The sequence below is a fragment of the Aedes albopictus genome, chromosome 3, assembly GCF_035046485.1.
Source record: "Aedes albopictus strain Foshan chromosome 3, AalbF5, whole genome shotgun sequence".
In the NCBI taxonomy this organism is placed as follows: Eukaryota; Metazoa; Arthropoda; class Insecta; order Diptera; family Culicidae; genus Aedes; species Aedes albopictus.
The window spans coordinates 146,495,182-146,738,974 of NC_085138.1; the positions used below are offsets into that span (position 1 = coordinate 146,495,182).

The following is a 243,793-nucleotide window of genomic DNA, read 5'->3' on the forward strand; positions in this document are numbered from 1 at the left end:
AGAGGAATTCCTTTAGACTTTAGAATGTTCTCCATAAATTTCTCCAAGAACTCCTAAGAAAGTCCTGTACGGATAGCTTCCAAAAATGTTGCATGGATTTTTTTTAGAAAATACTTCCAGAATTCCTTTCAAAAAATCTTACAAAGATTGTTCCAGAAATCCATTTTCGAATTTCTTCAGATTTTTTTTCAAAGAGATTCTTTTAGAAAATTTTCTAAGCATTCAGCTAGAAAACCTTCCATATACTTTCTGAAAAATACTCCATTTTTTTAGAATATGATATACGAATACATAGAGAATAAGAAATTCAGAACAGCTTGAACAAGCTTTCTAAAGATTTTTTTCCAAGAGTTGCTTTAGAAATTCTACAAGAGATTATTATTTCAAAGATTTCTTCACATTGTTTTGAATATTTCTTCAAGACATTTCCCTTCCAGAAATTCCTCCAAGAATTTCTTATGAAAGTCTTGGATTCCTTTAGATTTTTTTTCTACAGATTCTTTCAGAGAATCTTATAAGGATTCTTATGGAAAGGCTGGAAGAAATTGCAGAATTGTACATAGAGATTTCATCACAACTTCAGCCGGGTATTCCTTTATGTATTTTTTTCAGAAACTCCTCCAGGGTTTCCTCCAAGCGTACCTCTACGAATTTCTCTATGGTTTCTTCCAGAAATTCATTAAAAAATTGTATAAGATTTTGAGTATGGGATTGTTCTAGGATTTTTTTCCAAAAATATCCCGAGAAGTTTTGTTAGATATTCCACCAGGGATTTCTAGGTGTTGCTCCAGGTTTTCCTTCTGAGATTTCTTCAGAAAATCCATCCATGGATTCCTAAAATATTCCTGTTTTTTTTAGAAATTCTTTCAGGAATTCATTTAGAATTCTCGTCAGATTTTTTTAATTCCTTCTGAAATTTCTTCAGCGATACTTTCGGAAATATCTTTAGAGACTTCTTCAGTATTCGTAGAGATTTCTTCAAAAGTTGTTTCATGGATTCTTTCAAAAGTTGTTCCAGCAGTTCCTTCAGGAATTGCTCAAGCGGCACCTTCAGAGATTACCCCAGGAATTCATCCATGGGAATGTATCAGTGAAAAGGTGCTGAAATCGTGGTACCTTGACTAACTAGGTCTGATTTTACCATAACAGCACTGGAAATCACATCTTGTCAGTAATCTGCCGAAGCATTTCAGTGACCTTTTTATAGAATTGACTACAAATTTTGGAATTCAATTAGCTGAGGATACGCCAAGATAGTATAAGGTAGCTACCAGGAATATATTACAATTGGCTTCTTTAGCGATGTTGAGATAATTCCATAATCTGCAATGCCAAACTGAGTCGAAATCAAAATTTTCATGAATTTTGGTGCCCGGGAACTTATTTAAAAATCATTTTTAAGTTTGTATGGGATATATTCATTGAATCACCCCTCGTCGGATTTTGTACTGGGACTGGGCGGAGCTTTCAAGCAGTTCTAAGCTGTCAGAAAGTGATACAGTCATACCTCGATATAACGTAACTGCAATTTTATTTTCGTTACGTTATATCGAAGTTACGTTATATCGAAGCAAAAATTTTTTTTCACGAATTTCGTTTTAAATACATATTTTGAAAAGAAAATTACCAAAAAGATTATGTTAATCACCCAACAGTGATTTCCAGCCTTTCTCATATATTTTTTTTCATCATTGAATTTTATATATTTTTAAAAGTTTGTAAGATCATACATAAGTCGAATACTTAGCATGTCTTTTTATATTTAACTATTCAAGCCAATGTCAAATAAATCAAGATTCATCACTGGGCCACTGGGTGTTCTGTGTATTGTCCATTGTCTAGTGTAAGTAATGTGTTCAGTCTGTGCAGCCTCTGCCTGAAGACGGTGTGAATTGTCTTTTTTCTCCTTTTTTGCATCTAGAACTGATCAAACGTCAAGCGTTATCTATTGGTGTTATTATAAGTGAGAAATTTATGTGACGCAGGCAATACTATAATCCGATGATGCCTCCAGGAATTCCTCTCGGGATTCCTCTAGAAATAATTCAGAAATTCACACAGGAGTTCCTGGTTGAGTGCCTCATGAAATACCTCATGTGATTCATATTGAAGTTCTCTAAGGATATTTATCCAAGGATCCTTCAATCTTCAATGATTGCTCCATAAATTCTTACTGAGTTTTGTATCTGCTATGATATCTTTAGGAACACCTGCCTTAATTGCTCCAGATGTTCTTGATATGAATCCTCCACGAATTTTCCCTGTGGTTTCTCAAGGGATTTATGTAGGACTCCCCAAAGAGATTCGCTTTTCAAGATTTTTTCAAGGTTTAATTCTGTCGTTCCTCTTAAAATTTCTACTAGGATTTCTCCAGTCCTCCAAAAAGTTCCAATATTTCAACTATTCCTGTTCAAAGAGTCCCAAGTAACACATTTGTCGCAGAAGACTCACGGCGGCGCAGGTTTTGATGCGCAGGAGTCACTGTGACTTACTTTTAACAAATGAATTCTTACTTGCTAGAAGTAAATCGCAGTGACTTCTGCGTCATGAAAACCTGCGCCGCTGTGACTCTTCTATGACAAGTGTGTTACTTGGGGTATTTGCCAAGATTCACCCATGTATTCTTGCTGCAACTCATCCAGCACAATTTGACGGAGTTTCCAAAAGATTCCCTCTTCATATCCCGCTAGAATCCCGCTAGATTTCTCCAGAAGTTTTTTCCAGAGATTCCTTGGAAATTTCTTTCTGAGATACAGAAGTAATTCTTTAAAAAAATATTGAAAGGGTTTCTCCAAGAATAACAGATAGAATTCCACCAGAAATTTCTTCAAAGATTCCTCCAGATATTCCTTATTTTATTTTTCCAGGAATTCTTCCTAGAATGCATCAAGGTTTTTATTTTAATTACTTCAGGAATTCAACCTGAGTTTTTTGTCCATGAATTCTTACTGTGACCCTTCTTGAAAATCCAACTAGGTATCCACCAGTGCACGAATTTCTCCAGAAGTTCCTGCTGAGATTACAGAAGTTCCTTATGTAATTAAAGACTGCCCCTGAATGTTACCAGGAATAACTGTGTTTATTGCGGTAGAAATTCCTTCCGAGGATAAAGCACGATTTGTTTTCCAGGCATTCCTCCAGGAGTTCCACCATTATTCAGGAATGTCTTTAGAAATTCTTTCAAGAGTTCTTCTGAGGATTTCTTCGCGAATTTCTCCAGTGATTTCTCAAGAAGTTCCTCCAGGGATTTATCAGAGAATTTCTCTAGTGATTTTCTGCAAAATTTACTCTAAGACAAAGCGGACCGTTACTGGCGTTCTTACACCCAGTATCACATGAAATCGAGTCCACTACCAATGCTGTCTACTGTCATCTCGTTTAGAGTTCAAAGGCTATGTTCCAGTAGGGTTGTAATGTCAATAATGAGTAGAAGATGTAATGTTTCTTTCGTGAAGAGCTATATAACATTTCTCATCAACAGTGACACCGAAAATTCTTATAAAACTTTGAAATTGGTCGTATAACTGGATAGCAGGCTTGGTTCCAGGAGGGGTGTAATATCATATGGAAAATTTTGTAAACCACTCTAATTATTTTAATAGTGAAAAGATGGAACCAAAAAAAGGTTACGTTATATCGAGTTACGTTATATCGTGGTTACGTTATATCGAGGTATGACTGTATTGGAAAATCTCTTTGAAATTGATGTTTACTACCGAAATAATGTTTTAAAAATCTGAAAAAAATAATAGTGGCTCCGAAAAAGGTGCTTTTTCATATAAAATTGAAAAATCAATGAATTTTTCAAAATTGACAAAGAACGTTCTCAGTCAATAACTGGAAGCTAAGAAGCAGGGTTTCTCCCAATAGGAACGTAGCGCGACAAAGAAGAAGTCGAATAATATTTTTACGGCAGGCCTGTGTACAGAGGTGTTCAGGATTGAAAGTATTCCACGTCTGTGAGCCATGTGGATCCAATAAGAACACATTTTTGAAAGATTTTTTTTTCGGCATTCTCGCAACGTATCCTGCCCACGTGGATATGTTCTTGTAGTTTGTTTTGTCTTCTGGATGCTTGATCTGTCGTACAGCTAGTAATGTTGTTACATGCCTTTAGCTTGGCTCTAAAACTTCGTAATTATCCTTCTTTATCGTATTATTCCTGTTCGGGTTTGTCACTGCGACCAGTTTTTAGATCTATTGTGACATTACCCGTATCCTTAGTGTAGTGCATGTCGCATTACTCAATTGCCATTGAGGGGCAATAAAGTATCGATTTTGATACAGTTTTTGTTTTGTTTTGTTAGAAAACAAAACAAGAGTACTGATATTGGCCATGCATCGGAAACCTAGCATCACCCTTGTTTTGCTGCTAAATTTTCCCCAGGTTTAGGACCCGGGTTTTAACATTAGCAGCAATATCATTCCAATAATGGGACATGTGTTCAGTAATAAAGATTCTAGTATGTTCCTTGCGTACTAGCACTTTCCAGTCTTCGAAGAGTTAGTACATACATGGATCCCTAACCCAATTTGATTTCCTTCGCATTGAGTTTAGCCTCAGATGGTGAGGTTTTTAACTACAATGCAAAGTAAAGTTGGTAAACTTAGTTTTATTCAAAGACTGGAAGTCATCACAACACCAGTAGCAAGGACTAAATACTATAATGCCTATAATTATCAGAACACATATTCCAAAATTGAAAAATAGGACGACACTAGATTTTGGTTTGGTAGATCTAACACCGCAACGCAACCCAAAAAGGCGATCTACCCACGCTACGGGCTCCGTTAAAGATCGAGCATCTTTTAAACCCCCTCAACCATTCATCCCTCAGCACGGGTCGCCTGACACCTTGGATTGGGGTTACCTGTTTGTTGGACTTTTACCCCCGGAACAGGTGGTCCGTAGTGCTATTCTAAGCCGGCAGCTACACGGGCGTAATAATATTGGTAAACAACTGATTCTGTCGTGGATGCATTCTTTTTAATTTGTTTCAATTTGTGAATTTATAATTTATTGCTAATTCTTCATAACAGTGGTCGCATGCATCTGTCGACGAATACTTTGTTTTGGATGCTTTCAGAATGGTGAACAATGTTGCCACCATTGCAAATACCCAGTTAATAAAATTCACGCTAGTATCAAACCTAACAAATTGACCGGATTTATAGAAAACTGAACCTCTACTCGTGGCACCTTCGAGGGCGATATTAAACTCAAGTAGGTACAAGAACTCATCATCACTATAAAATTTGAACAAACTTGACAGTTCTCCTGTAACTGACCTTACACAGTTTGTGTAGGCCAAATAGTAATACATTACTCATCATAACAAGTTGACTCATTAAAACACCGCATTTCATTACTCGCGAACGAATCAACCCATAGCTGCCTGCCGCACACCACATCATCCCAATCGGAAGGAAACGAACTCGTGAGTCGCGACGTACATCTATAGAAATTCGCCCATCGGAACCGACCACTGCATCAGTCTCAGTTCAACACTCGAACGGTTCGGAACGATTCTATCGCGTGCGCTAAAACACATTGTAAGTGCAATATACCTAGAAGTATCCCAACAGCAGATTACATACTCACATCCCTGTGTTTTTCGCACATTCTGCAGTTCCAATAGAGTATATTTGAAATTCGATTTTCTCGCATCTACAAGTACTGTGCTAGTACCGGAATACTGTCGTTGGTTAGTGCTTGAACAGCTCGCTGTATTCAGTTTTCATAGCATCTGGTTACGTTGCCACGATCTACATTGTGTGTTGTGTTGTCACTTATTATATATCCGCTGTCTGGTGGGAAGATCGAAGTGCTAAAAAGGTGGAACGGCTGTACGAGTAGTGATCATCAGTTCACACACATATTAGTTCAGTCTTCGGTCTTCAGGGCGTAGTCTCTGGAATTTTCGTTTAGGTTTCTGTGATTTAGTTTTATTATCGAAAGCGTGAATTCCTAGCGTGAGTACCTATAGCCGTTGCATGCATGTGAAAATCGATTTACACTATTACCGCTGCTGGCTTTCACCCGGAAAGTCCGAGGGAACGTGCCCATTTTTTTTTCGATTGAAATCACTAAACGCCGCTTGGAAAGTGTTTCCGATTGCGGTTGAAATGAGATCGAAGGAAAGCTTGCAGTGCAGTTGGTATCATCGTCCAACAAATGTTTAGTGTTATCACTGTGCAACCGCAACAGTCAAAAATAACATCAACATAATAGAATGTGTATTGAGAATGGAAAGCCAAAAGAAAAGCCATAACAAACTGAAAAGTACTCGGTGAAAGTGTGCACCACATGCTGCTAAATTTAACGGTGATTTGTGATTTGTACTGTCTCTGTGCTATTGGAGAGCATCAGCAGATAGCTCTGGGCTCACATCACATCTATTGAACTCGACTCGCGATTGTCGTCCGTGTCCGTAGGTGGTGATGTTGAAAACTTTCGATTATGTGTTGGTTGAAGTGACATCAGTGCCGCGACGACATGCTAATTGGAAAAACTGTTTTTTAGACTATATTTTTTTGTACGGTCAATCAGGAGTCAGCTGTGTCAATTTGATAGTTTTATTTAATCAGTTATAGTCAGATGACTGACTATAGATTTATATATTTGATACAATCAGTGTACAGGGGATGGCCAAAATGTTTGGGATAGGCAACTTTTTTTCTCCCACAAAAAAAAGTAACATGCTATAACTTTTCATAGAGTGCATCAAAAAATCTCAAATTTTGACAGTTTGTCAACCTATTATATGTGCATCATTGGTACAAATTTGGGCGCGATTGATAAATCTTTCGCAAAGCTAGAACCGTCCGGGTAAAACACCTTTTTTTAGACAACTCATTTTTGAGCTGTCATATCTCGGAAACCAGTGAACCGAATTGAATGAAATTTTGAACGCACACTAACAATATGTAAATGCTTCACAAGCTATTAAAACATAGGTACTTTTTAAACGTTGAAAAAAGTTGTCATGGATTGACACTTTTTGGATTTTTCTCGAAAAAATGTATTTTTTTACATCAATGTCAATAAATTTTTATGTTGATATCCAAAGATTTTCCACTTCTGTTCTCAAATTATCTCTAATCAGATATATTAGAGCCTATTTAGATTGAAGGAAGAACACATTTAATAACTTTTGTGTGGTATTGTGAATTTGACTTATTTTCCTCTATATGGGTAAAAATTTCAACCCGGTAAAACTTAATTCGCCGTGAGAAAATATTACATTTTATAACGTCGAATTAAGTATTAATATATTGTTGATAAACGTTAAAAAAATCATTCAATTCGGTTCACTGGTTTCCGAGATATGACAGTTCAAAAAATAGTTGTCTAAAAAATAGTGTTTTACGCGAACGGTTTTAACTTCGCGAAAAATTCATCAATCGAGCCCAAATTTGTACCAATGATGCACATATAATAGGTTGACAAACAGTCGAAATTTGAGATTTTTTGATGCACTCCATGAAAAGTTACAGCATGTTGAATTTTTTTGTGGAAGAAAAAAAGTTGCCTATCCCAAACATTTTGGCCATCCCCTGTATGCAGTGCTTCCCAAACTGTGCGCCGCGGCGCCCTGGTGCGCCGCGAACATTCTTCAGGTGCGCCGCAGGATCTTGAATCAAAACCAATAGTTCAAACTCTAATTTTTCAAAACATGATACACCTTTTATATGTTTTTGATTTATTTAGTAAAACTAGTGTCGCCTCCCAACCTTTTATAATTCAATTCCAAATCCTTGTCTTCTTGAGGAAGACTTCGAAAAAGAAAGTCACGCAAAGGGAGTTTTCCTCTTCCAAAATTTTAATTGAGGTAAATATTTGACGAAACCTTGAATTTTCAAGTGCACAAATTAGAAAACCAAAACTTCGGTTTGCGCTGAAAAGATGATCGATAAGTTTCCTGTTGGTGATAGCTTATTGATTAACTTTGCAGCGCAAATCAACATTCAGGCCTTCAGATTTGTACTTGAGGTTTGGCGTTGTCATATCTCCACTTTAAAAAATAAATATTCCATAGTCTTCTAATGGTTTACAGAACTTGCGATATCCTAATAAAAGTTTTGGATTTTTACCAAGTTTTTGAATTGCGGAATTCTAAAAATGTTCTTTGAGATTTAGAAATTATTAAACAACAATAATTCAGCTTGGTAAAGCATCGTAAGCAATTCTAAAACGAAAAAAAAAACTTATCGCCGTCAGTTGTCCAGACAGGTTCTAGATAATCTAGTTTTATATCCATTTTTTCCAAATTTCGGGAAATTGCTTCATTTTGAAAATATCCCCACAAAATATTTTGTTTGTAAAGTTCTGTGAATCTTCAAGTAATTTTCGTTAAAACAATTCATTTTAAGAACCTTTATTTCAGATTTGAAGAAAACATAACATAGACGGATTTTTTTACGATTTGTATTTGAAATTTTGAACTGAAAGAGTTAAAATGATGAAAAATCTTTGTTAAAAGTTGTTGGTGCGCCGCGAAATTTTCGAACTTTTCAAAAGGCGCCGCGATAGCAAAAAGTTTGGGAACCTCTGCCCTGTATGTATTACAGTATTCTGTAGTAGTACGCATACATCTAATGTACATTACTATTGAACATTTTAGTCATCGTTATATGATTACCAAATATATTGCTCAACAAAACTTTGAGATGTACTGACTGGCTAGAAAAATCTTTAAAGGGGGCGTCCATAAATGACGTAGCTTTTGACGTAGGACTACGTCTCTGTTTTCTATACCCGGTGTCATTTCAAAATTTATGAAACCAAGAGCGTTACGTTTGAGTGAAAGATTTTAAACGCTCACAGTATCTTTCCCACTGAATGAAATGATAAACAAATCCCGTTATCCGAGAGATGAAACTCCCACGTTCAATTTGTAATATTCGGTGAACCTAAAAATCATTGATAAATAGTTGAAAAGTTGTTTTAAAGTTAGACATTGAAATCGCTGAAATCTATAAATATGGGTAGCGGACTAATTTTCTCGTTCAGTCTACCAACGCTCTCTGATTGGTGCGCATCGTGGGGGCAACTACCTACGATGCAGGAAGGAATGCGATCATGCGAGAGCTGTTTCGTCAGTTCCATTTCGACCACCGTCGAGGTGGCACCTCGAGCTGAGCAGCGGCACATCGACTCAGCGACGACACTCGGCTATCGTACTGATAGCACCGGGAATCTCATTCACGGCAGCAAGCGGCGGGCCAGTTATCGATGGCGTCTAGCGTTGAGCGCGGAGAAAACCAACACGAATTGCGTGGCATTGTAAATTCATCAAAATCGTCCATTATTCAAACGGTCCTTTTCAGGACCATCGAAAATGATTTCTCAAGAGTTAATTGGATAAATTTCCACCCTCGATCGAGAAAGGTGTAGTGCAAAGCAAGGACAGAGCATCGTTTCTCACCAAGAGTGAAACCGGTCATTAATCGCATCCACGGCAGCAAGCGGGGGGCCAGTTTTCGACGGCGTTCAGCATTTAGTGCGGAGAAAACAAACACGCATAGTGGCATAGTGAATTCATTTAATTTTCTTCCTAGAATTATTCGTTATCCAAACGGTCCTTTTAAGGACCATCGAAAATGATTTTTCGAGAGCTGTGAATCGGATAATTTCATTCCAACGAACGGGAAAAGTGTAGTATAACCGAAAAGTGAATTATTGAATGCTTGGTGACTCAGTCAGCAACAATTATGACGCCTAATGGTTCCACCCGGACTTTGGCAACGCATTATCATATCCGGACCATTTTGCGTGAAAAATGTTTCAATTCTAACATTTTTCAAATTAAAATGATCTAAATCATCTAATATTTTGGTTACACTATCCGTTCAATGGAAATTTTCTCATTTCTCGGTTGAGTAATCGTTTGATGCGTCTGGAGCATGAGGGGCGGGTCATGCAAACGAAATTAACTAAAAAGCCAGCCGAATGGGAGGAGCTTCATATGCTAATCTAGGGGTATAAAAGCTGTATCCTCTGTTTTCTGTCTTCATTTACGTTGGATCGGCCAAGGAGGTAGGATGTCATCTCCAGCAAGCAGCCGCACATCGACTGCGATGACTCTCGGTTGATAGCACCAGGAATCTAATCCACGGCAAGCGGCGGGCGAGTTTTCGGCGGCGCCTAGTATTGAGCGCGGAGAAATCCAACACGCATTGCGTGGTATGATGAATTCATCAAATTCGTCCATTATTCAAACGGTCCTTTTCAGGACCATCGAAAGTGATTCGTCAAGAGTTAATTGAAGAAATTTCCACCCTCGATCGAGAAAGGTGTACTTCGTTGCCAGCAAGAGTGAAGCCGGTGATTAATCTCATCCACGGCAGCAAGTGGCGGGGCAGTTTCAGGTGGCGTTCATCATTCAGCACTGAGAAAACCAACACACCTTGCGTGGCATGGTTAATTCATGCCACTTCTTCCCTAAAATCGTCAATTAGTCAAACGGTCTTTTACAGAAACACCAAAGATTATTCCTCAAGAGTTGTGAATCAGATAATTTCATTCCATCGAACGAGAAAAGTGTGGTTCAACCATCCAATATTTTGGTTACTTCAGCCGTTCAATGAAAATTTTCTCATTTCTTGGTTGATTAATCGTTTGAAGCGTCTGTAGCATGCAAACGGAATAAACTGCAAAGCCTGCCAAATGGGAGGTGCTTCATCTGCTAATCTAGGGGTATAAAAGCATTGTTCTCTGTTTTCTTTCGTCATTTTCGTTGGATCAGTCAAGGATATTGGAGGTGGATGTCACCTCCAGCAAGGCAGCAGCACAACAACCCAGCGACTACTCTCGGCTATCGTGCTGATGATAGCCCTTGGAATCGCATCCATGGCAGCGGCGCGGTGGGCCAATTTTCGACGGCGTCCAGCATTCTCCGCATTCCGCAGAGAAAACCAACACGCATTGCGTGGCATGGTGATTGAATTAAAATTGTCCATTATTCAAACCGGTTCTTTTCAGGATCATCGAAAATGATTCTTCAAGAGTTAATTGGATAATTTCCAACATCAATCGAGATGTAGTGCAACCAAAAAGCAAAAGACAGAGCATCGTTGCCAGCAATAGTGAAACTGGTCATTATTCTAATCCACGGCAGCAAGCGGCGGTCCAGCTTTCGGTGGCGTTTATCATTCAGCACGGAGAAAACCAACACGCATTGCGTGGCATGGTAAATTCATGCCATTTCGTTCCTAAACTCGTCAAATGTTCAGGTGGTCATGTTCAGGACCACCGTTAATTATTCCTTAAGAGTTTGTGAATCAGCTAATTTCATTCCATCGAACGAGAAAAGTGTAGTGCAACTGAAAAGTGAAAGATTGAATACTTGGTGGCCCAGCAATAATGATGAAGCCGGTCACTAATGGCCTAATGATTCCACCCGGAATTTAACAGCGCATTATTCTATCCGGACTATTTTGCGTGAAACATTGTTTAATTAAAATTAGTTTGAACATTTTTCGAATTAAACTGATCCAAATTATCCAATATTTTGGTTACTCTATCCGTTCAATGAAAATTTGCTCATTCCTCGGTTGATTAGTTACTTGATGCGTCTGGAGCATTCGGGGCGGGTCACGCAAACGAAATAACCTGGAAAGCCAGCCAAATGGGAGGAGCCTTATCTGCTAATCAAGGGGAATAAAAGCAGTGACCTCTGTTTTCTTCCGTCATTTTCGTAGGATCAGTCAAAGGGAGTGAATGTCACCTCAGCAGCTGCGCACCAATCCTGCGAAGACTCTCGGCTATTTAGCTGATAGAACCAGGAATCTCATCCACAGCAGTAAGCGATGGCAGTTTTCGACGGCTTCCAGCATTCAGTGCGGATAATTTTCAATTTTCTTGCCGAAATCTTCTATTATTTAAAAGGTCTTTTTCAGGACCATCGAAAATGATTCCTCCAGAATTATGAATCGGATAATTAAAAGCGACAGACTGAAAACTTAGCAACAGTATAGCCGGCCTCTAATTGCTCTAATTGTTCTAGTATCTTATTCGGACAAATTGTGCCTAAAACATTGTTTCGTTCTAATATTTATCGAATTAAAATGATCTTAACTTTTCAATACTTCGGTTAGTTCATCCGTTCGATTAGAAATTGTCTCAAAGAACGGTTGATTAGTCGTTTAAAGCGTCTGACACAATGTGGGCGGGTCATGCAAACGGAATAAACTGGAAAGCCCGCCGAATGGGAGGAGCTACATCTGCTAATCTAGGGGCATAACAGCTGTTTCCTCTGTTAACTTTCGTCATTTTCCTTGGATCAGTCAAGGAGAAGGGAGATGTCACCTCCCAGCTAGGCAGCTGCACACAAACTCAGCGATGACTCTCGGCTATCGTGGTGGCAGCACCAGAAATCTCATCCACGACAGCAAACGGCCGCATTCAGTATGAGTAAAATCAACTCGCATTGCGTGATGAATTCATGCAATAATTACAAAAATCTTCCGTTTTATAAACGGTCTTTTTCAGGATCAGCGAAAATGATTTCTCAAGAGTTATGTTTCGGTAATTAAAAGCGACAGACTGAAAGCTTGGTAGTTCAGCAATAGTGAAGTCGCCCACTAATATGTTCTTCCCAGATGAAAACAACGTATTATTAAAAGAGTTTCACGTTAATCTTCAATTAAAAGGATCTATCTAACGCCGTTCAATTATCTAATAATTTTATCCGCTCGATGAAAATTCTCTCGTAGAAGAGTAAATTGATCATTTCTCTTCAAAACGAAATAACTCTTGAACTAGTCAAAATCTTCCCAAGTAACCGAACAAGCTGAATAACAGCTTCTTGAGCTTAAGTTAGCTTAAGAGTGATTTGTTTTACTCTTATACAGCAAAAATGATTGTTGGGTTATGAATGCGTTCAGCGAAAGCGATCGATCACACAACAACTTTACTCAACACATCAGTCCACCCATTTGTATTATCATAACAACAAACATTGTATTATGAGAATATAAAAGTCGTTCCAGCCTTTGTCCTACGTCAACATTGCGGTTATGTCTCAGACATTACCCACTCCTAGTTTTTAGGGGGGAGGGGGGTGTTTGTGATTTTGTGACGAAGTGTGACGATAGGGGGGTAGGGGTTTATGATATGCTACGTAGCTTTCTACTAAGCCTATTGAAAAAAAGTATTTCGTAATTAATAAAATTCTTACTCGTTATCCAGTAAATCAAAAAACAAAATACATTGCATGATTTTTTTTTTCATTAACATCAATGTAAATAGCCAATAGAGGAGATTAAAAGCAGGCTCATTTAATAAGACATGCAGCTATCGGACACAACAACTGTAGCTGAGAAAATCCTGCGTAAAGAATAATGTATTGTATTTGCAGACACAATTTAATTTCGCTCAAATGTTTCTCACGACCAATAGTGTGTTGCTTGCTATAGAGCACTGCTCACCACTAAGATTGCAAAGGAAAGTTTTTTTCAGGACTTCCTCGAAGAATTCCTCCAACAATTTCTTAAGGCGCTCCTGTAGCAACTTTGTAAGGAGTTTCTCATGGTGTCTTTTTATAGGTTTCCCCAACAGGAGAAGGATAACATTTCCACAAAAATTCCTATTGGGAATACCAAAAAAAACTTCTGAAAACATCCAAAAGGATCTGGAGGAATCTCAGAAGGAACTTCCAGAAGAATTTCAGAAAGAACTCCTGGAGGAATTTTGAAAGGAAATCATAGAGAAAACTCCTGGAAGAGTCTCAGAAGGAGATATTTGTAGATTCTCAGAAGGAACTCCTGGTTCAACTTTTGGGGAATTCCGGAAGATTATCTGGATATAACACCTGGTGAAATATAAGAAAAAAAAATCCTGGAGAAATTCCAGAAGGAACAATGAGAGGAATCCGTAAAGGGATTCCTCGCGGAATTCTAAGAGAATAGAGGGATGCCGGAAAAAGTTCCTGGAGGAGTCCCGGAAAAAAAAACCTGGATAAATCCTAGAAGGAAGTCCGCGAGGAATTCCAGAAGACCCTGGAAGGAATTCCTGAAGGAATTCGGAAAAAGAACTCCTGGAGGAATTCCAGAAGCAATTCCTGGGAGGGCTTTTAAAGAATGCCGGTGGGGTTTCCTGCCGAGATCTCGGATTGAATATCTGAGTGAATTCCTGAAGGAAAGCAAGTAGGAACTCCTGAAGGAATCCCGAAAGGAACTTTTTTGGAAAACATAGAAAGAAGTTCTGATGGAATCTCAAAAGAAATTCCCGTTATATCCCTAAAAAGACGTCCGATGAAACTGCTGGTGGAAGAGAGGAGAAGAAACCCTTGAAAGAACTCTTGAAGGAAACCAGAAAAAAAAACATTAGAAAACAAACTCGCGGAGAAATCTCAGAAGGAACTTTTTGAGGAATCTAAGAGGGAACTCTGGTAGGATAAATTGGAGGGGTCTTTGAAGGAACCTCTGAAGGAATACAAAAAGGAGAAATTTTCAAATGGAATCCCAAAGGAAATTCTTGCAGAAATCCCGGAAGGAAGTCCTGGAGGAATTAAAATGGGAGAAATTCTCAAAAACGGGAATCCGAAAAAAAAACTCCTTGAAGAATTCCAAAATGAACTGCTCTAAGAATTTTAGAAGAAACTCCTGCAGGGTCCTTAAAATGTCGTTATTCAAATGAAACCAATTTGATATTCTGAAGAGATTTATTAGTGAGCAAACTAATATCTTCGGAAGAGCTCAGGTAATATATTGGGAGCATCAATTTCCTGTTCTTCGGCATCCAGCAGATGGGTGGTTTATTCAGTCATTAGCTTTGGTGATAATCTCCACTAGTTGCACCAATGGTCTTGATGTCAGCGATCTGATCCAGGCAGTCGGCAATGTTTTTTGCTATTGTTGTTTTTTCATAATATTCTAATAATATTCTATAAACTACAAGTTAGAATTGAAATCAGAGCTAAATTTGAGTTTTTTTTTTTTGTTTTTTGACATGAAATTTGTTTAAGGGGGGGGGGTGTTTAAAAAGCTACGTCATTTACAGAGGGGGGTATCTGAATTTGTGACGAAATGCTACGAGGGGGGAGGGGGGTATTAAAAATCGCTTAAAAAAAGCTACGTCATTTATGGACGACCCCAAAGATCCTAAGTTATTTATCCAGAACTTAATCAAATAAATTAGGGGATTTATCCAGGGTTGCTCTATAACCTTCCATAGCTTCTTTTTCGGATTTCTCGTGAGTTCCTCGTGGTATTCCCAAAAAATATCTCTCGCATTTGCTTAAGGAACTTCACTTTTAATTGCTTTTGGGAAAGCCATTCTTGCAGACATTCTCTTAGAATTTCTTACTGGGAATTTGTAAAACCAGTTCTGCCGGGTTCCTCCAGGAATTGCTCCAAATATGTCCCCAGATTCTTTTTCAGCAATTCTTACGTACATTTCTAGAAGAATTTCATCTGGAATCCTAACAGGGATTTTTTTCAGAGATTTTAATTATTCCAGGAATTTTGCAAAGTATTCTTCATGGATTTATTTCGAGATTGCGAAAGGATTCCTCCCGAAATTAATAGAGGTTTATACTGATATTACCTACGAGATTTCTTCACGAATTATTGTAAGGTTTCGTCCTGTAATTCCTCGGCCAATTTCTCCGCGAATTCTTCATCTAGAAATTCCAACTGGAATTTGATGGTGACTGTTGTCGTAGTTTTGACACCAATAGATGTCAGAAGACCGGCTCTAAAAGCACTTTATCCTCCATTTGGGAGTCATTATATCGCCCCCTTAATGCTAGAACTAGGTAACTCGTTTTGGGAAACGCGCAGTGAATCAAAATTCAACCATCGCGCAACAATAATGACAATGTCGCAACCTGTATTTGTTGCGACAAACAAACCCATGCAACATAAGTTTGTCCCAAATTGAAAATAATGGGATTAACATCGTACACCACGAGTTTAGAGATTTTTAAGCCTTGCATTGCGATTTTCGAACGGTAACTTCGAGTCGGTAAACACTGCAACTCTGGTGAATCTCTATCATCAAACAGTTTCGACTTTGGGTTAGCAATAATTGATTATTCACGAGTTGAAAAGTACGCAACAAATTCAGCTTCCGTTTTGTCTGCAACAAAAAAATTCGAGATTATGTCATTATCTATTACCAGTTGGGATAGAGAGTAATCGCCGCATCTTCTTTGTTACTTGTTTTGTGCCTCTTTTGTCTGACAATTCTCTTCACTGATCAGAACGGATGGTAACCCTATGCTGGAATAGGAAGAAATTTTATCTTGGTTCACCAAAGAATTGTTTCTGGGAAGTCATCCGTAAATTTCTTCTGGGGATTCCTCCAGAAACTGTGGTGGTCACAATGCATTCTTTTCACACCGAGGACCTGGGATCAAATTCATCTTCCGTAAAACTCCCAAAATGTAAGTTCTTCCTACGAAAAAGTGATGATCTAGCACAGGGTTGAACCGTTAACACAGATTGTAAAAAAAACTATTTTGATGAAGAAACTTCTGAAAGGTTGAAAAGGAAACTCCTTGTAGGTTCCTAGAATGAACTCTTGAAGGAATCTCTGTAGGAAATCCTGGATATATTCCAACGACGATTTTACATGGATTCCAACAGAAACTCTTGATTGAGTCCAAGAATAAAGTTGCAGATGAATTCCAATATGGAATTCCTGAAAAAAACTGTAGAAACTCATGGTGAAACTGCTGGATATATCTCAAGAAGATTTTCGGGTAGAATGCCAGAAAGAACTTTTTGAAGGATCCCAAAAGCATCTACGAATGGAATTTCAGGAAAAATCTTTTGAAGTAATTCGGGAAGATCTTTTGGAGGAATTATAAGACATAGCATACAAGAATCTTATAAAATTACCTAAAGGAATCATAAAAGAGACGCTTACAGAAATCAAAATGGAATTTTTGGAGGAATCTCAGAAGAAACTCATGGAGGAACTTCTAAAAGAAGTTCAGTAGAACCTACTGGAATATTTGAAGATAAAACATGAGGAAGCAAAAAAGGCTTCTCAACATATCAAGACCAACAATTGAAAAGGCCACAACAACAATTTGTAAACAAACATGTTTCTATCGACTTGAGGCCTTTTGAACTCCACCCACACACCTCACCACCACTAACAGAAAGCGCAAACATCAAGCTTTCTGTTAATGGTGATGAGATGCGTGGGTGGATCCCAGAAGGCCCTAAGGCGACAGAAACGTGTTTGTTTACGCAATGTTGATGTGACCTTTTTCAATTGTTGGTCTTGATATTGCAAAAGATAACCAAGTAAAATCGTACAAGATTACCTGAGATTACGTTCAGGAATCCCGAAAAATAACTTCTTAAAGAATTCTCACACACATACTTCTAAGCGGATTTTGTGCAATAGAAACGCAGAGAAATATTCTTGGAGAGATTTCAGAAGAAACCTCTTGAGTAATTCCTAAGGAATTTCAAAAAGAATCCCTAAAGATTAGCTTGCAGAATTCCATGAGATTTCTCAAAGGCGTCCAATAGGTAACTCTTACATTAATCGCAATAGGAATCACCGAAGAAATTTTTTGAAGAATTCTCGGGGTACTTCGAGAAGAATTCTTGAGAGAAATTGCTGCAGAATATTTGAAATAAAGTTCTGGAGGAATTGAAAAAAAAAACCGGGCAACGGATTCCGGGCCGGAGAGAACGGATTCTATTACTGGTGCGGTCGAGAAATTTTCTTGTTTTCCGTCCGGCACTGCGGAAATCTGCTCATCAGATACCCAAAAGGTGAATCCTCGGGTGATGTAGAGATAGACCCACTAAAACCTCATTCTCTCTTTCTCTTCCTTACCTTCGCGTTACGCCCATAAGGGATGACTTCGACAAGGAGGGGGGCGGACATGAGTACTCTCTATGGGCAAGCGTTCCGCCAGCTTCCTAAGCGGGCCTCACTCCTCTGGAAGATTGAGTCCTGGCCAGTACTATAGGCTACCCGTTGGACTTACTGTTGGTCGACCCGCCAATTTTTCTGTAGTTCAAGTATGCTTATTTCCTGCATCCGTCTATTTTTGCTGGAGGAATCCCATTCCCTCTGCCACTTCAATATAGACGATGTTCTGGCGATCCGTCTCGCGTCTCTTATGCCGCTTCGCTCGAAGTCTTCGTCCTCTGCCCGCTAGCACACATGACGCGACCTTTGAGACCGTGCGGTATGCACTGACCACCCTAAGGCACATCAACCTGTAGGTACTCTCGAGTCGCTTTACGTTTCGGTTGACCACTAACTCACTTGAGCATGCAGCGGTGCCATACCGTAGTATGGAGACCTCTACTGTCGCGAGCAGCTTTAAAGGCATTGCTCGGCACCATCATCATCATCGACACCAACAATCATCAAATTTCGTGTCTTTAGAATATAGTGTCTTTAGTCTCGGCCTCATCCAGTCCTCCACTATGACAATTCAAGCCTAACTTTATCAAACACCGTAAAATCTACGAACGGAGAAAATCGAAGGGGAAGTTCGCTGTTCCCGTAGCAACTCATACATTGATCATTTCAGAAACGTGAAAAATCTAGGTATTTTTTCACAAATTATCCCCAAAGGTAAGTGATACAAGCAGTCCTTAACGAAATTCAGCGCCTCATGTGAAAATCTTGAATTGAGTGCGTTGCTGTCAGTTCCACTTCCTCTGTCGACTCGCCATATACCATCAAGGTAATACCATCGGCAAAGCCGATCAGCTTTACGGGCGGTGGAGGTGTGAGCCTCAATACGCCATCATACGCCGCGTTACATAGTACCGGCCCACGATGGAACCCTGAGGTATCCTCGCGTCGACGTCCCCTCGCCTTCTTCGGTGTCATAGATTAGCACCGTATTCTGGAAGTAGATCTCAAGTATCCGGCATAGGCTATCCGGGACTCCTAGGTAGTGAACGCATTATTTACGTCCAGCATGACGACCGGATTCCCCTTCGCTTCCTTTGGAGCGCTATCTCGGTCGTTTTAGATACTTACAGACCTAATAGCGTTCATCAGTTCATCAATCGACCCTTCCATAAGCCGTACTGAGTGGTTATCCCTGAGCCCAGAGTCATCTTGTTTCTCGGTTTAGACCATCAGCCTAGACAGAATGATCCTCTCCAACAGTTTCCCGGCCGTGGTCAAAAGGCAGATAGATCTGTTTGCCGACGGGTCGTCAGATAGCTTCCCGGGTTTGAGTACACTGTGAAAAAAATTTTCATTTCTTCTATGTGTCCGGGACATGGATTTTTGCAATGGGGGTAAACAAATGTTTTCCATTAGTGCGACTCATACTTTTGATGAGGCACCATACAGCAGCGACTCATACAATTTAGAGCACATACTATTCATGCGCTAATTTGGCTGCGTAATCGGGTATAGGTTGCATATACTTTGGATGTGGTTTGGCACATGGATATTTGCCATTAAGTATGAGGTAATTTTCCTAAGTGTAGTAGAACCCAGAGAGTTGTTATAAGAGAAACGCGGAGAGAATTTTGGTTATGTTCATTTACATCACTCTCAATATCAATTAGTTTTTCAGGTAAACAAAAATATGTTTTAGCGTGAGTGTTAGTCTGAGCTGTCCAAAAGACGTGAAGCAAACAAGTGACGTCACAGTTTCACAAACACAATCTCATAATTGAGTTTTGTTTACCATGTTGTTCTCTGTTGTTCTAATTTCTTGATTTTGCTCGATTGGAACCGTGTTTGACGGTTCAATTGGAACTTTTGGTTTCAGTATTCACACTTCTCTTTATAAACAACTTCTCTGGTAGAACCAATCTTTGCCTTTTCCACCTTTCCGGAAATTCGTCTCTGTCTGTGCATGTCTGCATACATATTTTGAACATGTCAGGGCTAGCCTCGATAGCCGTCTTGATGCATGCATAATCCTTTCCATAGCTAATAGTTTTTACGGTTACCATTTTGAACCCCCGGGTAATCGAGTAATTGATTCCGACCTGTACCTACTAACAAGGAAATATAAACGACCACAAAACTAATTCAGTTTACTTTCATTTCAACAGATAAAACAACCCACACAGATCAATCATGAGCTCATCGCAGTACTATCCATTCCAAGTAAGTACAATGCGCCATCAAACAATCGATGCAGAGACAGAATTTCAAATTTTAGACTAATGACACATCAGCACAATTGATTACATTATACCTAGGGTATCGCGCAACTTGGGCGGTGGCTTCTATATTCGTCTGTTTTCCACTACAACTCAGTCAATTTTGAACCAATTGACTCGAAATGTTGTACACGGGTAGATACTATACCTAACTCACCACATTCCAAAAGTTGTGTCAATTGGTTCAAATTTGACTGAGTTATAGTGGAAAACAGACGAATATAGAAGCCACCGCCCAAGTGGCGCGATTCCCTAGTACTTAGAGTGTTTTAAGTGTTAGGATCACAGACAGATAGCTGGGGCATATAGAACCATAGAGTTAGAGAGCACACACTAGGTACCTACTACTGATGGATGGGATGGGAGTGACTGACTGAACCAAACACGCCGACAGTAAAACATGACGTGTGTTTTAGATTATATACCTAGTATACGTGTGTAGCGCTTAGAGACTAATTAGCATCAGACGAGGTTGTTGCAGTGCAGCACTCCGAGAGTAGATATTATCTCCACAAGGTCACGTGGAACTCGAGGTATCATCGAAACATGACCACCAACGCGACAACGGCAGACAACCGTGGGGGATTTTTCATCGCATTCTATCGTTTATGATTCAGTCTTTGAGAGCAAGATGAATCAAGTATTGTGTTTTAATCGGAGGTTTTCGACGCGAATGTACGGAATGCATGGAATGTTTGTAACGTAGATGTTCTGAATTTTAAATAGATAATTCACCACCATGGATTGTGTGGAATGTAACATGCACTTTTGATTTTATATTCCGTTTGTTTCCTACATACAGTCAACTCTCTGTTAATCGAGAGTTAGAATAAATTTGTTGAGTATGTATGTCAAACTACAGCAATCTAGGCATGTCCCAAAAAAACTACATGAAATACATACTCCATTAATTTAACATTCTTTTTATATAAAAAAGAAATATGAGGTTTACAGAAATTTGTATGATACCAACACATTTTCTGTATACTTATCCATTTGTTTTTTTTTGTTCAAGAAACTTTTTTACTGAATTTGCTGCACATAAACCATAGCAATCATTGATTAGCTCTAGACTCAATCAATTTACTAAGATTGTGTTTCAATCGAATCATACCACATAAAAGACGCAAAACCATCAACGAACCGCTCCTACCATTACATCATCATCCATACATCGCACCGCCAGTAGCCGTCCGTCGAGGGCTGGAAAAGAACGCGAACGCGTAAATAAATGGAAGCCGCGATTGCAACCGTCATCCCCTCACCATAATCATCATTATTCCTAAAACCTAAAGAACGACGGAAGATTGAGGCGAAGAATGTCCTACATTATGGATGACTAAGGCTAGAAGAAGGGGTCACCCCGAGGGTGAATTCAGACGAATGCGGAAAGGAAGTTAGTTAATCAATGCTCTTTAGCACTACTGGGATGTAGTGACGACGTGATGACTAATGTTTAGAAGCAAATCTTGGGGTTCAAGTGTATAGATCTTATGAGCAGCAGGAAGCGAAATTACTGAAGCTCATGATTTGTACTGGATGTCAAAAGACGGCTTCGCGAAGAAACAATCAAATTTATAGTAACCGGTTGAACTGTGAACAACCGACCTTCATGATGTTTATTTTCTGTTGGGTGGTGTTGGATATGCAACCGGGTGGAACTGGGTGGTTATGTGTTGACCTTCCACTAGTGTTGGATAGCTACCGTAATCCAGAGTGACATTGGTTGATTTGTTTATTCTTCAATGACATTATCGATTTCTCTTCATCGATCCTCTCTTTGTATTATATTATAGAATGTGTAATGAGCTTTCCAAAGAGGACCGCTACTTTTTGCTATACACTCCCGATCAAAAGTTTGGGGTAGCGTCTCAAAAACATGTCATTTTTAGGCCCATAACTCCGCCAATTTGCGTCCGATTTCAAAACCCTAGGTCACATTCAAAAGATAATATGTATGTCAAAGTAACTTTTATCATGATATTTATACGTGAAACTTTTACAAACATTTTTGCTTGTAAACTTAATTCAAAGTTGTCAAATTTTCTAAAAAATGAACATTAACTTACGGCAGTTTCGCTGGAAATTGTGTCGACCAAATTTTAAGATGAGATCGGTAATAGGGACTTGTACCATTTGGGTAGGTGTACCTATTTCTTATTATTTCTTATTTATTTATTATTTCATCTGACAACATGGTCTTAATGAATAAAAAAAAAACTAACTTAATTTAATCTACACATTCTATACAATCGGTGTTTAAATGTTTCAGTCGACATGTTAAAATCAAATACACGGTAAGCTAGATCAAAATCTCTGCAAATGGAATTCATTGGGTCATTTGCGCCGTAAACTGTGTTCCTAGATGCTACTTGGATCACTGATCTTGACCGCATAAGGCCGCACGGGACGACATGTATTTTTTCCTATCTTCCCTCTCTTTCTAACAATTTGCCTCGCGATTTTGAAGAAGCAAATCTCAATTTCCACTGCACTGACGTAGCTGAAACTTTAGTCGATTGTGCACCAAAAGTGAGCAAATGAACGATCAAATTTCTAGTCAATAATATGAAGTAGAAGTTGAGATTTGCATCTTACTAGCAACAGAGCAATGGCGGACGATTCAACCACCGTCCCGTCCGGCCATAACACGCTCAGGAGCATAGATACTAGACGTTGTATGGAGAAACTTTAAATTTGATCGCATCAACCCGGAACAAAGCTTTTTCAATCTGTATTGGCGGCTAAAACAACTGTGCAAAATTTGGGAGCGATTGGTTGCGTCCCCGTATTCCGCATTACGATTGAAATTTGTATGGAATTTAGTATGGGAAAACATGCTTTTTTGCATTTTTCTCCTAAATTGAAATTTTTTGTCTAAAACGATCTAACTAATGAATTTGAACTATAGCCAAGGATATGCCGAAAAACTTTGCCGAAGACCGCAAAGTGATTCGACGCTTGTGAAAAAAGTTATTCGCTTGGTAACTTAACTGGTCTTAACTGGCCTAAGTTACCAAGCGAATAACTTTTTTCACAAGTGTCGGATCGCTTTGCGGTCTTCGGCAAAGTTTTTCGGCATATCCTAGGCTATACTTCAAATTCATTAGTTAGATCGTTTTGAACAAAAAATTTCAATTTTGGAGAAAAATGCAAAAAAGCATGTTTTCCCATACTAAATTCCATACAAATTTCAATCGCAATGCGGAATACGGGGACGCAACCAATCGCTCCCAAATTTTGCACAGTTGATGAGGACCCCAAAAGGAATCGAAAAAGCTTTGTTCCAAAAAATCGACTTTGTTGACCCAGTCTAATAGATACCCAAACGCTCTAACAAAACGCTGCAGTCGACTTCTCCTCGAATTATTTTCGCCCCGTATACAGCACGATTGATTTGAAGACGGACATGTAGTGGCTCGATCCCTAGCAGAGCACAGCGATGCTCATAAGGTGGTAAATTATGCCTGTCCTGCCAAGGTAGAGTCCTTAAAGCACACCTGACGAACTTTCGTTGAACAGCTTCAATTCTCGCAATCCACACAGCCTCATAAGGTGACCACACAATCGACGCAAATTCTAAGATGGATCTGACAAGAGAACAGTACAGAGAGCGCAAACAAAAAGGGTCGTCAAAATCTTTGGCAATTTTGAGAACAAATCCCAGCTGACGGTTGGATTTGTCCACAATGGCAGAATAATGCAACTTAAATGTCAATTGGACATCCAACAACACTCCAAGATCTTTTACTTTTTTCACACGTTCAAGCTGTTGCCCATTAATCTTGTAATCGTACAAAATCGGCGATCTTCTTCGGTGGTACGAGATAATGCAGCATTTAGTGACGCTCAATATGAGGAAGTTCTGGTTACACCAACGCGCGAAGGAATCCACTAGGTCTTGTAATTCTCTGCAATCTGCTTCGTTTCGTACAACAAGAAAAATCTTTAGATCATCGGCGTAAATCAGCAATCCTCCTTTGGCTAACAAAATAGTGACGTCATTGAAAAATAACGAAAATAGAAGCGGTCCTAAATTGCTCCCCTGCGGTACGCCGGAAGTAGGATTAAACGGAAATGATTCCGCAGCTCCCACTTTCACACAGAGATTTCGATTGGTGAGGTACGATTTGAGCCAAACACACATTCTCGCTGACACACAAAGTCGAAGGAGTTTGGCAAGTAGGATATCGTGGTTGACAGTATCAAAAGCAGCTTTGATATCGGTGTATACCGTATCAATTTGCGCTTGCCCACCGTTGTCCATTGCACAGATACAAGTAGATACGAAGTCGCACAGATTACTTTCAACCGAACGCTTTGGGCACTTGCTGCTGCAACTAACTCAATTTCAAAACGATTGAGTTGAATTTTTGTATAGCGTTAGGCACGTACAATATCTAACTCTATACAAAAATTCAACTAAATCGGTTTGAAATAGCAGCAAGCGCACAAAATAAGTACACCTGCCCAAATAGTACAAGACCCTATAACCTATTTTCTATCAGATTTCAACCATTTTTTGCCGAACTTGGCTGAAAATCTAGAAAAAAATGTTTTTGAGTAAATTAACCCTTGATGTCATCGACCAAAAGTTTGGGGTCACTTTCGTAAAACATGGAAAAGGGATTTGGTGATATCATCGTCATCTATAGTTCACTTTTAATTCTTTTTTGTTCATTTCAAATATAAACAACTAAATTTACGTTGGATGTCTTTAATTTACCGTATTCAACGATTTTTGAATATAATAATGTTATGTAAAGTTAACCCATCTCGCCACATTTCAAAAAAGGAGCCAATTTTACTTTAAGTTTTAGTATGTACATTTTAACAAATATGTGTGGTTCAATGTCTATGTAGTAAATATTATGTTTCAAATAAGCCAAGAAGAATTAAAATTGAATGAAAGATGACAAAGATGATATCATCAAATCACTTTTCCATGATTTACTATATTGACCCCAAACTATTGGCCGATACATCATTTTGAGGGGTGTGTGTGTGTGTGTGTGATCCAACTAACCCCCACTGTCCGGCAGTGGTATTATGGAAGAAAGTTTTCTGCAATATCATTTTGATGTTATTGCAAAAAGCTTTAGTCCGGGAGTTAGAAGGTGATAGCTCTATTGCAGATTCAGAGACCCATTTCAGAATGGCTGGAGAGACACGTCCATTCAGAAGTCACTTTCACTAACAATAAGCCCCGCATGTGTACATTACCGTTATCATTTGGATAATGATAATGCAAACACACTTCCTGATTCAAAGAAAATCTTTAAAACTGGCGCGTATTTAGTTCATTTTGTTGTAGTAAAAGTAATCAGAACATTCTCACCGGAATCCATGCAATCCAAGGTAGCGCTGCCATCACCATGGCAACGTCTTCATTGTGCAGTCAGGCCTCCTCCTCGTCTCGCCACCGTTGCGCTTGCAGTCAGTCATCATTTGAACACACGTCACTTTAGCTCCCACGAAATTATGAATGTTAAGCCACACGGGATGATTCTGTAATCCCTCGCGAATCACTGATGGTATGGCAGTAGTTTAATAGCCACATTACATAAAAAACACGAACAAAACTGCAGTCATAGTGGCTTTGCAAAAACTTTACAATGGAAAGCTACTGGAAGGCGTAGCGCCATTGCACCGTAGCGCCGTGAAAACGCGAAATAAACAGCACATTCCTACACTCTCGAAACGAATTTAAGCGCCGTTTCCTAACCCGAACTACTTTAGCAGCGGCATCGTGAGCGGCATTCAAACACACACAATCTTTGAAAACCCCCGCTATCGCACGATTCATTTGGTAATTATTTTTTTTTTTTTTCGAATTTCATCAATCTATTCCTCACTATTAAAATTCTCACAAAACAAGCACATTTTACACGCGGAAGTTATCCGGATGGCGTAGCACCGGCCAAACCGTTATTAGAATCACAAAAGAAAAATTGGCGAACGCAAAAGAAACGCGACGAGCAAAACAAAACACGTCTGCACGCGGCTACGCCTACTGCGATTCCTCCGATACATCATTTTGAGGGGTGACCCCAAACTTTTGATCGATGACATCAAGAGTTAATTTACTTAATAACTTTTTCATAGTTTTTTTAGCCAAGCAGTTGAAAGCTAATTGGAAATTGGTTATATTACTGCTCAAATATTTTTTAAAAAGTTTCATCTAAATCATGTTCAAAGTTACGTTGACTTAAAATCTTTTGAATTAGATCTGGGGTTTTGAAATCGGACGCAAATTGACGGATATATGGGCCTAAAAAAAATACACATTTCTGAGCGGGTGACCCCCAACTTTTGATCTGGAGTGTATACACGGAGAAAAAAATAAAGTCAAGTCAATCATATTGCGGTCCCAAACAAGCATATTTGTGCACTGACTTTTATATAATCTTATTTTGAGATTGTATTGCGCATAATATGATAGGTCGAAGAATAATGGAAGCTTGAATTAAGCAGAAGTGATGATCTCTTTAGAACAAGAAGTATGGTTGATTCAATCATAATATGCTCACATCAGCAATATTTATGGTTGATGATTTGACAGTTCACTTATTGTCATGGTAGATTCAAGCATGTTTATGTTTAACTTGACCCTTAACTTGAGGCTTGAACTAACTATACCGGATGATTGATTTAAGGTGCTTCAAGCATACATAGAAAATCGCTGTTATTTCATTCAAAAAATGATGAAAATCTTCAAAGTTTTGCATAAACGCGTCCATAATACTAGTATGTGTGTGCAATATGTTCTAACAAGTCTATTTAATGAAAGATTACGCTCACTTCAACAACAAGTAGCAGGAAAATAGGAGAATCTTGTTGAAAGAATGACTTCGTCAAAAAGGCCCTTTCACCGTTGCAAAGACCACTTTTCTCACTTTTTCTTATCGAAATATGCACCTCAGAGGATGAAGCAAGCCATTTCTTGAGATAAAAGTAAATTTTCTTCTAGTTGTGCTTGGATCCGATAGGTACTTGAAAACAAATTGGGGCAAAACTTGAATTGATTTTGGGAATGAAAAATTAAAATTCGATGTAAACAAACGATTAACTTTAACTTTATCCCACCATCTCACCTACCGTTTCTACAATGCAGGCGTTTCCTAATTCACATAATAAAATACACATATTGCACTAAAATTCCATATTAGAGAAACGTTTATACAATTAGCACAACCTTGGTGAACATCGTTGTCGATACTTTCAATTGACGCCGCCATGATGAATCCTTGTGGCTGAGTAGATAGCATCCAAAGTAATGACATCTATGCTTGGTTTAATTGTATTATGATTGGTATTCAAAATTGTTGATTCAAACAAAACTTATGCTTACTATAATCATCAAATCGTTGTGAAACAACCATTTGAAATAATTATACCAAGAATATCATCAATGCTTAGGCGAACTATCAAAAAAGTTATATCAATCAGACGATATTTCTGTCCGTGTATTCAAGAAATATGAAAAATTCGTTTGTTTTGATGAAGATATTTGCGAAAGAGAGAATCGACGAATAGAAATCGATCAAGTCAGTTAGACCCTAATGAGAAATCATTGTCGATTTGTAAGCTACACTGCAAACTTAGCTGATTTTTTTGTGCTGATTGCATTCAGCAATACGAATTTACTGAGTATCAGCAATTATTTTTCAACTTGCTGAACCATCCAGCAATTTTGATCAGCAACGTTTTGCTGAAATTCAGCAAAAATGTTGCTGAAATTCAGCAATTTATTTTGCTGATTTCTTTTGTACTGGAAGCATTTCGAAAAATTTGGTGTGTAGGGTTCCACCACGAGGCCACATGAGATGGTCAAGTGGCTCCATATCTTGGAGGAATAGAAGTATCCGTGTAGCGAATTTGGAGTCGTGTGTTCTATTCCCACTGGAGCACGTGGATTAATTTTCCCAATTTGAACTTCAATTTGTTCATGAGGCACGTATTTCTGTTGTGTACATGAATGCCAAAATATTTTAAAATTTTACTTGGCTTGGTTCAACTCAGTAAATATTGCCCTACAAATACGAATTGACATTTGTAGGCCACTTTACCGTACTACGTCGGCTGAGGACCGAGATCGTCGAGAGTCCGACGGCAATCTGAAATCATGATAAGCCATAGATAGTGCCCGAAGCTTACTACAAATTAAAAAAAAAATCATATTCCGCTTTGACATACATGTGCACAACAAAGATTTGTGTGTAGTGTTCATCTAATTCCATCCGAAGAAGATTTGGATTGTGAAAAGAATAGCAAACCTTGTGCGATAATCACTCAGCGAAAAAAAAAACCTATCGAAAATCATCAAAATACCTTATGAATATTTGCTATAACTCAAAATTATGGATGCCATAAGAATAACCTTATGAAAATTGATCGTGCTTGTTAAGACCAATTTCATGAGATAAACTTATGAAAGGAGCTAAAAAATCTTAAAATGATGCAGACTGGAATCGATACATGAACGCCGGGATCACTGAGCTCGAGTTTAATCCACACGGCTACCGACGCTACCTTATAAAAATCTTAAGTTTATTTGGCTGAGTGTTGGAATCGATTTCATTTCTACGACATCAGGCGAAACAGAAAAAGTCAAGTGGCTTGGAGGAATAGAAGCACCAGTCCAGCGAATTAGGAGTCGTGGGTTTGTTTCCCACCGGAGCACGTGGATTTCTTTAAGCAATTTAAATTCCAAATTGTTCATCGAACAAGTCTCTGTTTTGTACATTAATGTCAAAAGTAATTCAACAACGAGTTTCAACTTCAACCTTGTATCATTTCTAAAATTCACTTCAAGTTTGAAGGTAATTGTATATTATTACCGAAAAGATATTACAGTTTAAGAAGAAATATGAGCAATTTCACCCCTTTTTACGGTGCAAATGTTTGCATGACGACGGTTTTTTGCGTCTAGTCTCGTCGACGCCAGTCCGCAGAGCCAACCTATTGATAACATGGTAGATGTAGTATTAAAAGTGAAGATACAGATATGTATACCTACCCAGATGCCGTGAGAAAAATGTATCTGCAACAATAGATAATTTACAAGATTCGTTGGAGCTGATGCCTAGCGCAGCGTTGACGTTCTGTTATGCAAGTCGCAATGCTTGAAAACATGAATTTTTCGAGTTTTCAATTTTAAAACCACGAATCTTTAAACTCCGGGAGACAAGGCCCATTATGGATTTCTTAACAGGGCTCCTATATGTTTCCTGGGACTCATCTTACCCAAGATTGATTAAGGCGAAACTTGAAGAATTTCCTCATTTTTTTCGGTTTTTGATTTTTCATTACATAACGAAGCAATATTTTCAAAATCGGTTTTCGTGCACATGTAGAGCATCTATCAAGGTATCTTCTGATTTTTTTTGTGGTGGAAAAAGTTTTCCATTTTTGCAGAAACCATTTTTTTTGTGAAATTTTATTCAAAAATGGTGTCTGCAAAAACAAAAAAACATTTTCCACCACGAAAAAAAATCAGGAGATACCTTTATCCACATACTCTACATGTGCACGAAACCCGATTTTGAAAATATTGCTTCGTTATTTTATAAAAAATCAATAACCAAAAAGTGAGGAAACGGATCCAGTTTCGCCTTAATTGATTTGTCTTTATTATAGAGATTTTCAGCCTTCGTCTCTTGTCGCATGACTTACCCACGAAATGTGAATTATAAAACCGATATTTTCTAAACCCCAGAATGCCGAGGAAAACTGAAAACTGTTATATTGTTGTATCCAGTCTTGTTCAATTTTAAAATGTTCGAGATTATCAATAATTCTGAATCCTAAAATAATTCTCTCAAGAAAACCGACAAGTAAATACACCAAGAATATCTTTGGGGGGTGATCCCAATATGACTTCAGTAATTTTTCGGGAATTTCAGACCCCCCTCCCACCTCTGTTACGCTTTTTTTGTATATCTAATACAGTCAGGTTTTTTTACGCGGTTTTCATTTACGCGGCCGCGTAAATGAAAACTCCAAACAAAAAAAAAATCATCGTCTTTTTTTATGCATGATTCGTCGACAAATGGTGAGACTTTTTTTACGCGGTTTTTTTGGATTTTGAGCTGAGTTTTTTTTTACGCGGTACGTATCCTCCGCGTGAAAAAAACCTGACTGTAAATGGATTGTCACACTTTTTCAGTCCCCCTCCCCCCTAAACGTTGGACGACAGATTTGAAAGACTCCTGAAATCTCTGACAAAGAAATGTAGCTAATTTTTTTTATTTTTTTTTTTAAGAATTTCCCATTAGTGTTTCCATAAGACATCTTTAACAATTCCTACGGGGATTTATTTCTAGAAATTGTTTGATAAGGACTGTTCAATTTATAAAACGGACAACTTGCTTGTGCGATATCTTTTTTATTTTTCAATAAAATCATTATCATTTTTTTGCGTAACTTTCTATAGCTATTCTCAAATGTAGGAAAAATAAAACATTAAGCAAAATGTTCTTTATTGTGAAACTGAAGCGGTTTTCGTAAACCATCAATAAAAACCCATTTCTCAAAATTCGACCTAACTTTCCACATACATAACATGCACATTTTCATGAAGTTTTTAATTAATTGGAAGCTTTTACTATTCTACTAGAGGTAAAGCTCAATAGTTGATCAGTAATAATGCACCAAGCAGACTCCAGCTTGATATAGTGAGTTGCCTTGTTTTCATATAAATTATTAAAAAATGTTCATTTAAGTCCTGTGTTGCAATAGCATCACGGATTCGGCTAAAAGTTTGTCCAGAGTAGTAGAATATTGCTCTCTGAATGATACAGAAGAAAAACTTACTTTTAATTGCATTTTTCATCAAAAATTTAATCCGTAAAGATGATCATATTAAAAAATTTCATTCTTTTTGCTCCATTGATGCAGATTTTTGAATCTAGCGAATCTTGTTATTATATATTTCCAACAAAGTTGGTCCTATGTTATTGTACACCTTATTTTATAATAATCGGATGCAAAGTTTTTATTTCCAACATCAATGTTATGCAAAATTTGTATTAGGTGGCATTGTTAATTGGAAGAACCATCAAAGAAAAAAACTGTTTTGATTACTGTGTCTGTAATAGCGCACAGTAACCAAACCAGCAATGCTATTAAAAAGTAGTTTTCTGCATTTAGAACCACATTATTCCCACTTTCGACTAAATGCATAAAAAAATTGATTATTTAATATTTTCATGTCCTTTTTGCTTCATTATTGAATTTTATTCAAAAAATCGAGTCTAACTTGAGACTTTAATATCTCAACACTTAATTTTCCAATTGAGTTTAAATTTTGCCAGAATGTTTATTACTCATGCTGCTGCAGCATGGCACATACTTTTCTGGTATTAAAAACGATATACCATATGTGAACAGTAATTTTATATATATTTTTAATTTTCAGCAATCGAAAAATTCACCTCATTTAACACCTGGCCGATTTTCTATGAAATAAAACTATTTTTATTCGATTCAAAAATGATTACTATAATGAGAGATGATGTTCTGAAAAACGAAGCAAGCGTGCTTAAGTTTAAACTACGCGTCTTCTTTTTAAAGCCTTATAAAGTTGTCCGTTTTATAAATTGAACAGTCCTTAGTTCTCTCAAAACATTACAAATTTACCAAAAACGGTCAAGAAGTTTTACTGAAAGTTTCATTTGCATTTTATTTATAAATGTTTCCAGAAACTTTTTTTAAATATTGCCCAGTTCCAGACTTCCTGAGAATTTTTCATGACGATTTTTCATTTTTTTTAATTAACTAAAATTGTATAAGGATTTTCGACACTTCATCAATGCTTGTCATTTTTGTAAGTAAGTTTCGCTGTTTGATTATATTCCAGAATTGTTTAAGACTAGCTGTCCTGGCAAACGTCGTACTGCCTGCTTACTTTGTTTTTTTAACGCACAGCTCCATAAGGACGTCCCCCGCAAATTCATGTGTATGGAAGCCCCTTTTTTCAGAGATGGGAGGGGTCTCACACCAAGCTAAGAACCTTGCCCGGCCCCAAAAGCACTTACATACAAAATTTCACCTGTCCCAGGTGATAATTCCACCACATGCTCATCCTATGAGGGTCTTTAAACAACTTTTTAACGGCATAAAAGTTGCAAAATACTACAAAGGAACAAAGCTAACTTAGTTTGCAAAGAAGTCTGCTTACGAGAGGCAGAATATTACGACGAACCCTCGTTTTCAGACTTTTTGATCTTTTTATTGCTTTTCTGTACTAATCAACAAACGAACTAGCTTGATGTCAATTATTCATTAATGTTTAAAATTTGCAATCGATCACGCATGCGAAACGCGCTTAAATTGATAGAAAATGAAGGGGGGCGTTTTGCATCGGTCAGGCGCACTATACCCATTTACCCTATTCCATTATTTATCTCTTATAGGATACCGCGGATTTTTTGCAAATATTGCTTCAAAATCTTTTAAGAAGTTCAACTTAAAATTCTTGATAAAAGTGACTACATTGATTTTGCCTAAAATTCAACCTACTGTCAGAAATTCAACCTATAAAACCTGGAAAATCTGGTATCATCAGCCATGTTTTGTTGTATTGTGACATTCAAAGTTTTCTAACTTTCATACTGCTAAGCCAAAATGGCTCACATGGCTCGGTATCGGAGATATCTGCGCCAATACTTAACCGATTCCGATTATTTTTATGGAATTATCTACATAGAAAATACTGTTTCTGTTTAAAAAATCAGCCATTTTGATGCATGCAATCAAAAGTTACACAGATCGAAAAGATAGTGTAGATTTCACAGAAGTTTACATGATAAGTCATGTAAATCTCAAGAAAATTATTATTATTATTATTATTATTATTATTCATCGTCTTCGAAAAAAATCGTACAGACTGAACTACTTAATACTAATTTACAATTACTTAAAACTAAACAATTCTTCTTATTCGATTTTTAAAAACAGTTTTGGACATATCGAAGTCGAATTCTTCAGAAACAACATTGAATGCGCGAATACAAGAAACAATTGGATTATTATAACCATAATTAGAGTGGTGGAAAGGGACAACGAACATGGGAACATGTCGAAGTTGCCGCGGAGGAACGTAAAAAGGAATTTGTTCTAGAAGAGTAGGACAATCAATGGTACCGGTTAGAATGTCAAAGACAAGAAGACGTTGCAACTCTACACGCCTAACCGACAGCAGTTCCAAGCTAATCAATTTACAACGATCTGAGTAGTCAGGGAGATTGTTCGGGTCATTCCAAGGGAGTAAGCGTAGCGCAAAACGAATGAATTTTTTCTGCACGCGTTCAATGGATAGTGTCGGTGCGGCGTAATAAGGAGACCAGACAGGGGCAGCATACTCTAGGATGCTTCGCACTAAACTGCAATAGAGTGTTTTCAAGGCGTAGATATCAGTGAACTCAGAGGCATGAAAACTTCCATTATATGTCATGTAATTCAGCATGACTCAGAGTTTTTACATGACATATAACACAAATTTACATGATATATTATGTAATCCATCATAACTGGAAGTTTACATGACTTAAATGAAGTTTACATGACGTGTAAACTTCATTATTTTTATTTGTGTATACACTATTTTCTGTGATTCAATTTAACCTTTACTAGCTCTCTCACGCCGTATATCTGAGAAGTAGAATAAATATGGCGTCCTTGGTGATTGTTGTAGGATAAACACTTATCTACAAGTTTGCCGAACACCACATTTCAATATTAGGCTTTTGAACTGAGTTATAGATAAATGAGTCAAGCGATTGCGCCAGGTGATCGAAAATATCATTGCCATGCAGTTTAGTGTCATGGCGTCTTCGAGGAAGTTTGTCATTTCAACAGGCCTTTTCAGGTGACAGGTCCATGTGCCACTGTTCATTTACAACTACCGAAAAAGCTGAAAAGTCAATTTCAAAGGATTTCAAAATCAGCTGATTTTAAACGTCTTCTGATTAGGCCTATAACGCAGTTTTTTAACTGTTGGTAAAAATGAGAAAGGAAGCTTTTTTTAGGATATAAGATTGATGTATTTACAAAAGTTGTGGAAAATGTTGTTCTGAATAACTTTATCGAAGTCATCAAGATCGTAACTCCGTTACTTGATTCTATTTTCTCTTAGAAATTAGATTACAAGGCCATCCAAATTTAACGACGAATCTAACGAAATACCTGAAAATGTATTTGAATCCCTGTTCAACATTGCATCTTCATCAGAACCTCACATGCACAAATCTCAAGCAGTATGGACTGTTTCAGAAATTATAAATACACTAATGATTTACTACCATTTCAATTTGAGCACAAAATCCAAAAAAAAGTTTCTTAAGGCTCTTATAGTAAACATTCTATCGAAGCAAATAATGCCAACTTTATTGATGTTTCTGGTAAAAGTTAAAAAGTAGAGCTCTGTCTACTAGATGATTAAAATTTTAAGTTGCACAAAGTGGTCAGTAAATGTAGCATAGTAAAAAAGAAAAAAATCTCACAATTCAATTTCCAAACACAATGAAAGTTACTGAATCGATAAGAAAAGGTATTTCCGATTGGTAAAATTAACTTCCACTGGAATATATCACGCCGCAAACATTTTCGTTTCAAATTTCTCAACAACACTGGTAGCAACAAACGTTAAGCAAACGAATGTCTTAAATACTTTTTGCTGCATTCGTTTTTCTGGTATGACCAGCTTTGCCATCTGAAGGATCCAAAGAGCTGAAAAAGTATATAATTTTAAATTTTAATCATAAATGCTATGAAACTGTGTGGCAGCCTTTATGTTCCGTAGAAAACCTTGAAAAATAAGAAACTTGATGTCAGAAAAACATTTCTCGAAATGCCTTTATCGGTTTTCACCAGGTTTTGATGAAGGCATTTCTTAGACAACTTGTTTAAAAAGCGAATATGATAAAAAGTTAGATAATTTTTGGTATTTAGTGATAAATAATGTTGAAATTATTCAAAAACACCTTTGTGCAAATTTCAAATTTAGAGTATGAAGTTAATTGTTAGAGAACGAGACTGTTCTTCAAAATAACATGACAATTGAAAAGAAATGCAAAAAGGGGAGCACAATATGCTGTATTCTGAAAAAAGTTGGTAGAAATCATCATCATCAGAATAGTTCTTTTCATTTAATAAACAAAGTGTATTTATAATCTGAAACAGTCTATAATCTTTTTAGAGTAGAATAGTTTATATTTTGTTGCTGCTCATTTGTCATAATCCTTAAATAAGAAAATGCGGTGCGCTGGTTCAGTTGTTTGTGAGATTTATGCGCTCAACAGCGCGAGAAGGTGCAAAAGAGAGTGGCGGCCATGTTGGGATGTTGAACATTTATCTAGTTTAAAATTTAGGGCTTTATCGGTCATTGTCTACTCAAAGAGCAAGGAAGTACCGTGATTTCGGGTGAAATCGATCAGTGGGTGACATTGATCGACGTGAGGGCCATTTTTTATTTGTTAAAATTAAAGCTTTCACCCTTTAACGCTCATGGTGTCTGTGGAACACCACCACTTTTTGGCGAATCCGACCTAAACCAGTTCACTTCAATATGTTATAAAAGCGTTTGGGAAGATGTTATAAGCTTATTAGAGTACTTGTACACTGTAATTATTGGTTCAATAGTGAAACTCTTGATAAACAATTAAAAACTGTTTTTACGATTTCGATAAATTGAAGCGATTTTTAATAACTTTTGTTCGAGCACTTTTTATTCGAAGCATTTATTGGCATTCAAAACTTTAAAAGAAGTCGTGGGCGGGAAGGGGTTAAACTTTCAAAAATTTATAGAAAATGACCATCATCTGGCTCAAGGGTTATTGAATAATGAGTTTACATATTTAACTGCCAATAAGCCACATATTTCTGTATTTAACCTTAAAAGGGATACCTTCATGGCCTCAGTTTCGTCACCTCGCTGAGTGTGTTCCATCTAAGACGAGCTCTGAAAGGCGCCTGGTATCCCTTTTAGAATTAATTCAATATTTTCCGAAACAGCGTGTTAGGCGAACTTCAAAGACACTTTCAAATTGTTGTTAGCGTAACTGTATTGCACCTGAAATAAATATTTGAATGGATGTTTATAGCTGCCAAGTATTCGTTAAACTCGATTTTCTCATAAAAATTTCTAGTAATATTGAAATTTATGCATTGTAATTTTCCTGAAGTACTGTAAAGGTAATGATATGTTTAGTAAGAATATTGCATATTTTCAGGCGTTTTCAATGGATTTATGTATCAATCTTTAAACTAAAATAATTAAAAATTTACTAAACTTGAAAAAGTTTTGCATAGCTTTTCGCATTGTAGGGTGGTTAATTTCACCCGAAACTGAAATTTCTGATTTTTTATTTTAAATGATATTTATTGCAATAAAATGATTTGCAGTAACAGTTTCAACCTCGTTGACTGATGAAAACCATGGAGGTACTTGTTTTAAAGCATTTAGTTTGACCATATCGATAACAATTTAAAAAAAAATAGAAGCCAAAAACAGTGGAAAGTGATCAATTTCACTCAAATTCAACGAATGTTCGATGAAAGTTTAACAATTGGTGGATTGCTCTATATAACTGCACTGTACACCCACTTGGAAATTATGGGCTAAGTGTTCCTGATGGTTCCTAAGGAACGCCTGGGGATATTGCTGATGGAGCTCCATGAAGTGGGTAGTTGGACCATTCGAGCGGCGATTCAAGTTTGAGAACTTTGCATTTTAACACCAAATGCTATGAAATTCCGTACACGCCCAAATACAGCCTGGTGCAGTCATGGGCATTTTGGGGTATTACCCCAGTTAAACTAGCGTTATCAACTCCTTATAACTTTCTACAAAACCACGTTCAGGAAAATGGGAACTACAGCCATCAGTTTCTTGACCCATTATGGCCAAAGGGGTAAATGTTGTGAGGTCCTATTTTGATATACGATAATGCACTAGTACATGATGCATTGAAAGTTTACTGAAGGCGTAATTTCCCTTATAGGTAACTCAGAATGAACAACTTATTTGAGACTACATTCCAACCTAATGTAATAGCCTTCGAAAATACATTTTTAATGATTTAGTATTGTATTCAAAGTCAATGTTCTATTGTGTAGTGTTGACTATAAGCACATACATTTGAACTACATAGCTCATAGCTCCACGTGAACTAATAAAACTGAATTATTACCGGTAGGAACGAAGTCAAAATACAATCGCACAGGTGTATTGATTGGCATCACCATTTTTTTCCATACCAGAAGCTGCCACACCTCATTCCACCATGCATAATCATGGGCACTGCCATACATCAGTCGGTAGCTCTAACTGTGAAGGACTAGGTAGGTAAGGCTGTCGTTACACAGTTCACACCTACTACAACGCCCACACAATACAATACCCTCGGCGGCGCAGGTTCGAAGGTTAGCAAAGAGGTACATTCGATATGGAAATATAGAGTTTTGATTACGACTATGATTGGTCTATCATCGATCATTACCACTGTCTTTCATCGGCCGCGCCACAGCTGATGTCCCGGTAGGACTCACGCGCGGTCGAATTCAGTGATAGTTCTAACGTAGTTGGAGAATGCCGTCACCAGAACAACACCACAGCTGCATGGAAGTTTGGGGGTTTTGATTCGGGAAAGTAGTTAACGACAGCTATGGGAACGGGCGGTAACGTTAAAATTAATTTGCGCTCAATCCACTCCCACTCGAAGGTGCTGAATAATTCATGCGAGGAATTGGTGCAGAGGACTCGCGGGCTTTTGCGAGGACCCAGGCACACCGGTTCTAGGATTTACCTGTACGACAAGTTTGACTCGATAGGGAACATATCGGACTCGGACGAAGAGTATGAGCGGGAAGAGCCAGAAGAGGATGAGTATATCATAGTTCCGGTGAGTCAGAATAGGGCAGTAGATGGAAAGGGAAAACCCAAGGATGACGACCTACATTTTTTGTATGATTAAAGTTGTTGAACTTGTCAAGTCATGCGTTGGTTATTAATGAGTAAATGTTGATTGTAGTGCACCCCAACCGTCTACCCGGCGGATCCCTTCGATGCCAACGAGGATGCCGCCACGCTCCGCAAGGCCATGAAGGGCTTCGGAACCGATGAGAAGGCTATCATCGAAGTCCTGGCCCGTCGTGGTATTGTTCAGCGTTTGGAAATTGCCCAGGCATTCAAGACCGCCTACGGTAAGGATCTGATCTCGGACCTGAAGTCGGAGTTGGGCGGCAAGTTCGAGGACGTTATTCTGGCGCTGATGACCCCCCTGCCACAGTTCTACGCCAAGGAGTTGCACGATGCCATCTCGGGTATCGGTACCGATGAGGAAGCTATCATTGAAATCCTGTGCACGTTGTCGAACTATGGCATCAAGACGATCGCCGAATTCTACGAACAGCTGTACGGAGTTTCGTTGGAATCGGACCTGAAGGGTGACACCAGTGGTGCCTTCAAGCGACTGTGCGTCTCGTTGGTGCAGGGCAATCGCGATGAGAACACCGTAAGTTTGAAATTGTAAGACAAAATTTCGACGAATAACTTATTCCAATTTTTCCTCTCATCCAGGGCGTCGATGAGGGAGCAGCTGCCGCTGATGCCCAGGCTCTGTTTGAAGCTGGCGAAGGCCAGTGGGGAACCGACGAGTCGATCTTCAACCAGATCCTGGTCACCAGATCGTACCAGCAGCTGCGGGCCGTGTTCGAAGCGTACGAAAACATGGCTGGACACTCGGTTGAGGACGCCATCAAGCGCGAATTCAGCGGCGCCATCGAGGAAGGTTTCAAGGCCATTGGTAAGTGTGTGCTTAGCACTTTTGAAGTGTCTCATTATAAATATGCATCAACCTCTTTCCCACAGTGCGTTGCGTCCGATCGAAGGTTCAGTACTTTGCCAAGCGTCTCCACCACTCGATGGCCGGGCTCGGTACCAACGACAAGACGTTGATCCGTATTATCGTTAGCCGCTCGGAAATCGACCTCGGAGATATCAAGGAGGCGTTCCAGGAAATGTACGGCAAGTCTCTCGAGTCGTGGATCAAGGTAAATATTGCGTTATCTCTTGCTTTCTCGGCGCGCCACCGGCAGAAATCTGTGCGGCTGGTTGCACCGTATTCGGTATCTAATCCTGTCCTAAATACCTAGTCTTCACCACACTTCACCGCACACATCACACCGTCACTGTCGCAGATGGCCAAATGTCTTTATTTCACCATAATTTTATCTGTTATCTATTCACAACAAACATTACACTACACTATCACTTTTTTCTCGACACTCATAGCTACAAGGCATGCCGAACAGTTGATTATGTGAATGATAACGTTGAGCTCTTGAGATTTGGGTATTGAAACGACCACACGAGGAGCTTTAAGAGTTGAACCAGGGGATAAAATTTCGCACCAAGTCTTTGACCCATTGCATTTTGCGGCTAGACTGAAAAGACCTTTCTTTATCTGGCACAGTTGTCTGTTCTAACAATTTATGTAACAAATAAAAACATAAACATCAACTTCAATCCTGGTTTCAATTGCCCAGGATCACTGAAAATGCAGAATACATGCATAATTAGCGAATGCTATTGCACATTGCAGTGTGGCAAATGTATTGACTCACTGCATGAAACTATTAGGGATATGACTGACAATAACGAGTCTAAAATTTAGACACATTTAGGTGTAAATGCCGCAATACAACGATTAGCAATATTGCATTGGATACCGATTTGAACCACTAAATAAATTATTTTTCATCTATCTATATCGATTCGGATTACCTACAAAAGGCTGAAACACATAAGGCTGAAATCACAGAAGTCTTATTACACATGGTACTTATACGTGAGCAAAAATGTTTTTTTCAGAATTTAGGTTTTTTAAATTGTATATAACACTGTTCGACAAAAAAAAACTTTTGCCGTGATCAGAGACCCCATTAGTAGGGCATAAAAGCGCATGGAACATGTAGAAAAATGCCATTTTCAAATCTGTTGGAGCACCCCTAGAAACTTTTTGAGATGAGTTTGAATTTTATTCATTTTTTAAGGTTCGAAAAGAGCCTTAGAAATCATTATAAACTCATTTGAAATACAATATCTTTGAAATTCAGTTTTGTACACCGCTGAAATTTTCACAGATCTGAGAAGCAACTTTGATTAATAACTAGTCAGAATTTTAACCTATTACGACATTCCGTTTCATTGATGCATATCCGCGAAGGCTTAACTCTGACTTATATAATGAAAATCTTTTAGGTTTTTTTAAAACTAATCACATAAAGCACGTCCATATTCATATCCATTAAAAAAAACTTTTATGCGTTATGTTACTTCGAACGTCGCGGAATATTGGATGGATTTCCGCTCCAGTAGGAGAAAACGTTTCTTTTACAAGTTCTCCACTAGGTCGCTAGATGTGACGACCGTTTTCTAGTGTTAATGTATTTTTCAGTCTCTGACTGAAGAAGATGAAAATTGTATTTCAAACATCTTGATTAACTAAGTATGATTCTGGAAAGCTATATAAGAAATTTAAAGATATGATTACAAAGGATCCACAGGAAGAAAGTAAGATTGATTCATTGAGGTCAGCATGAGTGTTTTAAGGAAAAACTTTTCCAAATAAATTTAATGTTCTAATGGCAGTTTCAAAAACTTTTTTGTCGCTTATGGAAATTAACAAAGTTTATTGTAACATTTGACATCAAATGTTACTTTCATAATCATGTTTAAATACCAATAAACTGCGATTTTGAATGCGATGGATTAGGATCACAATTTAGGCAAAATACACTTCGTCCACTTAATTCAAGGAAGTATTTTGTTTTGATCGAATTTCGAATCGTACCCAAATTTAAATATTCATCTATCCATGTATGGATGAGAATACTTTTCAATGATTTGGTATGCACATGCAAGTAACAGTTCCAGATTGCTTGACCTGGTGGATATCAAGCAGTTCCATATTCTTAAAATTTAAATTCGATGCGGAAAATATATTCAAATTCCAACGACCTCTGCATTGAAACAAATTTGTACTTTTTGGACTAAATAAATTATATTAACTCGACTTAGTGCCTCTGGTGGATAGATAGTATTTAACACTATATTAACAAATAGGGTCTAGGACCATTTAGGCAGGAGCACCTATTTTGGGCACATGCTGCTATAACTCAGTCAATTCCAAACCGATTGGCTTGAATTGTTGCACATACTATGCGTATCTGATCATGTCTCAAAAATCAAGTCAATCGGTTCTAAATTGACTGAGTCATAGACACAAGTGTCCAAAATAGGTGATCCTGCCCAAATGGTTCCAGACCCTATGCCGCAACTTATAAAGCAATTTTACAATCGTGGGGGACATTATTGAGCTTGAAATAAAGATTGGAGATATTTTACTACATGACAAATTCAATTAATTTCATAAAAGTGTCTTCAATGGTAATGCCACAATATACACATTCTGTATTGTGAAACTAACTAAAATGTGATGAAAACAACGATTACTAATAGTAAATGGAGTATGTTCTCATTTTTGGCTTGCATTTTTTTAGGGTTGTATTGTTTTGAACAGTCGTGAACTTAAACCATGTTTTCTGCGCAATGCCAGCTTCAATTCATTGTATAGGTTTGTTTTATTCAATAAAGTTATCAATTTCACCACCTTGGTATGGCTAGGAGGTTCTTCGAAACATTAAGTGAATATAGACAACCCACGAAAACACTGAAAACGTTTCTATTTGTACTGATCGCAAAATATAAATGTATTAGATTTTATTTTTATTTTTACACAGGCTTACCACGTTATTAATTTGAAAAAATCGACCGGATTTTCTTCTCGGAAATTTGAATTCAATTATTTAGATCATAAGTGTAGAATTTCAAAGTCAAATCAAAGTAAAATAGATATTTTGTTATGATTAGATAAGGATAGAGGCTTGCTTTTTGTGATTGAATTAAGAGAAAACTTCAAGGATTTGTATTATTTAAGTCATATTTGATTATTTCCGGATATGTATCAATGAAATGGAATGTCGTAATAGGCTGAAATTTTGGCTAGTTATTTATCAAAGTTACTTCTCAGATCTGTAAAAATTTCAGCGGTGCACAAAATTGCATTTCAAAGATATTGTATTTCAAAAGTATTTATGATGATTTCTAAAGCTCGTGTCAAACCTTCAAAAATGAATAAAATTCAAACTCATCTCAAAAAGTTTCTAGGGGTGCTCCAACAGATTTGAAAATGGCATTTTTCTACATTTTCCATGCGCTTTTATGCCCTACTAATGGGGTCTCTGATCACGGCAAAAGTTTTTTTTTGTCGAACAGTGTAATGTAATTCAAGATTTAAATAAGTTTGATTTTAAAAACAATTCAAAGTATAAATGATCACACATCTCCATGTAATTATTTTTTGAATACAGAAACATTCTCATAGTATAGAGAGAGTAGAAGAATTGGTAGGATGTTCTTTGTAGACATTCATGAAGAAATTACTAGAAAATTCTAGCTGAATTTTAGAATTTTGAAAATGGTTGACTTTTTTTTTAATGTGAAATGTGCTAGTTATGCTCCTTTTGCACCTGACGTGCCCTACACGCAGAAAAAAGCATGGTAAAATCAAAAATATTTCAGGTAAACTCAAATAAATTGTCAATTTGTTCTGGCAACAAAAATAAAACTGTTTGGAGCAAATCGAACGTCACATTTGAAGCAAATTCAATCCGTTTTTGAAACAAACATGTATCTTTTGACAGGTTATGTTAGAAACAAATGTATTTTTTTTTGTGGCAGGTCGGCCCTACGGAAATATTTGTTTTCCAATTAAATTTACAAAATCATTTCCTTCTCTAGGAAAATCCATTTCCCGCGTGGCACTTTCAATGCCAACATCATGTAGATAACATACGCTCCCGAAATCAATGGGATTTCGTGGAAACTTTTGGTGAAACTTGCCTTTTTTGCAAGAGGAAACCTTGTTTGGTGATTTTGGAACTTGAGAGTTTTGTTTATTTTCTCGACGGCGGAACGGGGGGCTCTTCAATGGGTATTGTAGAAATCAATATGTAATTGAGTTTGTTTTAAAAATTAATATTTTAGTTTTAAATATTTTATCAGTTTACCGAATAAACATAAATATTTTTGTTTCAAACGAACGAAATTTGTCTCCGTGTAACCCTATTCAACCTTACCCATAGTGTTTCAAACTGCTGAAAGATTTTTTTTATATATCTCCGGTGCAGAATAAACATTAAACCTTGTCTGTTGTGTTCATGTGCTTATAAGTTAGACATTCCAAAACATGTGACGCTGGGGTTGAAGTCATCCCAATATGAAGAAATGAAAAATTTGCTTCTTCTTTTCAGAGATGTTTTAAGGAATACTTACTGGAATTGTTCCAGGAATTTATGATAAGGCTTATGCGGTAGATTTCCTGCTGGGATTGCTTCAGCAGTTGCTGCTGGAAATCTTTCAGAAAAATCTCTGCAAAAATCCTTTCAACAATTTCCAGCAGGTTTATTTTTTCAAGATTCCAGGATTTCTTCAAGAATTCCTACTGGAAGCCCTTCAGGAATTTCTGGTAGGATTCCTTCAGAAATTCTTGTTACGATTCCTCCATGGATTTCTGATGGTGTTTCTCCAGGAATTCTTCAGATGATAATTAAAACAATCCCATATTACCATTTTTCCAAACATTCTTTCTGTGGTATGTCCACAAGTTTCTGCAGAAACTTCTCTAGAGATGTATTCAGAAATTTCTGAACTACTCCGTTGATTTATTAAGGATTTTCTTAGGTTCTGTTTCAGAATTTCCTTTTAGGATTTATTACAAAAAATATTGCAAAGGATTAACATAACACGATACACAGAACCTTACAAATGTACAAATAAGAGACATCAAAAATTGACACAGCACAACACAAAATATTAATATGCCCTGTACGGTGGCCCGCACTTATATGAAAAACAAAAATTTCGAAAAATGCCAAGTCTTACCTCCTGAATCAGTTTTTTTTTGGACTCCCAGAAGCTACGTTCAAAATTTGAGCAAAATCGGTTGAGCCTAAGGGGGCGCTCAAAACGCTTGAAGTTTGTATGGGAAAACTTGGCCAAATGTATGCAGAAATTTTAGGTTTTCGAATTGTGCCGCTAGGTGGTACTGTAAGCGTTCAATAATCAAATCCTTTGGTATTATTGTAGGTGACTATATGCCAAACAACTTTATCGAAGACCGCAAAGTGATCCAACATCTGCGAAGAAAGTTATACCCTAGGAAAAGTGAGGATAAACTTGTTATTTTTCCAATACATGCAAAGGAATAATATCAATAATGAAATCTCAATACTTTTCCTCACTTTGCCTAGGGTATAACTTTTTTCACAGCCGTCGGATCACTTTGCGGTCTTCGACAAAGTTCTTTGGCATATAGTCCCCTACAATAATACCAAAGGGTTTATTTATTGAACGCTTACTGCGCCACCTAGCGGCAAAATTCGAAAACTTAAAATTTCTGCATACATTTGGCCAAGTTTTCCCATACAAACTTCGAGCGTTTTGAGCGCTCCCTTAGGCTCAACCGATTTTGCTCAAATTTTGAACGTAGCTTCTGAGAGTCCAAAACAACTGATTTAGGGGGTAAGACTTGACATTTTTCGAAATTTTTGTTTTTTATATAAGTGTGGGCCACCCTAAGGCCCTGTTATCCGGATGGAAAATATTCACAAGCAAAAATCCAAATGCTACAGAGAAATAAAACTGGTAACAGATTCCTCCAGAAATTCTACCAGTGATTTATCCAAGAATTTTTCCGAGGCATCCTTACAAAAAAATTATGATTGCTTCCACAAATTACTCAAACAATCTATCCACGAGTCCCTTTGGGGAACTTTTCCAAGATTCCTCTATAGTTTTCCCAATATGATTCCATGGAGTTCCATGGTGTTCCTCTTGGGATTCTTCTCGTATTTGCTCTTGATATTCCAACAAGAATAACTCTTGGTATTGCGTCAGGAGTTTCTATTGTGATTTCTGACGGAACTCCTGCAAAGATTTTTCTAGAAATTCTTGCTGGGAGTTCTGCTTGAACTCATGCTAGAATTTTTCAGACCACTTCTGCTAGGATTCCTCCAGATATTCCCCTGAACTTTTTTCAGGAATTCCTCTGTGGATTTCTAAAGGAATCGAAAATGGAATCCCAACAGGGATTTCTTCAGAGATTTTAAAATGAACTACTTCAATGGTTGTTCTAGGAATTTTTCTCAGAAATTACTCTAGGAACGCCTTCAGGAGTTCCTGTGAGGTTTGGTAATGTAATTTCTAGGGTAATTTATCCAGGATTTCGTCTAGGGATTCCTTCACCTTCACCTCTGCCAGTATTAAATGTGCGTCATGGACACGCGGTACGGAATGTTTTCGGCTAAGAACACGTTGGAAAATTGAGCGGAAACAGCCAGCTGCGCTAACCGGTTCCGCTTCTTCTGTCGTCTAGTGTCTCCTGTAGACCGCAATTACTATAAACTGCAAGAAGGCTGTGCTCTGGTAGATTATTACCGTCGTATTTCCTCCAGACGAACGAACGAAATGTTGTCTATTTATTTCTCCACTGAAAATTCATTAGAAAAAACTTTTGCTTTTGTCAAAAAACTATTTTTTAGAAATATGGTTGTATTTTTTAAATACTCTTTGGAAATCCCTTAAAAAATTGAAAATGAAAATCGGGAAATTCCACCTACAATCATTGAGATTTTTTTAGAATTTTCTGGCTTCTGGAGGATCAGCCATGATTTTTTTTTTCAAAGAGATCTAACATTTTTTTTAAATAAAAGCTAATAGGTCTTGAGAGGCTCGGTCTTCTCCAAAGCTTTGGCCAGAAACTCATCTCGAGGTAGATCAACAAAAAAAATCCAACTGATTCCCAAAAACTTCCAAGATGTTTGCAGATGCAGGTTCAATGAAATTGGTGATAATTCCAGGTTGTCCAGGTTTTCCCAAGTAGTGGATACCCTGATACATAAGGCCGAAACTTTAATGACTGAAAATATCAAAAGACTTAAATGATACAACCTCGAGTAAAGGTAAAAAAAGCTTAAAGTATCATACTTCGATAAGGCGATCAAAAAGTTATATTGATTTAATTGATATTAAAGATTAAATTAGTGAACACAACATCTAAAATTTACTCTTGGGGCATCATCATCATCATATTTAGCTCTTGTAAGATCATAATTCAATCGAATTCATATTATTACTTGACTTCTAACCGGGATGACTTTTGAAGTTCGTATACCTTCAGGCTTTTAAGTTCAGCCTTATGTAAGCGTCCGGTCGATTCTGAATCATCCCTATTTCGCCATATTATACTCTTCTGCCTACAAACTTGGGTCATTTATCTAAAACAATCATCATTTTAACATTTTAACAGGTTTTACCAAAAGAAATCTTCTAAAATTCTTTCTCCAAAAATATCTTTAGAAAAACCCTACATCCAAGACCTCCCAGCGATTTCTTAATAGGCTTCGCAAGAAATCCTTCCAGAAATTTTAAATTCTTCTAAAATTATTCTCAAAAAGAAGCATTGTCAAACTTTGTCTTCCAGGATTACGGCAAAAGTTTGAGTGTATTCTTCCAGGAATATCTCCAGAAACCCTACCAAAAAGTCTTTACGATATAATATTCTAAATGCCTTCACGTATTCCATTGGAAAAAACAAATCTCTGGAAGTCTTTCATCGCGAGCGTGTTGAGAGGTTGCCATCTAAGCTAAGATGGAATTGTGAAAAGAGTAGTGTTTATAGTGTGAGCATTCTATTCCACAGAATCGCTCTCTAGCCACAGGGCTTAGTTGGTTAAAGCGCCGGTCTAGCGACTATGGAGTAGTGGGTGGGTTCAAATCCCATCAGAGCACGATGTTTTCCACAATTTTATCTCTTAATTTGCCAATCAATCAACATGCCGGGTGTCTTCTAGTTTTTCCAAGACTTTCACAAATTTCTTAAGAAATTAGCCTCAGCCATGCTCTTACGACGGTCATCAGGGAAGGGAAGGGTGACACTCCTAAGGGACCAAGATTACCTTTATATCTGCCTTTTTTTATGAAATCAATAAGGACTGTATCGGAAATTAACTATAAAAGTTCATAACTGCCTAAAAAATAATCTATTCGAAATAAACATAACTTTATTTTTGTAGATACTATAGAAATCTTTTTAATAAAGAATGGCATTTTCGATTTTCAAAAAAAATATCATTTAACTTGGACTTTTATCTCAAAGATTACACATATGTTTTTAAAATTTTGGACACCTCCTCAAAATTTTAAATTGCAAAAACTGTGGGAAAATATTCAATTTTTTCTCTTATTTTTACACAAATATATTCTTTTCCAGAATGTTCATGATATAGGAAAATTATTTTTATCAAAAAAATACCCTCCGCAGTTTAGCGCTATTCTTGGAAATGAAAAAAAGGCCATTTTTTGAGGAACTCTTTTTTTATGCGTCTTCGAAGAACGATTACGCAAATAAAAAATAGGGAAAGTTTAAAATTCACATTTTTTCTGAAGATATTTAAAACAGAGCGTCAAAGTTCAACCAAAAAGTAGGTGTTTTTTTTGGGATAGAGCATTTTCTACATGTTGGAGGTTTTTCTATCCAAAATAAGAATATTAAAAGTCGGTATTGAGTGATATGTTATGTGTACATAACTGCTAGTAATTATCATTATTTTCCAGATTTTTCCCCGTACACATTTTTTTTCGCTACAAAAGTTAAAACTTTAAACGTTAAAAAAATTTAAAAATATTGAATTTTGTACAGACTGTCATTTTGTGTGGTGTACTCATAGAACCATATTTTCAATAATACTAAATATTTTCCAAATTTCTTCAAGCTGTTCTAAACTTAACTATTGCGCATTTCCCACCCCACTGGACCCCTTTCGCAGTTAGTATAAGTACGGGATCGTGAATAAAACTGCGATTTTGCTTCGAATTGTGTCGGTGTCTTCTGCGCACTTATGCATCACAAAGTGCTGAATAAGTGCGCAGAAGACACCGAAACGATTCGATGCAAAATCGCAGTTTTATTCACGATCCCGCACTTATAATAACTGCGAAAGGGGTCCAGTTGGGTGGGAACTGCGCAATATATTGTGAAGATTTCATAGAAGAACCGGAATAAACAGACCAACCGTGCTTCGAGATAGAGCATATTGAACGTTTATAGTTAATTTCCGATACACTCCTTATCCTTCCCAGTCATAATGTGGAACGAGCTCACCAATCCACATCTATCATTGTGATAACCGAAGAGCATCTCACGCTATATCTGAACCAGAAGATTATAAAAATTGAATGTACATCGGGTTTCTTTCCACCAAACATCAGTAATCAAGCTATATTTTTATTTGCAAAAGGTTTTAAAATATTTTATCGGTGAAAATTTTTCCATACATTTTGCATGGGAGAGAAATTGATTGAAAATGTGAATTTCACGCAAATTTGTATGAAAAACGGCTAAAAAGATGAAAAAAACCAAATTTCCCCGATGACATATTTCAAAAGTTTCTGCATGATAATATAGCACGAATTCTGCTATTCTGTGGAAAGAAACCCGATGTACATTCATTTTTTTATAATCTGCTAGTTCAGACATAGCGTGCATCTTTTACTGACTGTCATCGTGCAATCGAACACTCATAAGACAAAATAAAATTCCATGATTAGAAAACTGAGTTTTTCCCGGGGGGAATTTTGAAAGCTCATAATTAATTAAATAGCCTAAATTTTATAAAGAGTCTATACTTTCAAAAAATATTACTGAAATATCATTTGATAAATTCTACCAAATCGCTGAATTATTCCAAGTTTTATTTAAAAAATTAAATGACTTCTAAACCCTTAAAAAAATCAAGAAAAAACATCAGGATTCCATTCTAATTCCATTCTAATACTGAACTTGAATGTCTTAAGATTTCGGAATTTTATGCATAATTTTTCATTAAATTCTTCCGGGATACCTCCGTGCATTTTTACGGTAATTCCTCTTTTAAATTCTTTTGAAGTTTCTCACAGAATTTTCTCCTCAAGTTCTCCTTTGAATAAATACATTTTTTTTCCTAGATGTTTGCGCGAGTTCTTTTCGATTTCTGAGAGTAGCTAGCCAACAGTTTCTCTCGGATTTTTTTGCGAGATTTCAGCAGGGGTTTCCTCCAAAGTTTTGCGACATTTCTCTTGGATTGCCTCTCGGGATTTCTCTGAATAAGATCGTTATGAATTTATGCCAAACACAAATTGCAAACCATTGATTGTATATTTTGAAACAATGAATTTCGTTAGGCTGCTTAGAAAATGTGCTGTTCTGGTTTCATGGTGTAGATTTGCATTTAGATAGCTGTTCTCGTTCTCCCTTCCTTATTATTTTGTAAATACAAGAAACATTGGTTGTTACACAAAAACACTTCTTTCCAGGGTGACACATCGGGCGATTACAAGCGTGCTTTATTGGCCATCGCTGGATATGTGTAAAACGAGAGAAATGTGACCGATAACAACGACAACAACAACCTCGAACGACGTGACTTACATCAAAGAACAACAACAAAACAACACACATTTGTTTAAATGGATGTTGCACTTTTCGTTGTTTCGCTTATTATTTGCAATGATCTGAAAAAAAAACAAAAGCCTACAATAATATGATAAATGTCCCTCCATTTGCAACACACCCATAACAGTGTCCCCAAGTAGACTCTCACTAGTTGTTATGCCTTTACGTACTGTTTTCAACCCATATCTAGATATTTAAGCAAAATACTTATATATTTTTCTACATACACATTTCACCCGATCACAAAACGACTTACTGAGTAAGCAAAACTAAGATTTTAAAAACTGTTTTCGTGACCACATTTAAGTGGAATTTTTCGTCTATATTTTGTTATTGATTAAAGATAATAAAACAGTATATTAAAAAAAAAAACAAATTATGCTTTGGTTTCCAATTCCATTCATCATCTAACCCCCAAATTCATCGCTTTTCACGTATCGTGGCTAATATTTCACATTCATCCGATCTTTGTGATTAATCTTCTTACAGCAACAGTAGTAGATAGTGGTTGGCTTTCAGTAGCACCACTTTAGGAAAAAATCAACATATATTTATTTACTATCAAACCTCTGAGCACTCTCGAAATGTTATTTTTTTTTGAAAACTTGTTGCATTTGTTCTATTTATTCTCTCTATCTGTGCCACACCACCACAGGAGGACCTCGGAGGCGACAACGCAGAACTTTTGTACCATATGGCAGCTTATTAGGGGGTGAAACATTCATAACCCTGACCAATCTGAATTCCACTATTTGAGATTTATGCCTGCTATTCGATTGTTCAGCATGAATGATGCTAGTTATAGGCGTGTACTCGACAGATAGTGTACTCGAAAAAATATACCATATTTCAAACATGTTTGCATAAAGTGCACATATCAAATTAGTATGTTTACAAGTATACAAAATCTGAAACATATTTGGCATTTCGAAAGTATACTAATTTTCAAAATTTGTATTATTTTATTATTACAGTTTTTTTTATGAATTTCAATAAGTTTATATCATTGACTATATTATAAACAAATGGCAAATAAATATATGCAATTACTTTTTATTATAAATATTTTTTAATCAACTTTATTTTGCATTTAAGCTAACCATTGACGTATATTCGTTCTTTTTCATTCTATATTATTTCTATAGCATTTTTCTATATAATTTAGCTTTCTCTTTTTTAAATTTTGTTAGCAACATTTTTTGACAGAAGCACAAAAATACTTTTCCAAAATATCTCATACGAACCGATCTAATTATCATCAAACACTTTAAAATTTCTATATTTCGCTTGGGTGACAAAACCTCGAAAGACTGAACGTCGAATGCCAAAACGCCGAAAGGGACAAAACGTCTAAAACGAGTAGTCTAAGCAAATAGTGGGTTCTTTATTCTTTTACAGAAACCCATTCTTTCATTTTGTCACGTTTTGACCTTTCGTCGTACATATTGTCACATACAGAAAAACTTTCATTGAAATCGGTTTGGGTATTTCTGACTCTGATGAAAACCCTGTAAGAATATTTTGTAGGAACTTTTGGACGAACTGTCGAAGAATTTTCGAAAGAACCCCGGGGGACAATCGCGAAAAAATACCTCAAGGACTTTACGACGAACTCCTTGGGAAATTTCCAATTAAACTGCTGCAGGAATTCCCGATATTTGTTGACTAACTCCAGAAAGAATTTCCAAAATAATTTCTGGAGAAGCTACTAAAACAACTCCTGGAGAAATTTTCATGAGCCCTTCAGGGAAATATGTGTTATGGAGTCCCTAAATCCTGGAGAAATTTTAGCAGGTATTTTCGGATTAACTAATGGAAGGATTTCCGAAAATAATGCTGGGAAAATATCCCAAGGAACTTCTGGAGGAGTTTTCTATGAATCTTTAAGAGTTATTCTAAAAGAGTTCCGCAGGGAACTCTGCCAGAAATTCAAGAAGGATTTATTGGAGGAATTTCCGAACTTGTGTAACTTGTGCTGGAGGCACATCTGGAAGATTTTCTGATAATTTCTTGAAATAAGTTTCAAAAACCGTAAGAAATCCTAGTGAATTTTCCATAGGAACTCCGTAAAAACTCTAGGAAAAAATTTCCGCTGTACCTACTGAAAAACTTAAGGAACTTCTTGTAGAATTCTCGTAATAACTCAGCTGTCGAAGGACCTCATCAAGGAATTACCGAATTCATTGCTCGAGGAACTTCCGAAAAAACTTTTGGTGGATTATTGATTTAACCGAATATTTGGAAAAAAACTAAAAAGAAAATTTTCGAAAATTCACCAAAGCAATTCCTGTTGAAATTTTCGTAGGAACTTTTGCAGGAACTGCTGACGAAACTCCTGAAAGATTCTCCGAAGAACTGCTTGAGAAGTTTTCCATAGGAAACTTTAAAAATAATACCTGGAAGAACTCCAGGAGGAACCTCGATGGAAACTCCTGAAGAAAATCCCGTATAAACTCGCATGTCATCATTATGTAAAGTGCAAGCAACCCCGGGAGAATGGAATGGAACTCCTGGAGGAATTCTAGATACTTTTTACTGATTACAAAAATAATTTCCAAAATATCTGGAGCAGTTACAAAAAGAACTCCAGGAGGAATTCCCATAAGAACTTGAAAGGGAATAGGTGTTGTGGGGTCCCATTCTGGAGATTTTTTTAGTAGGAATTTCGAGCTTAACTTGTGGAAGGATTCCCAAAGAAGTGGAGAAGTTTTCTATGCATCTTCAGAATGAATCTCCAAAAAAGTGTACTTCTAAAGGAGTTCCAGAACTTGCAGAAGGAACTCTTGGAGGAATTCATGAAGTTACTTTTGTAGAAACTGATAGACGAACTTTTGGACAATTTTCCGAGTAATTTCCTGGAATAAGTCTCAAAATCCGTAAGAAATCCTATGAAGTAATTTCCACCGCATGAAATTTTAAAAGTAATGCTTGTGATATTCCAGAAGTAGATTCCCGAGAAACACTAGCGCTAGCGTAGTTACGGTATACTTCGTAGATTGGATACTAACAACATTCATGTACAATTCCAGAAGTAAATTCCCGAGAAACACTAGAACAAAAACTACTGGAGAACAATCCAGATCAATTCCTGTAGAAATTTCCTATCTAATTTCTAGGGAAATTTCTGAAAAAAAAACACTGGCATAAATTTCGCTGGCAAAAAGTCCCTGCAGAATTCTTGTATGAACTCATGGAGGAACTGCCGAAGGAACTACTGAAGGAGCTTCTGGAGGATTACCCAAATAATTTCTTGATGGAATGTTCAAAAGACCCCATGGGGAAATTTTCGAAGAAAGTTCTAGAACGTTCTAGAAAACTCCCCGAAGAAACTCCTGCTGGAATTTTCGAAGAAACTTTTGGAGAAACTACGGATGAAACTCCTGAAAGATTCTCCAAAGAACTGTTTGGGAAATTTATATCATAGAACTCTATGAGAAATTCTTAAAGGAACAGATGGAGTTATTTCGATGGGAACTACTGAAGAAAATTCCGTGAGAACTCCTAGAGAAATTTCGGAATCGAAGCCCTGAAGAATTCTTCAAGTGAATTCTTGAAGGCATGCGTTTCCGAATTTACTCTTGGAGAACTTAAAAAAAATCACAGAATAAATTTGAAGAACTTCTGATGAAACTTTGGCCCAATAGGTAAAAAAATCCAAAAGAACCACTGGGGAAACTTTCGATTTCTAGAATATAACCGAAGAAATTCCTGCTGGAACTGCTTCGGAGGAGCTGTGGATGAAGCACTTGAAAGATTTTCCGAAGAGCTGCTGCTTGAGAAGTTTTCGATGGAACTCCATAATAGATTATTAAAGGAATATCTAGAGGAATTTCTGTAGGAACTCCAGGCGGAACTGCGATGAGAACTCTTGAAGCAAATCCCGTGAGAACTCCTAGAGGGATTTCTGAATGAATTCCTAGAGAATTTTAAAATGGATTTCTGATGGAAATTCCATAAGTATTTAAAGAAAAATCTGGGAAAAATTCTGAATGATTATCCAAGTCAGCTCAGGAACTGATTTCCAAACAAACTCTGGCAGAAATTCCCGAAGAAGTTGTCATAGCAATTGCCAAAGGAAGCCCTGAAGAATTCTCCAAATGAATTTTTGAAGGGATTCTCGGAGAAACTTTTGAAGGAACTGTGAAAGAAACTTCTGGAGGACTTATAACAAATTCTATAAGATCTTGTAGAAGAGATTCCGAATTCACTCTTGGAGAACCTAAAAAGGTGAAAATCTAAACAAGATCTATAGGAATCCCAGAATAAATTGATTGAGGATTATCATGAATCATCAAAAGTTCAGCTAATTGTACGATCTGATGATGGAACTTATCAAGGAATTACCAAATTAACTGCTCCAGAAACTTCCGAAGAGATTGCTGGAGGATTAACCGAATATTTTTGGAGCAATTTCCTGGGAAAATATCTTAATAAAGCTGTAGAAAATTACTCGAAATTGCTGGAGTTTTTTAAGGCACTTATGGTGGAACTGCGGATGAAACTTCTGAAAGATTACCGGAACAACTGCTTGAGAAATATTCTATAGAACTCCATGAGAAATTTTCAAAAGAACATCTGTAGGAACTCAAGGCTGAACTTCAATGGTAACTCCTTAAGAAAATCCCTTGAGAACTACGAGAGAATTGCTATTGGAAATCCAAAAATCCGTGAAAAATTCTGAATGATTTTTTCAATAAGATCCGGAAAGGATTTACTAAGGAACTCTGGCAGAAATTCCCAAAGTAATTGTCGTAGAAACTCCCGGAGGTATTGTCGAAGGAAGCCCTGAAGAATTCTCTAAATGAATTCGTGAAGGGATTCTCGGAGGAACTTTTGAAGGAACTGTCGAAGGAACTTCTGGGGCCGATTCAAATATGACGTCCATCATTTTTTGGGAATTTTAGACACCTTCCCTCCCTCCTCTGTCACGCTATTTTGTATACCTTATACATGGAGTGTCACACTTTCTCAGACCCCCCCTCTCCCTTAAACGATGGACGTCATATTTGAATGACCCCCTGGAAGTTTTCCTGGAAGAGTTTCCGAATTTACTCCTAGGGAACTTAAAAAAAAATCTGGTGGAGATTCAGAAAAAGATCCCCAAGGAACCCTTTTTTTCCACCTCCATAGAATTATAATTTGCTGGAGAATTAGGCATAATGGAAGAATTTACGAAAGAAGAATTTTCCAAATGAACTCTTGAAGAGATTCTAGGAGGAACTGTCGAAGGAACTCCTGTTAAAATTATTTGCTAAACTCTGGAGGAATTCCCGATGGAATTTATGGAAGAATTGCCGACGAAACTCTCGTAAAGTTATCCAAAGGAACTGGCAGAGAAATTGGTGAATTAACTCCGAAAAAAAAATCTAAGATACCGCAAGAATTTTCAAATTAACGCGTAGAGGTATTTAAAAAGATTTGCTGGAGGAAGTGCATAAGGACTTCGTGGAAGAAGGCCAGGAAAAACTAGAGAAGGAGTTTCCGTATTTTGAGGAACCCCTGAAATTCTGGAGGCATTTTTAATGGAATTTTTTCTTAGAAACAGTCAAACTACAAAGTATTGAAGCGTTGGAAAAATATTCGAAGGATCTATTGAGAAGTTTTCGAATGAACTTTTGAAAGTTAATGGTTGATAGAATTATCCGGAGAAACTCCTGAAGATATCTCCGAAGGAACTCCTGGAGAAATGTCCGAATGCATCAGGGAATATTCGTATGCTCTCCTGAAACAAAAATCAGAATTAACTATTGGAGGATATCCACAGGAACTCCCGGAAGTATTTCCGAATAAAATCCTGAAAAAAATTCTGAATTTTTCCAAGAATTTCCATGTCAACTAACGGAATTTCCAAATCAATGCCTAGATGTGTCCTGAAGCAGCATCTGTAGGAGTTCATCTCTCCAATTATCTTAAGTTTCCATTCAAAGGTTTGTTTCCCTTATGTGTTCCCTTAAATAGTTCTTTCCGAGATTTTTCTGTAATTTCGAGAGTTGTTCCTGGGATTTCTACCAGAATTTATTCCTGGATTTGTCTGCAAAAGTTTTTCACAAGGTTTCTGCAAGAGTACCTCCCGGGATTTCTTCCAGAGAAATGTTCCCGCCATGTTTCCAGAGTTTCGAACTGAATTGCTCCGGAGATCCTTCCACAACATATCGAAAATTTAAAATTTTCTTAAGGATTTTTTCGTAGTGGTTTTCCAGGATAGTTTTCTCTCGGGATTTTTCCAGGGATTTCTTCCAAAACGTTTTCCGATATTTCTCTTAGATTTGCTTGCCGGATTTCATCCGTAGTTCCTCCCAGGATTTCTCTTAGAGGTTTTCAGATCTCCTCCTTGAATTTTTCTAGTATATTTTCACCTGGGATATTACTCTCAGAACTTTTTTTTCCGAGTTGTTTTAGTTTTTCCGAAATTCCTCTCGAGATTTCTTCAATAGTTCATTGCGAATTTTCTCGTGAAATTCACCTGGATTCATGTCGATATTTCTCCACGAATTTCCTACAATAATTTTGTAGCTTATCCCAGGCAAGACAAAAACTCCTATAAAAATCCCTACAAGAACTCTATGAACTATTGGAGGGATCCTAAAAGGATTACTGAGAACTTCGAAACAACATCCGGGAAGAACTCTAGGAGTAATCCTAAGGAAACTCTTCATAAAAATATCAGGAGGATCGCTGCAATAAATTCTGTTAACAACTACGTGGAAAAGCCTGGAAAATGCTCTCATGAAATCCCGGAAATAGGCAAACATCTCAATAATATCTCAGGATCTGGAAGAAATCCCGAGAAAAATCTCAGCCTCAGGTGAAACTTAAAAAGGAAAATCTCGCGAGAACCTTTATGAAATAATCCTAACGAAACTCTTGTAGAATGGGAACTCCAGAAGATAGCTCATAAAAATTTCTTGAAGACATTACAGGAGATGATTCGGAATAAATCCGGGGAGAAATTCCTGCAGAAAATTCGTGAAAAACTCCTGAAAAATCCAGGGAGGAGCCGTAGTAAAAATCTCAGAAATAACTCCTGTAGAATAATAAAAATGTAGAATAACTCAGAAAAATCCCGGGAGGATGTCCTGGAGAAGTCCCAAGAGGAACGCCGGAAGAAACGTGGCAAATCTTCAAGATAAATCCCGACAACATCCAAGATATATCATAGGAGAAACTCTTGTAGAGATATCGAGATAAATCCTAGAAGTAAACCCACGAAAATTTCTCTCTGCGAGCAATACCGGGAAACCCTCTGGGAGAATTTCTAGAAAGAAAATCTATAGGATCTCTAAGAAAAACTCCAGAAGAAATCGGTCGGAATTCTGAAATCCTGGAAGATTCTGGGAAGAGGTGTTCGAAACTTGGAATAATGCCGGTAAGAATACAAAATAATATCCGGGAGGAATACAAAATTGAATCCCAAGATAACAGTAGTGAAAAAATACTGAAGAAATCTTGTGAGAAACCCTGAAAGGCATTTCTTAACCCTTTCCTTCCCACGACTTTGAACGACTATATCTATGCCAAAAAATCGTTTCCGAAAAAAGTCGTAGAACAAAAGTTATTGCAAATTGGCTAAATTTTTCGAAATCAGTGAAAAAAATTTTGGTTGTATACCAATAGGTTTTTGATTGTTTATCAATAGTTCAACTATTGAAACAAGTAGTCAGTAGTTGGGTTAACCTTATGAGGTTATAACCATATTTTAAAAATTATTGCATCATATTTATCTAATTTCGTTTGTCCGGAGTTCGTCGAAAATCGATGGTGCTCTAGAGCAACCATGAGAAGTAGAGGGTTAAGAAGTTCTAGAAAGGAATCCACACGGAGTTTCTGGAAAAGTCCTTGTAGAAGAATTTGTAGATGGATTTCAACTTACAGATTCATCCACTTCTACATGGAATTTGCAGCATCTTATCAAAATCGTCGGCTTACCAGAAATATCAGCTAGAGTGCTAGATCTAGGTGCCCTCTTTTTGTTATTTTTGTTTTGTTAGTTGCGTACAAATGGTATTAGATGAAACGTGAGATGAAACAATAATGTCAAACACGATAAAACCTGCAAAAAACTTGTTGTTAACGCGGAAACGAAAAACATTTTCCACTACAAAAAAAAATAGAAGATACCTTGATCCATTCTCTTCATGTGCACGAAAACCGATTTTCAAAATGTTGCTTCGTTATTTAATAAAAAATCAAAAACCAAAAAGTGAGGAAATGCTTCCAGTTTCGCTTTAAGAAGGTTTCACAATTTTTTTTTAGATTCATAAGCACGTTGAACATTTCACATTTGCAAACAAAGTTTAATGGAATATTGCATTTAAGACGAACTATTGATTTCACTTATTTATTAGAAAGGCAAGTGACAATTCAAAAGAGTCTCAGTTTTATTAGTAGCAAGAAAAACGAAAAACTTAACTCATTTGAGAAAACTTCCAATCAAGATTTTAAAACGTGTAAGGTCACATTGAACGTAAATAGCCAAGTTTAATACTAAAACACTCCAATTCTAGTGTCATTGCTACTTAAAACTTGTTTTAATCACTTTTCCTGATATTTTTAACGAGTGTTCCTTTTATTCCTTCTGTTTACTTCGCAGGAGGATTGCGAAGGCGACCTTGGAGACCTGTTGGCCACGTTGGCGTCCTATTAGATTTAAGGCTGCTCTCGTGAATTGTTAAACTAACATTAGTCAAAAGCTGCTGGCACAAATTAAACTGTTTTATTTAATATTAGAGTTCATAAGAAGATCTTCAGCCCAAGGCTGTTTAATATTTGAGGGAATCCGATAACTCATTTTTGTAGAATTGTTTTATGAATTTGTTACTTTGCTTTGGTAATGGAATTACATCCTTTTTTGTTTCATTTACGGCCACAATTTCTATGACTGAATCGAATCCGTTCCCATTCTCCGTTTTCTTCTAGGATGACCTAGGAAGCGATTTGGGCAACTTGCTTGCCGAACTGGCTTCGTTCTAAGGCGCAGCTTCACCTTAAATTATGGAACAATCTGTTATATTGATGAATCTATTGTGGATGTTTTAAGTATAGTGATTCAAAAAGTATTTATTACATAGCTTTAAAACCATTTAAGCACTCTGAAATAGTTGGTCCATTGGAATAAATAAACCATTGTGCATTGTGTCCTTGTTCTGCGTAAATTATATTGCTTACCACTATGTGTATGGTAAATCATACCAAAACGGGTGATTCGTTATGCACCATCGCTATGTTACCCCATAAATCATTCATGTATGACAAACATAATCATTTTCTCAACGTGATGACAGTCCCTGCTTTTTGCTTCCATTCCCAAAATCCGAAACCAAAACATTGTTATTTATTCACATAATCAATTGGGCTTGCAACAATCTTTAAGGCTAAGAGCACACTTCTCTGTCAAATTTCGAGCCGTGTTTTGAAAGCAGTACCTTTACCTTTGCAGGACGATTTGAGCGGTGACTACCGAGACGTTTTGGTAACTCTCACCGCCTTTTAAGGGTTCAAATAATCATCACCGGGGGAATTGTTTCAAGTATTGTTGCTAAGGTGTTTTAAGTGTATTTATTGTCGTTTCTTTCACAATAACAAGTGTACGCATGTTTGGTTAAAAACTTTATCACAGATTCGGTCTCTAAGACTGTAAAAGTAATAAAAAAACTTATCCCTAAAAGTCCGTAGCCTAATATCACTTCTTCCGAACGCCTCTAATACCGGCTTGACTGATTTGAAACTTCACTGCCATACGTGTCCGAAATAGTCCCTTTTCCACCGAAGCTATGTGAACTCCGGCTGGGTCCTCGTCGGATTGTCCGAGAATCACTCTTTGGTTAATCTTATGACTGTGGGTGTCGCCTAGGGCAGGTATCACCTGGGAATCCTGTCCGTTGATTCGTGTCGTTACATCGTTGGTGATGACAATCTGGTGATAGGAAAATGATTCGAAACAAACTTGGGCGCTAGCAAGCGAATCTATACCCACCGCACATTTGTACTGTTGAGCCAGAACATGTAGTTTTGTAAGTATAACGTGATCCACCTGTATCCTCTCGAAAGAATTCTCTATATTATTTCTTATAAGAAAAGATATTGAGTCAATCACCACTAGTTTTATCTGAAAAGCAAAGACCTTGTTATGTTTCAACAAATCTATGGCTTTAAATCTATTACCTTTTCTCCGGATTTTAAAAGCCTTTCAAGCGTTTCGATTCCCTCCAACATTTCACTACATTCATGAATGTGTCTGTAGTACACTCCGTTCATTAATCTATCGATGGTAAAATCACGTGTGGCCGCAACGAGTTCTTTCTTGTGGATTTGCACCAGTCTTTGACAGTGCCGGACACAGGCAGAAGCTATTTCTGTTGAAAAAAAAAAAAAAAAATAATAGACCTGGTAGCTCAATCCTAATATGATACTTATGGCCTGAAATTATACCTTGTAGTCTGCCGGGATGGAATCCAAAGTTCGTGTCGAAATAAACTGCCTTCGCGCCTAGTCCTCCCAGCTGAGCTGGGATCTGAGCGTTGATGCACAACTGCAAGCTTTATCGATAAGTGTAACATTATTATATATTGTAAGAAGCGACTAGCTCGGAGGTATACCCTCTCAGGGTCGGCAGATATCTGCTCAGGAAGACTCACAACCCACTGAACGGAACAATGGCAGACACACACTGGAGGACAAAGACATTTCTCACGAAGTAGTACAAAATACATGTGGAAGTTACATTTACTTATAATCTATTTATTTTTCTAAATGAAACTTGGGTTTAGTGGGAAAGGGGGGGGGGGGAGAGGGTGTATTACAGAGGGGTTCGTTGCGGCCGTTTGGATGCTGGTGAACTGTATGCATGCGTTGAGAGAGAGAGGGCACCTTGGGTGTACTTGCCACTTCGTATTGTGTTGTATAATGGGGGCCGTAATGCGTGGATCCTGGGGCATCGATCACGTACTGGCTGGGGTTTACTGTGCGGCGATTCCGTAGTGCCGCTCCAAAACTGGTACTCCGACGTCCAACGCGCTCGTTAACGGGGTAGTAACACATTGGATATTGGGTACCAGCAAGCGGGGCAAGCCCACGGTCCTCACTGGAACCCTCACCTCCATAGCGTCCGTTACTACTCGCCCGTCACGTGTGGCTCGACAATATCGAATGGGGCTTGTCGGCCACCAGCACGTGGCTCGCCGGACCCTCGCTGTCCCTCAAAGGGGGGGGGGGGGTGGTTTGCAAACAATACGGGAATCTATTTCGGCTTGGCCTCGTTGTCGATCTGCTGCGGGTTAAATCGCTGACACACTCGTTGGTTGCAGTAGGGGGACTCCTCTCTAACACAGAGGTTCGTCAAACTGGGATTCGTACAGGGACTTCTACGGTCCCGGAAACGTGACTGTTCGTCTGCACAGTCCAATACTTTCTGCCCTTCGTTTTTCTGCTCAAAAATCGGTGCTCCCCATTTGCGTTTCTCGTGGCTTCGACAGCTCTCATTCTTCCTACACTCTCTCTCCTTTTACTTATTGCCGAGAACCAAGTCAGTGGTGCAATATTTTATAAAGGTGTATGTTTGAAAGGAGTGAAAGGGGGGGGGAGGATTGGTTAGTTGGAGTCTACGAGTAACTACTGTGAACGTTGAAATTCTAAACAGTGTCTGTGCCTTCCACAGTGGTTACCATTGTTGCCAGTTTGTCGGTAACAATATTAATAAAATAGAATTTAATTTTCCATTATATTGAGATACATTCTGGATAAAGTTTCATAGAATAATCGATTTTTTTTAACAGTTCAAAACCTTATCCTTAAAGCGAAGAACAATTAAATTTCATTAATAGAGACGTAAGTACAATATTCAGAAAGCTACGAGCAGCTTTTTTTTGGGAATAGTTTATTTTCAGAGTAAAAAACCCCAAATACCATAAGTCTTGAAGCTAATGTCTCAGATGAGGGAGAAATGCTTCGATGAATGGATTTGCGGACATCGCACAGGAAGCCCTGAAGGATCTCGTAGCACGTTCGATGCTTGTCGAATACCGGGGGTTTAGGTTGTATACCACCTGGGGTCGTTTACGGTGAGATTTGGCGTAGATTTGGTTCGAAATCTCCCAAAAAATGACCATTATGGATCATAATGCAACTGCTTTTTATAGTGAGGAAAAGTAGGCCGTAGTGACACTAAAACGGCAAATATTATAATGCCAAGTTGCAAAAAATATAAGCATTTTAATAATAAATTATTGATCGAAAAATTAGATATGGTTTTCATTTCATCGTTACTTGTTGCATATTATAAAATGTATAAATGTAAAATATATCATCAAATTCATTATAATAAGTGATTTTGTGTATAAGCGAAACTCATTTGCACGAAATTGGGCACTATCCCAAGACAGAGTTAAAGGAAAGCTGTATTTTTTTTCTAATTTTTATCGCAAATTATAGTGTCAGCAGCACTAAATAAGGGCATTTTCGACAGCTTTATTCTCTTCTCCAAACTGCCAAAAATAAAAACCCAGACACCCTTTCACAAAAATTGTTTTCAAAAAAAAAACTTTTATGATAGAAGTTAATTCTTAATTGCGTGAAATATGGGCACGTCAAGTAGACGTGTGCGCCGAAGCAGTATTCACCGGCGGCGGCATTCATAGTGATTTGTGACAGCGGCGGCGGCGACGCCGGCGCCACGCCGTTTTCCCTATTCGGCGGCGGCGGCGGCGTAATCGGCGTGCGTTTCTTCAGAAAAAATCTCCAGAAAATGTTTCTCCAGGGGGCTTCCTGGAAGATCCTCAGATATTCTTTCACGGGTGGGATCATAAACTTCTCTAGAGATGTACAAAAAATTTTCTTCATGGAGTTTTTCAGATTTTTTTCCGGCGACCCTCAAAAAAAAAACCCTCCAATAATTCTTTCAGGAGTTCCTTTAGAAATCACTTTGGGATTTAATTATTTTTTGACATTTCTTTTGGAATATCTCAAGAATATCTCTTCTTGGAATTACTGTATAGCATTCTCCGGTTTTCCAGGATATTTATTTTCGCGATTCACAAGTTCTTCTAGGCAAATTGTATCAGGGAGTTTTATCCACTAATACCATGCAGACATTGTGCAAGACATTCTTTCCAGAATCCAGAAGTATGTTAAGAGTTCCTCCACGATTTGTTTCAAACCATTCTTCAACAATTCATTAATGGATTTATTCATGATTTCTTTTTGAACCTTTCTCTGCAATTTCTGCACAAATTCCCGATGAATTGTTTTCAAGGATTCCTTTAGAAACATCTTGATGATTTTATTCAGAAATTCCTCAAGGATGTTTTTTTTTAATTTCTGGATGCGACTGAGGTTATATACTGTTACGGTTTGGCTTCGCAGTCTTAAGGGGAATGGAAAACACTAGTTTTTGATTATTCCCGACGTTTCGGTCCGTTTGGGACCTTTTTCAAGGGTTCTAAAAGTTTAATATTAGTACACTCACTAGTATTAAGAACTAGCGATTGTTTTTTTTTAGGTCTGCATTATACCCCAGTCTGGAATAGCTTCCAAAATGAAAGCCACTACCTTCTTGGGATTTATATTCCACCAGATATCTCGGGGATGCATGATGCATCCACCGAAATAACGTTCTCTCTTCTTAAAGAGAAAACTACACTCACAAAGTAGATGTTCCGAGCAAGGATGGGAAAAAATCATTAAAATATTGCGTATCCCTCACTCACATCCATGCACAATCTGATGCGAGTGTGCTTCTCCCCCAGCCAAGCAGAATCTTTCCACTTTCATTGCCCATTCTTTCTAATCGCCGAGCACCGGGCGACGCAAGCAACGGCGGCCGAATGAATCGCTACCGAATCTGAGTGCCGAAGGCGAACGAACCAATATTGAACGAATGTTTGCGTTCTGAGTCGGGTGCGAGAGCATTCGTTTTGGAACGTTCATTTAGCGTTCAGTGGAAGCATTCAGTACTGGGAATTGAATCAGTGAGTGCGTTTTGATTCAATCAGCTGAATGCCACTCGGTAGTTGAGTGAGAGAGCGAACGTTCTTTTCGTATACACCGATGCAAGCTGATTCAATTCGCTCTCTATTTGTTTCTCTCCTGATTCGCTTCGTTGGCGTCGGTGGCGAGCCGTTCGTGCTGCGTTCGTTCTTAGTGCGCCGTGCTCTCACTCAGTATTGGGTTGTTGGCGTTCTTTTTGCTAGTTTGCATCGCCGGCATTCGGGTGAGCGAATGAGTTTTCCCATGCTTGGTTCCGAGGTTTCAGAGTTGAAACCACAGAACCGACATTCTTCTGATTGAATCTTCTTGAGCTTCAATAGAAAGTGTCGAGATGGGCAGTGCCCGGTTAACAATCCTGTGTACACACTTAATTCGCGTTTACTAAGTTTCAGTAGTGTGTTCGTGTTTTTTACGCTTGGCACGATGAAAAGTCATACGTTCGTTTTGGTCTGGATCGGGAGATTAAGGGTTAAAATTCATTGCGTTAAGTTCATCATTCCACATTTTACTCACTTAGATTTAGTCCGATCGAGTATGGACCATCGTGATGTGGACAAACTGTTTCTTCTCCAGCGGTCTGGAATTCGGGTTCTATCTTCGCGATGATTTCCCTTAAGACTGCAAAGCCAAACCGTAACAGGATGTTTTTTTTTTTAATGCTTTCCGCGATTTTATCAGAAACTAATCCAGGATTTTCCAAAAATTTCACCTACAGTTCTTCTAGAAAATCCTCCTGAGATGGCAGTTTTTTACCCTGTTGAGGAAATTAAACCACTGCGTCTAATAAGGGCTCCACCAAGGGCTTTTCCAGGAGCTCCTCCAATGATTGTTTCTAAAATTGTTGCAATGAAATTGAATATTATCAGGAAATTTTAAAACATTTCAATTGAAATTCTTCCAGATAACCCTTCATGGATAACTCCTACATGATTTATGAAATTTCATAAAATACTTTTGTGAATATCTGTGGTGTAATATCTCAAAGAAATCCCGGAGAAATCTCAAAGGAATCCCAGGAAATATGTCTGAAAGAACCGCAGGAGGCATTCCGAAGAGAAAAAATGTCTAGGCATTTCTTCGGTAAACCCTGACAATATTTTCCAAGGGGCTCCTTGGAAGAAAATCATGGAAAAATGTTTGAGGCTCTTACTGACATTCATGAAAAATCATTAAACTACTGAAGGAGTCTTAGGTGATATTTCAGATTGAATTCTTTAATTGGCTTTGGGAAATTTGGAGAATTTTTGAATAAATTGTTTATTTAATTCCTGAAGATTATGTGAAAGAATCCCTAGGAATTTTCTGAAATAATTCTATAGAGAGTTGCTAAAGAAATTTCTGGAAACTCTTCCTCAGAAACCCTTGGTGGAATTTCTACAAGGATTTATTTATAAATATTTTGAAAAATTCCAAGACAAATCTTTTAATAATATTCATGGAGGATGTTCGGAAAGAATTCCCGAAGGAATTCACGAACATAATTTTAGAATAATCCCTGAAAAAATGTCTGGAGAAATACTCGAGCTTCTGTAAAGATTCCTGGTAATTTCCAAAGGAATATATGTAAAGTTTTCTAGGAATTGTTACTACAGTTGACTCTCTACATCTCGATATTGAAAGGACCATCGAGATAAGGAGAGATTGAATTGAAAAATCAATTTGTAATGCACACTAGATTGAAAAATTGTCCGTAACTGAGAAAAACCGTCAACAAGCAGATGTCATTTCGCCTTCCCAGAATGTTTTGCACTAAGAAATGAGATCTAGCAACCTGTAAAAACGGGCATATCGACATGGAGAGAAAATCTAGAGCAAAATCGAACGAGATCGTATCGAGATAGAGAGATATCGAGATAGGGAGATATCGATATGTGGAAAGGAAAATGTATGCAGATTGAAGGGACCGACCAAACCATCGAGATAGGGAGAGATATCGAGGTTTAAAACATCGACATGTGGAGAGTCGGCTGTAAAAATATTTCCAAATTTCTTGAAGAATCCGAAGGAAAATTCCTAATGGTATCCTTGGAAGAATTTCAGGAGGAATTACTGGTGAAATACGTGAAGGAATACCCGGAGGAACTCAAAAACTATAAGATTTTTTTTTTAAATCACTGAAAGAATATCTACTGGAATTACAAAACAAAATCATGGAAGAACTTCTGAAGAATGTCCTGGAGACACTCCATGAAGAAATTTATAGAAGCGCTAAAAGAATTTTCGAAGTATCCAATAGAGGAATTCCTGAAAGAACCTTAGGATAACAGTGTAAATATAATTCCTGGAGTTATATCTAAAGGACGAACATCCTTAAGTTACGCCACGTTTTGAGGAGCGAGGGGTTTCGAAGAGTGATAATTTCAGAGGAATCCTGTACCAAAAATGTGCCATATGTAGAAGGGAGTAAAGGAGATAAGAAACATTCGGTTTTTTGAAGAATCCTTGAATACATTTCTTAAAGAATTCTGGACTTTTCATTTTCGAAAAATAAAACGCTGTTAGAATGTCAGGAATCCATGGATACTTTTCTTAAAGAATCCCGGAGAAATTTTTGAAATAATCCATGGGGGAGTTTCTTAAGCATGGAGTTTTTTAGAAGAATTCATGGTAAAATTTCTGGAGAGTTCTCAATAGTAAATTCTGAAGATTTCTTGGAAAATATGCCTTCAGGAATGTCATTCGTAAACTGCCATGAAAATCTTCCAAGAGATAAACAAATAATATGTACCTAGGAGAATTCGTTTGTGAACCTAATTAGATCACCGCCAAGAATGTTTTTGATAATTCGTTATGATTTACAAAAGGGACTCGCTTTGTACTTAAAATAGAATAAGTGAGGATCTTCAAAGTATTGAGTCTGTCTTGGTTCGTCGTTGCATCGCGTCGTCGTTCTGTCTGTGTGCTTTTAGAGGAAAAAACTAGTTTTCGTGCGAGTCCGTCGTGTGATGCCAGCAGCGGATGACATTTCAGTCTGTCTTGGTTCGTCGTTGCATCGCGTCGTCGTTCTGTGTGCTTTTAGAGGAAAAAACTAGTTTTCGTGCGAGTCCGTCGTGTGATGCCAGCAGCGGATGACATTTCAATCTGTCTTGGTTCGTCGTTGCATCGCGTCGTCGTCCTGCGTGCGTGCTCGTCTTCGTACGGGGCGGATAAGTGTGTTTTTGGAGGCAAAGTGGAAGTGTCGCTTTTTTCATTCGGATCGGCCGCGTCGTCGTCGATAATTTGAATGTGCACATCGTCGTGCCGCACCCGTGTGTTGTTGTAGCGGTTTAGTGTGATTTCGAGGCCAATTTGTGGAAGATGCTGCAGCACATACGCACTGGATACTTCGAAGGATGTTTATTGGTGAGCTCGTTCCATTTTATCACAATAATTAATGCTATAGGATGTATAAAATTCTGCACTGGGTTTTGTGTATTTATCTAACAAATATTGAAAAGTTCATCACGTCATGTGTCGGCGCTAGTTCCAAATGCACATTTAGTTGGTAATAAATATTTTTCTTTCATTTTTTGCATGTACACAAAAATTTGAATGGTTCGTCATCTTCGGTATCGACATTTGTAATATTTTAGACCAAATGAATAAATGTTTTGACTCAAATAAACGTTGCATGAATTTCTGGAAAAAAGAGAGGGTCGGTAAAAGTTAGACGGCGAACCATGCGGTAAGATCTTTCTGATTTATATATCCCGTGTTATTTTGTTAATACTTGTGAATCGATCGCGTTCAGCATTGTCTCGCGCGGAAACGCAAACTACAGATGCGTCGGTGTTTAGCATTGTGTTCTCCTTAGTTGCGAATGAATAACTTATGTAGGGTGAGTTTTGAGGCACAATAGATCGCGTTCGTCGTCCAAGGTTTAGAAGGGTATTTCTTCGCGAGCGCATTATTAATCGCGAATCAAAACATTACATTCGTTTACCACGTCGAAATCCTCAACACATCTCCATTTCCCCTGTCCAAACTCCTAGTGATTTCTCGTAGTAACGCAGAGAATTCCTCGGTTATTGGCCTAAGCGAGAATCACGTCATCATTTCCTTCCCTATCCTCAATTGACCTGCATTCGGACGCGGCCGGCGCTGCTATTGCTTATTGAAACGTATTGGGATTGCAGCATTTACACAATGAAGAGAAAGCTAATCCCAAGCGCCATCTGTTGGTTCTTTGTGTAAATGCAGTTGTCCTTGCAATAACAGAGGAGCAACCGCGGGCGGTCAATCATGCTCATGCTCATGCTCAAAATAGAATAAGTGAGGATCTTCAAAGTATTGCTGTAAGAAAACACTTGAGTAAATCATATAAAAATGTTATAAAAGATGTACAAGGAGAACTTCAGAAAAATACATCTAATATGCAGAAGAGGTTTTGTGCCATTTTGAGAAAAAATTCGAAAGGAAATCACTCAAAGGCTAGCTCAAAGGGGCTTTCCTCTTCCAAATTTTTAGTTCAAAATAAATAATAATTATAATAATAATAATAAAAACATCTAATATGCAGAAGATAAAACAATAGAAACTGTTTAAAAATTGCTATCAGGTTTAAATAGGTGGATCGTAAAGTGTTGGCAAAAAAATCTTTGTCGTTTTCCCATCGGCGTGGAAAAATATGAACAGCAGCGCGCCGGGTCAATTTAACTGGCGGCGGCGGCGTGGAAAAATCGCCGGCGACGGCGGCGCACACGTCTAACGTCAAGTAAAGTCTGTTGAAATTTAAATCTAATATTCTGTACTCACCACATCTGGGTTTTTCCACTTCCGGGCGGACCGCAGAATTCGGAGATCATTCCAACCGGTACGCCGCTTCCGATTGCTTGATCCAGATCCCGGCAAAACGTGACGACGCCTAGCTGTTTGCACTCTTCCTTCCACAAATCCCAACTTGTTTTAGTGAACATCTAGAATGGCACTTTTTGTTAAAATTATAATACGGAGAAAGTAGTTTCTAGTTTGTAATTTGAATATTTTAAAATATTTTAGGATGCAAGTTTAAAAACTGTTGCGCGCGCTAGAAATTTGCGACGCGAATGAACACTTTGCATGTAAACAGATGGCTGCGTGCTTGATTCACGTTAAAATTTAGACACTCATTCGCGCGACTACGAAACTCAACTCAGTCGCAGTGTTGCCACATTTTTTTCAGTTTTCATCTGTGATTTTGGTCAAAAAAATCTTTTTCATCTGTAGGAAATTTCAGAAAATCTTAGTAAAAATCTGTGATAGGTTAATGTCTCCAAAATAGAATATTTTTGAACAATTTGTTTAAAAAAAAGCGGAAAAAATGTTCTTAGAAAAACGTCGACCAAAACACTCCCAGGTTGCACTGAAGATCATCAGAAACCACAAGAACGTCGAAAACAATGCGCCTGAGGCTTGGCCTAGGCCATCCAACTAGAGGATTTAATTTCTATTATTTAAATTTGAGTACCTGAAAATTATAATAAAGCTTTTTTTCACGAAAGTCATTATCATTGTTTTAAAAATCTTAAAAATCTTTTTTATTGCAAAAATCTTTGATCTGTGATCACAGATATCTGTAGGCGAAAATGGGAAAAAATCTGTGTAATTCTAGGTAAATCTGTGTATGTGGCATCACTGCTCAGTCGCACTTGTCACACTTCTGGACGAACATTTGAAAAGGGCCTATCTGCGTTGCGTAAACAAACATGTTTTTGTCTCTGTAGGGCCCATCTGCATCCACCCACGCACATCAACACCCTTAACAGATAGCTTGGAAAACAATCTTTCTGATAAGGGTGTTGATGTGCGTGGGTGGATGCAGATGGGCCCTACAGAGACAAAAACATGTTTGTTTACAAAAAGCAGATAGGCCCTTTTCAAATGTTCGTCTAGACTTCAGGATATTCTTACCAACAAAGCTAGCCACACGGAGAAATCAAACTACCTAATTTTTGGGTCAATTTTACTCAAAGCTGAGTATATCGAATAAACTAGTTACCCAAAATTAGGTTGTTTTCCCTCTTTCCCCCACCGATGTTGTCAAAAACAAACAGAGATGCGTCTACCCAATGGGGGTCCTTGAGGCCAATAAGCCAATTTTGAGTAAATGTAGGTATACTCAAATTTGGGTTGAATGAGGGGGGGTCTTGGGTTGAATTTACCTACTCTTAAGTATATTTTATTGCTGGAGGTAAAGGCAATTTACCTAGTGTGAGTTTAATCGATTTACTCAAATTTGGCTTATTGGGCGGAACTATGGGATTGCGTCACAAGAACTCAATTTTGGGTAGTTTGGTGGTTCCGTGCATGAAAATGTTTGACACTTCTCAGGTCATTTTGACAGACCACACACATACACAAAATAGACAGATCATATATACCGCATTTAGCTCACCACTGGACTGCGAACTGCGACTTCATAAGTGCGAAAACGTAAATAAAAGTGCGCGTTTGCATCAAATCAGGTTGATGTCTTCGGCGCACTATTTCTTCAATCTATGGTGAACAAGTGCTCTGAAGACACCGAGTTGATTTAATGCAATCGCGCACTTTTATTAGCGTTTTCGCACTCGTGAAAACTAGTGCGATAGTCCAGTGGTGAACTAAATGCGCTATATTCTACTTTATCGATCTTGTTGCTGTCCTTCCCGCATAACCATGAACCATACTTGTACTGTGCACCATACTGTTCAGAATTATTCACTACAGTATCTCAATAGTATGGTAGAACATCCAAAGTAACAGTAAGCCAACAGTACCATGAACATTTTCAACAGTGTGGCAGATGGTTCTCGACCAAATTACAATATGTGGAATAGGCAGTTAAGTTATGTTACAATAAGAAATCGTCGATTTTCTCGAACAAATTTTTTCGCTTACAGTTTGTCAAACTGTATGTGTAACTATCCATTTTTTTGTTCAGTTCACTATTAAGCAAACAGTTCTGGTACAATTGACCTATAAAATCGGAACAAAAATAAGCAATGTGTGTGTAATTGTCGATTTATGGTGTATTATAGTGCCATAGTCTTATAATATATAGTTATCATACAGTTGTAATGGGTCCGCATTTGTTCGGTTTGTACTATTTATTAAGGAATAAAAACAAAATTTATAATCTTGTATGTACATACTTATTTATTGTCGATATATATATTTGAAGGGTATCAGTTTTACAATATTTTTTGTTTAAAGCGATTACAATTTATACATATATTTGAACAAAGCGTTAAATCTCCTAGATAATGTAGATAATGGGTAATTAAATAATAGAATGCTCATATATTACGTCAAGCAAAATTAGTGCATTTCAAACCCCTCTCTCTTTCTTTGTCATTATTTTTGAATAATACCATAAGAACTTTCGTATAAATTGCCACATTTACTGGGCCCCTCTCCCCCGTCAAAGCGGGACGTAATTTAAGGCCGCTATCTCAAATGTTTGAATGAAGTCCTAAACTACCTAATCCACGATGCGGCGCAGTGAGAGACCAAGGAGAGCAAGGAGTTGAAACGCAGGGAAACAGTCCCTATCTCGGTCTCTGCCTCCATCAAACAACTGAAATCACCGCCTTCACCCCATCCTGCTTTTTTCGTTGGAACACCGCCACTGTGCATCACCAGCTCTTTTCGCACTTCATAGCGTATTCTCCGTTGAATACTGCAACCGCGGCTGCATCTGCAAGGTGAGCCTAACATTTTAGGTTTTGTCCTCCAGCCGCATTTTCCTTCAAGGATGAGAGCTGCAATGGAATACCGGATTATTACAATTGAACGAACATCAACAGATACAAAACTAACTTACCGTAGTGATCCAATATTTCGCTCCGGAAAATTCTAATTGCACGAAGAATCTTTCTGATTCGATGCAGATTACGCCGGATTTTGATAAAATTATTCACCAACAAATTGGTCGCCAGCTGCTGCTCAACGAGAGTGAAGTGTGATTTGTTTTTAATTATGTCATTCACAACTACAAAAAAGCGCAACAATTTGTCAAACTGTTGGGCAAATGTTGTGTACAGTGAAATGCACAGGTGTGAGTGTGTTGCTCAAACGTGAAAGCTAACCATATGCTATAAGGTGAGCTCATATTCCTACAATTTAAAACGACTTTTTATCCCCATATTATTTAACACTGCATGTATACTACGCCATACTGTTACTGTTTGACATAGTTCATTCAAATTGTTATTTACGGTATGGAATCTCCAGATTCATATGTTTCAACATGAACTTACCTATTCGACATAGAGTAACATTACCAGTTAGAGAGAATTTACTGTTTGGACGGCATGGCAAACTGAATTTTTCTATGCGGGTTTTCATGCTCATGTCTCGGGTTTCACTCTAGACGGATTCAATAATCGTCGCGTTCGATAAGGGGGGAAATCTTGGGGGAAATCGTCAATATAGTTTATTGCATTGCTAACTGGACTGCGACAAAGTGCGGAATCTCAAATAAAAGTGCGATATTGCATCAGATCGTTCCGGTGTCTTCACCACACTTATTCGTCACGAGCTAATGAATAAGTGCGGTGAAGACACCGGAACGATCTGACGCAAAATCGCACTTTTATTTGAGATTCCGCACTTCATCGTCGCACTTATAACTGCGCAATGCGCAATATTAAAAACGAATAAAATGAGCTCACGTGGAGAGTGGATAGTTTCACCTTAACCGTTGGGATTTGCAAGCACGCAACCATTCTGACGTTTGGAAATGACCAACAGATACAGGGTTATAGACACTATAGATTCCATAGACTCGCGGAGACATGGTTGAGCAATACGATTTTAGTGTGTTTTGTCGTGAATTTAGAGTGTACCGAGCGAATATGACGTCACGCAATCCATTGTTGCTATTGAAATCGTGACGTCATGCTCGTTTGGCTACACGAACTGACAGTTCGTTTGGCTACAGTTATCTTCGTCTCCGCGAGTCTATGGAATCTATAGTGTCTATAATACAGGGTGACTCTTCAAGATGAATCCTGGCGTAACATTTGAAAGCAACCTAAGTATCTAATTTTTGGGAACAAACTCGTTTTTCTCTTTTGAATGATTTCTTCGCCTTCGAAACAATAATTCAATGTCTCCAACATATGAAATGAGATATCAGATAAAGCAAATTGTTTCGAAAGTTTGAAACACAAAAGAGCATGTGCAAATATTTTTTCGAAATATCGTCGGGACATTTTCAAATTTGGTGACCCGGTTTCCGAGTTCATCCTTCGGTGGAGCTCTCTTTTGGCTGGAGTTTCTCTCTCGCTGGTTGGTGCATCTCTTTGTGGTGGTGGTCTGCTGAAGAGTTTTTAAATCCTTTGCTTGCATTCATTTCATTCGTGTTGTTTGCTTCTTTGTGATCGGACGGTGTGTGTCGGCGGCGCGATCGTGTATGCTTCAGTTTTACACCTAAAATTATTAATCATCCATCGAAGATTTAAGCAATCGAATCGAATTTTAAGTTAAAATCGATTAGTTTTATTTGAAAAAGTGCTTATTTAGATTGCCGGACTAACTTATCCCGGGTGTTAAAGATTGTCATTCCTTCCTAATCGTAAGTGCGTTCATCGTCATTACAAAGCGATGTGGGATTCTCCTCACTGATCATCATCGATCGCGAGATTGACCAAGCGCAACCAAACCAACCACAACAAAAGTGCGACCACCGGAGCCAGAGACGAAAAACAGCTCATCGTCTGCTGACGGCTGCTGGACAGTGATTTAATCTATAAGTATTTCAGGCTGAACATTTCAAAAGGTCCTATCTGCATATGAGCGGCTCTCTTTGTTCACGTTCTCTTTTAATTATTGCAATGTAATGGTACACTTTTCAACTATTTTTGCAGTACAAATCAAAAGACGATTGTTTTGACTACCGTTCAATGCAAGGAGAGAATCATAATACAAATAAACACCTGAGATATTAACGAAAGAGAGGGAAACCAAAGAGAGCCTCTCTTCTGCAGATTGGACCTTTAGACATGTTTGGCCTGATTTACGCGGATGATGGTGATTGTAGTGGCAGGGTGAAAGTGTACAAAATTCGATCGTTTCGGATCATTCCAGCTTAACAGAACAATAGTGGCATTGGATTGCATATGATGGACATTTTATAGTGTTTTATTACATCCAAGTGTTGTTCCACTACGATCACTACTGCTAGAAACGAAAAAAATATTCCTACCAATCGCGTAGGTGTGCTTCCAAAAGTTGTTGCTGAAAAAATAATAAAGAGAGGTGCCTCCGCCGAAGAGAATGGTGCTTGCATTATTCATGGAGAAATTTGCATAATTTCATTGTGTTGAAGATTTGTTGGAATTCAAGTGGGATAGTGTGCTTGCCGTTGTGATCAAGCAACATAAAAAAGTGTTTCTTATTTGTAACATTCTAGCGACAGCGTTGTGATCGTGGTTTTAGTTATCTACGAAACTTGTATTGAATGGATATACAATTATACAATTAACTAAATACTGAAAAAGTTCTAATTAATTTGAAAGTGTTTTTATTTTCTTTATATAACAGTATTTAGAAGTTTTCAAGCAAGGAGTTTGTGTCTTTCTGGATTACAATAAAAGTTCAAGGTAAGTCATTTTTCTTAGTACTCTATCCAACTGATTCTTATTTATCCCAGTTACTTTCAACTTTGTTTTATCATATGTTTTATACGAACTCATAACCTCATATGTTTTAACCTATTATATAGACGTATATGTCGTTGTATAATATTCTATTTGCTCTTTTGTGAATTAAAATATGAATGAAAAACTACGCCTCATTCCAAAGCCATTGCAAAAGATTTATAATAAATCTTTGTAGACAATAGGGTGATTAAGGTAATTTGGACAGACCGTTACGCGTATATGTTTTGGACACTTCCATTTCATTTTGCCGTATAAAATTTATTGCCAGTCAAGAAGACTGGTATGTAGGTACTATTTCTTAGTTCTGATGGTACCCTTGCAAAGTTTTTTGTCGAATCCCGAAGAAAAGCAAACTGACAAAAGTCTAGGTAAATGTTGTGGATTAGTTCCTAAGTTGGTCCTTTCTAGAATTTCTGTTGCAATACTAGGAACCATTACCTAAGTACCTCGAATCAAAAATTCTAATACATTTTCTGAGCATGTTTTTGGGTTAGAATTCATAGAAAACTTCCAGCGGAATTAGAGAATGGATTTTTGGAAATTAAAATCGACAAACAATACTGAACATTGAGAATATCAGAATGCTTTTTAGATGTTATTTTATAAATAATTAGCAGTCCCACGTACTGTTTTTTTTATTTATCTATATAGTTTCGCTTCCATGACTAAAATAGTGGTTTAACCGATAGATTTGCGTGATGTTAATCAAAATTACAAATAAAACTACAATTGTAAGAACTTTTTGAATTCATGCATGAAGTGTTAATGGAAAACATTTTTGAACAATCATCCAGAAGTGTTTTGATAAAAGGGATGAAAACACAGTCTTGACCCGATTTTGTCTGCCCCAAATCGGTCTAGTCCCTGTTTTATCACGTTTTTGAACAGATTTTATCGTCCCCTTAATGCTAGAACTAGGTAACTGGTTTTGCGAAATCGCGAGCAATTTGTTTACATCTGAACGTTCACCACAATAAACAAAAGTTTGTCGATTGAAACTACAAAAACACATAATGATTCTTCTTTTAAGACCAATGAAGTGTTTGTTTCATAGCAGGACATGTTTTACCAGCCATTTTTACCCGTATTTCCCAAAACGAGTTACCTAGTTCTAGCATTAAGGGGGCGTTATCACCCTCTGAGGTTGCATAAATTGCAGAGACGGGCTTGGTGGTCTAATGGCTAATGCTTCTGATCCATATACCTGGGTTCAATCCCTGGCCCGTCCCTTTCATTCTACTTTGTATCTTTCTATATACTTTCTTCCTCTTCTCTACATACAACTTATGTACATTCGCATGTTTATAGCCATCGCTAGAAAAGAAGCGTGTTGAAAAAGACATTTCCCTTCTTCCCAGTTTCCCTAGTACAGTGTCAATCTATCATATATCGCCTACGAGTTATGCAATCAAGTGAACTGTGTCGTGTTTCTTCGAACTCATGGCTGCACAAGTTCTAAAACTGACTCACGAAAATTTTGCAACGCGATTACGTGCTTTCGTTCCAAAGATCGTTTACTGAATGACGCTCGAAGTCGACTTCCGATCAGATCCCAAACGCAACATTGTGCTTTTTCCCTCTCTCGTCGTTGTTCCCGTCGAGGTTTTCGCAGAGCTTTTATCCTGAGCTTTATCTATCGTTATTTCCCTTTCTCGCACATACGTACCTGTATACACATTTCTTTGTGTCTGCTTCATGTCGGATAAAGCTTCCACTCCCAGTGGTTCGTCTCGTCATCGATCGATGAACTTTTTTCGATGTTTCCAGTTTCCGGAAATATTGCGTTTCTTTCGCATTTGATATTGCGTTTTATACACACTGGGAATAATGTTATTAATATTTTTTTTATACACACATTGTTTTTTTAACTCATCTTAGATTTAATTCGAATGAGCGTTATTCAAATATGCCTAGTATTAAATTACAATCTTCAGATCGTTAATCAGGTTCGTCTTATTTCCTACAAACTGTACCGTAATATCTTCAGAATAATAAATACATTTCTCTATCACCTTACGCCTGGCATCCACGCACCAATGTGTGAACCAATTGTCAACCTTATTCCAACAACACTCCGTCATCCGCATGAATTTGTGCTGACGCAGAGGTATATTTGGTTTGATGTGGATACAAACGATTGAAATCTTTACTTCCTTCCCCTTCCCCACGTTGACCTGCAACCTGACGTGGCAGGCGCCATTGTCGCCAAAAAATAGAACATCACCAACGCTCACATACTGAAGATGCCTGCGCTTAGTCCCCGGCAGTTATCTCATTGGTTCCTTGTGTGAGTGCAGCTGGTCTGGCGATACTGAAGTAGCATTCACGGGTGGCTGCGAGCGGTCAATCAAGCTCAAGCTTAAGCTTTGAGGTTGCATAAGTTGTAGTGTATATAATCTTATGCATTCCATGAGTCATAGGCATAACTTGTGACGTAGCCGGAGAGTACAACTTTTCAAAATTGGAGAAATTGCAACTTTTCTTCAGCTTTCTGCACTACTTTTCCCGTGAATATGTCAAATTTATATGAACTGTGTTGATTTTATCCGTGAGTGAATTCACAATTTGGCGGATCTGCATTGAGCACTTTCATATGTAGTTATGATATGCTAGGTTTCTTTGCCAATGAAATTGTTGCTGTCATATCTCATGTAGCATTTATATGGTGTGATTCCAGAAAAGTTCTTCAATGTGGGCCACAAAGGCAAGAGAGATTATTGGAACCATTTTTCTAGTCCATATAAATAACTATTGACAAATGAAACATAAGAAAGTAGACGATACTGGAAGATGGTATCATGGTGTATGGTTCATACACATAGTTACTGGGAATTTTTAAGGTTCTACACAGAATACGGAAACAGATCTTCTACGAATGGCCAGGACGCCGCTAAACTTTCCGCCGAATACTTCAAGAGTGTTTACCGCAACAACCACGCAAACGAAAGAAATGCACCAAGAGTTGGAGGCACAAAATGTTCCACATAACGCCGGTTCATAAAAAAGGCTCTCGTTTAGACGTTTAGACTGCTCGAGAGGATAGTATACCTTCATCTAGGCGAACGAATCAACAAACACATATCTGCGGCACAGCACGGATTTCTCAAAGAAGAATCGGTAGTGACGAACCTGTGTGAGTTCAGTTCCATGATCAGGTCACACGGTACTACATATCCAAAGGGTACCAAGTCGACTGTGTTTATACGGATATGAGCAAGGCTTTCGACGTTGCGAGTATTGATAGTATAATGCGCGCAGTGACTGATTTCGGTATTAGTGGAACGGTTTCGGAATGGATCTATTCATATCTGCAGTCAAGGATACAATAATTTGTTATGGTTATGAATAAGTTGTCTTCATTCATGAGTATGTGATGTAATAACCACATCACCAGAGTTGTTCAAGAGGCGTTATAGCTCTTCACAGTCACTCAATGTTTCAGCCGGGATTTCACCGATTCTCATGTTATCCTAACAATTTGACAATTTATATCAACTAACTCGTTAGGGCTAAACTCGACTTCGCGAGCTGGGTGTGGCGACCACGGCACAATTGCCTCGAAATGAAGGTTTTTGCTGTCTCGTTGAACTGGATACCATCAGTTGCAGACATAAGATCGCCGACATTGTATTCTTCTGCAGTGTTCCAAGTGGAGCAATAGGAAGTCTCACCATGTACGACCGTTCAGTATCGCTTTGTGGAAGAAAGGTATTTGATCAACCTTTAAAACGTTCAGAAATTATACACAGCATGAGCCTACTGAAAGATTCATGCATGAATTCAACAGATTACAATTTAATTTCTTTGAATATGGCTACAGAAGTGGTTAATGGATAGATTAGGATTATTTAAAAAAAAATCAACCAGTTTAAATAATGTTTATCTAGTTTCTAAGTAGGCTAATGGACTAATAGTCCAAATACAAATATCAACTATCTTTTCTCTCATTTTTCGTTTTTCCAAATCATAAAAAAAACTTGATTGGATCAATAGATATTACTAAAAAGTTTCACCCAGATTACCGCGGAGCCCGGAGATATCCCTGAAGGACTGCTGGGAGAAACGTCTAGACAAATCTGGAAAAACCATGAAGAAAGAATACCTTATAGGAGTTATACCGGATAGATTCTGGTTAAATCTTTGGAAGAATCAGGCATGAGATTTTATTCGAATCATAGGGGAGTTGCCGGTGCAGGAATCCTCAAACCTCGCTAGACGAAAATGTTCAGAGTGGATCTATGAAGAATGTTCAGCGTGGATTTATGAAGAAATTTCAGGAATAATCCTTGCAGTAATCCCTGAAAAAATATCTGAAACATTCAGGAGAGATCTATGGATGACTGTCTAGAAACTCCTAGATAAATAAACAAAGTGATCCTTGGAGGAATACCGAAAATCTTTCCTTGTGGGTTCTCGAGAAAATCTTCCAATAATTCTCACGAGGCATCCATTACAGAACTCTTAAACGAATCCCTTGAGCAATCTTAAAAGACATCTATGGAGGAATCCTGAAAAAGTAACGGATGACTGCCGGGAAGAATTCAAGAGATTGCCCGGTAAAATCCCAGGGAATACCAAAAAGAATCAAAGGAAAAATTCTGAAAAGAATCCTTGAAGAATTCGAGAGGGATCTTTGAAAAATCTAATGAAAAATCCAGGATAGAATCCCTGAAATAAAAAAAAAAACCTGGCAGGAACACCCGCAGGATCTTCAGAACGAATCTTTATGAAAATCCTGGTTAGGGTGGGTCAGGAGGAGGACGCCCCTGGACCAGTATGGAGCGGAAGAACAAGAACTAGAAAAAAACAAAAGCGGGGACACCACACCAAAGAAACGTAGGAGGGCAGGTGGCAAGCGCGAGAAGGATGATGCACTCGTCATCAAGACTGGAGAGTCCAAGAACTCGGAAGTTTTGAAGGTGATGAGGACGCCAAGACGCCAAGCTCGTGGATCTGGGAACCGACGTACACAGTTTAAGAAGTACTCGTACATGTGAAAAAATCCTTGTGGCCAAGGGTGCCGCCTACAACAATCTGGCGGAAGAGATCCTCGGTGAAGGCCCTTTTAGCAGAGGAGGCTATGAAGATGAAAACCCTGCGCATTGGTCGATCAAATAGTTCACGCAGATGCTGGACTGCATGAGATGACCGGGCGAAATCCGGTAGTAATAGCGGGTGACTTCAATGCCTGGGCCGTGGAATGGGAAAGCATTTGACGAACCAGCGAGGTCAGACCCTGCACTGGCCTTGCATAGCCATCTGGCTTACCTTTAGCCGATACGGGCAGAGTCGATCATCGCCGTTACTTGTTGTAGTCCTAGCCCAAGTAGGGGAGATTGAGGATACTTGATCCCTGGGGAAACTTGTTCCCCCCATATTTGCTCGGAATCAAAAACATTTTTCTTCTAGCATATTTTTTCCAAAACTACTCCTGGACAAACGACTATGTTTTACATACAAGTGATTTCGATTTCGATTTCACAGCACATAGTTTAAATAGAATACTTTCAAACTTGTTTATCCAAATAAGGCTGTTGTTAACATGTTTTAATTAATTCAGCTTAATATACACAACAGTGATATGGGGGACTTGATCCCTCGAGGATTACACACACATTATGCATGTGAAAAATAAAATTCTATTCGGAAGCCTCTATTGACTTGAAATTCTAGTATATTCAACGATAAAATGTGTCAGATAATTATAACTTTAGAACAAACCAAGAAAAGGGGGATCAAGTCTCCCCATTTTGAAAATACGGCATATCCTTAAAAATTTAAGGAAATCTTACAATTTCAAATACTCCAAATTTATCGAAAATACAAGAAAACTCGAAAAGAAAACGAATAGGAAGACTCTGGAATTATTTTCCCCTTAAATAAACCATGTGCTCAAAGGGGGATCAAGTGTCACCCATTTTTGAAAAATACATCATAAGACATGCCTCCATAAAAACACAGTTTTGAAAACTTTAACAATAATTTGAAGGCCTTTTGTTGTGTATTAACTTGCAATAGATGTTTACCTGCCATTTTGTACGGAAATCGGATCTAGTTTTGTGTTTTTTTCTTAAAGTTTCAGGTAAATTAAGAAAAAGGGATCAAGTCTCCCCAGTATCCACTACTTCCAACTGAAGGGTACACGATGTCTACACTCACAGCGTTCACCTGGCGGTTCGCTACAGTCTCAACTATAACAACAGCACGTAGCTGGTAGAGGATGGGGTGACTAGACCGAGGCCAGGTATCATTAGGTATCAGAAGGCCGGCTCCAGGGGCACGTTATCCTTCATTTGGGACATTTGTGCCATCGCCATACATATAAGCCTATTTAATCATTTAGTCCATCGTTTTTTGGGATTTCTAGACCCCCTCTCCCCCCTCTGTCACGCGATTTCCCTATACCCAATACACGTACTGTCACACTTTTCTAGACCCCCCCCTCCCCCAAATGTTGGACGTAATTTTTGAACGTTCCCTTACCTGAGGGAGAATGAGACAAGGGATGGGAATGGGAAAGGGGAAGTGATGAAATAGAAAGGGTGCCCCAGAAGAGAGAATGAACGCATAAGCGCAACGAGAGCTCATAGCCCATACCACAACGGGGTTAATCAGTGCCCTGAAAAGGACACTGTAGAACGCATAAGCGTAAAGAGAGCCTATAGCTCATTGGAGGTAGCTTGAGACGTCATGCGACTTTCAATATGACATTGAAAGGCACGTCATCGAAAGGATGCTCAATATTCAAGAAATCACCCAAGCAAAAACTGAGCGAATGCTTTCTTGAAAACGTATACTACTTTGCGTAAAAAAGTCACTGTGGACATCCCAAATTGGGAGGCATGTAAGTTCACATGAACAGGCATGTTAGTCAAACGAACATCACAGATGTAATAATCGACAATGCGTTTCAAGCATTTTAGAAAGATCGAAGTAACCAGATAAGTCTGGAACCCATTCCTTCTTTATACAACGCACGCACCCTTTCGGGATAAAACTATAGAGTCGAGTCGGGCAGAGTCGATCATCGCCGTTACTTGTTGTAATCCTAGCCTAATAAGTAGTTCTAACTGAAGGGTACACGATGTCTACACTCACAGCGATCACCTGGCGGTTCGCTACAGTCTCAACTATAACAACAGCATGTTAGCATGTAGCTGGTAGAGGATGAGGTGACTAGACCAAGGCCTAGCCCTCGTATGTGGAAGACATCATACTTAAACGACGAGGTATTTATGGAGGCGCGAAACCTACTCGGCCTAAGCGGGGACGAACTGGTAGCGGTGTTCTCGCATACATGCGATGCGACCATGCCTGGACAAGTCCACCCTAGGAAAGGAAGACCACCGGCGTACTGGTGGGCTCAAGCGATTGCGAACCTGCACGCCGCAGCAAGAAGTGTAACGCCAAGACAAGAAGTGTAACGACTGCTACAGAGATGTTGGAGGGGATCATCGAGGGGCTTATCCCGCGTCATGATCCAAGTCCTTAACCTCTTTTCGTAGGATCGCTTGGGACTGGGGATGGGATAGACTGGAGTGGAGGGTCACCTATAAGGAACTTGCGGGGGTTGCAAAATACCTTGGCATAGGTAAGGTCCCATGTCCGGACGGAGTTCCGAGTTCCGGATTCGCAGTAGTGACTGTGGGTGTAAGGAATGCGTTCAGTAGTGCGTCCTGCGTCTGAATAACCCGGTACTTGTACAAGATTCTCGGGAGTTACGGGTGTCACTAGCTTACGTCACAGTCCTATGAAAGAGCTATCACAGAACCCCAAGAATCCCTCCCTCGAGGTTCCATCCTGAAGAGAAATCGTTCGTTGTAGATGATATGATCAGAGAAACAGTAACTGTTAAACCACCGTTCCTCTATGATACAATTTACTTCTGCGCCGAAATTGATTAAGAATAATGTAGTGAAGATATTTATGATATGATAAAAATCAATAAACCTGATGATGCAGATATTTTTTTTACCTAAACTGTTCGTTCATCAATTGAAAACTGGCTCCGGAGCAACTTTCCGCGTGCAGGATTCATTAGCACCGGACATTTTTTGCACTGCTTTCGCAGTTACTGAGTCACTTATTTCTTCGGTGCGGTGGTTCAAGTGGATCTTTTTGTGCAACAAGTTCCGGAGCCATCATCTCACATCGCGTTGATTCAATTCAAGTGATCAAGTGAGTAACGACTGACTGTTGCAAAAAAAAAAAGTTCACCGTCCACCTCTCGCGCGACCTCTCTGCGCGGGTTTTCACAAACTGTGGCGCACATAGATCGCGAGGAATAATGACAACAACTGGCAGGCAGAAGATGCGGCGGGAAGTGGGATGCTTTCGTATTAACAACATCATCCAGCTCCAGCGCAGCGCGGACACCGTCAGCAGCGTCAGCCAATCCAATGTTGCGCCGTCGTTTTTTACGTACTTTCAATTGATCGACTCTTGGCGAATGATCCCGGCCCGGCCGGCATCGGGAATAACGGTTCCCTCCTCGCCGATGATGGTTGTTCCCCAATCTTGCCGGGACGGAGATAACTTCGTCATGCAGCATGTTTCGTCTGCCGCCGTGACGGACGGACGCTGCTAGTAACAACGAAAAAATAAGTGGAACCTATATTTTTTCGTTGACGATGAAAGTGTACAACCGGAGAGATTAGAGCGCGATGTACTTGTTTCTTTTGGGGATTGGCTTCGTTAGCTGGAACCACTAATGCCATGTTATACATCCGTTAACTTCGGAGGTAGTTTGGATGCTGCTCTCTATGGTTCATCGTTTCTCGAAAGTTGTGTTTTTCTTGGTTATCGATAATTGAGTTATCATACATACAGTTGTGCAGCGACTGTTCATAGATTGATTTTTTTCACGTACCATTGATTTTTGCCTGAAGGATATTTTTCTGTATTTTTAATTTGAAGACAACAATTTGCTCTAAAGGCACGTTAGCTTGCATTTGGGAAATTTGTACCATCGTTCTAATATGAACCGATTTAATCATCTTCCCTAGGGAGAAGAAATGGAATTGAAATAAGAAAAGGGATACAGACAGATAGGGAATTAGAAAAAGTTGCCCTGGAAGAGGACTCTAACGCACAAGCGTACCACATGGGTCTAAACAGCACCCTCAAAAAAAAAACCGTAAAAACGCATAAAGCGTAAAGAGAGTTTATAATTCTTTACTACAGCGGGTTAAGAACAACATAACATCCTGAACATTCAGACTTCTGAAGTCAGATGTTTACGATGTTGCCAAAAACACTTTGGCTTTGATCACCATTCTGCAATTCTGCTTAGACAGATTAGTTAGATACTTTGCCACCACAGGACATGGCTCAGTACAATATAATTTTGTTTGGCGACATGACTCTTAACTGTTCCAGTATTGTTTCTGTTATTCTGCACTTCGATAGTGGAATAGCTGCCTAAGAGCCATAGGCCTTTGGACATAGCGTACGATGCCGTCGGAAATACTTCACTCCAGATAACCAGATGCCCACTCTTCCCGAGAAGTTAATTTCGTAGAAAATGTCCTATACGGAAAATTACAAGCAGTTGTAAGATTACTTGAAGCAAAGACAACTGAGCGATTCCAAGCAACAGCATCAAAATTAAGGAAAATTTTTAATTCATGATTTTCTATTGAACTGAAACTTTGCACAGTTTTTCAGTTCCATCTAAATCGCCATTTTTCGATATCAAATTTTTATTTAGAGCCACGACTAACTTTTCAAAAGGGTGTATGTGAAAATGGTTCAAAAATATTCAAAAATATGCACAGCAAAAACGGATTGTTCGATTGTTATGAATTTTTCAGCAAAGTTAGATAGCTAGATGGTGATTTCTAAGAAAATATACACTGTGAAAAAAAATCTATTTTATTATTGAAAAACATCATTTTTGTCACAAAAACTCAAATATCTCAAAACCCTATCTTTTTACCAACTTGAATTTTTTAGGGAAAACGGTCCATTGTATTAGCAATCTACCATAAAAATTTGGTGATGGTAAACTAATAAACAAAAAAGTTATAACATTTTAAAAATTTCACAATTTTTACATTTAGTAAAAAAAAATTTTCTGTGTAAATTATTTCGGCCGGGAATCGCGATTTGATGCTGATTTTATTGTTCAGCAAAGTTAGATAACTAAATGGCGATTCCTAAGAAAATATACACTGTGAAAAAAATCTTTTTTAACATTAAAAAATATCATTTTTGTCACAAAAACTCAAATATCTCAAAACCCTATCTTTTTACCAACGTAATTTTTTAGAGAAAACGGTCCATTGTATTAGCAATCTACCATGAAAATAAACAAAAAAGTTATGACAATTCAAACATTTCACAATTTTCACATTTAGTAATAATTTTTTTTAGTGTAAATTATTTCGGCCGGAAATTGAAGTTTGATGCTGATTTTATTGTTAATGGCCTTGCGTGAGTAAAACAAGTTGTTTTTATTATATATTATATATACATATAATATAATATACTATGTACCGTAATGTTCCGATTTTATCACGCCCTCCGCGCATTAGTCGTTTATTCATTAATTTGCTGTTACATTTGAGGACAAGTGTTTTCCCTCTTCTTCAAGATGAATGTTGAAAGCGTGTTTTGCAACGTTAAAAATATTGAAATGGGTATAGATGTTGAAGAATATTACAGGGCATTTTTGAAAAGGGGCGTAATTAAATTGTTTAAACAGATGTCGCTGATGGCAATTTCTCAGTTGTTGTCGTTTTCGAACTTCCTGCGCCCTGCTTTACCGATGATATACAGATGGCTCGTTTGTCAAATTCTAGACGGCAGGACGTGCAAATGCGTAATTTTGTACACAATGTGGACATTTGGGCATAACCAGTCTCTTTCAGTTTATCTATGGTGCTTTCGGTGAGATTTCGTAACTCTTTTGAACATTTTTTTTCATCAAACGGTCTACAAGAGAGCGTTGAGTTGAAGACCTTTGAGAAAGCGACTGTTCATCTTGTTCGTTAGATTATAATAAACAAAATCACTTATTAATTTTAACTTACTTGTTTGGTGTTGGTGGCTGAAGAAAAAAAATACTATACAATTTCTAATATTCATAGCGGTAGTATTTTTTTGTTTTTTTCGTGAGCATTGTCAGGTATGTATACAGACAAACAAACGTAACACTGGCGAAATTTTCATTTACCACGCCTTCAACGATCATTTTGAATCTTGGTTGTGGCTTTCATAACAAGAAGAGCGCCCATCGTTTTTCTTTGCGTTTGACGTTTCACACTAGCGCCTTCTGATGACGATATTGCACAACGCAGTGTTTCGTGAAACATTTCCACCAGGTGGTGATAGTGTGAACTGGGCGATGAATTTTCACTAAAATTGTTCTAGGCGTTTCGTCTGTTTGTCTGTGGTATGTACCTCTTATGCATTTGTTGTTGTTGAAGTTACTCGCATTCTTCCGATCATAAAGTCTGTTCTCTAAGAGGGATTTTTTTTGCGGATAAACTAGACGTATACGCGTATAAAAAAACTTTTATTATACAGCTTTTGTCTTAAAAATAAATTCAATTCCATTTTTCTTATAATCAACAGCTTTTCAACACTATCAAGGGATTTTTTCACCAGTCACGTACAATAAAAAGTATGACAATCTCAATATTTTTGATCACAACACTGGATCGCGTCTAAGTTTCAAATAGATACTATAGTAATTACGAATAATCAAACTAAAGTATCATGAAAACAACTTGTTTAATTCAGCCGGTAGCCTTTACAATAAAATCAGCATCAAAATATAATTCTCGAAATAATTTACACAGAAAAAAATTTTTTTTTGTTACTAAATGTAAAAATTGTGAAATGTTTGAAATGTCATAACTTTTTTGTTTATCAGTTTACCATCACCAAAATTTTATGGTAGATAGCTGATATAATGGGCCATTTCCCCTAAAAAATTGAAGTTGGTAAAAAGATAGGGTTTTGAGATATTTGAGTTTTTGTGACAAATATCATATTTTTTCAAAGTAGAAAAAGAAATTTTTTACAGTGTATATTTTCTAAGGAATCATCATTTAGTTATCTAACTTTGCTGAAAAATTTATAACAATCGAACAATCCGTTTTTGCTGTACAGCTTTTAGAATATTTTAGAACTATTTTCGCATACACCCTTTTGAAAAGTTAGTCGTGAGTGAATATGAAGGTTTAATATCAAAAAATGGCGATTTATATGAAATTGAAAAACTGTGCAAAGTTTCAGATATTTTTGAAATGGTCGCTCAGGATCGACTGACATGACTCCGTGGAATTCCTCAACTTTGTCCCAATTCACCAAAAGTGGAGACAACGAGGTGTGTGTTGATCTCCGGTTCACAGGAGTTTCCTCTAGTAGACCAAGTACCGATACAGCTGTGTAAATCTATTTGATATGTTTGGGTTTTAGACCCCAAGTTTTACCAAAGGTTCACGGGCATTGCTCAAAGGCCATACAAGCTTTCTTTATTTTGAACTCAATATGAGGTGCCCAGGAAAGCTTGGAATCAAGAATGACTCCAATGTACTTTACCTGCTCAGTCACATTGATTTCAGAATCAAAAGACGCTAAGACCGAATGCCATTACGGTTTTGCCTTTCCGTGAAGAGAACAATAGATGCTTACTCGTATTACTACCTGAAAAGCACTTTACATCAGGCCGAAAAGGGTGCTGATTTGCTGATGCACATACCGACTAATAATGTTAGTTAAGTAGGAAAACCGCTATTATTGAATGCCTCAATAGTGTATCTGATACGAGATTCCACAAAAGTGGTGATAAGGCTCCCCCTTAAGGGCATCCAGAAAACACTTAATTTCCTAGTCGCTGACTGACGCAATTTCGAGAAGAGATGTCGGTTTTTGAGTATTTGGTGAATCTAATCATTGTGATATAGCCACCGACAAACCGACGTGACACTCTGTTTCCAAGATTGGCAAGAAATTTGAATCTCAAACCGTTTAAAAATCGTAACTCGTTCTGTCATTTTCAGCTTTTGACAAAAGAAACCTTGAAGAAGATGACACAAAACAGCGCAAAACTGTCCAGCTGATCGATGTAAACATCACATGCACTCTTGCATGCACTCTTATTTCTATCTCACCAACAGAATACACAATCAACCATACAATGAAGCTTTTCAAAGAAATACCCTTCGATATGAAGCAAAAAAGTCAATATGTCGCAAATAAAATATCCCAATCATAAATACTTTCAGCGGATGAAATTGCATTTCAACGTTTATAACGAAATGTCTTCATATTGCGCAAAACATTGAATGAAGGTTATACTTCGAAATGAGTAAAATAACTTGACAAGGTAAAGCTCCTGCACGCACGCACACATAAAGAGGAGGCTGTGTAGATCATCGCACAGATGGAGCTAGTGATTGAACGGAGAACTTATTTGCCAAGAAAAATTGGAAAAGTTGTATAAGCTGGCACGTCGGTTTGTCGGTGATATAGCTATGACTCATTAGAGATATAGCATGACTAATATGGCATCGAAAGGCTCGTTGTCAAAAATATCCTCGATATCTAAGAAAACACCCAAACAGGATTGATTCGCTGTTGAGCGAATGTCTTCTCGATATCGTAAACAACTTTGTGTAAAAGAGTCACAGTGGAGTTTCCGGTTTGTTAAGCATGTTGGATCACATGAAAAGGCGCGTTGGCCAGATTAACATCACGGATTTGATGATAGACAATGCGTTCTAAGAATTTCAGAAGAAAAGAGATCAAACTGATAGGCCTAAAACAATTTGCTTCATACGACTTACGACCCACCTTCGGAATGAACTTAGCAATAATATTCCGCCAAGATTTGAGAATATACCCTGTAGAAAATCTGCGACAAGTAGAATTTTCAAAACATGTTTGAAATAATCAAATCGTTTCTGAAGCAAAAAAGGATACATCCCATCTGGAGATTTGAAAGGAGTGCCCACTTAATCGATTCTGAAGTTATGATATTCCAAGCCGAAGCCAGAGAAGCATAACTACAAGAAAAGACATCTGAAGATGTTATATCCATACCTCCAGAGAAGTTTGTACTGAACTTCCTCATCAGGGGAAGTAAATTCACCATTTGACAAACAAAGTTCGTTCAATCGGAAAACCTTAGATTACGCAAGGATTTTGTTCAACCGACTGACATTTGTACAAAGGCTTTTCCAGCCGGATCGTTCAGCCGACCGGAGAGCTTTCTGGTAGGCCTTGCGAGCCGACCTGAAAGCCTCCGATCCAGCCGAGCGTCGTCTGTTCCAACTCTTTCTACATTGTTTCCTGAGCTTCGCCAGATCAGAGTTCCACTAAGGGATTCCTCTTGTGGTCTTCACAGACCGCAGAGGGCAAGCTTCTTCAAATGCTTCCATGATGAAGGCCGTTGTAGTATCAACGGCATCAGCTAAATCACTTGGAGTGTCAATGGATGGTGGTATCCATGAAATTCGGCTGCAACCAAATCGTTCAAGAGATCCCAGTTGGTTGACCGGGGGTGTCTGAAACGCAAAGTTTTCGAAATAACATTCACATGATCAAAAAAGATGTAGCGATATTCAGATAAAGATTCTTCATCTGACACATGCCAATTGGTCTGCTCGTGACTAATTCTGCTAAAGCAAAGCGTTATGTCTAACACTTCCTCTCTATAAAACGAACAATAAACGTATTTCCTGTTGAGTTTGTTTGTTTGTTTGTTTATTTTCGACACTTGACACCAGGGTGCATTCGTGTCGCATCTTATATACTATAATTTCATTATACAATCATTGTGGCTATTCATGCGTTTGAAAATTATCTCCTCAACTACCGTACTACAATTATTATTTTCCAAGATTGTTTTCGTTTAGCTTAAAGTTGCTTGAATAATCCTGTTTCGCGCAGGAACTTCAACAGTTTTGTCGTTTTTTCTTCAGAGTTGTCCAGAGCGTCTTGTAGACTTGTTATGCTGATGTCGTTATTCGCTCTTTCTTCATTGAACTTTCTACAGTGCAATATTAAATGCCGCACGTCCATAACAACTCCACAACATTCACAGGTTGGTGCGGGTTCGTTCTTCAGTAGAAAGGTGTGGGTTAGCCGCGTGTGGCCGATTCTAAGCCTTGTTAAAGCCAGCTGCGTTACTCAGGTCTGTCCACCTGTACGTGTCGCATTCAACCTCACGTAGCTTAGCATCTCTACTTCTGTGCCACTGGGTATCCCATCGATGTCTTATCGCTCGTTTCACTGTTCTCATCGCATCCTCCCCTGGTATTGGTGTATCGATGGTAGGTTGGTTTCTAGCCTCGTTTGCTAGTCGGTCAGCCTCTACGTTTCCGGTGATGCCGGCGTGGCCGGGGATCCAGCAGAATCGAACAGATTTGTTTCTCACTATATTTTCGATCTCCTGAATCCACGGGTGTTTTGACTTTCCAGATTCCAAGGCTTGAAGGCAGCTCGCAGAATCCGTAAAAATCGCTAACTCTCTTCTCGTATTAGAAATGGATACCGCCATTTTTATGGCGTATGCCTCCGCAGAAAAAACGCTGCAATCTTTTGGGAGACTGTATGAACCTGCCAGACCATTGGCATGGAATGCGGCTCCTACCGTGTCATTCATTTTGGATCCGTCGGTGTAGATGACAGTAGATCCTTGGAAGCGTGTCGAGAGAATTTGTTGGACGACCGGGCGGACTCTTTCCGGTGGATCGCCGGCTCGGACTCTTTTTTTAACGTCCCACACGATCGATGGTGTTCGTGTATGCCACGCACGATTACCCTGTCTTACGATCTGGCCAACACCGGGGAGTGGTGTTCCTGTTACTTCAGTCCAACGGTTAGACGTTCGCTGGATCAGGGGAAGCGTTGCTACTTTGTTTTGCCACAACTTGAATGGCGATTCTTGCGGCAGACTGTAATGCCAGTAGCTCAAAAGGTAGAGTGCCTGCCTCAGCCATCACTGAATTAATCGGGCTGGTTGCGAATGCTCCAGAAGCGTACCGGACCATTTTGTTGTATGCCGGGGCAAGGGTCTGCAAAGTGTCTGGTCCTCCTCGGCTTATAAGTCCGATACCATAGGTTAACTTCGCCGTTATCAGCGCCGAGCCAACTTGCAAGAGAGTGGTTCGGTTTCCACGCGGAAGTTTAGCACCGATCATCTGAAGTATTCTTAGACGAGTGTCACATGACTTTTTAACTATTTGGCAATGGGGCTTGAACGTCAATGTCCGATCCATGGTGATACCAAGAATCCTCAGTCGGTTGGTCTTTGGGATGGGAATACGATCGATGGTTATCTCCTTCGCTGGTTCTCGACGTGCATTCGGGCTGCAATAAAATATGTACGACTTCGTTGCTGATATGGTGAAACCCACGCTCTTCGCCCATCTATCGACCGCTTTGACGGCGGCTTGCAGTTTTCGATGAAGACCTTTACATGCTTTCGTTCCACGCACTATGAGTAGTATGTCATCGGCGTATAGAAGTATTTCGGCTCCATTCGGAACTGCTCGGAAAATAGGCTGCATAGCAACAAGGAATAGCGTAACGGACAGCACGGACCCTTGTGGTACTCCATTCTCTAGCTGGTGTTCGCGAGACAAATATCCGGCAACAGACACCTGAAATGTCCGCTCTGAGAGGAAGCTTTGCAGCATATTAATCATTCGGCCACGTATCCGCCATGATTTCAGTGTTCGCATTATACCATGCCGCCATGTGGTGTCGTATGCCTTAGATAGATCTAATGAGGCTATTAGACAGTGCTCATCGACGCTCGGTAGAGATCTTTCTAGCTCCGCGAAGTAAGTGTCTGTGCCGTGGCCTGCACGAAAAGCATGTTGGCGCTGGTCAAGTCGTCCATTCGTTTCCAACTCTGTAATCAAGCGGCGGTTGATGATTCGTTCGAGTAGCTTTGCCATGCAGCTAGTGAGCGAGATTGGCCGAAATGCGGCAGCTCCGGTGTCATGACAGTTCGGTTTTGGAATTGGAACAACGATAGCGTTTCGCCAACTAGTAGGAAACTCGCCGCTGCGCCAAATATTATTGAGAAGTTCAAGGAGGATCATTTTAACACACACAGGGAGACGTTGAAGCAGAGGTACCCTACCATATCGGCGCCTGTTGAGGCCCCTCGCCCTTTGTCGAGAGCCCACAGAAGTTCGGCCAGGGTTATGTCAATGTTGTACACGTCACCGGTGTTGGGCGAAAAATCAATGGACTCTCTTTCAGCTGCCGCTTTCGCCATCTGGAACGATGGAGGGTATTAGATGTCGCCGATCTTTCGCTGTAGCGTGTTGCCAGTTCTTCCGCTGCTTCCTCTGGGTCGTCCGTGAATCCATCATCCCGTTTAAGTACTACCGGACGCTGTTGCCGGTTTCCACGCAAAGTGTTCACTGTACGCCACAGTTCGGTTGTCGTGCTGCTTGGTGAAATGTTTGCCACGAAATTTTCCCACGATTGCTCTTTTGCTTCTTTGATCGTCCTGCGGGCTGCTGCTCTTGCTTCTTGAAATCTCTTCAGTGCTTCGGGTTGGTTTGGATCAGTTGGCTGCAGACGTCGGAGTGATCGAAGACATTTGCGTCGCAGGCGGATTGCCGCCTTTACCTCGGGGCACCACCAGGGTACCGCTTTTGGACCGATTTGACCACTGGTTCGCGGAATGGATTGACTCGCTGCTGAAACAATCTCCTCGGTGAACCTGACTACGTCCCATTCGATATCTGGTCGTATGGTTTCGGCTGTGATTCGTTCATACAGCAACCAATCAGCTCGTTCATAGATCCATTTTTGCCGTGCTGTTCGCTGATTTGACCATCCTGGGATGAAGACCGTTATCGGGAAGTGATCACTGTTGTGAGTGTCCCACAATGTTCGCCAGATGAATTTACTCGCCAGAATATCTGAGCAGATTGTCAGATCGATTGTTGAGGTTTTACCCGAAGCCGGGTCAATACGAGTAGGGGAGCCGTCGTTCAAAATTACCATATGCTTGGACAAAGTCGTTTCGGCAATTGTTCGACCAATCGCATTTGTTTGATGAGATCCCCACGCGAAATGGTGGGCGTTAAAGTCTCCCAGGAACAAAACAGGACCTTCCAGTTGCTCAAACATTTCGTTCAATACGGTTTGACACTGACCTAGACTTGGTGGAACGTACACAGACACTATTGTTACCTGAGCGTGGATACGTGCGGCAACGAGATAGAGCGCGGTGTTGATCTGCACACGCTCGAATGGTATGCCTTCCCGGATGGCAAGACCTACTCCATGTTGCCAATGATGTACCGCGTTTGATTCTAGTAGTAGGGTGTAGTTTTTGCCAACGAAATCTGGTGGGATAATGTGCTGCCCAGCTTTGGTCTCCTGAAGAGCTACGACGCATGGTTCTAGTTCCGCGATGAGGAGTTTTAGTTCGCTAATGTTGGCCCTAAGGCCACGCAAATTCCACTGAAGGGCAAAGCAGCTTCCGGAGTGCCTATCTGTAGCTACTGTTTGTGTGGCGGATGATGATATCGAAGCTCTTCGTGTTGGTTGGTCAGCTGTGAAAGAGAAAATTTCCGCAGTATTCTCCGCTGAGTATTGTTCAGAGATGTGACTTGCCTGTGGGGCGCTTTGCCCCACAGTACCGGCAGCTGTCGAAACCATTACACTAGTTCTTCCAATACCGACTGCTGCCGGCACTGGGGAAACGCTTTGTGTAATGTTTATTTGACGGGTTCTTGAGGGGTCTCCAGCGTGTGATAGCGTAGGTTCGGGTTGACTGGATGCTGTAATGATATTTGGCGCAGAAGTGGCTGTTTCTGGTTGAAAAGAAAGAGGACTGACCTGTGGGACGTCTTGCCCCACAGTACCAGCCGTTGCCGAAACTACTACTACACAGTTGTTTCCAGAACTACCGGCAACAGCCGGCACTGGGGAAAGACTTTGTGTAGTTTCGTCGGTGTTCTCGTCGTTGAAGGTGATGTGGTTGATTGATGTTGATATTGTAGGGCGGCGGCCAATGAATGAGAGGCAGCTGATTGCCTCGCAGAAACACAAGGTCCACTGCGCTATTGCTCCGGTTGGTCCCAGTTAAGATGTACTACATCCATGTCGTTACTCCAAGAAGATGGAAAATCATTTAAATTTGCTATTATTCGTTTATTATCTACCCGGAATATTGGCCACTTCACATAATGCCCTAAAAACTTGGCGCTATCTTCAAGAGTCTGAAAAGTATGAAGTCATAACCTATTTGAACCTTCTCAAAAGTCAGTGTAATAACTTATGCACAATAAAACAAGTTTTCTTCCATCCACATACCCTACGCTGGGTCCAAACGGAGCCCGGAGTATGCGCGGGATGAAATAAAGAACAAATGTAACGAGTGGCAGCACTTCAGAAGGAGTTGTTCTCCGCATGTAGTTATGCATTATCCATTCAACGACGACGATCAGAGCAATTTTACGCTGTTGGCCGTTGTCGCGGCGTGCCCCGTCCTCTGCACAGTCTGCACATACTGTGGAACCAACTTTCTCTCGTTTGGCCAGTTTTTTTTTTTGCTTCATTGCTGCACTCCTTTCAGCGCAGCAGCATTGTTGTTAACAACTTGCCCGGATAGATTAACGCAAATTTATGAGCAATAGAACATTGTTTGATTTGTGTGTATCAGGAAACTAATGGACAATTCAAAAATGAAATGCCTTTCAACGGAATGGGGGATTCATATGTCGCACGAAATATTGCATATCTTGTCGGATTTGTAATTGTAAGTGGGTGTCCTCCATCTATCGGCTTGGGTTTGAAAATTAATCGATGTTAGGAAAAACTCTTCTCCCACGGATGTGGGGTGGCAGCCAGTAGTGCCGGCAATGCTCTCAGCTTGTTGTCGCTTATGCAAACTTTAATAATATAGGTATCGAGTTGAGCAGGAACTCCGTTGAGGTTGCGCTTTGCTTTAGCTTTGGGATGAGGGCGCGGAGAGCTGATGATAATTAAGGGCCCTGTAGCATAATTAAAAGTTTTTTGCTTTTTCCTGAACCTAATGTTATTAATATGTATGTCGAAGATCACATGTTGGAGCGATTGGCTACGCTACTCATCAAGATATTTGCACCAATGACTATTGGGCGAATCAAAATATGTTTACATTTTATTTTAAAAGGATCCTATTTCTATTTATTTTACATCTTCTTTACTGCGCTATAGTTCTACTGAAACTTGAACTGCCTCTATTTAAATTTATGTTCTTCTAGCACTTCAACAGTTTAGTTATTATTTGATGGACTTTCTGAACCTGTCATTACATGAATTTATATATAGTATGTTATGCGGAATGCACTATGACCAAAGAATCCAATATATATGACTGGAATCGAACCCGCCATCTCTCGATAGGCGATTCAAAGCCTTATCTAAGCCAGTTTATAAAATACTCTAAAATATAACTATACTAACCTTTGAGAATTTCAAACTTTATCGAGTCAATAAAGGCACCACCGACCCCTACCGGTTAGGGTAACGTTTGTTCCTACTAGAGCCTAAGATCACTTCTGTATCTCCACGGCTGTCACGGCAAGGAGTTTTGGTTGATGGAGAGGGGAAAAAGTCATCACCTCAATAAGTGATACGGCTCTTGCAATCACGTTATGAAGCATATGACATCTTGGCAACAACGTGACGAACCAATCAAAGATGTTTGTGAAGATGCTGCAGGCACGATACGGGAATGGAAGATTTTCAAAAAATGTTTGCCACTAATCATCAGTAGGTCGGCTTCAGAGACACATTCACCTCTGAGTTCTATGACTTAGTCTTGATTTTCCGAGAAATTGCAGAATTTAATTGGTATGGGGAAATTGGGGGAATTAAAAAATTCAGTTGAACAAAGTTATTTGGGGAATTGACATACCGTAAGAAGGTGTTTTCTTGGGGTTTCGCAGAAGATCCTCTTTAAATTCCCACAGGATCTCCTTCGAAAAATTCATCAAGAACTCACCGGGGGTTCTCCAAAAATTTCTGTGGGATTTGCATTAGATGATTTATCAGAAACTCTTCCATAAGCACCTTCTAAGGTTCATACAGGAGTTATTGCATGGGTTCTTACAAAAGTTTCTTCTGAGTTTTATCTAGGATTTTCTTTTGATATTCCACCAGGAGTTTTTTGGGACCTCCCTCCAGGGATTTCAACAGTGATTTCTTTCGAGATTGCTCCAGAGTTTCCTTGTGGGATTCCTCCAGAAACTTGTCCAGAAGTTTCTTCCAACGTTCCTTCAGGAATTCCTACCGTGGTTCGTTTAGGTATTCCTTGCGGTGTTAAGCAAAATATTATTTCCTAGATTCCCGCAATAATTCTTTTTCTTTGTGGCTCTAAGCTGCCACTGAAACTTGGCGTGCCTTATCTTCAACTTAGTGTTCTTGGAGCACTTTCACACTTATTAATTGTAGAGCTTTCTTTGCCTGCGATTGCAAAAATTCGTATATTGTGAGGCAAGGACAATGATACACTATGCCCAGAAAAATCAAGAAAACTTCCCGATCGGAACGGGAATCGAACCCGTCGTGTCCAGATTGGCGATCCGAAGCCTTATCCACAAGGCTAACTAAAGACCCTTTCAGTTCTTCCGGGATAATTCCTGGAGTTCCTACTGGGGTTTTTCCACGAATTCATTCTAAAATTCGTCCAGGATATCCTGTAGTGATTCCTCTAGGAGTTCCTTTTAAGATGCATCCAGGAGTTCCTTCTTGAATAGCTCCAGAAGTCTTTTCGGGATTCCTTCAGGATTCCCAGATTCCTTTGAGAGTTCGTTCTGTGATTCCTCTGGGGATTCTCCAGAAATTCATTCAGCAATGCTTTATGTAATTCGTCCACGAATTTCATCCGAGACTCTCTCCTTATTCCTTTCAGGATTCTTCCAGGAATTCCTTCTAAAACTCCTCCAGGGAGTTACTTCACGGATTCCTCTCATAGTTTTTTCTAGAATTCCATCAGGATTTTCTTCTGTGATTACATCAGAAGTGGCATCTGGTATCCATCCATGAATTTCAGCCGGGATATCATCAGGATTTTTTTTTTCTTAACAGGGTTCCTTCAGCAATCACCCAGGAATGCTGGAGGATTAACGAAATAAGTTCCTAGAGGAGTTCAGTAAGAAGTTTTTGACGGAATCTGAAAAAAAATCTTGGTATCCTTGGAGAAATCTCAGTAGGAACTCCTGGAGGAACATCGAAATGAGTTCTTGGAGGTATCAAAAAATGAAATCCTGGAGGGTTCCCAGTAGGAGTTTCTGGCTATACCCAGTAGAAAAGCCTGGATGAATCCTAAAAGGAACTTTGGCCGGAATCATAGAAGGTGGATTTTTTGAACAGGAGGAATTCCAGAAGAAACTCCTAGATGCATCTCAGAAGGAACTTCTGAACTCCTGGGCGAATCTTTGATTTATTGCTATTAATTGGATTATTTAATCAATTTTTTTTTCTCTGTATTAACGAGATTTTTAGCCCTAGGCTAGTTCATCTCGGGGCCCACGATTTACTTCCCTTCCGAAGGAAGAACTCACATTTTGCGATGATGATTAATTAACCTGGGCTTGTTAGGGGAATATCTGTAAATAAGAAGAAAATCGCGTTAAGTACTGTTCCTTTGCATTCCACTAAGAATTTGCATCCTTTGACAGATACGTATTTCGACCTCAACTATAAGGTCGTCTTCAGTGACTTGTACTTGACTCAAGTACTTGACACATTTTGCGAGTTTGTCGGGAGTGGGATTCGATCCCAGGTCCTCGGCGTGATGGTCAAGTGTTCTAACCATCACACCAGATCCGCTCCTTTAATCAATTAATCCAAAACTAATTTGCGAATGCGTTTGAAAGATTTCAGAGTGCAGTAACTTGGATTGATTAGGGTGTACCTTTACCAATTATGGCACCACCTAAGGAAAACTATTTTTACAAAATTAACTTGAAGGCCAATGAATGTCATCAATATGTTAAAAGATAGCTTAGTTTCTATACTTTACAGGAAAAATATAGAAACGAAGCCAAAACTACTTTTAGTATTTATTACAGTGTGTGCCAATGATAGGAACCCTGTACCAATTATGGCCACATTTTTTTAACTTCGGTTCCTTTTCGCACTATTTGCATGTATTCCTCATGGGACTAGCCATAACTGGTACAAGGGTGCAAGGAAGCCAAAATTTTAAGGAAAATTATTTATTTCTACCATAATTTAAGCAAAATGTGGAGTTTAAATGAGTGCGATCATCTTTTCTGAACGTGATCTGTTATTCACAAAATTTGTTTTTTTTTATTTACATCGGTAAAAGGTGAAAATCAACTATGGCGAATAATTGGTACTATAGCCATAATTGGAGCACTTACCCTAGTTTAATTAAGATTGTACGTATGTAAGATTGTTGCATTTCAATAATTGAAATTCATGCATGGCCCGTCGGCTGGCGTAGCCAATTGACATAACTTTTGGAATGTGGTGAGATAGGTATAGTATCTACCCGTGTACAACATTTCAAGTCAATTGGTTCAAAATTTACTGAGTTATAGTGGAAAACAGACGAATATAGAAGCCACCGCCCAAGTGGCGCGATATCCTATCTGAAATTCCTAAAGGAAACCCGGGTAGAATCAGTTAAGGAATTCTGAAAGGAATCCCAGGAGTAATTGCGAAAGGATTTCGGTAGGATTCACGGAAACAATTCGTGGAGGAATCCTGAATAAAAATCTTGAGTGTATCCCGGATAATATCCCCAAGAAATCCCGGAAGGAATTCTTGACGAAAACAAAAGTCAATGAAAGATCTCGAGACGAAATCTCGCAAGGAAACTAAAGAAATCCCAGTCCCAGGACCAGGAGAAAGAATTCCTAAAGAAAACCCTGATGACCATTGGCAGAAATCCTGGGAGCAATCTCTAAAAAAATTTGGGTGATTGATAGGTACAGCTGCTTACTTTTATTTTTATAAAGAGACATGGATCATTCCTTTCCAGCAGCATTACAGTTTTACGGCTCATTTAGGGCCTCCTTAACCTCATCCAGCTTAGTGTTCTCGTTCGACTGACTGCTTGACCGTCGTCTACTATGTTAATAATTTTCAGCAAATTTTTCTTGTTGCTATTCAACAAATCCTTAGCTTCTTCTACTGCTACCATTGGTTTGTCTATGAGCAAATTTATTTCTCAGTCATTCACAGTTGCATAAAATTTTCGCGTATCGTTCCGATCCATTGTTTCCTGCGCAATATAATATTTTGACGTCTTACAGTCCACATTTCAGCTTAATCGGAGCATTGGCTACGGACAGTAAGACATATAGACTGTTTCAGAATTTATAAATACACTAACGATTGACGGTCATTTCCTAATTTATAGCTCTACTGTCATAGACCTAATTTATAGCTCTATTGTCCACTATGGCACTGTTTGAGCGATTCCAATTGGAAGCTGTACATGCATTTTGTACAGCACCTAAATGTATTATATTCTAATTGTACTGCATCGAACTGGTTGCCGTTGCGCTGCTTTCACTGTCTACCCTATCATGGTAGAATGATGAGCACGAGAATGTTGATGTGTGGCTGTTGATTGTTCCTGTTTCCAGTCCGATTGGGGGTCCATTATGGGTTGCCGTTCGCCGATGTCCAAGTATCCGGGTTCATTTCAGCCATAGGCTCAGAAGAGGGTCAGTGCCAGCTGCTTTCAGGGGGAAAGAGCAACTGACGAAAGTGCCGGCCACAGATTTGAAATTTCAAGTGCTTGCAAGACATTTTCACGAAATCATTAAAAACAGATGGTACGGTCTGACTTAACGCCGACCATATAGCATTAATCATTTTGTAAAATGGAACGAGCTCACCGATAAACATCCATTCAAATGTCCAGTGCTTATATACTGCGGCATCTTTCACTAACTGGCTTCGACTCCGAAATCACACTCAATCGTTCTCAACCCAGTCATCCCATAAAGTCGCGGTTTGATTGCGAAAGTGCCTCACTCTGTTTCAATTTATTTGAGTCTTTCCTTTCCACGGCTTCAAACGACTATTTCTATGCCACAAAAACGTTTCCGAACATAGTGTTTGAACAAAAGTTGTGGTAAATGGGCTCATAACGGTTACAATAGTGTTCTAAAAACTATTGCATCACATTTAGCTATCTCCGTTTCACTCGAGTTCGTCGAAAACCCGTAATGGGGCTCTAGAGCAATCATGGGAAGTAGAGGGTTAAGATCACATATGCGGTATGATCCTTCATCTGCGATCTGAAGATTTCATGTTGTTCCATGCGGCATTGTACGTATCGGTCTAATTAGTTTCGGTGGAAGACCATGTTCTGACATTTGCAGAAGCTCATTTCTTTCCATTATTTATATCTTAAAACCAACTAACTGATTTGAAAACATTTTTAAACAGTCAGCCAATTTCCTTACCGGTTGTTGCACATGGTAGGCACTGGCGCAGTCTTGTGACACTCGCGGTTGACAGTTGCATAAAACTTTCGCATACCGTTCCGATACATGCATTTTTGCGCTTCAACAATCATACTCTCGTCGTGTTTCGTGTTACCGTTTCTTGCTAGGGCTGATGCGTTTTTCTTTTGCTCTTGCCATCCAGTGCTGGCAGCAGTTGAAGCACATTTCAGTTACTAAAGTTCGACTCCTGGCAGCTTTCGGCTAATCAGTAAATAATACACAATTTTAGACACAAAAAAATCTGTTGTTTAAATTTACATTTGAAGAATTTTATTGAAGAGTATGAACGTTGTGCCAATCCGACATAGTTTTGTTAATCCATAATGGTACAATATGCAAATGCCTGAGTCCAGTTCGATGAAAATTGAATTTGCCTATCTTCTCATATGACATCTTCAGTATATGCATGTCTTCGGCTGGAACTCCATACTTCCACTCCTCGGTGCATAATATGTTGATGCTTGAATACCGTGTTCGCATAACTATGCCATGTACGACACGTCTAGAGTGGTGTTTTTTAGCACTCGAATGCCCTAGTAGTTGCATATTTATGCAAACGACATATATAGATGCAGCATTGCAGCGAGAGCGACGAATTCGGTGCGCACAGCAGAGGTCGCCCGAGGGGGTTTCCGTGCTACATAGTTCCTCTCTATTTTTATTTTGTTTTAAACTAATATGAAGACTGGCTATATGTACGTTTAAGGTGAACAAAGTGGATATTTTGGTTTCTTCTATCGATGGCGTTGTTTGCAAAAGCAGCCTATACCAGCTTGCGAGAAAATTTAAAAGGCAAGAGCGTTGCCAGCGGTGGTTGCGAAAATCATTACGCTGGTCCTCTTCAGATTGGTCGAGCCGAAGTGTGTGACCGGCAAGTGCAGATTTCGCGCCGGCGGCACCGAGGAACAACAGAGCAAATTACGCAAATATACTCTCGATGGAGACTCGATTTCATTTGTAGACGCAGAAACTTATCCATGGCAAAATTGCAGTGTAGTGATTGCCTTGGCTGATGATCATTGCCAGTTTCCCGATGATGGGTGATAATTAAGCATGAATATTGGATAAACTTGAGCTGAGCAAAAAATAAGCTGGATTTATGTCATTTTGGCGAATTACTAACAATCATTTTCGAACAGAGCTAATTAGAGTGGTTGATTAATTTGCGATTTTTTTTTTCATTCGACAGCCACAACACAAACGCTGTTAATTTAGCCATTTTTCACAGTGAATGGCGTTCGTTCAGATATCTTTGTTCAAGCACGCATGTTAGTCGAGCCGGAAATCATTAATCAGACTGACACCAATTTTGTGGTAAATTTGTCGGCGTAAAATGTTGCATCTTGTGCCAATGACAGTTACCATCGCCTATGTGTTTTCTTGCATTACATCCTTCGGTAAGACAAAGCGCTAAAGACCGTAAAAAGACAGATATGAATGAGCTGAAGTGTGCATTAGCGGTTCAAAAATGCATTAAACATGTGTGAACGACTGTGCAAAATGTGATTTGTTACAGTGATATAAATGTATGAAATCAAAGCTGTCAGATATATGTCTCATATCAATGTTTGTTTGACATGTTGTCATTGGAGAATCACTTTCGTTGTTGCTTATTTTCCGTTGCAGTTTTTTTTTCTATCTGCCAATGTTTAATGTTTTCGGAAATGATTGCGGTGTCTTTGGACAAAAATGTACACATTTGATAGTTGCATTTTGAACGATTGAAAGGTGGAAGCAGCACTACTATCAGCACTTGAATCACCGACAAACCGACGTGCCAGCTTATACAACTTTTCCAATTTTTCTTGGCAAATAAGTTCTCCGTTCAATCACTAGCTCCATCTGTGCGATGATCTACACAGCCTCCTCTTTATGTGTGCGTGCGTGCAGGAGCTTTACCTTGTCAAGTTATTTTACTCATTTCGAAGTATAACCTTCATTCAATGTTTTGCGCAATATGAAGACATTTCGTTATAAACGTTGAAATGCAATTTCATCCGCTGAAAGTATTTATGATTGGGATATTTTATTTGCGACATATTGACTTTTTTGCTTCATATCGAAGGGTATTTCTTTAAAAAGCTTCATTGTATGGTTGATTGTGTATTCTGTTGGTGAGATAGAAATAAGAGTGCATGCAAGAGTGCATGTGATGTTTACATCGATCAGCTGGACAGTTTTGCGCTGTTTTGTGTCATCTTCTTCAAGGTTTCTTTTGTCAAAAGCTGAAAATGACAGAACGAGTTACGATTTTTAAACGGTTTGAGATTCAAATTTCTTGCCAATCTTGGAAACAGAGTGTCACGTCGGTTTGTCGGTGCTTGAATATCGAAGACATGAAGATCCAAAATAACCAAAACCATGATTAATATCTGTTAAAAACGATGTGCCAATTTCCTCAACTTGTTATTATAACGTTGATTAAGTCTAGAGTCAAGGAGTTAAGAACTAACATCAAGGGGAATGAGTAAGAGCATAAATGGCTAGAAGTTTTCTGGGGGGCTACCCACAACATACGGTATCTTCGTGTCCTACGATGTATACATGCAAACAGTGATAAACTAGTAAAATGAATAACGTATCAGACTGTCAATTGAAGAACATACAAAAAAATGTTATTACTCAATTACTTCAACCATATCTTGACTTTTCCCCAATATAGTAAGCATTACTTCACCTGACTTTTTTCGGTCGTCTACATCTAACCACCACATTTCATTGCAGTAGTGGCCGTCCATTTGGCAGATCCATCACTTGTGCTCACGATCTATCTGTGCCGCACTCGCCGTGATGGGTGATAAGTGAAAATAATTATGAAGCACTCCACCGCACCGGTTTACTGTTGTTGTGGTCGGGCAGCAGCATAATTTGATTTATCGATCGGTCAAACCCCTATTTTTTCTTCTTCTATATCGCGTGCACGTTGTTTGGATCGTCGTCCGTCCGCCGTCCGTTCGATTTATGAGAGTGAGTTTGATCGGTTAGGTAAACAAGACCACAGACAGACTTGGGATGATGTAAGTCTCTGTTTCGCTTCTGGATTGGAGAGCGTGATCTACAAAACTGCAAAATCTGACGTTTGACGTCTGACGTTGTCGGAGAGTGAAGAAAGCTAGAAATAGTTCCGTGAACACTGATGTAATTTTGTTGGGTGCCCTAATAATGTCTATTTTGTAGTACAGTTTCCCCCTTACTTCTGAATCTGCACAATATACCATTTTTAGATTTGTGGAACCACATCCACAGGTACACTCATCTTTGTCCTAGTTCCAGGCGAAATTCGTTGTTTGATGTAAATCTCTATACGCATCGTATACGTTATTGATCGTGATGGATTCGAAATCGTCTTATAAAATAATAACATGGGTTTTGTTCTTTGCAAACTGTGTTATCCCATGTCATACTCTGTTCTCCATCATTTTTATGAAGTTCTATCAAAGTATACACACTTAATATAGCATATTATAACACTATGTAGTTTACAAAATAAAACGAAAGTCGTGAATATTTATCAATGATCATTTTTTTTTCATGTATAATTAAGTGCTGATTTCTAAACCGTGCTTCAAACAATTTTGAGTAAAACGGTTGTTAAGTTTTAGCAGAAAATGAATTTTACAGTTTTTAAAACATTTTAATTTATAATTTTTGAAACGATCGTTACCAGTGCTGTGAAGTCTAATCCAAACTAAACTTAAAAAAAACAACAGGTAATGAAAAGGCAGGCCAAACACAAATGGTTAGGCAACTATCTACACGGGAGACGATAGATACTACGACCCTTGAGAAAGGCCAAAACTCTTCGGCTGAAACGTCGGGAGAGTATAAAACAATTCGTTCTCGACTTAAAGACTAAGAAAGCCACCCGAAACATCAATACAGCAACAACTACATAGGTTAATACCAACACACATACAACTTTGTACACACACCCACGCTCACTTTACCAGAGATGAAAGCCAATAAAGGATTACAGTCAGGTTTTTTACGCCGGGGATACGTACCGCGTAAAAAAAACTCAGTTCAAAATTAAAAAAACCGCGTAAAAAAAGTCTCACCATTTCTCGACGAATCATGCAAAAATAAGACGAAGAAATTTTTTTTGTATGGAGTTTTCATTTACGCGGCCGCGTAAATGAAAACCGCGTAAAAAAACCTGACTGTACCATTCGTGTAAAATTTATTGTAGCCCTACAAATTTTATTGAAATAAAGAAAAATTTAACGGTAAATACAGCAGTACCTAGCGAGCTCGGTGTTCATTTGGGAAGACTGTCTTAAATTTCAGCAGAATAAGGCATTAAGCATAAGCATCAAACGAGTCGCACAAATTCGTAGATGGTCTTGGTTATGATCGCTGTTATGCCTTACATTTTATGTCTTCGTGGTCGTGCTGCTAGTGTCACCAAGCGTTTAGTCGTATCGTGCTGAGGAGTGCGGATTCGATTCCCGCCTCAGCTGTCAGGAAAAGTGTGCCACTGGGCGTTGTGTGCTTGTCGTCCATTGTCTACGCAGGCAATTTTATTTGCTTTTTATCAACATTGACACAGTAAGACCAAGCCCACCCGTGGGCTTCATGCTACACACGCAACAGCACGTCGTTAACGATTTTTAATTTCGTTATCCACCCATTTTTGCACCGGTCGTTCGTTTCCATGTGAGTAAAATAATGATCGGTCGCCTTTGCGCACCGGTAGTCTCTATTCTATCCGTACCATCGTTTTTTTGCACTTCTGTAAATCATCGCAATATTTTGTGGATTTCTATGGTGTTATTGCAAACCTTATTATAATCTGTGCTCATATTTTGAAAGAAGGGGTTTTGAATAAGACTGAAAACTGTTAGTAAAAATTGAACTCAAATAAATAATTCCCTTGGTGATTTGTACCAGTTTTGGTGCGTTTAAAGATATCATTTTCTCAATAATGTATGATTGTAATTAATCCCAGAATTCAAGCAATCTTTTTTTTAAATTATATGTTTGTTGCTTACTGCATGACTTGTAGGTTGATTTTTTATCTAAAATAATATCCATCTCTTCAATATCCATGTTGCCTTTCTCGCAAGAAATTTATCTGAATTTGAGATTTTGAGCATCTTTTTAATAATTAGGTTTATTGAATAATTACATCCCTCGCATTTCCAACACATTTATAACGTAGTTGTCTCCTTTACAACTTCGCGTAGGTCAAGATTCTTGAATCCTGGTCATAGTAGAAGCTGTCTTCTAACAGTCTACGATAAGTTTGCGCAACCTTTTTTCATTAACGTGTATTTTAGCATCAGCTAATTCACATCCTTTTAGTTACAAAACAAAGCATCGATCGGAAATCTTAATATATATTGCGATCATTTGGATGCTGGTATATGAATATTTTGTTGGAAGCAGATTCTATGCGCCTGAAGTAGACTGCGTATTTGTCAAAGTACATAATGAGCCCACTCTCCATTTTGGCACTTCATACAACAATTGTTGTATTTTAACATCCAACACCTTGCTTTTTCTATAACGAGGAACCTACAGTATGGCAGTCCTGCACACTGCCTATTTTAATTGATAAAACTTGGCAGCTCGACTACATTTTTTTTTAAGATTTTTATCGGTATGATTAAAGTTTGTTTTTACAAAAAAAAATAACTGTAGTTTTTGTATGATATCTGAGTTGAGTTACGTACAGTCAAAGCATCTTTGAAAAATCGTAACTACTCTTATCTAATCTCACACATACGCGGAATCACTCTGGAAAGCAATCGTGGATTCGTGGACATATTGTACCAAACGATCCAGATTACATGTTGATGAATATGTTTTGAATATATGAAAATGTGTATAATAGAGCTATGAATAAATGTGTAATATTGGAAAGATTTCCCCAATTTTGAGTTGTTTTTATAGATCTAATGTCGAATCTCCTATTCTGTATAATTGGTGTTATTTACATGGGGTCTTCGCAGATTTTTTTTCTGCTTTGCCCTATTGTTTCTACAAGGGTGAAGTTACCCATTTCGCACACTTTCTTCCTAATGTCTCGTTTATTTAATTTATGTTTTTAAATTTATATTTAATAAACCACCCACTGACGCCCACCATTTTCAAAAACAGCAATCAAACCAAAACTCCTTTGCCTTTTTGAAATATACACGACAAAACGAAACGCGAGGCACAGCTTTTTCAAAGCGGGGGATCTCAGCCCAGAAAGTGACGAAAGAAAACCTTGTGGTCACTTATTACCGTCAAATGGTATCTTTTCGGGTTAGAAAATACGCACATCTTCTCACCGGAATCTGCGACGGATGACGATAATTTTGGAATTTGTCGGAACGAAGTTCGCGAGTTTTTTATTTGGACATTTTTCTAAATGTGCGAAACTAAACTTTACTTGCTGCGTAGAAACCCCGGCTCAAACATGTATACGTGTTAAAACAGCAAAACTCACTGAATCACTATACATTTCTTCAAATATTAGTTTCGAAACGATCGGCCGAATCAAAAACTAAAGGTGCGATTATGAGCAATCGTAACTATTTTTAAGAGAAAATCAATACATTTTCGATATGCATGATCCTAAAATTGGCGAAGAAGGGAAAACTTTATTCATAACATACTTAAGCAAAGCTTGTCAATTTAAACCTATTATTTTTCTGCGTTTGTATTATCATTCTATCACAATTGTATGTCAGACAATTGGTTGTGTTATTCGTGTAACGATCTTTGATATTAATTGGTTGAAAACTTCAAATATTTGATGCGAACTAAAATAAATTCCTACCTATATACAAAACAAGAAAATCATTCTCTAGAAACTATATATGTACCTGGCAACAAATCCATACTCATGTTCTTTCGTCTCCTCTTTACGCTACCCAGAGAGCTCAACGCGAGAGAGTGCACGAGCCTACGGATAGAGACCGTTCTTTGCGTGTCTCTATATTCTAAGTCCTGCTACGAACCGTACGTAAACTTTTCGCTTTCGAGCCCTAGTTAGCAGCGACCGGTGCGGTTCGCTTCTTTGTTCGGGGCTTACTTAACGTTAAAACGCTTGATTGAGCCCATGAGTGGGCTTGGTCTAACGGCCAATAACAGCACTGGTTACTGCAGGTGGGCTACAGGTCACCGCTCGTGATCGAAAGCAGGCAAATGAGATTGTGCCCTTTGGGCGCTTAACGTTGTAGCAGCATATTTACCTGCCTAACCACCATGTCTAGACCTCGTGGAAGGCCATCGAGGGGATCATGCAAGGCTGTGTGGTCACTTCAACAGTCCTTCTCACCCTCCTGTTCAAACACTGGAGTGCATGAAACTGCTCTCATCAGTTTGCCAGGAGGGTGAGAAGAAACTTTATGCACACCTTCTGATGAGGTGAGTGAGACCTTCTCCGGATAAGCACCGTCAGACTTGATTGTGATATTCAACTGGTTACCTATGAGGCTAGATGTATCGAAGATGAACTGTACTATATGAACTAAGATTATGAATGATGGATGGATCGAAGATAATCAATTACATGCCGCAAGACCTTCCGCGCAGTAGAGTAAAGTGGGGCAAAAGTTCGAGTGGGGCAAGAGTTTCTTTTGAAGTTTTTGAGCTCAATTCAAATTATTTCTTTCGGGTATCAAGGTTGTTCGAAGCCTTTTTGAAAAAGAGTCTTTCACTCCAAAAATTATGAAAATTGATCAATATTTCGAAAAGTTATGACAAAATGTTGATTTTTGATCAAAAAATTGTTATATGCGATGGTCCTTCCAACGCATGGAATGGAATTTTAATAAAATCGAATTCGATATTTTATTTTGGGGGGTAACTAGGTATATTTTGAAGATACTTTAGCATGTATAACTTTTTGCAAAAAAGATTTGGAAATCATATTATACACATAGTGAGGCAAAAGTTCGAATTGTGGGGCAAGAGTTCGAGTCATGTGGCGACTTGAGATAAAAATTTCAAATTCTGCAAAACGTCTATATTATCTCTAAAAATAATGGAATTAGTGAGAAAATTCGATCAAAGTTGAAAAAAATGTTGTTTTATCTGAATTTGGCGGAAAACTACTAATTTTTGGTGTAGTAAATTTAACCCTGATTTGGGTAAAATCCAGATCGAACTTTAAAGTGTATTCCAGTTCCAACATCAAATATTAATTGGTTTCAGGTATACCTTTTATCAAAGTGTCAAAATAGTGTGCTACGGTTAGCGAAATTCCACAAACACAAGATTCGAACTTTTGCCCCAGTGGTGGGGCAAGAGTTCGAATAAGACACACACATACAAAAAGTATTGTAACTTAAAATTGAAAAGACATCCCAAGTAACAATTTTAATTTTATCAAAGTTTTTTAGCGATTCAAAAATCCTAAACATAAAACCATTGATGCCGACTTGAAAATGCTCTCGAGTTCTTGTATGCCTCAATAAGCCCACGTTCTGGCTAGTTGGCCCAGTCTTATTAGGGTCTACAGGACTTCGTATGCAAACCGGCTTAGGATTTCGGGTTGTATCATAGTTTTATCAATCTTCTAAATAAAACCATCTTCTGACTTGTCAAATAATTGTTTTGATTATTTTTCACTCTCAATGTTCGATCGTCAGAATAAATTATGCTTGGTTGTTTATCCAGCCATCAATTGGAAAGATGCAGATATGGAATTCAGATTTGTTTTCCTGTTTAACCCTTTCCTTCCCACGACTTTGAACGACTATTTCTATAGCAAAAAAGCGTTTCCAAAAAAGTGCTTGAACAAAAATTATTGCAAATAGGCCAAATTTTTCGAAATCAACGAAAAAAATTTTAGTTGTAAATCAATAGTATTTTGATTGTTTATCAATAGTTCAACTATTGAAACAAGTAGTTGGGAGTTGGGTTCGCCTAATGAGATTACAATCATATACCAAAAACGATTGCATCATATTCATCTACTTCCGTTTGTCTCGAGTTCGTCGAAAACTGATGGTGCTCTAGAGCAACCATGGGAAGTAGAGGGTTAATACGTGTCAGGAGACATGCCACGGAAAATTTGTGGTGAATGTGACTGTGATAATGACAAAAACTAAGTGCGCCACACAAACTATGCATAATTTGGCAGTTAAATGCATTTAATTTACTCGGCGGAATTGGGTGCAAAAAAGGTTTTTTCAACACAGCGGAGTTTAAAAGACATTATGCAAATTTTCTGACAAAATAAAATGACGGGAACGTGTTGTATGGTTTAATTTGATCTTAAGCTGTACGTGAAATCATAAAATTGAGTAATGATTTTTCTGTATTTACATAAATTATCCCGGCTAGGCGACATATTTTTCTGATAAAACTCTGTGTTCCTGATGATTCCTCCAATAGGGCTAACACTCCTGAGGTAGTCATAACTGAGCTCATGATAGAACTAGCGGTTTTATCACAGAATTTTTTTGGTTTATGTTACGGCCACGAAATCATTTGTTGGTTTTATGCATTGCCTCACAGTTTTGTGTATTTGTTTACAAAAAAAATCTCCCCGACAACAACCGCAAATGCAAGTTTTATTGAAATGGTATATAATAAGTGATAAAACCAATTCATGTCTACTTGCAAGTCTTTAATTGAAGATGTTTGTAGCAGAAGTTATATGATAGTTTTATGGAACGCCAAAGGTTCAAAGTAAAAAACTACCACATAAAACTAATTTAGAACAACTAGCTTTTTGATATGCTCGTTTAAAACCAGGATACAACATGAATAAACCTTCAAGGCATGCTGATTGTTACTTGGGATTTGGTGTAACTTTGTTCAGCAAAGTTTTAGCTGATGGATGGTAGAATCACCAGACGGTATTTATTCATTTATATCTGCTTTGGTTTTTTGAAAAATATTGAATTTTCAACTAGGGTCGAACTTTTGCCCCACCTTACTCTACTGGAGATACGTCGGTAATGTTTGCCTTACCCAAAACATGACTAAAATAAGATGATTTAATGGAGGAGAACGTGCCTCTGAAGCTGACCTAATGAAAATAAGATGATACGCTTCTTTTTACGATTTCAATATCATTCATCCTGACCGATCCGACTCGTATGCTGGTATGTTTCTAGAGATCGGAATAGCACCGCTCATTTTAAAGAGTTGTCGGAGAAAGATATATGGAAGCGACACTGGGGTTCTTAGCGTGGTAGTCATCTTATATGCGACGACATACCATAGGTTGCAAGTATGTCGTCGCATATAAGATGACTACCACGCTAAAAACCCCAGTGTCGCTTCCATATATCTTTCTCCGAGGACTTCGATAGTAATTACACACGTGTGTCACCTCACGCAAAATATGGCAGTCCTAGATATAGCCGACACTTCGAGCTAGAAATATCGCTTGAATGTACATGGAGCAGTGTTGTATAAGTTCATCTCATTTAATTGTAAAGCAACCAACAAATCTTTTCAGACAATTTTGCTTCTAGTCATGTTATGTTCGAAACAAATTCAGTCTATCAGGTCACCTATCAAATCAGAAACGATCGCTTTTCAATTGAATGAATTGTCACTCAAATAACTAGTTGTTTGGAACACGAAAAACTCGGAAAAATTCTTGCTGTCTAAATATGTCGAATGACGGATCAAATTTTACCGAACGTTGAACCACTGTTGGACTCACATCGGGAGTCACAACTTTTGGGTCAGTTGGATTGGTGAGAAAATATAAACGTGTCAATAATTCATTATTCCTGAACGGTTGGCTTTTCGGCCAGTATTATTAATAAGCGTGACGTCATCTACGACAAAAATTGTTTTGAATCTATGACCCGGCTATGGCTCAATTGTGCCGGTCATTAATTGCTGGGAAAGCTTGGATTGGAAACTCGACATGCGAAACTGCAGATCTTCCAATTTCATCAGGAGCACCCGTTTATTTGCAGATGTACTGAAGGGCCGCGAATTAGGTGTTGGTTGTAGCGGTACATGAGGTGATAAACGGGATCCATGCGTGAACGTTTAAAGTTAATCATATCGTTTATCAGAGCTGCAGCAAAACACGCGATATGGGCACAGATATCATCGTTAGGTTGGTGGTCGATCAATGAAAGAATGTGCAGGTTGAGACCCAAGGGCCGATTCTTCAACTTCACCATAATCAACCTGCACAGCCCACATTCAGTATGTACGGATGATGACAAGGACGCATCCTACGCGCTGCTTTGACGCGAGTATAACCCCTATCTAAGACACGTCATGAAGATCATCATAGGATCAAGACGAACGGAAACAGCCTACGACCAATTGATTTCTGCGCCTCAGAACATGGCCATTTGAAATACTTTCTTCCAAGGGAGACTATCCTTATCGTTACACCTGGAGTTCACCACAGCAGACAGAATTTCAAATCGACCACGTGCTGATCAATGAACGGCACTTCTCCGACATGAAACCTAACGTGGTGCTAACATCGACTTTGACCACTGCCTGGTGATAGTCTTATTTTCCGTATGGATGCCTTCAAGCAAGCTTTTGTATTCAGCATCTTTTCGCTGATATTTGGCAGTACTATTGCTACGATGATTACACTAGTTTACAGCATTTTTGAACTCGGTAAGCTGATGATCATTTTTGGTGTAGAATCATGCCCTGAGTTCGAAAACGCGAAAGAAAAAAATTACAGTAGAGCGAAAAATTTTTCGACTTTCCATACAAGGTTGATGATTTGAAATCGATTTTTGTTCTATTTTTAAGCAAAGTCGCTAACTTCAAACATCTCATTCTCCGTAATCAATGCTCCGATTGAGCTGAAATTTTTACTGTAACTCGCCTACATATGATATGTCAAATAAACGTCGAGAAAGAATTTTTAAGTTAGTTTTTTCTTATTGAAAAAAATACATTTCTTCAAAAAATTTTGGAAATTTTGCTAAAATTTAAGAAGATTGTCCCTAAAACTCACCAATATCTTGAATTTCATCAATCTGACGCAAAACCTGTATTCATATGATCGAATGGTATTGTATTTAGCCTTTCATTTATGGAAAAAGATTTAAAATTGGTAGAACAAAACGCAATATATTTGAATTTTAGTAAATTACATATTTTGAAAAGTTGCAAAACTCGATATTGAGCTAAAACTCAAAAACTGTTCTACTTAAAATTTTTTGAAGGTCGATTTCGAAATAGCATAGCATAGCCGACCGTACACATCCTGGGGTGGCTGTCGATAGAGAAGTTTAATGCGCCAGAAAAGTTGCCTGGGACTTGACAAACCTTTCATTTAACGAACTCTTGACACCTGGCCAGGTCCTTACGATCAGCGGGGATGGGGAGGAAATGTTGATTAGATATCTACTCAGAATATGTCCAAGAACTTGGCCCACTTCATAGATATCTGGAGTTGGAAATTGGATAGGGTTTAATGGGGTGCTTTCCTTGGCGAAAAAGCGTACGAGAAATTGTCATGGTTTAATCATTTACCTGGTTACCACTGGAAAAGTAAAAATAAGTATTAATCAAGTCGCACAAATTTCATAGGTAGTACAGCCATAGACCACAGTTGTAAGGATTGCCTTCTTCCCGTCGGATACCAAAACACAAAGATTGGAGACTTCTCTCTGACTTCTCAACAAGACTGACGCAATCCTCCAACAGTCTAGAGTTGTCCTGGCCTTGTTATTGCGACTGCTGAAGAATATGAAAGGATGGTTAGACACCTAAAGAAAGATGTAGAAAGTTATGCGACCTCTCAGGCCTAGGTGTCAAGGGGATATGGGTGTTGTTCTAGGTGTTGTTAGTTGAAGGGTACTCCAAAGGATGCGGTTGGTCAACGTTCAGGTACACCATTATTAGACTGCTCCGAAATAGTTATCTGCCCAATACGTCTTGGTTTCCTCGTCATCTTAATGGCATTTATCCAAGCATTTATCTGTATTATTTGATTTTTCGGTTGAGAGTCTGAAATATTACATAATATTAACATTGACGCCGAATCACTAATATGTAGCTTACCCGGGTAGAGCTTAATGGCAAAACAATGGCAAATTTTACTATTAAAACAGAATGTTTGAATGGCAAAATGTGTTATTTGTTTGTTTGAAATAAGAGTTAAAATAACAAAAATAATAACAAAATTTTGGTAGCAGAAAAACATAAAAATAACTTATTTTGCAATTGTAATAACAAAGTAATGGTAAAGCATGCGGATGAAATTGAAGAACAAAATAAGTTATTATTGAGATATTGATAACAAAATAAGACCCAAATTGACTGTTATCGGTGAATAACAAAATATGATATTCTTGAGTTATTGATAACGGAATAAGAACAAATTTAGCTGTTTATGTGGCGATCAAAATAATGGTAGGTAGGTTGAAATTAGTCTATGGTTTAGTTGTTCAAATTCAATTTTAAAATAATGGTAGATTCAGTTATTATTTCAAAGTAGCAGAAGAAAGGTAAAATGAGCTATTTCTTTTTTTATCTTCAATAAAATTAAAGTTCATCAATCAATGTAAAAACAGTTTTATTTAATGGAAACTAAAAACTCAAAACGAAAAAATCCGGATTTGTTTACTTTTGCGAGATACGTCGAATTGAAAAGTTATGCTTGAAATATACAATATAATAGTTAATGGTATATTAAGAGTAAAATATTTTATGGTGCCCAATGTTTATAAATAATTTCTCACAATATCAAAATAATGGCAAATTTAGCTAGGAATGTAAATTATGTTATTGTTTTGATATTTTATACAATTCATTATAAAAGGTGCTAAATTGCAAGTTTTACCATGATAGTAATTTTTGTTATTGATGTGTTATTTTGCATTATTCATGAATAACATATCAATGACAAGATTTGCTATGATTGTATATTTTGCTATTGATTTGCCATTTTAAGTTTTTCATAATAACAGAAGAATGGCAAAACGAGATATGATGTCAAAACCAGTTATTATTTTATCCTTTGTTTGCCATTAGCCTCTACCCGGGATACGCTCGCCACAGTTACAAATTTTTACAATATAATTTGTATCATACAATAAATTTACCTGAATCCTGCTGAAATAAAATATTGATTAGCAGCAAAATTGAGACAAAAATCTATATATATAAAAATGAATTTCCGTCTGTCTATTTGTCTGTCTGTCTGTCTGTCTGTCTGTCTGTCTGACCGCTATGCATTCGGAAACTACTGAACCGATCGGCGTGAAACTTTGTATGTGGGTACTTTTGGGGCCGGGGAAGGTTCTTAGCATAGTGTGAGATCCCTCCCCCCACTGGAAAGGGGGGCTTCCATACAAATGAACCCGAAATGAGCCTTGGGAGAAGTTCAACTCGGTCGCAAACAAAACTAATCTAGAGTGCGGCGCTGCGATGATTGCCAATTGCGTATTTGAAAGGGCTGAAACGAATCCACAAGTTACCTATCACTGCCTTTCCGGCTCAAGACACTCTTTCGCGAAAAAAAAAACTACACAAATCATTCACTTTTCTCGAATTATTTTTTAGATGCCCTATTTTGTGACGTGTGCGTGGTCGGTTTAAGCAGGCACAGCGACTCCAGTCGAGCTGCGCGGCCGGAAACCTCACCGGACGGCAAGGCGAGCGGTGTGTGGGCCTGTACTTGGCCGACGGGCCGACAGGCGTTGCTGGAAGGGAGATGCTGGAGTCTTCCCTCTTTGGCGCAATCGGCAGGCCGTAGCATCGCCACCTTGGTCGCCCCCCCGGCAGAGAGGGGAAATCTCCTTTTCGTGATGGGCTTTTGTCCGAGATGATCCTTCTTGGAAAATCCTTTATGGTAAGGCACGGGAACCGATCCTTGTTCCGCGGGCCAAGCTATGTGCTGGACGGTGGAACCAAATTCAGGTCCAATAAAAGAAGTCCAATTGGACGCTCTAAAGAACAGTGCAGTCCTACAAAAGACAAGAGAAGGGAGGGGGAGAGAGAGGGGAGAGTATTGGATGGGGTTTGTCCGAGTGTTAAATCTGATTATCACTGCACTGGCTTAAACATCTCTTTGTACATGGACGCCTTATTGCAAAAGCTGCCTAATTTGGGCGAAGGCCGCCATAATTTTGTAATCTCCAATTCCATTTTTTAATGCAATCTCTAAGCCAGCAAAGTTTCTATTTTGGTAACGGCAACACACAGCGGTACTTGACCCATTCACTCTGTGGTACAAGAAACGTAAAAAGTCTGACAAACAACATAAAAGGCAAAACAAAAACCCACAATCCTGTAACCCAACGGATACAGGGAAAAATAGGTTCTAGGACTATTTGGGCAGGGGGGCCTATTTTGGGCATATGCTGTTATAACTCAGACAATTTCAAACAAATTGACTTGAATTTTTGTACATGGCTAGATACTATACGTATCTCACCGTGTCCCAAAAATCAAGTCAATTGGTTCAAAATTGTTTGAGTTATAGCATCAAGTGCCTAAAATAGGTCCTCCTTCCGAAATGGTCACAGACCCTAATGTTTGCCGGTTCAGTATAACCCTTATGGATTCGGAAACTATTGGCCTGATTGACGGGAAAATTTGCATGCAAGATTTTTTTGGGACGGGGAAGGTTCTTAGCATGGTCTGAAACCTCTCCCCCTCTGAAAAGAGGAGCTCCCATACAACTGCATAACTTGAGAACCATTCAAACAATTGGAACCAAATTTGGCATGAGGAGGATTCAAAAGTTAAAGAATGTTTTTGCGGTAGTGTGAGACCCCTCCACCCTTTGAAAAGGGGGGTTCACATACACATGAAACGGAATTTTCTGCATAATTGAGAACTAATAAAAAAAATAGAACCAAATTTGGAATGTGGAGGACTCAGAAGGTGAGGAATGTTTTTATGGTGGTGTAAGACCCCTCCCCTTCTCGGAAAGAAGTGCTGCCGCACAAATCAAACGGATTTTTTGTAAACTCAAGATTCAATCAAACAAATGGAACCAAATTTGGCATGTGAAAGTTGTAGTAGGAAAGACCCATCCCTCCATTGTATAAAGGAGCTTTGTATAATTGCTGCTCATTTCTACAGCTATGTTACATATTTTTTAGCGACAACACAATTACAGCGGTACATGACCCTTTCACTTCTGTTATTTTTTCCTAATGTTTTTACACAAGAAACGCGATGGGTTGGACACTCAACATAAAATAAAAAACAAAAACCAACAATTAGTAACCCAACGGTTACCAAGAGGAATGACGTATGCTTTTCTAACCGGAAAACCCGCATTTGTCCATTCCCAACCATCGAAAACCGCAGTTAACTGGGCAGCATAGCAGTTAGACGCGGTTAACGACGGTTAATGTAGAATTTTCCGATGAGCAAAGGAAGTGTTATTCCTCCTGACGGTTACAGAGCAAAGGAAACTATATTTAACATATAGAGGTTTTTGAAGGCTGGAAACGTCAATAATATTGTGAGTTCTCTTCCATCTATGAAAACGGAAAGGACCATGAGGCCGACAAACGTCATGGAGTTGAATGAACAATATTCCAAATGAAAATTAGGCAGCATGGAAATTGAACCAAAATTCCATCAGGCAGAATGATCATCATTCCGGCATTGTCACACAGGTACTTCCCGATACTTATGCTTCTCACTCTATCTGAGATTTTTTATTCTTACAATAATATGCTGTTCTTTCAAGTCACATTGATAAATAGTTGATTTGAGATTTCTTCTTTTAAAAATAAGTAATTCTATCGCATTACATTCTGGGGCATTCTAGAAAGAAAAGATCAACAAAAGATAAAATTTAAACAGACAACTGAACTGTTTCCCAGATAATAAGCATGTACTGATAAAAGTTTGAATTTCTTCTTAGTCAAACATGTGTAGGTTTGTGAAGACCAGAAATGTTTCTATGGTGGTGAGTAAAGGTAGAGGCTCTCATACAGATAAAACAAAACTCACTACTCAAAAATAAATCAAGCAAGCATTACAAAATATGGCATGTGAAGGGTTTTGAAGACAAGGAATGTTTCAAAAGTTGGGGGTCTGCGACCCCTCCTTCATCTGGGAGCAACACTCCAAAATATTAATGAAAAAGAATGCAGAGAATGTCAGCATAATATGTGCAAAATAATCTAAATTTGGCAAGTGGACATTTTTAAGGCGTAGGATGTCTATGATATTGTGAGCCCTTCCAGAGAGTGGAGAGGGTTTTCATGCAAATAAAATATATTTTTTTGCTTAACTAGAAAAAATAGTACGTTCGACCGTTAATAGGCCGAAGTTCATAGAGCTGAATGAAGAATAGCCCGAATGGACATTAGGCCGAAAGTTCATTGAATCCACAGGCATAATGAACACCAAGCCCTCTTTGTCACGCAGGTTGTACTTCATGCTGCATATAATGCTCACTACATCAGAGATTTTTCCTTCTTTTAGAAATAAGCTGTTCTTTCAAGTGGTACTATTAAATTTTCCTTATGGATCAACTGCTAAAATTTACAACATAGGGTAGCGAACCACTTGGGCAGCGGCCGGTAGTTGGGGCACTCTTCGCTATAACTCAGTCAATTCCAAACCAATTGACTTGAAAACACAATTTTTGAATTGTTCAATTTGTTCTCAGGGTGAGAACATTAACATTAAGAAAAATAACAAAAACATTATAAAAACTGAGAAATTATCATAAGTTCTATGAGAACAGAAGATATTCAAAACCAGAACTAAACCATCTAAAGTGTCGTAGTGAAAAATCCACAATTGAAATGGGGCAATACAAAGTTTGCCGGGTCAGCTAGTATTACATAAACATCAAAAAAGTGCATCAAACTTTGATCTTGGAATATTTGTAAACTACTGCCTGATTACTTTAGGCAGGAAAATTTCAAGATCAAAATTTGATTTGGTAGATCTTACGCCGCAACGCACCATTCTGAGGTGATCTACCCACGTTACGGGAATTTTGAAGGTCGATTTCGAAATCAGCACTAAATTGTGCTCCAAAAATTTTGGTCGTTGACAGAAGTTCACGACTTTCGTTTTATTTTGTAAACTTGTGTTACATCATCTGAAGTAGCTTAAACATTAATTTGAGATGCTTTAGTTTAATGGATTTACCTAAGTAACAGTACACCTAAGCAGGGCTGAAATTCTCATCAAAGTGTAAAAACGCAGTGAGCCACTGGCTGCGCGCGTTCAATACAAACGAATGTGCTGTGTACGGATGCTCATTCTCACGGATCTTTTGCTCTTTGAGGCGCACTGCGTTTTGGCGCAGTGCGTAGTGTATCTGTTTCACGCAAAGAGTAAAGGACACATGATGCACGCATACTCATTGCGCTGCTCATTGTGCAGTTGGTATGACAGAAATCACAGATAAACGAACGTAACACTGACGAAAATTTCTTCCTTTATATCTCAGGATCCTGATAACTTACAGAGTTGGTGTTTTCGTCATAATTATTAGACTGGTCAAGGACCTACTGGTAATGGGTAGTTTGATTCGAAATTCTTCCATTAGGCGACGCTAGTGATCGAACAAATTTTATATTTCATATATCTCAGGACTCTGATCACTTAGAAAGATGGTGTCTTCGACATTGATGTTTGGTAGGTCAAGGGCTTACAGTTCATGGACAATATGTTTCGAAAGTTTGCCACTAGACGGCGCTAGTTACACATTTGCAAGATCATGCAAATGATTGATTTTATTCATTAAGCATTCAATATGCTGTAATTTTGTTTTCTTTGAACATTTTCAAGTCAAGTCAAATGTTTCACAAAGACCAATATTTTAGCCGTAAATGTGCAAAATTTCATTTCATTCGGTTCACTAAATTCTGAGATATAGCAGTTTAATGAAAAATACTCAAATATGAATCATTTAACTAGAATCGCTCTAACTTCATGTAAAATTATCCAATCAAGCCCAAATTTGTACCATTTAGAGCTAACTAGTTGTGCAATAAGCGATAAAAATTTGAGAATTTTTGGTGCACTTAATAAAAAGTTACAGCTTGCTGAATATTTTTGCGATAAATAATTAAAGTTGCATGCTTTTACTCATTTTCAACTAGCGCCACCTAGTGGTAGAAAATTGAAACAATTTACCAATCAACAGAAAGGCCTTAACCAACCAAACAACATTGCCGAAGACACCATCTTTCTAAGTGATCAGAGTCCTGAGATATATGAAATATAAAATTTGTTTGACCTCTAGCACCACCTAGTGGTGGAATACTGAATCAAACGATCCATAGCTTTTAGGCCCTTGATCAGCCTAACAACTTTACCGAAAACATCAATTCTCAAAGTAATCAAGATCCTGACAAATATAGGAAGCAAATTTCGACAGTGTTACGTCTGTTTGTCTCTGATTTCACTTCGTTTCGCCTCACTTATTTTTTTTTTGTTTTTATTTTTGTGTATTTTAACTAGTTTCTAATTCTACACTCTTCACTTATTGTCAATTTACTTTCACACTCTTCCACAGTGAGCAGAACAAATAACGCAGTGTGTAATGGCAAACTGCTCTCTGCGTGTGAGTTTGCTCACTGCGTTCTTTTTATTTCTCATTGCGTAGCCACCTGCTCTTTGCGCTTTGCGTTTGGAAACTGCGCATTGCGCGCAGTGAGTGAGGAAATGCCAGCCCTGCACCTAAGTACAGTTAGTTAACATAAAATTACACCTAACCTAACTCTGCATGAGCAGAATTTGTCATGAGTTGACTGATTGGCATGTGTCAGATGAGGAGTCCCTATTTGACCTTCTTAGCACTTTTGAGTGTTCCTTCGCAAACTTTGCGTATTCAGGCGTCCCTGCTCAACAAACTGGGGAACCTGTACTAGTTGGTTGCGACCACATTTTATAGATAACTCGCTTCCATTGGTTTTGTTACTACAACGCACAATAGTCCAGATTTGAAAATACCTGGCAAAAATTTCTAAATCATAGTAGTGTGGTAGTTTTGGCTCATATGAATATATTAGAACATGATTTAGCGCCCAATTTCGTTTTAAAGGCATTTTCATTTTTTGTCGATTTCTTCGAGCAAAATCCGAACAAAATTGATGTTTTTCATACAATTTTACTATACACGTATCATCCTGACGCTATTGTTTTGGCAGCTCTTGGCAGTTGCATTTTTCTTTAACCGATTCTGCATACATAAACGAGCATTTGAACGGAATCTCCCCGCGGGGAGTAGCGGGGAGCGATTGGTAAGACACTTTGAAGTCGAACTGTACGAATTTCTCGTACTAATGATATGTAATGTCAATTTTGTAGTCAAAAGTGATATTTTCATCTCTTGCTCCATTGCAGATGTCTGATATACACAAGAACTCATAAATAAACTTTTGAAAGCAATTATATTACTTGTATCAATAGACTTTTCTAGTGGTTGAACTTGTTTATGTTCTTTATAAAAAAATTCAGCACTTTTTCCATCAGCAGCTATTTAGTGCTGTAACAAGATACAAATTCGATATTTCCAAATTTTTTAAATGCCAGTTAGTGCTCCTGGTATTATTGATGAATGCTCAATATACGGTTTCCCATATAAGACATGTTCAAAAATTAAGTTTCTGCCAGCTTTTCTCAAAATTGGACCTCTGTGCAACGCCCTCCATTGTTGTATACCATAACTATTGCTTTGATAGAAGCTTGTCCTCTGCGGTCTATGCGGACCGCAAGAGATATTCCTGAATGGAACTCTGGTCTGTTCAAGTTCAAAATATCTTCGGATAAACCATTCTTTCGTATAGTTGCGAATCTCTAGCTTCCGCCCGAATCGACTTAGCGGGCACTAAAAAGCTCTGCTTACTTCGAATCTCCAGGAGCAAATGGGGTTATGCCCTATTTTTTTTCTCCAGAGGGATTTGAGTATTTCAAACATGTTTTGAAGTCTCGTAATTTTATATTGGATATTTTCATGGCGTGAAATTACTCCATAGTTTTATCCCGAAAGGGTGAGTGCGTTGTATAAAGAAGGAATGTGTTCCAGATTTATCTGGTTACCTCGTTTTTTTCTGAAATGCTTGAAGCGGATTTTCACATCTGTGATGTTCGTCTGGCTAACATGCCTATTCATGTGAACTCACATGCCTCCCAATTTGGGATGTCCACAGTGACTCTTTTACACAAAGTTGTATACGTTTTCAAGAAAGTACTCGCTCAAACTTAGTTTTTGCTTGGGTGATTTCTTGAATATTGAGGATACTTTCGATGACGGGGCTTTCAATGTCATATTAAAAGTCGTATGACGCCACAAGCTACCTCAAATGAGCTACAAGCTCTCTTTACGCTTATGCGTTTTACAATGTCCTTTTCAGGGCACTGATTAAACCTGTTGTGGTATGGGCTATGAGCTCTCGTTGCGCTTATGCGTTCATTCCCTCTTCCTATTTAATCACCTTCCCGTTTCCTAATCACCATCTCTTGTCCCATTCTCCCTCAGGTAAATGTTGAAATAGGCTTATATGTATGGCGATGGTAAAAATTTCTTGAATGGAGGATAACGTGCCTCTGGAGCCGGCTTTTTGATACCTGATACCAGGATCTGAGAAATGGAACAACTACTGGAAAAGTGGAAGGAAGGGGTAATTTGCCCTATCAACTAGAAGGGTAACAAGTTAGAGTGTGAGAACTTCCGAGCGATTACCATTCTGAATACCGCCTAAAAAGTGCTACCATCTTTCGTCAAAAACTGACACCTATCGAAGTTTGTATGATTGGCAAACGCAATGAGGTTAGAAGGCCGGCTGCAGAGGCACGTTATCCTCCATTTGACGAATTTCGCACCAACTCGTCTTCGGAGTTGGCAGCACCCCCTCAGAATGTTATGAAATATTGTAGGTTTCAAGACTTTACCTTTTCAAGCAACTTTGCGTATTTTGTTTTTTTCAAAATTAACCTAGACTAACATTTAAAAAGAGTCAAAGTTCTTTAACCGTTTTTTTTTTCACAAAAAATAACTCGAATATGATAAGATGTACAAAAAAGTGATGTATGGGTGACATTTAGAGAATTGTCCAAGCTTTCATGAAAAAATATTTAAAAAATTCTAAATACATTTTTACACGCTAAAAAATATATTTTTAAAATTAAAAGTCAATTTACAGAAAATGCCCACTTTTTTATGTTTTGAAATTTTTTTCCAAGAAAGTCCATATTGTTGCCTAACTTTCCTCCATACATCACAAGATGGGCACTTTTAAGGAAAAAAAGTTTTTCTAACAAAAACTTTTTCATGTTAGTTTTTTTAGCGTGTTGCGCATTAGCCGTTTTTTTCACAAAAAATATAACTCGAATATGATAAGTTGTACAAAAGAGTGATGTATGGGGGAATTTTAGGGAATTGTCCAAGCTTTCAAGAAAACATATTTAAAAAATATAAAAAAATGTTTTACACGCTAAAAAATATCTTTTCAAAATTAAAAGTCAATTTACAGAAAAAGCCCACTTTTTTATGTTTTGATTTTTTTTCCCAAGAAAGACAATATAGTTGCCTAACTTTCCTCCATACATCACAAGATGGGCATTTTTAAGGAAAAAAAAATTCTAAAAAAAACTTTTTATTTTTTATTTTATTTTTTTTTGCGTGTTGTGCATTAACTCGTACAGTAATGTATCCAGAATCCTAATGACAATCCATTAAAACTTAATGGGCTCAACTACTTTTTTAATATCTTAACGTGCTTGACATTGAAAACGTGCTTGATATTGGAAAGAGCTCAAGACAAATTTGCTTTTAGGGTTTTATATCAATGAAAACGCTTGTGTATTGATGAAATATGTACATATGTATATGTGTATTCAATTATTTTCTTTTCTACAATATATACATCCTTCTTTTATACATTCTATTGTAACGTTTTTTGAATATTAGATCTTTAGTCTATCTGAAACAAAGTAAACTTTTTTGGATTATCTTTTGAATTCGAAAACTTCTTCGCTTCAATTTGATTTTCAGAAATTGGCACTAATGAATGAAATTTTTGTGTACCAGGTATTGTTTTTACGTGACTGTATGTGTATAGTTCTTCAAGTTCATCCGTCATTTTTGCATATTGTTCATTTGAAATAAAGCAGAAATTCAATTTTGTTATATGTATATCTAACTGTTTAACTGCCCAGTCATACAGTTCTCGAGGAGTTGTGATTGTGTTTCCATAATCTCGAGCAAGACTTGCTCGTTTTGCCATTCGCTTGAGAGTACCTCCAACAGCGTCACATGGACCTTTGCCATGTGAAGTTGCGAAGAAGTGCCATTCTGCTTCCAATCCATAATTGGACCGAAAACTGCACAAACTGGCAAATTTTTTTTTGTTCTTATAATGAGCTGCTGCTCCATCTACTTTCAAATTTTTGAGAAATCAATCGATTGTTTAATGAAATCCAGCAGTTTTGATATAAATAACTGAACTGCTGTTGTATCGTGTGTAAGTACTTCAGATATTATTATAAAGCTCAAGTTTTCCAACTTATTTTCTTTTCTGTAGTACACTTCAAAGGGGTGAATGGTAGCTTGAGAATTATTCCAATGGTAACCTTGAGCTGAATTTTGAATGATAAATGAATAATTTTCTGAAAAGTCACAAATTGTTAATACTTCACCCTGTTTAAGAGATTCTTTTTTATCCCGCAAAAATGAGGATTGTTCTTTATAAATGAAATCATGAGTTATAAGATTATCAACTTTTTCTACAAAATACGGAACAAACTCGTCTATAGTCTTAGTAATAGTTTCCAAATTACATCGATCAGTGGTTAGCCATTGTTGAAATAAAACCGATTCTTTATCATTCGCTTCTAATAATGATGTTAGTTCACTGGTTCTAGGCACACAATAATACAATTTCAGCAAACAGAATGCTGTTTTAAGCATTCAGATATCAAAACAAGCTGAGAAACAGGTTCTATTCCAGTTGGGATGTAACGCCAAGAAAAAGAAGGCACCCAATCAAACAAAGTTGTAATGCCCATTGAGTGTTATTAAATGGGTATAAGGATTCTTGATACATCCTGCACGAGTTAATGCGCAACACGCTAAAAAAAATAACATGAAAAAGTTTTTGTTAGAAAAACTTTTTTTCCTTAAAAGTGCCCATCTTGTGATGTATGGAGGAAAGCAGAGATGGCATTTCACCGTAGCGATTCACTGCGGTGTCAGTTTATCGACCACACTGGGGATAGGAACATTTTTCACCACACCAAGAAGCCAGTTTCTCTTGTTTTGGGTGGTAGGTAGACCAAGCGCTAGTGCGTGCTCTTGCTCGTCCGCCTTGGATCGAGTGTGGCTCACTCTTTCGCGCGCATCGCTCTCCGGCGCTCTCCCGTGTTTTCACCCAGCAGTCACCGAATTATCACCATGGTGTCGCCGGGGCGAGAACTCTCCGGCGTTTCACCGCAGCGCGCACTCTGGCGCAAAAACCTCACTGGAGCGCGCACCCGGGTGATTTTTTACACTTTCACCGAAGAGAATTTGAAATCGCTCTCGCCGCACTGTTGTGTGGCCTAGTGCTCAGGGAGCTAAGAGATTTATTTCTACCCACCAAGCTTGCGCGCATCCGAATCGCAGTGGTGGATCCACATATAAGAGAAGGGCTCCTGTTCAGATGCACAGCGTGAGTGGTGTATTTTCAATTTCTCTTTCCCACACTGAGGATATGGACATCTCTGGAGGAAAGTTAGGCAACAATATTGACTTTCTTGGAAAAAAAATTTCAAAACATAAAAAAGTGGGCATTTTCTGTAAATTGACTTTTAGTTTTAAAAATATATTTTTTAGCATGTAAAAATGTATTTAGAATTTTTAAAATATTTTTTCATGAAAGCTTGGACAATTCTCTAAAAGTCCCCCATACAACACTTTTCTATAGGTCTTGTAATTTTTGAGTTACATCGATTTAAAAAAAATCTTCGAAAAAAAGTTAGGCCCTCTTCAAATGTTACTCTTGAAAATTTTCGAAAATTTAAGTATGCAAAGTTGCTTATAAAAACGTAGTCTTTATGCCCACCAAGTTTCATTCGATTCTGAGAGGGTGTTGCCAACCACTGGTCGAGTTGGCGCGAAATTCGTCATTTGGGACATTTATGCCATTGCAATGAGGTTAGCTACAAAAGGTTACAATGAGTTCGTGTCTTCTGAAATGACAGACAGATCGTGCAAATAGCTTCTAAACCTCGAATGGTCAATGCGGAAGACCTAGATTTGAACCTAATATAATGCTACAGCCATTAATGTTCATTTTTACTACCCGCTGTTTAGCCACTGAGAGGAAGGAAAGTTTGCTAGCCAGCTTCCAAGCGAAATGGGATGAAATTACATAGGTATCCGTCAAGCCGTTGCTGCTGCTGCTGCTGCAATGTTACGCTGATGCTGTGGTGGTGCTGAAGACCAAGACCTGCTCCGTGAACAAGTGACAACCGAAAGTAATTACGCAACCGTGGTGCGTTTAATTTGCTGTGTAAAGGTATCACCCGACTCTCTGGCAGCGTCGTTGTAGTCGTCATCGTCGTGGGTAGCTTAAGTCCATTTGCAACGAGTCAGTCAAGCATAACGAACGCATGGGCTCAGACATAGCGGGAAACAGCTATATTTAGCTAGGATTAGTTTTTAAGCGATATCCAAGGTGCGTGTTTTTTCTTGGGGTCATACTGGGAAAGCGTAAAAAAATGTTGAAAATGGAAGTAATCTCTTCCAATAATGTGACAGTTTATAACCTATTTCACTCAACGCGAACTGGCTGTTTTGTTGTTCTCTAATGGAGATAAATTAAAACTCTGTGCAGCACAACCGTCCTATTTCCGCGCTGGCGCTGGTAGGGCCAGCTGTCAGCGAATTGCATAAGCTCGCGGCCACTGATTCCGTCATAAATATGCACAATCAATGTGTGCAAGCTTATTAGAAATGCATTTTACCCATTAGGAATGGGAAAAGGTACTTGCACTTACCGAGCACCTGCGAGGAGGCACAACTCTCATCGTGGGTCTCCCGATATTGAGTATTGGCACTAACTTTATACGATCGTAACTAACGGTTGTCCCCATATCTGGCGACCGATAGACTGGCTTGTGAATGAAAACGACCCCGCAGGTTTGCTCGTCGTCGAAGGAAGGGTACTTGGCATTCAAGGGTGTGCTGGTAGGTTGGATTGAATAACATGTTTATCAATTACGCTCGCGCACATGCTGCACACGGGATGACAGGGAATGCATACTGATGGTTGAAGTAATGAAGTATGCATGTGCGCCAGATTGGATAATAGTTTAATTTAAGTGTGTTACATGCATTTGTTCATGTTTTCCTTGCCAGGTGATTCTAGTTCATCAAATATTGAAACAATCAAACTAAACTAATTATACTTACTGGTGATAGTGCCTTCGAAAAATACTTTAAAAACATTTCAACATAATTCAGTTGACTTATCTGAATCGGCTCATATAGCCACAGCGGTAATTGCACGGGCATTCAGCAAGACCATGCTAAGGGTGGCGCGATCGATTTCGGAAACTTTTCGTACTGGAAACATTCCTTGATTTCCTTGGGTATACCTCGAATGGTCTCACGATATACTTACTTACTTTCCTTTAGTCTTGAGCACCCATGGTGGTGCAATAACTCAATTGAAAGATCTTCATCCAGAGCGATTGCCCGTCATCGCGTTGACCTGTGGCCAACTTCCTTTATCTCTTCGTTGAGACTGCGTCGCAATGAGCCTCTGGGCCTGTCTCTGTTGTGATGTCTTGCTTGCAGTTTCGTTCTCGCCCCTGCGTAGATTGCGTCCGACCCAGCTCCACTTTCGCTCCCGAATTCCTGTCGCTATCGGTTTTGGATGACAACGACACCACCGTGCACGATTTATATACCACAGGCATCCATGAAGACCTGTAGTGTTATCCGCTGATACACACCAAATTTCACTGGCGTACTCTGCACAGATTTCTCGTTTTAGTTGAACATTTGGATTTTGGTGCGTCGACTAATCTTGATCGTTTTTCCATACATTTCTTAAAATCGTAAAAGCAGCCCTCGCCCTTTGGATCAATGCACCCATGTCAATCTTGTTGCAGCCATCGGTCGCTATTTGGCTACCAAGATATTGGAAGCTTGCAACATTCTCCAGTGCTTGCCCAGCTACCGTAAAGCTAGAAGGATTGACCGTGGTTACGTCCAACGATTTGGTCTTGTTGGCGTTGATAGTAAGACCTGACGCCGAAGAGCGATCAGCAAGATCATCGAGCTTACTCTGCATATCAGATCGTAGTTGAGCTAGGAAAGCAAGGTCATCAGCTAGTTCGAAGTTATGTAGGTAGGTGCTCCTCATACTGTGCTTCAGAGAGGCTGATGATTTTCTTAGGTATACCCTGGCGGTTGAGGGCTCTCAACATATTTCCGTGATTGAGACGGTCGACAGCTTTTCCGTTGCAATGAACACCAGGAAGCATTCTTGGAATTAATTGATTTGCTCCAAGGTGATACGGAGCGTGACAATATGGTCTATGCAAGATGCTTGTTGCTGTGTTCAAAATTGATTGAGTTACAGCAGCAAGTGCCCAAAATTGGTGCCTCTGCCCAAATGGTCCCAGACCCTATGTAGCTTCATTGTTGACAGGGGTAATACGTCGAACTCTTGGCGGATCATGATGAGATGTAGGTTGCGTGGCCGACAGATTTCAGCCGGTCAGCCGGGTCGGACGATAGCTGTCCAGACAGATGTGTCTTTCACGGACATCGTAGTATTCATCTCAGTACCACTAAGGAGATATGAGACATCGTTGAGGAGACGAATTTCGCAGGTGTTTGCGGCTTTCTCGCCTTCGTTATCTGGGGAGAGTCAGTTTCTTCTCGAGAGCCGAATAACGCTAATGGGCTACGGCTTTGGCTCCTCGTGTTTTCGCTCGCTGTACCCGAGCAGGAACGAATAACTGACACATAATTGCAGCATACCAAAGTTAGGTATCATATCAAGACAAGGTATTGGTTGGTTACTTAGGTATTGGATATAACTTATTTCGGTGTTTTGTAGGTATTGATAGAATACCTCAACGAGTTATTGGTTGGGTGTTAAGGACTGCTTGAGGTATTATTCAATTATCGGAAAATCGCTCTTTGTATGGAAAAATCGCCGATTATTATTTAGGTATTTCCATACCTGATATCATTATTCTCGTATTATGCACATAATATGCACCAGTTTTTATTTTAGGTATTTTACCTCTTATGCAGGGCTTCTTAATATCTCATTCAGGCTGTAGATATTGGGTTTTCCATATCTAAGTTTGGTATTCTTCAGCTATATTCTCCTGCTCGGGTATCGCTGCTTCGGCGTTCCTTCGCTCTGCTATCTAGCTACTGGTGTCATTTGTGATTAACTGCTTTCTCTGGGTGCGTAGCTCTAATTGCCGTTGACGATCAAGACGTTCTTGATGGCGCTCCATTAATTTATCTCCTACGCTTCCACCTTCCGAAATATCACTTGTACGGGTTTTCAGCTCTTCGACGAAGGATCTTTTCACCGCAGCGCCTTCCTGTTGGCGTACGTTGAACCGGCGCCTTCAATCATCATGTCATTGTTGGAACAAAACTCTGCGAACAGTTCTCCGTTTTCGTTCATTTCTCCAAGATCATGACGTCCCATGACATGCTCATAGCCCGAATTGTCGGAACCAACCTTCGTGTTGAAGTCGCCAATGAGAATCTTTATATCACCTTTTGGAATCTTATCCGTGACAGCATTAAGTTGGCTGTAAAAAATCTGTTTGTCTTGCATTTCGGCAGCATCGGCTGGCGCGTAACCTTGGATCATGGTACATGGAGACAAATTTCGTTCGTTTGAAACAAAAATATTTATGTTTATTCGGTAAACTGATAAAATATTTAAAACTAAAATATTAATTTTTAAAACTAACTCACATACATATTGATTTCTAAAATACCCAATGAAGAGCCCCCCGTTCCGCCGTCGAGAACATAAACAAAACTCTCAAGTTCCCACTGCAGCACCAAACAAGATTTCCTCCTGCAAAAAATGTCAAGTTTCACCAAAAATTTCAACAAAATTCCATTGATTTCGGGAGCGTATGTAATCTACATGATGTTGGCATTGCAAGTGCCACGCGGGTGGTAGGTTTTCCTAGAGAAGGAAATGATTTTGTAAATTTAACAGGAAAACAAATATTTCCGTAGGGCCGACCTGCCACAAAAAAAAAACAAAATTTTACATTTGTTTCTAACATCTTCAAATGTGACGTTCGGTTTGCTCCAAACAGTTTTGTTTTGGTTGCCAGAACCAATGCCCTTTTTCTATCCCATGGCGTTTGTGTGATCAGCAAAGACTATTCAGCCATTACCCCTCCTTATTATCGGCTTTGGACTGACTTGCGCTTTCATTGCCCCTCCAAGTGCTGCAACATGAAAATGAAATCTAAGAGTTCTGGAGAGTTAAAGTTGAGCGATTTGTATGAAGATTTCACTTTTTTTGTGCTCCGTCCCGAAAGGGTTATTGTAGAATTTGACCCGATGCCAATCTGTGTTCTCCAATGTTCGGCCAATGGACTTTGCTCAATCCTAGGATCTAAAACTTCATACGGCATGCCTCATTTGCTAATTGTGCCAGTTTATCCTGCTGGGCTAAGGTTAATACATTTCAAGTTCTTATTCTTGACCGATGTTTCGGCCTAAGGTCCTCTATGTGGAGCGGACCTGGTGTGATGGTTAAGGCACGTGACTATCACGCCGAGGACCACTCACACGATAAACTCACACAAATGTTAGTTCTTCCTTCGGAAGGGAAGTAAAGCGTGGGTCCCGCGGTGAACTAGCCTAGGGCTGAAAATCTCGTTAATACACATAAAAAAGGTCCTCTATCCATCGTGGTGATGGCTGCCACCTTAGGTGTAGCTTACAATTAAGAATCATTTGATACTCCGCTACTGGATGCCAAACAGATGCTGTTTGAGCCGCACTTCCTTAGTAAACAGACGTTCGGGACGTATCTCTTCAATCTTGCTCAAATCAGAAGGACAATAGTGCCCAGATTGCACTAAACTCTTAGCTGGAGATCTTTGTCATTGCTTGACCCGTGGAAGTATGAGGTAGGAACTTGTGAGGACCAGAGCTATGTTGGATGCTCCTTGTAGACTCACCATTTTGCAGCTTCAAATTATATTTGTTTTCGTTTGTCCTACCCACGTCGTTGAACCAGGGCGTGCATCAGAATCTCTGAAACTAAAGATATTTATTTGAAGGCGCAGCTATTTGAAGTATGTATGAACAATCGAAACGAAAATATTCGAAGACTATCCCTGCATTATGTTCAGCACGTAGCAATAAGTACAATCACCTCTCATTCATTGTGTACTTGTCTATTTTAATAGTCCCAAAAGAGCTCGAACACCTAATGCTGATGCCGATGATTCAAAGCACTTTTCGCGGCAAAAGGCATTCAGCTGAGAGTCAAACGATCCGCTTACAATGACGCAAAAATGTACCAAGTCAATTACCAACCGAAATCGATCCTCTGCTTAACCTTTTCCAGTTCATCACACACGCCGCAAAGGTACCATCAAATAGACGACAGCTTCTCAGCGGCAGTCGACCGACACGCATCAACATCGCATCGGTTCGGTGCATAAACCCGATCCAAAACTACCGCGCACTTCTAAACTCCCCACCAGGCCGACGACAGATGTGTTAGATGAGCAGAATTATCAGCGTGCCGCGCCATTCAGTTGGGCTAAGCTACATGGGAGACGACGAGACCCCGAAAGAAGCTGGCTCGCACACGTATCGTCTATCAGCCATTCGTTGACTTGGAATTTGATCTTCCAGCCAAACCGTGTGTGTGGTGACGAGTATAGATCAGGCAATAACAGCAACTAGCAGAGCTATCGATCTGTAGAATTGAGTCTACTTAGCAAAAGGGGAAAGAACGCAGTCTGTTTGCCATGGTTGAGGTTTTGTCTCGACTGGATGGGCTATTTTCGGAAAGTCCCATCAGCAAGCGCTGCTCGGGGGAATATTTCACTTCAAACGAGGCGTTCCGAAATGGATCTTCTCTCTAGTTTATGGCCACGCGTTGGCGATATACTGGATCCATTGGATTTACTCCCGGGGTGTTGCGTTGCGACGCGACCGACGACTGTGATTTGGAGCAAATCTTTTGCGTGGCGACCATCTCTGTATTGCCCCAGCACCAGACAGGGCGGAGCTGACGACGGGACGACACATCAACTCCGAATGGCATGAAATATGTCTCGGTTTTGTAAACAAAGAAACTCTAATCACTGTCTCCCAGTTGTTGGTTGGTCGTTTCCTGTGCCCGATTGTCGATTTCGTGGATCAGCCAACGACGTTTAACGTAGTTACGGATGGCGTGTGTACTCTAGGTGTATGTGACTAATCGACGATCTTTACTCTCTCAACAGCCGTAAATGAACGAGTGTCGTCGTCGGTTAATCTTGATGGGAATAATTGTACACAGCACGAAATCGCTTGCGTTAAGTAAACTGTGGCTGGCTGGTTCTGGTTAATTAAAAGCTTGAAAACAACGCACGTTGTGGACCAATCGGCACTCCATCGACATTATTGATGGCGACTTTAACCCTATGTATTGGTTTGGCTGGGAAAAAGACAGACGGTGGGAATTTACAGGGGATGGCCAAAATGTTTGGGATAGGCAACCTCTCCCAAAAAGTTCAACAAGCTATAACTTTTCATAGAGCGCATCAAAAAATCTCAAATTTTGACTGTTTGTCAACCTACATATTATGTGTGCATCATTGGTACAAATTTGGGCTCGATTGATTAATATTTCGCAAAGTTAGAACCGTTCGGGTAAAACACTATTTTTCAGACAACTCATTTTTGTGGTGTCATATCTCACAAACCAGTGAACCGAATTGAATGAAATTTTAAACGTACACTAACAATATGTAAATGCTTCACACACTATTGAAACATAGGTACTTTTTAAACGTTGAAAAAAGTTATCATGGATTGACACTTTTTGGGTTTTTCTCGAAAAAATGTATTTTTTTACATCAATGTCAATAAATTTTAGCGTTGATATACAAAGATTGTCCACTTCTGTTCTCAAGTTATCTCTAATCAGATATATTAGAGCCTATTCAGATTGAAGGAAGAACACATTTAGTAATTTTTGTGTGGTATTGTAAATTTGACTTATTTTCCTCTATATGGGTAAAAATTTCAATCCGGTATAACCTAATTCGCCGTGAGAAAATATTACATTTTATAGCGTCGTATTAAGTATCAATATATTGTCGATAAACGTTAAAAAATTCATTCAATTCGGTTCACTGGTTTCCGAGATATGACAGTTCAAAAATTAGTTGTCTAAATAATAGTGTTTTACCCAAACTTCGCGAAAAAATATTCAATCGAGCCCAAATTTGTACCAATGATGCACATATAATAGGTTGACAAACAGTCAAAATCTGAGATTTTTTGATGCACTCTATGAAAAGTTACAGCATGTTGATTTTTTTTGCGGGAGAAAAAAAGTTGCCTATCCCAAACATTTTGGCCATCTCCTGTATGTGGATCAACTTTGCCAGGTAACTTAGTTGATGATGAGCCAATTCGTAACATTCAAGCTTGAACCAAATCAAGCTTGAAACAAAAAATGTATTTATACTTATCGATTGATTTTTTTGTAATCTTAACTATCAAGATTTACAGCCGCAGACTAGTTCATTTCGAGACTCACGGTTTTACCACCTATCCGAAGAAAGAATTTCCATTCTGGAGTGGGATTCGATCCTTGTTCCCTTCAGATTTTACCAGCCTCAAAACTCCCACTAAGGATAATAAGGATATAACATGAAACTAGGTACAAATGAAGACCAGTTTTTAATGGCAACATAAAATGTGACACACTTCTTTGGGGCTGTCCATTTAACACGCAACGCGATTTTCACTAATTTTTGACTCCCCCACCCCCGTATGAAGTCCTTAATATGTTTGTATGGCTCGTATGATTTTTCAAAAAAAAAAACCCCACACTCACACTTTCCCCCCATAAACCCTTAGGTAATTATTGGACAGGCCCCTTATACGTGCCTAAGTTCGTAAGTTAAGGGCATATGGAGCGTCATCACAATAATCAATTATTGCCCTCAAACTTTGAAAATGCAAGTCTCAAGTTCTACTGTGATGAAGAATCGACTAAGTTTTCAGCTAGATCAGTTCACTGGAACTATAAATTAACTTCGCCAAAGTTCTAAGGATTTGTAGAGAATATCATCAATATCTTCAAGAGGTGAATCAGCATAGGGCTGAAAATCTCTATAATAAAGTAATATTTAAAAATAATATCTTTTTTTTGCTGAACGGCATAGCAACAATCTTTGCACGCAAAAATCTCCGTTTTTTAAAGCTCTAGAAGTAGTTCTTCGGTGTCTTTGATGAGAAATTTGAGACAAAAGAGGCATAACGAAAGAACATGTTCAATTTGAATTCATCAAATACTCATCGAATGATCATTGATTTCCAGGCCAATTCATCTGAAAAATCCAATCTTGAAGTCTACCTCTTGCTTCTCCTGAGCTAGCTCTGGGCACTTCACGGCTGCCACTGTCACTGTCCATATGCTGGACTCATGGCTGGACTCCACATGACGTAGTTACTGCTCGATACTGGTCAGCTTGGAATGCTCTTTCCGAGCGGATTCCAGATGCTCGACGAGTGTCGTAGAATGCACGTTTGGATACGATTCTACCCTTGCTGGATTGGAGTTCTTCTTCTGAGCGGGCTCCGAGCGGTGTCGATGCTTTAGACCAGGGGCTCCTGACTCGTCAGACTTCACGGTATAACTTGGTAATCCGGAGTGCTCCTCCCGAGCGGACTCCAACTGGCGATGGTTCCGGACACTTACAGGCAGGGATGCCATATATACAGATTTATCTGTATTATACAGATTTTTGAGCATCGATACAGATAGCGTTTATATGAAATACAGATTTTCCATTTGTATGGGATACAGATTTTTCATCCAAATTTTGTATGGGATACAGATTTTTGAACGAGTGATACAGAAAATCATCTGGCATCTCTGCTTACAGGTTTGCAGTGCTCCTTCTGCGCATTCTTCGGTTGGTGGCGAATCCGCAATCTTCCAGAAGATCTCCAGTCCTTGCTGGCCGGTAGGATTACCTGGGCGGGGATCGCAGTGCCACTCGATAGCTGCACACAGGACTGGCGTAATAGCTTCGTCGGTGTGAACTCAGCTCGGAGAAGCTTCCAATCCGCGACTTGTCGATCTTTAGTGCTTGGTACGACACATCTCGTTGTGTGACGCGGTTCCTTTGTACAGGACGACCTATCGTGATCCCTGTGAACGTTGTTTGGTTGTTCCTTGGATGCCTCAGAGTTTGCCGGCGGCTCTAGACTGGATGAATCGAAGAGTTCTTCTGAAACGGACTTCACCTGATGCCGATTATGGAGGCTACCAAAAGCTCGGCACTCTCTCGGTTGCGACTTGGCTGGTGGCTGGGTAGGTGTCTCAGTATGATTTGTTGGCGTCACACTGGACCGATTGGAACGCTTTCCCTGAGCGGATTCCACGTTGTTGACGTTCGTCGTAATGTGATGCGATGGTACCATATTGGACTCGCGGATAACTTCTCTATCCTCAGCTGCGCTTCGATGTGTAGCCGGTCGAAGTCCATCTGCAGCTTTCCATGTTCCTCGAACCCCGATGCTGGGATCCGGTCCAAGACTCCTGGTGAAGCTTGGCGTACTCCTGGTAGTACGTGCCTAACTTCTTCTCGTACACCCGCAGGAGCGATGGTCTCATTTTCGACGGGTCGTGGTTCGCTTCCACCAGGTTTTCGATGACATACCGGATCTTCCGCGTGACCTGTTCACGGAGATGAATGAGCAGCTGTGTCTCATGCATAACGTGGTCCTCAAATTCCGGTGTACGGTGTCTCATCTCGAATGCTACACCCGGTTCGAGTACAGTTCACTTCGACGGTTGGTGGTTGGTGGACAAGTTCTCTCGTCGGTGCTCACACAAGAGTCCACCGACGGTGCCGATCTACTTTACCGGCGGAAATCGTCGACTGGTTGCCTTGTTGACCAGGAGAACGATTTGTCAGGGACGAACGCCTCACTGATCGGCGATCTTCTCCTTGGTGTCTAGCGGGGGCTGTCCCGCTTCCACTAATACCTTCTTGATCAGCAGAAGGCTGTGACGCTACCGATCGCAAGGTTCGCTAGCCGGTAGAAATTCGTCTTCTTGGTGGTCTTGCCGGTGGCAAGAATGATACCTCCGGTGTTGAATCGTCCTCTGACCGACGGGAATTCCTTTCACCTCGTTGACTATGGAATCACTTCTGCTGGGGGCGATGATCTCGGTGATCGGCAGGAAATCTTCTCGTTGGTGTCTTTGTCGGCGGCAAAGATGTCACCCTTGATACTCGTCGTACACTGACCGGCAGAATTCCTCAGCTGGTCGCCTCAATGACCAGCAGGGCGCTTTGCTGCGGCCGACTGACTCTTCGATAGGCTGGTGTCCTCACCGGCGGTAAGGATGTCGCTGTTGAAACCGATCTCTCGTTGTCCGGAAACTCCTCGGCTGGTCGTCTCGATGACCAGCAGGACGTTTTGCTGAGGTCGACTAGCTCTTCGATGCGCTGGTATCCTCACCGGCGGTAAGGACCGTTGATACCGTTGTCCACAGACCGGCAGGGATTCCTCGACTGGTCGCCTCAATGACCAGCAGGACGCTTCAATGGTGAACCGGAGACTGTAGGCCGGTTCCACTCCACAGGTACGGTATCCGGCTCGAAGGACCAAATGTTGAGGCGCCGCAGTGCCTCAAGCGGGTAGTTCTCGGATTCCTGGCGGGATAGAGCCTCGCAAGACCTGGGGTACCAGAAATCCTCCGTTGATCCGGCCCGAAGGACCAAATGTTGAGGCGCCGCAGTGCCTTCAGGCACAAAACGTTCAGACACAAAACATTATTTGATAAAGTTGAGACAGCTGCTCGCATAATTTATCTGGTTTGTTTTTTCATCTTAATCGTTGCAGGACTGGGTGGTCAGAAATCTGGAATAAACGGTTTTAACATCTTTTATTGCAAGCTATTCGTGATATGCTTGCAACGGTTACACTGCGGTGTGCGGCATAGTTGTCCCATGTCCTATGGGAATCCTTATGACTGATCCCTTCAATCTGCCATCGTATGGAGCAAGAAGTCGGCTGATAAACATCGAGACTTTAGAACATCGTAAGAATACTGCTAAGGAAGTTTTTGTATTCAAAATCCTGGCCGGTGAAATGGATGCTCCCTACCTTCTGGCGTCATTAGATATAAATGTGCCCGCCTATACGTTTCATTCTAGCGACTTCTTTCGAAAATAAAAGAAAATCGCGTTAAGTACTGTTCCTTTGAATTCCACTAAGAATTTGCATCCTTTGACAGATACGTATTTCGACCTCAACTGTAAGGTCGTCTTCAGTGTCTTGTACTTGACTCGACTCAAGTCGAGTCAAGTACAAGACACTGAAGACGACCTTACAGTTGAGGTCGAAATACGTATCTGTCAAAGGATGCAAATTCTTAGTGGAATTCAAAGGAACAGTACTTAACACGATTTTCTTTTATTTACAGATATTCCCCTAACAAGCCCAGGTTAATTATCATCGACTTCTTTCGTCTTCCTCATCGCTTTTATAAATATGATGTGAAAGGGCCCATTCGCTCAATGATGAATGTTTTTAACTCTAAAAGCGATACTTTCATGGCCTCAGTTTTGTCACCTCGCTGAGTGTGTTCCATCAAAGACGAGCTCTGACAGGCGCCTGGGGTCCAATGGACCCCAGGTATCCCTTTTAGGGATAATGAAGCATAGATATTCCAATTTTGGCTTCGAAATGAATGTGCATAGTTTTAGAAAAAAATATTTAAGATTCATTAAGACTAATCATTAGAGTGGGTCATCGTTTATATGGAAAAGTGAAAAATTCAATGGTATCCCATCAGATCAAAGCTTTTTTGATCCCATTTCAGGACCCAAATAAGTGTGCAAAATTTGGGCACGATCGGTTATGTCTACGTTTTGCGCATCACGTTTGAAGTTTGTATGGGGATTTACATGGGAAAACACACTTTTTTGCATTTCTCTCATAACAAGCTCGAAATTTTCTAAAATCGTGTAACCGTTAAAGTGAAAACATAGCCTAGGGTGTCCTGAAAAACTTTGTCGAAGACCGCGAAGTGATCTGATGCTTGTGAAAAAAGTTATAGCGTTGGCATTGCTTGGCGAAACATCATGATTTTGTTGCTAGTGTTATTCCTTTACATGTTAAAACATAAACACATGCATGCGGTTCGTTGGTTATAATTATTTTCACAAGCATCGGATCGCTTTGCGGTCTTCAACAAAGTTCTTCAGAACATCCTAGGCTATCATTTTACAGTATCGGTTAAAAAGTTTCAGACAAAATTTTTCAACTTATAGCTAAAATGCAAAAAAAGGTATGTTTTCCCATACAAAATCCCATACAAATTTCAATTGCAATGCGCAAAGTGTAGACGCAACCGATCGTTCTCAAATTTTGCACAGATACTTAGGACCCGAAACGGAACCAAAAAAGCTTTGATCTGAGAAAACGCTTCCGATGACCCACACTACTAATCATCATTGTCAGGTGAATTAACTTACATATAAATAAATAAATAGATAAACATGGGACAACTATGATGCACACGGCAGTACAATACTTGTATTACATGATAAACCTACCTGAATCCTCCCGATCTAAAATGTTCATTATTGTTTGGAAATAAATTAGAAGTGCAAGTCTTAGGTTAGTAATTAAAATTCTGTTGGAAATCTCAAGGGGCGTGGTTAAGAAAGATTCGTAAACAAATCTTTCCGAGAGAGGATTTTGTGGTGTAAGCATTCGAGTTTTTTGACGGAGTTCTCGACAAAAATTGAGAAAGAATGGTGCTATAAATGGTTACTAGCATACCAAAATTTCTACAATAAATCAGCTTCAAAATGAAGGCAGTTCAAAAGTACCTACTCTTGGCAGCCAAGTTGAAACTGCTTTTTATATTCTCTAAATTTCTTCAGGAAATGCAACCTAAATTTTGCTATTAGAGAGAATTTGCCAGAAGTTTCTGATACTTTTAGATTAGATATAGTTTGGGAAATCTATAGACAATGGCCGTCTACTCCAGTATCGCCAGACCAGCTACGCTCACACAATGAACCAATAAGACATCTGCCGGGGGCTAGCAGGCATCTACAGTGTGTGAATCTTGATGATATTCTATTTTCAGGCGACAATGGCGCCTGCCGCTTCAGGTTGCTGGTCAATGTGAGAAAGGGAAAGGAAGTGATGATTGCATTCGTTTGTAACCACATCAGACCGAATACACCTCTGCGTCTGCACAAATTCATGCAGATGTCGGAGTGTTGATGGACTATGGTTGGTAGAGGGTTCACACATTGGTGCGTGGATGCCAGGCGTAAGGTGATTGAAATGTGTGTTCTGAAGGTAATGCGACACAGTTCCATTGATTGCATAACTCTTAGGAGTTGATATGACCCGTATCTGTTTCTAGCGATGGCTATGAACGAACATATAAATATATATGAGTTGTATATGAAGAGAAGAAGGAAGAAAGACACAAAGTAGGAGGAAATGAACGGGCCAGAGATTGAACCCAGGAACTTCTGCATACGAATCAGAAGCGGTAGCCACTAGACCACCAAGCCCGTCTCGTTCTCAGAATATCTTCAAAAATAATGACATGCAACTCTAAACTTCTTTAGTGCCAATCTTACTACCCATATTCGCATAGTTGACGTTTGTGCCACTGTAGTTCACTTTTTAAATTTTATCAATGAAATGAATGAAGTTGAAGATTTTTTCCACATTGACAACCTCTACCCTAACGGCTAGATGTTGTGCTCTAATGAATAAAGTTGGTTACTAGTATGCACATGCGTTGAATATTGACTAGTGTATACTGACATTGTAAATGGTGGATACGTCGACTATGCAAACATGGCAGCTAAATAGATTCAACAAGAATTTTTGCACTTCAGCACTTTCTGAAAATAGTCTCCCTGAAAATCCTAATGAACTATCATAAAAAATCAGAAATTTCAAATGTTGTTCCAGCTTTTTCCATTCGAATTCTACCAGAAACTCCAGGAATTTTGACAAAGTTTCCATGCCTTTTTATTAGTATTTTCTCCAGAAATGCTATTTGCAAGCTCTGATAAAAACTATGGTCTACTAAAAGTGGTAGTGCACTGAAAGGCGGCTTGCAGTAATGACAACCATAACAATGTTTTTAAATTTACCATGGCAAAACATGATCATCGACCCTCTAACGCTTCTTGTGTGCGTTTTGTTTCTTCTCACATCAACCAGTTCGATAGCCGAGTGGTAGCGTGCGAGCCTGGTGATGTCAAGGTTCTTGGTTCGAATCCGGTTACCAACAGAAACTTTTTTTTAATTGAAAATCGAGTCCATGGTAAAATTGAAAACATAATTCTGTTGAATTGAAACGAAAATCAGTCTGCACAAATTTAGTGGCGTTGTGTATTTAAATTGATCCTCAGAATAGTAATTTTCACCGCAAGCCGCCGTTCAGTGTGGTAATTCTGCACGAAGATACACTGATAAAATACTTTCGTAAAAACTCAACGAATATGCTTCGTAAAACCAGTTTTCGTAAATTGAAAGCAATTTTCGTAAAATGTACGGTCCATTTGTACCACCACGATGAAACAGTACAAATGAAGTTGTATCATGTACGAAATCACGAATCCGACAGACGCCAAGCTTGCTTATTCGTAGATTTTAGCTTCCGCTTTGTAGAATGAAACAAAACAAACAAATGAGGGGCCCAGAATCAAAGGGGTGTAAGTGACCATTTTGTCGATTTTGAGCTGAGCATATCATAAAAATCTTCAGATTTCAAGCTTTCAGGAACTTTTTTAAGATTGTTGCTACGATGATTGGAAAAATTACAATAAATCAGAGAAAATTGGGTTGATTTTGAAACTCCATACATTTTGTATGGGAAGAAAAATTGGTCAAAAACTTTAAACCTCATTTACTCGAAAGTGGATTTTTGTCACTTACACCCCTTTGCTTCTAACCCCCTCAAATGTCAAACGTTTTTTACTAACCATGCGTAAAAAGAAAATTTCGCTTCGTAGAATGCAACAAAGTTTTGCAGTCATCACTGATGTTTGAGTGGAGCGCAGAGACAACAAAGCAACCTGTTTTCATGTGCATATGACGGTGCGTGTGCGAGAAGAGGAAAGGAAGCATGCTCTCAGTTGGAAGTACATACAAGTTATTTATAAATTCAATCAGAGTAGAAAGCGTTCTGGTTGTTTCCGAACGGTTTCAACAAGCGCATACAGATGGATGTTTACCACTGGTAGGTATCAATCAGAAGATACGTGTTCGGAGCCTGTGAAAACCAAGTTGATATACGCGTGCCATTTTTTTCAACATGATTTATGTCGATCTGACAAAAAAAGAGACAGACAAAATCTGTGTTATTGTGTCGGAGTGATCTTTTTTACGAAACGAACTCAGGCACACTACGAATCTTTTCGTTGCAGAAAACAACGAATGGCATTCGTAAACCGGACGAGCGATTTCGTACAATGCAACAAAATATTTTTTCAGTGTAATTATCTTCTAATTCTATCTTCTAACCAATTTAGTCAATTTTTTGTATGTGATAGTAAGCACTACGTGCACTCAAAGATTCAGTTGGATTGGATGCAAGACAGCTGAGAAACTACGGTGTGCGTAAAGTGGGTTGTAGCGTCTAATAGGAGACTCGACTGTATACTACTAAATGTATTAAAGCTAACACATGGTCAAAGACGGTATTCGTTTATTGTAGATGCTGATTAATTTAGATATCAAGCTCAGATAGCAATGAGTATTCGGGCGTGCTACTCACACCCCAAGGATCTGAGTTCAAATCTCGTGCAAATCCGAATATTATTATTCTTTTTTTTAACAGTCATCTAGTGAGTCATCTGCCATGTAAATCTCAAATCGCACAAAAAATTTCCGTTATATATGACGGGGTCCTTTTGTTACATTCGATCCGTCATAATTTTACAGGTTTTGTTCGTACTGTGTTCGACAGATTATATGAAATGACTGTTAAAAAGGAGTACGATGGGAAGTGAGTGAGAGTGAGAGAAGAACGATGGGAAGTGAGTGAGAGGACGTCTGTTTGTCTGTGCTTTAAAATTGCATTAGGCGGATACAAATTTATTTTTGACTTTTTGTCTCCCCCCCCTTCAAAAAATTTTGGCAGGATTTTGCATTTTGAGGGGGCAGATAAAAAAAATATTTATCAAAATATCGGTTCTAGCTAAAAATTCTTTAACAAATCCGATGAGTTTTTATTATTTTTCAGAATAAATGCTTTATTATTTTTATCCCCCCCTCGACTAGCCCAAGAGTGGTGGGACAAAAAGTGAAATAAATATTTGTAACGGCCTTATTACTGTTTGTTCAAAAGAAAGATAGCAGACGAGAATGCTGACTGTTTGCTTTAATCTTTCATCGTAAAGTGCACACCCGCTCTTGCGTAATGTTTGCATATTTTACATCGTGCGAAAAAAGCTAGCAGCACCAGCTAAGTGTTGCAGAATACCAACCATTCGAAAAATGCATTCGAAATGTGCGACAAAAAAATGGCAGGCCTATATTGACGTTTGTAAGTTGTTAAATTATTTTATTATGCGTGAGAAAAAAGAAACGGTTCACTGTGACGTGATTTATAACGCTGTACAGTACTATCAGATTTAACCCGATTCTGGTTTAATGTTGCTTGAATCATTGGTCTATAAGGACAAGACACTCGATAGCCTACGGTTACAGCAACGAACGGAAGATCAATTTTGTACTATGCTGGTACATTTTTAATAGGCCTGCGCCAGAACAGTAGTGGTTTCAGCAGTTGGTACCTAGTATATCTCTGACCAAATCGAGAGCGAACGCGATGGTGTGGGACCGTGTGTCTTACCGCAACTTTGGCACGTTTAAAGCGATTTGCATCAAATGGCCTGGAGTCGTACCAACCACCATGCCACATTAGTTGATCAGATGTCGGCGAGTTGTGCTGTAGCTGGTGTTCATGTTTACACTTTAACACTGTCGCCGTCAAAATATCGCTTTAGAGATTTTAGTGACAACTACAACTGGTTTTACTGGATACCTACCAAAGTTCAAAGTGGCACTGCTGCAACTGCTGTTGCAGTTGAGCTAGGGGCTTTTATGAATTTGCTAGACATTCAGTCTCCTTTTATTGCATCGAACTTTACGATCACACTAGACAAGATCATGGCTATGTGTGTACAGTCATACCTCGATATAACGTAACTGCAATTTTATTTTCGTTACGTTATATCGAAGTTACGTTATATCGAAGCAAAATTTTTTTTCACGAATTTCTTGTTAAATACATATTTTGAAAAGATAATTACTAAAAAGATTATGTTAATCACCCAACAGTGATTTCCAGCCTTTCATATATATTTTTTTCAACATTGAATTTTATATATTTTTAAAAGTTTGTAAGGTCATACATAAGTCGAATACGTGGCATGTCTCTTTATATTTAACTATTTAAGCCAATGTCACATAAATCAAGATTCTTCTCCCTTTTTGCATCTAGAACTGGTCAAACGTCAAGCGTTATCTATTGATATGTTATAAGTAAGAAATCTATGTGACGCAAGCAAAATTATAATCCGATGATACCTCCAAGAATTCCTCACGAGATTCCTCTAAAAATAATTCGGGAATTCACCCAGGAGTTCCTGGTTGAGTGCATCATGACATACATCATGCGATTCTAAGGATATTTATCCAAGGATCCTTCAACCTTCTATGATTCCTCCATAAATTCTTACTGAGTTTTATATCTGCTATGATATCTTTAGAAACGCCTGCCTTAATTGCTTCAGATGTTCTTCATATGATTCCTTCACGAATTTTCCCTGTGGTTTCTCAAGGATTTTCTGTAGGATTCCCCAAAGAGATTTGCTTTTCAAGATTTATTCTGTCCAAGATTTTTCCAAGGTTTAATTCTGTCGTTCCTCTTGAAATTCCTACTAGGATTTCTCCAGTCACTCCTGCAAGGATCCTCCGAAAAGTTCCAATATTTCAACTGTTCCTGTTCGAAGAGTCCCAAGTAACACATTTGTCGCAGAAGATTTACGGCGGCGCAGGTTTTGTTGCGCAGGAGTCACTGTGACTTACTTCTAACAAATGAATTCTTACTGGCTAGAAGTAAATCGCAGGGACTTCTGCGTCATGAAAACCTGTGCCGCTGTGACTCTTCTATGACAAGTGTGTTACTTGGGGTATTTGCCAAGATTCACCCAGGTATTCTTGCTGCCACTCATCCAGCACAATTTGACGGTGTTTCCAATAGATTTCCTCTTCAGATTCCGCTAGAAAAACTGTGATTTCTCCAGAAGTTTCTCCAGAGCTTCCTTGGAAATTTCCTTCTGAGATACAGAAGTAATTCTTTAAAATAATGTTGTAAGGATTTCTCCAAGAATAACAGATAGAATTCACTAGAAATTTCTTCAAAGATTCCTCCAGATATTCCTTATTTGATTTTTCCAGGAATTCTTCCTGGAATGCATCTAGGATTTTTTTAACCTTCCGTAACTCGCGCGGTTGGCTACCTGCGTCAGCACCACGCTAACGCTGAGTACAAAAAGCGAGATTTTTTTCAACGTGTTATACAACAGCGCGATCGCTCGAGGGTTAAATTACTTCAGGAATTCAACCTGCGTTTTTTCATGGATTCTCACTGTGACCCTTCTTAAAAATCTAACTAGGATTCCACCAATGCACGAATTCCTCCAGAAGTTCCTGCTGAGATTTATACAGAAGTTCCTTATGTAATTAAAGACTGCCCCTGAATGTTACCAGGAATAACTGTGTTAATTGCGGTAGAAATTCCTCCGAGGATAAAGCACGATTTTTTTCCAGGCATTCCTCCAGGAGTTCCACCATTTATTCAGGAATATCTAGGAATTCCTTCAAGAGTTCTTCTGAGCATTTCTTCGTGAATCTCTCCAGTGATTTCTCAAGTTCCTCCAGAGATTTATCATACTATCCTCTAGAGATTTTCTGCAAAATTTATCTAAGACAAAGCGGACCGTTACTGGCGTTCTTACACCCAGTATCACACGAAATCGAGTTCACTTCCAATGCTGTCTACTGTCATCTCGTTTGGAGTTTAAAGACTATGTTCCAGTAGGGATGTAATGCCAATAATGAGTAGAAGATGTAATATTTGTTCTGTGAAGAGTTATATAAAATTTCTTATCAACTGTGACACCGAAAACTCTTATAAAAAATTTGAAATCGGTCGTATAACCCATAACTGGATAGCAGGCTTGGTTCCAGGAGGGGTGTAATATCATATAGAAAATTTTGTAAATCACTTTAATTATTTAAATAGTGAAAAGTTGGAACCAAAAAAAAGTTACGTTATATCGAGGTAAAAGTTACGTTATATCGAGTTACGTTATATCGAGGTTACGTTATATCGAGGTATTACTGTACTGGGGCAAAGCCGAAAAATTAAACCAGTGATATTTTATTATCGTTGGTATTCCTAGTAATATTATTATTATTATTATTATTATTTTATTTTAATCCATCTGACTTACGTCTTAATGAATGTGTACTAATCTAACTAGCGACTGCCGGACGTGCTGAAGCAATAATTCTTCTCCGAAACTCTGCTGAAGAAACTCCAAATTCGAATAAGTTAGCCACGTCGTTGAAGGCTCTCACCATGGCGGAAATCGGTTCATAAAAGCCAAATTGTGAACGGTGAAACGGCGTCGCAAGCATCCGGTCAAGTGTCCAGCGTTGAATACGTGTAGGAGCGATTAACGGCAACTGTGCCAGAAGGTTTGGACAATCTATATCGCAGTTCAGGATTTTTGCAACAGTCACGGCTTGTTGGATAGTCCGACGACGCTCCAGAGTGTCGAAGCCTACCAAGCCGCAGCGCTCAACGTAGGGCGGGAGATTAGCGCGGTCCCGCCAAGGTAGTAATCGGAGGGCGTAACGTACAAAACGTTTCTGAATCCGTTCGAACCTATCGATCCAGTTTGCTTGGTATGGACTCCAGACAACTGAAGACGTTTCTATGATTGAACGAACCAGCGAGCAGTACAGCGATTTGAGGCAGTGGATATCGGTGAAATCTTTGGTCGTCCTCATAATGAAGCCTAACTGTCGATTGGCGCGATCGATGATCTCTGCGCGGTGGTCGTTGAATGTTAGTTTGGTGTAAGCATTGCTTGCTGTTTGAAATCGTTGCTTGAAAAGCGGCGTTCGTAGTCTCCGATAGTGGCGCTGACATGCATTTTTCTCGCGCTTTAGCGAGCGAAGTCGTGCATTTCCCCATGGTGGTTTCGCCGGCAATCGCTTTTTAGGCACATTCGAAGACAGCCAATTCGCGATAACATCCGTATAATTCTGCACCGCAACGTCCACATCCGAACAAGTCAAAACTTCAGTCCAATCAATGCGCGCAAGAAAGTTGTTCAGCGAAGCAAAATCGATGCGTTTATAATTCAACGGAAGCGTATCTTCGTGCTCGAAGAGAGGTTCGCTGTCACCAACGAGTAATGTTATTTCTAACGGAGGGTGCGGGCGATCAATCTTCACCAACGGAACTGCGGCTTCGGCGATGACACAAGATTTAGTGTTAGCAAACACCAAATCCAAGATGTGATTCCAAGGATTCGTCACGAAACAGAACTGATTCAAATTCAGCATAGCCATGTTGTCTAGTAAGCATGCACTCGCCGGACCAACACTGACGGGGTCAGCAGTAATAAAAGACGACTCACTCTGCTTCCACACGAGGTTGGCTTGATTGAAGTCACCACAAACGACAATCAAATCATCGTTGCCCGCAGGTCGAAGACTGTCACATATAGCATCACCGAAGCGTTTCACAAATGGAGGATTGGAACGCAACTCGGGAGGGATATATCCAGCGCAAATAAACAAATAGGAATTTGCAATATGGACACGGGTCAGCACCAATTCGAAGCCTTCTGTAGCACACCTAATCAATGAAGAGGGCAGCTTGCGATGAACGGCAATGAGGACACCTCCTCCAGACTTCTTTTGACTGTTGGTCGTATCGCGGTCATTCCTGTAGACTACATAGTGTTCGCCAAATAGTTGTGCAGACGTTATGGTTGAATCGAGGTTGGTTTCCACAAGAACAATTACATCGTATTCACTCCCGTCCACGGCAAGGAAAAGCTCGCTGATCTTAGTGCGCAGTCCACGGACGTTTTGGAAGTACACGTACATTTCACGAGTGTTTTGTGAGGGCTGAAATGATTGCACGAACGGTGGTCTGTCTTTGGGAAGATCAACAGGAAAATACTCGCCTCTGACGGAGGTGCAAGCACCTCCGCCGTCCTCCAAATATCGCGTTGCTTCAATATCATAAGCGGCTGGTCAACTTCTGCACTTGATCTGACAGCAAATATATACTAGTATGCAAGTTCCAATTTTTAAAATTCTTCAAAACGTTGTGGTTTTTTTCAATCTTTGGTTTTTTAAGACTAACTTTATTTAAAAAGTTAATGTATAAATATTTAAAACAAGTTAAAATGTTTTAATATCATGAAACGAGCCCACCAATAAATAACATATTCACCGTATTACCAACTTTCTTGATCACTCTTTCATCCTGAACTAATTACCATTAAGGACAGATAGGCTTACATGAATGAAAAAGCTAATATTTTCTTATTCTTATCTAGAAATAAGCACTGATTCCAGTGCTTATTAGCTATTTGCACTGATTAACTCCAACGGACTAACTTAAGCCTTCATTACATCTTATTTAGCTCAACAGTATACCTTGTCTTCTATAAATAAATGGAATTTCGCCATATTTTAAAGTCTTCCGAGCACCTATTAACAATTCAAATCCCAACCGCCAAACAGAATGATAATCATCGATCTGCCCTATAGAGATAAGTGACATTTCAACACACGAACACTAGCGCAAATTTTTCCTCACACAAAAGTGCACGCCGATTGAAAGGCTACTCAGATCGCATATGCAAATATTACCCAATCGATTTGGGTAAAACGGGTAAATAATGATAAAACTAACGTCCGGGGCAAGAGTGCAAATATTTTCCTCGCAGTTTCACAACGACATCTACAAAAAAGGCACGCATACTTTTGAACGTGATTACCTCTATTTAACTTTCACTGAAACAAAACTGCATTTATTTTCCGCCGCCTTCGCCGCGGCAGCACCGTTCAAGACTCACCACAAGAGACTTCAAGGGGCCACCAGGAGAGGAAATTCAGGTCACTGGCATTTATATTTATTTTGCCTGTTTTTCCTTCTTCCTGTGTCGTTGTTGCTAGAGTTGAGCAGACACGAACGGACGACGGACCGGGCGCGCATGATTTTCAGAACGATTTTCCTTTCCTTTCACTTTGGAGCAACAACGGCACAACCGCAGACGACGAGGCGTACCGGACCGGGTTGTCCCTCCGAGAGCTGTATAGGTACCTAGCTAGGGTATTCCAGTGATACTTTTTTGTCCATTGCACTTTTATAGTTTGATACCTCTGATCTTTCGTCGGTGATGTCCGTTCAGCAGCGCATTATGTGGCACTGCAGCAAATCCACGTCTAGACGACGAACGCTTGTTGTAGCATGGTATGAAGTTGATTTTGTTAAATGTTACAACTTGGCACAAGCCAGATGACGACAACCCCGTGAAAAGCTGTGATTTCCGCATATCAGATTTCTACCTTTGCTACTTTGTGTGTGTACAAGTTAAAGCTCAGGAAGATTAGACGGCTATTAAAGTACTTATCCATTCGATGGAAGGAAATCCTACCCAGTTGGAATTTTGCTGGAAGTAGTTAAACGAATTTTCATTTCAAAGCATCTTTTGCCCCCATATGATGTTACTCGACCATCGCGGCTCGTCGTGCAGTTGGTTGGCCTTATTCAGTTGGACATTTCCGTAGCCGTTGTTAATACGCCCTCTCTTCTATCGGCATTATACACTTCTGCCTCTTTTCTGTTTTAGGAAAGGTCAACACGTTGACGATGGTCGGTCGGGTTGGAGCAGGTTATTTGCATGAACACACATGAACACATTTAGCTATACATACCTAGTGGATGTCGAAACTTATGCGATTTGTATTTTATTTCTTTTCCATTACAGGAGGAGTTAGAGGCGAAATCGGATTATCGCCTTATTCTACGCCTCAAAAGTTCCCGGTAAGTTCCATTCGTTAATGCTTCGTGTTAGCTTGTTTTCTTCAAATAATCATCTATTGGTAATTGCATAGCATAATATGTTTCGATGACACAGATGTGTTTCTGAATCCATGTCGTCTGTTTTTAGCAATACTTTCCAGGAGATTTTTTCATATGTTGCCCAAGTTTTTTTTTCGGAAAACTTTTCAAAAAGTGCATCTGTCATAAAAGGTTTTTGGCTTCCTTTCTTTGATATCTCATGTAAAAATTTTTGTCCTTATTTCAGGAGTTCTACATATTTTTTGTCAAACCGTTAAATAGAGGAACATAGTTTTCATGTGAAGTTTGAAATAGTATGGTATGCCTATTGCGAAGGGCCCATATAGCCGAGGCGGTAAACGCACGGGTATTCAGCATGACCATGCTGAGGGTGACGGGTTCGATTCCCGGTCGGTCCAGGATCTTTTCGTAAAGGAAATTTCCTTGACTTCCTTGGGCATAGAGTATCTTCGTGCCTGCCACACGATATACACATGCAAAATGGTCATTGGCAGAGGAAGCTCTCAGTTAATAACTGTGGAAGTGCTCATTGAACACTAAGCTGAGAAGCAGGCTTTGTCCCAGTGAGGACGTTACGCCAAGAAGAGAGAGAGAGAGGTATGCCTATTGAAGTGTTTGTTGAACTGTCTGTTGTTTGATGCCAACACTGTTTAAAAAGGATTGGACATTGAGGTAGGGTATATGGATCATTCCTTGGCCTAATTTGCAAACCGCCTTGACAATTTTGACCATAAGTCATGAATTAATAGCACTAGAAATAATATGTTGACCCTATTACGTACTCTAGGCAATGCATGTTTCACCAATTGGAAGTAAACTAATGCAGATATTCAAGAATTTACTTAATTAAGTTGAAAAGATTGGATGCGATGGTATGCAACGTTGGTCTATGGTACAAAAATTGGCCTATTAGTGGATACAACGTTGGCCTATTGCTTTCCATGCACTAGAACCACTTATTATCTCATTTTTTCAATATTTCTGCTGAGGTATTATCTCTGTTTGTTCACCAATCATACTTTCAAATTACATTTTCGGAGCCAAATTTTCAAAAAACTGTAAATAAATCACTTAAACTAAAGTTCTTTCTTTTTTTAGTAACGAAAACTATGCAACCCGATTATTGTGTTATATTTTTACAGTCACTGCACACAAAATCTATTCTTCTGTTCGTTCTTTCTGGTTCTTACGCAAGCAATGTTGTTGACGTCACTTTATCGGTGTTTTTGACGTCACTTTACTGATGGGCCAAGATTTGGGTACATAGTGGAAAAAATGTCCTCAATATTCGGCCCACATGTAATTTGTAAAATAGTTATTATTCGTTAAAAACAAACATACAAATTCAAACTAGCATCTTTGACCGTCGCATCAAATGTTCAGTTATTGAAAAGGCAATTCGAAATATTCCAGAATCATGCCATTTATGATCATGTGTATAGACTACCCACTAAGCCGAAGAATCGTGGCGTCTACAAAAGCTAAACAAAGTGACATTTTCATACAATTTTAATACTCCAAAGTGCTTAAATTGAAATGAAATGTTACAGTTGTTAGGCGCAAAGCTTTTCCGATATCCAGTTCGGCATGTTTGTTTGAATTTTTGGGTAACGTTAAGATAGGCCGAACGAGGGGACTATGCCAACGAAGCATCCCGATACCCTAATTCTCATCGAAACCAGGCCGCCCTTTACATAAACTCTGGGAGTTCAAATTTGTCTTGCTTATTTGCTAGAATAGGATAAAAAAATATGAAAGCCACTTTGGTTGGGTCAAATTGATGGACCCCTCGCTTGCCATTGGGCTGATCTATCCACGCTATAACTTTTTTGTTTTTCAATTTTTTTTCAACCAAATTTTGACACAAAAAGCACACCTCATTCTCATTTAGGGATTCGTTGGGGATTATTGGAATGGTCACCTGGTTCCGGAGTTATTCCGGAATCAAAATGGGCCATTGGAATTGCCCATTTTGGGAAAAGTGAGTTTTCGATATGAGAACAGTTTAGTTTTCAGACCTAAGTGAACTAGAATGATAGAAAAATATGTCTGAAAGTCCATCTCGGTCACTAAGTGTCCTGGAGCCAGTTTTACGGATGTTCCGGGGAATCGATTCTGGGGTCAATTTTTGAATAAGTTGCAATACCATCATGCGACACTTCAAACGTCGTGATTTTTTAAAATACATTATTCTGAGCTGTTTTTGTGTTATCCGAAATATTTCTGGCCATTTTGGAACCGACATGCGGATTTCAAACTTCATGATTTTGAAAGTTATAGCATATTATCACGATGATTGGTTTCCTAGAATACGTTTATGCATTTTGGAATTAGTTTACTGATATCTCGAAATCATGTTCCGAAATCTAATTTTGAAAATTGTTCAATCATGAGGTATTTCGTATTTCAAACAACACGGTTTTCAAAATATACCATTCTGTGCTAGTTTTACGTTGTCTGACATACTTCTGGTCGTTTGGTACCCTATAAATGGGTTTCCCGGGAAACCAGTTCTGGTATTTCCCGGATCATTTTTTTTTTCGAAAGTATGTAAACAAATACCGTCAAGCGACACCTCAAATTTCATGATTTTTTAAGATACATCATTCTAAGCCATTTTTGAGTTAATTATCCGAAATAATTATTCCTGTGATTCATCTGGGGCTCCTCCAAAAATACCTCTAGGAATACCTCTATCGATTTTTCCAGGAATTTCTCAAGGGGGATACAGAGATATTTCATCGAAATATTTCTTCAATGAACTTCTCTTAGGATTCCTCCTGGAAGTCTGATGGGGTTTCACTAGTAATTTCAGTGATTCCTCCAGCAATCCCTCCTAGCATTTCTCTAGAAATTGCAATTGGGATTCCTTCAGGAATTCCTAGTGGGATTATTCAAGACAATCTCCTGGGATTTTTCCGGAAGTTCATCCCATGTTTTTTCCAAGGAATTCCTTCAGAGCAGCGTTTCTCAAACTATGGGTGGTTGGTTTTTGGTGGGTCGCGAAGGTTCGGCTGATGTTGTAATAAATGTCTTGACGTAATTTAGTTAAATGGCCATATTCTAATTTACAAATACTCACTTGGAGAATTGGCAGTTATTTCAAGAAATTATGCTTCTTATTATTTTGTTATTTTTATTCAAACTTTTGTACTATAATTCTAAGTTTGGAGAGTATCGAATATTGAAAGTAATGTCTGCGTTCTTAAATCGATTCTATGAGTTTTGGATCAGGAAATAAAAAAAAATTGTAAAGTTTTAGATTTCGTTGTGTTCAAGACAAAAATTTTTTTCAATGAAGCTCTTGCAGTTCGCATTTTCAGTTAGATCTCAGATTTTTTGAATATGATTTTTTTGAATTCAAAATATGGTTCAAATCTGTTTGATGTTTTTGGGACTATTATGAAGCAATAGTTTTTCCTTGATTTGGTTGAAATTATTTTTCAAACAGACCGTTTATTGCTTCTCAGGACGCGAAAAAACATCGAACTAATCAATAAAATATACATAACGTATCAGAACATTAGCTCTGTAAGCATTGTTTCTACAGTTCATAAATTTCAAAGGGTTGATCAATTTATTCAAAATGTATCAACGTACCATATACAATCGAATATTTGTATCGTTATACATTATAAATGACCGTTTCACCCACATAAAGGATTGATGGTCCCTTTTTTCAGGATGTCTGTATAGCAATATCACGCAGCTCATAATACCAAAGATAGCACAGAACCATCTAAAAACGCATATATTTATTGAAATCATGTACGATATAGTATGCTACAGTATTGGTACAATGTAGTTTTCCAAATAACCCTGGAATTTTAAATGCAGTTTTGTTATAGTTAAAAATGTCCAAAGTAGCCCCCATCCCGTTCTAAATGAGATGTGTCCGATTGGTGTATGAACAATTTTTTTGTTTATTGATGGATTTAGCTCAAATTTTGCATACATCCTACATACACACTCACGATTATTGTGTGTAAAAATTGTGGAAATCCATTCACTACTCTGGGAGTTATAATGTCATAAAGTTGAAAAACCACGAAAAAGTGTATAAAGAAGCCCCGCACGACGGTAATTAAAAATTGGTTAAAAATTTCAAGAGGTCGCGTCTGACCATCCAACAATACTATAACTCTAAAAATTCTACTTACCCACTTGCCGTAAATATAACCGTAAATAGCGTTTTCAAAGCAGATATATTTGATGGATTAAAAAGGTTTTGTTTGGAAAAAAATGTACAAATTGCCAATCATTTCCTTTTATTTTAATGAAAACTTCTGAAGTTTTGCAGAAGCGTAACGCTGTTCTTATATCTTCAAACACTTTGTATAAATTGTATTGCTGTGTGCATTCGAAATGCAAATATCTTATGCGGGAGCAGCAAATGCGGTAAGATTTTCTAACACGTAACCCGATGTCAGTGGGGGCTTTTGAATCCTAGGTTGGCGGTGGTTTTGACTATGATTGCTAAGTTTCCTTTTCTAACACTGTGTTAGCGCATTTGGAACGCATTTGGGCACCGTTTGCATCCTGAACGTACACAGCAATATGTTTTCTTCATTTGCGAATGTGTGATAGAATCCCTTAAATATGCAGTGTTCTGTAGTGTTTCATGGAGTCATGGCTGGTTAAATATGTATTAGAAATTTGCAAACTATTCTCAATTTCTTTAAGAATTTACTCAAATTGATCACTTGGAAATCTTAGCTTTACTTTAACTTCTTAAAAAATCGATAAAAGAACTGTGAATTTCAACAACTTGAAAATTCGTAAAATTAAGTGCTACGTAATATAAGCAGTGAAAATAATTGTCAGACAAAAGAGGCACAAAACAAGCAACAAAGAAGGCGCAGCGATTAATCTTTATCCCAAAAAGCTTGGTTTCATTGATAAATCTGCGTTGAATTTGAAGATTTGGCAAGAAGTTCGAGCTCTGGGCATGGTTTTTTCGCAACAAGATGATGAGAACCAATTCATACAAGGATGACAGCCTCAAGAATCGCGTGCTGCTTTTCAAAAACGCACACAAGGGATATGTAGAGGTTTTACCTATTTTGATGAGCTGCCATGACAGCCGGAGACGTTCAGTGGTATCGTCACAGATGGGTAGTGTTTATCAACGAACAAAACACTCAGATTTCGCGTTTTCTCAATTCACTGAATTACCCCTCATTTCGCAATAAAAAAAAAGTTTGGCAATTTTTCTTCGGAATCCTAGTCAGACTAGTCAAGGCACTCAGGACACTGCATAGATGACCTGAATGTTGAACAAATGTGCGCGAAGGGGTTGTTGCTAAAATTTACCACCGTTGTGCAGATTTTTAGAGAGGTCAACACTGAAAAAGTGAGAAAATGTGTGAAAAATAAAAATAAATAATTTCAATGATATTTTTCCATGAAAGTACAATAAATAACCTTTGTTTTAAGGGCTTCACCTTTTATTTTTGTTATTTCATCATTTCATATACGTGATTTTGTCATTCCGGATTCTAAATGAACATAGCTTTATGTACTGATAATACGTGTTGGTGAGTTACCAAATTCTATAACAATTGAAAGTTGGTCGCAAGCTGAAAAAGTTTGACAATCCCTGCTTCAAAGGTTTTATCCAGGGATTTCTCGAGAAATTCCTCATGTGATTCCTCTAAAGCCTGCGCACTTTAGAATCGGTACACTTTCAACCGGCTGCAGATCAAAAACGGTTTAACCTAGAAAAAAATGTTGTAAGAAGTAAATGAAGCTTATTTATTGTATTTTGTAGGAAAAATATGAAAAAATCAGTTTTTATTTTTTCAAGTTAAAATTTTGACCTGATTGTGAAATTCATGCCATTTTATTCTGCACAAACCAATGATCGTCAACATTTGCAAATTTCACAGCTTACGGGCTGATATTTCCACAAGAAACAAAATTATATTCATCAAAGATATGCTCAATACAAGTTACGACATTTAACTCTTGACAAATATGATACACAAGACCATAATAAACTTATAGCCTTATTGTACATTCACGCTTTATTCAAAACATAATTTTACTCAAAGTAATATTTTATGAAAAAATATTTCCTGGGATCGTTTTTTGGATCTACAATTCTCCAATTCAAGTGGCCCAACTTAATTCATATCGAAACCTGGATTATTTTTAGAATTATTAGCGGTTTTCCCACACAGTAGTCGGAAATTAATAGTCATAAGGCTAACTCCTCATAATAAGCCTAAAGTAAGATAGTTTTCATGGATAAAACACTGAAAACCGTATATATTATGGAACTATAGATGTGATTCTATGATCACAAATTAAAAACTTCTGAGTTGATTCAGTTTTATTTAAAAAATCGTTAGATATTTCACGCCATCAAAACACATCCAATGAATTTCGTCAGCAATAGTCCATACAGCATACGAGCCACGATTATTTATATTGTTCTGCATCAAATCATTGGTTTCTTGTATACCAATACTATTCGTATAGTATCCTTCCCGTATGCGTATTTTCCGAACTAAAGCTTATGCGAAAACAACTTTTTTGACCTTAATTATCTATGCAAGCCTTTGATTTTCCATAAAACCCTTCAAAGGCTTACCATAGCTATATTGGAAATTCAAAAACATTCATGGAATATTTTACCTCCCTTAACCAACAATCATAATACCAACAACTATTCTATATTGCGTAATTGGTGGGTTTGGTAATTATATATTCCTACACAAATCTTGAATCTGACAATGATTGGTTTTTGCTCAATGTGTGCAGAAAAAACTGGCACTATTTACGAATTCAGATCAACAGTTCATCTAAAAATATAAAAACAGCAAATTTTATATTTTTCCTACAAACTACAATAGATAAGCTTCAATTGCTTCTAACAACACTTTTTTTTTCAAGTGACACCGTTTTTGAGCGGCAGCCGGTTGAAAGTGTACCGATTCTAAAGTGCGCAGGCTTTAGAAGCTTCTATTGGCCTTCCTGTGGGAATTCGAGAAACTATTGCTGAAGGTTTTCCAGTAAATTTCTCCTAGATTTTTTTCAGAAATTAGAACTGGTAAAAACTGGTGTATATTGTGGACGTTTTATGAATAATGGTCTCAGGCATGGCAATACCTAAATAATAATCGGCGATTTTTTCATACAAATAGCGATATTTCCATAACTGAATAATACCTCAAGCAGTCCTCTACACCAAACCAATAACTCGTTGAGGTATTTCATCAATAGAAGAATTCGAATGACCCCCAATTGTAGAGGCGCTAGGTGAGCTAAGGAGAAAATCGTTTGTTTACATCAAGAATTCAATTTTTCGTTTTCAAAATTAACTAATATTTTGCCATGGTAGTTGCTATTTTCCATTGGTACTGGCTTCCATTATCATCATTCTTGATGCCCACGCCGACAGACACCGGATTGGCAAGCTAATAAAAAATCCGGAAGATCGCCCGCCGGAGGCATAGCAAGAGCTCCTCGAATTAATCGCATAAATTGTTCGTAAGTACCTACCGGATCTAAGCGCATCTGAAAGAGAAATAAATTTTCTTTTCAAAAAGTGCTCGTTTGCTTCTCTACGATGCGGAATTCGAAACGAAAAAGTGAAAGAAGTGCACTTTGCCTATGCTGCGCCATGGCACTTTTTGGCGGTGTCACGTTTTTCGTAGGGTTCTCATTCCTGCCACCAGATGCGGAGGGATCGTTAGCTTCCGTCAGATTTGCCTATACCGTGCCATGCCCTAATACCGTGTGCCTCCTAATACCGTGTATTTGACAAAAACCTCAAATATTTTATCAAGTGTATTATTTTTTTAACTGAGTAACTAGTTCAATCATTAGCATATTAAACCTTCTTAAGCTAAGCGTTATAAAATTGGCACATATTTACAAAAACAAGCAATTAAAAATATTTACAAAATGTGAGTGCAAAGTACCAATACGCGGTATTAGGGCATGGTTCCTTTTGTGTTCCAAATACCGTGTTTCGGCTAAAACTGCAAACTGAAAATATTATTGATACTTTTTACTTTATGTATCAATTGTACAAACCTCTAGGCAACGTTTAACGCACAGGTTCTTTTAAGTATGAACTTAGTATGATTGATATAGTGATGATTAAAAGGACCACCAATGTATGCGGGTCTCATACACGGTATTAGGCACAATGCTATGTTTTAATATTTTGATTTTAACAATGGCTGAAACATTTGAAATTCCATTAATTATATTCATTATGCATAATACACACAATAAGCAATAATAAAGCGTTTGAAAAATCAAGAAACACTGATAATTGATTTTTACAGGGCTCTTTGAAGTGAAGAGCATCCACATGGGCATGGCACGGTACCTACAAAATACCAAAATAAGTTATTTTCAAGACCTGGGTAACCGACCAATACCTTGTCTTGATATGATACCTGACTTTGGTATGCTGCAGTTACAGGGGATGGCTAAAATGTTTGGGATAGGCAACTTTTTTTCTCTCATAAAAAAATTCAACATGCTGTAACTTTTCATAAAGTGCATCAAAAATTCTCAAATTTCGACTGTTTGTTGACCTATTATATGTGCATCATTGGTACAAATTTGGGTTCGATTGGTTAATCTATCGTGAAGCAAGAACCGTTTTCGTAAAACACTATTTATGAGAAGGCTTATTTTTGAACTTTCATATCTCAGAAACCAGTAAAATGAATTGAATGAAAATTTGAACGATTATCAACAATATATTAGTGCTTCACAAGTTATTAAAACATTGGTACTTTTAAAACATCTAAAAAAGTTATCATGGATTGAAATTTTTTGGGTCTTTCTCGAAAAAATGTAATTTTTTTACATCAATGTCATTAAATTTTAGTTTTGATATCCAAAGATTTTCTGCTTCTGCTCTCAAGTTATCTCTAAATAGATATATTAGAGCCAATTTGGATTGAAGGAAGAACACATTTAGTATTTTTATGTGGTATTGTAAATTTGACTTATTTTCCTCTATGGGTAAAAATGTCAAACCGGTATGACTTTATTCGTCGTGAGAAAATATGACATTTTATAATGTCGCATCAAGTATCAATATATTGCTGATAATCGTTCAAAATTTCATTCGATTCGGTTCACTGGTTTCGGAGATATGACATTTCAAAAATTGGTTGTCTAAAAAATAGTGTTTCACGAGAACGGTTCTAGCTTCGCGAAAGATTACCCAATCGAGCCCAAATTTGTACCAATGATGCACATGAAATAGGTTGATAAACAGTCAAAATTTGATGATTTGATGATGATGATTTTTTGATGCACTCAATTAAAAGTTACAGCATGTTGAACTTTTTTGTGAGAGAAAAAAAGTTGCCTATCCCAAACATTTTGGCCACCCCCTGTATGTGGCAGTTATTCGTTCCAGCTCGGGTAATACGTCCATTAATTAAATTCCCAAGGTGGGCCAAAATACCTGCCCCGGGCCAAAATACGTCCACTATCCTATTCCTCCAAGAACACATATTGGTCTTTCTTCATGTATTCCAGCTGGGATTCCTCAAGCAATTCGTATCAGGATCCCTCAAGAAATACCATCTGAGGTATTTTCAGGTATACTTCATGGGTTAAATCTAGGGATTTCTCCCAGTATAATTACAGCAATACTCTCGGGAAATCTTACTGAGATTCAATCAGGGCGGAATCTGTTCATAAATATATCGAATAGACTTGACAGGCACCAGGAACAGTTCTGTTTAAATGAATCAAATAGCCCTTCCGGCTTGTCTCACCCTGAGCCAGCCTTTAAAAGAATCCACAAATGCCGACTCACGGTACCATTTTTTCACTTTAGCTCGCGTGCTTTCTCGATTCACCACACCTCAATCACTCAGAAGAGCCGAAAATCGTGATGATGACCGTCGGAACGTGCATTCGATTAGATTTTCCTTTCAGCGGAAAATATTCAAACGCTCGTCAAAGTAGAAAATCGAACACGAGAAGGGCTATAAAACCATCAATAAAAGTATGTTTTCCCTTTCGTATTGGGCAAGCGTGTGCTCGTGCTCGCGCGCGCACCAATCTGATGCGATGGGATGGGGCCCTTCACTCTCAAGGAGGCGGATGGATGAACTCGTGACGTGACAGGGGGCGGGTCTCTCTACTGTGGCATTGTTTTATTATTATATGGAATACCATCCACCATCATCGATTCGGCGAAGCGATCGCCTCACACGCAAGATTCCACTGGCTCGGCGCATTGCATTGATACTGCTGACCTACATCGTGCCCCGAGCTGAAGCATGAAAATTATGAGTTTTGTTTTGATCGGGTCGCACAGTGGGATCATTCTGAAAAAAGACGATCAAAACCTCTAAGAGACGTTAGATGACATTTTAGCATATAGGTGTCTTTGGAAGATGTGTTCAGAAATGTCGTCTCTTTTTTTTTTTGCATATTCACTGTATGGTAAAACTGTAGGGTGAACCCGAGCAAGAAATTTTTTTTTCAAAATATTTTTTTAGAGGGTAGATGTCTTCAGCAAAGTTGTAGAACAAGTAATTTCAAGTAACTTTGCTGAAGACACCATATAGTTTGGAGTTCATTTTTAGGGAGAAAATATGAAAGTTTAAAAAACAACCTAAAAATCAGTTTTTTGAACTTTTCCATGATTATATCGTAAAATTTCAACGTGATGTGTTCTACAAATTTGTAGATACTACTGGAATACACTATCTTGCCGAAGGGAATTATAATAAAAATATAGATAAAAAACACAGTTTTTAATTGGTATTAAAAACTCATCTAAAAATATAAAAAGCGATATTTTTTGTCGGGTATTCAATGTTAAGTCAACCACAGTGTTAGAAATGTTGACTATTTCAACAAGAACACTATTTTGATTAACAAATATTAATGCCGAAAAGTTTTCGTGAGTTTTCAGTTTGTATTAAATGATTTGTATGAAATTTGTGAATATTTTCTTTGAAAAATGACTATTGAAATAGCATCAGAAATCAAAGTGCCTTATCAGACCCGATTGTTAAGTCACTTTTGGTCTATTCTGGACATGATAAATCATTGAAATTTTGATAGCACGGCTGCCAAAAAGTGCCTATTCAAAAAACATTCAATAGTGAAAATAGTGAAAAATTTTCCAAAAAATTGGTTTACTGGAGCAATTTTCAATTTTACAGAGTTGGTGTCTTCAGCAAGATAGTGTATTCCAGTAGTATCTACAAACTTGTAGAACATATCACGTTGAAATTTTACGATATAATTATGGAACAGTTCAAAAAACTGATTTTAAGGTTGTTTTTTAAACTTTCATATTTTCTCCCTAAAAATGAAGTCCAAGCTATATGGTGTCTTCAGCAAAGTTACTTGAAATTACTTGTTCTACAACTTTGCTGAAGACATCTACCCTCTAAAAAATTATTTTGAAAAAATATTTTTTTGCTCGGGTTCACCCTACAGTTTTACCATACAGTGAATATGCATAAAAATAGAGAAGATTTTTCTGAACATATCTTCCAAAGACACTTATGTGCTAAAATGTCATCTAACGGCTCTTAGAGGTTTCGATCGTCTTTTTTAAGAATGATCCCACTGTGGGTCGGTCGTCTGAACGAGCAGTGATGAATGACGACGGCGTGACGGCGAAATAGAGTCGAACCTTCGTCGATTAATGTAGGTAGGTATGTCAAATTGATATCCGCTGAATATAGCAGAAATTGGGGCAATCCAAAACCAACGAGGTTGGGAACTAAAGTTTGGAGATGAAGTTCAAAATAGCTTTCGATTTCTCCGGAAACTTTCTATGTAGATCAGATGTTTGAGAGATCCTCTAAGAACTGCTCCCTGTAGTCTAGGACATAATCGTTATATTTACTTTTGTTGCAATTCCTTTTAAAAACACAGAAGGTTAACTTTCCGGCAGCACCACGCTAATGCTGAGTACAAAAAGCGAGATTTTTTCAACGTGTTGTACAAAATACAACAGCGCGATCACTCGATGTTTAACCCGTAAACACCCGGGACGATCTTCTTTTGGCAGAAATGCAATATCTTCTTTGTTTCAAAACATTTTACCCTGGAGTTTTTTAGGAATAGTTATGCTAAGAAATGCATGGTACCTCCCCCCTTTGCACCCTCCTCCTTTTGCTGGTAGCCGAAAATACGTGATTTTTTTCAATGAATTCTACATGTTTTGCTCAAATTTCATCGTTTTCGGGCCTTTTTTTTTTTTTTTTTTTTTTTTTTTTTTTTTTTTTTGCTAGGTTTCTAGCTGCACTCTGAATAGAGTTGAAACCTCTACACTAGACCCGAAGATAGAAAAGAGAACGTAATCTTTCAGAAGCAGTTTGCCAGCCGTACGCGGAAAATGATATCCATTAAGACACTGTTGCCTACTGACTCAGAAAGTTACGGTAGAAGGTTGGAAAGTTTTCAATTGGTCAGTCAGTCAGGATTTGCCTATGTAGTGTTATGGTCACACGGTTTGTGTTTGTCGTCTTGTTCGATTTTGTGGTATGGTTCAATATGTTTTTCTTCTCGTTAAGTCAGTGGTCGTATGTTTGTTTTTTCATCGAATCAATCGAACCCTGTATGTTAAAATATAGTCGATCCTGTGTCAAATTGTTTTGTTGATTTCGCTAATCGTTTTCTACTTCTCTGTGTTCATCTCTTGTGTCCTTAAATTGTCATAGGTCCAAAACCCACAGAAACATGCAACTGAACTTCTGATATTTTTCTGTTGGTGTCAAAATGCCATCTAAGAGATAAGCAAAAATACGTTAAGTTGGTCAGTTGATTGCAATAAAATTTTAAAATAATAAAGATTGCTTGTTAACTATTATGTATTCGTCCTCCTACAAATACTATGAAAAATGTTCAAATTCGTTCAATTGTCCTATCGGTCCTACCTAGATAAACCATGTCATTTTCTCAAGCGTAGCCTAGAAATGTCAACCTAGTCATACACAAGTAACGTTGTTCAGTTAATAAAAAGCAGTCAGTTTTTGTCCAAAATGTCACGTCGAACGCATTGACGTCAACAATGCGTTTAAGTGTTCGCACGTTAGCTTCGAATCTATCAGCACAATTAAGTGCTGCAAATCTCCTTCCCACTATTAATTCTTCGGTCGATTTTAATTGCTTTTTTTAAAGAAAATATGACCAACTAACATTCTAAAAATTCGAAAAAGCGACTATGACATTAATGAATTACTAATCAAAATCAACCGAGAAACGTGGGAAATAGAGCCCAAACAACATTTTGAAGTCAGCTGGCTGTAAAAGGTTCCAAAACCTGTCACAAATCCTACAATACTTTTATTAGGATTTGTAACGATCATCAAAACCTTCTCAAATCCAACCGACTTGGAACTATTGCTTGGGAATAGACTCTAATGAGCCCTGGCGGATCCTCCATGTTTATCGAGCATGTCTGATGCATATGATCAGCCATACTCCATCTGCAGCAGCCGGTTCGTGATGAACCGTTGGAGGCGCATTAAAGTGTTAAAAAGGTGATATGTTTCACTAAAGAACACTACATTACAATAATCAAAATGAAACTCCTTCACTTTAATACCGTCAACCCCTGCGAACTTGGCCAGGGATCGTTTTCGGGCCTTTTTTGGTCCTTTTTCTCAGAATTAGAATAGGCTATTGATTTTGAATTTTGAAGTGTCGGAAATTACCCAAGAGTTCCTCCAGGCGTTCCTCTTAAATTCCTTCAGCAGTCCCTTAGAAATTCCACGATTCCAAGGGAGTTTCCCGAGGATTCCTCGGTAGTCAAGTAAGGATATCTCCAGGAGTTCTCGGAAAACTACTCCAGTTAATTCATTCAAGAGTTCCTCCAGAAATTTCTCCTGGGTTTCTTCCAGGAAGTTTTCCAGGGTTTCTTCCAGGATTTTTTTTCCAGGAATTCCTTTGGGGATTCCGCCAGCGATTCCTCTAGAAATTCTTCCAGGGATTCCTCCATAGACTAATCCTGGAATTCCTCAAGTGCTCCTTCAGGAATTCATCCAGGATTTCCTTCAACAAGTAATCAAAGGATTTCTTCAGAAAATCATCTAAGGATTCTTCCACAAATTTCTCCAAGGATTCTTCCAGGAATTCTTCCAGGGATTACTCAAGGAATTCCTCCAGAAAATTTATCCGGGTAATTTCTGCAGAAATTGCTCACTTCCTTCAGGAATACCTTAAGGGCTTTTTCAGGAATTACTATTAATTCATCTAGGAATTCAGCAAGGGATTCCTTTGGAGATTCCTTCACGGCGTCCTCCAGAAATTGTTCCGAGGGTTCCTCCAGGAATTCCTCCACAAATTTATCCCGGAATTCTTCCAGCAATTCTAACAGGGGTTCTTCCATGATTCACAGAGATTCCTCCTAAAACTCTTCCAGAAATTCCATTAGTCATTACTCAAAGAATTCCTCCAGGATATTTTCCAGAAATTCCTCCAGCAAATACTCTAGAAATTTCTGCAGGAATTTCTCCAGAAATTTCTACAAAAATTACACTACGAATTCCTCCAGAAATTTCTACAAGAATTATTCCAGGAATTCCTTCAGGAATTATTTCAGGAATTTCTCCAAGAATAACTGCAGGAGTTCCTATAGGAATTCCTCCAGAAATTTCTTAAGGAAATCCTTAAGGAACTCCTCTAAGAATTCCCTGAGGAAATCCCTGGCCAAATTCATGGAAGGATTCTTGGAGGAATTTTTGACAGAAATATTGGAGCAGCTCTTGAATAAATTCTTATTAGAGTTCCATGGAGGAATTCTTAGCAGAAGTTTTGGAGGAACATCTGGAGAAATTCTTAGACAAATTTCTGGAGGAATTTTGTAGAAATTTTAAAAGAAATATTTGGAGGAATTCTTGGAGTTATTCCTTGAGAAATTCTTGGAGAAATTCATGATGGAATTTCTGAAGGTTTTTTGGGATGAATTCTTAAAGGAATTTCTTAAAAGAATCCTTGGAGATATTTTTGGCGAAATTTCTGAAGGAATTCTTGGTAGACCCCTGGTGAAATTCTTGGGGAAGACCCTGTAGAATTTTTTAGAGAAATTCCTGGAAGGATTCGTGGAAGGATTCTTGAAAGGATTCTTGGAAGAATTTTTGGAAGAATTCTTGGAAGAATTTTTGGAAGAATTCTAGGCAGATGTCTTGCAAGAACTCCAGGATGTCATTTTGGAGAAATTCCTTAAGAATTTTTTGGTGGAATTCCTGGAGGATTTCTTGGGGGAATTCCCGAAGATTTCTGGAGGACTTCCTGAAGGAATTTAAGGAGTAATTTTTGGGGAAGTTTTTGGAGGATACCCTGTTCAAATTCTTCGATGAATTCATTGAGGAATTGGAGTAATTTCGGGAGGAATTTTTGGCGTAGCGTCGTTGGGGGTGAGAATGGGTCAAAAAATGATACTCAAAGATTGTTTGTTAAATAACAAATGAATTTGAAGTCGGAATAACTTTTTATTTGGTCTATCCTCCTCCTCTCCTCTTCTTGGCGTAACGTCCTCACTGGGACAAAGCCTGCTTCTCAGCTTAGTGTTCTATGAGCACTTCCACAGTTTTTAACTGAGAGCTAGCTTCCTCTGCCAATGACCATTTTTGCATGTGTATATCGTGTGGCAGGCACGAAGATACTCTATGCCCAAGGAAGTCAAGGAAATTTCCTTTACGAAAAGATCCTGGACCGACCGGGAATCGAACCCGTCACCTTCAGCATGGTCATGCTGAATACCCGTGCGTTTACCGCCTCGGCTATATGGTCTATGTGGTAATGATAGTTTAGCAAGAAAGTATCACATTATATAAATTGCTTACTAAACTACAAATGAATGAAAATTGACCCAATCTCACCCCTTAGAGGGGGTGAGAATGGGTCAAAGTATTCGAAGTCGCCTATCTGAGAATATAAGTTAATTTTATTGATTATATCTAGTAAACCTGCTTAATATACAATGTAACCATGACGAATAAAAACTTAGGTATAATTTGAAAAGATGATTAATCCACTTAAAAGTGTAAATACAACCGAAAAAAATGTTGAAATTTGATAAAATAACGTTTGTATGTTGTATCACTATTTTTAGATACCACAACCATCCTCATTCAAAGTTTCACGTTCCATGAGAGGAGGGAGGGGTAACAATGAGGGAGGGGCGCATTGAAAGATTGATTGAAAAAAAAACATGATATTTTTAGTATATTGTATAAGAAATGTTTATCCAAACCCTCCATTATAAACTCTTATGCACATGATCATTGGCCCCTGTATTGAAAAAGCAAATCACTCCATCTCAAGATAGAGGGTCGTTCAAATGTTATGCTACACAGCTTCAGTTTCATGTCATGTCATGTCATCAGCTTCATGTTACTTCAGCTTCACAGTTCCTGGGTCCCACTACCGTCTGGTAGTTTCACGATATTTCCTTAAAATTTCAGAAATAAGTGGAGAAGAAGAACGCTATTATCTATTTTGTGAGCTTACGATATTGCCGTACACTAAAGATTAGCTAATGATTAGAGGAGCTGTCCAAACGCATGGGTTTATTGGTATACACTAAGGCCTTTTTTTACACGGGTAGTTTTTCTGCTTTAACTCGGTCAATTTTGAGCCAATTCACATGAAAATTTGTACACAGGTAGACACGGTTAGTACACCCCCGTAACGTGGGTAGATCACCTTAGAATGGTGCGTTGCGGTGTAAGATCTACCAAATCAAATTTTGATCTTGATATTTACCGTATTTTCAAATATTCCAAGATCAAAGTTTGATGCTCTTTTTTTGTGTTTTGTAGTATTTGTGTTTCAATGTACTGCTAATTAACATTTTATTTCAGAAGGATTCAGGTAAATGTATCGTACGATATAAATAATATTTTTAAAATATGTAACTGTGGCGAGCATATCACTAATTTGTTGCTTATTTGACGTACGATGTTAATATTATTTTATATTTCAGATTATCAACCGAAGAATCTAGTAATTCGACCAAATGCCAACAAGATGACGAGGATGAATTGGGCAGACAACTGATTCGAAGCAGTCTAACAATGGTGTGCCTGAACGTTAACCAAGCGTATCCTTTGGAGTTTACCCTTCCACTAACAATACCCAAATTCCCGTGACACCTAGGCCTGAGAGATCGTAGAGTTGTCTACATTTTTCATAGGTGTCCAAAACTAACCATCATTTCCCATTCCTCGGCAGTCGCAAGGACGTGGCCAGGACAGGCTCGACCATTGGAGGATTGCGTCAGTCTTGTCTAAGAGTCACAGATTAGTCCCAAATCTTTGTGCTTTGGTTCAGACGGGAAGGAGGCAACCCTCATAACAGCGGTCTAGGACTGTACCACCTACGAATTTATGCGACTCGCTTAATGCTAATGCTAATGCTAATGCTAATGCTAATGCTAAAGGTAGACACGGTTAGTACTACATGTGTACGGAAAATCAGTTAGGTAGGATCAAAATTGACCGAGTTAAAGCAGAAAAACTACCCTTGTAAAAAAAGACCTTAGTGGAAATGATTTTAAGCACTAAACGTAGGAACACACTTGCTTGACACTTCTTCGACATATTTTTGATAAAAAGGGCTTTAATGAAGATACGGTAAACATGGTACCACTCTCACATCAAATGGGGACTGTATAATAAGTTGGATTTTTAGTTAAGGTTATGTGCACTCAATAACTTGCTTGACCCAATCTCATTCCCATTCTTAATATTTTGACATAGGGTCAGAGCTTGGAAGATTCATTCAAAAATGAACGAATTGCTAGTTTCCACGCTGCTTTGAATCACATTTTTCGTTCGCTCTCCTGGACTGCACACCATCGCACATCGCTTGCCTCACGAAGAACGGCAGAAGCAACTAAACAACACTCAAGTCCACCGGTGGGTGCGAATGCCTCATGCTGAAGTATATTCACGACCAACCGCGGCGATGAATGTTTATCACTCGTCGGGGCTGGCCGAAGCGAGGAATGCCAGTTCCACTCTCCTTTGCTTGTTGCGAAATGAACGAACCAAACGTACACACTATCAGCAACAGAAACAGATATATCCAAGCCACATGTAAGAGCGAGAACGCATGTGTTGCTTCACGGCGATAAACAAACACACACCAGAATATTCGACGCCGTCGTTTCCAATAAATAGGTGCAGCTCAGCAGCATTGTGGCATGGGACAAGCAATCTTAAACTTCTTTGTGTTGTATTTTTCGTTCGTCGTTTGGTTCGTTCACTGCTGCTCTGTTCAGTTAGGAATCAATATTCACGGGGTGCCGTAAAATTTATTCCTCGTGAGGCATGTATACTCACGAACGTTTTTGGGAACGATAATTGTATGTTCATGTTCACGGATTCATTCAGCCAAGCCCTGCATAGGGTCGAAAATATAGATTTTTTTTTGATGAAAAGAGCAATTTTAACCCGCTGTTTTCGCTGCATCAGCTAGGTAATACCTACAGCTAATCACTTATAAGAAAATTTATGGTTAGGTTCTTGTGTGAAACATTACGAAGGAGAATTTTTTCAGAGTGATTTACTAGTAGTTTCATCATTTAAGTTTAGCCACAAATTTAACAAAAAAACGATTATTGCTAAACATGTTATTCTGCATCATGACGTGTAAAAACCTCTCCTCTTTGAAATAATATAAAGTTTTCAATATAAATTAGCGATAGTTGATGAGCTATTTCAATTTTTATGTTTCTCCGTTTTGACCCAATCTCACCCCCAGACCCATTGTCACCCCCATCGACGGTTTTTCCTTAATATCTTTAGGCGGAATTTTTGAAGAAATCCCTGAAGGAATTCTCAGAAGAATTCTTAGAGTAAACCCAGAAGCATTTTCTTGAGGAATTTCTAAAGGTTTCCCAAAGGAAACTGGGGATATTCATGGAGGAATTTCTAAAGTAATACATGACAAAAAATCTAAAAAAATCCTTGGAAGAATTCTTTGAGAAATTCCTGTAGAAGTTCCTAAAGTAATTTCTGTATAAAATTGTTGAAAAATGTCTTCACTAACTCCAGGAGGAATTTGTGGAGAAATGCCTGAAAGTAATCTCGAATGAACCCCTGGAGTATTTTTGGGAAAAAAATCTGGAGGATTTCCTGCTGGTGTCTGGAGAAATTCTTTGAAGAATTTCTGGCGAAATTCCTAGAGGGATTCTTGGAGAAATTTCTAGATGAATTCTTGGAGGAATTGCTGAAGAAATTCATGGAAAAATTCCTGGAGGATTTTTTGGAGGAAATACACCGATAAAGCAAAGAGATACAGCTTGTAGGGCTTGAAGGTCTTAATTCTGGAATAGTTTGGATGACCTAGATCACCAAGTGAATGCTGCTGAGTTATCAAAATTGCACTCTGAAGCTTTAACAGTAGTGTTAATCTTGTTCCGCGATTATTCGCTAAAATAAAAATATCACAAGATTTGCAGATATTGCGACCCATACTTCAAAATACATAAGATCCATCTGTATACCAGTGGACACCCAAATAGCAAAATATAGATACTCATGATATAATAAGGTGCAACAGACATAATCATGAAAGAATTATGCCGATAGAGTCAAGAGAGCCAATAAAAGAGCATGTAGGCCTTGAAGGTCCTAATTCCAGAATAGTTTGGATAGCCTGGAATACCCCATGAATGTACCAAAAGTATTATAGCTGTGCACTGAGGCTCCATCAGCAGTAAAGACTCCATTCCACGAATATTTTTTACAATTGAAGAATGATACGGTATGTAGATATCGTAACCCAAACTTAAAAGTGTATTGGAGGCCATTTGTATTTCTCGGAATGTCCAACTGGCACAATATCGAGTTGCTCGTAGCATTGCGAGGTGGACATCAACGTGATTAATTTCTTGAACAGAGTGAGCACAAGCGATGGTAGATGTTGTAGATCTTAAGAAAATGAATTCAAGAGTAGTTTGGATGATCTAGATCACCCACTTCATGTACCATGAATTTGAGTACCGTAGACTACGTTCTGTGATCATTCATCGTGTATAAAATTTGATTTTTTAATGTTGGATTTGTGACACAAGCTTCGGAGTACTTTAGAGGCCATAGAATAGCTCTGGCATCGAAACTTCAATAGACTATGATAGGTAGTAATAGTCATGCCAAGGATCAGTGAAAACTATTGATGATTAGCAAAACGATGAAATTTGAGCAAAACATATAATGAATAAAAAAAACACGTATTTTCGGCTACCAGCAAAAGGAGAAGGGTGCAAAGGGGGGAGGTACCATGCATTTCTTAGCACAACTATTTCCATTGATTATAAAAAAAACTCCAGGGTAAAATGTTTTCAAACATAGAAGATATTGCATTTCTGCCAGAAGAAGATCGTCCCGGGTGTTTACGGGTTAAAGCAAAAGTAATGAGGATTTCTTTAATGATAACAGTGGGAATTCGTGGGAGCTGGGTTCACCGTAGAGTACAGCGAACTTGTGAACACCGCCAAAATTTTTTTTATCCCCGCAAGGTATGTCACCCCTTAATAGCGTCAGTCGTTCAGGCCTTGTATTGTAGTGGAAACTGGATTTTTCGTCAGTCGGAAAGTTCTCCATCGGGCCACAGGGTGTTCCGTGTGCTGCCCGTTGCCAAGTGTTAGTAATGTTCAGTCTATAGCCTTTGACTGAAGACGGTGATTTGGGAGCCGTTCATAAACTACGTATTCCATACTTTGGTCATCTCATCCCTATCACCTCCACCCTCGTAGACTTTCCAACTTTCAGAATAATAATTCAAGTTTCAGTTTATGTAAATATTATAGGTATTCCTCTAGTATGATACATAACCACCCACATTTTCTCATTCAATACTGCCGCAGAGAACCGAAACCTAGAAAAGCTTCTGCTGTTCAAATTAACGAATGTGAAATCAATTTCACAACGACGACCATCACTCGATCTATCTTCCCATCCATTTCCTCGTCCGATGATCATATTAATCCATCCCCATGCGCTTCGCATTGGGAAAGACGAATTCGTGGCTTAAACCAAAATATTAGCAATCAACAGCTGCTGTGCCGGCTGGCTGGGACGGTGGTGGATCGTATATTTGATGATGGTCATTGCGGCAGTGGAAATTTAAGCACAACACACCCGAGGGCGTATACAAATAATAAAAAAATAGTATAATATCCTAAGGGGAGATTTATGTCATCTACTGTTGCAATCGCTTGATTAGTCAACAAATGGCAAAGGCTAGTTTTGGTTGCAAAATATTTCATTAGATGTTGCTTAGAAGGTTGATTCACAGTCACATCATAACTACTTACTTAGTCGATGCGCTGCTGGATTGACGATGACGAAGCTCCAAAGTTTTTACTCAGACGAATTTTTTTTTAATTTCCTGAAACAGTTCTGTCTTAGGTAGTTAATGATTTTCAATGTAAAAACTAAGCCAACTGCTGTACTAGACCAGAATTAGTATATTCAGCAGGCAAATGAATAATGTTATCATTTTATTTATTTTATTTATCGTGTATTTCACTCTACAACAAATACTTAGGACCTATTTTGGTATTGCTCTGAAGGCAATTTGTTTACATTCTTTGATGAGTAAAAAAAAATTATCATGATCCAGATGGTGTGCAAGGACATGGCTAATCTTTACCTACTTCATGGTGGTGAGGGTTATTTATTTTAGTAATCAAACCAAATCAAATCATATAACCAATAAGCATCGAGCAATGGTGATTAGAAGTGACTAAACGTCAAGGTGCTTTAGGTTTAACAGGTTTAACGGCGCGTGATGCGTCTGCTGAAATAAACAGGCAATTTGTAACAGTTCATCGTCCAATCACCTCATGTGTCATCGGTTTTGCATCTTCGAAATTCGCACTTTTGTTGATGAATCACTTACAAGCTACCTTCAGCAATCAAACCAGACGTGATGTTGAGTCTCAAGACGCTACTCGAGTCTCCAACAGTAAAGCCCACCCATGAGTAATCAAATCACAATCACAGACAAACAGAAGTAACACCTTGAACGATTTTCATGGAAATCCATCGTCCAATTCACACTACCATCACCTGGTGGAAAAGTTGCACGAATCACTGTGTTGTGCAATATCGTCAACAGAAGGCGCTAGTTTCACAAACGCATAGAAAAACGATGTGCTCGCCTCTGGTTGTGAAAGCCACAACTATGAAAATTTAAAATGATTGTTAAAAGCGTGGTCGATGGAAATTTCGCAAGTGTTACGTCTGTTTGTCTGTGTCACAATGAAGCTGATGAGAAGATGAATTTCTGACGGTCAGCACTCCCGTACAAGGGTTCGATAACTCTTGAATGTTTATTGGTAATTTGAACCTGAATTGACGAGTGCATATCGCAAATTGTTTGCCAGCATCAATCGAAGACCACCAACCACACCAACCACATCGAGAGGAGACACTCATCGCGACGACGTCTCGATAGACGTGACAAGGCTCAACGGACGGATAATCGCCCCATCATCGCCGTCATCGTCATAATTCGTCGTCGCCCGCCATTACAAAGTGATTAAATCCACACAGCTCAATCAATTCAACAACAAACTGAACACCGCACAATAATGGTACGAAAGCCAAAAGAAGTTGAAATGAAAAACGCATGCAATTTCCCTTCACCACAACAACCGGTTCGAGTGCAACGCGGAGTGCACTGCAGAGCCAGACCGAATGCAGACGGTCGGTGACGACGTCAGTGGCTATGGCGCACTGTGGTGTGCTGGGTGGTCAAAACAATTGCAAATTAGTTGAAAGTAATGCACAAAAAAACGTGTTGATCCGTCAATTGACTTTCTTAACGAATTTCAGATAATTCGATATTCTGAATCTGCATGTCAAACTGAGCTGAAATCCAAATTTTCATGAATTTTGGAGCCCGGGAACCTATTTAAAAATCAATTTGAAGTTTGTATGGGAGCAATTTGTCGAATCACCCCTCGTTGCAGTTTGTACTGGGCGGAGCTGTCAAACAGTTGCCCAGCTGTCAAAAAGAGATTTCAAAAAATCTCTTTGAAATTGATTTTAGGTACCAAAATAAGGTTCTAAAAATCTAAAAAAAATCATAGTGGCTCAGAAAAAGGTGCTCTTTTGTATAAAATCAAAAAATCAATACATTTTTCATAATTTTAAAACCCAATTGTTCAACAGTTAATACTGGGGTCATTTGTTTACAATGCATAACTTCATCGTACCTAGCAAATATATCCTACGAACACCTAGATCCCGTATGTATATTAGGGGAGACTGGGGAGACTTGATCCCTTTTTCTTAATTTACCTGAAACTTTAAGAAAAACACAAAACTAGATCCGATTTCCGTACAAAATGGCAGGTAAACATCTATTGCAAGTTAATACACAACAGAAGGGCTTTAAATTATTGTTAAAGTTTTCAAAACTGTGTTTCTATGAAGGCATGTCTTATTATGCATTTTCCAAAAATGGGTGACACTTGATCCCCCTTTGAGCACATGGTTTATTTAAAGGGCAAATAATCCCAGAGTCTTCCCATTCATTTTATTTTCGAGTTTTCTTGTATTTTCGATGAATATGGAGTGTTTGAAATTGTAAGATTTCCTTAAATTTTTAAGGATGTGCCGTATTTTCAAAATGGGGAGACTTGATCCCCCTTTTCTTGGTTTGTACTACAGTTATAATTATCTGACACATTTTATCGTTGAATTGACTAGAATTCCAAGTAAATAGAGGCTTCCGAATAGAATTTTATTTTTCACATGTATAATGTGTGTGTAATCCTCGAGGGATCAAGTCTCCCCATGTCACTGTTGTGTATACTAAGATGAATTAATTAAAATGTGTTAACAACAGCCTTATTTGGAAAAATAAGTTTGAAAGTATTTTATTCAAACTAGGTATGTACTGTGAAATTTTGACACGATTTGGTTCAATTTTCACAAAGTTATTGAGATTTTTCGGAATCGCCTAAAAGATTTCTGAAGGACTGAAAACAAACCATCAGTCGTTAAAAAATAATGCAATGTACAATCGAAATCACTTATAGCCAAAACATAGTCGTTTGTCCAGGAGTAGTTTTGGAAAAAATATGCTAGAAGAAAAATGTTTTTGATTCCGAGCAAACATGGGGGGAACAAGTCTCCCCAGGGATCAAGTCTCCTCAGTCTCCCCTATACATCCCTACCATTGAAATCGAGTTGCCTTTCTAATTTAAAGTATGATATTGGGATCAATATAACCCAAACAGGCAAGCTGAACGTGCACTAAGCCTTCGTGGTGCGTATCCTAGGAGGGTTAAATTAGAAATTAAACCGTATAACATTTGTATCTGACGTTTGGAACCCATATGTTGCATGTATCCTTAAGCTAGCTCATTCTTAGGTTGACCGATTCTCACTTTGTTAACCTTTCTTTTGCATCACGTTGGCAGCAGCTCACTGACGTAGTTTGTTTCATGGGAGTCCCGGAAGAGTTTCAAAGAGGTCCAAGCGGGTATGAGATGAGTTTCAAGTCGTATCATGACTAAGGGGGTTCAGGTGGATTCCGGAGGACATTCTGATAGCTTTCAAGCTCCAGGGAAGTTTCAGAGAGGTTTCAAGCCAATCAAAAATATTTTAGTTTTAGGTTTAAGGGGATTCGTAACGTACTTGAAATGCTCTGAAAATTCCTGAAGTTCCTCACATGGAACTCTTCTGAAACACCGTGGCACCCTGGAACGTGTTAGGCCATTCGGCCAAAGGTCATTAGTCCGAATGATCAATGGGACTTCTTCTTGCTGTTACGGCCCCAGTGGGACATAGTCTGCTTCTTAGCTTAGTGCAGTTCCACAGTTAGAACCTGCCAGTTTGCATGTGGCAGGCACGATGATGCTTCATGTCCAAGAAAGTCAAGGAAATTTTCATTATGAAAAGTTCCTGCACCGACCGAGAATTGAACCCGGTCATGCTGAATACGTAAAACTTGTTAATATGTTGTATCTACTCTTTACTAATATTTTTTTTTTCTTTTAAACACAGGCTAATCTAGTTTCTTTGTTAAAAAGTTATTGGCAATAATTGTTGAAAATGGTACAAAAAACAGATCCCTCTCCAGATTCATAAAATAAATTGCAAATCGTCCTGAAGACCATTCGACCTTATGACCTTCGGTCTAATGGCCTTCGGCCTAATGACCCAGCATCCCCCTGAAACACCTATAGAACGCCTCTGAAACCCCCTAGGCCCTTTGAAACGCTTCTGAAACCGCTCCCTAGAACGCATTGAAATCACCTGAAACATACTTGAAGCTTCCTAAAACTTCATGAAACCCGTTGGAACTCCGGTTGAAAAAAATCGAAGTATCCACCAATCGTGAATTTTGGTTTTTAACTTTTCACCACATCGCTTCTGACGTTGAGTTCCCTTTCCTTCACGGAGGCAGGTGAGAAGAGAATAAAAATTCTTTCGTCGCTCACATCGGGATGACGGCGAAGTTCAACAGCATCATTTTCCCTGTCATTGGCACTCAAAAGAACAAATTTTCAACGCTTGCATTCATGCGGTCGGTGTTGACATGAAGTATCCACCAGCACAGAAAGTGTGTTGAATTTTCTGCGTTCACTTTCAAGTATCTCACAGCGGAGCTGAAAATGAATGCAAAAAGCATTCAGTTCAGCACAATTTCATTCAATTGAATGAGATTTTTTTAACCCTGCGCTGGAACACAACCTGAACACCGCTGAAGCCCTTGTTACCCCTGGAATCGCCTGAAACAACCTGGAACCCCACAAAACTCCCTAAGATCCCCTGCCTACCCCTTGAAGCATCCTGGAGCTAGAACACCTCAAGATCTCCCATGGATCTCCGTGGAATGCCCCGCAAACCGCTTTTAGTCACCTGTAACCTCTCTGAAAAACGCTAACACTTGAAACACCTGACAAGTTGTCTACTATCCGATAAAAAAATCAGAAAACTGGAATTGTCAAGGAATTTCATAAACTGGAAAAATCTTGAAATTATCAGGGAATTCTGGGGTCAATTAGAGAATTTTTGGTGATACATTTTTACTGAAACCATTATGGTTTATCGAGAAAATAATATCACCAAGATGAATTAGTTTGATCTAGAAAAATTTGGATTTCTTCAAGAAATTTTGGAGTAATTATGCGAATATTTGAATGGAATTGGTAGCTCTGAAGTTTAGTTTGCTTTAGTCAAAATGCATTCAATGTACTCAAAGCGGATACTTTGTTCCGCTTTGAGTTTGTTTCAAAACATCTTTTAGCATACTTGTTTTTGCATTAAACCCAGAATGTCTCTCTTCATTCACTGTTTGAAAATTTGATACAGAAATTATATGGCCAATTGAAATTGGGTCGTGATTATAGATAAGTTTGAATACCCCTGCTTTAGAATAATATTCAGCAGAAGCCACAGAATATTATCTGACAGAATTCCTATCAGAACTCTTGGACAATTTTCTTCCAGAATAGCAGAATGAACTGAAGGATACGAAAAACTTCTTGTAAAAATATTTAGCTCAGTGCATGGGGAGCTTTCTAAAATGTAGAATTTCCTAGAAGTGATGTTCAATAATAATTTGGAAGTTTTTTAAAATATTATATATTTTTTATTGATAAATTTTTAACTTAGAGCTATTTTTTACACCAAAGTATTATAGAGAATGAAATTCAGAATACTAATCGAGCTCTTGAAAGAAGTTTCTGAATAAGCTTTTACAAGAATCACAAAAAAGAATTTTTGGAGTTCCTTGGTAAGTCTGTTTTTCAAGAATATAAAAAATAAAAATAAAATAAAATAAAGATTTCATAATTACAAAGTTGTTACAACTACGTGGTTTTCTTTTTTTTTTTCGAGCGGGATTCCTTTTTTTCCAACTATTGACAAATTTCTTCGATGCACTTGATTCATTGATTGTACCATGCGATAATACTGCACAATGAAGTTTAACTATTTTATTACTTCTATTGCGCTAGATATTAATCCTTAAGCCTTTTGTTGTTTGCCAATTTGATTCAGTTATTCCACACCGAGTATTTTTCAAAAAATTCATAAAAACCCAAGAAATTATCTTAGCGTTCATCCCTGGAATTCCACGAAGCATCGCTGATATTATTTTAGAGATGCTATTAAATGAATTCTCATTTTTTTTTGGTTTTGGTTTTCTATTTTTTACGAACCGTTTGAAATTTTCTTTATGAGAAATTCTAGTAGAAACATTGGAAGAAATTGCTGGAGAAATTTCTCGAAAGAGATTATGACAATACTATAATAATTTTCAGTTGTTTACAATGTAAAGCACTGGTGGATTAATTAAAGAAACTTTTCAAAATATGTGCCTGAAGAAAGACCATATACGGATTTGATGTGCATCTTCATTTCAGTTTCGAAAAATACTAAATAAAATCTTAAAGAAATAATCTTTCCAGAAAGGTTATTTATTGAAAGATATTGGAGGAGTTCCCATAAGAATCTGCCAAAATTATCGGTGGAAAGATGCTCAAGGAAATTTAAACCAGATAGCTGAAGAAAATTTAGAACAGCAAGTAAATTTAAAAAAAATCAATATTGTTAATTAAATATTTTTCCTCACACATTATTTAGTATTTTTCTAGGAAATTTCGGGCTGAAAATCTCTCTATTAATAATGCATATAATATTTTTTTCTGGTATTCTCCCTTTTTTATTTGAGCATTCTTTTAAGAAAGTCTCTCCCAGGCATTGATTAGTTGAAAATTTCACCTATTTGTCTGCAAAATTGTAGACACCGCATTTTTTTAATTCAATTGTTATAAGTATTGAGAGGCTTGTGTTCAAAATTTCGGTTTCGTTTTTTCATGTTTTTGAAAAATATTATTTTTTTCCTAGGCATTACATGCAGAAATTCTCTTCTAATCATGATGATATTCGCTTCGATCGTTCCCTTTAATTTTCCACCAGTCATCATTCATTCATTCGTTTCTGATCCATACTACGAACGAACTGCAACGAATAAAAAATGCCAACCGACTTGCGCGTCACAGCACACTAGGATGGGGCTGAGTGTTCGTTCAGGACAACCCGGTTGATGCATCTTTCTCGAATCGCTTCAGCAAGGAAGAGTGAATATGAATGGAATGAAACGAATATACGGATCCTTGGTTGAAAGTGCTTTTTTCAATAGTGTGGAATACATAGAAAAACAAGTGAATTTTTCTGAATATCAATCGATAAACGAGTTATTGAAACGCTGTGAAATAAAAATGGTAGTTGGTTTAAAAAAGACTGCGTAATCAAAATCTATAAGCGCAAATTTATCTTCACACTCTCGTGGATTAAGCGCGAATTTATTCCCAAAGTGCGTTGTATCAGTGTATTTTTGCCATGTTTTTTGTCGAAAATGTCTCGAAAAATCAAGAATTTCAATAAAAATATCTTATTAATAAATTAATTAATAAATTAATAAATTAATAATTAATTCTATCCATTAGTTAATAAACATTTTGTTCGGAATTCTATCTTACCTAGCGAGAACGAGACTTACTTAAAAAACATTTTCAGAATTTGTTCACCAGTGAGAGTTATCCTAATAATTTTTGACCATCGCTTCTAACAATCACCCCACAGTGCATCAATGCCGCAAAAATGCAGTCGTTCCTCCTCAGATATCATCCATATTTGTTGAGTCTTGCACGAAGAAGCTCGCCATACGGCACCATCACGCCGCAAACGTTAACAACAACAGTGCAATTGCCATCGGCAACTTTCGATTTCCATCCATCGCCATCATCATCCATCCTGAGGACGTGACGTGACGCAGCGGGCGCGGCCACGGCGGTCTGTCTGTCTGGTTGGTGTCACTATGTTTTGTTTTTACTTTTACGTCCTTCGTTCTTTCACTTTTAAGGGCCAATGAAGCTCGGCGCAATTGCAGTTCTTCGCCGACTATTATCGTTGGTTGATCGCCGTCGCGCGCCGGTTGGCGAACTCCCACACACGTTGCGTTGCATTGTGGCGTTGGTTGTTTGGTTGCGCATATTGTTTCGTGACTCGCGTGGTGAGGTCCGACTGACGCGCGTTTGCGTTTTTAGCAACGGCACACGCGTGACTTCAAATTACAACCGAAGCTGGGGGTTACCTACCTACTTGGGATCGAAGCTTTAAACGGGGCTGAAGACAAGTTTTTTTCACGATAAATTTGTTTTACTTTCAGAGTGCTTAGTTCATTTTATGGGCTGATCATGATTTCTTCGTGATCCATGATAACATTTGCATTGTGGGCGTTATAGCTATTTATACTGTTGTAATCGTCGTTTTACTATAGCTGATTAAATTAGTGGATCTGAATGAATATTTGTGTTATAACGTTTCCAAGAAAACTATGCTCAGAGTGGCTATGTAGATTCAAATTTTAGTTGAGGATTTTATTCTCCTTAGCATATACTGCCGGGGATGAGGCGTGATTCTCAGCTTAGTGAACGAGAAAGGAATTTACGAAGGAATCACAGGAGGTGTCTAGGTGTCATCTCGTAAATAACATCCCAAGCAGAAAAGTATAACAACTAAATAACATATCAAAGTATTAATCCTTTTTACTATCATACCTCGATATGTCCTTAATTAGGCAGTAATAAGAGGCAAAATAACAAAAACTTATTTCAATAATGAATGCATATCTAAAATTTCAAGTGCAGTATTTTTTTTATCTAAAAGGTATTGAATAACAAAGAAATAACATGTCTTACTTACGAAAATTTTTAAAAGCAAAACTTGCTCTTCAGTTATTTTCTCTCTCTCTCTTCTTGGCGTAACGTCCTCATTGGGACAAAGCCTGCTTCTCAGCTTAGTATTCTATGAGCACTTCAACAGTTATTAACTGTGAGGCATGTCGGACTTCGGATACAGAGATATATCTTCACAACGCGACTACTCGGTGTGGAGTTACGAATAGGAATGAATTTTATTTTACTTGACACTTAAGAACTAAGTTTTGAGTACAGCAGAAAATAGGAAGTAGGTAGGTTAAACAAGAATGGCAGAACGACGCGCTAGAGTTGTTTGGTAAACTACTCGAGTCTTGCATATGCGTGTAATTTATTGCGCGCATATGGAAGCACTTTAAGAAGGTTATGGAAACAAGGAAAAGGTTTCGTTACTGACTGCATGTTTTGGTAGGCAAAGAATTTGGATGGAGGTTTCGGGTTTTTTGTGTCACGCTGAGAAAGTGTTTAATTTATGACGGAAAGTTATATTGTTTTATGATAAAGTCCGAGAAATGTTGAAACGAGATTTACGAGATTTGTGGGAGAACTGTGCCACGACACCTCCCTCCTTAGGAAGAATGGTGTAACCATTCTAAATTTTGAGACAAATTATAGGCTTTATGCGGTCGTTTTAGCATTCTGTTATTCTTGATTTTTCAGGATTTTTGCTTAATTAATCTTGTTCGATGGACTTTCAAAATATTAGCAGTTGTTTGATGTTTTATAGTAGCATTTGATTCGTCTAGATCTATTATTATATAGGGACCATCTTGTACAATATCTAATTTTCTTCTATTTTCCAATTTTAAATACACTTTATCTCCAATGCTCAATTTTGTTGGTGTTACATCTTTATTTGCTTCTTCTGTTCTTGATAGTTTGACATTCTCGATTTTTCTTAGGATTTCATTGTGTATAAACTGTAGTTTATATCTTATTTCATTTACGTATGAGTCGTGGTTATAAATAGGAGTGATTTGGTCTAGATTTATCTGATCAAATGTATTTACGGGCTTTCCAAATACTATTTCAAAAGGGCTGTAATTGTGTTCCGAGTTGGGAGTAGTATTATAACTAAAGCAGTAAAAAGATAACCATTCATCCCAATTATCTTTAAGATCGTTGACAAAGATTCTCAGATATTCGTTTAAACATCTGTGATTCCTTTCCAACGCTCCCAAAGTTTGTGGGTGATATGCTGTTGCTAGAATGCGATCGATATTGAGCAGTTTACAAACTGATTCAAAGATACCTTTGTACTCTGTACCTTGATCTGTTCGAATTGCTTTCATTGGTCCGTATATCAAAATACATCCTTCCACTACTGCTCTGGCAATCGTGTCAGCTGATTTATCCGGAACAGGTATAGCTATGACGTATTTACTCAGATCGCATTGTATAGTAACTGCGTATCTGTTTCCTTTGCTACTCATTGTGAATGGTCCAATCGTATCTATTGCAACTATGTCGAATGATTTGCATGGAGTTGAAGTTTTTATCATTTTACTTTGGACCGACGAAAAATGTTTGTTCCTTTTACAAATTTCGCAGGATTTGACATATTTAGTAACTAAATATTTCATATTTGACCAAATATATAAATTTTTCAATTTTTTGTACAATCGGTTAATACCAACATGACCTCCGATTGGTGTACTATGGTAATGTTGTAAAATAGCTTGAATTTCGTTTGGGTTGTTTATTTTTCTAGGAGGATGATAAATGATAATTTTAATATTTTTCAAAACTTGATTTCCTATTGTTTTGAAATCATTGATACTTATATAATTAAATATGGTATCGCTAGTCGAAATAGCAATACACTCATTTTCGATTTTATTTTGTTTCATTAATTGTAGGGTACCCTTTTCAATCAGCTTAAATATTTCTGGCAAGTTAACATTGTTAATTGTGAGACCTAACGCTAGAGTTAGACTCGTTTTGAAATTTTTTTCGAGAAGAATTGCCATAGTTGATTTATTTTTATTTTGATGTAATGAAAATTGCAATTTTTTTTGTTTATGTATTTGTTCATTGCTAACTGCTTCATACACGTGGAGTTGATCAGGCTCCGGTAATCTGCTTTGTATGTTATTGTTGACTAAACAAGGTTTGCGTAGCATTGACCTGGTCTGTACTTGTAAAATGTTAATTGACTTTAATTTATCTGATGTAATATTAATTCTAGACAATGCGTCAGCCACAACGTTACTTTTACCTGGGACGAACTCTACTTCAAAGTCGAATTCTTCGAGATCAATCCTCATTCGCGTCAACTTTGAAGAAGGGTTCTTCATTCCAAAGAGGTAAACTAACGGTCGGTGATCAGTACGCACCAAAAATTTACGACCTAATAAGTAGGGTTGATAATGCATGATAGCCCAGTGAATAGCGGCTAATTCTTTCTCAATGATGTGCTTATTTGCTTCGCCTTTTGTAAACGCGCGACTGGCGAAAGAAACAGGTAGATCATTGCTTCCATGCATTTGGGACAAAACTGCCCCGCAAGCGAAATCTGATGCGTCTGTAGTCAATATAAATGGTTTTTGATAATCTGGATACTGTAATATTTGTGGTGAAAGTAGCATAGTCTTTAATGTTTCAAAGGCGGACTTGCATTGTTCTGACCACACAAAAACTGTATTTTTTCTTAATAATTTGTTCAAAGGACAACAAATATTTGCAAAACCAGGAATAAATCTCCTGTAATAATTACACATGGCTACAAAACTTCGAACTTGGTCTGCGTTTTGAGGTTGTGGGTAATTTTTTATTACATCAAATTTTGAATTATCAGGCAAGATACCTTTATCAGTGATTTTATGACCTAGAAATGTAACTTCTGCTTTGAAAAAATTACATTTTGAAGGGTTCAGTTTCAGGTTTCTTTGCCTGAAACATTCGAAAACATTCCTCAAGTTTTTCAGATGGTGTTCAATTGAACAACCTACGACAATAACATCGTCAATGTACAAGAATGCACACTCGGGACTCAAGCCACTGAGTGCTATTGACATCATTCGTTGGAAACTGTTTGGGCTTATATTTAGTCCAAACGGCAATCTTTTATACTGAAAATGTCCACGTTCCTGCAACGAGAACGCGGTGAACTCTCTGGAATTTTTCTCGATCTCAATCTGGTGAAAACCTGACATGAGATCAAGCGTCGAAAAATATTTGGCTCTGCCAAGTTGATCGAGAATATCGTCAATCCTTGGAAGAGGAAATTTATCCGCAAGCAATTTTTTGTTCAATTGACGAAAATCAACTACTAATCTCCATTTCTTTTCGGAAGTAGTTGACTTCTTGGGAACAAGTAATAATGGTGAGTTGTAACTAGACACCGAAGGTTCAATTATATCGTTTGCAATTAAATTATCTACTTGACGACAGATTTCTTCCTTGTGACACTGTGCATTCCGGTAGTTTTTAATGTATACCGGTGATTTATCTTTTAGGCTAATTTTTTGTTGATAAAAATTGTTACACGTTAATAAATCATCCTTTAAACTAAATATATCATTGTATTCGTGACATAATTGTTGTAAAGATTGTTTGGCGGATGCAGGTATATCGTTAAAATTTAGTTCTGCATTCAATTTTTCGATTCTATCTGTATTATTACAGTCAATTTTAGCTATGTAAAAGTCGTTAAGATTGGAAGTTTTTAAATTAAAATTTGCAAGTTGCACAGGATATTCATTAGTGTTTATAATTTTAGCATAAGGTGCGGAACTATTCACAATGGCGTTGGCACAAAACACGCCTGGTGCAAGCTCAGCGGAATTAATTATGACATCTCCATGAACATTAAAATTGTTTATCAATCTAAATACTTCAGATCTAGCTGGTATCCACGCAGACCCATTTAGATTATTGCAAATTGGGATTTCAAGTCGGATGTTATTTACGTATGCTGCTAAAATCCACGTATCGTAATTTATTTCACATCGGTATGTAGTAAGGAAATCTCTTCCCAGTATACCGTCAGTTGGTATCGGGAAATCGTCTTCTATCAGATGAAACAGGCTATTCACAGCTGTATTTTGTATATAAGAAAAACAATTGATTGTTCCTCTGCAAGTAGCTTCACCGGGTGTTATTCCGCGTAAAACGCAAGTATTATTTTGATTAATTGATATTGGACGTGAGATACATCGTGTTTTCAATAATGAAATGTCTGCTCCTGAATCTACCAGGAACGAACAGTTTTTATTAGATACGCTAATTGGCACATTAATGAAATTGGAGGCAGCTACATTGATTGTGTATACTGCCCTACTGTTCCAAAAAAAGGTTGATTTGGTTGAGTCATATTCGGTGGTTGTACTGTATTAGCGTTTGCGAAATGCTGACCTTGGCTTTGCACGCCCGGGGGCGGATTGGGAAAAACGTTTTGCATTGGTGAGCTCGATTGATTGTCAGCAAAATATATTCTGTTAAATTGTCGCGGATAACCGCGTGCATGACCACGGTTGTCTGTTCGGTAACGGTAGTTGTTGTTATTTGGGAACGGTCTACTTTGATTGTTATTAAAACGTATCGGGTATGATCCGTAACGCTGATTACTTTGATGGGAACCACGAGGAGCAACATTATAGTTCCCTCGGTTCTGAGTTTGTCGTTTTTGCATGATTCTTTTTGAATTTACGTGGAATACACGATTCATGCTGTTACTGGACTCGACACTATCCGGTAGCTCATTTACTTTCTGGATTGCCTCTTCGATTGTCGAAAATGTTCCTGCTTGCAGTATTATTTTTTCTGTCTCGTTAGATGTACTGTTAATCAAAGTTTCCAAACCTGCTTTGGTGGCTAACTTTTTAGCGGTCGCGTGAGGAACATTCTCTCTCACGTAAATATTGGTAAGCTTATTGCAAAGAATTTCCACTTCTTGACAATATTGTTGTTTTGACAATCCGCGTTTGACTGATTTAATTTTTGCCAATATCTGTTCTGCAGTAGTTTTACTTTCACAGGCAGATTTGATGAGATCAATCATCGCATCAATAGTAGTCTCTTGGATATTGTTAGGTAATGCATCTCGGGCTTTACCTGAAATTCTCGTTAAAAGGAATAGCTTTAACGTTCCGTGTTGTGCTTGGGTATACACCTTTTTCAAAAATTTTACACCGTCAATGAAAGCGGAAAGTTTTTCGGCATCGCCGTCGAATGGCATCAAGACCGATGCAGCTAGCTTGGCATCAAAAGGATTTTCGGTGGCCATTTCCACTTGTTTTAAATTATTAATTTTGGTTACTTTCCTAACTCGGACACTTTCTTTAATATATTCTATTGCGTTTCTTGATTGTCTAGTAAAAGTAAAAAATTCTTTATCTGGAATTTCGTCTTGGTTTTCTAAAAGAAGCTCATCTATTTCAGCGAATAAATTGATAGCCTTATTAAAATGTGTGTCAAGAGTATTACTGGAAATATTTTGATTTATAGATTTTCTAAAATGCTGTTCTATTTTTAGTAGAATTCCTACTTTTTCAATAATGACCCTTTTCGGCATAACATTAGGAGATTTATAAAGATTTGTTCTACTTATCGTTTACTGCCAGTGTCCATCGCCACCTGTTGTTTCGCTGCATGTGCTGGTTCTGGAAGAGCGGCGGTTTCAGCTGACATCGGCATAAGTCTGCTCTTGGTCAATGCTACCTTTCCGATGCTTCTCGAGCGGTTTGACACACACGCATTGCACTATGTTCGGGTTCTGGTTGTGTAAATGTTCAACATCGTAAGATGTGAATGTCACTAAATTCTTCCTTTAGGAATACCCACAGAAGGTATCCCACTATTAATGATGTTAGCAAAATTGCTACGCTTAGCCAGATCTTCATCTTTTCACTCATTTCGTCTTATGTTGTCAGTTCACTTAAATCGTTCTTCTTCACTCTTCACTAATTTGACTCCCTCTATGTTTAGCGTCTAAATGTTCGCGTACTTTTGTCCACTGTCTGTTCTTGTTCTTCGATTAATGCGCTGGTGCCGTAGATGTGGTGACGTTATTTAGGCTTATTGCCCGATCAACGACCCTTTGATTTTTGATTCGCTCGTACTTGACGATGAGTCGATACACTAGGAACAAGGTGGCTACACATATCACCGTTAGTAGAATGTATGCGATTAATTCTACCGATTTGGCGGTTTTTTCACTATGCACTTTTTCTTTTACGTTGCTGGCGTTGATGATACTCACGATCTGCTCGTGAGTCACCGGTTTCGGGGTTGACGATTCGTTTCCCATAGCTTAAGCTGCACTTTGACGGTTATTATTTTTGGACGACTTTTGCACTTCTGTCGCATGGATTTTATACGAAGGCGCACTTTAATCACTTATCTCTCGTCACGGTCAGCCATGAGGCATGTCGGACTTCGGATACAGAGATATATCTTCACAACGCGACTACTCGGTGTGGAGTTACGAATAGGAATGAATTTTATTTTACTTGACACTTAAGAACTAAGTTTTGAGTACAGCAGAAAATAGGAAGTAGGTAGGTTAAACAAGAATGGCAGAACGACGCGCTAGAGTTGTTTGGTAAACTACTCGAGTCTTGCATATGCGTGTAATTTATTGCGCGCATATGGAAGCACTTTAAGAAGGTTATGGAAACAAGGAAAAGGTTTCGTTACTGACTGCATGTTTTGGTAGGCAAAGAATTTGGATGGAGGTTTCGGGTTTTTTGTGTCACGCTGAGAAAGTGTTTAATTTATGACGGAAAGTTATATTGTTTTATGATAAAGTCCGAGAAATGTTGAAACGAGATTTACGAGATTTGTGGGAGAACTGTGCCACGACAACTGAGAGCTTCCTCTGCCAATGACCATTTTGCATGCGTATATCGTGTGGCAGGCACGAAGATACTCTATGCCCAAGGAAGTCAAGGAAATTTCCTTTACGAAAAGATCCTGGACCGATCGGGAATCGAACCCGTCACCCTCAGCATGGTCATGCTGAATACCCGTGCGTTTACCGCCTCGGCTATATGGGCCCTCAGTTATTTTAACTGCTGAATTAACAAAAACCATATCAATACCAAACTCTGCTTTAAAATCTCCAATTGTTATTGTAATGTAATCATAGCATTTTGTAAAGTAACATTGCAATAACAATTTTAGGTATTAAAGCACAGGTTGCTTTGCATGGTGTTTGTAAGGTATTCCCTTCTGCTCGGGTATGATAACTAGTGGTGTTTCTGAAGTATAAAAAAGATGTACCGAGTCCGTTGGTGGTGATAGAACTACAGGTCGGGCTCGAATATCCAGAGTCGGTTTCTGATACTTCTCAAACATATATCTGGGGAACGGAATGCACTATATAGCTGAAATATTGATGTTTTGTCAAACCAACTTTGATTAGTAATCAGTCAGAATTTCGGTTTCTTACAGTATTCCGTTTGCGAGATATTATTTTTGAAAGTGCCAAAAACCGACTCCGGATAATCGAGTCCGACCTGTACTATTATTTTCAACACAACTTGAGATAGTTATTTCTATACATAAAAGTTCCCTACTATGAACTCTTTTTCTGACGAACCAGACGATAATTTATCTAATTTTACCGACTGTCTGTTTCCCGCCTGGTCACAATACTTGGAAGGATTCTCGAGAGAAATCTATGAAGAAATCCTGAAAGGATTACTGGCGAAATCATTATAATCTCGTGAAGATCCCCTGAAAAATCTCGCGATAAATACCTGAAAGAACTTGGGAGAAATCTCTTCAGGACATCCGGGAAGAATCAATGAAGGAATCGCTGGAGAAAGCTCTGAAGGAATTCTTAGAAATCCTCGACTGAATCCTATAATAAATCGCGGGAGGAATACCTGAAAGAGTGCCAGAAGGAATTCCAGAAGGAATTCCAGAAGAAATTCCGAGAAGCATCTTTGCAAGAATTCCTGAAAGCATCTCGGGACGAATCTCTGCAGGAATGGGATTTCGTTATGAATTGAAGAAATCCCGGAAGAAAGCTAAGGAGAAATCTCTAAATGAACCCGCACGAAACTCTTGAAGATTTTCTGAAGAAATCCCTTCAAGAATTTTGGAGTTATCCCTCTCAAAAAATAGCTCCTCCGAATAAAAACCAGGTGAGCTCTGCAATAAGGCTGGAGCAATCCCTGAAGGAGACCTAGGAGATATCCCTGAAGAAATCATTCCAAGATCTCTAATCTCTGAAGGAATCTCTGAAGAAATCTCAAGATAAATCTTGAGGAATCCGGGAAGGAGTACTTGAAAAAAAGAAAGCCTTAAAGGAAACTCGGGAAGTATCAATGAAGGAATCACATGGGAGAAACTTCTGAAGGAATTCCTGAAAGAATCCAGGAGGAATCCTCAAAAGAATCCCTGTATGAATCTTGGAAGAATCCCTGGAAAAATCCCTAAAGGAATCCCTGGAATTATCATTGAAAGGCTCTCTGAATAAATCGCAGGAGAAATCTTCAAAAGAAACTTGTGAAAAATCAATTTCGAGACGAACAATTAAGGAAGCCCGGGAAAAATTTCTCCAAGGATTCTTGGTGGAAATTTGGAACAAATCTCATGAAGAATTCCTTGTGCAATCTCGGAAACAATCCATGAAAGAATAATGGGAGGAATCACGAGTGAAACCATTAAAGTATTTCCGGGAGAAATGCCCGATGGAATGCCGGAAGAAATCCCTAAAAAAACCTAGGAACCCGTTAAAAATCGCTAAAGGAATCCCGGAAATCTCGGGATTAATCAATGAAGAAAGGAGTCCAGAGAGGAACCCGAGCTTTACTTTCGTCACAAAGAACTAATTTTGTGAGTTTAGTTTGTCGGGAGTGGGATTCCATCCCAGGTCCTCGGCGTGATAGTCACGTGTTCTAACCATCCAACCAGGTTCGCTCCGGGGGAGGAATCCATGATGGAAATCCTGGAGAAATTTCTAAAGATATCCCTAAAGAAATTCAGCGAGAAATTAATGCAGAAATCCAGGAGAAATCGCTTTATTAATCTCAGCAGGAATATTTACAAAAATATCGGAAGAAATCAATAGAATGTTGAGGAAACCGCGGATGGAATTTCGGGGAAAATACACAAATGAACCCGGCAGAAATCCCGGGAAAAATCGTTGAAACAATCCCGGGATGAAATCCCAACGAAATTCTTGAAAAAAAAACCCTGAAGGAATCCTTCACAGAATCCTGGAGGATATCCTGAAGGGATCCCTAGATAAATCACTTTAGGGTAACCGCGAAGGATCAATGAAGAAAGAGATTCCTGTTAGCCTAGTGGTTAAGGCTATGGATCGCCAATCCGGCGGCCAATGGCGGGTTCGATTCCCGTTCCAGTCGGGAAAATTTTCTCGACTCCCTGGGCATAGTGTATCATTGTACTTGCCTCACAATATACAAATTCATGCAATGGCAGGCAGAGAAAGCCCTTCAATTAATAACTGTGGAAGTGCTCAAAGAACACTAAGTTGAAGCGAGGCAGGCCAAGTCCCAGTGAGGACGTAGAGCCATAAAGAAGAAGAAGAAGAAGATTCCTGAAAGAATCACGGAGAAAATCAATGAAGAAATTTCGGTAGGAATCCCTGATGGAATTCACGCAGTCCTTAACGGAAGCCCAGAGTGACTTTCTTAAATCCCAGGAAAAATCTCTGAAGGGATGCCAGGAGCATTGAATGAAAGAATCCCGGTTGGAATCTGAGATTTCCGGAAGGAATTCCGGATTGTCTTGGGGTATCAAAATTGGCCACATACTTTGCTCAACGTATGCCTCATGATCCCGATGAACTAGAAGAATAGTTTCTTCGGTAAATTTAGCCAGCAGACTAAGAACTATCTGACAATGGTGACCTTGGTTCTATAGTCGTCCGCTAGGCGGCGCTAGTGTAAAAATGTTCAAACCTCCATATCTCAGAATCCTGATAAGGCAGATTGATTCCGTCTTCGTCAAAATTGTTCAACAAGCTAGGAACTATCTGACGATGGAGTCCATGGTTTGGAATTTATGTTTTCAGCAACGTGGTTCAGCATGCTAAGAGCTGTTTGGTTACAATGATTCACTAGACGTTGTCATTACCAAAATTGTACAAACCTCTATATCTCAGAATCCTGATGAGATAAAATTATGACATCTTTGTCAAAGTTGTTCAGCAAGCAAAGAACTATCTAACAATACTCATAGCCAAAGAACTATCTAACAATAGTCATAGCCATAGCCTTAATAGTCAAATAATTAAAATTGAACTATAGATGACGAAGATATTAACAAATCACTTTTCCATGTTTTACGATAGTGACCCCAAACTTTTGGCCGATACATCATATTGAGGGGTGACCCCAAACTTTTGGTCGATGACATCGAGGATTAATTTACTTAATAACTTTTTTTCTAGTTTTTTTAGCTAAGTTCTGTAAAAAGCAGTTGAAAGCTAATAGAAAATGGGTCATATTACCGCTCTCATCTTAAAATTTGGTCGACCCAACTTCCAGCGACACTGCCGTAAGCTTATATTCATTTTTTAGAAAATTTGGCAACTTTGGGTTAAGTTTACATACAATTTTTTTTGAAAAAGTTTCTTTTAAATCATGTTCAAAGTTTCTTTGACTTATTATATTTTGAATGAAACCTAGGGTTTTGAAATCGGACGCGCAAATTGGCGGAGATATGGGCCTAAAAAAATTACATGTTTTTGAGGGGGTGACCCCAAACTTTTGAACGGGAGTGTATCTAGTGGAGCCTCGTAGCCGTGCGGTTAGGGTCACCAAGCTTATAGTCGCACCATGCTATGGGGTGAGAGTTCGATTCCCGCTTCGGGCGTTGAAACTTTAAGTGAGAATAGTTTCTTCCCCGTTTCCACTGGTGCATGCTCTGTCCGTTGTCTAATGTTAAGTTTAAAACAGTCTGTATAGCCAAAAGCTGAAGACGTTGTCCGTGTATTTTTTTTAATTCCTGTAAGGACCAGGTACTCTCCTGGCTATTCTTCCGAGGAAATTCACCCGAGATTCCTCCAGATATCGCACCAGGGATTCATTCAGGTATGCCTGTAAAACTTTCTCCTCAAGGATTCCACCAGGTATTTCTCCAGGAATATGAACAGGGATTTCTAAATGCGGTTTCTTCATGTACTTCTTCAGAAATCCACAAGGAAATCTTCCAGGGGTTTCTCCAAAAATTCCTTCAGGAATTTTGACAGGGTTTCCAGGGTTTTCCAGATCTTTCCATGGATTTCTGTAGGGGTTCCATCAGTAATTCCTCAGGACATTTCTCAGGTGTCCTCTTAGCATTTCTCCAGGAGTTTATCCAAGAATTTCGCTTAGATTTTCTCAAAGTTCTTTGGAGAAGATTCCTTCCGAAATTCCACTAGGGATTCATCCAGGAGTTCCTCTAGGGATTTTTCCATGGTTATTCCTGGGGATTTCTCCATAGATTTATCTGGGGGTTCCACCGAGGATTTAACCTGGAATTCCTCCAGAGTTTGTCCAGGGGTTCTTCCAGAGATTCCTTCTGAAGTTCCTCCAAAAGTTCCTCTAGGGTTCCTTTCAGCAAGTCCGCTCGAAACGCCTCCAAAGATTAAATACTCCGGGGATTTCTATATTGCCTGTATTGGACATGAAACTAGACATTTCATATGTTTACATGAAACATATGTTTGAGACTTAAATCAAATAATAGAAGTTGCTATGTAACTTCGACAGTATTAAACCAGTTCTCCAAAAACATCCCTTGTCAGGAAACTGCCATCTTCTAAAATTCAAAATCGCTCTTCCTGCTGTCCAGCACTGCCATAGATGGACACCATAAAAAAAAACTTAAGCTTTCTCGCCGACACGCTATCCGTCTGCTGCTCAGGTTAACCCGATATGAGTCAGTCCTCAACTGCAAGTAGGTTACAAGAGCACCAGCCTGCCAGCGAGCGGCGGCGCTCCTTGAATCATGTGTGTACCCATAAAACCACACGCCGCGCCGTCGTCGTCGTCGGTCGCCGTCTCCCCCCGCGGTCGTCGGTCTCTGTTGTGGCCAAGTTCGACGCGTGGACGCAGCCAGCAGTCGTCGTCAGTTTTTGGGACACTTCAGCTGGGAGAAGAGGTCGTTAAAAAGTAGCATACACTCCGGACCGAGAGAGCTGCATAGGTGAGTAACAACGAAAATAAATTATGCAACCCGAAAACTGGTTTCCCAAACAGACGCCGCGCGCGCATTTCGGAAACTGTGTTATTGCTACCGTAGCAGCAGTGCAATCGGTCGTTGCGCGGTGATCTGTATACAGAAAAAAAAACTCTTCTCATCGCACCGCACTTCTGCACAGAGCGAAAGGCAAAGAAAACCAATTGACCGAGCAATGAAATCGAAAGAGGCATCCCAGAGCATTCAAAATAAACAAACCGAAACTATTAGAAAGGAAGAGTGAATTTGGTTTGAATTAAAATAAACAACCATCGTGGAGAACTATTATAACGAACCATCCAGCAGTAAGCGAAGAAGGTATTATGAGCACTTAGGTTCGGTGTCTTCCCCGCCGATTATTTAAATCGACCGACCGACGAGAGGAAAGTTGCTCGTAGCAAGATGTTGCCTCTCGTGCAACCCATTGAATTTGTGGGTCGGTTGCAATTTGTACGAAGTACCACAAGGTGCCACACACCACCGGTGAAATACGAGATGAAATCCGACAGACAGACGGGCTCTGGAAGCAACTTTTCGAGAAAAGCGACGCGCACGTAAATGTAGATCTTATCTGGTTTGCCCACCGCCACCGGCACGGCGGCACGACGACTGCTGCGCAATCAGTCAACGAAGCTGCGCGGGCGAAATGGTATCAAACTGGGACATTTCGCTGTTTGTCATTCAACAGCTTCGCAGTTTCTCAACCTGCTGGACTGGTATGGGGGAAGATCGTAAAAAAATCTTCTCTTCATACTGCGAGATTTATATGACTCGTGATAAGCTCCAGCTCAAGTGAGTTTTTGATTTACGGTTTCAGAAAATGTTTTATGCAGGGTAACTTTCATGGCTTAGAAAGGTGTACGGCCATTTGGCCGAATGTTTTTGGCCGAATGACGTTTTGTCGAACGCCATTTGACCGCATGCCATCTGGCCGAAGTGGTCCTTTGGCCGAATTATAATCTTCTGATTCAGAGGACGTTTTTGACATTTCAACTGCCTAAATGATCATCAGGAATGTTTCCTTCTTTTAATCATAGGCTATTCTTTTTTGTTTTGTCATTCAAGAATTAGATAGTGCTGAAACTTCCAATATTTATCAAAGATTTTTCCCTTCTTTGAATCATAGACTGTTTTTACTGATGCGGACATCAGCTGTATGTTCACTTAAGTTCATCATTAATGTTTCGGCCAAACGGCATTCGGCCAAATGGTATTCGGTCAAATGACCCTTTCGGCCAAATGGCAGACGGCCAACCGGCATCCGACAAATGGCCTGAAACCGCTTAGAATTACATCCTAACTGAAACCCGGCTTCTCCACTTAGATTTCTAAATCCAAGGGAGTTCAGTGTTGTCATCTGTGTTAAGCTGGTAAAAGAATATGATTAGACCCCATCAACTCTGTAGTGGACCCCATGGCGTCCATAATAGAATGAATTCGACTAGATCAGCGTAAGGATTTCGGGTGAGCTATCCAGTTCATTCGAATCTCGACGGGGACTACGACAAGGTGATGGACTTTCCTGCCTACTCTTCAACATCGCCCTGGAAGGTGTCATGCGACGAGCCGGGCTCAACAGCCGGGGTACGATCTTCACGAAATCCAGCCAATTTGTCTGTTTTGCGGATGACATGGATATTATTGCTAGAACATTTGGAACGGTGGCAGAACAGTACACCCGCCTGAAACGTGAAGCAGCAAAGGTCGGACTGGTGGTGAATGCGGCTAAGACAAAGTACATGCTGGTAGGTGGGACTGAGCGAGACAGGACAAGCCTTGGCAGCAATGTTACGATAGACGGGGATACTTTCGAGGTGGTAGAAGAATTCGTCTACCTCGGTTCCTTGCTAACGGCTGACAATAACGTGAGCCGTGAAATACGAAGGCGCATCATCAGTGGAAGTCGTGCCTACTATGGGCTCCAGAAGAAACTGCGGTCAAAAAAGATTCACCCCCGCACCAAATGTACCATGTACAAGACGTTAATAAGACCGGTGGTTCTCTACGGACACGAGACATGGACGATGCTCGAGGAGGACCTGCAAGCACTCGGAGTTTTCGAGCGACGCGTGCTAAGGACGATCTTCGGCGGTGTGCAGGAGAACGGTGTGTGGCGGAGAAGAATGAACCACGAGCTCGCTGCACTTTACGGCGAACCCAGCATCCAGAAAGTGGCCAAAACCGGAAGGATACGATGGGCAGGGCATGTTGCAAGAATGCCGGACAACAACCCTGCAAAGTTGGTGTTTGCTAACCATCCGGTTGGTACAAGAAGGCGTGGAGCGCAGAGAGCACGATGGGCGGACCAGGTGGAGCGTGATCTGGCGAGTGTTGGGCGTGACCGACGTTGGAGAGCTGCAGCTGCAAATCGAGTATTATGGCGGCAAATTGTTGATTCAGTATTATCATGAATTTGATGTTAACTAAATAAATGAAAAAATGAAAAAAATGAATCGACTAGATCTAGTATGATTATTTTTGGGCAGGTTTACCGCTATAACTAAGTCAATTTAATCAATTTTAATAATTTAATTTTTGGCTCACGGTGAGAGACGCACTGTATCTAACGTTATACAAAAATTGAAATCAGTTAGTTTGAAATTTGCTTAGTTATAGCGTTAAGTGCCGAAAAAGTTACACTTGCCCAAATGGTACATTACCCTATACAGTGAGGATCCTGGTAACATTTTGAGTTGACAAAATTGGGTACCTTACTAAATCAGGACATTATTTAACATCAATTCTTTACTCATAAAAAACGTTTCTAATCCAGACAATAAATTTGCACGTATAACTAGGTTTATGTCCGTGTTATACGTGCATTTATGCCATAAAGTAACATCGCATAATATGCAGCAAAAGTGGATGCACTATAAGTACATAACGCTATATTGATTTTTGCAATTTATGGTACACAATATTGCGACGTAATATAGCATCGTATGCGACTTAAAAGTTGTGGGCTTCGTGGCCGAGCGATTAGCCTCGTCAGTCGTTTAGGTGTATGGCTAGCCTCGGAGTGTGGGTTTGATTTCCGCTCCAGTTGAGGAAAACTTTTCGTCAAACGGAAAATTCTCCATTGGGCCACTGCACTGGAAGTTCTATGTGTTGTCCGTTGTCGAATGTTTGTAATGTTTAGTCTGTAGAGACCGTAAGGTCGAATTTTATTAAATATTAAAAAAAAAACAATTATTGTCACCTTAGTGTCGAGCCTAACGTAACACTTACCACAAAAAACTACCTATACCTAAACAATTACCTCTTTACCTAGTATTTTCCCTGTTTCCCTGACCTTTGTTAAGAAGTGCTGCCGCCCATTCTTTGTGGATTTCTAAACTTTCTGCTACGTCAAGTTTCCAAGATGAAGGCACATTTCGCAGGATACTAAAATTATCCTTTGTCAACAGGTGTTCATCCTGGAAAACATGTTCGGCCACTTTTGATTTAAATTCATACGCTAACCCCTTTTCTACTTAACTCTTTACCCGCTTTTTTAACCTTTGCAATGTGTTATTTGAATCGAATTTCAAGTGTCCTTTTCGTTTGTCCTATGTAGATTTTATTGCAATGTGGACATGCTATCTTGTAAACTCCCGCTTTGTTTAAATCACTTATTTTATCTTTTGTTCATCCTAATATTGACTTAAGTTGACAGTTCTTGCTACTGAAAACCAAATCTATACCCAAGTTTCTGAATTTTGATTTTAATGGTTTTCTAATATTATTATCAAAATACACCGCAACCCTTTTCGACTCTGCTCATCCATCTGATATGATAACTCTTTACAAGACACACACTAACTTATCTTTACCGAATTCAGTATATTTTTTGACGAAAATAGAACAGCTGAACGTTCGGTGATCGTTTCGGTAATTGAAACAAATGCTGAACACTCGGTAGTCAAGAAATTTGCTCAAACTGTCAAAAGTACCGAAAGGTTCGTAATCCAGTGACGATCATTCAGTACTTTTTTTGAAACTCGTTCAGCAAAAATGTGAAGGTGATGTAGCTTGATTGGTGAATTTTTTTAAGATTTTCTCACGCAAAAACAAGTTCTAAACACTTTTATATTGTTATTTACTTTTATTATTATGCATTCGAAACCAAATGTATCAATTTTCGGGTCGCTCGAAAATATTTGTGCTGCTGATGATTCACCCTCCTGGTGTCAACGTCCTGGTGCAAAATAAAAAACTTCAAGATTATTATGAGCAAATAAAAACAAAAACAAAGCTGCCTTACCTTTTAACAAATTTTTGCTGCCTCCGATTCAGTTAACTTTTGGTAAAATCAAGAAAATGAAGGAGAAATCAACAGAAAAACATTTTAAGACTCTGCTGCGCACAGAAAATGCTCGATAAAAACAAATGGCGGAGCCTTCAGTTGTCGTTTTACTGATGACAGATGATATACAATCTGTTCAGTAAAGTCTAGCAGAATGTTCGGCAGAAAATTGATGATCGTTCAGTACGACACAACATAATTGCCGACTATTCAGCAATATGTCACTGAAGCTTTTGACAGTTCGTCTTTACCGAACACATCGGTACAAAAAATATCTGTACACAGTTATTTTTTTCGAAAAATACTGAAGTTTCGTAACTAATTTTGGTGTTTTCGTTAAACGCAAAGTTTAATAACCGAGTGCGCAGCAATTTAATACCATTGACGAAGTTATCCGCAATAAAAAGTACCGAACATCGAGAATGGGATTTAGTGTGGCAACAATTCGTTCTGTTATGGAATATGGTTGTTTTACTTTTGGTTGTGCTTCTCAAACACATTTGGCAAAACTCGAAAAAAATCAATTTCGATGTTTAAGAATTTGTCTAAAATTGATGAATTCCACGCACACAAAATCTATTGAAGTTTTAGCTGGCATTGTTCCTCTCAAAATTCGTTTCAATGAATTGAATACTAAATTTCTAGTCCAGTGCTTTACCAATAATCATCCAATAATTAACATACTGAAAGATTTGTATGAAATTAATCCCTCTCGTAGGATCCTAAATTCATTTATTTATTGTTACACTAGAAACATTGTCCCTCTTGATTCAATTAATTTTTATAATCATGACATAAATGTTCACTCTTTTCAACCTTTAATTGACATCTCTTTAGTTTTGGAAATAAAACAAATTCCATAATATGAGCATTATCGATTTGCTAAATTGTTATTTGACCGTAAATTTAGTGGAATTGAACCTCAGTATTTATTTTATACAGATGGTTCATTCATTAGAAATAGTGCTGGATTTGGAGTTTATAATATTGAGGTGGCTCATTTTTTTAAATTGAAATCTCCTTGTTCCGTTTTTGTTGCTGAATTGATTGCTTTATATTTCACATGCAGTGTTATTGAAGGGTATTCTCCAAATTTGTACATCATATGTACTGATAGTTTGAGTTGTTTAAATGCAATTAAATCAACAAATTTTAATTTTAAAATTCATTACATAATCATAATGCTGAGAAAATTAGTATATGATTTACAACGTCGAGGATTTATTATAAAATTTGTGTGGGTTCCTGCACATTGTCAAATTTTTGATAATGAACAAGCTGATTGTTTGGCCAAATTAGGTGCTACTCGTGGTATTATTTATGAACGTAATATTTTTCATTCGGAATACTTTGCTGAAATCAAACAAAAATCGAAATCTTCTTGGCAAATTGATTGGGATTGCAGCGATAAAGGTCGTTGGTGTCATTCCATTTGTCCTGTTGTGGATAAAAAACCTTGGTTCAAACATTTATCTACTAGTAGAAATTTTATTTGTCTGTTTTCAAGACTTATGTCTAATCATTATATTTGAGGGGCCCAGAATCAAAGGGATGTAAGTGATCATTTTGTCGATTTTGAGTTGAGCGTATCATAAAATTCTTCAGATTTCAAGCCTTCAGGAACTTTTTTAAGATTGTTTCTACGATGATTGGAAAAATTACAATAAATCATAGAAAATTGGGTTGTTTTTCAAACTACATACATTTTGTATGGGATTAAAAATTGGTCAAAAACTCTAAACCTCTTTTACTCGAAATTCGGTTTTTGTCACTTACACCCCTTTGCTTCTAACCCCCTCATTTCTAATAGTCATTTATATCGTATCAATATTGTAGATTCAAATTTATGTATTTGTGGTGAATCATAACAAGATATTGATCATATAATATTTCATTGTGTTCATTATACATTACCCAGAAAAAACTTAATTGATAGATTTAAAAGTTTAGGCTTTTCTTTACCTGTATCAGTTAAAGATATTTTAGGTTGTAAATCTTTAGTCATGATGAAAATTCTTTTCAGATATTTTATTGAAATTGGTTATGCTGTTTGATACTCTTTAAATTTTTTTTTTCAGTTTTCAAGAACTGCGTCCGATTTCTGTCCTTGATGTTCAAAATTCCTTCGTCGTAGTCAGATTACCCTGGTTCATCCCTTGACAAATCCGCATCAAGACCACGGCTCGATTATGGGTACTTTTCCGGAGGAGAGGAGCCTTTAGTTTTAAGTTTATTTTATAATGAATTTTGAAAAGATAAAAGAGGTTTTATGCCTTTTTGAGAAAGATTTCGTAGATGAGGAAATCACTCAAAGGGGCTTTTCCCTCTTTCCAAATTTTTAGTTAAAAATAAATAACAATAACAATAACCTTTTCGACTCATCTTGTTCAGTAGCAAGAGTTGTCATGCTTTTTCTAAATAAATCCCTCCTTTTCTTATCGATAATAGCCTTAACCTAACAATAAAGTAACCCGTGCTGCCCGAACTGGTTCTGATGCCTTTCCGTTATCACAGCACTAAGTACAATTTTTAAAAGAATCTCGGGAGAAATTCGTAGTGTGGAAAAATCCATAGGGAAACAAAAAAAAATCCTAATAAGAGGAATTACTGACGCAATCTTCAGAGTAAAACACCAGGTGAAATTTCTGCGGGAATTTCTGGCAAAAATCCTGGGCACCCTGTATTACAGGATGAACCCTTAAGGAGTTCCTGAGTGAATTTTGTAAATAATTGCTGAAGGAATTCCTATTGCAATCTTCGAAGACAGCAATAGAGCCTTCCCTAGAAGAATTCTGGAATAATTCCTGGAAGAATCATTGGAGGAATTTCTATTAAAATCTGTGAAGACATCAATGTAAGGATTCCAGTTGATACTCGTGGAGAAGTCCACGAAAGAAATCCGTAAAAAAATATGGGGGAAAATCTGCAGCAATTCCTGGTGGAATTTCAGCTTGAGAAATGGCTTGAGAAATTCTACAATGTACTGTACCCAGAAAAAAAAGCACCTTAGCAAGAATTCCGCAAGAAATCACAAGAGCAATTTCTAAGGAAATACCAAGAGATTTTATTGTAGTGTTCGAGTAATTCTTGGAGAAATAACTGAAGGCATCCATAGAGAACTTTTTAAGAAATTCTTAGGGTGATCCCTGGAGAATTTCAGGAGGAATCCTAAGGGGAAGTCCTGAAAGAATCCCTGGGAAAATCCCTAGATACATTCCAGTACTAATCCGTGGAGTACTTCAAGGAAAAATTATTGGATAAATTCCTACAGATATGTCTGAACTGAATACATTCCCACATCTTGTAGAATTCATAGAAAATAGAAATTCCTGATCGAAAGTCCTACAGGAACAGCGACAAGAGTTTCTGGAGGAACCCCAGCTAGAGTTTTTGAAGAATTCCAAGAAATGCTCCAGTATTACAGCAGGAACAGCTGAAAAAAATATCTAGGGGAAATTTAATGGAAACTATCGGAGAAATTCGTATGTAAGAACACCCGCATAAATTCCTGGAAGAATCGCAGCAGAAATTCCTAGAAAAATCCTAGCGAAAGTTTCTGATGAAATCCCACCGCAAATTCCTAAAAGATTTCCAATAATAAGAATTCTTGGGGAAATCCCAAGAAGAATAATATGTGGTGATGTGGTGGAATCTCTAGTAAAAAGTCTGGAGAAATCACTGAAGGACATTTTGGAGAAATCTCTGGAAGAATCCCAGCAGTAGCTCCTGAACCAATTCCAGCAGGGAATCTACAGCATATACCTACCTTGATACCTTGTTGGCTACAAAGTAACTTTACTCCAATGCCGAGCGTATAGTAGAGCACCATCTTCGTCGGTCTTGGGCGATGTTCCTCCAGTTTCCCCGAACGTGTAGGGATCGTAGATCTTCTTCAACCGCGTGCAGCCAGCGAGTTCGCGGCCGCCCACGAAGTCGCCTACCTCTACCGGGTTCTCTGCTGAATATTGTTTTCGCTATTCTTTCTTCCGACATTCGCACTACGTGCCCAGCCCACTGAAGTCTGCCGTATTTTATACGTTTCACAATATTCGCATCTTCGTACACTTGGTACAACTCGTGATTCATGCGTCTGCGCCACACTCCATTTTCTTGTTTCCCACCGAGAATTGTCCGCAGCACTTTGCGCTCAAAAACTCCAAAAGCTTTTCGGTCTACCTCCTTTAACGTCCACGCTTCGTGACCGTAGAGAGCAACCGGAAGAATCAGAGTCTTATACAGAGCGAATTTTGTTTGCGTTTGCAAGTTACGGGACCTAAGCTGGCTACGCAATCCGTAAAAGGCCCTATTCGCAGCTGCAATACGCCTTTTCACTTCACGAGAAACGTCATTGTCACATGTCACAAGTGTTCCAAGATAAACAAATTCTTCAACAACTTCAAACACTTCCCCATCAATCACTACCTCAGCACTAACACCACTAGGCCTGCTTCTGTCTCTACCCGCTATCATGTACTTCGTCTTGGTAGAGTTAATCGTCAAGCCTATCCTCGCTGTCTCTCGCTTCAGAGGAGCATAAGCTTCCTCCACTGCCCTACGATCGATGCCGATGAGATCAATATCGTCCGCAAAACCGAGGAGCATGTGCGACCGTGTGATGATAGAGCCATTCCTCTGCACGCCTGACCTCCAAATCGCTCCTTCGAGTGCAATGTTGAACAATAAATTTGAAAGAGCATCCCCCTGCTTCAATCCATCCAAGGTCACAAACGACGTAGACACTACGTCCGCGATCCGAATACTTGATTTTGATCCATCCAGCGTTGCGCGTATCAGCCTAATTAGTTTCGCCGGAAAACCATGTTCTGACATTATCTGCCAAAGCTCATTTCTTTTCACTGAATCGTACGCTGCTTTAAAATCAATGAACAGATGGTGAGTCTGCAAGTTATATTCCCGAAATTTATCTAGGATCATCCGCAGGGTAAACATTTGATCCGTCGTTGATCGGCCCTCACGAAAACCAGCCTGGTATTCGCCGACGAAGGACTCCTCAAGAGGTCGCAGTCTGTTGAACAGGACACGCGACAGTATCTTATACGCCGAATTTAAAAGGGTAATCCCTCTGTAATTGGCACACTCCAGTCTGTGCCCTTTCTTGTAGATTGGGCATATGAGGCCATCCAACCAACTGGTGGGCAATTCTTCATCCTCCCAAATCTTTATAATAATCTGGTGGATTGATTGATGTAGCTGCTCGCTTCCGTGCTTAAGAAGTTCGACCGGGATCTCGTCCTTCCCAGCAGCCTTGCTGTTCTTCAGCTCCTTAAGGGCCTTTTTAACCTCATCCAGTGTTGGTGGTTCCACTGCTTGACTGTCATCCATTATGTTAATCCTGTTCCTGGGTGCTCCTTCGCTACTACCATTCAACAAATCTTCGAAGTGCTCCTTCCACCTGGCTGCCACCATTGTTTTGTCTGTCAGCAAATTTCCTTCCCGGTCATTGCACATCTACAGCATATATCTCAGCATAAATTCCTGCAGCAACCGCAGCAACTATTCCTCGAGAAATCCTTCACTGAAAGACGGCTTGCGGTAATGACCAGCATAAAAATGTTTTCAAATTTACCATGACATAATTTGATCATCGACTCACAAACGCTTCTTGTGTGCATTTTGTTTCCACTAATATCTACCGGTTCGATAGCCGAGTGGTAGCGTGCGAGCCAGGTGGTCACAAGTTTCTTGGTTCGAATCCGGTTGCCAACAGAAGCTTTTTTAATTGTAGAGATATCCTAGAATTCCTTCCAAGTTTTTGTATACCATTCTCGAAGTTATACCCGAAGGAAGTTTAACCGGCGGGCCCATTTGTTTATATTTTTGCTGAATCCAATAAACGGGGCTTATTTTTCTGCAAAAATGCATCAATCCACCCACTATAATCAATATCCGTAGACCGTGGTAATGTTTTCTCATCTGCTAGTGACATCATGCAGCTCCGGGGATCGATACATTTTTTTTATCTGTATTAACGACATTTTTAGCCCAAGGCTAGCTCATCTCGGGACCCACGTTTACTTCCCTTCCGAAGGAAGAACTCATATTTTGTGAGTTTGTCGGGAGTGGGATTCGATCCCAGGTCCTCGGCGTGATAGTTACGTGTTCTAACCATCCAACCAGGTCCACTCCATTGATCGATACATACCACATTAGAAACATAAAAACCTCTCCCAGCAAAAATCTGATTGGTGCTTACCACATGTTCGCGAAAACAAAAATATCAAATGTAAACAATAGCAATGAGCGCTGCACCAAAAAAACGCCTCGTAAAATACATTATACCTGATAAAATGCTTAGAGGAATCACGGCTAGAAACTGAGCAGGAATCCCTGAAAGATTCATAGAAGAAATCCTGGAAGGAATCATTGAAGAAATCCCTAAATAAAACTCGGGAAGAGTTTTTGAGACAATTCTAGAAATTCCGGCACGAATACCTCAAATATCCAGGATTGTCTGAAGAAATCATGGTAGAAATCTATATTTTTTCATATTTCTTTTCGAGAGGAATCCTTTAAGGAATCACATCAGAAAAGCCGAATAGAATACCTAAAACAATCCTTTAAGGATTTTCTAAAGAAATTTCAACAGGAATTTCGGAAGGAACATCTGGAGGAAACCCAGGAGAAATCGTGGGAATGCCTGAATTCCGGAAAAAAGTCCTGAAGGTATCTCGAAAAAATCTCATCTCATCTAATCTTATTTCATTTCTTCACCCTACTCTCTACCTTACAATGTTGTGCCCATACTTTCTGGTAAAAATCATGTTTTCATGGTTAAAACAGTTTTGATCACGTTTTAGAGACAACAGTGACGTAAGGCGGTAATACGAAAAGATCCTGACAGACAAACTCAAATATCTTCAGTGTTCGCTGAATAGCAACTAATTTACCACATTGGCCTTTTTCAAATATTTGTCTAGAGTTGTACTCAAGGGGACGGCATCCTATTTTTTCTCTATGGAGTTTGACAGGTTGGACTCCTGAATTGAATTTTCTCATATTTTGAACTGTATTTTTTATTTAACTTTTACTTGTACCTTTAATTTTGATTTTTTTTATATAATTTTAAGAATTTGCATTATTTTTTCTTTTATTTTGATTGAATTTCTATACCTTACTGAGCTGAATTGAACTTTTGTAGTTTGTAGGTGCCTAGTTTTTGGATTTTCTTATAAAAGTTATTGATTTCCATTGATTTTACTTTGTCCTGAACTGAATTACACATAATTTCCTGATATTTTGATATTTAATTGCTGTTTTTTCCTGAACTAGCATTCGTTCATTGTAATTTTACATCTTAGCAATCGTTAGTTTCTTTGTTTTTTTTTTTTTTTTATTTTGGTTTTTCGAGTTTGATTTGCCACTTTTCGTCGTTTTCTCTTGAGTTCCTTGAACTTTGAGTTTAGCTGAGCGGAATTTTCAAAAGTTGAAAATGGCAGGACGGTACATACGACCAACGGTTGATCATTTGTTAGAGGAGGGGGTAGATTTTGAGTTGCGTTTACCGAAACAAACAGTAGATAGGAGGAAAATTTGGAGGATAAGAAAAGGTTGTTAAGGAGATTGATTATGGAAGATAGGAAGTATAAGATTAGTTACAAAAGTGAAACGAAGTATCCCTTCCAGTTCTCCATAAGTTCTTCTAGCCTGTGAAAGAGTTGGAGTTTAGTTTGCGTTTTTGAAGAAATTCTGCCGTTTTCAACTAGTTTTACGTGATTTTTTATAATAAATTGAGATGTTTTTTCGTTGTTTTCGCGTTTTTTTTATGTAAATTGAGGTTTATTTTTTCTCGGATCCCCAACTTGTTTTTCACGCGTTTTAAACATTTATTGAAATGTTCCGATGACCCTGGAGGGATCGGTTCTGTTTGGGCCTCTCACTGAGCAGAAACATAACAATTCAAACAATAAATAGAAAAAAATATTCTTGATTGCCGGCTTTCAAAAGATTAAATTTCAACCAAGTAAACAACCCGGGTAGAGGTAAAATACAGACGATCAAAACATGATATTGGTTTGATTGATATAAGAGATAAAAGATCTGAAAATAATATCTGAAAAATGTTCCTGGAACATCTGAACAATATCAAAATTTGATATTTCAAGATCATACGAATAGCTCGCTGCTATTGGTTAGATCTTAAAAAATCTAAATATGATTTGATGATGATGTTCCAGGAGTAAATTTTTGATTTTATTTTTAGATCTTTTATCTCTTATGTCAATCAAACCCATATCACTTCTTGATCTCCATATCAAAACATGCTATTATTGAGCTCTTTTCCTCTACTCGGGAACCAATGCCGTGGGTCCATCGCCAGCTTTTCAGACGAATCATTGACCTACATAATACATCTCCCAACCACCCACTCCGTAGTACTTATGGGAGTGTCACTGAGTCGGAGGCCTCTTATATAAGTGCTACATCAACACTTCCTTCCCTATCCCAAGTTACGCTAAAGATGGGCGTGGCCGGGAATAATGACATTTGTGCTTTTGGTATTCTTACATAAGATTGGAGCAAAGTTAACTCCCTGGCCTTGTTCCGAAAAGCAATCCGAGCAAGATTAGCAAAAGGTACATGAATGTTGTTAGTATTCAATCTACAAAGTATACCGTAACTACGCTAACGCTAATGCTAATGCTAACGAAATTCTGCCGTTATTTCCATGAACCGTTAAAAACCGTCCCTGAGTGAGAAAGTCTCTAGCAAAGTCGGACAAAACTAAACACGATGGGTGGTCTCTCTTTGAGAGTGACGCTTAAGCCACCGTGCTTTTACAATTCCTCGTGAACAGTTTACGAACGGTTACATTGGCCTCCTTATGTGGAGCATAAATTTATACTCCAGTCAAAATGTTCACAAACACAGTTGTAAAATTTGAATGTTTACCTTTTTTACGAGGAATATCGGGGCAAAAAGTTTATTTCAGATTAGATCTCATGAATGTGTTGAGCACGAAAAAGTCGAATAAATTAATTACTTTGAATTTGAGAGTTCCAGTTCAAGTTCCTATAGAGTACTAATTCTTTGTAAAAAGACACACAACACTTCTTTTAGAAAACTTGCATTTCCATGGTGCGTTTTTCTTCATTTGCTCCCGCTGCTGTATTGAGAGAATGTCAGTATTCCCAACTAACATTTTTGCTGTATAAGAGTTTATTCGAGCTTTCATCCAAAAGCGTTTGCTCCATAAGCTTTTATGCAGCTACTTTTGTTAGTAGGGTTGGTCAGCTCTGGTTGCGCACGATAAGCGGCAACACAATCAGATCACCGTAGCACCCCCGTGGTTGTACTTGAGAACCCCTGCGGTTCAATACTATACACCTAGATCTAAAAAAGTGTTAATTGAATAGAGATTGCCAGTATAGCGAGGAGGTGTTCCCATGGCAGGTCACCGAAATTGTAGATTAGTTACGGTAAATGTATTTATAATTATGTTAATAAACTTTATTTTTAGCTTTTTAGCTAACTAAGACTGTAACCGTCGTGTTTGCTGTATTTAAGATTCGGTTCACTGTTCAGGCCAAACATTTCAGTAGGTCCTATCTGCATTTGAGAGGCTCTCTTTTTTCACTTTCTCTTTCAATTATTGCAAAGTAATTTTTGCAGTACAAATCATAAGACGATTGTTTTGACCATCGTTCAATGCAAGAAGACAATCATAATACAAATAAACAGCTGAGATATTAACGAGGGAAACCAAAGAGAGCCTCTCTTCTGCAGATAGGACCTTTAGACATGTTTGGCCTGTGGCCTGTCAACAATAAGGACCCCCCCCCCCCTCGTAGACTTTTGTCCGCTCAAAAAGTCTACGTGGTTTATGAACGGCCCCTAAACATCTCCCGCAACAGCTCGGATACCAGGACTGTGTGTGATGAATCAAGTTTTAAACGTAAAATTATAGAGTTGAAGTGAAGCATAAAAACTGCTCAAAACCGCTCATTAGCTTGATGTTCGCTCAAGGTGGAACAAGTTTCACACCTTGTGTCGGAGTTCGAGGTAAGCAATTTAGCAACCCCTCGGCCGTCGGCTACCAATAGCCTGCTACCAATACGCAATTTTTTGTTGGCTATCTATCTGCGCGGGAATGTGCCCGCGATCTATTAATTATTAAAACAATAGGTTGGCCTTTTGCTGCACACTGCAGTGCCCATTTGATTTAGTTCGTAAGAAAATTGCTATACGGGCAGTCACGTCAAGTACGATTTTCTCTTTTTGTATTTGTAATAGTTTAAGTTGTTAGTTTAATAAACGTTAAATGTAGTGCAGTTGTTTCTATAACCGCGAGTTTTTGACTGTGCTACGCCGAAAAGACCGCGAGAAACGGTGAAAATTCCCCCAAGTTGGTTGCACCGAATCCACCCTCGCAATCACCCCGGATAGCACTGCGTTTGGCACTTTTCGGGAGGCCAAACCCCAGTGAACCAGTCCAGCTATCGAACAAGTGGTCCTTCGAGCCGGATGGTTGAAGGAAACCCATCCGGTAGGACACCAAAGATCTACGGTTCGCCAACGCAGTCACCCAAATCCCATTTAATTGCGAGCTAAGGGGCGCCATCTTATTTGAAGGCGTCGGTTCCAGTTGGCAGAATTTTGTTCAATACAAGGCATACCACTTGCCTTCAATAGGTGAGTGAATTTCCAACAAAATTACTGTCCATCTCTCGGTACTGCTCGTGGTCTTTTTATTGGATTAGGTGGAACGATTAATTGTCGTATTTCGACGACGACGACGCCGGCTATACGTGCACCCACCGCCCGGTATCAAATAGCAGTTTTCCTACCCAAGGTCCGTTTGTGGAAACGGAGCATTTTCCCACCCACCGGCACGGCACGCCCTGGCTGGTGATCGCTGGCTCGCACATCAGGTCGGAAGTGATTGGCTGTCAACTTACCAGTGTTTGCTGAGCATCCTAACCTCATCGAAGATCATCCATCCGCTGATTTAGCCGCTACTGCAGTAGCACCCCATCGCCACTGATCATCGTTGCTGATTGTTCGTGGAGCATCTTTAAAGAAATAACCAAGGCTCGATTTAAGAGCTAACAGGTAATTAGCTCTCCAAGCACTTTATACTCCCCAAGCTTCGCTACTTGGTCTTATTTTTCGAGGGTCATCATGTCGAAACGGAAAATACCACTGCGGACACTACAGGCGCGACTCCGAGGACTACAAACGACGTTCACGAACTTGTACACGTTCATGGAGAAATACACGGCCAACACGAAGCCTTTGGAAGTCTCCGTGCGACTGAACAAGCTGGATTGCCTGTGGGATCAGATGAACGAGGTCATCGACAACATCGTAGCCCACGACGATTCACCCGACGATCCCGAAGCCTACGTGAAAGATCGGCTTGATTTCGAAAACCGATTCTTCACACTGAAAACTTTCCTATTGGAAAAGAACGAGCCGGCACAAAACACTCCGTCTACTTCTACCCCTAATACCTCCTTCGGTTCTACCCCTCACGTACGATTACCGCAGATCTCGCTTCCCAAGTTTGGCGGTAAATTAGATGAATGGCTCACGTTTCGCGACCTTTACACCTCGCTTATCCACTGGCAGGTGGACCTCCCTGCCGTAGAAAAATTCCATTACTTGCGAAGCCAATTGGAAGGGGAAGCATTAGCCGTGATCGATTCTCTCCCCCTTACCGCAGCAAACTATAATGTGGCATGGGATCTCCTCACACAACGGTTCACCAATTCCAAGGTTCTGCGAAAACGTCAGGTACAGTCCCTCTTCGAGCTGCCTACGGTTAAGAAGGAAACTGCATCCGAATTACAGTCTCTCCTGGATGCCTTCGAGAAGACTGTAAGATCCCTCGATCAAGTCGTCGCTAACAAGGCGGACTACAAGGATCTGATGTTGGTGCATGTATTGACATCGCGGTTGGACAGCACCACCCGGAGAAGTTGGGAGGAACATTCGTCCGAACAACAGACGGACACCCTAAAGGATCTCACGGATTTCCTCCAACGTCGTTTAAGGATTCTGGAAGCTCTCCCTGGCAAGGCGCCGGAACAGAAGGTGGAACTCGGACACACCAAACTGCCGAAAAAGGTTTCGGCGATAAAATCCTGCAACGCTACGTTCCAATCATCATCACCGAGCAAATGCATCGTCTGCCCAGAGACACATTTGCTGTACCAGTGCCCTCAGTTTCTGAAAATGGCAGTTTCGGATCGGGATGGAGTACTTCGGAGCAATTCGCTCTGCCGAAATTGCTTTCGGCGGGGTCACCAAGCAAAGGATTGTTCGTCTAAGTTTTCCTGTCGGCACTGTAGAGCGAGACATCACTCACTCGTGTGTTTTAAGGGGAAGGTAGCCGAAGTTAAGACGAATGAGAAACCCGAGTCAACCACTACTACATCGGAATCAAGCTCAGAACCAACTACTTCAAAGGTCGTTAACCTGGCAACGACCGGAGCGAAGGTTTGCAACACAGCCACAGCGTCAACAACGGGTGTCGTTCTACTCACTGCAGTCGTGGTGCTGGAAGACGACAAGGGCAACAAGGTGCATGCTAGGGCGCTGCTGGATAGTGCAGCCGAATGCAATCTGATTAGCAGACGGCTGCGGAAAATGCTGGCTGTCAAGGAGGAAGCCAGTACGGTCGAGGTTATTGGTATCCAAGGGGTGGCATCCAAGGTCCAAGGAAGGGTTACAGTCCTGGTACAATCACGGGTCACAAACTACAACCAACCGATGGAAATCTACGTTCTTCCAAAAATTGCAGCACAGGTGTCTACCGCGGTGGTCGATACCAGCATGTGGGACATACCCAAGGGGATCCAATTGGCGGATCCGGACTTCCTCAAAGGAGAACGAATCGATCTTCTGCTAGGGGCGGAATCATTTTTCGAGTTCTTCGTTTCTGGTCGCCGCATTCGGTTGGGTGACAATCTACCATCGTTGGTCGACTCCGTCTTCGGATGGGTGGTAACAGGCAGATATTCGGTCAGCGGTCCAATCCAATCTGTCCTGTGTGATGTTGCGGTCTCCAGTCGGCTCGACGAAATTCTCGAACGGTTTTGGAAATGCGAAGAAGTTGGGTCGGAGAATAACCATTCTCCTGAGGAAGCAAGGTGCGAAACCCATTTTGCGCAAACGGTGCAGCGAAATTTGTCTGGTCGGTATGTGGTGTCATTGCCCAAGAATGAGGAAGTTTTAGTCAAGCTGGGCAGTTCTAAACCGATCGCGGAAAGGAGGTTTTTCCAGTTGGAGCGGCGTTTGACGAGAGATGAGAAGCTACGGGAGGAATACTGCGCCTTCATGGCCGAATACAAGGCTCTGAAACATATGCGATTGGTTGAAGATACCGAAACGGAAAAAGGTCGGTGCTACCTCCCACATCATCCAGTTGTGAAGGAGGATAGCACAACCACAAAGGTGAGGGTTGTATTTGACGCTTCGGCTCAAACAGCGTCAGGATTTTCCCTCAACGACGGGTTGCTCGCAGGTCCTGTGATTCAGGATGATTTGCGATCGATAATACTGCGAAGCCGGACTCGTCAGATCATCCTAGTGGCCGACATAGAAAAAATGTTTCGGCAGATAGAAGTCTGCCCGGAGGATTGCCGTCTTCAATCAATTTTGTGGAGGTCGAGCCCAGACAACCCGCTGGCTACATATGAATTATCCACCGTAACCTATGGCACCAAGCCTGCTCCTTTTCTTGCCACCAGAGCCCTGGTGCAACTCGCCACGGATGAAGCGGAGGAACTCCCGCTGGCGGCCAAGGCCGTCAAGGAAGATTTTTATATGGACGACGCCATTACCGGTGCGGATGACCCGATTGTTGCCAAGGAGTTGAGGATCCAGCTGCAGGAACTACTACGAAGAGGAGGATTCGTCCTGCGGAAATTCGCTTCCAACTGCGAATCAGTCTTGGAAGACCTACCAGCTGAAAATCGGGCGATTCAGACGACGGACGGAATTCATTTGGACCCAGATTCGACGATCAAGACGTTGGGCTTGGTTTGGATGCCCAATACCGACACTTTCCGGTTCAAATTTCGAATCTCCCCGATAACAGAGGATGCCGTATTCACCAAGAGGAAGGTTTTGTCAGAAATTGCCACTCTTTTCGATCCCTTAGGACTCGTCGGCGCGGTTATCACAAAGGCAAAAATCGTCATGCAACTACTGTGGCGCCTGCAGGATGAAAACAATCACCAGTTGGCATGGGATGCCAAGCTCCCTCCTAAGGTAGCAGAAGAATGGGTCCGGTTCTATCATCAACTTTCTGTATTGAACGAGCTTCGCATTGAGAGACTGGTCACCATACCGAATCCAATCAACATCCAACTACACCTGTTCTCAGACGCTTCCGAAAAGGCTTTCGGCGTCTGCGCCTACCTACGGAGCGAAGATGCAGAAGGAAGGATTAAGGTTGCTCTACTATCGTCGAGATCGAGAGTTGCACCCTTGAAGGCTCAATCAATCCCTAGGCTTGAGCTCTGCGGTGCTCTACTAGCATCGGAACTATACACCAAAATCAAGGCTTCGATCCGCTTCACTGGAGAATGTTTCTTCTGGGTGGACTCTACGACCGTTTTGCGGTGGCTACACGCCCCACCCCTAACATGGGCTACATTTGTGGCAAATCGCGTATCGAAGGTGCAAGCATCCACGGAAAATTGTCATTGGCGACACGTGCCCGGAGAACAGAATCCGGCAGACCAAATTTCACGGGGAATCTGGCCGGAGGAAATTATCGACAACCAGCTTTGGTGGGAAGGACCCGCCTGGCTTCGGACTAGCTTGGAAAATTGGCCATCACTGCAAGCTTTCACTTCGGAAGGACACGAGGAAGAACGGAGGCGAGCAGCGTGCGTGATTACTGCATCAGAAACTTCAAATTTCTTCGCAGAGTATCTGGCACGTTTCTCCAGCTTCACCACCCTAATCAGGACAACGGCCTATCTGCTACGCTATCTGCATAATCTTCGTTCTAAAAAGGGACTGCGACGGTCGTTTGGTTTCCTAACCACCGAGGAATTGCAGCTGGCGGAAAACTTCATCATTCTCCGCGTCCAACGAGACACCTTTCATCGCGAGGTCAGTGCACTCACTAAAGGGGAATTTGTTCCACGATCATCACGGCTACGTTGGTATCATCCGTTCGTGGCAGATAATGGATTGCTACGAGTTGGGGGAAGAATAGGACAAGCGAAGGAGCCCGAGTACACAATCCATCCAATAGTACTACCTGCTCGTCATTTGTTCACCAAGCTGTTGATGCGCTATTACCACCATCGTTTATTGCACGCTGGACCACAGTTGATGCTGAGTACTGTTCGACTTCGGTATTGGTGCCTCGGTGGACGAAATTTGGCGAGGGAAGTCTACCATCAGTGTGTGCGATGTTACCGCACGAAACCCAAAGCAATTCGGCAGTTCATGGCGGAGCTGCCCACCCCCCGTGTTTCCCCAACGCGGCCGTTCGCAACAACAGGTGTGGACTACTTCGGCCCAGTGTACGTCCGGACGGGATATCGGCAGCGAGCGGTAAAGGCATACGTGTCAGTCTTTGTGTGCTTTTCGACCAAAGCGGTTCATTTAGAACTGGTTACCGATTTGTCGACTACGCGATTTATCCAGGCACTACGGAGGTTTGTGTCACGCCGCGGGAGGTGTGCCAGCCTCTATTCGGATAACGGCACCAATTTTGTTGGCGCCAAAAACCAGATGATGGAATTGATTAACCGGCTGAAGTCCAAGGATCATCACGACGCCATAGCGAAGGAATGTGCCGAAGACGGAATGGCATGGCACTTCATTCCTCCCGGCGGGCCCCACTTCGGCGGTCTGTGGGAAGCCGCGGTGCGATCGGCGAAGGTGCACCTGTTACGTGTGTTGGGAGATACGGTGGTGTCCTACGAAGACATGACAACGCTTCTCACCCAGGTGGAGTGCTGCCTGAACTCCAGGCCATTAACCCAGCTGTCCGATGACCCCGAGGATCTGCAGCCATTGACCCCTGGCCATTTTCTGGTAGGTTCGGCCTTGCAAGCCCTACCAGACGAGGATTACTTGCAGACGTCGGTCAGCAAACTTCAGGATTTCGCAGCCACTCAACGAAGACTCCAGGATTTCTGGAAGAGGTGGAGAGCTGAATACCTGGTACAACTTCAAGCTCGCACCAAGTGGTGGAAACCACCTGTCGACGTCGCTGTGGGCAGTTTGGTTGTTATACGAGAAGACAACGTTCCACCAACCCGGTGGAAATTGGGTCGGATCATCGACACTCATCCAGGTCCAGATGGTGTAGTCAGGGTCGTTTCTTTACGGACGGCCAACGGAACTAGTACGCGTCCAGTTACCAGAATCTGCATTCTACCGATTCCGGTCTCCACGGAGGCGGGACCAGCTGAAGACGAGGAAGACAACTGAAACTCCAGTCGTTTCAGGGAGGCGAGGATGTCGGAGTTCGAGGTAAGCAATTTAGCAACCCCTCGGCCGTCGGCTACCAATAGCCTGCTACCAATACGCAATTTTTTGTTGGCTATCTATCTGCGCGGGAATGTGCCCGCGATCTATTAATTATTAAAACAATAGGTTGGCCTTTTGCTGCACACTGCAGTGCCCATTTGATTTAGTTCGTAAGAAAATTGCTATACGGGCAGTCACGTCAAGTACGATTTTCTCTTTTTGTATTTGTAATAGTTTAAGTTGTTAGTTTAATAAACGTTAAATGTAGTGCAGTTGTTTCTATAACCGCGAGTTTTTGACTGTGCTACGCCGAAAAGACCGCGAGAAACGGTGAAAATTCCCCCAAGTTGGTTGCACCGAATCCACCCTCGCAATCACCCCGGATAGCACTGCGTTTGGCACTTTTCGGGAGGCCAAACCCCAGTGAACCAGTCCAGCTATCGAACACCTTGTTTTTATATTTCAAACATAAACTGCGCTGAACATAAACACACAGCGCTACGCATTTGTTGTTAGTTTGTTAGTTGTACCATTCACCGGTTAAAGCGATTTACACATGAACAAAACGTAAAGGATGTGGGAATGACTGTAAAACATCGCGCTTAAACTGATTGTTTTTCATCGAACAGATCAGTGGTTTTAATGGTACACAGTGGTCGTTGTCGCCGCGGACCTACCTCTGAACAGCATCGTAGCTGAAGCGAAACACCGTCTTTCAAGTGTAAGTAGCTCTCCTCACCTTCAACGAATGCGGTGGGTGATAGGAAAGATCAAGCAATGTTTACTGTATAAGAAAATCGGTTTATGGATGACATGAATATGTTAGCATGACAATTTTGATACAAAGTGGTTGATGAACTTGAGTATGCTTGATACTTCCGATAGGTAGGTTACGATTTATAGTCCACTTCATTTCGGACTAACGAATGAATTAATGTCGAGAAGGGATAATGGTAAAAAGGGCCTTCGATTTTAGTCTTCGGTGATGAATTCAGAATATCAAATTAGTATTTGATTGGTTTGGATTGTGTCCCATTTGTATTGAGAGATGATATTCAACTCGTACAAGGTCGTTGCAGTGTTTCAAATTCCTAGCACATTGGTTCATTAATAGTCGTCAACACTCATACAATGCAATGCAGACGGACTGCTATAGTCAGTCATATTTGCCGACACATGCCAAAATGGACACGAAATCTATTAACCTATTGAGCACGTCAAACTTTCAAGGTGCTTAAAATAATAATAACAATCGTAATAACTTTAATCGGTCCTGCAATTACAGCAATGTGTCTACTGAAGCTTCACCGTTGGACCACCAAAACAGAATCAAGCGCCATGAAATTGCCCACCGAATTATTTCCCCCCGTTTCGCTTTTCGTCCAGATGATCAACGAAAAATGTAAAGATTTAATAACAGTTAAATAAAAATTAATTCAATACAGATTTTATATATGGACAAAAAGCAATACAGAAAACAGAGAGCTCAAATTTCAAGTGAATGGAAGCAATTGAGATGATGCATGTTATAAAGAAACATTGAACTCACACAAAATCCGGAGTGTTTAATTTAAAATAAAAATTCTCTCTTACTTGTAGAAACCCTAAACTTCACTAGAAGTAAAGCGCATTTTCAGCCAAAACCTTCATATTACACAATGCTAAATCACTTCTTTGAATGGACAAAACCCCATTACAATCGTGACGACGACGTTTAGTTAAAACTTCTCAAAGTCCACACCCACTCAACGCTCTAAAGCAGACTTTTACGGACTGCAGGCGTGTAGGTATTGTTTGCTTTCTTATGTTGTCCCATCTCAACCTACCTTAACCGCGCGGAGATCAAATAGGAACGTGCACGATCCATAATACATATTCAATGGCAAATTTCAATGTCAAATCCATGTCGTCGGGCAGTTCGGCAGGGCAGTCAGGCAAGAGGGCAGGCACGTTCCATATGGCTCCGACTCTACATAGTTAGGTTGTTGAGCTAGTGCTCCATCATCGTTCGATGAGCTACACAGTAATGGGAGTAAGAGGGTGCCTCACTTCACTAAGCGGCACTAACTGATCACTTATGTGAGGCACGATTTTCGATATACTTTTATGCCGTCATACAAATGCAATAAATGGAAAGGCGATACTGGAAGAAGTGCCGAAACTGACGACATAAACTATTTTTGAATGTTATGAGTTTGATACACTCCCAATCAAAAGTTTGGAGTCGCCCCCTCAAAAAACATGTCATTTTTTAGGCCCATATCTCCGCCAATTTACGTCCGATTTCAAAATGCAAGGTCTCATTCCAAAGATAATAAGTCAAAGTAACTTCAAACATGGTTTAGGTGAAACTTTTACAAAAATATTTGTCTGTAAACTTAAGCAAAAGTTGACAAATTTTCTAAAAAATGAATACGGCAGTGTCGCTGGAAATTGGGTCGACCAAATTTCAAGATGAGTGCGGTAATATAACCTATTTTATATTAGCGTTCAACTGATTTTTACCGAACTTTGCTAAAAAATCTAGGAAAAAAGTTATTAAGTAAATTAACTCTTGATGTCATCGGCCAAAAGTTTGGGGTCAAACACGGAAAAGTCATTTGTTGATATTTTTGTCATCTTTCATTCAATTTTAATTCTTCTTAGATTATTTGAAACATAACGAATGATACTTACTGCATAGACATTGAACCACACATATTTGTTAAAATGTACATGTTTAACTTAACGAAAAATTGTCGCTTTTTTTGAAATGTGCTGAAATGCATTAACTTTACATAACATTTTTTATAGATAAAAATCGTTGAATACGTAAAATTAAAGACATCACGTAAATTTCGTTAATTATCTTTGAAATGAGCGGAAAAGAATTGAACTATAGATGACGAAGATATCACTTAATCACTTTTCCATGTTTTACGAAAGTGACCCCAAACTTTTGGTTGATACAACATATTGAGGGGTGACCCCGAACTTTTGTTCGATGACATCAAGAGTTAATTTACTTAATAACTTTTTTCCTAGATTTTTTAGTCAAGTTCGGCAAAAAGCAGTTGAAAGCTAACTGAAAATAGGTTATATTACCGCTCTCATCTTAAAATTTGGTCGACCCAATTTCCAGCGTCACTGCACAGTGGTCCACGAACCAGATTTACGAGGAAAGATACATTCAACGCCTTCAAATGAGTTTTTAGTCAAATATGGTCTTCCACAAAGTTGTCCCAAATAATAAGGCCCTCTTTAAAATGTGCATGAAAATTAGGGTGGTCCATATTTTCAAAGAAATTGGTAGCCAAACTTTTTTATTTGCAAGAATAACTGTAAACATTCTTCGGAATAGTTGTAGATCTATGAATTTTGAGCAAGTTTGCTCAAGGCACTTTTTATGTAGCTTTAAAATGACCGATCTAGAGGTATTTTTCTGAATAAGCTTAGGGTGGTTCAAGAAAAACCGGTTTTCTGGCGTTAACTTTTTCAGTTTCAATTTTTCATCAAAGACTAGTAGACTTGTAGAGCATTTGAAGACGCGTCGTGCGCTGAGATGGTCGTTATCTGTTTTGGTTCAAAAGTTACAGATGTTTTTCTTTAAAAAAAACATAGTTTTTTAAAAAGCGTTTATGATGGGTTGGGGCAAACTTAAAAAATATCTTTTGCTCGCATTCAAAAGAAGAAATGTTGTTATAAAACATATCAAAAAATTAGAGGGGTGTTATTTTTGTAACTCAAGTGAAAAATACTTGAAAAGTGCCTATTTTTTTCTAGAAAATCATCAATATCTTTTGAACGGAATGACGTAGCAACATTCTCAGCACACGAAAATGCGCGTTTTTGGAAGCTCTAAAAGTGGTTCGTAGGCGACTTTGACGAGAAATTTGAAACAAAAAAGATAAAGTAATAAAACGATTTGTTCTAGCGTCACCCTATGAAAACTATGGGAAAATGCTCCAAATTTGGTCAAAACAGTTTAAACGCTTCATCTTTTTTGTTTCAAATTTCTCATCAAAGTTGTCTAAGAACCATTTTGAGAGCTTTAAAAATCGCACATTTTCGTGTGCTGAGAATGTTGCTACGTCATTCCGTTCAAAAGATATTGATGATTTTCTAGAAAAAAATTGGCACTTTTTAAGTATTTTTCACTTGAGTTACAAAAATAACACCCCTCTAAAATTTTTGATATGTTTTATAACAACATTTCTTCTTTTGAATGCGGACAAAAGATATTTTTTATGTTTGCCCCAACCCGTCATAACACCTTTTAAAACCATGATTTTTTAAGAAAAACGCCTGTAACTTTTGAACCAAAAGAGATAATGACCATCTCAGCGCACGGAACGACGCGTCTTCAAACGCTCTACAAGTGTTTCTTGGGCGACTTTGATGAAAAATCGAACCTGAAAAAGTTAACGCCAGAAAACCGGTTTTTCTTGAACCACCCTAAGTTTATTCAGAAAAATACCTCTAGATCGGTCAATTTTAAAGCTACATAAAAAGTTTCTTCAGCAAACTTGCCCAAAATTGATAGATCTACAACTATCCCGAAGAATGTATATAGTTATTCTAGCAAATAAAAAAGTTTGGTTTCCAATTTCTTTGAAAATATGGACCACCCTAATTTTTATGTTCAATGAAAAGAGGGCCTTATTTTTAGGAACAACTTTGTAGAAGACCATATTAATCTAGAAAATCATTTGAAGGCGTTGAATGCATCTTTCCTCGTAAATCTGTTTCGTGGACCATTGTGGCACTGCCGTAAGTATACATTCATTTTTTAGAAAATTTGGCAACTTTTGCTTAAATTTACATACAAATATTTTTGTAAAAGTTTCACCTAAATCATGTTCGAAGTTACTTTGACTTATTATCGTTTGAAATCGAACGCAAATTGGCGGAGATATGGGCCTAAAAAAATTACATGTTTTTTAAGGGGGTGACCCCAAACTTTTGCTCGGGAGTGTATCTCATTGTGTGCCAAAAATTAAATAATTAGGTAGAAAATTGTTATAGCGGCAAGTGCCCCTGTCCAAATGGTATAAGACCCTAGTTGAAAAGTGCCCATTTTTTCTAGAAAATCATCAATTTCTTTTGAACGGAATGACGTAGCAACATTCTTCGCGCACGAAAATGTGCGTTTTTGAAAGCTCTAAAAGTGTTTTGACGACTTTGATAAGAAATTTGAAATAAAAAAGAAATAGCAAAACAACTGTTTTGACCGAATTTGGAGCATTTTCCCATAGTTTTCATAGGGTGGCGCTAGCGCTAGAACAAATCATTTTATCGTTCTATATTTTTTTTTCAAATTTCTTATCACAGTCGTCAATTAACTACTTTTAGAGCTTTCAAAAACGACATTTTCATGCGCAAGAGAATATGGCTACGTCATTCCGCTCAAAAGATATTGTTGATTTTCTAAAAAAAAGGGTAGTTTTCCACCAGTTTTTTCTTGGGTTATAGAAATAACACCTTTCCCTTTTTGTTTTTATATGTTATATAATAACATTTCTTCTTTTAACTGCTGGAAAAAGATATGTTTTATGTTCGTCCCAACTCGTAATATCGCCTTTTGAATATAGGGTAAACAGGTATAATATGCCCCCCCTAAGCAGAAATGACAATATATCTAAAACTTGCGCCTTATTCCATCTATTGTCCACTGCAAATCGTTGTTCCTAAAGTTAGTGAAGTGTTGCATGCAAACTTTGCCTTTGGAGGAGCGGCTATGGAAGCTTTGAAACGTTTTTCGAAAACGTTCCAAAATTTGCCTTATCAAAACAAACGGGGCAATACGCCCCATCAAAAGAAAAACCTCCAGCCCCGTGATAAAACTGTTCCAGGGAATAATTCCAGTACATGCTTATCCTAGGAGGGTCTTTTAACAAGTGTTTAACTATATAAAAGTTGCAAAATAACACAAGCGAACAGAGCTAGCTTCGTTTACAATGATGTCAGTTTACAAGAGGTAAAATATTACGCCAAAAGCCTCGATTTCAGACTTTTTGATATTTTTGTTACTTTTCTGTACCAATTAACTAACGGATCAGCTTGATGGCAATTATTCTTCAATATTCAAGATTTCTAATCGATCACGCATGCGAAAAGCACTTGAATCGCTAGAAAATGAAGGGGGGCGTTTTGCCCCGGTGGGGCGCATTATACCCTTTTACCCTACTATGATTTTTCTGAAATAAAGACAAAGCAATAAATCAATCAATTCCATTACTTTTTTCGAGATAACGATAAAGATTTCTGAACTGAAAATCGCTTCAACTTACGGATAATTTCTTCTTCTTTTGGAAATCCAAAACTTCTGTTGAATTTTCACTCATCAAATTCATACGAAAATTTCTTCAAAGCAAATTAACCAAAAAATGTGCTCGCGACGGGATTTCGAACCTGGAGCATTGGAAAAACAACCGCGACACTCGCACTTTATCCACACCACCACGCCAACCACACAGAGGAGTTTGCTTCATAAAACAAATCATCGTCGGCGTCATACCTATGAGTCTAGGAAACACTTTCCGCTGAAAATTGGCGTGAGGGAGGATCCCATTTTCGTGAGAATGAGCGAAAATTCTGAATGCTGCTCATAACTGTTAAACCAAAAGAGATAACGATCATCTCCGCGCACAAAACGACGCGTTTTCAAATGATCTATAGGGTAAATGTACCAATAGTGGTGCTATTAGTGGCTCCTTGTAGTAAAATAATTGAATAAAATTGATAATACCACAAAATAAAAAGTCTGAAAACGTTAATCGATAGTTTTGCACTTAAATTTACTAGGAAAAATGTAAAAACCATTGTTTATTTAAGTTTTGGCTAATAAATCACTTGCACCAACTATAGGTACATGGTTCCTACAATGGAGGTAAAATTTAATATTGGTTCTTATAGTGGCGCATTCCATTGAATTCATATGGGACTCACCTAATGGTGAGGAACACTACCACCACTATAGGTGCAAAGGAGCAAAACAATTAAGGAAAATAATTGTTTAAAATAGGTTTTTCGGCAAATTCTGAGCATAAAACTGAATTAATGTTATTATTTAGGTATGATGCATCTATTAAATACGTCATTTGCAAGCTTTTTGGTCGAAATAGTGCTAAACTGGCACTATCACCACTATTGGTACTACCTCCACTAAGGGAGCTTTTACCCTAAGTGACTCTTATAGAAAACTGAGACTAAGTGACTTTTATAGAATACTGAAACTGAAAAAATACAGCCAGAAAACCGGGTTTTCTTGAACCACCCAAGGACAAGGTATTTGGAGCACATAGTCAAATATTGTAGAGCACCATTTCAAATAACCGTTAAACGAATTTGGATGAAAATGCATGATGATGAATATGTCATCCCTGGTAGAATCTGGAAAATTCTTCGAGAAATATTCGGGAAATTTCCTAAGGGAATAATGAAAACTCTATTACAAACCCTTTTCAGAATTGCTGTAAGAATGCATGGAAGATTTTTTTAGAATCCTTGCAAAAACTTTTAGAAATCCTGAAAAAAAAAACATAGTAAAGATTCTCGGAAGGAACCTGGAGAAAAATAAAAAGAGGGAAATTCAATTAAAAATGCCTGCAGAACTCATTCGGTATTGTACTTTCTTCGAGTTTTCTTTGCATTCCTTTATAGCCTTTTCTCAGGATTTTTTTTCCGAGAGTTATTTCACGGATTCTTCCGGAAATTCCTTAGAAAGTTCAGAAACCACTTCCAGAAATATTTTCAAGAATTCCTTAAATGGATTCTCCCGGACATTCTGCAAATATTTCAAAAATTCTTGGATTTCTCCAGTAATTCTTTATCCTTCTATGCATTTCTGCTTAAATATCTCCAAGAACTTCTCTAGAAATTCTTGCAAAAAATATTTTAGGAATCCATCCAAAAACTTCTCCAGGATTTTCTTATGAATTCCTCCGGGGAAGGATTCCTCCAAGAATTCAAAAAAAAATGGAAAAACTTATGCCATCAATCCTAGAATACAGATGTCACTCATAGGGGTTTTTCCCTCTTCCAATTTTTTAGTTAAAAATAAAATGAATAATAAATGAGGGACCCAGAATCAAAGGGGTGTAAGTGACCATTTTGTCGATTTTGAGCTGAGCATATCAAAACATTCTTCAGATTTCAAGCTTTCAGGAACTTTTTTAAGATTATTTTTACGATAATTAGAAAAAATACAAAAAATCGTAGAAAATTGGGTCGATTTTGAAGCCCCATTCATTTTGTATGGGATAAAAAATTGGTGAAAAACTTTAAACCTCATTTACTCGAAAGTGAGTTTTTGTCACTTACCCCCTCAAATAATCCTAGAATATGAAATATATTGCTCCTTTTGAATGTCAGCAAAAAATTCTCCAAGAACTTTTTCAGGAATTATACAAAACGACTTTACTAGTATAGTATAGATTATAGAAACTATAATCCAGAAATTCTTCCTAGTATTTGTACAGAAAATCTTCCAAGGATTATGTATTGTAGAAATTGCTACAGAAATATCACCAAAATCTATTCGAAGGACTTTTACATTAAATCTTTTCAAGACTTCTCAAGATTTTTCCAAGAAACTTGACATAGATTTCTACAAAAAATATTCAGCGAATTTCTTAAGAGGAATTGTTCCAAACGTTTCCCAATGATTTCCTTGAAAAATCATTGGATATTTTTTTCAAGCATTCCAACAAAAGTTTGTCCATGAATTTCTTTAAAACTTTTTACAAGGTCCTCGTCAGAAAATCTTCCAAGGCAACTTCTGATTCCTCTAAATACTTTTATTTAGAAATTCTTTACTGAATCACATGATTTCTCCAGGTGTTATTCGAAGGATTCCTCTAAGAATTATTCTCAAAATTACTTCATGAATGTTTCTAAATAACTCCATCAAGGATCCTATGTGTCGTGTCTTCCAAAGATACTCCCATGAATTTAGCATTTTATTTCAGAAATCCCTCCAAAAATTTTTAACATAGTTTACCAAGAATAATTTCATGATTTTTTTTTTTCTAAATTATTCTAGCAGGAATTATTGCTAGGATTCATACAGAATATTTCCCAAAAAATCAATGAGCTTTTGGAAATCCGAAACTTTCTGCAGTACCGTCGTTCGGGGTGACATTGGGCCTAGAAGGTAACACTGGTCCATCGATCCCACGAATTCAATATAAGTCAGAAAATCCGACGGTAGATGCAAACTATCTTAGAACTATGTATTCTACACACTTCGAAAAATCCATGTAATTTTGCGTCATTTTACTGCGACATATAGCAGCGAGCAAAATGACACAATATTAAGTTTTATCTTATTTTTACAAGATGCTTTTTAAAGCGAGTTTGTAATTTTACTGCGAGTGCTTCCTGCCGATAACATAACATCAATTCATTTCAGCCGTTTGCTAAAACTTGCACTCTTTCATTATTTGTTTCCGTTGAAGTATAATAAAGACTAGGAATCTTTTTCGAATATATACCGCATCTAGTTCACCACTGGACTGCGAACTGCGACTTCATAAGTGCGAAAACGTAAATAAAAGTGCGCGATTGCATCAAATCAGGTTGATGTCTTCGGCGCACTATTTCTTCAATCTATGGTTAACAAGTGCTCTGAAGACACCGAGTTGATTTGATGCAATCGCGCACTTTTATTAGCGTTTTCGCACTCGTGAAAACTAGTGCGATAGTCCAGTGGTGAACTAAATGCGCTATACTTTATTTTCACTTTGTTGTGGCATCTTGGCACACGCTGACGTTCCACTACCGTAAATTCTGGATCATGCGCTTCATTCACTTCGAAAAAAGTTAATTTATTGCCTAACTAATTCTAGAAATGTAACTCGAAGTACATTTAACAAACTTTGCCTCTTGGAGTGGACCTGGAGTGATGGTTAGAACACTTGACTATCACGCCGAGGACCTGGGATCGAATCCCACTCCCGACAAACTCGCAAAATGTGAGTTCTTCCTTCGGAAGGGAAGTAAAGCGTGGGTCCCGAGATGAACTAGCCTAGGGCTAAAAATCTCGTTAATACAGATAAAAAAAAAACTTTGCCTCTTCCGAGCGAATGCGTTTGACGTTTCAAAGTAAACAAACTAAACACCGCTGTTTTACGTTATAAGTCATGTAAAAATTAGGCACATACGGCTGAAAACTAAGTTTTTTGTTCAAATCTTACGGGTACGTATTCGAAAATATGTCCAACTGCACAGTTAAAAAATGTTACATCACATCACCTGTAACAAAAGGACCTCGTCATATCACACACATTTCTCCATCTGTTTTAAAATTTACAGGTTGCTCTCAATATGAAGCTTGTGTTCAACATTCCATGCAAGAAATTGTTTAATGTTAAATTCAGTGAGATGGAATAGAAACTTAAATGTCAAATTTGTTTATGTCGGGTGTAACTTTCAGAAATTTTTGCTGTGATAGTCTTAAACGCTTTCAGCGATGCTAGTCTGTTCGTTCACATCTTCAAAGACGCAAAAATGAATCAGAATATAGTTTAGGTCATGGTTTATTACGTTATTTCTTCAATTGCGTCTTCATCAACATTGAGCATTTTTTGGTGTGTAGTAGTCTAGCGCACAATATGCATTCCCGTCGTATTCTAAACGTCCGGAATAGTGGCCCAATGACACCCCACACGATGCTATATCTTTGAAGGATGCTTTCAGTTATCCGCTTCGGATTTATTATTAGAAAGTCATTGAAAGAATTTTCTGGAGAAATCCTTGCAAGAATTACATTGGAAATTCTCAAAGGAAATTTCAAGAGAAACTTTAATGGGAACGTTCATAAATTATATGGATACAATTTTTGCAAGATTTCATGAATAATTCTTTGAACGAATTCAGGACAAATCATTAGAAGAGTTCCAGAAAAAATCATAAAAAGAATGCCCGGGCGAATACCTGCGCAACACGGTCACAGGATGCAGTAGTTGAGGTCAAGGATATGGACGAAATAACGACTGGAATGGTGTTTCAGGCAGAACTATACAGTTGTACACCTGCCTGAAACGTAACGGTCGGAATGCGTCAAAAATAAATGCTGTTAGGCTGAAGTGACCACGACTAGGAACTAAAACTGGGTAATTTTAACTAAACTAGTGTTAAACAATTAGTTTGAGGAAAAGCGCGGGCCAGGCCATGCTTAGGGTCCTCTCCTCTTCTTGGCGTAACGTCCTCACTGGGACAAAGCCTGCTTCTCAGCCCCACAGTTATTAACTGAGAGCTTCCTCTGCCAATGACCATTTTGCATGTGTATATCGTGTGGCAGGCACGAAGATACTCTATGCCCAAGGAAGTCAAGGAAATTTCCTTTACGAAAAGATCCTGGACCGACCGGGAATCGAACCCGTCACCCTCAGCATGGTCATGCTGAATACCCGTGCGTTTACCGCCTCGGCTATATGGGCCATGCTTAGGGTGGCGGGTTTGATTATCGGTATGTCTTTGAGGTGTTGCATTGGGGCGAATAATCGATCTATAGCAAATATTTGACACAACCATAAAACCTTTTCTCGAGAAGATGAATTCTGGAATTTGGAATGCATAATAAGACAATGGTGGTACTTTTTGTTGTGGCATACTGTGCACGGTGCTTACCCAGCAATACAGAGCAATACCAAAAGTAATAAATCGTAAAAGATCGAGAGCGTGGCACCGTGGCGTGGTGGATGAGCAAAACAACCGGTATCAGCAAAACAAAGAAGATCGCTCATTCAGCCGCGACAAGCCCCTCACGCGGGCACAGCTTCGGAGGAGGCGGCAAAATCGACTTGATTTCAAAGATGCGAATCGTGAATTATTGAAATAAATTGTATGTTACACGGATCGTTAAGTACGAGTTTACTGGTTGATTCGTTGGATGTCTCCCCCCTCTCGTTCGATGGGTATGATTTGCTTGCGTGTATTCCAAACGTGCCGCTCCACGGTGGCACTAGTGGCGCAAGATGGCTCATTGGGTTGGATCCACACTGCACTGAACAGAGTTGATGGGGCGGAACACGTGTGCCAATTTTGGCACCCTAATTGTAGGGCATGCTGTGGCGGGGCACGTTGGGCGGTAAAATTATAGTTTTCGATAGATTTTGTGCTGGGAATTTAATGCTAACGTAAACAGTAGGTAACTCCTAAATGTGTTGAAACGTGCGCCAATCCGAAACACCGGATAATGTGGAAAACTGTTGATTCTAATAATAGTCATTGGATAAAACATTTAATTGATTTTTATAATTAACAGTAATCATCCAGTAATCCTAGATTGTTTGGGTTTCTGGGATTGATTCATCCAATTCATGCAATTTTGAATCTGTTATAACATTTTTGCTGTTATAACTATAGTTAGTTTAATTAATATAAACGTATTTTTTGATGCTCCTTAGAGACATTAACGGAAAACTTTTAATCTTGATTCTTGGAAAAAATCTCAACACTTTTTTAAGTATTTTAGGGCACGCTACCAAACGAAATGTCTAAGTAATCTTGGCTGAAAAAACTTTAGGTGGGAATAGCATGAATCTAGAAGATAATACTGGAAAGGGCATTTTGAGAACCTGCCTAAGTCCTTGTATATTATAACAGAGAATAAATGCTTGCCCACTTTTTAAGAATCTTGCAAAATAACATTATGACCACTGACCACCATATGACCAACAAAAATATAAAAGTCACGCAATGCTATCGGACCTGTTTCTAGTATGATTACTAAGCAACTTTGATTCATGAAAGAAGTCGTAACATGGGGTCATTTTCAGTTGGGCGTTTCAGTCAGATAAGGTGGTTTTTGGAAGTCTTTCATGGTCGCAGAAACTGAGGTGAGAAAGCAAAAAAAAAAAACTGATTATCTACCTAACCAAAAGCAACGGGAAATGACCGATGCAAGTTGCGAGCGACAGTCTGCCATCTTGATGACTCACACTTTCCCCCTATAGTATAGTCATGGATAGTCAGCCACTATATCGTCCAACCAAATAAACATTCAGAAAGGCTGACACCCGAGCTATCGGGACAATACCGGTGCTTTTCGTTGATTTGCTACTTGGCATTAGTCACACTTGCTATACTGCCGTGAATCGCAAGTCAGTCCCATCTGCATTTTGGACAAAAATGAGTTAATGGCCGTTTTTGAGCTTTCTTCGGATGATCTTTCAGTTGCGTGCAAAAAAATATATAGTTTGTTCAGTAAAATTGAAAAACAACACCAAATCAGATTGTGCCATAATGAAATGTAATCGCAAGTCAGTCCCATTACGACCTTGTGCACCCTCCGGTACAAAACCTAACACTATTTTAGCCAGTTTTATATTTTTCACTGTTACGTTTTCACGTTTGAAACAATATGTGAAAGTTTCATGATGATCGCAAAAGTTTTCAATTCTTGGCGATTTTTTAGAGTTTCGCATGGAAATCGAATTTGAAAACTTCAGAGGCCATTTTTTCAATGCCTACTTTTTACATATGGGACTGACTTGCGATTCACGGCAGTATAGACTACACTATCACGGTGTCGTCCCACAGTGGTCCAGATTTAACAATACCTGGTAAAAATTTCCAAATCATAGTACATAGTCTGCTAGTTATAGCCTATTTGATTATCTTGGAACATGTTTTAGCTCTCAATTTGATATTTATGGCATTTTTATTTTTGTCGATTTCTTCGTATAAAATCCGAAAAATGGCTGTTTTTCATACAATTTGACGATGTACATATCATCAGGGCGCTATTGTTTTGGCAGCTCTTGACAGCTGAATCTATTTTTCACAATTCTACAAACTCAAACGAGCATTTGAATGGAATATACTCGGGAGAAGCATGGAGCGATTTGTAAGACACTTTGAAGTCAAAGTCAAAGAATTTCTTGTACTAACGACATATATTGTAAATTTTGAAGCAAAAAAAAACATTTTAATCTTTTGATCTATTGCAGATGCCTGAAATGCACAAGAACTTACGAATAAACTTTTGGAAGCAATTGAATTACTTATATTAATCGATTTTTGTAGTGGTAACACTCGTTTGTGTTCTTTATCAAAAATTGAGTAATTTTTCCATCACCAACTATGTAATCGGTGCTGTAACAAGATGGAAAAACAATATTTCCAAATTCAATTCAAGATTTTCAATGTTCATGATATTATAGATGAATGATCAATATACTGTAACCCATTAAGGACAAGGTATTTGGAGTACATAGCTCAAAATTTCTAGAGCACCGTTTTTTAGAACCGTTGAACGGATTTGGATGAGAATGCATCACGCTAATTGTTCAGTGGTTGTCAATAGCGTGATGCATTTTAATCCAAATCCGTTCAACGGTTCTAAAAAACGGTGCTCTAGAAATTTTGAGCTATGTACTCCAAATACCTTGTCCTTAAGGCGAAACTGGAAGCGTTTCCTCATTTTTTTCGGTTTTTGATTTTTTATTAAATAACGAAGCAATATTTTCAAAATCGGTTTTCGTGCACATGTAGAGTAATGGATCAGGGTATCTTCTGATTTTTTTACGCGGTAGAGAATATTTTTCGTTTTTGCAGAAACCATTTTTTTTTGTGAAATTTTGTTCAAAAATGGTTGCTGCAAAAACGAAAAACATTTTCTACCACATAAAAAAATCAGAAGATACCCTGATCCATGTGTTTTTTTTCCTTCTAAACCATAGGGGGATAATCTGCTCAACAGACACCCTAACAGAAGGTTAGGGTAGTGTAGGTCTGATAGGCCGTCTTCTACAACAAAAGTTAAATCCAGGACTACTCTCTCCTCGTACCCACTAAACCATTCCTATGGTCGCCAAACCCTACGTCTCTCTGGAACCACCAAGAAGGTATTGCTTCAGAGAGGGGCTAGTGCACATCGCACCCACAAGGTTAGCTGCGAAGCCTGCAGCAACGAACATCGATGACTCGCTTTGGAGAGTCCATCACGGTAGCATGCTGGCGCTTAGCCAGTTTCCCGAGTGGTCCTCGCCACTCCCTTTGTCCTCGGAAGGCGGGCAGAGTCAACCCCGCCCGCGCCCTACTGCTGAGCGGACATCAAGAACTGATGCCCACATGCAACCCGATCTGACCTGCCCGCAAAGGAAGGGTATCACTACCCTTCAGGCCCTATCAGATGCATCCGTAGGTTGCTGACGGCAGGGTCTCCACCTGCCCCGACCCTTGCCGGGGACCCCTTTCCAACCGCGGGCTTGGATCCAACCCAGTAGACCGACGCCACGACAGCACCGCTACCGGGACTTCCTCTCCGCGGCCACTTAATCGCTGTAAGGGTCGATCTCGACCGCAGGGCACCGGTATGACCTACAAAGCCGACTCCGAACCCCTGGACCACCTCTTGTACTGCATCTGGACTAGCCATTCTCCGAGTCCACGCGCCACCTCCTCTGTAGCTCCCAGACGATGTGGGTAATAGCCGTTGAAACGGCGTTCCAGCCAAACTCATCCCTACACATCCTCTGGACCAAGTTGTCCGGAGTTGTGTCCTCTCCGCATGTGGCAAGCATGCGGTCACGCATTGTGCGGAAACGCGGGCACACGAACAAAACGTGTTCCGCCGTTTCCTCTAAACCATTGCACACTGGGCATTCGGGAGAATCCGCATGCCCAAAACGGTGTAGATACTGTCGGAAGCAACCATGACCTGTAAGGACCTGTGTCAGGTGGAATGTAACTTCCCCATGGCGCCTATTAATCCAACTATCTACCCTCGGTATCAACCTATGATCCATGTGTACGTGTGTACATGTGTACGAAAACCGATTTCAAAAATATTGCTTTGTTATTTAACAAAAAATCAAAAACCAAAAAAATGAGGAAATGCTTCCAGTTTCGCCTTAATGACATGTTCAAAAATTGAGTTTCTGTCAGCTTTTCACAAAGCTGAACCTCTGTGTGTCCGTTGATTACCGCGGGTGGCGTAGTAGTAGTGGCGGGCGAATCCACGTGACGCGGAATCACTGTTTTCATTCCATTTTCTTTCGTCAAACGATTCGTGATTGATGCTACTTTAACTGTTCCATTTCACCAAAAGGAAGAGATTCTAGAGCCATAAACAAATCGGCGTGATCGGTTGATGTTTCACTTCTTTTACTTGGTTTACTTTGGTTTGATGAGCTGATGTTGTATGTGACTTTTGAATTTGGATTGTGATTAAGTCATCAGAGAGGTTTGGCGGAAAATGAAGGCTGAATGTTTGTCGAAAGAAAAATAAACACAAATATCGGAAAGTTCTTCTTCTTCTTCTTCTTCCTTTTCCTCTTCTTTATGGCTCTACGTCCTCAATAATACCCAACAAACATTATCGCTGTACAACAGATGGATAAACCGCTCTTAAGCTTGATTATGAAAATTTCAGCTGAATTAGCTGTTATTATCATTGTTAATTGGGAAAAATCTACTTTCAAGTAAATGAGGTTTAAAGTTTTTCGCTAATTTTTCATCCCATACAAAATGTATGAAGTTTCAAAATCAACCCAATTTTTCCCAATTTATTGTATTTTTTTAAAACGTCGAAGTCTGAAACGTCGTTAAACGTCGAGTTTCGAAAAGCTTGAAAATTTACCAAATGGTCACTTGCACCCCCCTTGCATCTGGGCCCCTCAATTAATGTCTGGGAAATATATGAATTTCCAGGAAAAAAAACTATAGCCATTTTCCAAAAAAGACTTTGTACAAATTTGCAGAAGGCTAAAATATTGATGACACATAAAAAAGTGATTGATTAGCATTAGCATTAGCATTAGCATTAAGCGAGTCGCACAAATTCGTAGGTGGTACAGTCCTAGACCGCTGTTATGAGGGTTGCCTCCTTCCCGTCCGAACCAAAGCACAAAGATGTGGGACTAATCTCTGACTCTTAGACAAGACTAACGCAATCCTCCAATGGTCGAGCACTGTCCTGGCCACGTCCTTGCGACTGCTGAGGAATGGGAAAGGATGGTTAGTTTTGGACACCTATGAAAAATGTAGACAACTCTACGATCTCTCAGGCCTAGGTGTCACGGGATTGTTAGGTTGTTGTTAGTGGAAGGGTAAACTCCAAAGGATACGCTTGGTCAACGTTCAGGCACACCATTGTTAGACTGCTTTGAATCAGTTGTTTGCCCAATTCATCCTGTGTCCTCGTCATCTTGGTTGGATTACTAGCTTCTTCGGTAGGTAATCTGAAATGTAAAATAATATTAACATCGTACGTCAAATAAGCTACATATTAGTGATACGCTCGCCACAGTTACATATTTTTATAATATGATTTATATCATACGATAAATTTACCTGAATCCTGCTGAAATAAAATATTAATTAGTAGTGCACTAAAGCAAAATAAACTACAAAACACAAAAAAGTGAATCAAACTTTGATCTTGGAATATTTATAAATACGGTAAATATCAAGATCAAAATTTGATTTGGTAGATCTTACACCGCAACGCACCATTCTAAGGTGATCTACCCACGTTACGGGATGACACATAAAAAAGTGATTGATCTTCATAAATAATTTTAAGAGTCCCAGTGAATTTTTATTGCTTTTTCGGTATTTTTTATTATAAAAGTATTCAAATTTACTATGGGAAAACCGTATTTATTTATGAAAAAAAAACCAATTTTTTGGTGGGACAAAAACTCTTTTTTAGTGCAATTTTTTATTGATTGCATTTTTTACATTTTTTTATAGCCCGAGAAATAATTATTTATGAAAAATTATAATTTATTTGTTGGTTGGTTTATCGAACTATTGATTTTCTACTACTGATTACACCCCTGTTTCTTCACTGGGTCTTTTGGACTTACGTATTGGAATGGTTTTATTTGTTATGGAACGTTTAATTGTCCAGAAAGATCCAAAAAGTGTTAATCTTTCATAACTTTTTTCAACGTTAAAAAGGTTTGTTGATAAGCGTTCAAAATTTCATTCGATTCATTGACTGGTTTCGGCGATAAGACATTCCAAAAATTAGTTGTCTGAAAATGGTGTTTCACGAGAACGGTTCTGGCTTCGCAAAAGATTAACCAATCGAGCCCAAATTTGTACCAATGTTGCACATATAGTAGGTTGACGACAAGGTTGACGAACAGTTGAGAATTTTTTATGCACTCTGTGAAAAGTTACAGCTTGTTGAACTTTTTTATGAGAGAGAAAAAAGTTGCCTATCCCAAACATTTTGGCCACAGACAAACAGATGTAACTCTTAGAGGGAAGTCATTGAAAACTTTTGCCCAGTGTCTTTTTCATGAGCATACTGCCACCTGTCGGTACAACCGCGCGAGGCACTGTCGGCCATGATGGATTTCGAAATGACGTTTGTGTAACACGCACACCACTACACAAAGCGCCTGTAATCAGGGTGTCCATTCAACTTTAGTTTTCCGATTCCCGGATTTTTCCCGGGTATGGACAAACATTCCGGGTGTTGGCGCGAGTTTCTTCTGGATCAATGAAACACATATCTAGAGCAGCGTTTGTTTACGGCAGCTTTGATGATGATAGTTTCTTAATCTCTAACAAACTCTATCACTCGACGCACAACTTAACACTAAACCTTATAATAGGGTTGTTAATTCCACTTAATTCCTATTGGATAATAGTTGCCAGTTTCAACCAAATACTAAAATTGCCGTCGCAACAGTTATTATACTAGTCCAGTTATAATACTAGTATATTATACTACTTTTTTATTTTTTATTCTTAATCACTTAACCTAATTTACAGCTCTTTTGTCCACTAGGGCACTACGTGAGCGATTTCAATTGACAGCTGCACTTACATTTCTGTACATCGCCTAGATGTATGCTTTTTAATATTACCGTGGGGTGCCCTAATTTCACGCGGGTCCAAATTTCGCTCACTGATCTTATATTGACATCATAATCATAGAAACTATTGTGAAATTGTCCAAATTTCACTTTAACTATACTAGCCAAAGTAAAATTTGGACAATGCAACGATTAGTTCTATGATTATGTCCTCTAAATATTATCAGTGAGCGAAATTTGGACCCGCGCGAAATTAGGACACCCCACGGTATCGAACAGGTTTCCTTTCTGCTGCTTTCACTTTTCTACTCTATATATGGTAGAATGATAAGCACAAGGATGATGATGGATGGCCTTTGTTTTTTTTTTTTCAGTCCGATTGAGGGTCCATTATAAGTAGCAGTTCGCCGATGTCAAGGTATCCGGGTCCGTTTGAGCCATGGGGCTCAGAAGAGGGTCAGTGTCAGCCACTCTCGAAGGAAGAGCAACTGACGAAAAATTGCAAGTGCCGGGGCTGGGAATCAAACCCATGACCATCCGCATATGAAGCGAACGTGTGACCAACTACGCCACGGGCCCCGACTTATTATACTACTTAGTACAGTAATATTATACTACTTAGTACAGTTACTATACTAGTTATTATACTGGGACACTACTGAGTGCATTTTTATACACAGTTTTAACTTGGTGTATTAGTTGATGCGAATTAAAAGACTTCAAAAATTATGATAAAAAAAAACTAACTCTACAATCACCGATGTTATTCTTAGACGAAATTTAGCATGAGAGTAAACCGTTTTGTACTATAAGAGGGCGGAATTAAAGGATACAAAACTGATTATACTTATTCGAAGTGGGTATTCTTAAGAGTGGTATTCTGCTTAAAAGTCGGTACAAGATGGAAGTCAGTTGAAAAGATCCTTTTTTTAACAGGAATTGGAATCTATATGAAAATCTTATTGAAGTTGATGTCACTGTGCCTGTTTTTTTCGGGAAATTTTTGAAGAATGTGATAAAAAAATCCGTGGAAAAAATATCAAAAGATGCTTGCTGGTCTTCAAAGAAAATCATGTATCAATTATTTACTACATTTTGTGAACATCTTTGGGCGATCCTTCAGCGAAGATTGACAGGCGTAATGGATGGATGGAGACGGCTCACGTTCGAGAATCTCGTGCGCCCTGTTCTAACAGGTATGAACAGAACAAAACGAGTGAAGATTCTTAGAATATTTTTTCAATACATCATCTTTGTAAATGAGTGTTACAATGTAATTGATGTTAATGCATTGAACTTCCACTTAGAACTAGAATTTTAAATTTTGTAAATAGCTACTAATGAATTGACAAATAAAACTACTTTCACTATTAAAAAAAACATCTTCATGTAAATTTTTGTTCTGCTTCCATCGTCATTTTGAACAATTTTCTTCCTGAATCCGAAATTTCTTGACTCCGATTTTCTCCGAGTTTCATTGACAAAAATTTGAGTTCTTCTCCAATACATTCAACATTTCTTCCTTCAGGAAATACTCCTTGGGTTCTGCCGAAAAATCTCCCAAAAACTTACAACTTCTTTTAAAAAGCTCTGTTTGCCTAACATTGCCGTAAAATATCAGGGATTCTATAGGATACTCTTCCGGGAGGTTCAAGTCAATAGGAGTCTTGGGTTCGAGTGATGCTTCCAGAAAATCACATTTTTTCGGTAATCTTACATTCCATCATCCATTCCATTGAAGATTCTTCTGTGAATTTTGCTATTGTACTCAGGAAATCTGTAAAAAATTTTTAGAGGATTCCATCAGTCTTTCAGGAGTAGTTTTTTTTTTAATTCGCTATAACACAGCACAACATTTTTTTGTCTCAAGAGCAAACTTATGTGTCTCCGAAGGATTTTGGGCCGCTGAATCCGAATCCGGGCTCAGATTTGCTCCAACACGTCACAATTTTGAGCTATACCTCAATTTATAGGGCAAAATATGCGATTTTGGGCTTTTTTGATTGCAAGCCATTAAGCATGGAAATATTTTTTTTAAGCAATCAAAAGGTTAATTGGTCAATTAACATCTAAATTAACGACTCATGCAAAGTATTTCGTTTTACCTAATCAAATTTCGGATTCGGATTCAGCGGCCCAAAATTTGTCAGAGACACTTAAGTTTGCTCTTGAGACAGACCAAAAGTTATTTTTTGTTACGCTGTGTAATTTCCTGTGTTACTCACTCACTCTTCAGATTTTTATTTGGATTTTGCCTAAAGCTCTTCCAAAACAGTAGGTATGGGTACAATTTCGCTGTGAATTCTGTCAGACATTTTTCAAGATTTTTTCCCGTGACTTTTGCCAAAGGAATCAAATTTAAGGATTTGGTAGAAATTATATAGAGTTCCACTTAGAATGTCACTAGAATTCCTGATTTTCTTACCTCATCACCAACGTTTTGATACATATGTTGGGATCTTCTTCAGGGCTCGAAATAAATCAATTTATCTGTTCCCGTGTACGTCTCACGGTTGATTGTCGCGTTTTGATTTGGTACATATGTACTACATAAATCTCATTTTACTGCAAGCACCCTCTTGAATGTAGTGGGTGGATGGTACAAAATGGGAGGTCTACAACTGGAGCCACGGCACTTGCCAACACTGCCAGAGATAACAGCTGATCAAACATTACTGTTTTCATAGTTTACAGGAAAAATATAGAAACGGTGCCAAATCCACTTTTAGTATTTATTACGGTGTGTGCCAATGATAGAAACCCTGTACCAGTTATGGATACATTTTGTTATTTCGGCTCCACTTCACACTATTTAAATGCATTCCTTATGGGATTTACCATAACTGATATACAATGGCAAAATAGGGTTAAAAGAAGTCAAAATTTTAAAGAAAATGATTTATTTCTAATCATAATTTGAGAAAATTGTGAAGTTTGAATGAGTTCAATCATCTTTTGTTCACATATTTTTCCTTGTTGATTTGCAGCGTTAAAGGTTGAAAATCAACTATGGCGAATTTGAGGTACTGTAGCCATAACTGGTACACTGAGCCTACTGTCAGTGGTAAGCTAGCTCCAAACTTCACCTTTTGGTTATTTGTGCATTTTCATTTGGTATGGTCAATGGTGGAGAAAGCAAATAGGATTAGTTCTGAATAATTAGTTTCCTATGTATGTAATTTTAATTTTAATTGGACCCACATAGCCGAGGCGGTAAACGCACGGGTATTCAGCATGACCATGCTGAGGGTGACGGGTTCGATTCCCGGTCGGTCCAGGATCTTTTCGTAAAGGAAATTTCCTTGACTTCCATGGGCATAGAGTATCTTCGTGCCTGCCACACGATATACACATGCAAAATGGTCATTGGCAGAGGATGCTCTCAGTTAAAAACTGTGGAAGTGCTCATTGAACACTAAGCTGAGAAGCAGGCTTTGTCCCAGTGAGGACGTTACGCCAAGAAGAAGAAGAAGATGTATGTAATTTTATCCTTCGTCTCATCTGAGCCGGTCCTGGCAAACGAAAGTCATAATTCAAAGTTTATACCTAAGTACAATCAAGTATGAGAGCCACAATGTCTAGTCCGCTCAGCATCACAACTTACATCCAAACAACGAGCCTGCCCACTACAGATTTCAGCGTGGTTCTTTGTTTGTTTATTCCCTTGAGATCAGATGGTGGCTGGAGAGCAACTTGCTCACAATATTGTAAATAGCTGGTGGCAAGAACCGATGATGGTAAACCCATGCTGGCGAATGCTAATGTAGTATGACCCTGAAAGCATAAGCGAGCTCATTGGCTTGTCTCTCTGCCTACTTCACAGCAGTGCGCTTAGTTGCTTATTATATGCCGCCGACTGACGATCATATTTGTTCAACACAGCATTTGTAAGTTGGAGTCGCTCCGCGCACGGGTCACAACAAAGTGAAATTGAAAACTGGCTCGTTGTTAACCCGTTCGTTCAAGATCTACGCCTTTGGCCGCTGGGTCTGCTAGTTACTACAAGGTCGTCCACTAACTTTATGCGCTCTCGGAAGTCCTCTTTCGGTAGTAATTATTTCGTATACAATTAAATTATTAAATTAATACGATTCTCAGTGTTTGTTTCCATACTCACCTGGTTATTCCTATTCTTTTATTACAGACAGCCTACCTCGAGAGGTACACCATCGCCATAAACGTGCGCATTCCAACACAAGTGCATAAATCCACCATCTTCTTCCGTGAGAAAGCTTCCCGAACCGTGTCCACTGCCGTACAAGTTAGATAGACACATAAGGGGCACCCACTCGGAGGCTAGTTGCTCCCCGTTGAAACCGCCCCCGCACTCCGGTCATAGTGGAGAAGAAACTGAAAAGCGGCAAGATGGCCAGTACTGGCGATATCTGGCTACAGTGGTTTTCTTGCTGCTTCCAGCAACCGCAAAGTCCTCGACGGCGACGACATCACCAGCGGCTGCGGATAGACCGCTCGATGATTGGGAATCCCACCAATTTCGTGCATACTGGTGAGTTATTCAAATGTTTTTCTTAGGTTTATTCTGGTTGTTGTGCTGAAAGCTGCCGCGTAATGTTATTTAAAAATTGATCACCAATTCTTATACCTACTTATTTCCTGTGTTGCTTTTGCGACTATAACAAGTAGTGATAGCATGCCTATCAGAGTACAATCAAAATTGATATTTGCTGTGTAGTTGCCTTATTTACCTGTTTCGGGGGTAAGAATCTAGTAAACAGGGTAACCCCAACTTATAACGAGTAGTGAATTATGATCTATGAAAAAGATGCTCGATCGCTAAGGGAGCTTGTTGGGTTACTTGGGCACCCATGAAAGTGATTTGTCCCCTACCGCGTCAATGCAGGGCTCTAGCATGGTGGACCTTTTACCCGTGCTACTCATGGGACTCTAAAATGAGCAAATACAAATAATCAAAAAACAGTTTGTAGCAGTAGTGGTGAGGTTAACTCCTTCACAAGAAGCCGGTTAGCTATAGGATACCTCTAAGGAAAGTAGGAACACTACGAGGTAGCCGTGCACGAAGTGCCAGTGTAGGGAACCCCATTTGCACTCCGATTAGCGTGTCGAAAGAGGTTATTGGTGAGGTAAATCAAAGAGAACAGAGATGGGCTTTCTGCAATGGAGGTGGCTGCGCTGCAATGACTTCATCATTGACTTTGCGTCCTCGAAGTCGTACATCAGCGGGCCTTGTTGAGACTTCGCAAGTCAACGATGGCGACCAAACAAGACCAAGATCAACTCATGACAACTGCGGTAGCAGTAGAACCTGTAAACCTGTAGATGCCGAAGTCTACCCAGAGACGCACAGCTGGCAGAAACTCAATTTTTGAAAATCTCTTAGATGCGTTTTAGTATATCGATCATTCATCAACAATATCAGAAGCGATGACTGTCTTTTAAATAAATTTGAAATCATAATTTTGTGGCTTTTTACAGCGCTAAATAGTTGCTGATGGAAAAATTGCTGATTTTTTGATAAAGAACACAAGCAAGATCAACCACTACAAAAGTTTAATAATATAAGTAATCCAATGGCTTCCAGAAGTTTATTCCTAAGTTACTGTGTATATTAGGCACCTGAAATGGAAAAAGAGATCAAAATAACACTTTTGGCTTTAAAATATACATCACATATTATTAGTACGAGAATAGTAGTTTACGCAACAAGGTGCAGAATGACGATTTTTACAGCACGAGTCGTACATTTATCCAACGAGGCTTGCCGAGTGCTGGAAAAATCGAGTTCTGCACCGAGTTGCGTACAACGTTTTTTGCAATTCCATAAATTACTCTTGAGGATAGTTTTTAACAAAACATTTTCATCAAACTGCACACTGATGTTCATAGCCATGTTTAAGAAAATCTGAACATAACAGGTTATACTGTGCAGTTGTCACAATTTTTCAAAATTGTGCCCAGAAAGCATCAAGAAATTGACCAAAACTAAAAACAGTGCTGTAATGGTCCATTACGCAACGCAAATCAGTGCTGTAATGAACCATTACAGCACTGTTAATTTGGTGTGGGGAAGTAGGCCTTTTCCTGTCAGATTTGCGTGAGGTAAAACAGCCTATTACGATGAGAAATTGCAAAAATTCTTATACTTCAACTTCAAAGTGTCTTACAAATCGCTCGCAGCTACTCCCCGCGCAGAAATTCGGTTCAAATGCTCGTCTAAGTATGCAGAATTGATTAAAGAAAACTGCAGCTGCCAAGAGCTGTCAAAACATTAGCGCCATAATGGTTTGTGTATAGCCAAATTGTATGAAAAAGAGCAATTTTGTTCGGAATTTGTTCGAAGAAGTTGACAAATAATGAAAATTACATTAATTTGAAATTGAGAGCTCAATAATGTTTCAGTACATTCATTTAGGCTAAAACTAGCAGTCTACTATGATTTGGCAATTTTTGCCACGTATTTTCAAATCTGGACCACTGTGAGACGGAGGTCTTTGCGTTCGCAAGGTACGCCTGACGCCATTCCTTACGAAAAGTAATCTCAGAGGCTTGTTAAGTAGTCATCAATTGTGAAGCTACCAGGCGGCAATCGCAAGACCAGCAAGTTGGACTCCAACCAGGCTTCCTGGAAATCTGGGTTGAAAAGGCTGGCCCGTGTGGGATCGAAGGGAGCAGAGAGTTGCGACCATCTGTAGATCCTCATCAGCTACCACTTGTTAGGGCTTGCCAGGGGGGGAGGGGGGTTGGGCGCTTCATGGACCCTAGTGGATGGGAAGAAAAAAAAAGATGAAGGTGGAGGAACAGAAGCTAAGGGATTCTAAGCTAAAGAAAGGCCTGAAGGGGAGGTATCAGCGAGAGATGATTTGTTACGTAAGGGAATTTTCACAATTTTTTTTACTCCTCCCGTCCCCCCTTGTAAGATTTTTGTATGAGAACCCAATTATTTTTGTATGACACGAAAGATTTGTCAAAGCCACCTCCCCCAGATAAACCCTTTCGAATTTAATGGACAGCTCCAAGGGTGACCTACAAGTGTCTGGCGGTAGGAATTCTTGGGGAGGGTATCGATTTGAGAACTCTTTACGCTGAAGCAACTCTAGAGATTAAAAAAATTAGATAGTGGACGGAACACGTTTTGTTCGTATGGCCGCGTTTCCGCACAATGCGTGACCGCATGCTTGCCACATGCGGGGAGGACACAACTCCAGACAATCTTGTCCTTGGTCTCCTTTCGTAGGACAGCCGGAGATTGGGGCTGGCGATGAGGAGAGGGTCACCAATGTGGAACTTGCGGGGATAGCTAAGTCCCTTAGCGTAGGTAAGGCCCCAGGTCCGGACGGAGTTCCGAACCTGGCCTTAAAAGTAGGTATTGCAGAGGCTCCCGAGATGTTCAGGACTGCTATGCAGAAATGCCTAGACGAGGGAGTTTTCCCAGAAGCTTGGTAGAGGCAGACCCTGGTACTATTGCCAAAGGCGAGGAAACCACCCGGAGACCCGTCGGCATATAGACCAATATGCTTGATTGACACGGCGGGGAAGGTGCTCGAAAAGATCATCCTCAATAGAATGTTGAGGTTCACCGAGGGCGAAAATGGTCTTTCGAGTAACCAGTACGGCTTCCGGAAGGGGAGGTCCACCGTAGACGCTATCTTGTCGGTTACAAAAACCGCCGAGAAAGCACTCTAGCCTAAGAAGAGGGGAATCCGTTTTTGTGCGGTAGTGACTCTGGACGTAAGGAATGCGTTTAATAGCGCCAGCTGGTCTGCTATTGCCAATGCGCTCTTGCGTCTGGGCCTGGGGATACCGGGGTACCTGTACAAGATTCTCGAAAGCTACTTTCAGAATCGAGTACTAGTTTACGACACGGAGGTGGGTCGGAAGTGCTTTCACATAACCTCAGGAGTCCCGCAAGGTTTCATCCTGGGTCCGGTGTTATGGAATGTCATGTACGACGAGGTGTTGAGGTTAGAGTACCCAGTGGAAGTGGATATTGTCGGATTTGCCGACGACATTAAGGTCGAAGTCTACGGTGAAACGATCGAGGAGGTGAAGTTGACTACTGACCACTCGATCAAGGTTGTGGAGGCGTGGATGCGGTCCAGGAAACTGGAGCTGGCTCACCACAAGACTGAGGTGACGGTTGTTAACAACCGGAAGTTGGAGCGGCAGACGGAGATCAGTGTAGGCGAGTGCACTATCCTGTCAAAGCGCTCCGTCAAACACTTGGGCGTGATGATCGACGATAAGCTTACCTTCGGTAATCACGTTGATGACGTCTGTAAAAGAGCCTCCACAGCTATAGCAGCACTGCCCCGGATGATGTCCAATAGCTCTGCGGTGTACGCCAGTAAGGGCAAGCTTCTGGCTAGTGTCGCTACGTCCATACTAAGGCATGGCGGCCCGGCGTGGGGCACTACGCTAATTACCGAATGCTACCATAGTAAGCTGGAAAGTACTTACAGGATGGTGTGCCTATGGACTGCGAGCGCGTACCGTACCGTGTCACACAACGCGATCTGCATCATCGCTGGTATGGAGCCTATCGGCATCCTTATCAGGGAGGACATGGAGTGCTTCGAAATGCGCAGCACAAGAGGCATACGCAGGCTGTCAGGATGGCCTCCATGGTCAAATGGCAGCGCGCGTGGGACAGTTCTATCAAAGGAAAGGTGACCCATGGTTGATACCGAGTTTAGATAGTGAACCGGCGCCATGGTAACATTCCACCTGACACAGATCCTTTCAGGCTATGGTTGCTACACTGTTTCGGGCATACGGGTTCTCCCGAATACCCTGTTTTTGCTAGTTTAGAGGAAACGACGGAACACGTTTTGTTCGTGTGGCCGCGTTTCCGCACAATGCGTGACCGCATGTTTGCCACATGCGGGGAGGACACAACTCCGGACAACCTTGTCCAGAGTGTTGTAATCCCAGCACAGTGGACACTTTATTCGGTACCTAACCGATCTACGGATAAACTCCCGTCCCGAAATCGCGTGATACGGAGAAAGGAAAAACTTTGTACAAGGAGTGCTATTTACAGACGTCTATTTACAAACAACTCTAAGTACGGACTAAGAACAAAACAATAACAAACAAACATTGTCATATCCATCAGCATATATGCTTCGTCAACTGCTCAAATCTCACGCATACATTCATGGACACTCTCGGGCAACTGCCATCGTCATCTTACCAGGGGTTGTCACATCACTCTTATTTCATGCCCTACCAGGGGGCTGCCACTACTCTACTACAACACAGAGGATGTACAGGGTTGAATGTGGCTGGAATGCCATTTCATCGGCTATCACCCACATCGTCTTGGAGCTACAGAGGAGGAGGCGCGTGAAATCGGAGTTCAGATGGGGTACAATAGGTGGTCCAGGGGTTCAGAGTCGGCTTCGTAGGTCATACCGGTGCCCTGCGGTCGAAACGAACCCTTACAGCGATTAAGTGACTGCGGAGAGGAATCCTGGTAGTGGTACTGTCGTGGCGTCGGTCTACTGGGTTGGATCCGAGCCCTCGGTTAGAAAGGGGTCCCCGTAACAGTTGAGCGTGGACGTGGTGGTTGACCTTGTTTGCCTTCCGAGGACAAAAGTAGTGGTGAGGGTGAGAACCACTGGAGAAACTGGCTAAGCGCCAGCATGCTACCGTAATGAACTCTCCAAAGCGAGTCATCGATGTTCGTTGCTGTAGGCTACGCAGCAAACCTTGAGGTGCGATGTGCACTAGTTCCTTTTTGAAGCAAATTCGGGGAAATTGTACAGGGGATACTCAAAATAACTGGGACAGGTAAAATTTTCACTTTTCAAAAAATATTCAACTAGCTGTAACTTTTCAAAAAGGGCATCAAATTTTCTCAAATTTTTACTGTAAGTTCATCAATTAGGTGTGCATCAGTGGTCCAATTTTAGAAAAGATCGGGCTATTCTTCACAAAATTATGAAGATTCTAGAAAAAGGTATAATTATCCGATAGCCAACTTTGAGCTGTTATATCTCCGGATTCAATGAACCGAATGCAATGAAATTTTGATCAATTATGACTCATATGATGAGCTATTGAAAACTTTTGACTAAACTTAAAATTCTTCACAGGAAAGAAATATATAACGATTAGATTATTTTTCTAATATAACACCAATTTACCCAAAATTTCATCATCGTTTCAAAATTCGAGATAGTAATTATAGTTCATTTAAATTTCCTCTAATTAACTTGAATTTATTTATGTTTCGAAGAAAAGCAACCAAATGGCCGGCATCAAATTGAAAAAAATAATAAGATGCATATGAAAAATAGATAAACTTACTAAAAAAACATAGCATAAATGAAATCGCTATAACTTTTTTTCTTATTAATAATTTCAAATTTAGTCGAACGTTTTTCAAAGTTCATTATATGAGTCATAAATGATCAAAATTTCATTGCATTCGATTCATTGAATCCGCAGATATAACAGCTCAAAGTTGGCTATCGGATAATTATACCTTTCTCTAGAATCTGCATAACTTCGTGAAGAATAGCCCGATCTTTCCAAAATTAAACCACTGATGCACACCTAATTGATGAACTTACAGTAAAAATTTGAGAAAATTTTATGCCCTTTTCAAAAAGTTACAGCTAGTTGAATATTTTTTGAAAAGTGAAAATTTTACTTGTCCCAGTTATTTTGAGTATCCCCTGTAGTCCTGGCTTCTACTTTGGGGCCGTCCATTTACCACGTGGACAGCTTGGAGGGGGGAGGGGGTTAGCGAAAAGTCCACGCTTGTCCACGGAGAAGGGGTGGGGGTTCGTCAAATGTCCACGTGGACAACATTGACATACAAATTAGGAAACAAGAATCTACAAACAAAACAAATTATGTCGCATTATTAATGAGATTCTCTTCAACAGTTCTTTCATACATTTTATTTCAAGTTACTTCTTCAAGGAAAAAAAATCATGGTATTGATAAACAGACTAATTTATTTTAAATTATCAGAATTTCTAATTACTTAGTTTTCTTCATCGAGGAATATTCTTGAGATTTAAAATGGAGTGTAGACCATGCAAATGTTGGTGTTTTAGTCAGAAAATTGTCATTGAAGTTCTGTATGGATTTTTCGAAGTTTAATATCAAATTTTTAAACTACTTTAAAATTTCAAAATGCATGTAGGGATTTGCAGGCTTATCTTAATTTTTTTTGTAGGTTCCTTTAAAATTTAAGATGTTTCTAATGGATATTAAAGTCTAAACCTTAGCAATACAATTTAGTTGCTGTGAATTTTGTTTATCGTAAGAATCTAAGAAATAAAATCTTATCTCAACAAAAATCTAAGATTTAAAATTACCTTATCTCTACAAAGCAATCAGATAATCATAGATTGAACAACTACAGACTAAACATTGAACAATCACTAACATTAGGCGATGGACATCACACGAAAAACACTCAATGAAGAATTTTCCGTTTGACGGAAATTTTTCACCAACTGGAGCAAGAATCGAACCCACACTCACAAACATTAAGCTGAAATAAAAACAATGTTGAAAACTTGTAGGTACCTATTTTGTGTCACTTGTTTGTATTCTATGTAAAGCTCTAGAATATTTGTATTTTATAAAGTTTTCAATTATATTTAAGACATTGTTTACGGAGAAAAAAAACAAATAAAAAAAACCTTTCAAAATCACTTTTACCATTAATTTTAGAAATATGAAAAAAACTTTTTTCGGATGTCCACGTGGACATTGGGAGAGGTATATGGACGGCCCCATACTGCAATCAGCAATACAGTCAGTAAAGCACGCTACTCTTAGCCTGTAATGCTTTAATAGTTGTCATAACATTGAGTCGTGAAAGCATGAGGTACAGAATGCTCCTTCTTAGTTGTAGACCGTTTTCCACAGTGGCACATAAGTTTCGTAGTATTAAATTTTACTTTGATAAAATGTCACAAAGCCAAGGCCCGTGGCGCAAGTGGTCACACGTTTGCTTAATAAGCAGATGGTCCTGTGTTCGATCCCAGCCTCGGCACTTTCGTCAGTTGCTTTTTCCCCCTGAGAACAGCTGACACTGACCCTCTTATGAGCCCATGGCTCAAACGAACCCGGATACTTGGACATCGGCGAACGGCAACTCACAATGAACCCCCAATCGGACTGGAAAAAGAAACAACCAACACATCAACATCCTCGTGCTCATCATTCTACCATGATAGGGTAGAAATTGAAAGCAGCGCGAAAAGCAACTAGTTCGATATAGTAGAACAATAGAATACATTTAGGCGCTGTAAAAAAGTGAAGTGCAGCTGCCAATTGGAATCGCTCATGTAGTGCCCTAGTGGTTAGGTTAAGTGGTTAAAAATTTAAAAAAAATGTCAACGTTGCATTGGTTTCTTAATGTCTGATAGGATCCATGGTATCCATTTTCTTAAATTCCTAGGAGTTTTTTTTTATTTAACTGTGATATTTTGAAAGCTCACGAGTGTTGTTAATATTACTTTCAAAAGCTACCCCTGTCTGATCCGTCAGTAATTAAAACCCGATCGCAATCAGCATTGGCACCTTCTTAATGCGTTAATGCGCTAATTCATATCGGGTCCTATTAGCCAAGATCTTACTCATCATGGTCACTCAATTTACACATTTGTTTTTTTCTAACCATTGCAGGCCACATCGGTTCCAACGACGTCGAGCTCTCGACGAACCACCTCTCGGCGATACAAAACCAAATGCAGAGTAAAGGTGGCTACGAAATGAACTCGCTAAGACTACAGGTAAGTAAGGCACCAGAAGCAGTGATGACTTGACGGTCACTGCGTGGCCGCCGACTAATGCGTTTGGCTGTAATTATAATCACCGACTACCAAAGTGGCCGGTTACGCCATTTTAAGCTCAATTAGCAATTTGGCTCATCTTTTTTTTGTCTTTCTTTTGGTGCCGCTTTCATTTCGTAGGCCTGCTGATAAGCCGTGATACGCCACCGTCCGTTAATTTATTCCTAGTTTATAAGGCTATTATGCTTTCGGAACAACAACACTGTACACACAATCCACCCGGATCAACATTACTAGGAGAGATTAATTAGCAGAAACAATTACACATTATCGTGGAAGTCCGGCGAACGGAACGAAAGGTGTAATTAATTGGCGCAAAATGGAGAAGAATCGTTGGAGTTCACATAAAACGATTACCACAAAGCATTTCAGCTTCAACGTCTTCCTTTCGGAACATTGAAACTTCAGAAAAGTTTATCCACTACTAGACTGTAGCCGAATTCAACTCGGAATAAAAATATCCATAGATTCCGAATATCAGAAATAGAAGCCTTATTAAAACTATCGCAGCTGATGCAAATAGCGTGTAATGAAAGAGATGTTTTATTTGCGCGAAATTGAATGAATGGTATTCCTGATGGAGAAGAGTTTTAGAATATGAAGAATTTTTAATGAATAAATCGTGGTGCTTCACTAAGAGATCAAAACTAAAATAATAATAAACTAATAACAAAATGTGCCACAAGTGCACCGATGTAAATCATTGTACATAGTTCCTTGAATTAAAAAGAAAAGTGTCAATTTATATCGCATAATATTATACTCTCACTCCTAGCCATGTAAGTCTATCGAAATAAAACTGAATTGACTAAAGAGAACACTGCCTTGGGGAGAAAATTCCTTCGTAATGCCTTACGGTTAGTAATGTAATACATAATCCACGTCCTCAGAATTGTGTAGGCGATATTTTGACCAGTTTAATTTTAACATCGGTTTAAGAATACATACAACAATAGATATAATAAAACCTGAAAAACATTGTTTTGAAATATTAACAAGAACAATTGTTATTGTTGTAATATCCGAAAATTCCTTTTTGGAGAAAGGCAGAAGACGCATGGTAGGTGGAATAATCAGATATTTACTAGATTAAACAAACATCGGATCTGAATATTCTTAGTTCTGGAAGCAATCTGAAATTGGCGTTGCCTTGAAATGTGGCCAATTCAAATTTTTGTCGACTTATTGTATTTCATTGTTGAAGCAGCGACACCATGAGTCTGAAGACATCGACGATGAAGCTCCGCATTGGGGATCCAGTTGTGAGGCGACCATTGTCGCTGAGTGTTCCCGGTTTACTGGCGTACAACAGCACAGATTTCACGTTTGAGTTGCAAATCCAAATCTTGGTACTTACCTTATCGATCAGGCTTAGGCCGGGTGGCTTCTGTCTGCTGTACATAGTCTCCATTCCACTCAGTCCATGGCTGTTTGTCTCCAGTTCTGCACTCTGCGTAGGGTCCGCAGATCGTCCTCCACTTGGTCGACCCAACTAGCTCACTGCGCACCAAGTCTTCTTGTACCGGTTTGTTAACTCTCGAGAACCATTTTAGTCG

At 39.0% G+C, this 243,793-nt stretch overlaps 5 protein-coding genes and 1 long non-coding RNA gene across 16 annotated transcripts; 4 read left to right on the top strand and 2 right to left on the bottom strand.

Annotated features, from left to right (window-relative positions):
- The first annotated feature begins 5,374 nt into the window (after positions 1-5,374).
- LOC109426220 (annexin B9) lies at positions 5,375-59,351 on the top strand. Of its 6 annotated transcripts, none has more exons than XM_062859370.1 (6): positions 5,375-5,553; positions 20,011-20,065; positions 38,154-38,636; positions 38,702-38,927; positions 38,993-39,174; positions 58,653-58,873. In XM_062859370.1, the coding sequence occupies exons 2-6, from the start codon at positions 20,036-20,038 to the stop codon at positions 58,704-58,706; spliced, it is 975 nt and encodes a 324-aa protein (XP_062715354.1). In that variant the 5' UTR covers positions 5,375-5,553; positions 20,011-20,035; the 3' UTR covers positions 58,707-58,873. The 6 variants fall into 6 exon arrangements, with proteins under 6 accessions (XP_062715354.1, XP_062715352.1, XP_062715353.1 ...); XM_062859368.1 differs by lacking the exon at positions 58,653-58,873 and adding an exon at positions 59,173-59,351 and having other exon boundaries at positions 5,424-5,553; XM_062859369.1 differs by having other exon boundaries at positions 5,424-5,553; positions 58,327-58,873.
- A 63-nt stretch (positions 59,352-59,414) lies between these two features.
- Positions 59,415-68,706, bottom strand: LOC109426221 (DNA repair protein RAD51 homolog 3). 2 transcript variants are annotated; one of them, XM_019701675.3, is made up of 5 exons: positions 68,451-68,700; positions 60,165-60,271; positions 59,898-60,088; positions 59,710-59,841; positions 59,415-59,649 (listed from the first exon to the last, which is right to left on the bottom strand). In XM_019701675.3, exons 1-5 carry the CDS (start codon positions 68,609-68,611, stop codon positions 59,416-59,418), a joined length of 825 nt encoding a protein of 274 aa, XP_019557220.3. In that variant the 5' UTR covers positions 68,612-68,700; the 3' UTR covers position 59,415. The 2 variants fall into 2 exon arrangements, with proteins under 2 accessions (XP_019557220.3, XP_062715357.1); XM_062859373.1 differs by having other exon boundaries at positions 59,415-59,841; positions 68,451-68,706.
- A 4,307-nt stretch (positions 68,707-73,013) lies between these two features.
- On the top strand, positions 73,014-243,241 carry LOC109424052 (CDC42 small effector protein homolog). Of its 5 annotated transcripts, none has more exons than XM_019699120.3 (6): positions 73,014-73,411; positions 74,202-74,260; positions 147,985-148,040; positions 233,582-233,944; positions 242,071-242,177; positions 242,358-243,241. In XM_019699120.3, the coding sequence occupies exons 4-6, from the start codon at positions 233,803-233,805 to the stop codon at positions 242,364-242,366; spliced, it is 258 nt and encodes an 85-aa protein (XP_019554665.2). In that variant the 5' UTR covers positions 73,014-73,411; positions 74,202-74,260; positions 147,985-148,040; positions 233,582-233,802; the 3' UTR covers positions 242,367-243,241. The 5 variants fall into 5 exon arrangements, with proteins under 5 accessions (XP_019554665.2, XP_062711179.1, XP_019554667.2 ...); XM_062855195.1 differs by having other exon boundaries at positions 73,014-73,233; positions 74,177-74,260; XM_019699122.3 differs by having other exon boundaries at positions 73,014-73,233.
- On the top strand, positions 107,309-124,103 carry LOC134289883 (uncharacterized). The gene is made up of 2 exons (XR_009998731.1): positions 107,309-107,400; positions 123,819-124,103. It is a non-coding gene; the product is annotated as an uncharacterized LOC134289883 (long non-coding RNA).
- LOC134290390 (uncharacterized) lies at positions 124,981-127,016 on the bottom strand. The gene is made up of 2 exons (XM_062857524.1): positions 126,743-127,016; positions 124,981-125,093 (listed from the first exon to the last, which is right to left on the bottom strand). The coding sequence occupies exons 1-2, from the start codon at positions 127,014-127,016 to the stop codon at positions 124,981-124,983; spliced, it is 387 nt and encodes a 128-aa protein (XP_062713508.1).
- LOC134290391 (uncharacterized) lies at positions 205,355-210,637 on the top strand. The gene has a single exon (XM_062857525.1). It carries the CDS (start codon positions 205,355-205,357, stop codon positions 210,635-210,637), a length of 5,283 nt encoding a protein of 1,760 aa, XP_062713509.1.
- Positions 243,242-243,793: the final 552 nt, after the last annotated feature.

Excerpts from the sequence above, each read along its gene's own strand:
- LOC109426220 (XM_062859366.1), top strand. The coding sequence starts at position 20,036 with ATGAGCTCATCGCAGTACTATCCATTCCAA. Across the intron at positions 20,066-38,153 it reads CGCAGTACTATCCATTCCAA|TGCACCCCAACCGTCTACCC; the intron begins GTAAGTACAATG and ends TGTTGATTGTAG. Across the intron at positions 38,928-38,992 it reads GGAAGGTTTCAAGGCCATTG|TGCGTTGCGTCCGATCGAAG; the intron begins GTAAGTGTGTGC and ends TCTTTCCCACAG.
- LOC109426221 (XM_062859373.1), bottom strand. The coding sequence starts at position 68,611 with ATGTTCACTAAAACAAGTTGGGATTTGTGGAAGGAAGAGTGCAAACAG. Across the intron at positions 60,272-68,450 it reads AGTGGAAAAACCCAGATGTG|CTTGCAGTTGTGCATCAACG; the intron begins GTGAGTACAGAA and ends TTATCGATAAAG. Across the intron at positions 59,842-59,897 it reads TTTTAAAATCCGGAGAAAAG|ATAAAACTAGTGGTGATTGA; the intron begins GTAATAGATTTA and ends TTTGCTTTTCAG.
- LOC134290390 (XM_062857524.1), bottom strand. The coding sequence starts at position 127,016 with ATGAGGAGCACCTACCTACATAACTTCGAACTAGCTGATGACCTTGCT. Across the intron at positions 125,094-126,742 it reads CTGCAACAAGATTGACATGG|GTCTTGGTCTTCAGCACCAC; the intron begins GTGCATTGATCC and ends TTCACGGAGCAG.
- LOC134290391 (XM_062857525.1), top strand. The coding sequence starts at position 205,355 with ATGTCGAAACGGAAAATACCACTGCGGACACTACAGGCGCGACTCCGA.
- LOC109424052 (XM_019699120.3), top strand. The coding sequence starts at position 233,803 with ATGGCCAGTACTGGCGATATCTGGCTACAGTGGTTTTCTTGCTGCTTC. Across the intron at positions 233,945-242,070 it reads CACCAATTTCGTGCATACTG|GCCACATCGGTTCCAACGAC; the intron begins GTGAGTTATTCA and ends TAACCATTGCAG.